General features: G+C 45.6%; 1 protein-coding gene, 3 long non-coding RNA genes, 1 other non-coding gene and 1 pseudogene across 16 annotated transcripts; 3 read left to right on the top strand and 3 right to left on the bottom strand.

The window, feature by feature from the left end:
* Window positions 1-46,199: 46,199 nt before the first annotated feature.
* Window positions 46,200-270,544, bottom strand: LOC148139529 (uncharacterized). 10 transcript variants are annotated; one of them, XR_015753636.1, is made up of 9 exons: window positions 270,492-270,544; window positions 269,748-269,854; window positions 266,956-267,038; window positions 265,139-265,230; window positions 264,151-264,237; window positions 260,321-260,425; window positions 250,352-250,450; window positions 246,700-246,808; window positions 216,960-217,232 (listed from the first exon to the last, which is right to left on the bottom strand). XR_015753636.1 is itself a non-coding variant. In XM_087980962.1 (6 exons), the coding sequence occupies exons 3-6, from the start codon at window positions 267,018-267,020 to the stop codon at window positions 232,091-232,093; spliced, it is 273 nt and encodes a 90-aa protein (XP_087837088.1). In that variant the 5' UTR covers window positions 267,021-267,038; window positions 269,748-269,854; window positions 270,492-270,544; the 3' UTR covers window positions 231,934-232,090. The 10 variants fall into 10 exon arrangements, 1 of the variants encoding a protein (XP_087837088.1); XR_015753638.1 differs by lacking the exon at window positions 216,960-217,232 and adding an exon at window positions 224,492-225,228; XR_015753635.1 differs by lacking the exon at window positions 216,960-217,232 and adding an exon at window positions 231,934-232,102.
* Window positions 117,431-143,604, top strand: LOC148139531 (uncharacterized). 3 transcript variants are annotated; one of them, XR_015753634.1, is made up of 6 exons: window positions 117,431-117,501; window positions 122,921-123,028; window positions 126,133-126,241; window positions 133,815-133,921; window positions 138,874-138,997; window positions 142,817-143,604. It is a non-coding gene; the product is annotated as an uncharacterized LOC148139531 (long non-coding RNA). The 3 variants fall into 3 exon arrangements; XR_015753632.1 differs by lacking the exon at window positions 138,874-138,997; XR_015753633.1 differs by lacking the exons at window positions 117,431-117,501; window positions 138,874-138,997 and adding an exon at window positions 120,266-120,349.
* On the top strand, window positions 177,879-177,951 carry trnav-aac (transfer RNA valine (anticodon AAC)). Its single transcript has one exon. It is a non-coding gene; the product is annotated as a tRNA-Val (tRNA).
* On the top strand, window positions 259,085-273,717 carry LOC148139528 (uncharacterized). Its single transcript, XR_015753644.1, has 3 exons — window positions 259,085-259,218; window positions 261,082-261,212; window positions 273,617-273,717. It is a non-coding gene; the product is annotated as an uncharacterized LOC148139528 (long non-coding RNA).
* Window positions 273,718-278,155: 4,438 nt separating this feature from the next.
* Window positions 278,156-279,711, bottom strand: LOC148139527 (uncharacterized). The gene is made up of 3 exons (XR_015753596.1): window positions 279,616-279,711; window positions 278,333-278,385; window positions 278,156-278,223 (listed from the first exon to the last, which is right to left on the bottom strand). It is a non-coding gene; the product is annotated as an uncharacterized LOC148139527 (long non-coding RNA).
* A 2,274-nt stretch (window positions 279,712-281,985) lies between these two features.
* On the bottom strand, window positions 281,986-282,826 carry LOC148139526 (cyclic AMP-responsive element-binding protein 1 pseudogene; annotated as a pseudogene).
* Window positions 282,827-288,358: the final 5,532 nt, after the last annotated feature.

Below are 288,358 nucleotides of genomic sequence, written 5' to 3'. Positions count from 1 at the left end.
CAGATCAGAGATTTGATTAAAGAAAAACACACTTTTACCACACTCTTACAGATCCGATAAAGGGAAGAGGGCGCTTATTGCTTAGAATACACTCTCTGTCAGTACCCTTTATCATTAGTTGGAGAGTGTCCCCTCAGATGAGACTGTGCAGCGTTGTGATGTCTGCGAGAGAGAGTTGGGGTTCAGAACACCTCGGAGACATGGGAGGATATTTGTGAAAATGTTTGAAGGATTTTGATCTGTAATAGGACCCATTCCATGCAGTTGAAAATTCTTCGTAGTGTCTATCTGACCCCAAATTGTCTCTCAAAATACAAAGTGGGATTATCTTCAGCATGTCCTAAATGCAGAATGTCTACAGGCACTCTTACTCATTGCTTGTGGTCCTGCTGCAGACTTCATCTATATTGAAGCACTGTGTCAGATGTGATAGAGTGTGTATTGGGGACTGAATTGGAGATGGACTTGGTTTCTGTTTTCCTGGGCCTGCCCAGGGTACTTTCCACAGATGAATATGGGAACAAAGTTATATCCTATCATTCTGTACTTTCCGTGCTAGGAAAAATATTCTGTTGCGATGGATGTCTGAACTCCCCCACCCCCAGAGAGGAAGAACTATGCACATAAAAAATGTGTATCAGTTAATGCTCTTGATGAACAAGAGCTGTCCTTTTGTTATGCTGAGCTGTATTATTTATTCATTATTGTTTGTTTAGTTTTGTTTTTTCTTCTGTCTGTGTAGTGTTTTAATTTGTTTTGCATGTACATGAAATTGGATGTTATTTTGTTTTCAGTTAGTTGAGTTGTGTTGTTATTGGTTTATTATAATACTAAAAATCTCTTCTTAAATATTTTTTTAAAATTAAAATGCTGACATTGATAGAATACAGTCCCAAAAAACTCTCATTAGAAAGACCACTCATGGTGGTTTATCCTGAGGATCACCACATCTCGGGTGATGGGGTGAGGCTGAGAGACTGTCCCCTTCATGGTAATCTTTGTCAGTGTGAGGGACTGAACCTGCGCTGTTGCTCTGCCTCTACATCAAAAACCTGCCGTCCTGCCAACTGAGTGGGAGTCTGTGTAACTGTTACAGACAGAAACAGTCACAGACAAATTTTAAGAGAAACATGCATAATAAGGAAAGTGGTACAGTTCAGATAACGGTCAAGATAACGCCTGAGGGTAAAAATGTTTTTTTGCTCGAAATTGTATTTATAACGAGACGTGTTTAGAAGTTGTTTTTGGTTTAATATCATTAAGGTGAGTCAAGTAACTCTTATGTGTTACACACTGGCACACTACCATTTTCCTGAAACTGGGAAATATTTGGAACATTATCTGGAACATTCTATAATCGGCATTCTCCAGAATATTCTATGACTGTGTGGGAGATATTGCAAAGGAGAGAGAGAGAGAAGGTGTTGCATGCAGTAGTGAGAGTGAGGGACCACGAGCCTTGTTCGGGGGTAGTTGCAATCACAGATATACAGTGATTGTGAGGGAGCAGACAGAATACGGTGACCCTTATCCTGACAGAGCGGGGAAGGTTATTGATGCTTATCCTGTATTGCTGGACATTTCTTCAGACCTCAAATACTGCACTGAACTCGGTAGTGAGCACAGACCATGCTCGGTGGGTCTGGTGGTGTGGCACCTTCTGGGATGGGAATGTTCCCCCTCTGTACTCACCGATTCAATATGCCCACCGTGCTCTGTCAACAAACCATGGTGTAATTGCACCTTATCTACCAATTTGCCATTTCCCTGTCTTTGCTCTGTATTCATCTAATCCTTTCCTATCATTGTATTTGTCCAAATGCCTTTTCAATGTTGTTATTGTACCGACTTCAACCACTTCCACTGGCAGCTCAGTCTAATTTGACAGTTCACCTTGGATTCCATGCGATCTAGCCTTCTAGAGCAGCCTACTATGTGAAACCTTATCAAAGGCCTCACTGAAATCCATATATAATATGTCTACAACCCTGCTCTCATCAACCTTCCTGGTCACTTCCACAAAAATCTCTAACAAAATTTGTAAGGCATGATCCGCCATGCACAATGCCATGCTGACTGCTCCAAGTCAAACTCTGTCTTTCCAAATGCATGCACATCTTATTTCTCAGAACCTTCTCAAGTGGTTCACCGAAAACAGGTGTGAAGCTTACTGGTCTATATTTCCTAGGTTTTTCTTCGCAGCCTTTCTTGAATAAGGGCACAACATTTGCTACCGCCCAGTCTTCCGGGATCTTTGTCCCTAAGCTTTTTCTCTCGCCTGATCTTAGATATATCTGGTCTAAGTGATCTTAGATATATCTGGTCAGGACCAAGAGATTTGTCTGACTTCCTGCGTTCTAATATGTCCAACAGCAACTCTACTGTGATATGGACAGTACCAAGATATGACAACTAACCTCCTAAAGGTCACAGATCTTCATGTCTTTCTTCATGATAAACACCGAGGGGAAATTGAGGACTTCACCCATCTCTTGAGGTTTTACGCATGCATGCCGGTTTTAGATTTTAAAGCATCCTATTCTCTCTCTAGTTGCTCTTTATCTTTCCTCTCCTGAATTTGGATTCACTCTAATCTTCTCAGCCATGACTACCTCATACCCCCTTATGGTCCTGCTGATTTCCTTCTTCAGTAATCTCCTCTATCCCCTGTAATACTCCAGGGATTCCCTTGATACAAGCTGCCTGAACATGAGCCACGCCTCCTTTTTTCTGGTCAAAGCCTCAATATCTCTTGACATCCAGGGTTCTCTCTTCCAGCCTCACATAACCTTCACCCTCATAGGAAAATGGAAACCTTGAACTCGAGCTATCTTACTTTTAAAGCCCTCCCACTTGCCCGAGATCCTTTTACCTGGAAACAAACAACTCCAATCATCCCCTGCAATCCCCTGTCTAACCTAGTCTCGTGCAGTTGAGTGACTGCCTCCTGTTCCTGTGTCCCAGTTTCAAGCAGTTGAATGATTCCCTCCTGATCCCAAGTTTGTGAAAATGGATGTCCTCCAACTGCTCCAGAGTAACAGGCTCCAATAGCTCTGTGCTCAACTGCTGCTCATGTGGAATGGAATTGAGGGACTGAATGGCCTCTTCACATTCTATACAGCTTTTCTTGACTAAAAGCCTTTCTCCTGTTTCTGTAAAACACCATCAAAATGTGAATGATGTATTTTTGTATTTGACTGTCAGTAATTGAGCAAACACGCTGACTGATAAACTTCAGAAGCTGCATAGCCTCCTCCTGCTCCCATGTTAAACACTCAAGAGTCAATCGACTCTCAGAGATGTATAACATGGAAGAATATCCTACGGGTCTGGTCATCTGTACCAACCAACTATCCTAAATTTATCTCGTCCCCCTAGCCAGCAGTTGGCCCATCTCCCTCCAAACACTTCCCGTGCACATACCCATCCAAATGGTGTAAATGTACCTGCCTCCACCACCTCTTTGGGCTGTTCAATCCAAACACGCAGCAGTTCTGTGTGAAAATGTTGTCCCTCACGTCCCTTTTTAAATCTTTCTCCTCTCACCTTAAGCCTTTATATTCTATATTTGGAATCGTCTATCCTGGGAAAATACATTGACTGTTTACTTTTTCTATGCCCCTCATGATTTTATGTACCTCTTTAAGGTCCACCCTCAGCCTCAACACTTGAAAATAGCCCCAGCCTATTCAAACTCTCCCAGTAACTCTAACCCTCCAACACCTGCAACATTCTTTTAAATCTCTTCTGCACCCTTTCAAGTTTGACAACATCTTTCCGACAGCAGGTTGACCAGAATTAAAGGCAATATTACAAAAGTGGCCAAACCAATGTCCTGTACAGATGCAACGTTTCATGCAATTGCTTAGACTCAAAGCACGCACCAATAAAGGAAAGATCACCAAGTGCCTTCTTCACTGCACTGTCTACCTGTGACGGCACTTTCAAGGAACTGAGAACACAGTAGCTCAGTGGCTAGCATTGCTGCTTCAGAGCGCAGCGATCTTGATTTAATTCCATCCTTGAATGACTGGCTGTGTGGAGTTTGTACATTCTCCCCATGTCTGTGTGAGCTTCCTCGGGTGCTATGTTTCCCTCCGACAGTATAACGATATACAGGTAAGGGTAGATTGGCCATCCTAAATTGTGCATAGTACCTTTGGATGTGAGGGCGACGGGCATTAGCCATGGGAAATGCAGGCTGAGAGGGATAGGGTAGGGGTTTGTCCAGTAGTATACTGTTTAGAGGGACGGTGTGGCCTCGATGGGCCGAAAATCTGTCTTCTAACTGTAGGGATTCTATAATTTCTATGGAGTTCTCCTTGATTGGCAACTTTCGACAGGACCCTACCTATATGTCTGGCCCTGACTTTTCTTGCCAAAATGCAATACCTCACATTTATCTAAAATAAACTCCATCTGCCACTCCTAAGCTCACCTAACTAAGTTCCCATTACATTCTAAGAGATCATTCTTCATGTCGACTACACCACGAAATTTGGAATTATCTACAAACTTACTGACAATACGTCATATACTCAAGTGCAAATGATTTGTATAAGTAACAAAAGGCAGTGGACCCACTATTGATCTTTGCGAGCAGCGCCACTGGTCACAGGTCTCCAAGTGAATGAACAAATGCCAACTGTCACACCCTGTCTCCGATTTCAAGAAAAGTTTGGATCTAAATTTCACGCTCTCCCTGGATTCCAGGCAGTCTAACCTTGCTAACCAGTCTACCATGTAGAACATTTTGGTTTTCTTACTGAATTCCATAAAGACAACATTCACTGTCCTGCCTTCATCAACCATCTTCATCACTTCCTCAAAAATTCCACCGAGTCAGTGAGACGTGATCTCCAATGTACAAAGCCCTCTTCAGTCCTTGTCTTTCCAAATGCATATACATCGTTTCCCTCAAAATCCCCTCCAACAATTTAGTCACCATTGACGTCAGGCTCACCGATCTATAGTTACCTGGGTTTTCCTTAATTTCTGAAATAATGACACTATGTTAGCAACTCTCCAGTCTCTTGCCACCTCATCTGTGGAAATCAATGTTACAGATATATCAGCAAAAGGCTGAGAAATTTCTTTCCTAGCTTCCCACAATATTTTGGGATACAACTGATCAGGTCCCTGGGCTTTGTTCACCTTTATATGTTTTTAAATGTCCAACATCTCCTTGTAATATAGATACTTTTCAAGATATCACTATGTATTTCTTCATTCTCTCGTTCTTGTAACCTCTTCTACATTAAATATGAGGCAAAATACTTGTTTAGAATCCCTTCCATCTCCTATGGTTCCACACATAGGTAGCCTTACTGACCTTTAAGGTGCCCTGTTGTCTCCCTAGTTAATATTTTGCCATTAAAGGATTTGTAGAATTTCTTCAATGCCTCATTAACACTATTTCTGAAGCCATCTCATGTCCACATTTTTCTGGCCCAATTTCCCCATTGACAATACACTTATTGCCCTTATACTCCCCTCGGGATTCACTTAATCTCAGCTCAGTTTTCCTGACATATGCCTCCTTCCTTACCTTGACCATAACATCAATATATCTAGCCATCCAGCACTCCCTGCACCCACCAGCCTTGCCCATCTCACTAATAGGAACATGTTGGCTCTGGACTCTCTGAAACCACGTTTTGATGGCCTTGCATTTTCCAACCATCCCTTTACCTGTGAATAGGGTATTCCAATCTGCCTTTCACAGGGCTCGCCTAACACTTTCAAAATTGGCCTTATTCAAAGTTAGAATGTTTACATCAAGTCTTTCCTATTCCACAACTAGTTTGAAACTAATATTTATGCGTAACAGACTTGAATGTTAAATAAACATTTCCTGCCCCTCTGCAACAGGCTCGAGAGGCTGAGTGGACTCCTTGTCTCCCTCTGTAATAGACTGGAAAGACTAAATGACCTCCTCTTGTCCCTCTGAAATAGACTCAAGAGGCTTCATGGCCTCCTCCTGTCCCTGTGAAACAGATCCGAGACATTAAATGAGATAGAAACCCGTGGATTACGAGCAGCCGTTAAACTGTATCTGATGGAGTTACAGAAACACAAACAACACAATGTACTCCAGGTGCCCTCTCAGTAACACTTTATACAGATGCAGCGACACATCTCTTTGTTTTGAATGAATCTTTCAGCAAAATGTGCCAATATTCCAGCTTTCCACCTTTCCAAGTAGCACTGGGCTAATATGGGCTGAATGGCCTTCTCTTATCCCTCTGTAAGAGGCCCATAGGGACAGAATTGCTTCGGTCTGTTCCTGAGCAGCAGTCTCAATGCTCTGTCTCAAGGTTATGAAAGGATTTGACAACAGGGCATGAACACCAGGAGTAGCCTCACACTGGTCAATAAGTACCGTACTTTTTGTTCAGGTATCGAGAAACTTGCCCACCCGAATTTTTTTGATGCGGCCGATCTGTTATTTTATAACTGCCTCCATTCCTAAATAGAGTGGAACATATATTGACCTCTGCAGTGTCCTGTTAATACTCTCACATACAAATTAATAAAAAGAGTTAAAAGATTGAAAGGTTTATGATCCATCCCTCAGCAACCCTCATCCATTCCATCCAAACCCAATAAATGAAAAGTGATGTTTTGAACAGGTTAACTGAGCCTATTTGTTAAGTGACTGCGATTAATGCCAATCTCCATGGATTCTAATTATGCCAGTGGAGGGTTTCCATCTTTTAATGATAAATGGGCTCCGTTCAATGTGTTATTCCATAACATGAGCGGGAGCATCACCGACAGCACTGATCGGGATCAGCAGATCCAGAGAGAGGGAGAGGAGAGACCAGAATCTGAGAACATTAGACTGGAATGTGCCAACAATGGATCAGAATCTGAGAACATTAGACAGGAATATTCAAACAATGGATCAGAATCTGAGAACATTAGACTGGCATGTTCCAACAATAGACAGACGCTTATCCAATTATGTTTGGTATCTTTCTGCATTTGATTGGTTGTCATTATCATTGCGGATCTATTACGCTCTTCTCATTATTCAATATTTTTATTATCCCTTCCTGGCTATCATTGGTGTTCCTGGTGAGTGTCACTGTCCAGATTTTGTTTCTATAAACCAGTTATGACTGTATTACTGTTATTTCATGTAGTCTACACTTCCTGCCACTATTATTATTCCTGTTGAATCTCTCAATCCAGATATTCACTCTACAGAGGAGAAAGTGAGGTCTGCAGATGCTGGAGATCAAAGTTGAAACTTTATTGCTGGAACAGCACAGCAGGTCAGGCAGCATCCAGGGAACAGGAGATTCGACGTTTCGGGCACAGGCCGAAACAGGCCTGAGGAAGGGCCTGTGCCCGAAACGTCGAATCTCCTGTTCCCTGGATGCTGCCTGACCTGCTGTGCTGTTCCAGCAATAAAGTTTCAACTATTCACTCTACAGACCACTACTAACTACATGAATGAATGCGTTCAATTACTGTCTCGCTCTCTGCTCTGGCAGTGTTACTCCGGATCTCTATGTTGATCTATTCCGTTTCAGGGGAGAACCACAATGCATTGTAGCATTGCCTTTGCTGTTAAGAGTATAGAGGTCACCGTCTACTGCTCTGGTTACAAATTTCACTTCCTTCCACTGTTTCCATCCCATCCCTGGCCAATATCTACAGCTGAAGCAGACAAGTCACAACTGTGGGTGATCCCTTTGACCATGAGCTGATTCCTGACACCATGTCCTGACCATTTCTAACTTGAAATACTCACCACTCCAGAATATATCTCACTGCTTATTCCATCTGCTGTTTGAATCTTGAGCTATGAAATACAGGCTTAATGAAGCCAATAATCTGCTGCTGACGCTCCCGGCTTCAAACCTGCCGAAGCAAATCTGATTCGAATTCACACCAAACCCCCATCCATCTGTCATTCATGTGTGTGCCGATGTATATTGCTGTTGTGTCTGGCAATGACTTTATTTTAATATTCTCAAACACTTTATCTCATCTCTCCATGAAAATTCCCTCGTTCTCTCTGTTGATTAATAAAAAACCTGCCAGTTGTTCGTATTTAAAAGTTTCCTCCATGTGCGTTCCTTCTCAAACAGTGAGTTTCGCATTCAACCACACACACACACACACACAGAGCAAACCTTCCCATTGCAAGCAGTAATCTGATGCGAGGAAAGTTAGCATATGATAGCAAAGTTTGCAATACTCTCTATGCTAGGCAGATAGTGCAGTTCACTGAACAACACACTAGCATGGCCTGCACAGCTGTCCACGCTGGGCTGTCATCTTGTCCCAGTTTATGTTGTGTGCAATGTTCGGTGAAGCAGATTCAGAATTTGATGTAACAAACCATTCCAGCTGATCTGACAATGCCTTTATTCAATGTTCTCATTCTTGTCATTTTACTCTCGAAGGTCTCACTTCCCCAGTTAGTCCCACTGCCCTGTCTTTTTCCCCATATTTCCACAACATCTTTTCAGTTAATTAATTGTCTGTTTCTGTCTTTAATGTGAATCTATCTGTCCCTCTGTATCTTTCCCTGGCCTTGGGTTTTGGCTCCCTAGTGTATCGAGTGCTGGCATTGTGTAGCTCAGAAATACTGAAATGGTGTGTGTCAAACTGTTGTTCACTTCCTGGTATGTTCCATGTTATGGTCCATGGCAGGCGTGTTTCAGAAGTTATGAGACACATCCTTGTAACTTGGTCTGTACCTGTGGTTGTCCCTCTCAGGTGACCTTGCGATCAGTAACACGAGCAAGCCCATTGAGTGAAGGACCAGGCATCTAAATTGCCTGACAATGCTGTTACTTTTTAAATAAAACGTTAGTTTCTCATTTTTATTTAGTAAGAGGTCTTAAAGGCCAAAGTGCCTACTGAAAACGGCTCAAGTAAATAATTTACGGGGCTTTTAGGGTTTTTAATAAAGAGTAGTAACAATGGACAGCTCGCACAGATCAGGCTTTCTAGTTTGTTTTTTCTTGCAGCTGTAACAATCACCGGGTGCTTGGGGTCCCAGAGGGGTTGGAAGTTTTAGTAAATTATCCCTAGCTGTTACTCTCTCTAAAGCCTCACTTGATAGTGTTTCCTCCTGGATTGGAGAACTGTATGCAAGAATGCATGTCTGAATGTTCCTTTTTGCCAAAGGGTGTGTTTAGGTGATGTTAATAGATTGAACAGTTCATTTGTAGAACGTACTGTATCCATTATTCGGTTAAGGTTTACAATAGTTAAGTTATTCTAAATTCCTCTTCATTTTGTATGGATTTTCATTAGAGGATAGTGAGGTTGAGCAACCCTATAGTAGCCAAAGGCCTGATCAGGATCTGTTTAAATACATCCAGGCATTATCTAAATTTGATGAGAATGATGGGGGAGCCTTTTTAATTTCATTTCAGAAAGTGGCTAAACAAGTGCAGTGGCCAGAGAACATGTGGATTTAGTTTATCCAAACAAAGCTGATAGGTATTTGCATCCCTATCGGAGGAGGTGAAGAAAGCCATCTGAAGTGCATATGAGCTTGTGCCAAAAGCCGACAGTGTTTCAGGAATCTAAAAGAGCATTCCTGGTTAAACGCACGTTGTGTTTGAAAGAATCAAACAAAGTAATTTTGAAAGGTGGGGAAGGGTATTAAAACAGAGCAAAGTTATGGCACTCTGAGAGAGACTCTAATTTTGGAGAAGTTCAACAATTCACTTCCTGCAGCCGTGAGAACTCGTGTGGAAGAGCAGAGAGTTACTATGGCAAGATTAGAAGCTGAAATGGCTGATAATGATGATTGGGTTCAGAAATCAAAGTTTGGTTTCTGTGAGGGATTGAGAAGAATGTGCGAGATCTTCTTAAAACATATCCCTGTGAGAGTAAGGTTTACTGGCGTAGGCCAGCATTAGCAGATGAAGCGGTTACATTACAAAGTGGTACAGAAGGATGTAATATTTTTATGCTGAGACATGAGGAACTATGTCATTCAGAAGGAGTATTGGAGAGATGAGAAGTGCTCCATTATGTAACGTGTGGTTGGAGTGTCCAGTAGAAACATCAACAGATTTATTCCACAATGGGGAAGGAGGCCTTGAGCTTGGCGTTGGCGTTACAACATTTCAGCATTTAAATTGCCAATAACATACATGAGACAAATCTTTATCACTGATCGTGACCCTTAAAGATTTTGGAGAAGTTTAGGGAGAAAAATACCAGTCCGTTTTTTATTGAGCTTATTGAAATTATAAAGTTGACAGGGCGAGAAAACCTAAGTTTTGACATGTTGTGGAGACTTGGATGAAGAAAGACAAAAGGCATTCTGTGGCAGGAGTGAAATGACTGAAATCGAATCGAGTTGTGAACATTTGTATGCTCAGAGTCAATGTAATATATGTTCATTCTAGTCTACTAATAGTGGAAGATTAGGCGGTCTAAAATGAATCCATTTGTGTATATTGATGGATCATTTTATTAAAAGTGGAGTTGTGAGAATACTATCACTGTAAAAAGGTTATTTTCTCTTCGGTTTTTTTTTATGAGAGCTTTTAAAGGCAGAGGTGCAGAACTGCTGTCTGAAAACAGTTTAAGTTAATAACTGAGAAAGCCTTTAGGTTTTATTAAAACGGTGGTAACAATGGAAGGGCAGTGGCCAGCTATCCCAGACCAGGTTTACTCGTTTTGTTTTTAGCTGCAGCATTCAGAAGCTGTTCGGGTCCCAGAATGGTTGGAAGTGTCAATACTTGATCCCCAGCTGCCTTTCTCTCTGAGATCTCTATTTATGTTGATTTCTCCTGGATCAGAAAACTACAATGTAAGAATCTGTATTTGAATATATCTTTGTGCCAAGCGGTGTATACCAATAAGGTATGGTATCTATTGTATGTGTAATTGTTCCAACATATAAGTCATCCCGAAATGTTCTTTTCTTTGATTGTATTTTAACTAAAGCATTTAAATAGATTATATTTTGCCTAACGTCGAGTGGTTTGACCAATCACAACATATCTGTAAAGCACACTTCCCATCTGTATTCAAAATAAGGAAAGGTTTGTGTCTAAGCGGCCTTCTTAAAATATTTTGCGGGAATCTGGTCTGGTCCACAACACTTGTAGCCGAGGGGTTTCTAACTGACTCCTGTTATTGAAAAGTTAGTGCAGCAGCTGGGGATGGTTTGCTGGAAGTTATGCTGTGAGCTGCCTCAGACATTCAGGGAGACCTGAGGATTTGGTGACCCTGGGGACTCTTGGATGGAGCCTGGGGACTGTAGTTACAACATCTGGATCTGCTACATGACCAACAAATGGAGCAGAGATTGCAGAGAGGGGAGGCTCTGAAACCACGCAGTGAGTGTGTGTGGGGAAAGGGAACTGCTACGTCCACCCTGGAATTTTCCGGAACAGCTTCCCAAGCTCCACTTAACCCAGGAGCAGAGTGTGCGGGGACACTAATTGAACAACGAGCTGGTCACAGAGCGGTGTCACCTCCTTTAACACGTCCTGCAGCTTCACCCCAGGGCGAAGGACGGCGCTGCCAGTGGCTGTTCGGGTCACAGTTTCATTCAGCTTCTATGTTCTGGAACTTTTCAAACAGGACTGGGTGACATATCCGTCATCTCCCAGTATGTTGCCATCAATGTAACCATTCAGTGACGGAGGATATATATGGTGAGGTAAATATATTGTTTCTCCCTCAGCAGGGAGCTGCCGGGTGTATCCAGTATAGTGGGATTCCCGATGGTGTACATGGCATCTGCGGTGTAGCCGTGTCAATGGGGAGAGGTAGAGGAACTGAAGGAGCACTCTCTGTACTAATCTTGCAGCGTGCCCATCACACTACATCATGTTGGTGAATACCCCTGTCCTGACAGCAGCCACAGCCTCTTCATTCACAAGCAGGCAGCCATTCCCATCGTCTTCAGATCTCCATGTAGAAAGGAATGAATGTATCTTGGATAAAGGCCATCCCCTTGATACACGTTTGATAACAGCATCCCCCATCACCAATCAAACACTTCAAACTATTCCATGTGCACGGAGAGCAATGGGGTCACTTGGAGCGTCAAGGAGCAGACAATCAGGGATGGAGTAAAATCTCCCCTGTCTGAACGGGTCAGAGTGAACCCCCCAATACACAGTATTATTAATCCCTGTGATCTCTCTCCATTTCAGTAACATACTGCCTTCCGTTATTCCTGTAAATGAAATGACAGATTATATCATGTTGCAGCTGCCAAATTATTATCCATTGCATTTACCTCTCTGTTTCTATCTGTAGACCCTCCACCCTCTCTTGATAATTTAATCTCTTGCTTATCACAGCAACATGACCAAACTCAGTATCTCTATATCTGTTCTATCCTCCTGATCATTGATATAGATTGTAAATAGTGGAGGACCCAGCACTGGTCACTGTGTGACTCCTCTGGTGACGTTCTGTCAAACTGATTTAGACTGATTTATCCGGAGTGCCTGCTTCCTGTTTGATACATAATTCTACCCCATTACTGTGTAACACAGCCGTAAAGCTGAATATAAACAAGGAACATCAGTCAGGAATCCAACCCTTCGAACCTGCTCCGCCATGGAATACAATCATGGCTGATGTCATCGCGGCCTCTGTTCCACTTTCCTGCCATCTCTCGATCCTCAAACTCTAGTCTCTTATTGTAGATTGCGCCACATGAAAAAATATCCACTCCACATCTACACTTTCAATTACGTTTAGCATTTTACAGACCTCAATGAGATCTCATTTCATTCTTATAAACTCGACAGAATAGGCCTGAACTGCTCAATTTCTCTTCATAAGACAAACACTTCAAATATGGAATCAGTCTGATGAAGCTCTTCTGAATTGCCTCCAATGGAAATACCTCATTCTGCAGGACACCCAAACTGTACTCCAGTTGCAGCCTCACTAACGCCTTGCATAGCTACAGCAACCTTTCTACTCTATTCTTTTACAAATAAACGCTCAAGTTATGCTTGCATTCCTCATTACTTCAAGTACCCGCAAGCAAGTTTTCTGTGATATGCAAGCAGGCACCCAAATCCCTCTGCACTTAAGCACTTTGAAGTTTCTCTCCATTTAGATAATAATTTGCCTTTTTATTAGGCTGGCCAACTTGAATAACCCCATATTTATCCACTTTAATTTTCATTGCCAAATGTTTGCCCATTCACCCAATCTATACATATAGTTTTTAAATCTCTTGCATCATCATTCCGAAGTAATTTCCCACCAATATTAGTGTCATCTGAAAATGTAGCTATAATATTTTCTATCCCGTCAACCGAGTAATAATGTCGATCACAAATGGTTGAAGCATGAGAACTGAAATCTATGGCACCCAACAAATTGCATTTTCCAATAGAAAATGACACAATTAATTCATCTGACTGCATTTTGTTGGTTAACCAACCCTCCATCCAAGCCAATAAATTACTCCTAAACCGATGCTGTCTGATCTTACCACGCACTCTTTGGAGAAGCGATGTATCTGAATCCTTCACGAAGACCAGATATATTCCATTTCCAGGATTCCCACTATCCACCTTGTTTGTCACATCTTTAAATAACTCAAGAAAACACTTCAATCATGATTTATCCTTTGTAAAACCACGTTGACTCCGATGAATTGTGGTTTACGTTTGCAAATGTCCACAACAATGGATTCTAATAATTTGCCTTAAATTACAATACTTTATTGTTACATTTTACTCCCTAATGTATTCGGTTATTATAAGTTCTTCCCTTTCTAAAACATTTACGTTTTCTTTGAATTCCTGTTTGATTGGCAAAAGGGTTTTAAGAGATGTGCTCCACTTGCTGCATAAGCGGTATGTGTGGCTGACTGGACCCATCCTCCTGCTGGTGTACAAAATCGATGGGATGAAGTCTCTCTGGCGTTCCCATGTTATCATCTCCAAGGCCAGAATGACCACCCCCTGTTGATGCGTTAGAGGAGTGAGGTATTATGTAAACTTCCCGTTGCTGTGCAACATTTTGAGGGGCTGATGGGTCTTCTCATATTTCTCCATAATAGATGGAGGTACTGAACGGTCTCCTCATGTATCCCAGAGATGGGACTAAGATGGCGATTGGTCTTCTCTTGTTCCCATACAACAGACACGTGTCTGAATTACCTCCTCCTTTCTCATGAAATAAGTCTCAAATAGTTTTTATCCTTATCCAATTCTCTTGCAACAGACTCGGTGGGTATGAATGGCTTCCTGATATCCCAGTGTAACAAATCTCCAGTCACTGTGTGACCGCTTTCAGTTCCTATGTTACAGACTTGAGGAGGCTGAATGGACTGATCCTGTTGCTGTGTAATAGGATACTGGTGCAGCATGGCCTACTCTGGGGCCAGTGTTGTAGATTCGAGGGGCTGATTGGCCTCCTCCTGTAAATATACATCAGGCTCCAGGGGCTGAACAGCCTCGTCCCATTCTGGTGTAACAAGGTCAAAGGCCTGAATATCCTTCTGTTGTTCGTGTGTAACAGGCTGAAGAACGGAATGGATTCCTCCATTATCTGTGTAATTCGCTTCAGTTGTTGACTCCTTCCTGTCATCTATGTTGAAATAAGATCTTCTTTCATTTTTTTGTAAACTCCAATGGCTATTGGATGAACCTGATCTTCCTTTCGTTATAAGTTAGCACCTTTATTGCAGGAATCAGTTGAGGGGACCATCTCTGCTTCCAAGATAATAACATCCTTTCTTCACACACTACTCCAGATGTGATCTCACTAAGATCCTGTACAGCAGCAGCAATGCTTTACCAGCCTGCTGTAAGGTTCCCACCCAGGTTAGAGCAGTCTCAGCTCTCTGGGGGAAATACAGAGCATTGTTGAACGATCATTGTCCTTCTCTACTCCACTAGCATAACGGGAGATCTGGAGAAAATGTCACAATGATGCTTAAGAAGATCATAAATGATGTGGCAAGATGATCTCTACCATTAATCTCCCCAAAGTCCACGTCACTCAGATTCTACAGAATCTTGTGAGGTGGAGCGTAAAAACAGCAAGGAGCAGGAAACATTGATGGGGGTTATATATCAAAGTGAAAGCTGCAATACAAATGTTGGGCAGGTTATAAAACAGGAAAATGAGATATACACAATTGTGGCTACTGCAGTAATAATGTACTGTTTACATTATATCTAAACTGTGTTAACCAAACTGAATGCTAATGCTGGGAAAAATGGATTTCATGAGCATGTGTTAGATAGCTGGCATTAACATTTTGTTGAGCACAGAGCTAGAGATCAGGTTATTTAGAAATTGATGTTGGATGATCAGAAAAGCTAATTGAAAGCTTTACTTTAAAAGGACCTTTTGGGAACAGTGACCACAATGCATTGGTTTTCTTTTATGCTGTTTGAGTACACGGTAGTTTTTGTTTTATTTGAAGTAACTGTTATAAATCTGAATCATGCAAGCCCTGAAGGTGTGAGGAGAAAGTGGGCACTGCAGCTGCTGGAGATCAGTGGCGCTGGAAAAGCACAGTCAGGCAGCGTACGAGGAGCAGGAGCATTGTCGTTTCGGGCACAACCCTTCATCAGGAATAAGGCTTCTGGGTCAAGGGAGCTGAGAGTTAAATGAGAATGGGGTGTGGCAGGAGGCAGGTAGCTAGGAATGCGATAGGTAGATGAAGGTGGTGTTGAAAGTGATAGGTGATGAAGGGAGACAGAACGCCTCATCTACTTCATCCTTTAAACTCAGTGTGGTCTTCTCCACATTGGCGAGACATACGTGGATCATTTCAGAGAACATCACTGGAACAGCCACACGGACCAACTCCACCACCTTGTGGTTAAACACTTTACCTCTCCTTTCCACTCTGCCAAGGACATGAGAGTCCTGGGCCTCTTCCATCGCCAAACCCTCAACACCCGAAGCATGGATGGAGAAAGGTTGTTCTTCTGCCTTGGGACCCTCCAACCACAGGGGATTAATGTAGATTTCACCAGTTTCCCCATTTCCCCTAACTCCACTTTATCCCAGTCCAATCTTCCAACTCAGCACACTCCCCCCTTTTGAACGTTGCTATGTGTTCATCTTCCTTCCCATCAATCTGGTCCACCCTCCTCTCCGACCTAACCCTTTCAGCCTCACCTTTAACTACCTATTAGGTCAATAGAAGCAGCTTAGAAAAATGCCAAGTGTTGTAGTAAGCCAGTGGATTCGGAGAAATGTAGGACCCAGCAACGGATGACCAAGAAACCGAGAAGGAAATAAAAAAGCGAAACAGCATGCAAACAAAAGAAAAACATACAAACTGCGAAAGAAAAACATAAAGACTGCTAAAAAAAACATAAAGACTGCTAAAAAAAGTACATCAGTGTATGAAACTAATGTAAAAACAAGATCAAATATGGAACAGTATGCGTGCGCGCAGGGTAATTTATTGTAGAGAACAGAGAAATCACAGGAGAAAGAAACACTTTCTTTGTGTCTATCTTCAAAGCAGAATATCCAGAAATTCTCCCAGAAATACCAAGTGACCATGGGACTTGTGCGAGTAAAGTTTAAGATCATTCTTATCAGTGTTGAGGTCATCTTTGAAAAGAAAACTGGATTGAGTATTTATAAATCTGACAGATCAGATGTACTTCATACAAGAATATCAGAGGAAGCAGCAATAGACGTATTGATTGCATTGCCAATTTTCATGTTATTTTCCAATATATTCCTGAACGACATTTAGCCACTCTGGATATGGCAAAAGTTATAAATATTATCCAACAGTTTAAGAACGGATGAAGATGGAGAGTGGTGAACTACAGATCAGTTATCTTGTAATCCGCGGTCGGGTGTCTCCTGGGCTGAATTACAAAGAACGTGTTACTGGATATACAGAAGGTAATGGGAAAACTGGGGAGGATGATCACGCATCGATGAAACGAAAACCATACGTGGCAAACATTTTTTGGAACGGTTTGAAGATGATTCTTGTGGACGTAGGCAACAAGGAGCTAATGGATAACGTATGGTTGGATATTCAGGAGGATCTTTTTTAAGAACTCTCCCACTAACTTTATAAGAAAAGTTAAAGTGAAAGGAATTGGGAAGAACGCGTGCAAATACGAAACAAAAAATTAGGTTAACATTCATGTGTATGTAATTGCAATATATGAGATGTCATGCACCAGCTGCATAGAGTGTTGCTGAGACTGAAATTAGAGTATTGCGTACCATATGGAGTCCCAATCTAAGATAGAATATACTGACTACAGAGGAACTGCAAAAGGTATTTTCCAGACTAATGAATAAAATGGCAAGATTGTCTGATGGGGAAACTCAGCCTGTGATCTCGAGTTTCAAAAGATGAGAGGTGATTGTAGTGAAACTTAGAAGCTTAGGAACATAGAGGGGACTTAATAACAGAGGGACATGGAGAAGTGCAAGCAGGCGATATTAGGGAGAATCCCACGGTATTCTACACGGACAAGTAGAACAGAATAATCAGCAAACAGTTAGTGTCCATTAGAAACCAAAGGGGCAATCAGTGCGTCAACCCGGAGAACATTGATAGATTGGTACATGTAAACATCACAGCTGTTTTACTTGGGAGAAGGAGGATGCAGGTACAGAATTCAAGAAGATGGACCGGAAAGCTCTTGAAGAGATTGATGTAAAATACGAGCAGGGGTTTGAGGCTTTGTCTGGTATAAAATTGGACAAATCCGCAGGTCTGGACACTGTTGGAGTCAAGGGAAGAAATTTTAATTGGAATCTGACCACAGGGGAGGTGCCAGAGGACTGGAGAGCAGCTAATATGATTCCACTTCACAGTAAGCGTGGTAGATATTTGCCAAGGTAACTACGGATGAGCAAGTATTAGATCACTGTTCGGGAAACTACTGGAGAAAATAGAGAAGGAGAAAATCGAAGTCCAAGCAGAGTCGCAAGGTTTGATCAGGGATAATCATCAGGACTTTATCAGAGTGAAGTCACACCTAATGAATTTGATTGAATTAGTCTGAGAGGTCGCTTATTTAGTTTTGCAGCAAGGCCTTTGACAAAGTTCCACATGGAAAATTGGAAAAATAATGTAAAATCTCACAATATCAAGGATAACTTGACAAGTTACAATGAAAATTGTCTTAGTGTCAGGAGGCAGAGGGTGGTGGGAGAAGTCTGTTTATGTGACTGGAGACCAGTGTCCACTGGTGTACCACAGGGATCAGTGCTGTGTCTCTTATTATTTGTAGCATTCATAAATGGTATAGATGTGAATCTGGAGGGGGAGAGGGGTGGGTGGAGGGGTGGGAGTTGTGATAAGTAAGTTTGTGTTTGAAACAAAGATTGGCCGGGTGGTTGGTAGTGAGGAGTAAGTTCTGATTTTACAGGAAAATACAAGTGGAATGATCAGATGGGCAGATCAATGGCAGATGGAATGTGATCCTGATAAAAATGAGGTGACGTACTTTGGAAGGAGGAACCAGACATGGGGTGTACACAATGATTGGCAGCACACTAGGAAGCTCACAGGGTGTTTCTCCACAAATCCCTGAATGTGACTGAACAGGGTAATGGAGTAGTTAAGAATTGAACCTTGGATGTAGCGTTTATTAATCAGGGAGTAGATTATAAGTGCTATACAGGGCTTGGTTTAGTCCATCATGGAGTACTGAATGTCGTTCTGGGAGCCACATTACAGGAAGGATGTGATTGTACTGGAGGGGTTGCAGAGGAGATTCACCAGGATGATCCCTGGGATGGAGCATATCAGCTATGGAGAGAGGCTGGATAAGCTCAGGTTATTTACTTTGGAGCAGAGGAGGCTGCGGGGGATGTGATTCAGAAGGATAAGTTAACAAGGGGCATGGACAGGGTGGATAGACAGCAGCTTTTCCTTTTAGACAGAGGGTCAAGAACCATGGAGCACACTTTTAAAGTGGGCGGCACGGTGGCACAGTGGTTAGTACTGCTGCCTCACAGCGCCAGAGACCCGGGTTCAATTCCCGCCTCAGGCGACTGACTGTGTGGAGTTTGCACATTCTCCCCGTGTCTGCGTGGGTTTCCTCCAGATGCTCCGGTTTCCTCCCACAGCCCAATGATGTGCAGGTCAGGTGAATTGGCCATGCTAAATTGCCCGTAGTGTTAGATAAGGGGTAAATATAGGGGTATGGGTGGGTTGCGCTTCGGCGGGGCGGTGTGGACTTGTTGGGCCGAAGGGCCTGTTTCCACACTGTAGGAAATCTAATCTAAAAGTGAAGGGTTCGAGGTCCAGAGAGGAGTTAAAGATTACTTTTTTTCAGCCAGAGGGTGTTGAGGTCTGGAATGTACTTCCTGAGAGGGGAGTTATCACGGCTAACCTCTCAACCGTTAAAAGTACCTGGAAGTTTCATAGCATTCCAGGCTATGGGCCTGGTGTTGGAAAGTGGGACTAATATAGATCGTGCTGTATTTCTGTTGGTACAGAAACTATGCTCCTGTGAGTGTATGATGTGGAACTGAGCAGCTTAAGACATGTATTGGTGGGTTTCTGAAGATAATGTTCACAAAGATTATAAGCGTGAACTGTTATAGCTTGTCAAATTATATCAATGTGAGAAGTATGAAAAAACAGTGCAGATTTTGTTCCAGTTTGAAACCAGAGAATGGAGAATGAGAAACAGGGAAATGGCAAAACTATGAATCCACAACTTCAGTTCTGTCTTCACAGAACTTTCTGACAATACCAGGACAACCAAGTATGGTGTGGGAAAACGAAATAGTACATGAAACACAGAATATAGTCAGTAAATTGTTTGGGAGAAATTATTGGGACTGAAAGTAATGGTCATAGACAACACTAACATAGATTTATGAAATAGGAATTATGTTTGAGAAACTGACGGGGAGACAAATGAAAGAGAAACAATGGATGTAAAACACGTGGATTTTCAGAAAAATGTTGATAAATCTCCCAGCCTAGTTTGCAAAATCAAATCTTAGTGGATTGGGGCGAAAACATGGCCATGTTTCTAGAATGCGACAGCTGGCAGGAAACAGTGAATAGAAAAAAAACAGACACGTGAAGCAACAGCCTGACCTGGTATTTAAGGTCTGATTCTGTGAGGATGACTATGTCCCAGACACCCCATCACCTTCCCCGGATATCTACTGTTTCACCAGCAGGACAGACAAAGCAGACGTGGTGGCACAGTGGGAAGGGAATTGCTCTGGGAGTCCTCAACAGTGAACTGTATCCCAGGAAGACTCATGGCATTAGTTTACACATGAGAAAGGAAACCTCCTGCTAATTACTATGTACCAGCCTCTCCCAACTGATGAGTCAGTACTCCTCCAAGCTGACCAACACAGGAGGAAGCACTGAGGGTGGCAAAGGCACAAAATGTACTCTGGGTTGGGGATGTCAATGTCCACAAAAAGAGTGGTTCAGCAGCAGAATTACTGCTTGAGCTGGCCGAGTCCGAAAGGATATAACTGATAGACTGGGTCTACAGCAGGAGATGAAGGAACCCACAAGAGGGAAAAGCCATATTTGACCACAGCCTTACTAATCTGCCAGTTGCAGAAGTATCTGTCCATGACATTATCGTTAAGAGTGACCACTGCATAGTTATTGTGGAGATAAAGTCACACCTGCACATTGAGAATAAGCTCCATCAGCATAGGTGGCACTATCACCGTGCTAACTGGGGCAGACTTCGAACAGATCTATCTGGGTTTCCATAACGTATTGCAAGTCATCAATAGCAGCAGAATTGTACTCCAGCACAACCTCATGGCCTGGTATAACCACCTCACAACAATTACCATCAAACAAGAGGATCAACCTTGGTTCAATGGAGTGTGCAGGAGGGCAGGAGCAGCACCAGGCATATCTGACAATGAGATGTCAGCCTGGTGAAGCCACCAAACAGGACTACTTGTGCGCCAGACAGCATAAGCACTAAGTGATAGACAAAGCTAAGTGATCCCACAAGCAACGGATCAGATCTAAGCTCTGCAGTCCTTCTAGTTCTACATGAGAATAGTTATGGACAATTAAACAAGTCATTGGAGGAGGAGATTCCACGAGTATCCCAATCCGTAATGATGGAAAAGCCCAGCACTTCAGTGTATAAGATTAGGCTGGTGCATTCACAACAATCTTCAGTCAGAAGAGCTGAGTGGATGATACACCTCAGCCTTCTCCAGTGGTCCTCAGCAATCCAGTTACCAGCCATCAGCCAATTTGATTCACTCCACGCGATATCCAGATTCAGTTGGAGATACTGGATACACCAGAGGATACATACTCTGACAACATTCTGTCAATAGTACCGAAAAGTTGTTCTCCAGACATTGTCACTGCCCTCACCAAGCTGTTCCAATACCGTTACAATTACATTTCCCCGATAACGTGGAAAATTACCCCAAGTATCTCCTGTATATAAAAAGCAGAACAAATCCAATCCGGCCAATTCCCACCCCATCAGTCTACTCTCGATTATCAGTAAAGTGGTGGAAGGTCTCAGTGCTTTCAAGCTGCACCTGCTCAGCAATAACCTGGTCAATGACGCCCAGTTTGGGCTGCCCCAGGGCCACTCAGCTCCTGACCTCATTACCTTGGTTAAACATGGACAAAAGAGCTGAATTCCAGAGGTGGGGTGAGAGTGACAGTCCTTTAAAACAAGGCTGTCTTCTCCCAAGTGTGGCATCAAGGGGCGTAAACAAAACTGGAATCAATGGGTATCAGGGGCAAACTCCCCGCTGGTTAGAATCATACCTGACACGGAGGAAGATGGTCATGGTTGATAAAGGCCAGTCAACTCAGCTCCAGGGCAAGTCTGTAGGAGTCCCTCGGGCAGTGGCCGAGGCCCAAACATCTTCAGGGCTGCTTCATCAATGACATTGCCTCTATTCTAAGGTCATAAGTGGGGATGTTTGCCAATGATTGCACAATATTCATCAACATTTGTGGCTCCTAAGATACTGAAGCAGTCAGTGTCCAAATGCAACAAGATCTGGACAGTATCCAGGCTGAAAAGTGGCAAGTAATATTCACGTAACACAATTGTCACACCGTGACTATCACCACTAAAATACAATCTAACCGCTGTCCATTGGCATTCAATGGTGTTACTATCACTGAATCCACAGTGGGCTGCAGCGGTTCAACAAGGCAGCTCACCACTACCTTCTCAAGGGGCAACCAGAGACAGGCAATAAATGCTGGCACAGCCAGTCACACCCAGATTCACCAAATAAATAAATTGAAAAAACAGATTTTTTTTAACAGAGGAAGGTTGCTGAGGTATCATAGGGATCGGTGCTCGGGTACAGCTGTTCACAATATCCATTAAAAATGTGGTTGTGGGAATCAAATACAATATATCACAACCTGCTGAGAAAACTAAAGGATGTTGCATTGCGAGTGGGTGAGGAGGTTGTAAAAATGTTTTAAGGTGACTAAGGCAAGTGGAGTGAATGGGCAAATATGTGGCAGATGGAGAGCAATATGGGTAGAGGTGACGGTGTGCCCTTTGGTGGGAACAAGAGATTGGCAGCTTTTCATTTGAAAAGGGATTGTTTGAAACATGTTGATCTAAAAAGCGACATATGGGCCTTTTTGTTGTTTCTTTCTGCGCAGACGTCCGAGGTCCCTGCAGCGCAGTGAGGTCTGAACCCAGAAGTCAATACTGGGAATGGCATTCACACGCTGCCCAGTGTCCTTCGACCCATCAAGTGGGGAGCTGTAACATTGCAAAGGATCTGGATCTCCCTGTAAACCAGTCACTGAAAGCAATATTGCAGGAACAGAAAACAGTGAGGAAGATCAATGATATGCTGACCTTCATTTCAGGGGGATTTGAATCCAGGAGTAAGGGTGTCTAACTGCAGCTGTACAGAGTGTTGTTGAGACCCCGTCTCAAAACTGTGCAGTATTGTGTGCAGGTTTGGTCTCAGTTCCTAATAAAGGACAAACCTGACATTGAGGGAGTGCAGTGAAGGATGACCAGACAGATCTTTGTGATGACAGGCTTGTTGTGGGAGCAGAGCTTGGGGTGACTGGGCCTGTATTCCATGGGGTTTAGGAAAATGGGTGGAGATCTCAGTGAGATATATAAAGCTCTGACAGGGTGAGACGGATTGGAAGCAGGGATAATAATTTCCCAGGCTCTGGTGTCTAAAACAAGGGTCCACAGTATTAGATGCAGACAGACCATTCTGCAATGAGATGACAATAAATGTCTGCTCTCAGCGTCTTGTGAACCTGGGGAATGCACTCGAACCTGGAAGCCAAGACACTGAATATAAATACGGACGTAGAGACAGTAAAGGAATGGTGGGAGAGAAGGAGAACGATATGGAAATAAAGGGCCAGGTATCATTATATTGAATTGGGTAGAAAACTCGACAGACCAAATGGACTACTGCACTTCCTACTTTATCGCTTCCCACGGTTAAACACATTAAGGGATGTGTACAGTGTGTGGGAAAAGTGCATTGAGGAGATGTTTGAACATGAACTGGAATGGGGAAGGCTCAATGTGTTGTATAGCCTACTCCATTCCCGATGTTTCTGTGTAGTCTGTAAATGTTGTCACAAGCTCTCAGATATTAGGAAGGAGGTCTCTGCAGGGTCAACAGGACTGTGTTTCGCATTGCCTTTTCCAATACTGAGGCTGGGCTCGGGTGTTCTGTCTGGTTTTATCCTTTAGACCTCGGAACAGTTTGATGCAATAGAATGTCGAAGTTGGCGGAATCAGAGACCATTGAAAAGTTTACCACATGTCTGTGTGTCTGTAGTCACGTTTTGGCCAGACCAGGAAAGCACGGGAGATTCACTTTCTGAAAGTACATTTGTGAAGCAAATTGGTGTGTACAATCGACATTGACTTGAAGGTCATTATTTACGGACACCAGATTTTGCATCTTAATATTTTGTCAATTGTGTTTAACTTACATCAGCTGCCAGAGCATTAGCCTGGTCTGGATTAGTAATCCAGTGACCTTTCCACAGCAGCACCATGTCTACACGGGGACCTATCTGAAATCATACTGAGCAGGTTATTTCTGTGCTGTTTGATAACTCTGTCAAAAAGAACTCCCACCAATTTGACTGTCGTGGTGAGTCTGAGGGGGAGGTAACTGCTCAGATTGTAATTATAATCCTCTTAGGAACTGGATATTTTTGAGTAATTTTCCACATTACCAGGGCGATGTCAGAGTTGGAGCTGGAATGAAACAGCTTCCCCAGGGACACGGCTTGTTGTGCAGCACAAGTCTTCAGTCCTATTGCAGGAATGGGGTCAGGGACCATTGTCTTTTTCGAACGTACTGTGTTCAGCTGTTTCTTCATGTCACGTGCAGCAAATTGACTTGGTTGAAGACTGGCATCTGTGATTTTGTGGGTATCATGGCGAGGGTGAGGTGGTTCATCAACTCAACACTTCTGGCTGAGGTTGGTGCAGCTACCACATCCTGGTCTTTTACACTGATGTGCAGAGCTGTTTGATTACTGAGGATGGGGATATTTTTGGATCCCTTTGCTCCAGTCATTTGTTTAATCATTCATCATCATTTATGACAGAACGTGACCGGATTGCGGAGCTTCGATCAGATCTGTTAGTCAAGTGTGGTAGCTTTAATGGGTTCGCGTCAGGTTTAGGTTCACGTGGTTCTGATCCAGTCATGTTCACCCACAGTCATTACTGAAACATAGATCGTATTGATGGCAATGGCAGACTGAGGAGATTATTCGAGGCTAAAATTTACAGGTTGTGGTTGTATACTATTCTGCTTCTCCTGCTGCTGTAGTCTACAGTACTACATAAATACGCAGTTTTGAGCTACAATATCTGCAAAGCAATTCTACTCTCTGTCCCTTAGTTCACAACGAGACCCATTCACCCATCAGTCATGTACTCAGTGACCTACTCTGGTTTCTGATGTGGCAACACTTCCATTTTCATACTCTCATTCTGCTGAGGGTCTCTCCCCGGGTCATGCCTTCAATCTGACACATTCTGCAAAACCAATTAAATCATTTTAGTTCAATTGTTTAATTCATCTGAATCATTTTCCTTGAGTAATACCATCTTCTGTGTTTAAAGTGAATGCCTTTCCCTCTGTTTCTCTCCCTGACCATGATTAAGAGCTCTGCAGTGTCAGTGATGTCAGCCTTATGAAGTTTCAGAGCCAATGAATTCTCTAGATTCCCAATCATCTTCACCACGTTGTATGTTTCCTCTTTTGGTTTGATGCCTTATTACTCATGGCTGCCTTGTCCTGCAATGAGTATGTTTCATCTCCTTTGGGAGAATTTCTGATATCCTCCGAAATATCCCCAGAAATTCCAGCTTTTGCTGTTACATGGTCTGCCCTGCTCAGTTCCCCTTCCAATTGACTGTGACCAGCTCCTTCCAAATGTCTTTGTAGTTACATTGCTCAATTATAATCACATTACATCAAGAAGAGAGCAATAGATATAAACCTAAAGAAGGAGCTTTGAGAGAAGGGACGCAAAGAATAATTGGTAAATTCCTTAACTAGATACAAAGAGAGAAAGAGCGAGACAACATAGATGATGAAATGTGAAATATGAGAAAACTAGATCGTCGAAAGAAGTAGATGAACATCCCCCAATGTTTTGGCAATTCCTGTGTGCTGTGGTCCTTTGTACAGTGCATGTACAACAGAATAATATGTTCAAATGCTGGGTCTGATGCCAGAAATTTTAACTCCAATAATATTACAGACACTAGATTTGGAAAGAACCCAACAGGCCAATATATTGAATTCTGGTAGAAAGGGGATTAACTGAAATAAGCTGGGATACCAGAAGCAAGAATTTATAATACACATCCTGATAAGAATGAGAGATTGGAGTGGAGATTTCTAGAAAAGGAGGGAACGTTGATAGAAGGGGAACATATCATTTAAGATGAGAATCAAATGATGTTTTAATGTTTTATAAATTTTATACATCATATGCAACACTTTTAGTTAACTGTGTCTCCGTTGTTCATTTAGAATGTGTTGTGCACATATGAAAAATGTTACCTATCTGCACACATACATTAATTAAACAGTGAGTATAAAATCATTCTTCCGCCATTGAAACTGTCCTGTTGTCGTGTTACCAGGATACATGAACACCAACTGGCTATCAAAAGACATGACCCATTATCACTATGTTCCATATATACAGACAAAGAAGGGCACCACTTTGATTGGGACAACACACGCACATACTAAGACATGCAAGGACGTTCTTAGAGGAATGGCATTCTGACCAGAAGTCATTGAACATAGAACATAGAACATAGAAGAATACAGCGCAGTACAGTCCCTTCGGCCCTCGATGTTGCACCGATCCAAGCCCATCTAACCTACACTAGCCCACTATCCTCCATATGCCTATCCAATGCCCGCTTAAATGCCCATAATGAGGGAGAGTCCACCACTGCTACTGGCAGGGCATTCCATGAACTCACGACTCGCTGAGTAAAGAACCTACCCCTAACATCTGTCCTATACCTACCCCCCCTTAATTTAAAGCTATGCCCCCTTGTAATACCTGACTCCATACGTGGAAAAAGATTCTCACTGTCGACCCTATCTAAACCCCTAATCATCTTATACACCTCAATCAAGTCACCCCTAAACCTTCTTTTCTCCAATGAAAATAACCCCAAGTGCCTCAGCCTTTCCTCATACGATCTTTCTACCATACCAGGCAACATCCTGGTAAACCTCCTCTGCACCCGTTCCAGTGCCTCCACATCCTTCCTATAGTATGGCGAGCAAAACTGCACACAATACTCCAGATGCGGCCGCACCAGAGTCTTATGCAACTGCAACATGACCTCAGTACTCCGGAACTCAATTCCTCTTACAATAAAAGCCATTACGCCATATGCCTTCTTCACCGCACTATTTACCTGGGTGGCAACTTTCAAAGATTTGTGTACATGGACACCAAGATCCCTCTGCTCATCCACACTACCAAGTATCCGACCGTTAGCCCAGTACCCCATCTTTTTATTACTCTTACCAAAGTGAATCACCTCACACTTAGCTACATTGAACTCCATTTGCCACCTTTCTGCCCAGTTCTGCAGCTTATCTATATCCCGCTGTAACCTGCCACATCCTTCCTCACTGTCTACAACTCCTCCGACTTTCGTATCATCCGCAAACTTGCTCACCCAACCTTCTAACCCCTCCTCCAGGTCATTTATAAAAATGACAAACAGCAATGGTCCCAAAACAGATCCTTGCGGAACACCGCTAGTGACGGCACTCCATGAAGAAACTTTGCCACCAACTACTACCCTCTGTCTTCTTCCAGCCAGCCAACTCCTAATCCAAACCTCCAACTAACCCTCAATGCCATACCTCCGTAGTTTTTGCAGTAGTCTACCATGGGGAACCTTATCAAACGCCTTACTAAAATCCATATACACCACATCTACTGCTTTCCCCTCGTCCACCTCCTTAGTCACCTTCTCAAAGAATTCAATAAGGTTTGTGAGGCACGACCTGCCCTTCACAAAACCATGCTGACTATCCTTGATCACATTATTCCTATCCAGATGTTCATAAATCCTATCCCTTACAATTCTCTCTAAGACTTTGCCCACAACAGAAGTGAGACTCACCGGCCTATAGTTACTAGGGTTATCCCTACTCCCCTTCTTGAACAAGGGAACCACATTTGCTAGCCTCCAATCTTCTGGCACTACTCCTGTGGACAACGAGGACATAAAAATCAAGGCCAATGGCTCTGCAATCTCCTCCTTGCTTCCCAGAGAATCCTAGGATAAATGCCATCAGGCCCAGGGGACTTACCTATTTTCACCCTTTCCAGAATTTCCAACACCTCTTCTCTACATACCCCAGTCATCCATTCTACTTAATTGTGACTCAGTACTCACATTGACAACAATGTCCTGTTCCTGATTGAATACTGACGAAAAGTATTCTTTCAGTGTCTCCCCAATCTCTTCAGTCTCCACACGCAACTTCCCACTACTATCCTTGACTGGACCTATTCCTACCCTAGTCATTCTTTTATTCCTGACATACCTATAGAAAGCCTTAGGGTTTTCCCTAATCCTACCAACTAAGGACCTTTCATGTCCCCTCCTTGCTGCTCTTAGCTCTCTCTTCAGGTCCTTCCTGGCTACCTTATAACTCTCAATCGCCCCAATTGAACCTTCACACCTCATCTTTACATAGGCCGCCCTCTTCCCTTTAACAAGGGATTCCAATTCCTTATTAAACCACGGCTCCCTCACACGACCCTTTCCTCCCTGCCTGACGGGTACATACTTATCAAGGACACTCAATAGTTGCTCCTTGAACAAGCTCCACATATCAATTACACCCTTGCCTTGAAGCTTACTTTTCGAGGCCACACATCCTAAGTCATGCCTCACAGCATCATAATTTCCCTGCCCCCAGCTATAACTCTTGCCCTGCAGTCCACACTTATCCCTCTCCATCACTAGAGTAAAAGTCACCGAATTGTGGTCACTGTCCCCAAAGTACTCACCTTCCTCTAATTCTAACACCTGGCCTGGTTCATTACCCAGAACCAAATCCAGTATGGCCTCACCTCTTGTTGGCCTATCTACATATTGTGTCAGGAAACCCTCCTGCACACATTGGACAAACACTGACCCATCTAACGAACTTGAGCTATAGCTTTCCCAATCAATGTCAGGAAACTTAAAGTCCCCCATAACAACCACCCTATTACTTTCACTCTTCTCTTGAATCATCCTCGCAATCCTTTCTTCTACGTTTCTAGGACTGTTAGGAGGCCTGTAAAAAACTCCTAACAGGGTGAGCTCACCTTTCCTGTTCCTAACCTCAGCCCAAACTACCTCAGATGGCGAGTCTTCATCCATCGTCCTTTCCACAGCTGTAATACTATCTTTGACAAGCAATGCCACACCTCCCCCTCTTTTACCCCCACCTCTGACCCTACTAAAACATTTAAACCCTGGAACCTGCAACAGCCAATCCTGTCCATGTTCTACCCATGTCTCCGTAATAGCCACAACATTGAAGTCCCAGGTACGAACCAACGCTGCAAGTTCACCTACCTTATTCCGTATACGTCTTGCATTGAAGTATACACACTTCAAACCACTTTCCTGTTTACAGGCACCCTCCTTTGAAATTGATGCCATGTTCCTGACCTCCCTACACTCCAGGTCCTGCACCCTAAAGCTACAGTCTGGGTTCCCATGCCCCTGCAGAGTTAGTTTAAACCCCCCCCAAGAGCACTAGCAAACCTCCCACCAAGGATACTGGTGCCCCTCAGGTTCAGGTGCAGACCATCCTGTTTATAGAGGTCCCACCTTCCCCAGAAAGAACTCCAGTTATCCAAATACCGGAATCCCTCCCTCCTGCACCATCCCTGTAGCCACGCATTTAACTGTTCTCTCTCCCTATTCCTCGACTCTCTATCACGTGGCACGGTAACAAACCAGAGACAACAACTCTGTTCGTTCTAACTCTGAGCTTCCAACCTAGCTCCCTGAAAGCCTGCCTAACATCTTCAGCGCTCCTCCTACCTATGGCATTGGTGCCAATGTGGACCACGACTTCGGGCTGCTCCCCCTCCCACTTAAGGACCCGGAAAACACGATCAGAGACATCACGTACCCTTGCATCTGGGAGGCAACATACCAAACGTGAGTCTCTCTCGTTCCCACAAAACCGCCTATCTGTGCCCCGAACTATCGAGTCCCCAATTACTATTGCTCTGCTCTTCTCCACCCTTCCTTTCTGAGTAACGGGGACAGGCTCCGTGCCAGAGGCCTGAGCCCCGTTACTTGCCCCTGGTAAGTCGTCCACCCCAGAAGTATCCAAAACGGTATACTTGTTCTTGAGGGGAACGGCCGCAGGGGGTCCCTGCACTAGCTGCTTCCTCCCAGTCCCCCTCACTGTCACCCATCTATCTGTCATCTTTGGAGTTACTACTTCCCTAAAGCTCCGATCTATGACCCCCTCTGCCTCCCGAATGATCCTAAGTTCATCCAACTCCAGCTCCAGTTCCCTAACACTGTCTTGGAGGAGCTGGAGATGGGTGCACTTCCTGCAAGTGTAATCAGCAGGGAGATGGCATCCCTCACCTCAAACATGTTGCAAGAGGAACATTGCACTGCCTTCACTGCCATCCCTCTGAAAGTAACGTTTTATTCAAAAAAAACTGGGTCTAAAGAATACAACAAGCAAAATGCAGCACTTACCTACTTACCACAACGGGTCTTATTATTTAGGTTAGAGGAGGAGGGCGGGTGGGAGACACTACCTCTGTAGTGCCTCGGGTTCTTCTCCTGCGCGCTTTTAAAGGGGAAAAAAACCTACCCGGCTGCCCCTCCGGTCTTCATCACTTCCCCCTGCTGCTCCCGCTCTTTCTGTAAAGAGAGAAAATAACACCGCTGCCCGCTACCGGTAAGTAATTTTAAAACAAACTGTCTTACCTTAGCTGCTGCTCGCACTCAAAGTCCGTCAATAAACACAGCAATTTAGATCCTATCTACCTTCTCTTGTAAAACAAAAGAACTGGAAATGACATCACCCATCTTAAGAACCCAAGACCTATAAATAGAGAGGCGCGACATACCATCAGCGCTTCAGCAGAGCCTCTCACTGATGATGTTAATTAGTCATAGTGTCGAATCGTCAGAAAACAAACCTTCAAGCACAGCGAGCTAACTTGCATACATGCAAACTGTTATTTTTCTTTTATTAGTGGAATTTGGGAGTTCTTTGTCACTCATGTATTAACAGATTACGAGGTGAGGTGAGCTTTTTTGGGTTTGTGGTTTTAATTAACAGAAGTGCTCGACATAGATGTCTTCACAGTTCAGGGCCCTGCCGTATGGGAATTGGGTAGATTTGAACAGATTTCGGGTACAAAATGTCCCAGCAAATTCCAACACGTTGCAATTAGTGACCTAGTTCTTCAAATAAAACCGGTCGGAAAATCTGTTTAATTTTGTTTACTGGTGGTTGTTTAAATTAAAACTGAGGGAAAAGGCTCTTGACATTACTAAAGAGGTTCCCAAATTTGCCAAGAAAGTTGAGAAAGACAGAAGCAGGACATTTATTAGAATTAGCAAATAGGTTGGAATTGGGTTTAACGACGGACAGAAGGAAAGCTGAAATTATAATGTAGTTGGTCAAGCACATTGATGTATCAGAGAAACAGACAAGTGCAACAGAGTTAGAAAAAACTTAAATTGCAAATATGGCAACTGAAGTTAGAAGATAAAGAAAGAGACGGAAACAGAGTTAGAAAAAAGAGGAGAGGAAAAAGAAAGAGAGAGAGAATTTGAGATTCAGAAGTTGTGAATTGGACAAGAAAGTTAAATTAACAGGATGGAGATGAAGGGAGAACGTCGGGATGTACACAACTATGTTAGTACCTTGCCATATTTCGGTGAGAAAAATGTCAAAACCTTTTTTATTTCATTTGAAAAACATGACTCGGCAGATGACGTGCCCAGTGAACTTGCGGGTAATGCTAGTTCAGACTAAGCTGGTGGGCACAGCTGGTGAGGCATGTGTAGCACTGTCAGATGATGGGTCAAGAGATTATGCAAATGTCAAATTGGCTATTTTGATTGGTTATGAAATGGTACCAGAAGCACATAGACAGAGGTTCATAAAAATTGAGACGGAACTTGGTCAGACTTATGTTAAGTTTGAAAGAATTAACTACAGTCATTTTGATAGATGGGTGTTGGACTTAAAAATGGATAAGATCTGTGAGGCTCGAAGGGAGATTATTCTGCTGGAGAAGTTTAAAGACTCACTTCCAGAGATGGTAAGATTTCATGTGCACGAACAGAAATTTCAAGAAGTGAGAAGCGCGGCAGAAATGGCAGGTAAATATGCATTGGTGCATGAGATGAAATTTAGCTGCCGGGAGAATTTTCATGCTATGAGGGATAGAAATTGGGAGAAGGGAAGTTCACACATTACAAAGCGAACAGTAGCGCACAATAGTTTACCACAAGTGAAAAAAGAAGCCCAAAGGGGTTGAAAGGAGGTGAAAGGCCTCAGGTGTTCTCAGTATAAGGCAGTGTAATACATAAAATGACAGTGCCGATGGTTTAAGAAGGGCACTGGGAAAAGGTGTTTTCACTGCAGTAAGCTGGGACACACTGTGATGGTCGTTGAAGGAAGGCATTTTGGGGAAAGATGTGGTAGAAGAGGCTAAGCCAGTGGCATTAGTGAAACTGGTAAAGGAGACCCCAAGTGGAGGCGAGAAGCTGTGGGAAATTGCACAGCCTAGGCAAGGGCTGGGTATGGAGGCAGTGCCTGATCTCTCTAAAGAATTCACCTCTGTAGATAAAGTTTACTCAGAAAGAACGGGGGAGTTGGACAAGAAGTTATAATTTTGTGAGATACGGGATCCGCTCAGTCTCTCATAGTTGAGAAGTGAGGCGCCGGAAAAGCACAACAGATCTGGCAGCATCTGAACAGCAGGACAATCAAATCTCAGGCAGAAACCCATCGTCAGGAACATGGTTGGGGGACAAGGGGGCTGAAAGATAAATACGAGGGTAGGAGCTGAGCTGGTGGGAGGGTCACTGGGAAGGCAATAAGAAGATGTAGGTGGGAGTAATAATGATACGTAGGTTGGGAGGATGGAGTCGGTAGGTGGGAAGCAAGCTGGCCAGTTAGGGCCGTTCAAGATGGCAGTACTAGGTTGAACGGTTGGATCTGGGAGAGGTTGGTGGAGGGGAGATTTGGAATTTGGTGAAGTCAACGTTGATGATGGTTCTAGTTTGAGGGTTCTAGTTGTCCTACCACCTATCCACAACACCCTCCTCTCCGACCGATCACCATCACACCCCACCTGCGTCTACCTATCACCTTCCAAGCTATCTTACACCCAGCTCCACCCCCACCCTCTTATTTATTTCTCGGCCCCCTTCCCCCTCCGTTACCCTATCCCCCACTTTCCTGAGAAGGATTTATGCCTGAAAAGTCAACTCTTCTGCCCCTCGGATGCTGTCTGGTTGGCTATGCTTTTCCAGCGCCACACTTTTCAACTCTCATCTCCAGCATCTGCAGCCCTCACTTTCTCTCGGCCTCTAATAGTGAGAGATGAAAGTATTTTCACTCTTTCTGACGTATTAATCAAGATCGTGACAATTTGTGGAATGGGGTTAGAAATTAAGCATTCCCTTGTGTAACATCAGGTTGGAATGCCAAAGCAAGGTTGGGGAAGTAACAGTGACAGTGAGTAACAGAGTGTCATTTCCAGGAATACAGTTTGTTCTTGTGAACGATTTAACAGGATCCAAATGGGGCGTAGCACCCCTTGTGTTGGAGAAGGCAAAAGAAAAACTAGGGAATTGGGGAGTTACAAGGATTGATTGGTTTGATTTATTGCCACGTGTACCTCAGTACAGGGAAACACTTTATTTATGAGCAGTGGATACAGGTCATCGTAAGCATGGCCAGACAGATCATAGGGTGGACATAGACTTGGACAGAGTAAGGCACACAAGTTACACGGAACTGGACGTGCACTAGACAAGATCAACATGAATAATATCAGCATTATTTGAACTTAGTGAGTCCATTCATCAGTCTAATGTGACTTTCCTAATAGTCTATATGCTTTTACTAACTCTCCCCATGTTATTGTGCAGTCGGCGTGTGAGCGCGAACTGAACGTCAGGTTGCTCACAATCCCCAACAGCAGCCACAATACCCTCCATCTGAAACAGGTAGCCATTCCCACCAGCTTCCGTCCTGCATAAAGAACAGCAGGCTGTCTTCTCGGAAATGAAAGGTGACTTCTTGAGACTTCACACAAGACATATGGCTTCCCTCCACACTCCTCATGGCGAGAAAACCATGTTAAAGTCCCACGTGTGTGTCATGAGCAATGGAGCCAGGAGGAACACCATGGAGCAGCCTGTCTGTGCAGCCTCAGCTCCAGTTGTTCATCATGTTAGAGCATCTATTAGGAGACAGTGAGGGCTGCCCATGCTGGAGATCAGAGTAGAGCATCAATTGCTGGAAAAGCACAGCAAGACAATCGACGTTTTGGGCATAAGCCAATCATCAAAATCAGCATCAATTAACTCATTCTGCCCCTGTGTAAGTGCATTGAGGTGGGAATGGCCTCCCACTGTTCCTGTATAAGTAGCTCAACTGACTGAACAGCCTCCTCCTGTTCCTGTATAAGTAGCTCAACGGGCTGAATGGCCTCCTCTTGTTCATGTGTAAGTAACTCAAGGGGCTGAATGGCCTCGTTCTGTTCCTGTGTAATTGACTCAAGGGACTGAATGACTTCTTCCTTGTTCAATTGGACAGGGCCAAGGGCCTGACTGGTTACCCCTGGTTCCTGTTTAGTAGGTCGATGTACTGACAAGTGTGATGATGCTGCAGCTTGAAGAATTATTTTGTCTTGGTTTCTTTGAAGAGAGAGATTGAATGATCATTAACAAGCTGGTTAGTTAAGACCACTGAGTAAACAGCGAGGGAGGCCTTGGATTTATTTTAGTGCAGCCAAAATGGATGTGGCCAGCTCTCACAGATTAGGATCTTTGAGTTTGTGGCAATCTGTGACTGAATACTCAGTTTTGCCAAGGGCTGTGTTTATGGGATTTTCGTGTATCGGGCCCGTTCATTAGTAATAGCTCCACGATCAATTATTCTGTTAACTTGTCCAATAGAATTAAGTTATTCTAATTTCCTCTTTCTTTGCTTTCATTTTATCTTTCGTGTTTAAATAAATAGTGTTAAGCTTCACACCGAGTAGTTTGACCTGTCACATTGCATCTGGAACAGACCCTTTACATTCCCTTTAAAATAAGAAAACATTAGAATCTACGCTACCGCCTTCAAATATTGTCGAGGGGCTCTTGTGTGGTCCATCACACTAGACTCCTTCTCTTCCTGAGTAATAGGTTGGAGGCACTGAACAGGCTGTCCCTGTTCTTCTTCAATAATGTCAATGGGCTGAATGGCTTCTCATATTCCTGTGAAACCAGCGTGAGGTGCTGAATGAACTCTATTTCACTGTGGCAATGTGCAGTGTCAGGCAGTGCTGTTACACGAATGTTACAGACACGTTAACAGCACAAGTCTCAATGGAGTCTAGGTCTTGCTGCTCATGAACACAGACCAGTTCAGGAGCTGACGGGGACAAAATGTTCTGAACATTGTGGAATCTTCAGTGACCATCCCCATTTCTGATCTTATGGTGGGGAGGGTGGGGGCGGGTAGACATTGATGAAGCAGCTGAAGCTGTTTGTGAAGAGGAAGCTACCCTGAGGATCTCCCACAGAGCTGACACAGGACGGAGATGATGAACATCTTCCTTTGTGCCATGTTTGACTCCAAACACTGGAGAGTTTACACTGATTCCCATTAAGTCCAGTTTTGTTAAGCTCCTTGATGTCAGCAGACGTCAACCACTGCCTTGGTATCAGGGCCAGTCATTTGTACCTGAACCCTTCTCTCAACCTCTTTTGTTCATATCAATAGGCCATGGTATAGGAGCAGCAAGTGTTTTCTTCAAACAGATGGGATTGAATGTCAGGATTTCTCGTCTCAAGAGTGTTCGGGGAGTTAGATGACTGAAAGTATTTGAAGAGGAGGTACTGGATATTGACCTGTCAGAGAGGTGAGGCTATGAATAATTGGGTATGGAAGAGGATTTGAGACCAAGAGCAGATCAGGCATGATCTTAGTGAAGGGCAAGGCAGGCTTGGGGAGTGAACGACCTGCCCCTGTATCTGATCTTCGCCCATTCTGTTATTGGAAAGTTACTGGGTGTTATTTTCCTGAATGTTATGTTTTTGAATATTGCAGACAGGGAGACCAGAGGATTTTGTGAGCCAGCGCTGAGTGAGGTATGGGGGCTGTATTCACAGTGAATCTGGGTCTACAACATGACCAACAAATGAAGCACAAGTTGCAGAGAGGGGAAGCTCTGTGAAGAGAGATGAGGGGCCTCTTTCATACCCGTGCCTGGGTTTTCCAATTATATTTCCCAAATCACCTCGAAACATGTGGGGCAGTCTTCAAGGGCCAAATGGTCTCCTCTGTTTCCGTGCAACAGGTTATAGGAGTAAGTGGCCTCCAACTGTTCCTGTCCAGCAGGTATGCGGGGCTGAATGGAACACAGGAACATGGGACTGAGGAGCAGGAGAGGGTCATTAGACATTTTGACCCTTCTCCACCAGGCACTAAAATTGTGGCTGATCAGGTTGGGGCCTAATTTTTTGTCTATATCCCATTATCTGTTATTCACTTCTCTACCAAATATTTACCTAACGCATCTTTCAATCAATGTGAACATAGAGGCACGATAAACTTCCAGTGAAGAGATTTCCGACTTGAAAGGTCCTTTCAGAATTTTTCATCATCCCTCTTATAGAATAAGAGAGTCATGCAGAACGGAAACAGACCCGTTAGTCCAATCTGTTCACTCCGATCAGATATCAAATCTGATCCAGTCCCATTTGCCAGCAATTGGCCAATATCCCTCCTCTTTCAGATACTTTTTAAATGTGCGATTGTAACTGCCTTCAGCACTTCCCCTCACAGCACTTTCTGTACACACACCACTCTCTGTGTGAAACATTTATCTTCAGGTCTCTTCTAAATCAATCCCCCTCGCCTTCAACCTATGCCCTCTTGTTCTGGACTCCCCTACCCTGGGGAGCAGAACGTGGCTGTTCAGAATACCCATGCCCCTGCTGGTTTTATAAACATCTGTAATGTTACCCCTCAACCTCTGACACTCCGGGGGGAAACACCTCAACGGAATCAGCCTCTCCCTGCAGTCAAACCTCCAGTCCTGGAACATATGTGTAAGTCATTTCTGCAGAAAACCGAGTGGTACACAGTATTCTTAAAGTGGCCTCACCAACATCCTGTACAGATGCAACATGCCACCACAACTCCTATACTCAATGCTCTGACTGATTAAGGCAAATGTGCCAAATGTGTTCTGTCCCATTCTATCTACCTGCGACTCCACTTCCAAGGAACAATGCACCTGCAGCCCTATGCCCCTTTGTTTCACAACATGCCCCAGGACCTGACCATGAAGTATATAATGTCTGCCCTGATTTGCCTTCCAAAAATGCAAAACCTCGTATTTATCTAAATTAAACTTCATCTGTCACTCCTTGCACCTTTGTCCCATCTATTTATCGTATCGTTGTACTTTGAGATAATCTACTAAACCACCATTCTGATATAATCTGCAAACTTACTCTGTCCTCAATATTCACAACTAGATCCTTTACATAAATGATGAAATGCAGTGAACTCAGTACGGATTCTTACAGCACACTGCTGCTCACAAGCCTCCAGTCTGAAAAATATCCCTCTTCCTTCAAGCCGATTGTAACTAGCTTCTTCTGTATCCCAAGTGACCAAATCTTATTCATTTGTCTACTCATCAGAATGAAATACTAGCTATGAAGACAGATTGAGTAGGCTAGGCTTATTTTCACTAGAAAAAAGGAGATTGAGGGGGGACCTGATTGAGGTTTACAAAATCATGAAGTGTATAGCCAGAGTGGATAGAGACAAGCTGTTTCCCAGGTTGAAGGATTCAGTCACGAGAGGTCGTGCTTTCAAAGTGAGAGGTGGAATGTTTAAGGGGGATACGCGCGGTAAGCACTTCACACAGAGGGTGGTGGGCATTTGGAACGCGTTGCCAGCAGAGGTGGTAGAGGCAGGCACGGTAGATTCATTTAAGATGCGTCTGGACAGATGCAGGAGTAAGTAGTGAGCAGAGGGAGACAGATCCTTAGGAATTGTCCGACAGATTTAGACAGTACATTTGGATCGGCTCAGGCTTGGAGGACGAAGGGCCTGTTCCTGGGCTGTACATTTTCTTTGCTCTTTGTTCTTTAAATGAACAACTTGCTGAGGTCCATATAGACAATGTCACCCAAACTGCCTTCATCAATCTTCTTTGTCACCTCTTAACCAAATTAATGAGACATGATTTCCCATGCAGAAAGCTACGCTGTGTATTCCGATTAGCCCTTGCCTTCCCAAATGTATGTAAATTCTATCCCTCAGAATCCCCTCCAACAACTTACCCACCACTGACATCAGGCTCACCGGTCTGTAGTTCCCCGGCTTTTTGGGTCACTGTTTGCTTTTCTCGTCCCACTCCTACACTGCTCACAACAGATGTTAAATGTAACCAGGTTGGTGTCATGGCCGATCATATCGGTCTCAGACTGGGTCAGGGTCAGTTTTAGGAACAAGTCAGGCTAGTTTCTGTAATCTGCCCAAACAGCACGTTTTTGGTCCAGAGCAATGTTACTCAAACTATGATGGAAAGATGCATGTTTGGGTGTTGAAAATATATAATCAATATTTCCTTTTCTAAAAACACTGACACACACACATACACATACACACACACACACATATAAACAAAATCTCTGCAACTTTAACTTGAAAGAACTTTGACCAGATATTATTGGAACTCATGACAAAAGAAAAAATTGCAAGATTTTCCAAAACATCATTCTGCTTCTGAAGATATTGTACTCACACAGCTGCTAGCAATGGGATTCCATCCTGGGAGAGTTGGATTTGGCTGAATTCCATTTGCTTTAGGCAGTGAGTAGATTCCAATGGATGCTGGTCAGGGAGCACCCAAAGGGTAGCACGGTGGTTAGCATTGCTGCCTCACAGCACCAGGGGCTTGGGTTCGATTCCAACCTTGGGTGACTGTCTGTGTGAAGTTTACACATTCTCCCCTTGTCTGTGTGAGCATTCTAATGGGTGATCCCGTTTCCTACCACAGCTCAAACTGTGTAGGTTAGATGGATTGATCATGCCAAATTGTCTGTAGTTTTCAAGGGTTTCTAGGTTAGGTGCATTAGTCTGGGGTAAATATAGGGGAATGTGTTGGGAAGGTTGGTATGGATTTGTTGGGCCAAAGGGCTTGTTTCAACACTGCAGGGATTCTATTCCAATAAGAATGGTAACGATGACTGTAGAGTTCGTTTTAGCTCGCACACATTGCTGTGATGAGGAACAATGAAGGAGAGAGAGTACAATAGGCCGTTCCTTCTCGGACAGATTACATTTTCTCCCTCTCTGAGCTGAGTCACACAATAATGTCATCCTCTCCCAAACTGGACCATGTGAGGTCTCCTTGTACATGGTCCAAACTATGTCTCCATCACATTCCCTATTCCATGTTGATGCATCATTGCTGCTGTCATACACAGAGCCATACCCTTCGCAGAAAATGGTCTCGGCCGATTTGAAATATGTTTACATAGCCCCGCGTCATTAAAAAACTGAAATGTTTAATTTATTCAGAATTCCTAAGTTAAAATGCATGCATTTTTAAAGAAATGCATAAATTGCTGGAAAAGCTTTGCAGGTCTGTCAGCATCCAGATACCTTTTACATGCTATATTTGTACCAGCCTCCACCACTTCCTCTGGCAGCTCATTCTATACACACACCAACCTCTGCGTGAAAAGGTGCCCCTTAGGCCTTTTCAAAAACGTTCCCCTTTCACTGTCAACCAATGCCCTCTAGTTTTAGACGCCCCTAACCTGGGAAAAACCCTGACTACTCACCCTATCCATGACCGTTCTGATTTTATAAACCGTTACTGCTGTGAAATATGGCCCCAATCAACACGAATGGCTGTACTTTCAGTTATCCTGGGCCTAAATTCTGAAATTCAATACTGACACCTCTTCCTTCTCCATCAAGTCACAATTCTAAGTCCATTTTAATCAGTTTGTTCAGATGTATCATGAGGCACTTCTGTGAGCTTTACACCTAGACCTTTGTGCCTGGAGGTAGGGACACGAGCATCACTCTGCAATACCCATAAAGCTGTAACATTATTCTCCTCTGTGGTTTGTTCATCAGTCTGTTCAGACATGCTGGGACATACCTCTGCAACAGGCAGGACTTGAATCCAGGCCTTCTATTCCAGACCTAGGAACACTACCACACAATTTCAGGAATTGGAATCAAATCCAGAGCTCTGGCTCAGAGACAGGGACACTACCCACCACACTACCATACCCAGATTTTGGTTCATATTTTAGTGCCCATCTTTCAGCTTGGTGTGGATTTATTATAATTAGGTTACCATTACTGAATTACAAACAACACTTTGCATTATTAAACAAATGCAAGACATTTGTCTCAACTATAGGATATTGAGTGTATGTGCTGTGCCATCGAAATTAACTATAAACATCTTTAATTGCTATTATCTGTGGTCTGCAATATGAGAAAAAGAAATCCTGCTGACACAATCTGCCCAATGAAGCGTCTCAAATAGATATTTATTACTGAACACCAGAGACGAAGGAAGAGCTTTACTTCTGGTCACAACACACCGATCACCCTTATCCACCTCTAACGTGCGACTGCCCTCTTCCTAAAATGAAATGACACCAGGCCGCTGATTACTGTCCAGCCTCTCCTCCCCACTGACTGTGTCAGCAATCTCTCTCTCCTCGCCCTAACCACATAAGGCAAACCAAGCTCAGGGTCTTTGTGAAAATCAAGGCCGGAGTGTGCAGGCATCCTGGAGAGGGATGGGCATTTTAAAATTGAAGGGGGAGGGTGAGGTGTCAGTAATATCACTCACTGGGCTGAGGGGTGGCAGATGGAGTGCAGTTTGGATTAATGCGAGGTATTGGATTTGGTAAATCAAACAACAGCAGGACCTATACAATTAAAAGCAGAGCCTTTGGCAGTGTTGTAGGACAGAGACCTAGCTGTCAGGTATAATTCTTTAAAATTTGCATCTCATATAGATAGTGTGGTTAAGAAGGTGTTTAACACACTTGTCTTCATTGGTCAGACCTTTGAGTATCAGAATTGGGACGTCATGTTGTGGTTGTACAGGACATTGGTGAGACCTCTTCTGGAATACTGTGTCCAGTCTGGTCACCCTGCCCACTCATTCCATAGGCACACCACCCTCTGGGTGAAAAAGCTGCCCCTTAGGTCACTCTTAAATGTTTCCCCTCTCACCTTAAGCCTATGCCCTCTAGTTTTGGACTTCCCGTACCCTTAGAAAACACCTTGACTGTTCACTTTGATATTACTGACCTTGATATTATTAAGCTGGAGAGGGTTGAGAACAGATTAATCTGTATGTTGCTGGGAAAGGAGGGAGTGAGCTATAAGGAGAGGCTGGGTCGGCTGGGACTCGTTTCACTGGAGAGTATGAGACTAAGGGGTAACTTTACAGAGGTTTATAAAATAATGAGGGGTACAGATAAGCTGAAGGGCTGATGTCTTTTCCCTAGAGTTGGGGATTCAAAACTGAGGGATATTTTAAGGTGCGAGGAAAAAGATTTACAAAAGTCACGAGAGGTAAATATTTTAGACAGAAGCTGGCATGTGTGTGGAATGAACTTCCAGAGGAAGTGGTGAAAGCAGGGACAGTTACAACGTTTAAAGGACATTTAGATCAGTACATGGATAAGACATCAGTTTGGATGGTGCTGTGAGCAGCTGCCCTCTCCCTCCCCCTCTCTGAATGAATCCCTGTTAGTTTTCACCCTCTGCGAATGCCTGTGCAGTGGCGTGGGGAGGCCAGCAGAGTGGGACATTGTATTACTTTAAGCACCACAGAGACTGTCAGACCTGCCCCACCCAGAGACACACAGATACACGCACAGCAATTGTTAGGACACAATATTGAGCTCATCTGGTAATTTAAACTAAACATAAAGAAATGCTCAATTTGTTTTGTAAACTGTTAAAATATGAGGGACAGGTCTGCCAAATTCTACTGTTTAAATAAAAACATCAGTTTATTTTTTCACTCTGAAAGTGAACATTTTACATTAACTGTTCACAACTCTGGGACCCTCTTTCTCTTAACTGCTTATTACCCGACTCCAGCTCGATAGCAATATACTGTTTCTGGGTCTGCCATCCTCTCGTATCACAGGAGCTTGTAAGCTCTCAGTTCAGAACGGCATTCACCCTCTCTTAAAGGTACAGTACACGCTTTCAACTTCATCACATTATACCCAGATGAATATCGATAAATGGAACCTATCCGGATTTCTTTTGCTCTCTGGTTTGTCAATATTTCATTTGCTCCGTTTGGTGTGTGCAGGATTTTTGTTGCTCCATTGACAGCATGTCATTATTCGACTCTGTCCACAGGAATATATCAGTATTTCACTTGCTCACACTCGTGTGTGTGGGGCAGAATTTCAGTTGTTACATGAGGACTGTGACGCTATGACAATCTCAATATTTGTAGATGGCACCGAACCTGGAAGAACTCTGAAGTCTATGGAGGACAGTGTGGAACTCTAACCGGACAGTGACAGGTTTATGGCAGCTGGGGATCAGTGCAGAGCAGTGTGAGGTGATACACTTCGGTAGGAACGACAACGAAAGACAGTTTAAAACAGGCTGTGCCATTATAAAGGGGCTGCAGGAGCAGAGAGCGCTGGGTGTATATGAGCACAGATTGTTAAAGATGTCAGGACAGGTGGGAGAGCAGTAACTGTCACAGATTAGTTTCAGTATCTGAGCTGTTTACAGGAGGAGGTGTAGGAGGGAGTCTCCATGCTCCCTTCCTGGGAGGTGGTGGTGACGATGTGTTGTGAGCCCACCCTCCTACCCACCGAGACCGTGGGGATTCCATTTGTACCAGCTCGACACAAAAGGGAGATGTCATCAGGGCCACGGCTTCTAAGTTGTGCCGGGGGGAAACGGCGCTGCCAGTGGGTTTAAAGTGAGAATTGCCCTTCACTGAACATAGCTCCTTACTCGGTCGGTGGGACGTGGATGTTTCAGCATCTCCACACGAGGCATCCCGGTCCTCTCCGGCTCCTACCAGGGTCTTCCCCACATGGCGGGGGGAGGGGGGGAGGGAATGGATATCGGGCACTCCACCACCCAGCTTGGCCCTTCCTGTGCTATTCCCGGCTGTTTCTCTTGGAATGGAGGAAGGGAGGGAGGGAGTGGGAGGCCCTGCTGTTAGTGCTGGTGTAGGTGGGGGTTGGGGGAGGTATGGTGGGGTGTCCGGAGGGAGTCAGTCCACAGTGTTTTATCTATGCAGGGGGTAAAGTGGATGGAGACAGAGAGAGAGAGAAGGTGCTGCATGCAGCAGTGAGAGTGGTGGAGTAGGAACCTAGTTCGAGGGTTGGTGGCATAACAGGTATAAAGTGAGTGTGAGGGAGCAGAGAGAATACGGTGACCCTTATCCTGATAGAGCAGAGAGGTTATTGATGCTTGTCCTGCATTGCTGGACATTTCCACAGACCGCAGATAGTGCACTGAGCTGGGTGGGGAGCTCAGACCATGCTCGGTGGGTCTAGTGGTGTGCCCCCCACTCTAGGAAGAGAATGGCCCCCTCTGTACTAGGCCCTCCACCAGGAACTCCGTGCCCCTGTCGACAAACCGTGTTGTAATTGCCCAATACCTGCCATGCTCGGAGTAAACTGTGCAGGGCAACTCCAAACGGAGAAAGGTCAAACATGTGCCCATTGGCCTTTTAAAGATGGCACCAATGCCAGGGGTCAGAGAATATCCAGGGGCATCCGGGCGATGGTGAGTTACTGCGGCCATAATGGGTGGGAGAATCGGGCTGGTATTGAATGAGAGGTACACCATGGGGTGGGGTGGGCAGTTAATGAGGTGAGTACGATACGATAGCACCAGGAAACTAGCTCAGCCTCATGTGGACAATCCCTCTGTCACACTCAAGGAAAATCAAACAAAGATCAATTATTGTTAGAATCTGCCCAATGAGTCATAGATTCGGTTGAAACTAATTCCAGTTACAAAGATGCAGAACAAATGCTCATCTGACCTCACACCAATATCCCTTTTTCCCATCTTTCCTGGGAAGACAGGCTCATGTTACAGGATGTTATCGAAGTGTCTAATTTCAGCATTCTGAAACCTGGGAACACATCCTTCCATGACACTTTCTCTCAGTCTCCCCCTCTCTGTCTATACCCCAAACCCCTCCCATGTGGTGATATTTAAAGTGATTCGCCCGCCATCTCTCTCTGGCAGTGATGTTCACACCCATAGCACCCCCTTGTCAGGGCACGATGGAGAGATGGAGCTGGAAATGGATGGGAGCTACCCATCCCGTCACTTCCAGCATGGGCTGCAAGTTTCCCCACGCTGGGCAGTGATTTATCACAGTGTTACTGAGCAATGCACTGGGGCGATGTACACAGCTTTACCTTCTGGGAGGGTAACTGCTCCTGATTACAGATCAATGTACTGGGGTGGTGCACACAGTCCTACATATTGGGAGGGTAACTGCTCCTGGTTTACAGATTAATTCACGGGTGACCACTGCACAGATCACTGTGCTGGTCAGACTATCTGGTTGAGGTTTATAGATAATGCACTGCTGTGATCTGCACAGCTCACTGCCCTGGACAGATATATGGTCTGGGTTTATAGACCAATGCCCTGATCTGATCTGCGCAGTGTTCCACTCTGGACAGATTGCTGCGTTGTATTGACCAGTGCAATGGATGAATCTGGACAGATTGCTGGGTTGTACTGAGCAGGACACTGGCCTGGTCTGCACAGTGTTCCACGGTGAACAGATATCCCCTCTGGGTGTATGGTGTCTGGGCTGGTTCTGTGCGGTGGATTGAGAATGTGGTATATCTAACCCTTTCAGCTGATCTGGCAATGCCTTTAGTTCCCATTCCTGTGATTGGACCCTCAGTCTCTCATCCCATTAATGTTACAGTGTTCCCAGGGACAGTACATCATGTTGGTGGGGTGGGTAGGGGGAAAGGTGATGGACAGGCCAAGGGGTTCCCCGGAACGTTCTGTCCCTGTCATTCCATAACTGGCATTCCCCGGAACGTTCTGTCCCCGACATTCTATAACTGACATTCCCCGGATCGTTCTGTCCCCGACATTCTATAACTGACATTCCCCGGAACGTTCTGTCCCTGACATTCTATAACTGACATTCCCCGGAACATTCTGTCCCCGACATTCTATAACTGACATTCCCCGGAACGTTCTGTCCCCGACATTCTATAACTGACATTCCCCGGATCATTCTGTCCCTGACATTCTATAACTGACATTCCCCGGAACGTTCTGTCGCCGACATTCTATAACTGACATTCCCCGGAACGTTCTGTCCCTGACATTCTATAACTGACATTCCCCGGAACGTTCTGTCCCCGACATTCTATAACTGCCAGTCCCCGGAACGTTCTGTCCCTGACATTCTATAACTGCCATTCCCCGGAACATTCTGTCCCAACATTCTATAACTGACATTCCCCGGAACGTTCTGTCCCCGACATTCTATAACTGCCAGTCCCCGGAACGTTCTGTCCCTGACATTCTATAACTGCCATTCCCCGGAACGTTCTGTCCCAACATTCTATAACTGACATTCCCCGGAACGTTCTGTCCCTGACGTTGTTTGTGAATGGCCGGACGTCAGTGAATTGAACAAATGATAAGATCCCGAGGGAAGAGATCCCGTTCCAGGGAGAAGGAGACACTGTTCCGAAGGCCCCTCAGGCAGTTAAAGGGGTGAATATGTTTTCCCTGCGTTTACATTTCTTCCCGACACAGGATCGACCACAATTTAGTTCAAAATACAGGAATTCACAAATTCCGTGTGTCTTCAGGAAACTGGGATAGAATCCTTCAGGACAGCAACGTACCCACCCTCCGTATTAGGAACTGGGAAGGAGTGACCTGTGTCTACTCTCGAGTGATCGAGTGTGTGGGAATGTTCTAGAAACCATCTGTCCTTATGGATGTGTCTCTGTGTGTTTGGGGAGGGAGGGTTTCTTGTGGTTTATGTCACATTTTTGTCAGTAATTCAGATCTTCCCATTTGTTATTCCAGCTCCAATTATTTTAATAAATCCCTGAATACAGGGACACGTTTGAAAATCTCACTGGGTCCCCGATCAAACGGGTCCCTTTGCCTCCAGGCTGATGGATAATGGGTTTGTTTTCCTTCCTCACAGTTAACGTAGTGACCATCTACGTCCTGCTTTATAAAGATTGTGGATTGTCTCCATGTGTCAGACGTTACCTGGGGGCCATGGCAGCGGCGGATCTCCTGGTCATTATCCTCGACCTGATCCTGAGACACATTCCCATTGTTTATGATGAACAGTTTTATTTCCTGAAGGACTCCGTCCCTGTGTGTAATATCCACGCCGTCCTGCTTTATGCAGCCACTGACTGCTCTGTCTGGTTCACCCTCACTTTCACCTTTGATCGGTTTGTGGCCATTTGTTGCCAGAAGCTGAAAAGTAAATATTGCAGTGAGAAGACGGCGGCTGTGGTTCTGGGAGCAGTGACTGTGCTGAGCTGTTTAAAGAACATTTTCTGGTATTTTATGCTCACGGCTCGGTATGGGCTGGGGAACGAGCCCTGGTTTTGTGATGTAACAAACGCTGTTCTATTCTCCAATGTCTGGGTCACAATCGAGATCCTCCACCACATTCTAACCCCGTGTGTCCCATTTCTCCTGATTCTGCTGCTCAATGTTCTCACCGTCAGACACATTGTCGTGACCAGCAGAGCCCGCAGGAGACTCCGCGCTCACACCAATGGGGACGCTCAGTCGGACACTGAAATGAGAAACCGAAAAAAATCCATCATTTTACTGTTTGTGATCTCGGTCAATTTCATCCTGTTATGGTCATCGTTAATGCTGTATTCTATATGGTACCGGATGATTGATATTGTGGTTTCCCCTCTGTATCTCCATCCCTTTGTGCAGGAATTGGGCTTCATGCTGCAGCTCCTCAGTTGCTGCACAAACACCGCGATTTATGCCGTGACCCAGACTAAGTTCAGGCAGCAGCTGAAGAATGTGCTGAAATATCCCTTCACCCAAATCCATCCATCCATCAAATTCCCTCATTAATCAATCCATCCGGGATTTTCTCATTTCAGTTCAGTGTTTCAGCGATGGAGCAGCCTGTCGCTATGGTAACAGACTGAGGGTAGCGCTGGTTTGTCCATCCTTATCCCACAGGGGGGGTTACAGGGACACATTTCAATGTTTCTCACAACTCAGGGGCCAGTGAGAAAAAGGCACCATCCCACTGACTGTATCCATCACTTCCATTTGTAAACAATAAAAATGTTGATTAAAGCGTGCCGAGCAGCAGAGTGACCGATGTTGTGTGTTTTTGTGTTGGAGAAGCTGAGCTGGAGAGAGACAGACTCAGCCCAAAGTCCTGGTCTTCAGGGAAGGAGAGGGCACCGCGCCCTGAGCTCAGGAGTTGGGTTTAAATCCCTCTGTGCCCCCACTCTAACCTGGCCTCCCATTTCCTCTCCCCTAGTCTTTCTCCTCATTTCTCTCCCTCTCTCTCATTGCAAAAACTTCCTCTCTCACCACCTCAGGGGGAAGGGAAGAACCAGGGAGACAGAGTGCATTAGACAGAGAGGGAGGGATGGAGGGGGGAGAGAGATTCAGTCAAAGAGAAACGGAGGAAGGTGAGGAGAGAGAGCGAGAGGAGGGGTGGGCGGGCGAGAGAGGAAGAGAGTACGAGCGAGAGAAGGGGGAGGGCAAGAGAGGGAGAGAGGGTGAGAGGGCGAGAGAGGGAGAGAGGGCGAGAGAGGCAGAGAGGGCGAGAGAGGGAGAGGGTGTGAGAGGGCAAGAGGCCGAGAGAGCGAAAGAGGGATAGAGGGTGAGAGAAAGACAGAGAGCGAGAGAGGAAGAGGGAGGGAGAGAGCGGGAGAGGGAGAGAGGGAGAGAGAGGGAGAGAGGGCGAGAAAGGGAGAGAGGGAGAGAGGCCGAGCGGGCGAAAGAGGGAGTGAGGGTGAGAGACAGAGGGCGAGAGGAGAGAGGGTGAAAGAGGAGAGAGGGCGAGAGAGGGTGAGATAGCGAGAGAGGGAGAGATGGCGAGAGAGAGAGAGGACGAATTAGGAAGAGAGGGCGAGAGAGTGAGAGAGGGTGAGAGAGAGAGAGGGAAAGAGGGCGAGAGAGGGCAAGAGGACGAGAGGGAGAGTGGGCGAGAGAGGGAAAGAGGGCGAGAGTGGGAGCGAGGGCGAGATGGAGAGAGGGTGAAAGAGAGAGAGCGCGCAAGAGAGGAAGAGAAGGCGAGAGAAGGAGAGAGGGGGAAAGAGTGAGAGAGGGCGAGAGCGGGAGAGAGGGTGAGAGAGGGAATAAGGGCGAGAGTGGGAGAGAGGGAAGGAGAGGGAGAGAGGGCCAAAGAGGGAGAGAGGGCGAAAGAGGTAAAGAGAGTGAGAGAGGGCGAGAGGGTGAGAGAGGGAGAGAGGACGAAAGAGGGAGAGAGGGCGAGAGAGGGAGAAACGGCGAGAGGGAGAGAGGGCAAGAGAGCGAGAGAGGGAGAGATGGAGAGAGGGCAAGAGAGGGAGAGCAATAGAGGGGGAGAGAGGGTAAGAGGGAGAGAGAGGGAGAGATGGCGAGAAAGGGAGAGAGGGCGAGAGAGGGAGAGCGGGAGAGAGAGGGAGGGCGAGAGAGGGAGAGAGGGCGAGAAAGGGAGAGATGGCGAGAGAGGGAGAGAGGGAGAGAGAGGGAGAGAGGGCGAGAAAGGGAGAGAGGGCGACAGAGGAAGAGAGGGGGAGAGAGGGAGAGAGGGAGAGTGAGGGAGAGAGGCCGAGCGGGCGAAAGAGGGAGTGAGGGTGAGAGACAGAGGGCGAGAGAGGGAGAGAGTGTGGAAGAGGGATAGAGAGGGGGAGAGGGCAAGAGAGGGAGAGCAATAGAGAGGGAGAGAGGGAGAGAGAGAGGAAGAGAGGGGGACAGAAGAGAGGGAGAGAGAGGGAGAGAGGGAGAGAGGGCGAGAGAGAGAGAGAGAGAGGGAGACAAAGGGGGCTAGAGGGCGAGAGAGGGGATAGAGTGCAAGAGAGGGCGTGAGAGCCTGAGTGGGCAATATGGCAAAAGAGGGAGAGAGGGTGAGAGAGGGCGAGAGAGGGAGAGAGGGCGAGAGTGGGAGCGAGGGCGAGATGGAGAGAGGGCAAAAGAGAGAGAGTGTGCGAGAGAGTAAGAGAGGGCGAGAGAGAGAGAGAGTGTGAAAGAGTGAGAGAGGGAGAGAGCGGGAGAGAGGATGAGAGAGGGAATAAGGGCGAGAGAGGGAGAGAGGAAGAGAGGGAAGGAGAGGGAGAGAGGGCGAAAGAGGGAGAGAGGGCGAAAGAGGCAAAGAGAGTGAGAGAGGGAGAGAGGGCAAGAGATGGAGAGAGGACGAACGAGGGAGAGAGGGCGAGAGAGGGAGAAACTGCGAGAGAGGGAGAGAGGGAAAGAGAGCGAGAGAGGGAGCGATGGAGAGAGGGAGAGAGGGCAAGAGAGGGAGAGAGCAATAGAGAGGGAGAGAGAGGGAGAGATGGCGAGAAAGGGAGAGAGGGCGAGAGAGGGAGAGAGGGCGAGAGAGGGAGAGAGGGCGAGAGAGGGAGAGAGGGAGAGAGAGGGAGACATGGAGAGAGAGGGAGAGAGGGCAAGAAAGGGAGAGAGGGCGAGAGAGGGTGAGAGGGCGAGATGGAGAGAGGGAGAGAGGGAGAGAAAGGGAAAGAGGGTAACAGCGGAAGAGAGAGAGAGAGAGAGGGAGAGAGGGAGAGTGAAGGAGAGAGGCCGAGCGGGCGAAAGAGGGATTGAGCGCGAGAGACAGAGGGCAAAAGAGGGAGAGAGGGTGAAAGAGGGAGAGAGAGGGAGAGAGGGCGAGAGAGGGAGAGAGGGAGAGAGAGGGAGAGAGGTGGACAGAAGAGAGGGAGAGAGAGGGAGAGAGGGCGAGAGAGAGAGAGGGAGACAAAGGGGTCTAGAGGGTGAGAGAGGGCGAGAGAGCCTGAGAGGGCAACAGGGCGAAAGAGGGAGAGAGGGTGAGAGAGGGAGAGAGGGCGAGAGAGAGAGAGAGGGCAAGAGACGGAGAGAGGGCGAGAGAGGGAGAGAGAGCGAGAGAGAGAGAGGGAGAAAGGGCGAGGGGGGGTGAGAGCGAAAGAGGGGGAGAGTGGGAGAGAGAGGGCCAGAGGGCGAGAGAGGGAGAGAGGGAAAGGGCGAGAGAGGGAGAGAGGGGGAAAGAGGGAGAGAGGGCGAGAGCGGGAGAGAAGGTGAGAGAGGGAATAAGGGCGAGAGAGGGAGAGAGGGAAGGAGAGGGAGAGAGGGCGAAAGAGGGAGAGAGGGTGAAAGAGGTAAAGAGAGTGAGAGAGGGCGAGAGATGGAGAGAGGGCAAGAGATGGAGAGAGGACGAAAGAGGGAGAGAGAGCGAGAGAGGGAGAAACGGCGAGAGGGAGAGAGGGCAAGAGAGCGAGAGAGGGAGAGATGGAGAGAGGGCGAGAGGGCAAGAGAGGGAGAGAGCAATAGAGAGGGAGAGAGGGAGAGAGGGAGAGAGCGGGAGAGTGGGTGAGAGAGGGAATAAGGGCGAGAGAGGGAGAGAGGGAGAGAGGGAAGGAGAGGAGGAGAGCGCGAAAGAGGGAGAGAGGGCAAAAGAGGCAAAGAGAGTGAGAGAGGGCGAGAGAGGGAGAGAGGGCGAGAGAGGGAGAAACGGCGAGAGAGGGAGAGAGGGCAAGAGAGCGAGAGAGGGAGCGATGGAGAGAGGGAGAGAGGGAGACAAAGGGGTCTAGAGGGTGAGAGGGCGAGAGAGCCTGAGAGGGCAACAGGGCAAAAGAGGGAGAGAGGGTGAGAGAGGGAGAGAGGGCGAGAGAGAGAGAGAGGGCAAGAGAAGGAGAGAGGGCGAGAGAGGGAGAGAGAGCGAGAGAGAGAGAGGGAGAAAGGGCGAGGGGGGGTGAGAGCGAAAGAGGGGGAGAGTGGGAGAGAGAGGACCAGAGGGCGAGAGAGGGAGAGAGGGAAAGGGCGAGAGAGGGAGAGAGGGGGAAAGAGGGAGAGAGGGCGAGAGCGGGAGAGAAGGTGAGAGAGGGAATAAGGGCGAGAGAGGGAAGGAGAGGGAGAGAGGGCGAAAGAGGGAGAGAGGGTGAAAGAGGTAAAGAGAGTGAGAGAGGGCGAGAGGGCGAGAGAGGGAGAGAGGGCAAGAGATGGAGAGAGGACGAAAGAGGGAGAGAGGGCGAGAGAGGGAGAAACGGCGAGAGGGAGAGAGGGCAAGAGAGCGAGAGAGGGAGAGATGGAGAGAGGTCGAGAGGGCAAGAGAGGGAGAGAGCAATAGAGAGGGAGAGAGGGAGAGAGGGAGAGAGCGGGAGAGTGGGTGAGAGAGGGAATAAGGGCGAGAGAGGGAGAGAGGGAAGGAGAGGAGGAGAGCGCGAAAGAGGGAGAGAGGGCAAAAGAGGCAAAGAGAGTGAGAGAGGGCGAGAGAGGGAGAGAGGGCGAGAGAGGGAGAAACGGCGAGAGAGGGAGAGAGGGCAAGAGAGCGAGAGAGGGAGCGATGGAGAGAGGGAGAGACGGCAAGAGAGGGAGAGAGGGCGACAGAGGAAGAGAGCGAGAGAGAGGGAGAGAGGGAGAGTGAGGGAGAGAGGCCGAGCGGGCGAAAGAGGGAGTGAGGGTGAGAGACAGAGGGCGAGAGAGGGAGAGAGGGTGGAAGAGGGCGAATGAGGGAGAGAGGGAGAGAGAGGGAGGGGGGGAAGAAGAGAGGGAGAGAGGGAGAGAGGGCGAGAGAGAGAGAGAGTGAGACAAAGGGGGCTAGAGGGCGAGAGAGCGGATAGAGTGCAAGAGAGGGCGTGAGAGCCTGAGAGGGCAATAGGACGAAAGAATGAGAGAGGGTGTGAGTGGGCGAGAGAAGGAGAGAGGGCAAGAGTGGGAGCGAGGGCGAGATGGAGAGAGGGCAAAAGAGAGAGAGTGCGCGAGAGAGTAAGAGAGGGCGAAAGAGAGAGAGAGAGTGTGAAAGAGTGAGAGAGGGAGAGAGCGGGAGAGAGGGTGAGAGAGGGAATAAGGGCGAGAGAGGGAGAGAGGGAGAGAAGGAAGGAGAGGGAGAGAGGTCGAAAGAGGGAGAGAGGGCGAAAGAGGCAAAGAGAGTGAGAGAGGGCGAGAGAGGGAGAGAGGGCAAGAGATGGAGAGAGGATGAAAGAGGGAGAGAGGGCGAGAGAGGGAGAAACGGCGAGAGAGGGAGAGAGGGCAAGAGACCGAGAGAGGGAGTGATGGAGAGAGGGAGAGAGGGCAAGAGAGGGAGAGAGCAATAGAGAGGGAGAGAGGGAGAGAGGGAGAGAGAGGGAGAGGTGGCGAGAAAGGGAGAGAGGGCGAGAGAGGGAGAGAGAGGGAGAGAGGGCGAGAGAGGTAGAAGGGAGAGAGAGGGAGAGATGGAGAGAGAGGGAGAGAGGGCAAGAAAGGGAGAAAGGGCGAGAGAAGGAGAGAGGGCGAGAGGGAGAGAGAGGGAGAGAGGGAGAGAGGGCGATAAAGGGAGAGAGGGCGACAGAGGAAGAGAGGGAGAGAGAGGGAAAGAGGGAGAGTGAGGGAGAGAGGCCAAGCGGGCGAAAGAGGGAGTGAGGGCGAGAGACAGAGGGCGAAAGAGAGAGAGAGGGTGAAAGTGGGAGAGAGAGGAAGAGAGGGCGAGAAAGGGAGAGAGGGAGAGAGAGGGAGAGAGGGAGAGTGAGGGAGAGAGGCCGAGCGGGCGAAAGAGGGATTGAGCGTGAGAGACAGAGGGCAAAAGAGGGAGAGAGGGTGAAAGAGGGAGAGAGAGGGAGAGAGGGCGAGAAAGGGAGAGAGGGCGACAGAGGAAGAGAGGGAGAGAGAGGGAGAGAGGGGGACAGAAGAGAGGGAGAGAGAGGGAGAAAGGTCGAGAGAGAGAGAGAGAGGGAGACAAAGGGGGCTAGAGGGTGAGAGAGGGCGAGAGAGGGTGAGAGAGGGCGAGAGAGCCTGAGAGGGCAACAGGGCGAAAGAGGGAGAGAGGGTGAGAGAGGGAGAGAGGGCGAGAGAGAGAGAGAGAGGGCGAGAGAAGGAGAGAGGGCGAGAGAGGGCGAGAGAGAGAGAGAGAGAGGGAGAGAGGGCGACAAGGGGGGTCAGAGCGAAAGAGGGGGAGAGTGGGTGAGAGAGGGCGAGAGGGCGAGAGAGGGAGAGAGGGAAAGGGCGAGAGAGGGAGAGAGGGGGAAAGAGTGAGAGAGGGCGAGAGCGGGAGAGAGGGTGAGAGAGGGAATAAGGGCGTGAGAGGGAGAGAGGGAAGGAGAGGGAGAGAGGGCGAAAGAGGGAGAGAGGGCGAAAGAGGTAAAGAGAGTGAGAGAGGGCGAGAGGGCGAGAGGGCGAGAGAGGGAGAGAGGGCAAGAGATGGAGAGAGGACGAAAGAGGGAGAGAGGGCGAGAGTGGGAGAGAGCAATAGTGAGGGACAGAGGGAGAGAGCGGGAGAGAGGGTGAGAGAGGGAGAAGGGCGAGAGAGGGAGAGAGGGAGAGAGGGAAGGAGAGGGAGAGAGGGCGAAAGAGGGAGAGAGGGCGAAAGAGGCAAAGAGAGTGAGAGAGGGCGAGAGAGGGAGAGAGGGCAAGATATGGAGAGAGGACGAAAGAGGGAGAGAGGGCGAGAGAGGGAGAAACGGCGAGGGAGGGAGCGAGGGCAAGAGAGCAAGAGAGGGAGCGATGGAGAGAGGGAGAGAGGGCAAGAGAGGGAGAGAGCAATAGAGAGGGAGAGAGGGAGAGACGGAGAGAGAGGGAGAGATGGCGAGAAAGGGAGAGAGGGCGAGAGAGGGAGAGAGGGAGAGAGAGGGAGAAGGGGCGAGAAAGGGAGAGAGGGCGACAGAGGAAGAGAGGGAGAGAGAGGGAGAGAGGGAGAGTGAGGGAGAGAGGCCGAGCGGGCAAAAGTGGGAGTGAGGGCGAGAGACAGAGGGCGAAAGAGGGAGAGAGGGTGAAAGAGGGAGAGAGAGGGAGAGAGGGAGAGAGAGGGAGAGAGGGGGACAGAAGAGAGGGAGAGAGAGGGAGAGAGAGCGAGAGAGAGAGAGAGGGAGACAAAGGGAGCTAGAGGGCGAGAGAGCGGATAGAGAGTGAGAGAGGGCGAGAGAGCCTGAGAGGGCAACAGGGCGAAAGAGGGAGAGAGGATGAGAGCGGGAGAGAGGGCGAAAGAGAGAGAGAGGGCGAGAGAAGGAGTGAGGGCGAGAGAGGAGGAGAGGGCGAGAGAGAGAGAGAGGGAGAGAGGGCGAGAGGGGGGGTGAGATCGAAAGAGGGGGAGAGTGGGTGAGAGAGGGCGAGAGAGGGAGAGAGGGAAAGGGCAAGAGAGGGAGAGAGGGTGAGAGAGTGAGAGAGGGAGAGAGGGCGAGAGAGGGAGAGAAGGCATGAGGAGCGAGGGTGAGAGAGGGAGAGAGGGCGTGATGGCGAGAGGACGAGAGGGGGAGGGAGGGGGAGTGGGCGAGTGAGGGCGTGAGAGGGAGAGATGGCGAGCGAGAGATGGCGAGAGGGCGAGAGAGAGAGGGAGTAAGGAAGGGAGAGGGAGAGTGAGGGCGAGAGAGGGAGAGAGGGCGATGGGGAGAGGGCAAAATAGAGAGAGAGCGTGAGAGAGGAAGAGAGGGTGAGAGGGGGAGAGAGGGTGAAAGAGTGAGAGAGGGCGAGAGCGGGAGAAAGCGTGAGAAGGAATAAGGGCAAGAGAGGGAGAGAGGGAAGGAGAGGGAGAGAGGGCGAAAGAGGGAGAGAGGGCGAAAGACGTAAAGAGAGAGAGAGGGCGAGAGGGCGAGAGAGGGAGAGAGGGCAACAGAGAGAGGACGAAAGAGGGAGAGAGGGCGAGAGAGGGAGAAACGGCGAGAGAGGGAGAGAGGGAGAGAGGGAAGGAGAGGGAGAGAGGGCGAAAGAGGGAGAGAGGGCAAAAGAGGCAAAGAGAGTGAGAGAGGGCGAGAGAGGGAGAGATGGCAAGAGAGGGAGAAACGGCGAGAGAGGGAGAGAGGGAGAGAGGGAAGGAGAGGGAGAGAGGGCGAAAGAGGGAGAGAGGGCGAAAGAGGCAAAGAGAGTGAGAGAGGGCGAGAGAGGGAGAGATGGCAAGATATGGAGAGAGGACGAAAGAGGGAGAGAGGGCGAGAGAGGGAGAAACGACGAGAGAGGGAGAGAGGGCAAGAGAGCGAGAGAGGGAGAGATGGAGAGAGGGAGAGAGCGCAAGAGAGGGAGAGAGCAATAGCGAGGGAGAGAGGGAGAGATGGTGAGAAAGGGAGAGAGGGCGAGAGAGGGAGGGAGGGAGAGAGAGTGAGAGATGGAGAGAGAGGGAGAGAGGGCGAGAAAGGGAGAGAGGGCAAGAGAGGGAGAGAGGGCGAGAGGGAGAGAGAGGGTGAGAGGGCGAGAAAGGGAGAGAGGGCGACAGTGGATGAGAGGGAGAGAGAGGAAGAGGGGAAGAGTGAGGGAGAGAGGCCGAGCGGGCGAAAGAGGGAGTGAGGGCGAGAGACAGAGGGCGAAAGAGGGAGAGAGAGGGAGAGAGGGCGAGAGAGGGAGAGAGGGAGAGAGAGGGAGAGGGGGGATAGAAGAGAGGGAGAGAGAAGGAGAGAGGTAGAGAGAGAGAGAGGGAGACAAAGGGGGCTAGAGGGCGAGAGAGGGAATAGAGGGTGAGAGAGGGCGAGAGTTCCTGAGAGGGCAACAGGGCGAAAGAGGGAGAGAGGGTGAGAGAGGTCGAGAGAGGGAGAGAGGGCAAGAGAGAGAGAGGGCGAGAGAAGGAGAGAGGGCGAGAGAGGGAGAGAGAGAGGGAGACAAAGGGGGCTAGAGGGCGAGAGAGGGTGAGAGAGGGCGAGAGAGCCTGAGAGGGAACAGGGCGAAAGAGTGAGAGAGGTCGAGAGAGGGAGAGAGGGCAAGAGAGAGAGAGGGACAGAGAAGGAGAGAGGGCGAGAGAGGGAGAGAGGGCGAAAGAGAGAGAGAGAGAGGGAGAGAGGGCGAGAGGGGGAGTGAGAGCGAAAGAGGGGAAGAGTGGGTGAGAGAGGGCGAGAGGGCGAGAGAGGGAGAGAGGGAAAGGGCGAGAGAGGGTGAGAGGGGGAAAGAGTGAGAGAGGGCGAGAGCGGGAGAGAGGGTGAGAGAGGGAATAAGGGCGAGAGAGGGAGAGAGGGAAGGAGAGGGAGAGAGGGCGAAAGAGGGAGAGAGGGCGAAAGAGGTAAAGAGAGTGAGAGAGGGTGAGAGGGCGAGAGAGGGAGAGAGGGCAAGAGATGGAGAGAGGACGAAAGAGGGAGTGAGGGCGAGAGAGGGAGAGAGCAATAGAGAGGGAGAGAGGGAGAGAGCGGGAGAGAGGGTGAGAGAGGGAATAAGGGCGAGAGAGGGAGAGAGAGAGAGAGGGAACGAGAGGGAGAGAGCGCGAAAGAGGGAGAGAGGGCGAAAGAGGCAAAGAGAGTGAGAGAGGGCGAGAGAGGGAAAGAGGGCAAGAGATGGAGAGAGTACGAAAGAGCGAGAGAGGGCGAGAGGGAAAAACGGCGAGAGAGGGAGAGAGGGCAAGAGAGCGAGAGAGTGAGCGATGGAGAGAGGGAGAGAGGGCAAGAGAGGGAGAGAGCAATAGAGAGGGAGAGAGGGAGAGAGAGGGAGAGGGCAATAGAAGGAGAGAGGGCGAGAGAGGGAGAGAGGGCGAGAGAGAGAGAGAGGGAGAGAGGGCGAGGGGGCGTGAGAGCGAAAGAGGGTGAGAGAGGGCCAGAGGGCGAGAGAGGGAGAGAGGGAAAGGGCGAGAGAGGGAGAGAGGGGGAAAGAGTGAGAGAGGGCGAAGGAGGTAAAGAGAGAGAGAGGGTGAGAGGGCAAGAGAGGGAGAGAGCAACAGGGAGGGAGAGAGGGAGAGAGCGGGAGAGAGGGAGAGAGATGGAGAGGGGGCGAGAAAGGGAGAGAGGGCGACAGAGGAAGAGAGGGAGAGAGAGGGAGAGAGGGAGAGTGAGGGAGAGAGGCCGAGCGGGCGAAAGAGGGAGTGAGGGCGAGAGACAGAGGGCGAAAGAGGGAGAGAGGGTGAAAGAGGGAGAGAGAGGGAGAGAGGGCGAGTGAGGGAGAGAGGGAGAGAGAGGGAGTGAGGGGGACAGAAGAGAGGGAGAGAGAAGGAGAGAGGGCGAGAGAGAGAGTGAGAGGGAGACAAAGGGAGCTAGAGGGCGAGAGAGGGGATAGAGAGTGAGAGAGGGCGAGAGAGCCTGAGAGGGCAAAAGGGCGAAAGAGGGAGAGAGGGTGAGAGAGGGAGAGAGGGCGAAAGAGAGAGAGAGGGCGAGAGAAGGAGTGAGGGCGAGAGAGGAGGAGAGGGCGAGAGAGAGAGAGAGTGGGAGAGAGGGCGAGAGGGGGGTGAGAGCGAAAGAGGGGGAGAGTGGGTGAGAGAGGGCGAGAGAGGGAGAGAGGGATAGGGCGAGAGAGGGAGAGAGGGTGAGAGAGGGAGAGAGGGAGAGAGGGCGAGAGAGGGAGAGAAGGCGTGAGGAGTGAGGGCGAGAGAGGGAGAGATGGCGAGCGAGAGATGGCGAGAGAGAGAGGGAGTAAGGAAGGGAGAGGGAGAGTGAGGGCGAGAGAGGGAGAGAGGGCGATGGAGAGAGGGCAAAAGAGAGAGAGAGCGCGAGAGAGGAAGAGAGGGTGAGAGAGGGAGAGAGGGTGAAAGAGTGAGAGAGGGCGAGAGCGGGAGAGAGGGTGAGAGGGAATAAGGGCAAGAGAGGGAGAGAGGGAAGGAGAGGGAGAGAGGGCGAAAGAGAGAGAGAGGGCGAAAGACGTAAAGAGAGAGAGAGAGGGTGAGAGGGCGAGAGAGGGAGAGAGGGCAACAGATGGAGAGAGGATGAAAGAGGGAGAGAGGGCGAGAGAGGGAGAAACGGCGAGAGAGGGAGAGAGGGAGAGAGGGAAGGAGAGGGAGAGACTGCGAAAGAGGGAGAGAGGGCGAAAGAGGCAAAGAGAGTGAGAGAGGGCGAGAGAGGGAGAGATGGCAAGATATGGAGAGAGGACGAAAGAGGGAGAGAGGGCGAGAGAGGGAGAAACGACGAGAGAGGGAGAGAGGGCAAGAGAGCGAGAGAGGGAGAGATGGAGAGAGGGAGAGAGGGCAAGAGAGGGAGAGAGCAATAGAGAGGGAGAGAGGGAGAGAGAGGGAGAGGGCAATAGAAGGAGAGAGGGCGAGAGAGGGAGAGAGGTCGAGAGAGAGAGAGAGGGAGAGAGGGCGAGGGGGCGTGAGAGCGAAAGAGGGTGAGAGTGGGTGAGAGAGGGCCAGAGGGCGAGAGAGGGAGAGAGGGAAAGGGCGAGAGAGGGAGAGAGGGGGAAAGAGTGAGAGAGGGCGAGAGCGGGAGAGAGGGTGAGAGAGGGAATAAGGGCGTGAGAGGGAGAGAGGGAAGGAGAGGGAGAGAGGGTGAAAGAGAGAGAGAGGGCGAAGGAGGTAAAGAGAGAGAGAGGGTGAGAGGGTGAGAGAGGGAGAGAGGGCAACAGATGGAGAGAGGACGAAAGAGGGAGAGAGGGCGAGAGGGAGAAACGGCGAGAGAGGGAGAGAGGGAGAGAGGGAAGGAGAGGGAGAGAGGGCGAAAGAGGGAGAGAGGGCGAAAGAGGCAAAGAGAGTGAGAGAGGGCGAGAGAGGGAGAGATGGCAAGATATGGAGAGAGGACGAAAGAGGGAGAGAGGGCGAGAGAGGGAGAAACGACGAGAGAGGGAGAGAAGGCAAGAGAGCGAGACAGGGAGAGATGGAGAGAGGGAGAGAGGGCAAGAGAGGGAGAGAGCAATAGAGAGGGAGAGAGGGAGAGAGAGTGAGAGATGGCAAGAAAGGGAGAGAGGGCGAGAGAGGGAGAGAGGGAGAGAGAGGGAGAGAGGGCGAGAGAGAGAGAGAGGGAGACAAAGGGTGCTAGAGGGCGAGAGAGGGGATAGAGGGCAAGAGAGGGTGAGAGAGCCTGGGAGGGCAACAGGGCGAAAGAGGGAGAGAGGGTGAGAGAGAGAGAGAGAGGGAGAGAGGGCGAGAGAGCGAAAGGGGTGAGAGTGGGTGAGAGAAGGCGAGAGGGCGAGAGAGGGAGAGAGGGAAAGGGCGAGAGAGGGAGAGAGGGTGAGAGAGGGAGAGAGGGTGAGAAAGGGGGAGAGGATGAAAGAGGAGAGAGGGTGAGAGAGGGTGAGGTAGCGAGAGAGTGAGAGATGGCGAGAGAGAGAGAGGACGAATTCGGGAGAGAGGGCGAGAGAGTGAGAGAGGGTGAGAGAGAGAGGGTGAGAGCGGGAGAGAGAGGGAGAGAGGGTGAGAGAGGGCGAGAGAGGGAGAGAGGGTGAGAGAGGGCGACAGAGCCTGAGAGGGCAAGAGGGCGAATGAGGCAGAGATTGGGTGAGGGAGGGAGAGAGGGCGAGAGAGCTAGAGATGGAGAGAGGGAGAGAAAGGGAGAGAGGGAGTGAGAGGGAGAGAGGACAAGAGAGGGCGAGAGAGAGGGAGAGAGTGTGAGAGAGGGAGAAGCGACGAGAGAGGGAGAGAGGGAGAAAGAGGTAGAGATAGGGTGAGAGAGGGAGAGAGGGCGAGAGAGGGCAAGAGGACGAGAGGGAGAGAGGTCAAAAGAGGGCAAGAGAGGGCGAGAGGTAGAGAGATGGAGAGCGGGCGAGCGAGGGAGAGTGGGCAAGAGAGGGAGAGAGGTCGAGAGAGGAAGAGTGGGCGAAAGAGGGAGAGAGCGCGCAAGAGAGGAAGAAAGGGCAAGAGTGGGAGCGAGGGTGAGATGGAGAGAGGGCAAAAGAGAGAGAGAGCGCGCGAGAGAGGAAGAAAGGGCGAGAGAGGGAGAGAGGGTGAAAGAGGGAGAGAGGGCGAGAGCGGGAGATAGGGTGAGAGAGGGAATAAGGGCGAGAGAGGGAGAGAGGGAAGGAGAGGGAGAGAGGGCGAAAGAGGGAGAGAGGGCGAAAGAGGCAAAGAGAGTGAGAGAGGGTGAGAGGGCGAGAGAGGGGGAGAGGGCAAGAGAGGGAAAGAGGACGAAAGAGGGAGAGAGGGCGTGAGAGGGAGAAATGGCGAGAGAGGAAGAGAGGGCAAGAGAGCGAGAGAGGGAGAGATGGAGAGAGGGAGAGAGAGAGAGAGGGGGATAGAAGAGAGGGAGAGAGAAGGAGAGAGGTAGAGAGAGAGAGAGGGAGACAAAGGGGGCTAGAGGGCGAGAGAGGGGATAGAGGGTGAGAGAGGGCGAGAGAGCCTGAGAGGGCAACAGGGCGAAAGAGGGAGAGAGGGTGAGAGAGGTCGAGAGAGGGAGAGAGGGCAAGAGAGAGAGAGAGGGCGAGAGAAGGAGAGAGGGTGAGAGAGGGAGAGAGAGAGGGAGACAAAGGGGGCTAGAGGGCGAGAGAGGGTGAGAGAGGGCGAGAGAGCCTGAGAGGGCAACAGGGCGAAAGAGTGAGAGAGGTCGAGAGAGGGAGAGAGGGCAAGAGAGAGAGAGGGACAGAGAAGGAGAGAGGGCGAGAGAGGGAGAGAGGGCGAAAGAGAAAGAGAGAGGGAGAGAGGGCGAGAGGGGGAGTGAGAGTGAAAGAGGGGAAGAGTGGGTGAGAGAGGGCGAGAGGGCGAGAGAGGGAGAGAGGGAAAGGGCGAGAGAGGGTGAGAGGAGGAAAGAGTGAGAGAGGGCGAGAGCGGGAGAGAGGGTGAGAGAGGGAATAAGGGCGAGAGAGGGAGAGAGGGAAGGAGAGGGAGAGAGGGCGAAAGAGGGAGAGAGGGCGAAAGAGGTAAAGAGAGTGAGAGAGGGCGAGAGGGCGAGAGAGGGAGAGAGGGCAAGAGATGGAGAGAGGACGAAAGAGGGAGTGAGGGCGAGAGAGGGAGAGAGCAATAGAGAGGGAGAGAGGGAGAGAGCGGGAGAGAGGGTGAGAGAGGGAATAAGGGCGAGAGAGGGAGAGAGGGAGAGAGGGAACGAGAAGGAGAGAGCGCGAAAGAGGGAGAGAGGGCGAAAGAGGCAAAGAGAGTGAGAGAGGGTGAGAGAGGGAAAGAGGGCAAGAGATGGAGAGAGTACGAAAGAGCGAGAGAGGGCGAGAGAGGGAGAAACGGCGAGAGAGGGAGAGAGGGCAAGAGAGCGAGAGAGGGAGCGATGGAGAGAGGGAGAGAGGGCAAGAGAGGGAGAGAGCAACAGGGAGGGAGAGAGGGAGAGAGCGGGAGAGAGGGAGAGAGATGGAGAGGGGGCGAGAAAGGGAGAGAGGGCGACAAGGGGGGTCAGAGCGAAAGAGGGGGAGAGTGGGTGAGAGAGAGCGAGAGGGCGAGAGAAGGAGAGAGGGAAAGGGCGAGAGAGGGAGAGAGGGGGAAAACGTGAGAGAGGGCGAGAGCGGGAGAGAGGGTGAGAGAGGGAATAAGGGCGTGAGAGGGAGAGAGGGAAGGAGAGGGAGAGAGGGCGAAAGAGGGAGAGAGGGCAAGAGAGGGAAAGAGGACGAAAGAGGGAGAGAGGGCGAGAGAGGGAGAAATGGCGAGAGAGGGAGAGAGGACGAAAGAGGACGAAAGAGGGAGAGAGGGCGAGAGTGGGAGAGAGAGGGAGAGAGCAATAGAGAGGGAGAGAGGGAGAGTGGGCGAGAGAGTGAGAGAGGGTGAGAGAGGGCGAAAGAGGGAGAGAGGGCAAAAGTGGGAAAGAGGGAGAGAGGGCGAAAATGGGAGAGAGGGCGAGAGAAAGACAGAAGGCAAGAGAGGGTGTGAGGGCGAGAGAGGGAGCGAGGGCGAAAGAGTTCGAGAGAGGGCGAAAGAGTTCGAGAGAGGGCGAGAGAGGGAGAGTGGGCGAGAGAGGGAGAGAGGACGAGAGCGCGAGAGAGGGAGAGGTGGAGAGGGAGAGAGAGAGAGGAAGAGAGTACGAGAGCGGGAGAGAAGGTGAGAAAGAGGGAGAGAGGGTGAGAGAGGGAGAGAGGGCGAGAGATGGCGAGAGGGCGAGAGAGAGGGAGAGAGTGCGAGAGAGGGAGAGATAGTGAGCGAGGGCGAGAAAGGGCGAGGGAGGAAGTGTGGGTGAGAAAGTGCGAGAGTAGGAGAGAGGGTGAGAGGGCGAAAGAGGGCGAGTGAAAGACAGAGCGCGAGAGGGAGTGAGAGGGCGAGAGAGGGAGAGAGGGGGAAAGCGGTAGAGAGAGGGCAATATATGGAGAGAGGGCGAGAGAGGGAGAGAGGGAGCGAGGGCAAAAGATGAAGAGAAGGAGAGAGGGCGAGAGGGCGAGAGTGAGGGAGAAAGTGCGACAGAGGGAGAAGTGGCGAGAGAGGGAGAGAGGGCAAGAAAGCGTGAGAGAGGGATAGTGGGAGAGAGGGCGAGAGAGGGAGAGAGGACAAAAGAGGGAGAGAGGGCGAGAGAGGGAGGGGGCTAGAGAATCAGAGAGGGAGAGAGGGAGAGAGGGCGAGAGATGGAGAGACGGTGAGAGAGGGAGAGAGGGCGAGAAATTTCGAGTGAGGCAGAGAGAGGAAGAGAGCGAGAGAGATGGAGAGAGGGCGAGGGGGAGAAAGAAGGATAGAGAGCGAGAGAGGGAGAGTGGGCGAAAGAGGGAGAGAGGGCGAGAGGGGGAGAGAGAAGGAGAGAGGGCGAAAGTGGGAGAGAGGGCAAGAGAAAAACAGAGGGTGACAGAGGATGAGAGGGCGAGAGAGGGCGAAAGAGTTCGAGAGAGGGGAGAGAGGGAGAGAGGGCGAGAGAGGTCGAGAGGGTGAGAGAGGGAGAGAGGGCGAGAGAGGGAGGGGGGCTAGAGAGGCAGAGAGAGCGAGGGAGGGAGAGAGGGCGAGAGCGAGACAGGGCAAAAGTGGGAGAGAGGGTGAATGAGGGAGAGATGCCGAGAGAAGGAAAGAGGGCGAGAATGTTCGAGAGAGGGGGTGAGAGGAAGTGAGGGAGAGAGATGGAGAGAGGGCAAGAGGGAGAAAGATGGATAGAGATCGAGAGAGGGAGACTGGGCAAGAGAGGGAGAGAGGGCGAAAGAGGGAGAGAGGGCAAAAGTGGGAAAGCGGGCGAGGGAGGGAGAGAGGGCGAGGGAGGGAGAGAGGGCGAGAGAAAGACAGAGGGCGAGAGAGGGTGAGAGGGCGAGAGAGGGAGAGAGGGCGAGAGAGGGTGAGAGGGCGAGAGAGGGGGAGAGGACGAGAGGGAGAGTGGTCAAAAGAGGGAGAGAGGGCAAGAGAGGGAGAGAGGATGAGAGAGGGAGAGCGGGCGGGCGAGCAAGGTCGACAGAGGGATAGAGAGGGAGAATGGGAGAGAGATGGAGAGAGGGTGAGAGAGGGCGAGAGAGGGTGAGAGGGAGAGAGGGCGAGAGAGGAGTGAGGCCGAAAGAGGCAGAGAGAGAGTGAGAGAGGGCGAAACGGCAAAAGAGGGAGAGAGGGTGAGAGAGAGCGAGTGTGGGCGAGAGGGAGAGAGGGAAAGATGGAGAAAGGGAGAGAGGGAGAGAGTACAAAAGGGGAGAGAGGGCGAAAGAGAGAGAAAGGGCAAGAGAGGAAGAGAGGAGAGAGAGGGAGAGAGGGCGAAAATGAGAGAGAGGGCAAAAGACAGAGACAGAGGGTGAGAGAGGGAGAGAGGGAGAGAGAGGGCAAGAGGGCGAGAGAGGGAGAGAGGGAGAGAGAGGGCAAGAGGGCGAGAGTGGGAGAGAGGGCGTAGAAGTGTGAGAGAGAGATTAAGGGACAGAGAGAGTGAGGGCGAAAGAGAGGGAGAGAGGGCGAGAGAGGGAGAGGGTGAGAGAAAAAGAGAGGGAGAGAGTGCAAAAGAGAAAGAGTGAGGGCGAGAGAGGAAGAGAGGGAGAGAGGGCAAAAGTGAGAGAGAGAGGGCAAAAGAGAGTGACAGAGGGTGAGAGAGGGAGAGAGGGAGAGAGAGGGCAAGAGGGCGAGAGTGGGAGAGAGAGCGAGAGAGGTAGAGAGGGCGTGGAAGTGCGAGAGAGGTAGAGAGGGTGTGGAAGTGCAAGAGAGAGAGTGAGGGACAGAGAGGGAGAGAGGGCGAAAGAGAGGGAGAGAGGGCGAGAGAGAGAGTGGGCGAGAGAAGGTGAGAGAGGGAGAGAGGGTGAGAGAAAGAGAGAGGGCGAGAGAGGGAGAGAGTGCAAAAGAGGAAGAGAGAGGGCAAGAGAGGGAGAGAGGGCCAGAGAGGGCGATAGGGCGAGACAGGGAGAGAGGGAAAGAGAGGGTGAGAGGGAGAGAGGGAGAGAAAGTGGGTGAGAGATGGTGAGAGGGCGAAAAAGGGAGAGAGCGCAAGAGAGGGAGAGAGTGCGAGAGAGGGCAAGAGGGCGAGAGAGGGAGATAGGGAGAGAGAGGGCAAGAGGGCGAGAGTAGGAGAGAGGGCGTAGAAGTGCGAGAGAGAGATTAAGGGACAGAGAGAGATAGGGCGAAAGAGAGGGAGAGAGGGCGAGAGAGGGAGAGGGTGAGAGAAAAAGAGAGGGAGAGAGTGCAAAAGAGAAAGAGTGAGGGCGAGAGAGGAAGAGAGGGAGAGAGGGCGAAAGTGAGAGAGAGAGGGCAAAAGAGAGTGACAGAGGGTGAGAGAGGGAGAGAGGGAGAGAGAGGGCAAGAGGGCGAGAGTGGGAGAGAGGGCGAGAGAGGTAGAGAGGGCGTGGAAGTGCGAGAGAGGTAGATAGGGCGTGGAAGTGCGAGAGAGAGAGTGAGGGACAGAGAGGGAGAGAGGGCGAAAGAGAGGGAGAGAGGGCGAGAGAGAGAGAGTGGGCGAGAGCAGGTGAGAGAGGGAGAGAGGGTGAGAGAAAGAGAGAGGGCGAGAGAGGGAGAGAGTGCAAAAGAGGAAGAGAGAGGGCAAGAGAGGGAAAGAGGGCCAGAGAGGGCGATAGGGCGAGACAGGGAGAGAGGGAAAGAGAGGATGAGAGGGAGAGAGAGGGAGAGAGGGAGAGAAAGTGGGTGAGAGATGGTGAGAGGGCGAAAAAGGGAGAAAGCGCAAGAGAGGGAGAGAGTGCGAGAGAGGGAGAGAGGGCGAGAGAGGGCAAGAGGGCGAGAAAGAGAAAGAGAGGGTCAGACAAGGAGAGAGGGTGAGAGAGGCAGAGAGAGCGAGAGGCGGAGAGAGGGCGAGAGAGAGAGGGGGAGAGAGGGCGAAAGAGGGAGAGAGGGCGAGAGAGGGAGAGAGTGCGAGAGAAGGAGGGAGGTCAAGAGAGGGTAAGAGGGCGAGAAAGAGAAAGAGAGCGTCAGGCAAGGAGAGAAGGCGAGAGAGGCAAGGGAGGGCGAGAGCCGGAGAGAGGGCGTGGGCGAGAGAGGGAGAGAGGGCGAGAGGGTGAGAGAGTGCGAGAGAGGGAGGGAGGTCAAGAGAGGGCAAGAGCGCGAGAAAGAGAAAGAGAAAGAGCGGGTCAGGCAAGGAGAGAAGGCAAGAGAGGCAGAGAGGGCGAGAGGCGGAGAGAGGGCGTGGGCGAGAGAGGGAGAGAGGGCGAGAGTGTGAGAGAGGGTGAGAGAGGGAGAGAGGGAGAGATGGGGAGAGAGGGAGAGAGGAGAGGACGAAAGAGGGAGAGAGGGCGAGAGAGGGAAGGAGAGGGAGAGAGGGCGAAAGAGGGAGAGAGTGCGAGAGAGGGAAGGAGAGGGTGAGAGGGCGAAAGTAGGAGAGAGGGCGAAAGAGGCAGAGAGAGTTAGAGAGGGCGAGAGGACGAAAGAGGGAGAGAGGGCGAGAGAGGGAAGGAAAGGGAGAGAGGGCGAAAGAGGGAGAGAGGGCGAGAGAGGGAGTGTAGGCGAGAGAGGGCGAGAGAGGGAGAAATGGAGAGAGGGAGAGAGGGCGAGACAAGGAGAGAGTACGAAAGAGGGCGAGAGGACGAGAGAGGGAGAGATGGCGAATTAGGAAGTGAGGACGAGAGAGGGCGAGAGAGGGAGAAAGGACAAGAGAGGAAGAGAGGGAGAGAGTGAGAGGTAGAGAGGGCGAGAAAGTGCGAGAGAGGGAGTGAGGGAGAGAGAGGAAGAGAGGGTGAAAGAGAGGTAGAGAGAGCGAGAGAGAGAGAGAGGGCGAGAGAAGGCAAGAAAGGGAGAGAGGGTGAGAGAAAGAGTGAGTCCAAGAGAGGGAGAGCGGGTCAGAGAGAATGAGAGGGCGAGACAGGGAGTGAGGGAAAGAGAGGGTGAGAGGGCGAGAGAGGGAGAGAGGGCGAACGAGGAAGCGAGGGCGAGAGAGGGAGAGAGGGTGAGAGAGGGAGAGAAGCAGAAAGAGGGCAAGAGACAGCGAGAGAGGGCAAGAGTGCGACAGAGGGCGAGAGGATGAGAGGGCGTGACAAGGAGAGAGAGAGAGGGAGAGAGGGGAGAGAGGGGAGAGAGAGGGTGAGTGGGAGAGTGGGGGAGAGAGATGGAGAGAGGGCGAGAGAGGGAGAGTGGGCGAGAGGGCCAGAGAGAGAGAGGGCGAGTGAGGGAGAGAGGGCGAGAGCAGGTGAGAGGGTGAGAGGGCGAGAGAGGGGGAGAGGACGAGAGGGAGAAAAGTCCAAAGAGGGAGAGAGGGCGACAGAGGGAGAAACGGTGAGAGAGGGAGAGCGGGCGAGAAAGGTCGAGATAGAGGGATAGAGAGGGAGAGTGGGAGAGAGAGGGCGAGAGAGGGCGAGAGAGGAAGAGAGGGCGAAAGAGGGGGAGAGGGCGAGAGCAGGAGAGAGGGGGAGAGGGCGAAAGAGGGAGAGCGGGGCGGGAGAAAGATGGAGAGAGGGTGAGAGAGAGAGGGTGAGAGACGGCAAGAGAGGGTGAAAGAGGGCGAGAGAGGGAGTGATGGCAAAAGAGTGAGTGAGGGCGAGAGAGGGAGAAAGGGCAAGAGAGGAAGAGAGGGAGAGAGTGAGAGGGAGAGAGGGCGAGAAAGTGCGAGAGAGGGAGTGAGGGAGAGAGAGGAACAGAGGGTGAAAGAGAGGTAGAGAGGGCGAGAGAGAAAGAGAGAGGGCGAGAGAGATAAAGAGGGCGAGAGAGGAAGAGATGGAAGGAGAGGGTGAGAGGGCGAAAGAAGGAAAGAGGGCGAAAGAGACAGAGAGAGTTAGAGTGGGCGAGAGGACGAAAGAGGGAGAGAGGGCGAGAGAGGGAAGGAGAGGGAGAGAGGGCGAAAGAGGGAGAGAGGGCGAAAGAGGCAGAGAGAGTGAGAGAGGGCGAAAGAGGGAGAGAGTGCGAGAGAGGGAGTATAGGCGAAAGAGGGCGAGAGATGGAGAGAGGGAGAGAGAACGAGACAGGGAGAGAGTACGAAAGAGGGCGAGAGGACGAGAGAGGGAGAGATGGCGAAATAGGGAGTGAGGACCGAGAGAGGGCGAGAGAGGGAGAAAGGGCAAGAGAGGAAGAGAGAGAGAGAGTGAGAGGTAGAGAGGGCCAGAAAGTGCGCGAGAGGGAGTGAGGGAGAGAGAGGAAGAGAGGCTGAAAGAGAGGTAGAGAGAGCGAGACAGAGGGTGAGAGAAAGAGAGAGTGCGAGAGAGGGATAGCGGGTCAGAGAGGGTGAGAGGGCGAGACAGGGAGTGAGGGAAAGAGAGGGTGAGAGGGCGAGAGAGGGAGAGAAGGAGAAAGGGGGCAAGAGACGGTGAGAGAGGGCAAGAGTACGACAGAGGGAGAGAGGGCGAGAGTGAGCGAGCACGAGAAAGGGAGAGAGTACGAAAGAGGGAGAAAAGATGAGAGAGGGAGTGATGGTGAAAGAGTGAGTGAGGGCGAGAGAGGGAGAAAGGGCAAGAGAGGAAGAGTGGGCGAGACAACGAGAGAGGGTGAGAGAGGGAGAGAGGGCGAGAGAGGGTGAGAGGGAGAGAGAAGGAGAGAGGGCAAGAGAGGGAGAGAATGCGAGAGTGCGAGAGAGGGAGAGTGGGCGAGAGGGCGAAAGAGAGAGAGAGGGTGAGAGAGGGAGAGAGCGTGGGCGGGAGAGAGAGGGAGAGTGTGTGGGTGGGCGAAAGTTGGAGAGAGGGTGAAAGAGGGAGAGAGGGTGAGAGAGGGAGAGAGGGCGAGAGACGGCGAGAGAGGGAGAGACAGCAAAAGAGGGAGAGAGGGCGAAAGAGGGAGAGGGGGTGAAAGAGGGCGAGAGAGAGAGAGAGGGCGAGAAAGGGCGAGAGAGGTTGAGAGGGCGGGAGAGGGAGAGAGGGCGAGAGAGGGAGAGAGGGTGGGAGAGAGAGAGTGGGCAAGAGAGGGAGAGAGGGAAAACGAGGGAGAGAGGGCGTAAGAGAGAGAGAGGGTGAAAGAGGGCGAGAGAGGCTGAGAGGGCGAGAGAGGGATAGAGAGGACGAGAGGGAGAGAAGTCAAAAGAGGGAGAGAGGACGAGAGAGGGAGAAACGGTGAGAGAGGGAGAGTGGGCGAGAAAGGTTGAGAGAAGGATAGAAAGGGAGAGTGGGATAAAGATGGAGAGAGGGCGAGAGAGGGTGAGAGAGGGCGAAAGAGAGAGAGGGTGAGAGAGGGAGAGAGAGAGAGAAGGTGAGAGAGGGCAAAAGAGGGAGAGTGGCCGAGAGAGGGAGAGAGGGTGATAGGGGAGAGAGGGTGAAGGAGGGAGTGAGGGCGAGAGAGGGCGAGAGATGGTGAGAAGGCGAAAGAGGGCGATGGGCGAAAGAAAGAGAGAGGGCGAGAGAATGAAAGAGGGCGAGTGAGGGAGAGAGGGCGAGAGAGGGCGAGAGGGAGAGAAAGGGCGAGAGAGGGAGAGAGGGTGAAAGAGGGAGAGGGTGAGAGGGAGAGAGAGGGTGGGAGAGGGAGAGAGGGCGAGAGACGGCGAGAGAGGGAGAGAATGCAAAAGAGGGAGAGGGGGCGAAAGAGGGAGCGAGGGTGGAAGAGGGCGAGAGAGGGTGAGAGGGCGAGAGAGGGTGAGAGGGAGAGAGAGGGCGAGCGATGGCGAGAGAGGATGAGAGGGTGAGAGAGGGAGAGAGGGCGAGAGACGGCGAGAGAGGGAGAGACAGCAAAAGAGAGAGAGGGGGCGAAAGAGGGAGAGAGAGAGCGAGAGGGCGAGAGGGGAGAAAGGGAGAGAGAGGGCGAGAAAGGGCGAGAGAGGTTGAGAGGGCGGGAGAGGGAGTGAGGGTGGGAGAGAGAGAGTGGGCAAGAGAGGGAGAGAGGGAAAACTAGGGAGAGAGGGCATAAGAGGGAGAGAGGGTGAAAGAGGGCGAGAGAGGCTGAGAGGGCGAGAGAGGGTGAGAGGGCGAGAGAGGGATAGAGAGGACGAGAGGGAGAGAAGTCAAAAGAGGGAGAGAGGACGAGAGAGGGAGAAACGGTGAGAGAGGGAGAGCGGGCGAGAAAGGTCGAGAGAGGGATAGAGAGGGAGAGTGGGAGAAAGATGGCGAGAGAGGGTGAGAGAGGGTGAAAGAGAGAGAGGGTGAGAGAGGGAGAGAGAGAGAAGGTGAGAGAGGGCGAAAGAGGGAGAGAGGCCGAGAGAGGGAGAGAGGGTGATAGGGGAGAGAGGGTGAAGGAGGGAGGCAGGGCAAGAGAGGGCGAGAAATGGTGAGAAGGCGAAAGAGGGCGAGAGGGCGAAAGAGAGAGAGAGGGCGAGAGAATGAAAGAGGGCGAGTGAGGGAGAGAGGGCGAGAGAGGGAGAGATGGCAAAAGAGGGAGAGGGTGAGAGGGAGAGAGAGGGTGAGAGAGGGAGAGAGGGCGAGAGACGGCGAGAGAGGGAGAGACTGCAAAAGAGGGAGAGGGGGCGAAAGAGGGAGCGAGGGTGAAGAGGGCGAGAGAGAGTGAGAGGGCGAGAGCGGGAGAAAGGGAGAGAGAGGGCGAGCGATGGCGAGAGAGGATGAGAGGGTAGGAGAGGGAGAGAGGGCGGGAGAGGGAGAGAGGGTGGGCGAGAGAGAGTGGGCAAGAGAGGGAGAGAGGGCAAATGAGGGAGAGAGGGCGTAAGAGGGAGAGAGGGTGAAAGAGGGCATGAGAGGGAGTGAGGGCGAGAGCGGGAGAGTGGGAGAGAGAGATGGCGAGAGATGGCGAGAGAGGATGAGAGGGAGAGAGAGGGAGAGAGGGAGAGAGAGGGAGAGAGGGCGAGAAAGCGCGAGAGAGGGAGAGAGGGGGATAGGGGGAGAGAGGGCGAAAGAGGGAGGCAGGATGAGAGAGGGCAAGAGTGGGAGAGAGGGCAAGATATGGAGAGAGGGAGAGAGAGGGTGAGAGACGGAGAGAGGGAAAGAGAGGGCAAGAGACTGCGAGAGATGATGAGAGGGCGAGAGAGCGAGATGGAGAGAGGGCGGGAGAGGGAGAGAGTGTGAGATGACGAGAGAGAGAGGGATTAAGGGTGAGAGAGGGAGAGTGAGTGCGATAGGGTGAGAGAGGGAGAAAGGGCGAGAGAGGGAGAGTGGGCGAGAGAGGGAGAGAGCGAGGGAGAGGGAGAGTGGGCAAGAGAGAGATGGTGAGAGAGAGTGAGAATGGGCGATAGGGAGAGAGAGGTCAAAGGAGGGAGTGAGGGCGAGATAGGGAGAGTGGGCAAAAGAGGGAGAGAGGGCGATAGAGGGCTAGAGTTGGAGAGAAGGCGAAAGAGGCAGAGAGTGTGAGAGAGGGCGAGAAGGCGAGAGAGGGAGAGAGGGCGAGAGAGCGAGAGTGGGCGAGAGAGGGAGAGAGGTGAGAGAGAGCGAGAGAGGATAGAGAGAGGGAGTAAAGGCGAAAGTGGGAGAGAGGGTGAAAGAGGCAGAGTGTGAGAGAGGGCGAGAGGGCGAGAGAGGGAGAGTGGGCGAGAGAGGGAGAGAGGACAAGAAAGGGCAAGAGAGGGAGAGAGGGATAGAGGGCGAGAGAGGGAGAGAGGGCGAGAGGAGAAGAGAGTGTCAGAGCGGGAGAGAGAGTGCAAGAGAGGGCGAGAGAGGGAGAGAGGTAGAGAAAGGGTGAGAGAGGGAGAGAGTGTGATAGGGGGAGAGAGGGCGAAAGAGGGAGACAGGATGAGAGAGGGCGAGAGTGGGAGAGAGGGCAAGAGAAGGAGAGAAGGAGAGAGAGGGTGAGAGATGGAGAGAGGGAAAGAGAGGGCAAGAGACGGCAAAAGAGGATGAGAGGGCGAGAGAGGGAGAGAGGGCGAGAGCGGGTGAAAGGGTGAGAGAGGGTGAGAGAGGATGAGAGGGAGAGAAGTCAAAAGAGGGAGAAAGGGCGAGAGAGCGTGAGAAAGGGCGAATGAGAGAGAGGGTGAGAGAGAGAGAGAGGGCGACTGAGGGCGAGAGAGAGAAAGGGTGAGAGAGGGAGAGAGGGTGAGAGGAGAAGAGAGTGCGATAGGGGTAGAGAGAGTGCGGGACAGGTAGAGAAGGCAAGAGAGGGAGAGAGGGTGATGGAGAGAGAGGGCGAAGGAGGGAGTGAAGGCGAGAGAGGGCGAAAGATGGAGAGAAGGCGAAAGAGGGCGAGAGGGCGAGGGAATGAAAGAGGTCGAGTGAGGGAGAGAGGGCGAGAGTGGGAGAGAGGTAGAGAAAGGGCGAGAGAGGGAGAGAGGGAGAGAGGGAGAGAGGGTGATAGGGGAGAGAGGGTGAAAGAGGGAGACAGGATTAGAGAGGGCAAGAGTGGGAGAGAGGGCAAGAGACAGAGAGAGGGATAGAGGGCGAGAGAGGGAGAGAGTGCGAAAGGAGAAGAGATTGCAAGAGCGGGAGAGAGAGTGCGAGAGAGGGAGAGAGGACGAGAGAGGCAGAGAGGGAGATGGGGGAGAGAGGGCGAAGGAGGGAGTGAAGGCGAGAGAGGGAGAGATGACGAGAGAGGGCGAGAGATGGAGAGAGGGCGAAAGAGAGCGAGAGGGCGAAAGAGGGCGTGAGGGCGAGAGAGGGAGAGAGGGCGAGAGAGGGAGAGAAATGGTGAGAGACGGCAAGAGAGGGCAAGAGGATGAGAGAGGGAGAGTGGGCGAAAGAGGGAGAGAGGGTGAGAGAGGGCGAGAGAGGATGGGAGGGAGAGAGAGGGAGAGAGAGTGAGAGCGAGTGAGTGGGGGTAGGCCAGAGAGGGAGAGAGGGTGATAGAGGGAGAGAGGGCAATAGAGGGAGAGAGGGAGAGAGGGTGATGGGGGAGAGAGGGCGAAAGAGGGAGACAGGATGAGAGAGGGCGAGAGTGGGAGAGAAGGCAAGAGATGGAGAGAGGGAGAGAGAGAGGGTGAGAGATGGAGAGAGGGATAGAGAGGGCAAGAGACGGCGAGAGAGGATGAGAGGGCGAGAGAGCGAGAGAGGGCGAGAGAGCGAGATGGAGAGAGGGCGGGAGAGGGAGAGAGTGTGAGATGAGGGAGAGAGGGAGAGAGAGGGAGAGTGGGCAAGAGAGAGATGGCGAGAGAGAGTGAGAGAGGGAGAGAGAGCGAGGGAGAGGGAGAGTGGGCAAGAGATAGAGGGTGAGAGAAAGTGAGAAAGAGCGATAGGGAGAGAGAGGTCGAAGGAGGGAGTGAGGGCGAGAGAGGGAGAGAGGGCAAAAGAGGGAGAGAGGGCGATAGAGGGCAAGAGTTGGAGAGAAGGTGAAAGAGGCAGTGAGTGTGAGAGAGGGCGAGAAGGCGAGAGAGGGAGAGAGGGCGAGAGAGCAAGAGTGGGCGAGAGAGAGCGAGAGAGGATAGAGAGAGGGAGTGAAGGCGAAAGTGGGAGAGAGGGTGAAAGAGGCAGAGTGTGAGAGAGGGCGAGAGGGCGAGAGAGGGAGAGTGGGCGAGAGAGGGAGAGAGGACAAGAAAGGGCAAGAGAGGGAGAGAGGGATAGAGGGCGAGAGAGGGAGAGAGGGCGAGAGGAGAAGAGAGTGTCAGAGCGGGAGAGAGAGTGCAAGAGAGGGCGAGAAGGGAGAGAGGTAGAGAAAGGGGGAGAGAGGGAGAGAGGGAGAGAGGGCGAAAGAGGGAGACAGGATGAGAGAGGGCGAGAGTGGGAGAGAGGGCAAGAGAAGGAGAGAAGGAGAGAGAGGGTGAGAGACGGAGAGAGGGAAAGAGAGGGCAAGAGACGGCAAGAGAGGATGAGAGGGCGAGAGCGGGTGAGAGGGTGAGAGAGGGATAGAGAGGACGAGAGGGAGAGAAGTCAAAAGAGGGAGAGAGGGCGAGAGAGGATGTGAAAGGGCGAATGAGAGAGAGGGTGAGAGAGGGAGAGAGGGCGACAGAGGGCGAGAGAGAGAAAGGCTGAGAGAGGGAGAGAGGGTGAGAGGAGAAGAGAGTGCGATAGGGGTAGAGAGAGTGCGGGAGAGGGAGAGAAGGCAAGAGAGGGAGAGAGGGTGATGGGGAGAGAGGGCGAAGGAGGGAGTGAAGGCGAGAGAGGGCGAAAGATGGAGAGAAGGCGAAAGAGGACGAGAGGGCGAGAGAATGAAAGAGGTCGAGTGAGGGAGAGAGGGCGAGAGTGGGAGAGAGGTAGAGAAAGGGCGAGAGAGGGAGAGAGGGTGATAGGGGAGAGAGAGTGAAAGAGGGAGACAGGATTAGAGAGGGCGAGAGTGGCAGAGAGGGTGAGAGACGGAGAGAGGGAGAGAGTGGGTGAGAGACGGAGAGAGGGAAAGAAAGGGCAAGAGACGGAGAGAGGGATAGAGGGCGAGAGAGGGAGAGAGTGCGAAAGGAGAAGAGAGTGCGAGAGCGGGAGAGAGAGTGCGAGAGAGGGAGAGAGGATGAGAGAGGCAGAGAGGGAGATAGGGGGAGAGAGGGCGAAGGAGGGAGTGAGGGCGAGAGAGGGAGAGAGGGCGAGAGAGGGCGAGAGATGGAGAGAGGGCAAAAGAGAGCGAGAGGGCGAAAGAGGGCGTGAGGGCGAGAGAGGGAGAGAGGGCGAAAGAGGGAGAGAGGGAGAGAAAGGGTGAGAGACGGCAAGAGAGGGCAAGAGGATGAGAGAGGGAGAGTGGGCGAAAGAGGGTGAGAGGGCGAGAGAGGATGAGAGGGAGAGAGAGGGAGTGAGGGTGAGAGAGGGAGAGTGAGTGCGATTGGATGAGAGAGGAATAGAGGGCGAGAGACGGGGCGTAGGCGAGACAGGGAAAGAAGGCAAGAGGTCGAGAGGGTGAGAGAGGTAGAGGGGGAGAGAGGGAGAGTGGGTGAGAGAGGGAGAGAGGGCGAGAGAAGGGGTTGGGAGAGAGAGAGAGAGAGAGAGAGCGAGTGAGTGGGGGTAGGCCAGAGAGGGAGAGAGGGTGATAGAGGGAGAGAGGGCAAAAGAGGGAGAGAGGGAGAGAGAGGGAGAGAGGGAGAGAGGCTGAGAGGGGGAGAGAGGGTGGGAGAGGGAGAGAGGGGGAGAGCGGAAAAGAGGGCGAGAGAGGGAGAGAAGGCGAGAGACGGAGAATGGGCGAGAGAGGGAGAGAGGGCAAAAGGGTGAGAGAGGGTGAGAGAGGGAGAGAGGGAGAGAGTGGGAGACAGGAAGAGAGGGCGAGAGATAGGGGTCGGGCGAGAGTGGGAGAGAGTGAGACCGAGAGAGTGGAGGTGGGCCAGAGAGGGAATGAGGGTGATAGAGGGAGTGAGGGCAAAAGAGGGAGAGAGGGAGAGAGGGTGAGAGGGAGAGAGAGGGTTAGAGAGGGAGAGAGGGGAAGAGAGGGAGAGGGGGGAGTGAGGGCGAGAGAGGGAGAGAGGGGGAGAGCGGAAAAGAGGGCGAGAGAGGGAGAGAGGACGAGAGACAGAGAATGGGTGAGAGAGGGAGGGCAAGAGAGAGCGAGAGAAGGAGAGAGGGAGAGAGTGCCTGAGCGGGAGAGAGTACGAAAGAGGGAGAGAGGGCGAGAGAGTGGGAGAGGGTGAGAGAGGGAGAGAGGGCAAAAGAGTGAGTGAGGGCGAGTGAGGGAGAGAGGGCGTAGGAGGGAGAGGGGGCGAGAGAGGGAGATTGGGCGAGAGAGGGAGAGAGGGCAAGAGAGAGCGAGAGAGGGAAAGAGTTGGAGAGAGGGCGAAAGTGGGAGAGAGGGCAAGAGAGGCAGGGAGTGTGAGAGAGGGCGAGAGGGCGAATGAGGGAGAGGGGGCGAGAGAGGGAAAGTGGGCGAGAGAGAGTGAGAGAGGGAGAGAGGGAGAGAGAGCGAGGGAAGGAGAGAGTATGAAAGAGTGAGGACGAGAGAGGGAGAGAGGGCGAAAGATAGAGAGAAGACAAAAGAGGCAGAGAGTGTGAGAGAGGGCGAGTTTGCGAGAGAGGGAGAGAGGGTGAGAGAGGGAGACAGGGCGAGAGAGGGAGAAAGGGTGAGAGAGGGAGAGAGAGGGAGAGAAGGCGAGAGGGCGAGAGGGTGAAAGAGGTATAGAGTGTGAGAGAGGGTTAGAGGGCAAGAGAGGGTTAGAGGGCAAGAGAGGGAGAGAGGGCGAGAGAGGATGAGAGGGAGAGAGAGGGAGAGAGGGCGGGAGAGGGAGAGAGTGCGAGAGGATGAGAGAGAGAGGGAGTGAGGGTGAGAGAGGGAGAGTGAATGCGATTGGATGAGAGAGGAATAGAAGGCGAGAGACGGGGCATGGGCGAGACAGGGTGAGAAGGCAAGAGGTCGAGAGAGGGTGAGTGAGGTAGAGGGGGAGAGAAGGAGAGAAGGTGAGAGAGGGAGAGAGTGCGAGAGAAAGGGGTTGGGAGAGAGAGAGTGTGAGAGCGAGTGAGTGGGGGTAGGCCAGAGAGGGAGAGAGGGTGATAGAGGGAGAGAGGGCAAAAGAGGGAGAGAGGGAGAGAGAGGGAGAGAGGGAGAGAGGCTGAGAGGGGGAGAGAGGGTGAGAGAGCGAGTGAGGGGGAGAGCGGAAATGAGGGCGAGAGAGGGAGAGAGGGCGAGAGACTGAGAATGGGCGAGAGAGGGAGAGAGGCCAAGAGGGTGAGAGAGGGTGAGAGAGGGAGAGAGGGAGAGAGCGGGAGACAGGAAGAGAGGGCGAGAGATAGGGGTCGGGCGAGAGATGGACAGAGTGAGAGCGAGTGAGTGGGGGTAGGCCAGAGAGGGAGAGAGGGTGATAGAGGGAGAGAGGGCAAAAGAGGGTGAGAGGGAGAGAGAGGGAGAGAGGGAGAGAGGGAGAGAGAGGGAGAGAGGGAGAGAAGGCAAGAGGGTGAGAGAGGGTGAGAGAGCGAGAGAGGGGGAGACAGGAAGAGAGGGCGAGAGATAGGGGTCGGGCGAGAGATGGAGAGAGTGAGACCGAGAGAGTGGAGGTAGGCCAGAGAGGGAATGAGGGTGATAGAGGGAGTGAGGGCAAAAGAGGGAGCGAGGACGAGAGAAGGAGAAAGGCTGAGAGGGGGAGAGAGGCGGAGAGCGGAAAAGAGGGCGATAGAGGGAGAGAGGGCGAGAGACGGAGAATGGGTGAGAGAGGGAGAGAGGGCAAGAGAGAGCGAGAGAGCGAGAGAGGGAGAGCGTGCGTGAGAGGGAGAGAGTACGAAAGAGGGAGAGAGGGCGAGAGAGTGAAAGAGGGTGAGAGGGGAAGAGAGGGAAAAAGAGGGAGTGAGGGCGAGTGAGGGAGAGAGGGCGAAGGAGGGAGAGAAGGCGAGTGTGGGGAGTGGCGAGAGAAGGAGAGAGGGCGAGAGAGAGGGAGAGAAGGTGAGAGAGGGAGATTGGGCGAGAGAGGGAGGGAGGGCAAGAGAGAGCGAGAGAGGGAAAGAGAGGGAGAGAGGGCGAAAGTGGGAGAGAGTGTGAAAGAGGCAGAGAGTGTGAGAGAGGGCGAGAGGGCGAATGAGGGAGAGAGGGCGAGAGAGGGAGAGTGGGCGAGAGAGAGTGAGAGAGGGAGAGAGGGAGAGAAGGCAAGAGGGTGACAGAGGGTGAGAGAGCGAGAGAGGGGGAGACAGGAAGAGAGGGCGAGAGATAGGGGTCGGGCGAGAGATGGACAGAGTGAGAGCGAGTGAGTGGGGGTAGGCCAGAGAGGGAATGAGGGTGATAGAGGGAGTGAGGGCAAAAGAGGGAGAGAGGACGAGAGAGGCTGAGAGGGGTGAGAGGGTGAGAGAGGGAGAGAGGGGGAAAGCGGAAAAGAGGGCGAGAGAGGGAGAGAGGGCGAGAGACGGAGAGTGGGTGAGAGAGGGAGAGAGGGCAAGAGAGAGGGAGAGAGCGAGAGAGAGAGAGCCTGCGTGAGAGGGAGTGAGTACGAAAGAGGGAGAGAGAGGGCGAGAGAGTGATAGAGGGTGAGAGGGGGAGAGAGGGAAAAAGAGGGAGTGAGGGCGAGTGAGGGAGAGAGGGCGAAGGAGGGAGAGAAGGCGAGTGGGGGAGTGGTCGAGAGAAGGAAAGAGGGCGAGAGAGAGGGAGAGAGGGCGAGGGGGAGAGAGGGAGAGAGGGCAAGAGAGAGCGAGAGAGGGAAAGAGAGGGAGAGAGGGCGAAAGTGGGAGAGAGGGTGAAAGAGTCAGAGAGTGTGAGAGAGGGCGAGAGGGCGAATGAGGGAGAGAGGGCGAGAGAGGTAGAGTGGGAGAGAGGGAGAGAGAAGGAGAGAGTACGAAAGAGAGAGTGAGGGCGAGAGAAGGAGAGAGGGCAAAAGAGGGAGAGAAGGCGAGAGAGAGCGAGAGATGGAGAGAAGACAAAAGAGGCAGAGAGTGTGAGAGAGGGCGAGTTTGCGAGAGAGGGAGAGAGGGCGAGAGAAGGAGAGAGGGTTAGAGAGCGAGAGAGAGGGAGAGAGGGCGAGAGGGCGAGGGGACGAAAGAGGCACAGATTGTGAGAGAGGGTTAGAGGGCAAGAGAGGGAGAGAGTGCGAGAGAGGGAGAGAGGGTGAGAGAGAGAGAGAGGGCGAGAGAGGGCGAGAGGGCGAAAGAGGCATAGAGTGTGAGAGAGGGTTAGAGGGCGAGAGAGGGAGAGAGAGCGAAAAGGCGAGACAGGGCAAGAGAGAGAGAGAGAGAGAGAAAGTGGGGGAGAGAGAGAGGGCAAGAGAGGCAGAGGGGGCGAGAGAGGGAGAGAGAGGGCAAGAGAGGGAGAGAGGGCGAGAAGGAGAGAGGAAGAGAGAGAGAGTTAATGAGGGTGAGAGAGAGAGAGAGAAAAGGCGAGAGAGGGAGAGAGTGTAAGAGATAGCAAGATGGCGAGGGTGGTTGAGACGGCGAGAGAGGCAGTGAGAGGGCGAGAGGGAGAGAGGGCGAGAGAGCGAGAGTGGGCGAGCGTACGAGAGAGGGCGAGAGAGGGAGAGAGCGGGAAAAGGCGAGACAGGGCAAGAGAGAGAGAGAGAGAAAGTGGGGGAAGAGAGAGGGCAAGAGAGGCAGAGGGGGCGAGAGAGGGCAAGAGGGCGAGAGAGGTAGAGAGTGCGAGTGAGGAAGAGAGGGCAAGAAGGAGAGAGGACGAGAGAGAGTTAAAGAGGGCGAGAGAGATAGAGAGAAGGTGAGAGAGGGCGTGAGGGTGAGAGATAGCGAGAGGGCGAGGGTGGTTGAGACGGCGAGAGAGTCAGTGAGAGGGCGAGAGGGAGAGAGGGCGAGCGAGAGTGCGAGAGAGGGCGAAAGTGGGAGAGAGGGTGAAAGAGGTAGAGAGGGTGAGAGAGGGCGAGAGGGCGAGGGGGCGAAAGAGGCATAGAGTGTGAGAGAGGGTTATAGGGCAAGAGAGGGAGAGAGGGCAAAAGAGGGAGAGATGGCGAGAGTGGGAGAGACGGAAGAGGGCGAAAGTGGGATAGAGGGCGGGAAAGAGTGACAGAGGGCAAGAGAGGGAGAGAGGGTAAGAGAGGGCAGAGGGCGAGCGATAGAGAGAGAGAGAGCGAGAGAGGGAAAGAGGGCGAGAGAGGTAGAGAGGGCGAGCAAGTGTGAGAGAGGGAGCGAGGGAGAGATGGCGACAGAGGGAGAGAGGGCGAAAGAGAGGGAGAGACGGCGTGACAAGGAGAGAGAGCGAGAGAAGGCGAGAGAGGGAGAGACTGAGAGAGGACGAGAGAGGGAGAGAGGGAGAGGGTGAGAGATGGCGAGAGAGGATCAGAAGGCGAGAGAGGGAGAGAGGGCAAGAGAGGGAGAGAGGGCGAGATGGAGAGAGGGCGGGATGGGAGAGGGTGCAAGAGTGCGAGAGAGAGAGGGAGTGATCGTGAGAGAGGGAGAGTGAGTGCAATAGGGTGAGAGAGTGCAAGAGGGCGAAAGAGGGAGTGAGGGCGAGAGAGGGAGAGAGGGCGAAAGAGAGGGAGAGAGGGCGAGAGAAGGAGAGAGGGCAGGAGGACGAGAGAGGGAGAGAGGGCGGAACAGGGAGAGTGGGTGAGAGTGAGAGTTAGAGAGTGAGACCGGGAGAGAGGGTGAGAGAGGGAGTGAGGGGGAGAGAGAGAGAGAAGGCGAGAGAGTGCGTGAGGACGAGAGAGTGAGAGGGTGAGGTTGGATGAGACGGTGCGAGAGGCAGAGAGAGGGCGAGAGGGAGAGAGGGCGAGAGAGCGCGAGAGAGCTAGTGTGCGAGAGAGAACGAGAGAAGGAGAGAGGGCAAATGGGTGAGACAGGGTGAGAGAGAGAGAGAGAAAGTGGGGGGTAGAGAGAGAGAGGGTAAGAGAGGGAGAGGGGGCGAGAGAGGGAGAGAGAGGGACAGAGGGAGAGCAGGCGAGAGGGTGAGAGAGGAAGAGAGGGCGAGAAAGGGGGTGTGGGCGACAGAGTGAAAGTAGGCAAGAGGGCGAGAGAGGGAGAGAGGGAGAGGGCGAGAGAGGGAGAGAGGGAGAGGGAGAGAGTGGGAGAGGGGGCGAGAGAAAGGGGTAGGGCGAGAGAGGGAGACAGTGAGACCGAGAGAGTGGAGGTGGGCCAGAGAGGGAGTGAGGGTGATAGAGGGAGTGAGGGCAAAAGAGGGAGAGAGGGCGAGAGAGGGAGAGAGGCCGAGATGGGGAGAGAGGGTGAGAGAGGGAGAGAGGGAGAGAGAGGGAGAGTGGGAGAGAGAGGGAGAGAGGGCGATAGAAGAGAGGGAGAGAGAGGGAGAGTGGGAGAGAGAGGGAGAGAGGGCGATAGAAGAGAGGGAGAGAGAGGGAGAGTGTGGGTGAGAGAGGGTGAGAGAGGGGGAGAGAGGCAGAGAGGGCGAGAGAGCGAAAGAGAGAGAGAGGGTGAGAGAGAGCGTGAGAGAGGGAGTGAGGGAGAGAGGGCGAGAGAGGGAGAGAGGGCGAAAGAGAGGGAGAGGGGGGAGAGAAGGAGAGAGGCCGAGAGAAGGTGAGAGAGGGAGAGAGGCTGAGAGAGGGCGAGAGGCCGAGAGGGCGAAGGAGTGAGAGCGGGCGACAGAAAGAGAGAGGGTGAGAGAGTGAGAGACGGCCAAAGAGGGAGAGAGAGGGCGAGAGTGGGAGAGAGGGCCAGAGAGGGCGAGAGAGCGAGAGGGCAAGACAGGGAGAGAGGGAGAGAGAGGGAGAGAGGAAGAGGGAGGGAGAGTGGGAGGGAGAGGGCGAGAGACGGTGAGAGAGGGCGAGAGAGGTGGAGAGGGCGAGAGGGCGAAAGAGGGAGAGAGTACGAAAGTGGGAGAGAGGGCGAGAGAGGGAGCGAGGTTGAGAGTGGGTGAGAGAGGGAGAGAGGGCGAGAGAGGGAGAGATGACGAGAGAGGGAGAGAGGTTGAGAGAGGTCGAGACGGCAAAAGAGGGAGAGAGGGTGAGAGAGGGAGGGAGGGCAAAAGGAGAGGTGGCAAGAGAGAGGGAGAGAGGGCGAGAGTGGGAGAGAGGGCAGAGAGGGAGAGGGGTCGAGCAAGTGCGAAAGAAAGGGAGAGGGAGAGAGGGCGAGAGAGGGTGAAAGAAAGGGAGAGAGGGTGTGAGAGAGAGAGGGCGAGCGAAGGCGAGAGAGGGAGAGAGGGCGAGAGAAAGGGGTAGGGCGAGAGAGGGAGAGAGTGAAACCGAGAGAGTGGAGGTGGGCCAGAGAGGGAGTGAGGGTGATAGAGGGAGTGAGGGCAAAAGAGGGAAAGAGCGCGAGAGGGGGAGAGAGGGAGAGAGGCCGAGAGGGGGAGAGAGGGTAAGAGAGGGAGAGAGGGAGAGAGAGGGAGAGTGGGAGAGAGAGGGAGAGAGGGCGATAGAAGAGAGGGAGAGAGAGGGAGAGTGTCGGTGAGAGAGGGTGAGAGAGGGTGAGAGAGGCGGAGAGGGCGAGAGAGCGAAAGAGAGAGAGAGGTTGAGAGAGAGCGCGAGAGAGGGAGTGAGGGAGAGAGGGCGAGAGAGTGGGAGAGGGCGAAAGAGAGGGAGAGGGGGCGGGAGAAGGAGAGAGGCCGAGAGAATGTGAGAGAGGGAGAGAGGCTGAGAGAGGGCGAGAGGCCGAGAGGGCGAAGGAGTGAGAGAGGGCGAAAGAAAGAGAGAGGGCGAGAGAGGGAAAGAGGGCGAGAGAGGTAGAGAGGGCGAGCAAGTGTGAGAGAGGGAGCGAGGGAGAGATGGCGACAGAGGGAGAGAGGGCGAAAGAGAGGGAGAGACGGCGTGACAAGGAGAGAGAGCGAGAGAAGGCGAGAGAGGGAGAGACTGAGAGAGGACGAGAGAGGGAGAGAGGGAGAGGGTGAGAGATGGCGAGAGAGGATCAGAAGGCGAGAGAGGGAGAGAGGGCAAGAGAGGGAGAGAGGGCGAGATGGAGAGAGGGCGGGATGGGAGAGGGTGCAAGAGTGCGAGAGAGAGAGGGAGTGATCGTGAGAGAGGGAGAGTGAGTGCAATAGGGTGAGAGAGTGCAAGAGGGCGAAAGAGGGAGTGAGGGCGAGAGAGGGAGAGAGGGCGAAAGAGAGGGAGAGAGGGCGAGAGAAGGAGAGAGGGCAGGAGGACGAGAGAGGGAGAGAGGGCGGAACAGGGAGAGTGGGTGAGAGTGAGAGTTAGAGAGTGAGACCGGGAGAGAGGGTGAGAGAGGGAGTGAGGGGGAGAGAGAGAGAGAAGGCGAGAGAGTGCGTGAGGACGAGAGAGTGAGAGGGTGAGGTTGGATGAGACGGTGCGAGAGGCAGAGAGAGGGCGAGAGGGAGAGAGGGCGAGAGAGCGCGAGAGAGCTAGTGTGCGAGAGAGAACGAGAGAAGGAGAGAGGGCAAATGGGTGAGACAGGGTGAGAGAGAGAGAGAGAAAGTGGGGGTAGAGAGAGAGAGGGTAAGAGAGGGAGAGGGGGCGAGAGAGGGAGAGAGAGGGACAGAGGGAGAGCAGGCGAGAGGGTGAGAGAGGAAGAGAGGGCGAGAAAGGGGGTGTGGGCGACAGAGTGAAAGTAGGCAAGAGGGCGAGAGAGGGAGAGAGGGAGAGGGCGAGAGAGGGAGAGAGGGAGAGGGAGAGAGTGGGAGAGGGGGCGAGAGAAAGGGGTAGGGCGAGAGAGGGAGACAGTGAGACCGAGAGAGTGGAGGTGGGCCAGAGAGGGAGTGAGGGTGATAGAGGGAGTGAGGGCAAAAGAGGGAGAGAGGGCGAGAGAGGGAGAGAGGCCGAGAGGGGGAGAGAGGGTGAGAGAGGGAGAGAGGGAGAGAGAGGGAGAGTGGGAGAGAGAGGGAGAGAGGGCGATAGAAGAGAGGGAGAGAGAGGGAGAGTGGGAGAGAGAGGGAGAGAGGGCGATAGAAGAGAGGGAGAGAGAGGGAGAGTGTGGGTGAGAGAGGGTGAGAGAGGGTGAGAGAGGCGGAGAGGGCGAGAGAGCGAAAGAGAGAGAGAGGGTGAGAGAGAGCGTGAGAGAGGGAGTGAGGGAGAGAGGGCGAGAGAGGGAGAGAGGGCGAAAGAGAGGGAGAGGGGGGAGAGAAGGAGAGAGGCCGAGAGAAGGTGAGAGAGGGAGAGAGGCTGAGAGAGGGCGAGAGGCCGAGAGGGCGAAGGAGTGAGAGCGGGCGACAGAAAGAGAGAGGGTGAGAGAGTGAGAGACGGCCAAAGAGGGAGAGAGAGGGCGAGAGTGGGAGAGAGGGCCAGAGAGGGCGAGAGAGCGAGAGGGCAAGACAGGGAGAGAGGGAGAGAGAGGGAGAGAGGAAGAGGGAGGGAGAGTGGGAGGGAGAGGGCGAGAGACGGTGAGAGAGGGCGAGAGAGGTGGAGAGGGCGAGAGGGCGAAAGAGGGAGAGAGTACGAAAGTGGGAGAGAGGGCGAGAGAGGGAGCGAGGTTGAGAGTGGGTGAGAGAGGGAGAGAGGGCGAGAGAGGGAGAGATGACGAGAGAGGGAGAGAGGTTGAGAGAGGTCGAGACGGCAAAAGAGGGAGAGAGGGTGAGAGAGGGAGGGAGGGCAAAAGGAGAGGTGGCAAGAGAGAGGGAGAGAGGGCGAGAGTGGGAGAGAGGGCAGAGAGGGAGAGGGGTCGAGCAAGTGCGAAAGAAAGGGAGAGGGAGAGAGGGCGAGAGAGGGTGAAAGAAAGGGAGAGAGGGTGTGAGAGAGAGAGGGCGAGCGAAGGCGAGAGAGGGAGAGAGGGCGAGAGAAAGGGGTAGGGCGAGAGAGGGAGAGAGTGAAACCGAGAGAGTGGAGGTGGGCCAGAGAGGGAGTGAGGGTGATAGAGGGAGTGAGGGCAAAAGAGGGAAAGAGCGCGAGAGGGGGAGCGAGGGAGAGAGGCCGAGAGGGGGAGAGAGGGTAAGAGAGGGAGAGAGGGAGAGAGAGGGAGAGTGGGAGAGAGAGGGAGAGAGGGCGATAGAAGAGAGGGAGAGAGAGGGAGAGTGTCGGTGAGAGAGGGTGAGAGAGGGTGAGAGAGGCGGAGAGGGCGAGAGAGCGAAAGAGAGAGAGAGGTTGAGAGAGAGCGCGAGAGAGGGAGTGAGGGAGAGAGGGCGAGAGAGTGGGAGAGGGCGAAAGAGAGGGAGAGGGGGCGGGAGAAGGAGAGAGGCCGAGAGAATGTGAGAGAGGGAGAGAGGCTGAGAGAGGGCGAGAGGCCGAGAGGGCGAAGGAGTGAGAGAGGGCGAAAGAAAGAGAGAGGGCGAGAGAGTGAGAGAGGGCCAAAGAGGGAGAGAGAGGGCGAGAGTGGGAGAGAGGGCCAGAGAGGGCGAGACAGAGCGAGAGGGCAAGACAGGGAGACAGGGAGAGAGAGGGAGAGAGGAAGAGAGAGGGAGAGTGGGAGAGAGAGGGCGAGAGGGAGAGAGAGAGAGAGGGCGATAGAAGAGAGGGAGAGAGTAGGCGAGAGACGGTGAGAGAGTACGAAAGAGGGAGAGAGGGCGAGAGAGGGAGAGAGGTTGAGAGAGGGCGAGAGAGGGAGAGAGGGCGAGAGAGGGAGAGATGACGAGAGAGGGAGAGAGGGTGAGAGGTCGAGCAAGTGTGCTAGAGGGAAAGAGGGAGAGAGTGCAAGAGAATGAGAGAGGGCGAGAGAAGGCGAGAGAGGGAGAGAGGCTGAGAGAGGGCGAGAGGCCGAGAGGGCGAAGGAGTGAAAGAGGGCGACTGAAAGAGAGAGGGCGAGAGAGTGAGAGAGGGCGAAAGAAGGAGAGAGTGTGAGAGAGTGGGAGATAGGGCGAGAGGGCAAGACAGGGAGAGAGGGAGAGAGAAGGAGAGAGGAAGAGAGAGGGAGAGAGGTAGAGAGAGGTAGAGAGAGGTAGAGAGGGAGAGAGAGAGAGCGATAGAAGAGAGGGAGAGAAAGGGAAAGAGTGGGCGAGAGTGGGTGAGAGAGGATGACAGAGGCAGAGAGGGCGAAAGGGCGAAAGAGGGAATGAGGGCGAGAGAGAGAGAGGTCGAGAGAGAGAGAGTGGGGGCGAGAGAGGGAGAGAGGGTGAGAGAGGGAGTGAGGGAGAGAGAGGGCAAGAGACCGCGAGAGAGGGCGTGTGAGTGCGATAGGGCGAGAGAGGGCGAGAGGGCGATAGAGGGACAGAGGGCGAGAGAGGAAGAGAGGGTGAGAGAGGGCGAGAGAGGGAGAGAGGGCGAAAGAGAGGGAGAGACTGCGAGAGAGGGAGTGAGGGTGAGAGAGGGCGAGAGATGCAGAGAGGGCGAGAGAGATAGAGAGAAGGTGAGAGAGGGCGTGAGGGTGAGAGATAGCGAGAGGGCGAAGGTGGTTTAGATGGCTAGAGAGTCAGTGCAAGTGCGAGAGGGAGAGAGGGCGAGAGAACAAGAGTGGGCGAGAGGGCGAGAGAGGGCGAGAGAGGGAGAGAGGGCGAGACAGGGCGAGAGAGGGAGAGAGGGCGAAAGGGCAAGACATGGCGAGAGAGAGAAAGAGAGAAAGTGGGGGAGAGAGAGAGGGCGAGAGAGGTAGAGGGGGACGAGAGAGCGAGAGAGGGAGAGAGGGCGAGACAGGGCGAGAGAGGGAGAGAGGGCGAAAGTGGGCGAGAGGGCGAAAGAGGGAGAAATGGCAGGAGCGGGAGAGCGGGAGAGAGGGAGAGAGGACGAAAGTGGAAGAGAGGGCGAGAGAGAGTGACAGAGGGCAAGAGAGGGAGACAGGGTGAGAGAGGGCGGAGGGCGAGAGAGAGAGAGAGAGGGCAAAAGAGAGGGAGAGAGGGCGAGAGAGGGAGTGAGGGTGAGAGAGGGCGAGAGAGGCAGAGAGGGAGAGAGGGAGAGAGAGGGCGAGAGACGGCGAGAGAGGATGAGAGGGCGAGAGAGGGAGAGAGGGAGAGAGAGTGAGGGTGAGTGTGAGAGGGCAAGAGGGCGAGAGAGGTAGAGAGGGCGAGAGAGGAGGAGAGGGCGAGAAGGAGAGAGAACGAGAGAGAGTTAAAGAGGCCGAGAGAGATAGAGAGAAGGTGAGAGAGGGCATGAGGGTGAGAGATAGCGAGAGGGCGAAGGTGGTTGAGACGGCAAGAAAGTCAGTGAGAGGTCGAGAGGGAGAGAGGGCGAGAGAGTGAGAGTGGGAGAGAGTGCGAGAGAGGGCGAGAGAGGGAGAGAGAACGAAAAGACGAGACAGGGCAAGAGAGAGAGAGAAAGTGGGGGAGAGAAAGAGGGCAAGAGAAGCAGAGGGGGCGAGAGAGGGAGAGAGAGGGCGAGAGAGGGAGAGAGGGCGAGAAGGAGAGAGGAAGAGAGAGAGAGTTAATGAGGGTGAGAGAGAGAGAGAGAAAAGGCGAGAGAGGGAGAGAGTGTAAGAGATAGCAAGATGCCGAGGGTGGTTGAGACGGCTAGAGCGGCAGTGAGAGGGCGAGAGGGCGAGAGGGCGAGAGAGCGAGAGTGGGCGAGCGTACGAGAGAGGGCGAGAGAAGGAGAGAGCGCGAAAAGGCGAGACAGGGCAAGAGAGAGAGAGAGAGAGAAAGTGGGGGAAAGAGAGAGGGCAAGAGAGGCAGAAGGGATGAGAGAGGGCAAGAGGGCGAGAGAGGTAGAGAGTGCGAGTGAGGAAGAGAGGGCAAGAAGGAGAGAGGATGAGAGAGATTTAAAGAGGGCGAGAGAGATAGAGAGAAGGTGAGAGAGGGCGTGAGGGTGAGAGATAGCGAGAGGGCGAGGGTGGTTGAGACGGCGAGAGAGTCAGTGAGAGGGTGAGAGGGAGAGAGGGCGAGCGAGCGAGAATGGGCGAGAGTGCGAGAGAGGGCGAGAGAGGGAGAGAGGGTGAGATAAGGCGAGAGAGGGAGAGAGGGCGAAAGTGGGTGAGAGGGCGAAAGAGAGAGAGAGTGTGAGAGTGGACGAGAGAGGAAGAGAGGGCGAGAGAAGGAGAGAGGGCGAGAGAGGAAGAGAGGGTGAGAGAGGGCGAGAGAGGGAGAGAGGGCGAAAGAGATAGAGAGAAGGAGAGAGAGGGCGTGAGGGGGAGAGAAAGCAAGAGGGCGAAGGTGGTTTAGACGGCGAGAGAGTTAGTGAGAGGGCGAGAGGGAGAGAGGGCGAGAGAGCGAGAGTGGGCGAGAGTGCGAGAGAGGGCGAGAGAGGGAGAGAGGGCGAAAGGGTGATACAGGGCGAGAGAGAGAAAGAGAGATTCGTACCAGTCGCCCAAGGGAGAGGACCAAACCAGGGCACGAGACCGCTCCTCAATGGGGAATGGGATGCATCTTCCCAGTGTCCAAGGCCAGCCACTCCCACCGGCAATGGAAGAAAATCCCGGACAGCCCCCAATTGTGAGAAACAAAGCTCACTCACTTCAATAATTTCAGTCCGAGACAAAATCTGAATCAGTAGTGTCATTTATTTCACACTTGCAAGTGGGTGTGATGTCCAGTGCCTTTCAGGCAGAGGACATACACAACCCAAATTCAATTCATACAAAATAATATATAATTTGGTTTCTTTTGTTTTACATTGCTCCTCCCCTGTTTACTTCCTCCACTTCCCTAAGACTGGCCCCATTACTCCTGTTTATCTCTTGCCTTATCCGGCCTTGTCTGTGACAAAATGCTTTCTTCTGGCCTCACAAGGCCGTTTGAACCCATCCCGCTCTAGGTCATTGTTAGGCATATTCTTTCTTCATCATTATCTACTCCCTCCATTTGTACCTTCCACTGATCCTTATGACCCTTTTAATTGGGGTTTGTTCCTGTGTCTCTGTAAAAGTGGGAAACATATGTTTATACCTACTGTTTGTACAGGCGTATCTAGCTTAACTTCATCCCCTTACAACATCTTATCTATTTGCCCGTAATATCTACCATTGTTTTGCTGTCACGTTTCATTCTGGCATACACTTTTAGCAAATACAAAAACAATTATATATTTCCTCCACATCGTTTCCTTTCTTGTTGACTCAGCTCTTGGCTAAAACAATTACACATTGGTGTGAGTTCATTTACCTTGTATCAGAAATTATAATTGCAGAATTGCAGAAGTAACATTAATTTACCTATATCCCACAGACACTCAGTAGCAGCAGTGTGCACCATAGACAAGATGCACTGGAGAAATTCCCCAAGGAAAAGAGTTATATGGATGTTTGTAATACTTAGGAACTCTGACTGTTTTCAGGCTGAAGTTTATCCTTGTATAGATTTGACACATTAATCCTCCCTCCCCATCACGAACAGCCTGATTTCAGTGCTGTAAAAACTCTGCAGTAACATGGCTCCCTGAGTGCACAAACAACCCCTCTCCATCCATTTCATTCACAATAAGGTCAATAACAGGATGAATTCAAACAAATACAAACTGGGATGAATGCTGCATGTAGGGAGGCATGTTACTGTAGAGTTTTTACAGCACTGAGATCAGGCTGTTCGGCCCATCATTCACACACCAGTCTAACCGTCTGGACTCCCTCTCTAAACCTCTCCAATTACCCATATCCCTGTCTGATTGAAAGTTCTCTGTGTGGAGTTTGCACATTCTCCCCGGGTCTGTGTGGGTTTCCTCTGGGTGCTCCGGTTTCCTCCCACAGTCCTGAGATGTGCAGGTTTGGGTGGGTTGGCCATGCTAAATTATCCATAGTGTCCAGGGATGTGTAGGTGAGGTGGATTAGCCATGGGTTATAGCGATAGGGTAGCGGGGGTGAGTCTTGGTGGGATGCATGATGGGCCGAATGGTCAGTTTCCACACTATAGGGAGTCTATGATTCCATGCTCCTTCCCATCTGTCTCTATGGATGAGGTTGACTATCACCTGACCCAATATCCCCTTCGGTGGCTCAACGTTTGCTTTGTTTCCAACAAAGAACTGCAGATGCTACAGATCTGAGAGACAGCACAGAAATTGCTGGGGAAACTCAGCAGGTCTGGCAGCATCTGTGGGGAGGGAACCTTTCAGATCCAGGGATTGTTCTTCAGAACTGAAGGCTTCTGATTCTGGTGCTGTCAGACCTGCTGAGCTTCCCCAGCAATTTCTTGTTTGGATTTCAGCCCCAATCCAGTTGGTGATGATCACGGCCTTGTTAAGTGTGTTTGGGAATGGGGAGAGAGTTGCTAGCAGGGTGATGGTGGGATAGTAGGGAGCATAGCTGCCTTCCAAACAGTTAACCCATGTTCGATTCCCGGCCAACGCAGTGTCGTGGGTTCGTTTTGTAGTAAACTGGATCTGTCAGATTGCTCCTTGCTTTTCCTCGCGATGGTTTCTGTGAATTGCAGTGTGGAACCGGGCAGCATTGCTCGACATCTCGGAAGCTTTCCCCTCTGCTGCTTCCCATTTCTTATTGAAATATTGGTTGCAGCACAAGGATGGGTTTAGTTTGTTTGAAAAGTGAGAGACTGCTCCCGTCAGGAACCTGAAATAATTACAGAAGCCGCTGGAAACACTGAACAGTTCCAACAGCTTCTGCAGTGGTGGGGAGGGAGGATTAATGTGTCAAATCTATACAAGGATAAAATAAACTCCAGCTTCAAAACAGTCAGAGTTCCTAAGTTTTACAAACATCCGTGTAACGTTTTTCTGAGCCATCAATTCCCCTTAAACCCTTCCAATGTGGAATAGCATCTTTCTGATTCTCACTTTGAGAGATGTCCCTCAGTGAGCTCCTCCCCCATTCTTTCCATTTCACTGGGGACCCACTATCCGCAGTCTCCAATCAAATGACCTGAACTCAGACACACAGAGATCTTAAACAGTGACGCAATGCAGATAGGAAGTTGATTTCATTTCTGTTTCTGAGTCCAATCTTCACTCAGTGAGGCAGAGTCAGGTATTCAAGGCTCCAACAAGAGCTGCATTCTGCTTCTGGTGATTGTCTTCATTCAGTGAGAAGGAGGGCCGTGGGCCGGAAGGAGCTCATCATTGTGCTGCGGGTTGTCTGCTCAGTCTGCAGCATTGCAGGCCGTGGGAGCAGGGCAGTGGGAAAGGTACCTCATGTGCACTGCAATAGGACTTTCCACACATTGTTCCATTGCTCCAGGAATTCTGAATGAGGATCTGAAAAATGCATTGATTGAAGGAGGAGGATCAGGAAAACAGGATAAAGCTGATGAGATCAGCAGGATTTCTCGGTCTAACTCTGTACCAGACATTATGATCTGCTTCAAAAATATACAATCTGGAACTCAACCCACTCAGAGCAATATAAGCTCAGAAACAAATCATTCAGTCCAACACATCCATGCCAAACTGATTTTTTTTATTTCAAAAATATACTTTATTTATAAATATTTTGATCTATACAACTGGACATGTCATACATATGTACACATTCCATTTCTTTGCGTGTCGAAACAGAGTAATCATTTTTATTTACAGGTTGGTGCGATTACATTGAGCTGAGACGCCAGCAGAGCCCAAATGACTGCGTGGGCTCCCTGTTCTTCTTAGGCAGGCAGATGTTACACGGTGGTCTTTCCCCACCGCGCATTGGCAGCAGCTGCCCCAAGCTTCAGCGCATCCCTCAACACGTCGACCTGGACCGTGGAATGTGCCAGTCTGCAACACTCAGTCGGGGTCAACTCCTTCAGCTGCTGGATCAACAGGTTTCGGACCACCCAGAGAGCGTCCTTCACCGAGTTGATGATCCTCCAGGCACAGTTGATGTTCGTCTCGGTGTGCGTCCCGGGGAACAGACCGTAGAGCACGGAGTCCCGCGTCACGGCGCTGCTCGGGACGAACCTCGACAAACACCACTGCATTCCTCTCCAGACTTCCTCTGCATAGGCACATTCCAGAAGGAGTTGTGTGACAGTCTCGTCCCCCCCGCAGCCGCTTCGAGGGCAGCGTGCGGTGCGGCTGAGAGTCCGGGCGTGCATAAAGGATCTCACAGGCAGAGCCCTTCTCACCACCAGCCAAGCCATGTCTTGGTGCTTGTTGGAAAGTTATGGCAATGAGGCATTCTGCCAAATGGCTTTGACAGTCTGCTCAGGGAACCGCTCGATAGGATCCGCCCTCTCCTTTTCCCGAAGGGTCTCAAGGACACTACGTGCTGACCACTTCCTGATGGACTTGTGGTCAAAGGTGTTTTTCTTCATAAACTTCTCCAGGAAGGACAGGTAATACGGAACGGTCCAACTACTCGGAGCGTTCCGTGGCAGCGAGGCCAGGCCCATCCTTCGCAACACCGGGGACAGGTAGAACCTCAGTACGTAGTGACACTTGGTGTTTGCGTACTGGGGATCCACGCACAGCTTGATGCAGCCACACACAAAGGTGGCCATCAGGGTGAGAGTGGCATTGGGTGTATTTTCTCTCCCGTTACCCAGATCTTTATACAGTGAGTCCCTTTGGACCCGGTCCATCTTTGACCTCCAAAAAACTGGAAGATGGCCCGGGTGACTGCAGCGGCACAGGTTCTGGGAATAGGCCAGACCTGTGCCACATATAACAGCAATGACAGTGCCTCACACCTGATGACCAGGCTTTTTCCCGCGATGGAGAGCGACCGTAGCGTCCATCTGCCCAGTTTCTGCCTCACTTTGCTGATACGCTCCTCCCAAGACTTGGCGCACGCCCCAGGCCCCCCGAACCAAATACCCAGCACCTTCAGGTGGTCGGTCCTGACGGTGAAGGGGATCGAGGATTGGTCGGCCCAGTTCCCGAAGAGCATGGCCTCGCTCTTGCCTCGGTTTACCTTGGCCCCCGAGGCCCGTTCGAACTGGTCACATATGCGCATGAGTCTGCGCACGGACAGCGGATCCGAGCAGAAAACGGCGACGTCATCCATGTAAAGGGAGGCCTTAACCTGCAGGCCCCCGCTGCCAGGAATAATCACCCCTCTCAGGCTCGCATCCTTCCTGATGGACTCGGCAAATGGCTCTATGCAGCACACAAACAAGGCAGGACAGAGAGGACAGCCTTGCCTGACTCCAGATCTGACTGGGAAGCTATCTGATTCCCACCCATTGAGTGAGACTGCACTGACAATGTTGGTGTAGAGCAGTCTGATCCAATTGCAGATTCCCTCCCCAAAGCCCATTTTGGAGAGAACATCTCTCATATACGTGTGTGATATCCTGTCAAAGGCTTTCTCCTGGTCCAGGCTGATCAGGCAGGTGTCCAACCCTCTGTCCTGCACGTAGGCGATTGTATCCCTGAGGAGTGAGAGACTCTCAGCGATTTTCCTGCCCGGCACAGCACAGGTTTGTTCAGGGTGAATCACCGACCCCAGAGCAGACCTGACCCGGTTGACGATTACCTTTGAGAGAATTTTTTAATCCGCATTCAACAGTGAGTTTGGTCTCCAATTTTTGAGTTCCTCCCTCTCCCCCTTCCGCTTGTAGACGAGGGTGATGATGTCTTTCCTCATGGATTCACTCATGGTACCTGCCCGAAGCATACTGACATACACCTCCAGCAGGTCCCGGCCAATCAAGTCCCACAGAGTGGAATAGAGCTCAACCGGTAAGCCGTCGCTTCCGGGAGTTTTATTCTTTTCGAAGGACTCGAGGACCTTGGTCAGCTCGTCCAGATATAGCGGCTGGTCCAGCCTCTCCCGTGTTCTGTCGTCTAAGACCTCCGTGATAGAGGACAGGAACGACTGGGAGGCCGTGCCGTCGGTCGGCTTCGCGTCATACAGACTGGCGTAGAAGGATTTACTGATCCTCATGACGTCAGCCTGAGATGACGTTACCGAGCCCTCTTCTTCCTTCAGGCTGCTGAGCACGGAGCTCTCTTTGTGCACCTTCTGGAAGAAGAAACGTGAGCACGTCTCGTCCTGCTCCACCGAGCGGACCCTGGACCGGAAGATTATCTTGGAGGCCTCCGAAGCAAAGAGCGAGGCTTGCTGGGCCTTCACCTCCTTGAGGTCCTCCGTGACATCCACCCCCATCGGCTGCAGCAGGAGCAGGTTCTGCATACTTTCCTGGAGCTGGGACAGTTTTCTCCGCGTCTCTCTCGCCTCCTGAACACCTTTGAGGATGAAGAACCTCTTGATGTTCCCTTTTACTGTTTCCCACCGGTCCGCTGGGGACTCAAAGAGGGGCTTCACGGTTCTCCAACCTGCGTAGTCCCTCTTGAGCTCCTCAATGTTTCCCGGGGTCAACAGCTTGGTGTTCAGCTTCCACACTCCCTTACCAGCCCGCTGCTCGTCCTGTAGGTGATGGTCGGCCAGCAGGAGGCAGTGGTCAGAGAAGAACACCGGCTTGACGTCGGTGGATCTGACCGAGAGCGTTCGGGACACAAACAGGTAATCTATCCTTGAGCGGATAGACCCGTCTGCCCATGACCAGGTGTATCTACGCTGCGTTCCGTCTGCAGGGGCGCTGAAGACGTCGTGCAGCTTGGCATCTTTTACCGTGTCCATTAGGGCTCTGGACGTGGCGTCCAGTTTACTGTCCCCCCCACCGGATTGTCCATCTGCATCAATGATACAGTTGAAGTCTCCGGCCAGAATGACCGGCCTGGACGTAGCCAGCAACAGTGGAAGCTGCTGCAGGACGGCCAGCCGTTCACTCTTACCCACTGGGGCGTACACATTAATCAGTCTCAGGGGAGCATTCCTGTACATGATGTCGGCGATGAGGAGGCGCCCGCCCACCACCTCCTTAACCTCAGAGATGGTGAAGTTGCCTCCTCTCAACAGGATACCCAGGCCGGAGGCGCGGCTATCGTTGCCCCCCGACCAAAATGACGGCCCATGGGCCCACAAGCTCGACCATCTCCTGTAGCTGCTGAGGTGCGGTATCCCACACTCCTGCAGAAACAGGACGTCGGCTTTAACATTGGCCAGGAAGGGCATCTTAGAAACACATCGCGTAGCCGATTTGATGCTACGCACATTGATGCTGGCAATTTTTAACCACATTTTAACAGTTTACAAGGTTGACAGTGTCCATTTGCTGCTGGTCTTGCCCCTCTGGGGTATCTGTGTGCATCCCCATGGTGACGGCAAACTGCTGGACCCTCCCAGGGCTGAGGTAGCTGTCCGGCTCCACGCTGGAGCCATTTCCCCGCTCTGGTGTCTTCGGGTCGGGCCCAGGGTCCGTATAGTTCAGTTCTCCATCTGACAGCAGGGCTGTCACAGGACCGCTGCTCCCAGTTACCCGGAGCTGTGGGCCGGTGGGTACCTCTTGGTTCTCACCGGGTGGGGGGAGGGCTTTACCCGTCTCCTCAGAGGGATCGTCTTTTCCTGCTTGGGTGGTGCTGCCCTCCTTTTTCCCCATGGCGCACTGTCTCTTCCTCTGGTGACGACCCTCCTTGCGCCCGTCCTCACCATCGGAAGAGCTGCCTGTATTCTCGCCGTGTAGGTGTCACTTCCCCCATCGCTGGGTGGCTTTGGGAGGTTTCCTCTTCCTGCTTTTCACAGTAATCCAATCCTCTGCCTCCTTTGATCCCTTCTCTTCCATTTCCTCCGTCTGTCCTGAAGGAGCTTGGATCGGCTGTTGCACCTCCCCGCCGTCTGCCGTCTGCTCTGCTACAGCCTGCCCTTCCTTCTGGGTGCCGCCAGACACCGTTCCTGTGCTGTTTTGTGGTACCTTGCTGATCTTAGGCGGTCCACGGCTTGTGTTGCCACCTCCGGCCATCTGTGCGTAGGTGGCGGCCCCTCGTCTTGGGCAGGCCTTGTACATGTGGCCCGCCTCTCCGCACAGATTACAGTTCTTGGCCTCCTTCCATTCCTTGGTCGGGTGGCCTTCCTGCTTGCAGTTTCGGCAGACGGTCGCCTTGCAATCCGCCGCCATGTGGCCTGACCTCCCGCAGGTTCGGCACACTTTTGGCTGCCCTGCGTATGTCAGGTAACCTCTGCTTCCTCCGATGGCAAAGCTGGAGGGTGGGTGGAGGATGTTCCCACTGGCATCGACCCTCAGGGTTACCCTGACCTGTCGTTTGCTGGTCCAGATCCCGAAAGGATCGACCACATCGGTACTCTCTCCCTCGACCTGGACGTATCTTCTCAAGAAGGTCAGGACATCTGCTGCTGGGACGTGAGGGTTGTACATCTGGATTGTTACAACCCAACTCCTCTGCACAGGAAGCACACACAACGGGACCGCCGACAAGATGGAGAACAGAGGTTCCCCTTCCTTCTCCTTGAAGACCTTCAGGAGCTGCTCGCAGTTCTTCACGCTCCTGAAGGTCACATCGAAATAGCCTGCCGCAGGGAAATCCTGCAGGCAGTACACGTCCACTGCTTCGAACCCGCAGCACTCCAGCAAATTCTTCTTCACAAGCACCGTCCGATCGACCGGTGTGTGCTCCTCCACCTTCTTCACAGTTACCCTGGCTGTGTTGCGAATGCCCTGGCCAGGGCTGCGAGCGGCTGCTGAGGCCATAGCTCGGAGGTTGGCTGGTACCTGAATTGGCGTTAGGCCGAAGCCAGCATAAAGATCCACCAAGAGCAGGTCAGCACAACCAAACGATCCTCCAACGTCCAATCACGATCCAGCAATGGTCTCCAGCAGCTCCGACGACTCGCAACACGATCCCCGTGGTTTGTCCCCCGCCAGCACACGTCCGCTGCGTCGAACCGACAGCACCCGAGCAGAATCTCTTCCTCCGGTCCTCAGGAACTACACATATTCCGAGCCAAAAGGTCGAGAAGCGCACATCCACTGCTTCAAACCCACAGCACTCCAGCAAAATCAGTCGCTGGTAGATAGGACAGTGAAGAAGGCATTTGGTATGCTTCCCTTTATTGTTCAGAGCATTGGGTAAAGGAGCTGGACAGGACATTGGTTAGGTCACTTTTGGAATATTGTGTGCAGTTCTGGTCTCCCTCCTATCAGAGGGAGGCACAGAAACTTGAAAGGTTTGAGAATTGATTTTCAAGGGGTTGCAGGACTTGAGTTGCAGGGAGAGGCATAATAGGCTGAGGTCATTTTCCCTGGAGTGTCATAGGCTAAGGTGTGATGTTATAGAGGTTTATAAAATCGTGAGGGACATGGATGACGTAAATAAACAAGGGTTGGTGGAGCCCAGAACTAGAGGATATAGGTTTAGGGGGGGGGCGGGAAATTCAAAAGGTGCCTAAAGGGCAACTAAAATTGTAACATTTAAAAGCATTTGAATAGGAAGGGTTCAGAGGGATGTTGGCCATGTACTGGCAAATGGGAATAGATTAGGTTAGAACATCTGGTTGGCATAGATGGGTTGGACCGAAGATCTGTTTCTGTGCTAGACATCTCTGACTGTGGGATCATAAAATTGAACATTGCTCTGATTCACCTCTGGGCTCCTTGATGTCCACTTGTTTGTTATCCAGCTTCCTCAGTCTCTCGTGTGTATTTTTGTTCTGTATAGTATTTTACTATTATATTCACAGATCTTTTTGTAAATGAAGTCTTCACTGCTGCCCAGGTCCTGACCATATGCTCCATTATCAAGTTATTTTTTCCACAATATCTTTGACAGCCAAGAGTTCTTTTTTCCAATAATTGAGTGGATTTTCCTTCCATTTCTGACAGTCAAATTCTACACCATTTTCATTCCCTATAATTCATACTGCACTCTCTGAAACATGTGTATTTCTCCTTCCACAGATACAAGTGATCAAGGCCAAAGCTCTGCTGCCTGTTGAGAAGGTGATGTTTGACTTCCTTGTACTGCTGCAGTTGTATGGTGAAGGTGCTCCCACAACGTGGTTGGGTAAGACACATTACAGATTATTCACTCAGAGATAGTGAAGAGTAGAAGATATCTGTACAAATCAACATGTTTTAATTTCACAAAAATATTGAGAACTTTTGACGTAAGGCCACAGATGGAGAATATTATGTCCGGTGACCAAACCTTTGCGAAATAAGCAATTTTTCAGGAATGACTTAAAGGAAGAAAGCAGATCTTAGAGGGTGGGAATTCCAGACTGTGTTGCCTTGGAATCTATAGAAACAGTCACATAGCTGAACTCAAAAATAAACATATCATTGGGAGTCTAAACTAAAATGAGTTATTGAGATGTGAAAGGGTTATCTGGTGCATGGAGATAGGAATGATTACAGCCAGGAATTAAGTCAAGGGGTGTGAAAGTAAATTGTTGTTGCTTATAAATGGAAGCCTTTTGACGGATCAGCAAGTTCTGGTACAAGTGAGCACTTGGGCGGTAGAGTTTTCAATAATTCTGGAGATTATAGGGAGGGCGAATGTGGGATTCTGGCCAGGATGGGTTTAGAAATGAAATCTAGAGTTAACAAAATGAATGAATGAGAGTTTCAGTAAATGAGCTGAGGCTGTGGTGAGGTCAGGTGATATCACTGAAGTCGAAATAATGGTCTTGGAGTGGGACTGGGCTATCACCCTCAGCTCTGGGATTCAGCTGTTTGTCAGTTTGTGAATCAAGTCTGTAACAAGCTCAGGAACTGAGTGGCCCTGACTGACCCCAAACTTTGTGTCACAGAAGGTTATTGCTGAGCAGCTGCGTGACAGCACTGTTGATGACACCTTCCATCACTTCACTGCTGAGCGAGTGTCGACTGATGGAGGGAAATTGGCTGGGTTGGCTCTGTCCTGCGTTTTTGTGTTGAACATCCCTGGGAAATGTTCCACAATGTCAGTAGTTGCCAGTGCTGGAGCGGTACTTGTCTTGTTGGGCAGCAAGTTCTGGAGCACAGCCATCAGTATTATTGCCACAATGTTGGTAGGGCTGACAGCCTTTACACTACTTCTCCATTTCTTGATCTGATTTGAAATAAGTTTTCAACGAATTCTATTCACATCTGTGATGTGAGGGACCAATGGAGAAGGCTCATCCACTTGGCACTGCTGGCTGAAGATTGCTGCTAATGCTGTTGTCTTGTCTGTTGCATGAATGTGTGAGGCCCCTCCATCAGTAAGGGTGGGGAGATCTGTGATGCTTCCTGCAGTGAGTTGTTTAATTGCCCATCACCATTCCTGACTAGGTGTGGCAGAACTGCAGAGCTCCGACCTGATCCACTGGTTGTTGGATCACATAGTTCTATTTGGTGTTGCTTGCACTGTAGCTTCACCAGGTTGGCACCACATTTTTAGGTATGCCTGGTATTGCTCCTGGCATGCGCTGTGGAACTCTCCATTGAACTAGGGTTGATCCCCTGGCTTGATGTTAATGGTTGGATGGGGGATATACCAAGCCATGAGATTTCAGATTGGGCTGGAGTACAGTTAGAACATAGAACATAGAACAGTACAGCACAGAACAGGCCATTCAGCCCACGATGTTGTGCCGACCACTGATCCTCATGTATGCACACTTAAATTTCTGTGACCATATGCATATCCAGGAGTCTCTTAAATGTCCCCAATGACCCTGCCTCCACAACTGCTGCTGGCAATGCATTCCATGCTCTCACAACTCTCTGTGTAAAGAAGCCGCCTCTGACATCCCCTCTATACTTTCCTCCAACCAGCTTAAACTATGACCCTCGTGTTAGCCATTTCTGCCCTGGGAAATAGACTCTGGCTGTCGACTCTATCTATGCCTCTCATTACCTTGTATACCTCAATTAGGTCCCCTCTTCTCTTCCTTTTCTCCAATGAAAAAAGTCCGAGCTCAGTCAACCTCTCCTCATAAGATACGCCGTCCAGTCCAGACAGCATTCTGGTAAACCTCCTCTGAACCCTCTCCAAAGCATCCACATCTTTCTTATAATAGGGCGACCAGAACTGGACGCAGAATTCCAAGTGCGGTCTAACCAAAGTTTTATAGAGCTGCAACAAGGTCTCATGACTCTTAAACTCAATACCCCTGTTAATGAAAGCCAAAACACCATATGCTTTCTTAACAATCCTGTCCACCTGGGTGGCCATTTTAAGGGATCTATGTACCTGCACACCAAGATCCCTTTGTTCCTCCACACTGCCAAGAATCCTATCCTTAATCCTGTACTCAGCTTTTAAATTCAACCTTCCAAAATGCATCACCTCGCATTTATCCAGGTTGAACTCCATAAACAGCAGTTCTGCTGCTGTTGTTGGCCCACAGTGAGGCAGAAGTTGCAGGGACAAGAGGGCTGATTGTGTTCTTGTATTTTCTGGTGCATCGGTAGATGTAATGTGGTTCATCAAGTTTCATTCCTTTGTTGAGACTGTGCAGTGATAAATACAGTGAGTGATTGGGTGAGCCACTGTCAGGAATGCAACTTTTTAAAAAGGATTTTGTGATTTACACATGAAAGAAGTGAAACTATCATGGTATTCGAACATGAAAGGTGAAAGACTCAACAGACAATCAATGGATATTTCAATGGATAATTTCAGTTACATCACACTGTAAATTTTTGCTATAAATTCTGTGCCTTAGAATTGTGCCCTCCACAATCACCTGATGAAGGAACGGCGCTCTGAAAGCTAGTGTGCTTCCAATTAAACCTGTTGGACTATAACCTGGTGTTGTGTGATTCTTAACTTAGAATATTACAGCACTAATAACAGGGCTGCATGTAAACAGGCTCAGTGCAGTTAATCAATACTTTCGAAAGGATTCCTCCAAGTTTGTGACGCAATATTCGTCAAAACCGTCACCTTCAACCTGCAATGTAGCTCTTAACAAAAACTTCAGGCTGACACAAAGCTCCCCACCCCATTGCAATGTGGTAACTGGGCCCGGCCCAGGAACTGGAACTGGGACATTTGTGGACTGTGATCTCAAAGGAAGCGAGCAAACACAATTCTGACAGATTAATCCTCAAAGATGAGTAGCAGGTTTGACACAAGGCCGGTCATATGCCATCTTGCACTTAGCTTAATTGCATTTCTTATTTACAGTTGTGTTTTGCAAAGTATAAAGAACCGGTTTGTTTTCCGTGGTTGGGGAGTTTTATCCTTGTTGATCACAGTTGCTGCCTCTCGCTCCCCAAGTCAAATCATAGGATCAATAACAAAACAATAAACTGCAGGTGCTGGAGATCTGAACCCCAGAAACAAAGTGCTGGAGAATCTCAGCAGTTCTGAGGGCAACGGTGAAGAGAAATAAATGTTACATTTCAACTTCACTGACTCTTCGTCCGAACAGACAAAAGGTCATGAGACTTTGAACTTACAATGTTTTATTCCCCTCAGAGATGCTGTGGACCTGCGGTTCTCCAACACTGTACTTTCTATATTGAGCTTTATTTACAAAACACATCGGAAAAATACTGATCTCCAAAAGTGAAAGGTTCAATGCAAACACGAGCATAGTTTCCACACTTGAGTTACACAAGCACGCCTCAGTTTAAAAACAAGATTTAACTCAAAGTGACATTCCATCTCAAAATTAGCCAAGTTACACCAGTCATAAAGCTCCTCCACCCAATGAGGTACTTCAGCACAACATCCTGCAGTGTTGCACACAGCCACCTTTACCAAAGAATGATCACATTTCACAAAATTGAAGGCCGAGAACATGTCTCTTGAAAGGAGCTGAAATCAAACTCTCAATTTTTGGAAGGATTTTTATTAAACCTGATTGAACATTTAAACCTCAGAGCATAATCTTTGCTTTTTTAAACAACGTGTGTGGGAAACATCCCACATCTTGCTAAAGGTTCAGTTCAGTCTGATACATAGAGCCAAAGGTCAAGCAAACATCACACTTTCCATTCACTTCTACAAATTGTTTGTAAAATCATTGTCACGTTAAAGAATTGGATAATAAATGTCATTGTATGCAATAAGAGTGAAGCCTGTGACAGCAGATTTAGCTTTGGAGGGCAGTGAATGCGCTTTCTAAATTCTGGGAGCACTTTGGGAGACTGCTCCCAGATGGTGATAGTGAGCACATCTGGAATGCACTGTTTAGATTTGGGAATCCATGTGAAACAATCTGTGGTTTCACTAATACTTGGCTTGCGTTGTTGGTGTACAGTAAGCAATTCATAAAGTTACTTATGTATTATTGTTGACTACCTGAATGGTATTCAAATCTGCCAGGTTACCTTCAATAGTGTGAATGCATCTATTGTAAATATTTGGAATATTCCAGAACTGCCCAGTGCTTGGCAAATTCAGTGGGGACAAAAAAATCACATTGAGTAATTTGAAATTAAGAATCCAAGAGGACTTAACCACTGAAGTATTCAATTCAAATAGTTAAATGGAGTGCTCACATTTAAAATACCTCTTATCCATAGGAATGGATGGACTGACAGAATTGGGACCAAATTCCTGGCGGGGGCATGTGAAATGTGCTTTGATAAAGTCACCTGCATTTACCAACAATAATTTGGCAAGCTCGGAAATTTAACAAAACAATACGAGCTTCATTGCTGCTCCAGTCGGGTCCCAAGCTCTGTGAATAAATTAACAATGTTCAGGTTTATTGCATACACTCTGAAACACGTGTTTCTTCAATAGATCTTGCAAGTTTCCCCAATGAGCACAGTCAATCCAAATGATGTGGCTAACTTTGGCCAACTCATTTCTTTCTGAGCCTCTATAACCTGAAGAGTGACCAGAAGCAATTAGTCCACATATGTGGGAACATTACCGACGAGGATGTTTTCCTTCAGAATTGACTTCCATATATTCAGTGCCCAGAAAAGATAAAAAGCTTGTTACCTTTTATAGAGCAATGATTCAGTGGGAGTAAAATGCCAACATTTTCTTGCTTAACAATCAAGCTGCCTAAATTTTAAACATGAACACTTCTTAATAGTTCACTATAACCTAACGAAATATTTTATGCGAAACAAATCACATGATACATAGTTATTCAGATAATAAAACAAGTTTGGTCATTGAAGAACCCAGAGGAAAAGGTCATGAAACAATGTGAGTCTGATATACCTCAATCATCATTTCAAGTGCATTCTCTGCATAAATCCTCCTTTTCCTCCTCGAAGTATTCAACTTCTTGAATAATTGAGAGAATGAAATCATAGTTGTACAACACAAAATCAGACCCTTCAGTCCATGCTGACCAGATATCCAAAATCAATCTAGTCCCATTTGCCAGCATTTATTCCATATCCATCTTAAACCCTTTCTACTGATTATCAGTTTATTTTACTTTATCAGCACCTCAAATACTGACATTTGTTTTCTCCCAATATTGGTTAAAGGAATCATAGGTTCATTTATCTAAGTTAATTTTGTAATCTTTCACAAAGAAACAAGTGAGAACAACATATAGCTGAGTGCCAAACAAAATACTACAGCTGCGCGATATCTGGGAACACTCTAAAGCTGAGGCACTGATACTGCACAAGTTTGTCAGCACGGTTTCAATTACTGACAATAATTTAGTAATGTCTTAGCCTTCACATAGTTAAGGTAAATGTGAGGTAGCTGAATTTCATGAATTGGTTCCTATTGCACTTTGATCAACAAAAATTATTCTTGGTTTAATCTACTCAAAGGAGAAAGTGACGACCAAAGAAGCTGGACATCAGAGTCGAAAAGTGTCATGCTGGAAAAGCACAGCAAGTCAGGCAGCATCCGAGAAGCAGGAGAGTTGATGGTTCGGGCATAAGCCCTTCATCAAGAATCACAGGCTTCAGAAAAATAACTGGCATAGACTTATGCCAATACATATGTAGAAGGGTCAAAGCACGTTACTATCAGATTAGAGACTAATTTCAGATTTGGTACCATTCAGTGCAACATTTCAGTATGATATTTACATATGTACCTAAAAGAGAAGTTGTTTGTAATTACAAGCTCTAGAATGATGATAGAATTAAATCTGGAAATAAAGCTGGTGAACAAGATGGCAAAGTGAAGTCCCATCAGTATTGCCTTGGGCAGTGTCAAGTAAGAATTTGACAACAGAGTTGCCACTTTGAGGTAACCTGCAGTCTGGCCAAATTGCAGCAAAAATCTGTTCAATTTTATCTGCAAACTATTGAATGCAAAATCCTCCTTGCACAATAATGAGACAGCATTTTGGGATGTCATTTTTAAAATATATTATTTTCAAAGTTACTCACAATTAAGAGTGATCACTTGGTGCTGTCTGCATAACACAGTATGAAAAGGAATTAACAGAAAAACATTATAACCCAAATTCAGAGTCACTAATTCATTGATATTACATGGGTCCAGCATTGATAAGTAATCGATTTTTAAAAATAAATACAGATACATTTACTAACTACATTGGAGTACAGTCAAGTTTCTTACTGACAGGTTTAGACAGAGTCCGCATGGATTTAAGAGACGGGAATCATACTTAGCAAATCTACTGAAAGAATCTACAGAGTCGAATATTAAAGGAAGAAAGTGCAGGACGTTAGAAAAGCTGATCATTAAACATGGTAGACTGGGTTTTGTGAAAGAGAAACTATATTTGACAAATTTGCGATAGTTCATTGAGGAGATAACAAGCAGGGCTGATAAAGGGCAATCCAATGATGTTCTGTATTTGGATTTTAAAAATCCAAATGATAAGGTGCTACATAAAAGTTAATTGCACAATTTAGGAGCTCATGGTATCGGCGTATTGTATTAGCATGGACTGAGGATTGGTAAACCACACTGGCTGTTGCTGAGTCCTCACTTGGAGTACTGTATACAATGTTAGCTCCCATATTTAATAAAGGATAAACCAACATTGGAGACCATTCAAAAAAGATTCACTTAGGTGCTTTGAGGACGAAAGTGTTGACCTATCAAGAATAGATAAGCAGGGATGATCTTCTGGAAACAAGATTCTGAGGAGCTTGACAGAGGAGATGTTGACTAGATCTTCTAGCACCAGTGAAGTCTCAAACCAGGGGACATTACATAAGGGAACATTCATTTTAGAAAAAGTAAATATTTTTTTCTCTCAGTGAATGGCTCGAATTTTCTCACCCAAACAATTGAGAAAGTTAAATGTGGGAGGGGAATGGTTGGGTTACTCTTCGGAGGGTTGTTCTGGCTTGTTGGGCTGAAGGCCTGTTTGTTTCCACACAGTAGGGAATCTATGATTCAATCACAAATTATTTTAAAAGAGGGCAGATAGATTTTTGAAATATTGAGCAGTTGAGGGCTTGCAGATCAAGCATAAAAGAGGTGTTGAGGTCTGGGTTGGCCCAGCCATGATCTGATAGAATGGGGGAACAAGCTGAAGGTGATGAATGCCCTACTCCTGCTCCGATTCCTTGAGGCTCCATTTCATGCTTTTTTTGTTTCCAAAGAATACAATGTGTTAAAGATCTCTGATGTTGTGTAAAGGAGTGAAAATGGGGTGTTTATGTACTGATTCAGGTAGCATTGATTCATCAATCACAGCTATACAGTCATGACTAGGAAGGCAATTCCCTCCATGAAGAAAGGAAATCTACTGCAGAGCTCACACAAAGGGAATCCTTACCCTCAGTAATCTCTCCCATCACATTACCCAACATATCAGCTGAAGCAGGACACACTTCACATGCTCTAGCCAACGAAGGACCCCCGGGTGATTGATGTCAGCACCGCGCCAATGGAAGGACGGTGGGCGGAGTTGGAGGACCTAGCGGGCGGTTGGTCCTCCAACCAATCAAAGTGAATGTAGGGCGGAGCTAAACTAAACCATGTGATCACCCTCGCGCGCGGCGCGCAGTCGCTGTCATGAATGCTCGGCAAGTTATGGAGAGAAAGGAAACGGTAAGGAAAGAAATAAACAGGGAAACGGGAGAAAAACTGTGTTGCTATTTTACAAACAAATTGTCTGCGTCGGAAAACACAAATTTGAACGTCCCAATCCCGTGTTTGCAGTAAATGAGGAATGGCCTCAGCGCGGCTGCAGGCCTGAGTGAGCGCCGCCATCTTTATTCGGGACAATGATTCACTGGACACGTGCACCGCCGCCATCTTTGTAGGGGGCAAGGTGCAGCCAGGCGCATGTGCAGCCTTTCTCAGTATAGAGTCATTGTGATCATAGCAGCCAATACAGCTCTGATTCACCTCTGGGCTCCCTCATCACCACTTTGTCAATATCTAGCTTCCTCAGTCTCGAACCATGGGTGTATTTTTGGTCTGTTTACGACTGTATTATTACTTTTATAGACCCTTTGTAAATTAGTTTTTCATTGCGGCCCCGCCCCTGACCATGTACTGCTCTGTTATCAGATTATTTTCTTGAATATTTTTGACAGTCAAGAATTCTTTTTTCCAACAAGCAAGTGTATTTTCCTTCCATTTCTGACTATCAAATTCTGCCCCATTTTCATTCCCTGTAATGCATTTTGCATTCCCTGAAACATCAACTGTGTTTCTCCTTCCACAGACAGCAGTGATTAATGCCAAAGCCCTGTTGTTTGTGGAGAGGGTGATGTTTGACTTACTTGTACTGCTGCAGTTTGTGTGGTGAAGGTGCTCTCACAGTGTGGTTGGGTATGTGGCATTATAGGTTATTTTCAGATCATCACTGTTGCTGAATGAATAATGTCCAAATCAACAACAGTTTGTATTTTTATTATCATGCTTATAATTTCACAAAAATACTATTGAGAACTTTAGACATAAGGCCAGAGATGGAGATATTAGGTCAGGTGACCAAAAGCATTGACAAAAGGCAGGTTTTGAGGAATGTCTTAAAGGTGGAAAGCAGACCTGTGAGGTTTTGGCTGCGAATTTCAGATCATGCTGCTTCAGCAACTGTAGAAATAGCCACACAGGTGAAGTAATGAGTTAACAAATGGTTAGGAGTCTCGAAGAAAATGGGTTGTCAAGGTCTCAAAGTGTGTGTGGTTCAGGGATCTAGGGATTATCACAGCCAGGAATTAAATCAAGTGTGAGAATTTTAAATTGAGAGACATTGGCCAGCTGCTGGCAGGTGAGACGAGATTGGGTTGGGGTATCTGGTCGGCATGGACAGGTTGAACCGAAGGGTCTGTTTCCTTGGTGTACATTTCTATAGCTGCATGCTGTTGATTATAATTAGGAGTCTTTTGATGAATCAACAAGCAGAGATTTAGACTTTCTTGAGATTACAGGGAGGTTGAATGTGGGAAGCTGGCCCTGAGTGTGTTTGGAAAACGAAGTCTGGAGATAACACACGATGGATGAGAGTTTCAGTATATGAGCTGAGAGGAGGGTGGAATCAGCTAGAATTAGTGGTCTTGGAGTGGGACTGAGCTGACACACTCACCTCACCTCTGGGATACAGCTGGTTGCCAGATTGTGAATCAGGGCGGTAACACAATCGGGAGCTGAGTGGCCCTGGTGGTGCCTAAAATGAGTGTCACTCAGCAGGCTGTTGCGGAGCAGCTGCTGCTTGGTAGCCCTGTTGATGACATCTTCCATCACTTTATAGCTGATCGAGTGTGGACTGATAGAGGGAAATTGGCTGGGTTGGATTCCCCAGTGTTTTTGTGTTGAACATCCCTGGGCAATGTTCCACATTGTCGGTAGATGCCAGTGCTGGAGCGGTCCGTGGCTCGGTGGGTGGCAAGTCCTGGAGCACAAGCTATCAGTATTATTGCCAGAATGTTGGCAGGGCCCGTAGCCTTTGCACTACTTAACCATTTCTTGATGTTATTCAAACTGAATCGAACTGGCTTAAAACTCACATCTGTGATGTTGGAAACCACTGGAGAAGGCTGAGATGGATCATCCCACTTTGCACTCTGGCTGAAGATTGCTGCAAATGCTGTCTTCTTATCTGATGCATGAGTGTGTGAGACCCCTTCATCAGTAAAGGTGGGGATATCTGTGATGTTTCCTCCAGTGAGTTGTTTAATTGTCCATCACCGTTCACAACTGGATGTGGCAGAACTGCAGAGTTCCGATCTGATCCATTGGATGTAGAATCACTTAGCTCTGTTGCTTGCTGCTGATGCTGTTTGATAGCTTCACCAGGTTGGCACTTCAGTTTTAAGTCTGCCTGATGCTGCTCATGGCATGCCCTCCTTTCCTGTCCATTGTGATGGGTGAGACCGGGATTTACAAACCCATGCGATTACTGATTGTTCTGGAGTACAGTTCTGCTGCTGTTGATGTCCCACAGTGCCTCAGAGATTCCCAGTTTGAGATCCTATATCTGTTCAAAGTCTGTCCCCATTAGAACGGTGATAGTGTCACTCAACACAATGGAGGTTTTTCTCAACTTTAAAGCAAGACTTTGTCTCCAAAGGAAATGTGTGATGGTCGCTCGTACTGATACTGTCATGGACAGATGTATCTGCAGCTGGTCAATTCATAACAATGAGATCAAGTATGTTTTTCCCTCTTGTTGGTTCCCTCACCACCCGCTGCAGACTCAGTTGAGCAGCTATGTCCTTTAGGACCTGGCCAGCTCAGTCAGTAATTCTGTTGCAGAGCTAGTCTCGATTGTGGACATTGAAATCCTGTACCCAGAGTACGTTTGACACCATTTTATTGCCTGAATGCTTCCTCCCAATGTTGTTCAACGTGAAGGAGAAGTGAGTCATCAGCCAGTACAGTACATGGTAATCAGCAGGAGCCATGAGGCATCCTGGTCTCCGGAGCCAATGCTGTGTACTCCTAGGGCAAATCCTCCCTGTCTGTACGCCACTGTGCCACCACCTCTGCCTGCTCTGCCCTGCCGGTGTGACAGGACATATCCAGAGATTTCAGGAGAAAGTGAAGACTGCAGATGCTGGAGATCAGAGTCAAGAGTCTGGTGCTGGAAAAGCAGAGCAGGTCAGGCTGATGAAGGGCTTAGGCTCCAAACGTCGATTCTCCTGCTCCTCGGATGCTGCCTGACTGTTGTGTTTTTCCAGCACCACACTCTCGATATCTAGATATGGTGATGGTGGTGTCCGGTCAATGTTTGTAAGGGATGATTCCGTAAGTATGACTATGTCAGGCTGTTCCTTGACTAGTCTGTGAGACAGCTCTGCACATTATGGCATCAAAAACCATATGTTAGTGAGGAGGACGTTGCACCACTGAGAGGGCTAAATCTGTGGTTGTATTAAATGGTGCCTTGTTAGATGCCGAGTGGTCCATCCAGTTTCATTCCTGTGTTGAGACTTTGCAATGATTAATACAGTGAATAGCTGGCTGGGCCGCTGTCAGGTTGGCAGGATTTTTTTCGCCATTGATAATGGTTTCGTGGAGATCAGGAGACTCTTAATACGTTTTTTTTTCTTGAATTCAGATTCCACCATCTGCCAAGATGGGATTCGAACCAGGACTTCAGTCATTTGTTTTAATAATCTGGATAAAAGCTACATCAGGTTTGTTCACTCATTTTAAATATCACTAACCCTGGTTTTATTTCTTTGTAAAACACTGTCCATCATCCTGTCTCCTCCATCCTCCCCTCCAACAACGAGTGAGGAGCACATGGAGTTTCTCTGTCACTAAGACTGAGATAATCCGATCTGCTGCTTCTCTCCGTCCCACGAGCCCACAGAGCCAAACTGCCTCACGTGGTGTTCCTGGTTTTTGTCCTAAACCTACATCTTTCTCCAGTCTCTTGTCAAGCCTTATCAGAGCTCACTTTGACCCTTTACCCTAATCTCGCTAAATTCATTTTCCAACTCTCTTTCCTCCGCTGCCACCTCATCAACCCCCCTCGCCAATTCATAGATATTGTTCCTTGTTCTGTCTGTTGGTCTTTTCTGGTTATGTCCTTCTCTCCCATTCTGTGAAAAACTAATATTTGACCTCACCGTTGTTGGAAAATCCTGCTCCATCTCCACTCTCCCTTTCCTTTCTGAATTCCTTGCATTTGGTGTCCCTCAACGATCTATCCTTGGTCTCTCCTGTATCTCACGTACATACTGCCAGGAGGTGATGTCGTCCAAAAACACTGTTAGGTTTGACATGTACACTGATGATGCCCAGCTCTCCCTCCCCATCATCCCTCTCCATTACTCCACTGTTACTCAGTTACCAAACTCCTTACCACATTGCCACTACTCGATTAGCTGCAATTTCCTCCAATGAAACATTGTCACGGTTAAACCCATTGCCTTACCTTTACTTTTCTGCTGAGCCCCTCCCTCCCACTGGGAACTCTCTGAGGCAGAACAACACTCTTCACAATATTGCTGTTATATCTGACCCCAAGGTGACCTCCTGATCAGACATCCACACAATCACAACACCAGGAATTCCAATCTCTTAAACGTTGCTTTTCTCCACCTCACCCCAGCTCCATTGCTACTGAAACCCCTTACCCGCATCTGTGTCACCTTAAGCCTGAATCCAAAACAGAACCCTTGATTCTGTGACTCAGAATCTGGTTTCAGACTCCCCTCTCAGTATTTACCCTCAGACACATCCTCTCAGTATTTATCCTGTCAAACCCCTGAAGAATCCCATCTGTCTCAATGAGACCACCTCTCTTTCTCCAAAATCCAGTGAGTAGAGTCCCAATCTTTTCAGCCTTTATTTAAAAGATAATCCCTCCAAACCAGGGATCATCTCATTGAATCTTCCCTGAAATTCCTCCAATAAAGTGACACATTTCCTTATCTAAAGGGACCACAACTGCTCTCATTACTGCAGATATGGTGGTCTCACCAGCAGTTCCACACGTTACTCTCGGGTATATACTCCAAACTCTCATACTGAAAACCTTTGAAACAAAACATTCGATTCCCCTTCCTGATTCCCTGTTGTAACTGTGTGGTAGCTTTCTGTGTTTCCTGAACAATTTACCCTGGTCCCTTTGTTGTGCAGCTTTCTATAGTTTCCACCATTTAAATAATACTTTGTTCTTTTATTATCTTCTCCAAAATGACCAACTTCCCATTTTCCCAAGTTACACCCCGTCTGGCAACTTGTTGCCCCCTTCTCCTATGCATCTTTCTTTTCATAATCCTCTTAGACCTTTACAGTTATGCCTTTTCTAGGAGATATCCCCCCCCCTTCCCATTCTTCTAAACATTTACTGGGAGCACTGGGCAGTGGGAAGCAGACAGAGTTGCTATCTTTATAGGGATACGCTTTGGAGTTATTGAGAGGATCTTCCTCCCCATTGGTCAGGAATGGAGACAACTTGCCCATCGTTAGGCATTAGCCTTTCACACCCATGTCTTATTGATGAGGCAGAGCGACAGCACGGAATGAAAGAAAAGAAAGTAATTCTTGTTCCCCATATCTCACTGACGCTTGGATCATTTTCTCCAATGTGTCAAAGAACTGCTGTGTTCAGTCACATGAGATCTCAAGTTGCAATTTCCCAGAAACCCACAGATTTCCCCCTGAGTTGACTGCTGATGTCCTCAAGGGTAATATGTACAGTCATCCTGGGCCACAAGGAGGGGATGGTGTGGGTTTCTAACTTGAACTGAGAGTGACAGATTTTATAAACTTGTATTACAGGATATTACAGGTGGACATTCAGATGGTAATCTCAGTAAATGTTCTGCTAAACTCTGATTGAATTACTCAGTATATCAGGACCTGTGTGTGTGAGTATTGTGTTCCAGATCAATCCAATTTGCTGCTTAAAAATTCTCCTTTGAATCATCGCATTCTCGCAAAAGGTCTCCCCAAACCTTCAATGTTTCATGTAATCCTTATATAATGACCTGATGAGTGTAAGGTTTATTATTCGAATGTGTAATTTTTGTATAATGATGTCTCGGAGAGGGAGCAGAATATTCTTAAAGGAGAGAATAACCATTTTGAGGGGAGGCTGTTGTTTATTGGTATCAATGACATAGGAATAGAAGAGTTTGCATTGTTGGATCATTGGAATCTCTTGTGGGGTAGAATTGACCTCCATCAGAAGGATGGATTGTACTGGTACTGGAAGGGAACAGTTGCCAGTGTTATTCAGGAGGCATTAAACCAGTGAAGGAATGTGGGTAAACCCAGAGAGAGAATGAGGGAAGAGTTCATGATGGAGAGGACCAGCAGCTTAATGTTCCAGTGTTTAGATGCTATAGCAAAGATAGAAAGGGGGCAACAGAGCAGGGGGAGTGGTATTTTTGATTAGGGATAACATTACAGCTGGGCTTCAAGAGAGTATTCCTGGGAGTACATCCAGGCAGGTTATACAAGTGGAACTGAGAAATAAGAAAGGGATGATCTCCTTATTGGGATGGTACTATTAACCCCCCCCCCCCCCCCCCACTTCCCCAATAGTCAGCAGGGAGTTGAGAAGCAAATTTACTAAGAGATGACTTCTCTGTAAGAATAGTATGGTTGTGTACAAGACTTGACCTTCTTTGTTATTCATTCACAGGATGAGGGTGTCACTGGCTGGGCCCAAAGGGCAGTAAAGAGTCAACTACATTGCTGTGGGTCTGGAGTCACATGTAGGCCAAACCAGGTAAGGATGGCAGATTCCTTCCCTGAAGGATATTAGCGAATCTGATGAGGTTTTTTTTCGCAGTAATCAACAATGGATTCATGGTCTTTAATAGATTCTTAATTCCAAATTTTTATTGAATTCACATTCCACTCTCTGCCGTGACAGGATCCAAACCCTGGGCCCCAGAACGTTATCTGGGTGTCTGGATTATCCATCTAGTGATAATCTCACGAGGCCATTTGGCAGGGTGAGTGACTGAGGTATCTGTAGGGCAGCACATGAGCACCAAAGATCCCATGGTCTCTGCGGAAGATAGAAAGGGCTGGGGAGAGAGATATATCCCTGGTGGTGGAGTCTGACTGTAGGTAGCGGACATAGCAGAGATTAATGGCAATTGGTGGGTGGCAGGTGAGGACCGGGGGATTATATTCTTCTTGTGGTTGGAGGAGTGGGGGGAAGGCGGAGGTACAGGAAGTGGAGGATATGCGTTGGAGTGCATTGTTGATCAAGTGGGAGGGAAATCCGGTCCTTGAAAGAGGAAACCTTTCTTGGATGTCCTGGAGTGGAATTGCTTCTGCTGGGCGCAGATATGGCAGAGGCTGAGGAATTGGGAGTACAGGATCACGTTTTTACAGGAATATACTCGAGGGTAATCAGGAGAGCAAAAAGGGGACTTGAAATATCTCTAGGAAATAGTTTTTAAGGAGAATCCAAAGAGATTCTACAAATACATTAAGGATAAAATAATAACCAGACGGAGAATAGGAATTCTTAAAGATCAACAAGGCCATCTATGGAACAACAGGAGGTGGGAGAAATACTATGCTATTCTATTCTAGAGAGTTTGGAGAAATAAATAGTGATAACTTGAAAAGTGTCTAGATTACAGAGGAGGAAGTAGTGGATGTCTTAAACAGTAGCAAGGTGGATAAATCCCTGGGACCTGATCAGGTGTATCCCAGAAATTTGTGGAAAGCTAGGAAGGTGATGGCAGTGCCCCTCCCTGAGGTATTTATATCATTGTTTGTGACAGGTCAGGTGCTGGAAGATGGGTGCCATTATTTTAAAAAGGTGGTAAGGAAAGGCCAGGGAACAAGAGAACAGTCAACCTAACGTCAGTGGTAGGTAAGTTGTTGGAAGGGATTCTGAGGGATAGGATTTACATGTATTTGGAAAGACAAGGATTGATTAGGGATAGTTAACGTGGCTTTGTGTGTGGGAAATTCTCTCTCTCTAACTTGATTGAGTTTTTTTGAAGATGTGACAAAGATGATTGATGGATTTTGGAAAGGCAAATCAGAGCAGGACTTGTACACTTAATGGTAAAGTCCTTGGGAATGTTGCTGAACATAGAGACCATGGAGTGCAGGTTCATTGTTCCTTGAAAGTAGAGTCGCAGGTAGGCAGACTAGTGAAGGTGGTGTTTGGTATGCTTATATTTATTGGTCAATGCATTGAGTACAGAAGCTGAGACGTCAAATTGTGGTTGGACAGGACATTGATTAAGCCATTTCAGGAATTCTGTTTTAAGTTCGAAATTCCCTGTTCTGGAAAGGATGTTGTGAATCTTGAAAGAGTTCAGACAAGATTTACAAAGACTTTGCTAGGGTTGGAGGATTTGGACTACAGGGAGAGGCTGAATAGGCCAGAGTTAATTTCCCTGGAGAGTCAAAGACTGGGAGGTGACTTCATGGAGATTTATAAAATCATGAAGCGCATGGATAAGGTGAACAGCCAGGGTCCTTTCCCCCCAGTTAGGTGGGATCAAAATAAGATCACATGGGATTAGGTTGAGAGGGCAAAGATTAAAAACGGATCTAAGGGGCAAAGTTTTCAAGCTGTGTGTGGTGTATGTGTGGAATGAGCTACCAGATGAAATAGTGGAAGCTGATACAGTTACAACATTTGAAAGGCATCCGATTGGGTACATGAAGAGGAAGAGTTTCCAATGATACGGACCAATAGCTGGCAAATGGGGCTCCATTTGTTGAGGATTCCTATTTGGCATGGACAAATTGGACCAAAGGTCTGATTCTGTGCTGTACATCTCTATGACACTAATAAATGAAAATAAGATGTGTTCCTCTTTTGTGGAGAGCTAGCAGAAGCACAGATAATTGTCCTTGGAGCTGAGAAGGTTAAGCAGTGATTTTTGACCAGGTGCAAATTTGTTTCTAGGATAGCTAATCTGCAGAGAGAGTGGAAATGTTAACAATGTCACAATTTTAGTAACTATTTTCAGGTAATTGGCAAATAATGTGAACATTATTTTATTCAGTAAGTTCTGAGTATCTGGAATTTTACTTTTTAAGGGAAGATTTGGGAGGCTATGGGCAAATGGGAAGGGAATTTGGACAGATTTGCAGCATCTCCAGAGGGAGAGGGTACATCCCAAATGGGCTGAATAGCCCCAGCCCCTGTGCTCTGTGATACTGCCCCATTGACTGTGAATGTTGTCGCTCATCCCAGGGCAGAGAGAGGCAGAATCCCACCACTCACCTCACAATGGGCCCCGATGATTGATGTCAGCGCAGGCCAATAGGAGGCAGAGGGCAGTACTGGAGGACCAGGCCGTACCAGTTTGTCTTCCAACCAATCAGAGTGAATGAGGGCATCCTCAAGGCTGGAACTAAAGAAAGGCACATATCGCAGAGATTTGAGAAACTGGAGGACATGAGATAGGGAGCGTTCTGTGGCTGGTGAGGAATTATATAAATAAGGAAGAGTTGTGAGGCTGGATGAGGTGACAGTGATCAGGAGAGTTGAGGATGGAGGAATTTAGAGTTAGTGAGGATTAGAGTCATAATGTTATACAGCAAGGAAACAGGCCCTGTGGTCCAACCAGTCTATGCCAACCATAATTCCAAACTGAATTAATTGTACGTGCCTCCGCTTGGTCCACATCCATCCAAATATTTCCTATTTATGTACTTATCTGAATGTCTTTTAAATATTGTAATTGTATTCACAGCTACTCCTTCCTCTGGAAGTTCATTTCACACATATAAATTTTTTTTTAAAACCCTAATGTCTTTTCTCAAATCTTTCTCGTTTCTTCTCAAAATGAATGCACCCGAGATTTGAATCCCCCTCTCCCTCGTCCATTCACCTTATCTACACTCTTTCTGATTTTATAAACCTCTAATAAGGTCACCCCTCAACCTCCTGCACTCCAGTGAAAAAATTCCCAGCCTATCCAGCCTCTCCTGAGAACACAATCCCTCCATTCATGGCAACATGCAGGTAAATCTCTCCTGAACCTGCTCCAATTTAATAATATCCTTCCTATAACAGCACAACCAGAACTGGACAGAGTATTCCAGAAGAGGCCTTTCCAACGTCCTGTACATCCTCAACATAACGTCCCAACTCCTGTACTCAAAGGTCTGAACAATGAAGGTAAGTGTGCTAAGCATCATAACCACCTATGTGGTTATGTGTCTACATGTGACACAAACGTCAAAGACGTGAAGTCCTCGGTTTCTTTGTTCCCATATCACTACTCAAGGCCCTACTTTTATTGAGTGTAAGTCCTACCCTCGTTTGTTTTGTCAGGATGTTATATTTTGCATTTATTCCAATCCAAAAAATTTTTGAGTATAAAGGCAGTAGGAGTATAATTAAGAGGGAAATCAGGAGGCAAAAAAGGGACATGAGATAGCTTTGGCGAATAGGGTTAAGGATAATCCGAAGGGCTTTTGTAAATAAATGAGGAACAAAAGGCTAACTAGGGAGAAAATAGAGACCCTCAAAGATCAGCAAGGCAGCCATTGTGTGGAGCTGCAGGCAATGGGCGAGATAGGGAAACAAGTATTTTGCATCAGTGTTTACTGTGAAGAAGTACATGGGAGATATAGAATGTGGGGAAATAAATGGTGACATCTTGGAAATTGTCCATATTACAGAGGAGGAGGAGGTGCTCATTGAGTGGCTAAGGAGCTGGTGCAGGGGAAAAGGATTCACGTTTTTTGGATCACTGTGATCTCCTCTGGAGTAGAGTTGACCTGCATAAGAAGGATGGATTGTACCTGAATTGGAAGGTGTCTAATGTCTAGGCAGGGAGACTTGCTGGTGATACTCAGGAGGCATTAAACCAGTGAGGGAGTGGGTGTAAACCCAAGAAGATAGTGAGGAAAGAGATATGTCTGAGGCTGGTACAGTTCAGAAGTCAAATAGTCAAGGCAGGCAAGGGCAAGGCACAGAATGAAGTCGGACTGAGCAGTTGCACTGCATTTACTTCAATAGAAGAGGCCTGACAGGGAAGGCAGAGGAGCTCAGGGTATGGTTTTGAACATGGCACTGGGATATTATAGCAATTACAGAGGCATCACTCAGGGATGGATAGGACTGGCAGCTTAATGTTCCAGGGTATAGATGCTATAGGAAGAATAGGAAGGGAGACAAGAGAGGAGGGGGAGAGGCATTTTTGATTCGGGATAGCATTATGTTTTTGCTTAGGGAGGATATTCCTGGGAGTACGCCCAGTGAAGTTATTTAGGTGGAACTGGGAAATAAGAAAGGGATAATCACCTTATTGGGGTTTTCTGCATGGATTTCGTCCGGGTGCTCTGGTTTCCTCCCACAGTCCAAAGATGTGCAGGTTGGGTGGATTGTCCAGGCTGATTTGCCCATAATGTTCAGGGATGTGTAGGTTGGCTGGCCCTGGGAAATGCAATGTTACAGGGGGAGGTTAGGAGGCTCTCCAGGTCAGTATCAATGTGATGGGCTGAATGACCTGCTTCCACACTGTTGGGGGTCTCTGATAATTCTACTAATTTTAAAATAGTTACAGAAAATAATATACCAGATCTAAAAGTTAAGGTTCTGAATTGGACAAAGGCCAATTTTGATAGCACAAGGCAAGAACTTTCATCTGGACCCTCAAGCCTGCTCTACCATTCAATAAGATCAGGGCTGATCTTCTCATGGCCTCCGCTCCACTTTCCTGATCTCTCACCATAACCCTTAATTCTTTTCCTTTCACAAATCTACCTTTTGCCTAAAGGCATTCAAGTTGATAACGTCAAATGCTGCACTCGGCAGGGAATTCCACAGATTCACAACCCTTCAGCTGAAGAAGCTCCTCCTGAACTCAGTCATAAATCTGCTCCCCCTTATTTGAGGTAATGCTCTGTAGTTTGACCCGCCCCCTGTGGAAATAGCCTCCCTGCTTCTGTCTTGTCTACTCCCTTCCTAATTTTATTGTTTCCTATCCAACCTCCCATTTTTCTAAAGTACAATGACTATAGAACCAGTTTTCTCAATCTCTCCACATACACCTACCCTCAACTCCTGACTCAAACTACTGAAACTCCTCTGTACTCCCTCCAGTGCCAGTACATCTTCCTGAAGTAAGGAGACCAAACCTGTACACAGTACTCCAGGTGTGGCCTCCCCAGCACCCTGTACAGCTGCAGCATAACCATCCCTCTGGTAAGGAAGGACAATATTCCCTTCACTGCCTTAATTACCTGCTGCACCTGCAAACCAACTTCCTGTGATTCATGCACAAGGACACCCAGCTCCCTCTGTACAGCAGCATGGTGCACGTTTTCACCATTTCATCATCCAGTTTGCTGTTAGTCCGACCAAAATGGATGACCTCACATATCCCACCATCTCTTTTATCCCTGGGATGCATTCCATCAGAGCCAGGAGACCCATGTATCTTTCGGCTGTTACTTTTCCCAACATTACATCTTTACTGAGAATGATTGCTTCTGTATCCTCATCTGCCATTGCCTCCATAGGTCTGCGACAATGAGAGTATATAGACAGTAAGTTCCTGTTAAGGCCAAGGCTGGTCGGTGGAAAGAGTGCTGCCTGACGAAAGAAATTGAGGGCCTGGTCGAGAAAATGAAGGAGGGATATGGCAGGTACAGACAGCTGTGTTTGTGTGAATCCCTAGAGGAGTGTAGGCGCAGTAGGAGTATACTCGAGGTAAACCAAGAGGGCAAAAAGGGGACATGAGATAGCTTTAGGAAATAGGTTTAAGGAGAATCGAAGGTGATTGTACAAATACACTAAGGACAAACGAGTAACCAGGCAGAGAATAGGTACCCACAAAAATCATCAAGGCTGTCTGTGGAACCGCAGGAGGTGAGAGCGATTCTGTATGAGCGGAGAGGTTTTAAAAACAAAATGTGCACGTCAGAAAACACAAATTTGAACGTCCCAGTCTCGTGTTTTCAGTAAACGGGGAATTGCCTCAGTGTGGCTGCAGGCATGAGTGACCGCCGCCATCTTTATTTGGGGCAAGAATTCACTGGACACGTGCGGAGCCGCCAGCTTTGTAGGGGGCAAGGTGCAGCCAGGTGCATGTGCAGCCTTTCTCTGGTACAGAGTCATTGGGCAGGATCTACACAGAGCACATTCAAACTCAGAGAAATGGATGTTTGTTTCTGGATTTGTTTCGCCGTTCATTTAAATGATTTGGTATCGTAAATGAGTTTGCAGGTCATACAAAATTGGAGGTATTGTGGATAATGAAGAAGGTTACCTCAGATTACAATGAGATATTGATCAGATGGGGTTTAATTTAGATAAATATGAGGTGCTGCAGTTTGGAAAAGCAAATCAGGGCAGGACTTGTACACTGAATGGCAAGGCCCTGGAGACGTTTGCGGAACAAAGAGACCTTGGATTGCAGGTTCATAGTCCTTGCAAGTCCAGTTGCAGGTAGATAGGATGCTGAAGAAGGTGTTCAGTATATTTTCCTTTATTGGTTCGAGCATTGAGTATAGGATGTGGGAAGTCATGTTGCTGTACAGGACATTCGTTAGGCCACTTTTGGAATATTGTGTGCAGTTCTGGCCTGCCTCCTATCAGAAGTGTGCTGTGAAACATGAAAGGTTTCAAAAAAGACTTACAAGGATGTTGTTCGGGTTGGAGGATTTGAGCTGTAGGGTGAGGCATAAAAGGCTGGGGCTGTTTTCCCTGGAGTGCCATAGGCTGAGTGGTGATGTTATGGAGGTTTATACAATCATGAGGGGCATGAATAGAGTAAATGAACAAGGTGTTTTCCCTGGAGTAGGAGTGTCTAGAAGTAGAGGGCATTGCTTTAGGGTGAACGGATAAAATTTCAAAGGGACCTAAAGGACAACTCTTTCATGCAGTGGGTGGAATGAATGCCAGAGGAAGTGGTGGAGGCTAGTACAATTAAAACATGTTAAAGGCATCTAAATAGACACATGATATGATTAGGAAGCATTTACATGGATATGGGCCAAGTGCTGGCAAATGGGAATAGATTAGGTTTGGATACCTGGTTGGCGTGGATGAGTTAGACCGAAGGGTCTGTGTCGGTGCTATACATCTCTATGTGGGATCATAACAGCTTATACTGCTCTGCTTCATCTCTGGGCTCCCTCATGACCACTTTATCAATATCCAGCTTCCTCAGTCTCAAACAATGGGTGTATATTTGGTCTGTTTAGTATTTTACTATTACTTTTACAGACATTTTTGTCAGTTAATTTTTCACTGCCGCCCAGCCCCTGACCATGTGCTGCTTATTAATATTTTTCTGGAAAATCTTTGACAATCGAGAATTCTTTTTTTCCAATAAGCAAATGCATTTTCCTTCCATTTCTGACTATCAAATTCTGCACCATTTTCATTCCCTGTAATCCGTTTTGCACTCCCTGAAACATCGACTGTGTTTCTCCTTCCAGTGATTAATGCCAAAGCCCTGTTGCCTGGGGAGAGGGTGATGTTTGACTTTCTTGTACAGCTGCAGTTTGTGTGGTGAAGGTGCTCCGACAATGTGGTTGGGTAAGAGACATTACAGAGTATTCATTCCAGCAACAGTGATGATTTGAAGGTAATGTCCAAATCAAGAACAGTTTGTAGTTTTATTATCCTGCTTATAATTTCACAAAAATTTAGTGGGAACTTTAGGCATAAGGTCAGAGACTGATGATGTTAGGTCAGGTGACCAAAAGCATTGCCAAATAAGCAGACTTTGAGGAATGTCTTAAAGGAGGAAAACAGACCTGTGAGGTTTTGGCTGCGAATTTCAGAAAATGTTGCTTTGGCAACTGTAAAAGCAGCCACACAGGTGAAATAATGAATGAACAGATCATTGGGTGTTTCGAACACAATGGGTTGTCGAGGTCTTCAAGGATGTGTGATGCGGCGAGCTAGGGATGATCACAACCAGGAATTAAATCAAGAATGAGAATATTAAATTGAGGAATGTGGGCCAGATGCTGGCAGATGAGACTACATTGGGTTGGAATATCTGGTCGGCATGGACGGGTTGGACTGAAGGGTCTGTTTCCATGCTGTATATCTCTGTGGCTCTATGTTGTTGATTATGAATGGGAGCCTTTTGATGGATCAACATGTTTTGGTACAAGGGAGTACTTGGGCAGCAGAGATTTAGTTTTTCTTGAGATTACAGGGAGGTTGAATGTGGGAAGCTGGAGGGAGTGTGTTTGGATAATGAATTCTGGAGATAACACAAGGTGGATGAGAGTACATGAGCTGAGACAAGGGTAGAATCAGCTAGAAATAGTGATCTTAGAGTGGGACTGGGCTGTCACTCTCACCTTACCTCTGGAATTCAGTTGGTCGTCAGGTTGTGAATCAGGGCGGTAACACAATCGGGAGCTGAGTTGCCATGGTGGAGCCTAAAGTGAGTGTCACTCAGTTGGCTGTTGCTGAGCAGCTGCTGCTTGGTAGCCCTGTTGATGACATCTTCCATCACTTTACTGCTGATCGAATGTGGACTGATAGAGTGAAATTGGCTGGGTTGGATTGCGCTGTGTTGAACATGCCTGGGCAATGTTCTACATTGTCGGTAGATGCCAGTGCTGGAGTGGTACTTGGCTCGGTTGGTGGCAAGTTCTGGAGCACAAGCCATCAGTATTATTGCCAGAATATTGACAGGGCCCGTAGCCTTTGCACTACTTAACCATTTCTTGATGTTATTCAAACTCAACTGAACTGGCATAAAACTCACATCTGTGATGTTGGAAACCACTGGAGAAGGCCGAGATGAATCATCCCACTTTGCACTTCTGGCTGCAGATTCCTGCAAATGCTGTCATCTTATCTGGTGCATGGGTGTGTGAGGCCCCTCCATCAGTAAGGGTGGGGATTTCTGTGATGCTTCCTCCAGTGAGTTGTTTAATTGTCCATCACCGTTCACAACTGGGTGTGGCAGAACTGCAGAGCTCCGATCTGTTCCATTGGTTGTGGGATCACTTAGCTCTGTTGCTTGCTGCTGATGCTGTTTGAAATGCAGATGGTCCTGTTTGGTAGCTTCACCAGGTTGGCACTTCATTTTTAGGTCTGCCTGGTGCTGCTCATGGCATGCCCTCCTTTACTGTCCATTGTGGTGGGTGAGAGCAGGATTTACAAACCCATGAGATTACAGATTGTGCTGGAGTACAGTTCTGCTACTGTTGATGTCCCACAGTGCCTCAGAGATACCCAGTTTGAGATCCTACATCTCTTCAAAGTCTGTCCCAATTAGAACGGTGATAGTGTTACTCAACACAATGGAGGTTTTACTCAACTTTAAGCCAATACTTGTGTCTCCAAAAGGAATGTGTGATGGTCACTCTTACTGAAACTGTCATGGCCAGATGTATCTGTAGCTGGTCAATTCATATCAATGAGATCAAGTATGTTTTTCTCTATTGTTGGTTCCCTCACCACCCGCTGCAGACTTAGATGAACAGCTATGTCCTTTAGGACCTGACCAGTTCAGTCAGTAATTCTGTTGCAGAGCTAGTCTCGATTGTGGACATTGAAATCCTGTACCCAGAGTACGTTTGACACCATTTTACTTCCTCAGTGCTTCCTTCAAATGTTGTTCAACATGAAGTAGAACTGATCCATCAGCCAAGGGAGGACGGTACGTGGCAATCCGCAGGAGCCATGAGATTTCCTGGTCTCCGGAGTCAATGCTGTGTACTCCCAGGGCAAATCCTCCCTGTCTGTACACCACTGTGCCACCACCTCTGCCTGGTCTGTCCTGCCGGTGGACAGGACATATCCAGAGATTTCAGGAGAAAGTGAAGACTGCAGATGCTGGAGATCAGAGTCAAGAGTCTGGTGCTGGAAAAGCACAGCAGGTCAGGCTGATGAAGGGCTTAGGCTCGAAACATCGATTCTCCTTCTCCTGATGCTGCCTGACCTTTTCCATCACCACAATTTCAATATCTTGGGATGGTAATGGTGGTGTCTGGTCATTGTCTGTAAGGATTGATTTCATGAGTATGAGTATGTTAGGCTGTTCCTTGATTGGTCTGTGAGACAGCTCTGGACATTTTGGTACCAAAATTCAGATGTTCGTCTGGAAGACATTGCACCATCGAGAGGGCTGATTCTGTGGTTGTATTTTTTGGTGCCTTGTTAGATGCCGAGTGGTCCATCCAGTTTCATTCCTTTGTTGAAACTTTGCAGTGATTATTTCAGTGAGTAGCTTGCCGGGTCACTGTCAGGTTGGCAGGATGTTTTTCGCCATTGACAATGATTTCATGGAGTTCAGGAGATTCCTAATTCCAGTTATTTTTTCTTGAATTCAGATTCCACCATCTGCCAAGATGGGATTCGAACCAGGACTTCAGTCGTTTGTTTTAATATTTTGGATAAAATTTAAATACATTAGGTTTGTTCACTCACTTTAAATATCATTTACCCAGGTTTTGTTTCTTTGTAAACACTGTCCATCCTCCTGTCTCCTCCACTCTCCCCTCTAACAACAAGAGTTTGGAGCACATGGAGTTTCTCTGTCACTCAGACTGAGATAATCCGATCTGCTGCTTCCCTCCCTCCCACTAGCCCACTGAGTCAAACTGCTTCATGTGGTGTTCCCGGTTTTTGTCCAAACCTACATTTTTCTCCAATCTCATCTCATGTCAAGCCTTATCAGAGCTCATCTTGACCCTTTACCCTAATCTCACTAAACCATAGACTTTCCAACTCTCTTTTCTCCTCCTCCTCATCAGTCCCCCTCACCGATTCACAGACATTGTTTCTTGTTCTATCTTTTCTGGTTATGGTCCTTCTCACCCATTCTGTGAAAAATTGACATTTGACCTCACGGTTGTTGGAAAATGCTGCTCCATCTCCACTTTCCCTTTCCTTTCTGAATTCCTTGCATTTGGTGTCCCCCGTGGATCTATCCTTGGCCCCTCCTGTATCTCACCTACATACTGCCATGAGGTGACATTGTGCAAAAGTACCATGTTGGGTTTGACATGTACACTGACGATGCCCAGCTCTCCCTCCCCATCATCCCTCTCCATTACTCCACTGTTACTCAGTTATCAAACTGCTTACCACACTCCCACTACTCAATTAGGTGCAGTTTCCTCCAATAAAACATTGTAATGGTTAAACCCGTTGCCTAACAAGTTCCTTTCCCTTACTGCTGAGCGCCTCCCTCTCACTGGGAACTATGCAGCAGAACTAGACTCTTCACAATACTGCTGTTATATCTGACGTGAAGCTGACCTTCTGATTAGACATGTACACAATCCCAAACACCAGGAATTCCAATCTCTAAACCGTTGCTTATCTCCTCCTCATCCCGGCTCCATTGCTACTGAAACCCCTTACCCGTGTCTGTGTTGCCTTAAACTTGACGAACCCAAAGCAGAACCCTTGATTCTGTGACTGGCTCAGAATCTGGTTTCACCCCCCCCCCCCCCCCCCCCCCCACTCCTCTCAGTATTTACCCTCAGACACATCAGTATTTATTCGGTCAAACCCCTGAAGAATCTGGTGGTGCAGTCTGATTGTAGCTGGTGGAAATGATAGAAGATGATGTGTTGTATCTGGGTGGAAGGTAAGGACTTGGTGGAGGTGGGGGGGAGGGGTTCTCTCCTTGTTGCAGTTGGAGATGTGGGTTTCAAAGGCAGAGGTGCAGGAAGTGGAGGAGATATATTGGATGGTATTGACCACATGGGAGGGATAATTGCAGTCCTCGAAATATGGGGCCATTTGGTATGTTCTGGCTTCACTGGGACACAGCACTAAGCATGAGATAGAGATGTTGGCCAGGGAACAGGCTCGTGTGTTTAAAGTGGCAGGCAGCCGGAAGCTCGGGGTCTGTTTTTGCAGCAGAACGTAGATCATCAGTTGTCATTTCGGCCACCTCCACTGAGATGCTGCCAGACACAGGTTCCTGTCCCCTCCATTAACAGCTATGCTCCCTCCCAGCCAGATCGTAATCCACTCATTTTTCTTTCCAAATGTTCCAGTCTCTCTTAGGGTTCTGTCCCTCCCTGTTATTTACACTTTAACCCCTATCTCCTGCAATACAAAGATCTGCAGGTTAGTTGAATTGGCCAAGCTAAATTTCCCATAATATTCAGGGATGTGTAGGTTCGGTTCATTAGTTAGGAGAAATATACAGTAGTAGGGTAGGGGAATGGGTCTGGGTGGGATACCCTTTGGAGGGACTCTATGGACATTTTGGGCCGAATACCTGTTTCCATGCTGTCAAGATTCTAATTTTCCCTGCTCCCATCGGATCCGAGGAAGGGCCACTGGACAGATTTCTGTTCCCAGATGCTGCCAGACCTGCTGAGCTTTCCCAGCACCTTCTGCTTGTTGTTCCTGATTGACATCATCCATACACCTTCTGGGTGTGATTCAGACAGGGGAAGGATCCCACCACTGACCTCACAATGGGGTCCAGCTGATTGATGGCAGCTTCGAGCCAATAGGAAAAGGTGGTGGGACTGGTGGACCAAGTGGAACCAGCTGGTCATCCAAACAATGGGAGTGAATGAGGGGCGTGGCCAGTGGGATGACTCGTCACCAGTAACTCAGCCGATGCAGTGCCACGTGACTCGGCCATTGGTGAATGTGGGAGTCGCAAACAGGGAAGGGGAGAGTGGCCTTGGAGACAGGGAGATAATGAGTCACTTTAGAATGGGAAGTTTTAATTACACTCTATGCGGTTTGTAAGTCTGAATTAGAAACTCTTAATCCCGCGTTTGCAGCAGATGGGAAAATGGCTGCGGCCCTCAGGCGGTGAAAGGTCTTGGGATATGGCCGCCATTTTTATTGGGGGTAAGGTACAGTGAGGCGCATGTGCCTAGGATGGAGGGGGTGGGGCGTGCAACTTGAAGAGAGGCATTTACACATCAAGCACATACCAAGAAAAAAAGTATGTCTTTAATTCTTCCTGTACTGACTGTGAGTTTTGTTTTGTGAATTCATTTCATAGGATATTAAATCAGAATAATTGAGGCTGGGATCTCAAAAGCAAGTTTTTACAGTCAATAGAGTCATCAGGATCTGAATATCATTGGCATTTAACTGTGGAAGGAGAAAGGTTTGTCTGTTCTGTTTGTGGGAAGATATCTCCAATATTTTTGTTAAGCAGAAAGATGTACAAATTCGTGGTTGGATCACCCTATGGGTGTGTGCTCTGTTCTGGGCGCTGCAGCTGAGGAAGGAGATATTGGCCTGAGAGGGAGCACAGATTTATCCAAATTACACCTCGTCTCTTTGTAAGAACTCTCAGATTTAGACCCAACCACCCACTTCATGATGCTAACATGTAAACTTCATGTTTTCAATTACCTGCAAACTTCCCATTAAAAATCCTTTTGGACTCAAATTCCAGTACCTTTTCAGGTGGAATGTTCCAGCTTCTGACAACTGTCTGTTCATTCAGAAACTGCTGACGTCCATGTTGACTCTGGGGTTACAAAGGGCTGAATTGAAAGATGAGGTGCTGTTCCTGAGCTCCCATTGAGATGCATTGGAACAGTACAGGAGGCTGAGGGCAATGTAGGTATGAGCAGACAATGAAGATGACAGGGCTGCAACTGTGAGGGCTGCTTGGCTCAATGAGAGTGTTCTGGAGTTGGGTGTAAACAGACTGATGTGAGACAGGGAGAAGGTGAAGCTGAAACTCAGTTTTAGTTCAGGCTGTTCAGATATTTACATGATCCCAATGTGAACAGCCAGTTTATAAGTGATACCTGCGGAATATTTGTTAACAGTTTTTAAAGTATTTTGCCTGAGGGCAGTTGAGAGTTAACCACATTGCTGTGGGTCTGGAGTCACATGTTGGCCAGACCAGGTGAGGATGACCGTTTCCTTCCCGACAGGACATTAGTGAACCAGGTGGGTTTCTAACAATCGACAATAGTTTCATGGTCATCATTCACCTTTTCATTCTAGATTGTATTCAATTCCGATGCCACCATCAGCCATGTTGGGATTCTATCCCTAATCCTCGGAACACTGTACATATCACTCATCTGGCAGGAATACTATTAAGCCATTGCCTCCCTCTTAGCAATGTTTAAAAGAAAGTTCCATCATTCTCGGTGTACAATGTGAGATAAAATACTGCAACGTCCATGTGTCAGCCTCTCCGAAAGGTCAATCAACAGAAATTTGTTTGGGGCCAAATATTTCACTTTTTTTGGGGGGTTTATTAAACAAAAATGAATCCAAATAAAAATCTTATGCCACAGACATGTAATTTCTGAAGCCGGAGGGGGATTACAGAGACAGGGAGGGTTGTGGGCCCAGAGGGGGATTGTTGTCCAAACATCACTGTGGTGTACATGGACTGCAGCATTTCAGGGAGGCGGTTAACCACCACTTTCTCCAAGACAAGTAAAGGTGGCCAATAAATACTGGTCTGGGCAGCAAAGGCAACCCCCAGTGAATAAAATCAAGCAGTGACCCCTCTGAGCTGACTTGCTGTGAAGTTAAAAACCTCTCTGGAAATGGAGTGGGCAGAGAAGAGAAACAGTGACATTTTACAGCTGCCCTCAGAGAGACCTCCCCCTTGGAAGTACTCAGAGCCGGCGATCGGCTCAGTGAGTTTCAGTCTCTTTAAATATCAATCTTAGTCGGTTTTATTTTATTCAATCTACAATCGTGAGTAAGGTGAGGATTTCTTTTTAATGTCTTAGGGTCTCTTGATTAAATGTTTAAGATATGAAACATAAGCATTAAGTTATTCTCGGGCAGTATTTTTAGAGCAGTAAGACTGTGCCTTTGTTTTGGTCTGTAGATTGTTAAGGCGGAGAGATGGCCTTTGTAGAGTGGCGTGCTTTTCCTGTTGGATGTGGGAGATTAGGGAGAGTTTCAATGATCCTGATGATTATGTCTGTAGCAAGTGTGATTGCGTATCCTTTTGGATCGCATGGATTGGTGGAGGAGTGATTACAGGCAGTGAGGAATTGACAGGAGCCGGGGGGGTGTTATAGGTGGCAGTGTCAGGAATGCAGGATATTGCAGATACAGTCAGGGAGATGGGTTACGGCCAGGAAAGCTAGGAGGGGTAGGTCGGTACTGCAGGAGCCTCCTGTGGCTATCCCCATCTCAGACAAGTATACTGTTTTGGAAAATGTAGGTGGTCATAGACTTTCAGGGGAATGTAGCACTGACAGTCAAGTTACTGGTACTGAGACTGGCTTTTAACATAATATGAGGTATATCCAGTTCCACACGATCGATGGTGATAGGGGACTCTCTAGTCAGGGGCACAGTCTGCTATTTCTGCAGCTGACAGTGAGACATCAGGATGGGGTGGTGCCTCCCTGGTGCCAGTGTCAAGGATGTCTCACAGAGGGAGCAGAGTATTTTCAAAAGGGAAAATAACCAGTGGGAGGTCATTGTACATTGGTAGCAATGGCATAGGAAGGGAAAGCATGGGGTCCCGACGAGGAGGGAGATTTGCTTCTGCCACTCGGAAGGCATTAAACCAGTGAGGGAGTCGGGGTAATCCTAAAGAGATAGTGAGAAAAGAGGTGAGTCTGAGGCTGGTACTGTTCACCAGTCAGACTGTCAAGGCATGCAAGAGCAAGTCATAGAATGAGATGCGACGGACCAGTTGCACTGCATTTATTTCAGTGCAAGAGGCCTTTCAAGTCAGGGAGGCAGGCTCAGGGTATGGTTTTGAACATGACACTGGGATATTACAGCAATTACAGAGGCTTCACTCAGGGATGGATAGGACTGGCAGCTTAATGTTCCAGGGTATAGATGCTATAGCAAGGATAGAAAGGGGGCAACAGAGCATGGAGAGAGGTGTTTTTGATTAGGACAACATTATGCTTGGGCTTCGGGAGGATATTCCTGGGAGTACATCCAGGCAAGTTATTTGGTTGGTACTGAGAAATAAGAAAGGGATGACCATCTTAATGGGATTGTATTATAGACTCTCTCCCAATAGTCAGTGGGGAATTGAGACAAATTTTACCAGGCGACCTCCGTTATCTGTAAGAATATTATGGATGCAATGATAAGGGGTTTTAACTTTACCAACATAGCCTCGGAGTGCTGTAGTGTTAAGGGCTTGGATGGAAAGGTATTTGTTCAGTGTGTACGAGAACATTTCAGAATCAGTTTGTAGGATGTACCTACTAGAGAAGGAACAAAACCTGATCTGTTTTCTTTATTCAATCACAGGATAAGGCTGTCACTGGCTCGGCCAGCATTTATTGCTGCGTTTACCCAGAGGGCAGTTAAGAGTCAACCACGTTGCTATAGGTCTGGAGTCCCATGCAGACCAGACCAGGTAAGGATGGCATTTTCCTTCCCTAAAGGTCATTAGTGAACCAGATGGGTTTTCCAACAATTGACAGTGGAATCCTTGTCGTCACTAGATTATTTTTTCCAGATATTTATTGAATTCACGTTCCAAAATCTGCCGTGATGGGATTCAAACCCGGGTCCCCAGAATCTTATCTGGGTCTCTGGATTAACTGTCTAGCGATAATTTCACTCCGTCATCACTGCCACTTAGGAAATGAGGCAGGGTGAGTGACTGAGGTATCAGTGGGGCAGCGCATCAGCACCAAAGATCCCAGAGTATTGTGGCTCAGTGGTTAGCACTGCTTCCTCAGCACCAGGGACCTGGGTTTGATTCCAGCCTCGGGCAACTGTCTTTGTTGGAGTTGGCACATTCTCCCCAGTGCTGAAAATGTGTTGCTGGAAAAGCGCAGCAGGTCAGGCAGCATCCAAGGAACAGGAGAATCAACGTTTCGGGCATAAGCCCTTCTTCCAATAGTGTCTAGATGAAGTATATGAGGTTTTGGGATGTGCAGGCAAATCTCTGCCTGATGTGAAAAGATTCTTTTGGGAACTTGGACAGATGTCAGAGGGAGGTGTGGCCGCACGTTTTACATTTCCCATGGCGGCAAGGGAGGGTCAAGGGTGTGGAGCGTGGGTTGGTGGGAGGGAGTGGACCGAACAAGGAAGGCGCAGCGGGAATGGTCTCTGCGGAACGCAGATAGGGGTGGGGAGGGAAATATGTCTCTGGTGGTGGGGTCTGACTTTAGGTAGCAGAAATAACAGAGGTTAATGTGCTGTATCTGGAGATTATTGGGTGGAAGGTGAAGACTGCAGGGTTACATACTTTATTGTGGCTGGAGGGGTGGGGTAAAGGCGGAGGTGCGGGAAGTGGAGGGTATGTGTTGGAGGGCATTGTTGATCAAGTCAGAGGAAAATTACAGTCCATGAAGTAGGCCTTTCTGGGATGTCCTGGAGTAGAATCCAAAGAGATTAAACAAATATACAGACAAAAGATTAACTGGACCAGAGAATAGGACCCCTTAAAGGTCAACAAGGCTGTCTATGGAACTACAGGGGGTGCGAAAGATATGCAAATATTTCACGTCATTTTTACTGGAGAAGTATATGGAAGCTCGAGAGTTTGGAGAAATAAACAGTGATAACTTGAAAAGTATCCATGTTACAGAGGAGGTGGTACTAGATGTCTTAAATCGCATCTAGGTGGATAAAGCTCTGGAAAATGATCAGGTGTATTCTGAAACTTTCTGGAAATTTAGTGAAGTGATTGTTGGGCCTCTCCTGAGGTATTTGTATCGTTGATAGCGACAGGTGAGGTGCCATTATTTTAAAACACTGGTAAGGAGAGGCCATGGGACAAGAGAACAATGAGCCTGAAGTCAATGGCAGGCAAGTTGTTGGAAGGGATTCTGAGGGGCAGGATATCCATCTATTTTGGAAAGGTAAGGAATGACGGGGAGAGTCAATGTGGCTTTGTACGTGCACAATTGTGTCTCACTAACTTGACTGAATGTTTTGAAGTGACAAAGAAAATTGATTAAGCCAGGCGGTGAATGTTGTTTATATGGACATTCAACAAGGTTCCACAAAGCAGACTGGTTAGCAGGGTTAGATAGCATGGCATGCAGGGAGAGCAAGCCATTACAAAACTGCCTTGAAGGTAGGAGACAGAGGATGATGATGGAGGGTTATTTTGCGGACTGGAGGCCTGTGAGGAGCAATGTGCTACAAGGATATTGGGCCCTTAAATAAATGACTTGAATGTGACTATATGAGGTATGGTCAGTAGGTTTACAGAAGACCCCAAAATTGGAGGTAGTGAAGAAGGTTAGTTCAGAATACAACAGGATCTTGATCAGATAGGCCACTGGGGCGAGGAATGGCAGACGGAGTTCAATTTAGATAAATGTGAGCTGTTGTATTTTGGAAAGGCAAATCAGGGCAGGATTTATACACTTAATGGTAAAGTCCTGGGGAACATTGCTGAACAAAGAGACCTTGGAGTGCAGGTTTATAGTTCCTTGAGAGTATAGTCACAGGTAGGCGGGGTAGTGAATGCAGCATTTGGTACGCACCCACCCCCCCGTTATTGGTCAATGCATTGAATGCAGCTGTTGTGACGTCATATTGTGGCAAGACAGGGCACTGATTAAAGCCCGTCTGGAATTCTGTTTTCAATCTCCCCGTTCTTGGAATAATGTTGAGAAACTTGAAAGGGTTCCGAAAATATTTGCAAGGATTTTGCCAGGGTTGGACGGTTTGAGCTATTGGGAAAGGCTGAATAGGCTGGGACTATTTTCCCTGGAGAGTTGGAGGCTGAGAGGTGATCTTATAAAATCATGAAGGGCATGGATAAGGTGAGCAGTCAGGGACTTTTTCCCAAGTTCGGTGGGTCCAGAACTAGAGGGTACAGGATTAAGGTGAGGGGGAAAAGATTTAAAAGGGATCTAAGGGGCATCTTATTCATGTTGAGGGCATTGCAAGTATGGAATGAACTGCCAGAGGAAGGGGTGGAGGCTAGTACAATTGCAGCATTTAAAAGGCCTCTGATTGGGTACATGAAGAGGAAGGTTTTAGAGGGATAAGGGTGAACCGCTGGCAAATGGGACTCCATTAACGTTCTCCGTTATTGGTCAATGCATTGAATACAGAAACTGGGACGTCATACTGTGGCTGGACAGGACGTTGATTAAGCCACATCTGGAATTCTGTTTTCAGTTTGAATTTCCCTGTTCTGGGAAGGATGTTGTGAAACTTGAAAAGGTTTGGACGAGATTTACAAAAACGTTGCCAGGATTGGAGGATTTGGGCTACAGGGAGAGGCTGAATAGGCTGGGGCTATTTTCTCTGGAGAGTCAAAGACTGAGAGGGGACTTCATGGAGATTTATAAAATCACGAGGGGCGTGGATAAGGTGAGCAGCCGGAGTCCTATTTCCTCAGGTTAGGTGGGTCCAAAACTAGAGCACATGGGTTGAAGTTGAGAGGGCAAAGATTTAAAAGGGATCTAAGTGGCAACGTTTTCAAGCTGAGTGTGGTGTGTGTATGGGAGGGGCTATCAGATGAAGTAGTGGAGGCTGATAAAATCACAACATTTAAAAGGCTTCCAATTGGGTACATGAGTAAGAAGGGTTTCGATGGATACAGGCCAATAGATGGTAAATGGGAATCCATTAGTTTAGGGTTCCTTGTTGGCACGGACGAATTGGACCGAAGGTCTGTTTCTTTGATCTTAATAAATTAAGATGTATTCCTCTATTGTGTGGAGAGCTAGCTGAAGCACAGATAATTATCCTTGGAGCTGAGAAGCTGGAGCAGTGATTTCGATCTGGTGCAGATTTGGTTCCAAGGTCTTGAATTTGCAGAGAGAGAGAGGAATTGTTAACACTTTCACAATCTTTAGTAACTACATTCAAGTAATTGGCAAATAATACAAGGTGAAAATGTGAACACTATTTTACTCAGAAAGTTCTGAGCATCTGGAACAGTCTGAACAACACAGATTCAGCAGGTATTCTGAAACAGACTTGGAATTTTACTTTTTAAGGAAAGATTTGGGGGGCTGTGGGCACATGGGAGGGGACTTGGGACAGATTTGCAGCATCTCCAGAGGGAGAGAGTACAGCCCCAATGGGCTGAATAGCCCCCAGCCCCTGTGCTCTGTGATACTGCCCAATTCACTGTGAATGATGAAGCTCATCCCAGGGCACAGAGAGGGATTAGCCCTCCACTCTCATCACAATGGTGTCCGGCTGATTGACGGCAGCTCCAGACCAATGGGAGGAGAGTCTGTGTGGTCCTGCAGCCAATGGGATTGAATGAGGGGTGTGGCCAGCAAGACAACACCTGTCCATGAGCTGTGCGGGTGCAGTGTCACTGTTTGGGGTTGGGAGAGACAGCAGAGACGGGGACAGATGCTGTTGGACCTGAATTACAAACTCCCGGTAAATTAAAGCCAAAAGAACTGCGGATGGTGTAAATCAGAAACAACAACCAGGAGGTTCTGGAAAACCTCAGCAGGTCTGGCAGTATCTGTGAAGAGAAATTAGAGTTAAAGTTTAAGATCCGGTGTCCCTTCCACAGAACAGATGTTACTGAGAAAAAAAAAAGTCAGTTTATGTGCAGAAGATAGTGTGGGGGGAGGATAAAAGGAGTAAAGGACAGGTGGGGATAGAGTGAGAAGAACAGTTGGATAAAGGATAACGAACTGGCTGGGGGAGGGTGACTAGCTGTTAATGGAGACTGTTAATGGCTAACCATAGGTAGTGTGTAGTGGCAGGCTGTGAGAACAAGGACTGGTGTGTGGGGTCGGGGACTACGACATGAGGTTGTTAACCTATGGTTCGCCACTAACTGTCTCCATTGTAAGCTGTTGCCCACCTATATCACTCCACGATTGGAGCTGCCGAGGACACAAACCTTTGGAATATCCTCCCGAACCCCCTCTGTCCGCTTTAAAGATGTATCTAAACATCGTTCTCTTTAATCAACGTTTCCATCATTCGTGAAGCATTTTAGGAGATTTGGAAATGTGTTGCTGGAAAAGCGCAGCAGGTCAGGCAGCATCCAGGGAACAGGAGAATCGACGTTTCGGGCATAAGCCCTTCTTCAGGAATGGGGAAAGTTTGTCCAGTAGGCTAAGATAAAAGGTAGGGAGGAGGGACTTGGGGGAGGGGCGTCGGAAATGTGATAGGTGGAAAGAGGTCAAGGTGAGGGTGATAGGTCAGACTGGGGTGGGGGCGGAGAGGTCGGGAAGAAGATCTCAGGTTAGGAAGGCGGTGCTGAATTTGATGGATTTGACTGAGACAGGGTGGGGGGAGGGGAAATGAGGAAACTGGTGAAATCCGAGTTCATCCCTTGTGGTTGGAGGGTTCCTAGCCGGAAGATGAGGCATTCTTCCTCCAACCGTCGTTTTGTTGTGGTCTGACGATGGTGGAGTCCAAAGACCTGCATATCCTTGGTGGAGTGGGAGGGGAAATTGAAATGTTGAGCTACAGGGTGGTTGGGTTCGTTGGTCCGGGTGTCCCAGAGGTGTTCTCTGAAACGCTCCGCAAGTAGCCGGCCTGTCTCCCCAATATAGAGGAGGCCACATCGGGTGCAGAGGATGCAATAGATGATATGTGTGGAGGTGCAGGTGAATCTGTTGCGGATATGGAAGTTTCCTTTGGGGCCTTGGAGGGAGGTGAGGGGGGAGGTGTGGGCGCAAGTCTTGCACCTCCTGCGGTTGCAGGGGAAGGTGCCGGGAGTGGAGGTTGGGTTTGTGGGGGGTGTGGATCTGACGTGGGAGTCACGGAGGGAGTGGTCTTTACGGAATGCTGATAGGGGAGGGGAGGGAAATATATCCTTGGTGGTGGGGTCCGTTTGGAGGTAGCGGAAATGACGGCGGATGATGTGCTGTACATGGAGATTGGTGGGGTGGTAGGTGAGGACCAGTGGGGTTCTGTCCTGGTGGCGGTTGGAGGGGCGGAGTCCAAGGGCGGAGGAGCGGGAAGTGGAAGAGATGCGGTGGAGGGCATCGTCGACCACGTCGGGGGGGAAATTGCGGTCCTTGAAGAAGGGGGCCATCTGGGTTGTGCGTTTTTGGAACTGGTCCTCCTGGGAGCAGATGCGGCGGAGTCGAAGGAATTGGTCGAATGGGATGGCGTTTTTACAGGGGGCAGGATGGGAGGAGGTGTAGTCCAGGTAGCTGTGCGAGTCGGTCGGTTTGTAGTAGATGTCCGTCTTGATTCGGTCGCCTGAGATAGAAATAGAAAGGTCGAGGAAGGGGAGGGAGGAATCTGAGACTGTCCAGGTGAATTTGAGGTCGGGGTGGAAGGTGTTGGTGAAGTGGATGAACTGTTCAACTTCCACAGCTACCTGGACTACACCTCCTCCCATCCTGCCCCCTGTAAAAACGCCATCCCATTCTCCCAATTCCTTCGACTCCGCCGTATCTGCTCCCAGGAGGACCAGTTCCAAAAACGCACAACCCAGATGGCCCCCTTCTTCAAGGACCGCAATTTCCCACCCGACGTGGTCGACGATGCCCTCCACCGCATCTCTTCCACTTCCCGCTCCTCCGCCCTTGAACCCCGCTCCTCCAACCGCCACCAGGAGAGAACCCCACTGGTCCTCACCTACCACCCCACCAATCTCCATGTACAGCGCATCATCCGCCGTCATTTCCGCTACCTCCAAACGGACCCCACCACCAAAGATATATTTCCCTCCCCTCCCCTATCAGTAAAGACCACTCCCTCCGTGACTCCCTCGTCAGATCCACACCCCCCACCAACCCAACCTCCATTCCCGGCACCTTCCCCTGCAACGGCAGGAGGTGCAAGACTTGCGCCCACACCTCCCCCATCACCTCCCTCCAAGGCCCCAAAGGAAACTTCCATATCCGCCACAGATTCACCTGCACCTCCACACATATCATCTATTGCATCCTCTGCACCCGATGTGGCCTCCTCTATATTGGGGAGACAGGCTGGCTACTTGCGGAGCGTTTCAGAGAACACCTCTGGGACACCCGGACCAACGAACCCAACCACCTTGTAGCTCAACATTTCAATTCCCCCTCCCACTCCACCAAGGATATGCAGGTCTTTGGACTCCTCCATCGTCAGACCACAACAAAACGACGGTTGGAGGAAGAACGCCTCATCTTCCGGCTAGGAACCCTCCAACCACAAGGGATAAACTCGGATTTCACCAGTTTCCTCATTTCCCCTCCCCCCACCCTGTCTCAGTCAAATCCATCAAATTCAGCACCGCCTTCCTAACCTGAGATCTTCTTCCCGACCTCTGCGCCCCCACCCCAGTCTGACGTATCACCCTCACCTTGACCTCTTTCCACCTATCACATTTCCGACGCCCCTCCTCCCTACCTTTTATCTTAGCCTACTGGACAAACTTTCCCCATTCCTGAAGAAGGGCTTATGCCCGAAACGTCGATTCTCCTGTTCCCTGGATGCTGCCTGACCTGCTGCGCTTTTCCAGCAACACATTTCCAGCTCTGATCTCCAGCATCAGCAGACCTCACTTTCTCTATTTTAGGAGATTTGTCAATGTGAAAGGCTCCATACAATGCAGGTAGTTGTTGTTATTGTCTGACATCAGGAGAAACAGGGATGAGCCCTCTCTCTCTCATACCGAATGAACAGCAGCAAAAGCAGGAAGCACTGAGCATGCTCCAGCCCACAGTGGGCCTCGGATTATTGATGTCAGCGCAGGACCAATAAGAGTGGGGGAGCGGGGGCTCGAGGTGCTAGTTGGTCCTTCAACCAATAGGAGTGAATGAGGGGCGGGACAATACTCAACCACGTGATAAACTTCACTGACAGCACAGTGTTGTTGTGGCCAAGGCATTGGAAATGTGTGAAGGTGAAGGGCAGGGGAAAGGAAAGACATATTGACCAGGAAGAGGAGGAAATTTTCATGGTATGGGATGAGAGGTTTTATAGAACTTAGTGCACATTGTAAAACACAAATTTCAAAATCCAAATTCTGCACCATTTTCCCTCCCTATAATGCATTTTGCACTTCCTGAAATATCAACTGTGTGTTTCTCCCTCCACAGATACCATTGATCAGTGCCAAAGCCCCATTGCCTGTGGAGAAGGTGATGTTTGAATTCCTTGTACAGCTGCAATTCGTGTGGTGAAGGTGCTCCCACAATGTGGTTGGGTAAGAGCTGTTATAGATTATTCACTCAGCAACATTGAAGAGTTGACAATGTCTGTGCAAATCAACAACAGTTTTTTTGAACATGTTTATAATTCCACAGAAATACTATTGAGAACTTCTGACATAAGGCCACAGATGGGGATATTAGGTCAGGTGATCAAAAGAGTTGCCAAATAAGCAGGTTTTCAGGAATACCTGAAAGGAGGAAAGCAGGTCTGACGGCGTTCGGGTGGGAATTCCAGACCGTGTTGCCTTGGCAACAGTAGAAACAGCCAGACAGTTGAAGCAATGAATAAACTCATCGTTGGGAGTCTGAAAGAAAATGAGTTGTCGGGGTCTCACAGGTTGTGTGGTGCAGGGAGACAGGGATGTTCACAGCCAGGAATTACGTCAAGGGTGAGAATTTTAAATTGTTGCTTGTTAATAGGAGCCTTTTGATGGATCAACAAGTTTTGGTACAATTGAGCACTTGGGCAGTCGGGTTTTAGACTCTCTTGAGATTACATGCAAGTTGAATGTGGGAGGCTGGCCAGGAGTGTGTTTGGATAACGAAGTCTGGAGATAACACAGGGATGGACGAGTATTTCGGTCAATGAGCTGAGACTAGGGTGGAGTTGGATGATGTCACTAATGTAGGAGTAGTGCTTTTGGTGTTGGGCTGCTCTTCACCCTCATCATTCCCCCTCCCCAATTCACAGCTATTGTTCCTTGTTCTATTTGTCTGTCTTTTCTGGTTATGTCCTTCTCTCCCATTCTGCTACAAACTAATATTTGACTCCACCGTTGTTGGAAAAACCTACTCCATCCCGACTCTCCCTTTCCTTTCTGAATTCCTTGTATTTGCTGTCTCTCAAGGATCTATCCTTGGTCCCTCCTGTTTCTCACCTACATACTGCCATGAGGTGACATCGCCAAAAAGCACCGTGTTAGGTTTCATATGTACACTGACAATGCCCAGCTCTCCCTCCCCATCATCCCTCTCCATTGCTCAGTTATCAAACTGTTCATCACGCTCCCACTGCGCGATTGGCTGCAATTTCCTGCAACGGAACGTTGCAATGGTTAAACCCATTGCCTTCAGTTGCTATTACAAATTACTTTCCCTTACTGCTAAGCCCCTCCCTCTCCCTGGGAACTGTCTGAGGCAGAACCACACTCTTCACAATATTGCTCTCATATCTGACCCCAAGGTGACCACCTGATCAGACATCTACATAATCCCAAACACCAGGAATTCCAATCTCTTAAAATGTTGCTTGTCTCCACCTCACCCCAGGTCCATTGCTACTGAAACCCCTGACCCGTGTCGCTGTTGCCTTAAACTTGACGAATCCAAAGCAGAACCCGTGATTCCGCAACTATCCCAGAATCTGGTTCCAGACGCCCTCATGATGGGAAACATCCGCTCAGTATTTACCCTGTCAAATTCCTTAAGAATCCTACATGTTACAATGAGATCACCTCTCATTCTTCCCAAATCCAGTGAGTAGAGTCCCAGCTTCTTCTGCCTTTTCTTAAAAGATAATCCCTGCAAACCAGGGTTCATCCCAGTCAATTTTCTGTGAAATGCCTCTGATGAAATGATGTATTTCCTTAAATAAAGGGACCAAAACCTCTGTCATTACTGCAGATGTGGTCTGACTCGCACTTTATAAAGTTACTCTCAGGTATATACTCCAAACAACTCCCTTTAAACTTGCACAGATGTTGTTGGAAATGCTCAGCAGGTCATGCAACATCTGTGAAGAAAAATCAGTTAAAGTTTCGGATCTGGTCACCCTTCCTCAGATACGTTAACTCTAATTTCTTTTCACAGATGCTGCTAGACCTGCTGAGCTTTTCCAGAAACTTCTGTTTCTCTTCCTGGTTGACAGCATCTTCAGTTGTTTCGGTTTTCATATCCTTTAAACTTGCCATCTCTCCTCTAGAATTTGTCATTTCCACCTTGGAAAAAAGATTCAAATTTGTTTGGTCTCCCCTACCCTGGGAAAAAAGAAACCATGACTAGTCACCCTATCATTGCTCCTCATAATTTTATAAAGTTCGATTAAGCCACCTAAAGTGTCCAGTGCTGCAGGGAAATAGCCTCAGCCTATTCAGCATCTCCCTACGGTTCAAATGTTCCAATACTGGCAAAAGCTTTTCTGAACTCTTGCAAGTTTCCCAACGTCTTTCCTATAGCAGGGAGACTGGAATTGAAAACAGTCTGGGGATTCCAAAAATGTCCGAGCCAATAAACTGTACAACCGAAACATGATCTCCCAACTTCGATACTCAATGCACTGCCGAATAACAGCTAGCATACCAAACACCACCTTCACCGACCTGTCTACCTACAACCACACTTTCAAGGAACTATCAACCCACACTGCATGGTCTGTTTGTTTGTCAAAACTTCCCAAGAACTTGTCATTAGGAGGTTGAGTCCTATTCTGGTAACATCTTTCTGAAATCAGGGAGACCACAATTGGAAGCAGTATTCTAAAACTGGCCTCACCAATGCCCTACTCAGCCACAACGTGACCTCCTAATCCCTATACTCAGTGACAGAATCCCCACAGTGTGGAAGCAGGCCTTTCAGCCCATGAGACCATACCAAACATCGGAACAGTATTCCACCCTAACTCTGTAACCTGCCATTACCCAAAGCTAATCCAGCTAAACTGCATGTCTTTGGAATTGTGGGAGGAAATTAAGAGCACCCAGAGGACGCCCACGCAGACACACGGGGAGAATGTGCAAACACCACACAGACAGTGGAATCGAACCAGAGTCCATTTTTTGATCAGCACATTCCATTCAATGTTAGTGTACAAAATGCCACTTTCAGCACCTGATCTCCCTGAAACTCTACTTTCCAAGAACTATACAGTTGCTCTGAGCCCTTCAGAGGGAATTAAGGTGAGGAGGAGAAAACAGGAACAGGATTGAGTTTTAGATCTATAAAATAACTCTCCATCATCCCTCTCTGTTCCCCCCGTCTGCCCCCCGCACTGTCTGCTCCCCAGCCCCCGTCTCCCCCACTCTGTCCATCCCCCCCCTCTGTCGGCCTGTCCCCCCCCCCCCCACGTCGGCCTGTCCCCACCCCACCGCCACTCTTTCCCCCCCGCCCCCCCGGTCTGTTCCCCCTTTCTGTCAGCCGCACCCCCCGTTCCCCCTGTCTGTTCCCCCCCCTCTAATCCCACTTTCTGTCCCCACCCGTCTCTGTGCCACCCCTCTCTGTCCTCCCCCCTCTTTCCCCACCCATCTCGATCCACACACCCCCTGTCTGCCTACCCTCCCTCCCAGTCCCCTAGTTCTGTACTCCCCCACTGCAGGGCAAATATCTTCTCTATTTACCGTATCCATGCCCAGCCTGATTTTAAAAATCTCTTTCAGGTCACCATTCAGCCTCTGACACTCCAGGGAAAACAGCCTATCCAACCCTCGCAACATGCTATAATTCTTTTCTGATCTCTTTAAAGTTTAAGAACATCCATCTGATAGGAAGGAGAACAATTATATGGAATATTGATTCAGCAACTTTTGCAATGTCCTGTCCAGCCGCAATATGACCTCCCAACCCCTATACTCAATGCTCTGACCAATAAAGACCCTGTATCCCTTGCCCACCAGGAAGTAGTGTAAGTGTCCTTACCTCTGGACTAGGTGGATCAGGCTCAGAGTTGAGTAACAGCATCTTTGAAGAGGCTGATTAGTAAACCTGCCCAAGCCACCAGGCCATGCTGTCTCCCAGCTGTCCCTGCCTGAGCCTCCAAACAGAACCTTCCTGTAGTTTCTCTCCTGTCAGACACTCCAATTGCTCAGTTTGACCAGGATCCCCTCCTGCTGCTGCACTGCTCCTGTCCCTCACTGACCTGTCCATCCCCCAGGGTCCTCCACATTCATTCATTGTTTACAATCTCATTACCCCAGTTCTCCAGCCCCGCCCCTTCCCGGCGATCGAGACGGCTCAGTGGTTAGCACTGCTGCCTCACAGCACCAGGTCTCCGGTTTCGATTCCAGCCAAACCCAGAGTTTGTGCATTCTCCCCGTGTCTGAGCGGGTTTTCTCCGGGTGCTCCGGTTTCCTCCCCCAACCAAAGATGGGCAGGTGAATTGGCCATTCTAAATTGCCCATAGTATTAGTTACATTAGTCAGGGGTAAATATAGGGTCGGGGAATGGGTCTGTGTAAGTTACTGTTTGGAGGGTCATTATGGACTTGTTTGGCCGAAGGGCCAGTTTCCATACTGAAGGGATTTTGATATATTGGGCATCAGCTGCTGTCAATCACCCAGGCTCCTGTTTGATCGGGAGCACGTGCTGTAGGAGAGGAGACCAGTGTATGGGCGCAGTGCTAGACAATTGTAGGAGTATGCACAGTGCCTGGGAAGGAGGCTGTGATTATGAGGGATTAATCTGTCATGGGCATCTTCCTCCCTCTGGGAGCAGGACCCAGTGGAATGGGCCGTTTCCTGGCCCCCTGACATGTGATCAGACTATCAGTGGTGCAGCATTTTGCAGACAGTTATCAGAACTCTTTTGTGAAGATTCGGGGTTTTTATGGAAAGCGACAAGGACGGGCCTGCAATTAGAATTCTAATTTGGCTCATTTTAGTAAGACGGGTTTTGGCCAGAGTGTGCAGAATGCAGTGTATGCAGGATGGTTGTCATCAGAGGATTCACCAACAACTCCCCCACCCCCCACCCTGGTGGACTCAGAGTCAGACTCATTGATTTGGTTCTTAGTCCACGAACAAGAGCTAGGAAACTGAATTCAAAGAGAGGAGAGAGAGTGTGAGAACTGGGCGTGGAGGAAAGGAGTGAGGAGATTGGTTTGGATTTCAGTTCACAGAAGAAAGAAATTGTTTGACTGAGAGTTAAAACTTTGGGGAACAAGAAACTACAATTTAATACTATAATTGTCTTATAAAGATCCATCCTGTATTAACGTGGTGTGTTGTTTTCTCAGTTGAAGGGTACTGAAAGGGTGGATTTGTGGATGAGAAATTCAAGTTGAACTTCATGTTCAGATCTGATAGTTACTTGATCCGTGCCGATCTGAATATCATTGGATTTTTCATGTGGAAGGAAAGGTGTGTATTCTGTCCGTGGGCGAATATTTCAAATGTCAGTGTGACTGGAAAAATTACTGAGGTACAGCCAAGTCCATATTAGTGTGGAGAATGTGGAGGAAGAGTTCATTTGTTTTTGAAAGTCTGAAAATCATGGCACGTTTCCCAGGAACAATTAAGCCACAGCTTTGCTTTGTAGAAGGACAAGTCTTTAATTAACCATGCAACCAGAAAGAAACAAGGCTACCTGCACCATGGGAAACACTGTGAAAACCGGATTGTTATAAAGGAGTTCATTCTCGATCATGGATTGTAATCCATTGCCATTGTCACGTCGGTTCCAGCACCGTGGGGAAATACTGGAAATATGAAGAATGCAGTGTAGGTTTCAGTTATTAAACTGTAAAAAGTGCAGAACAATTTACAAGGATGTTGCCAGGGCTCAGGGGTCTGAGTTATAAGGAAAGGTTGGACAAGTGAGGATATTTTTGTTTAGAGCAGAGGAAAAGTACCCCCTCAGTTTCTAGAAGTGTATAAGAGCATGAGGGGCATGGATAAGATGAATGCACTCAGTCTTTTTCCAAGGGAATCAAGGACTGGACGGCATCAGTTGAAGGTTAGAGGGGAACGAATAAAAGGGAAGCTGAGGGGCAACTGTTTTACACAGAGGGTGGTATGTATATGGAATGAGCTGCCAGTGGAAGTGGTTGAGGTGGGTACACTCACAACAGGTAAAAGACATTTGGACAAATACATGGATAGGAATGGTTCAGAAGCAAATGGGCCAAGTGCAGGGAAATGGGGTTAGTGTGGATGGACATTCTGGTCGGCATGGGCCAGTTTGGGCCAAAGGGCCCCTTTCTGCTGTCGGATTCTATAACTCTAAGTGCATCTGCTATTTCTCCCACTAACTCTGTTGGTATCCTGGGATGTGTTCCATCAGGGCAATGAGACTTGTCTACCTTTAGCTCCATTAGCTTGCCCAGCTCTAACTCTTTCACGATAATGGTTATTACTAGGTCCTCACCTTCCTCAGTCTCCTTATCAATTACTGGCATGTTCTTCGTATCCTCCACTGTGAAGACTGACTGTTGTCTCCTCATATTCCTGAACCCTGCTGGATAGGAATAACTAGGCACAGAACTCTGAGAGGTCTTCTTTGATTCTTTATTGATGAGACATGGCAGTTACCTGGATAGTGTACATGCAGAACACCTCCAGGCAGCATCAGGTAACTCCCCGCCTGTCCGATGTAAAGCTCCCATTCTTATACCTTTGTGGTTTGGGACTTTGAATAGAGGCTGTCTCTCAGTATAATCTCCATGGCAACGGCAGTTAGAAAGTCTAGTTCAGTTTAGCACTTTGTGGTTAAAACACACACCCCTCCCCCCCCCCCCCCCCCCCCCAGACCCCTGTGGCTTCCTCAAGTATCTGACAGACGCTTCAGTTTCAGTGGGGCTGTCTATCAGGATTCTGATGTGGAGGAGCCAGTGTTGGGGTACGGTGAACAAACTTATAAATCACACAACACCAGGTTATAGTCCAACAGGTTTATTTGGAAGAACAAGCTTTTGGGGTGTGCTGTGATTTGTAACTTGATCAGGATTATCTCTATGGTAACAGTTAAGTGCTTCAACAATTACAGAGGCCATATGTTCCCCACACAACAGGTTCCCCTCCAGTAGTGTAAACTGCTATTCTGGCCTGGGATAGCTACTCATCGCTTTTCTCCCCCAATCCCATCTAGCTTTCTGTTGATCTTTAAAGATTTTCTATTCTCCTAGTTTCTCCATGGTCTTTGCCAATTTGTATGCCTTCTATTTCAATTTGATAGACTCCCTTATTTCCTGAGCCATTCATGGCAGATTACTCCTTTTCCTACAGTCCTCCCTTTTCACTGATATATACTTTTGCTGAGCACTTCAAAAAATTGCTTTGATATTCCCCCACTGTCTGTCAACTTTCCCAAGATAAAGTCTTTGCTTCCAGTTTACATTAGCCAACTCCTGCCTCATCCTATTGTAGTCTCCTTTGTCTAAGCACAGGATCTTGGGATTGGATCTAGTCTTCCAGCTTTCCAGCTGTGTTCTAAGTTCAACCAGATTTATCAGAAGTCTTTTATCAGATTACGAGGTGAGGCGATGTTTCCTGGGCGTTTTGTGTTTCATTATCAAAGACCTTGGCTTTGTAGTAATGTATAGGATAGATTTTCACAACAGAGTATTCTGGACGATGTGAATGTACTGCACAGTCTAAAACCATATATCACTGTCTCCCCTCAGTTTATAATTGCAAAATCATTATCTCCTATATGCTTCCTCACAACCTAAGTTTGGAACGCTAATCCACCTGACTATCCTGCATTTTCCAAAATCTCCTTTGGTGAAGGTGGTGAGTTTTGGATTCAGCTTTCCAGTTATTACCATAAGAAGATAAGCACTGAGCACAGGAGAAGCAATGCAGCCCTTCGAACCAGCTCCATCATTTAATACCATGATGATTGAGCTCACCTCGGTCTCAGCTGGATTTTCCGACCTGTTTTCTCTCACCCTTCATCTCATTGCAAAATAAACATCTGCATCTCTTCATTAAATCTGCTCATTGTCCTGGCAACCACCGCTTTTTGAATAGGGAATTCCACAGATTCACAACACATTGAGACAAGTTCATTCTTCTTCATGAGAATATAATAGAGTTCCTAGAGTGCAGAAACAGGGTATTCATCCAACGAGTCCACACCAACCTATGATGAGCATCCCATTCAGACCCACCCTATCCCTGTAACCCTGCATTTCCCATGGCTAATGGCCTAACCGGCACATACATGGACACTGTGGGCAATTTAGCATAGGCAATCCACCTAACCTACACATCTTTGGACTGTGGGAGGAAGTTCGAGCACCCTAGGAAACCCACGCAGACATGCTGAAAACGGGTAAACTCCACACAGTCGCCTCTGGCTGAAATAAAACCCGAGTCCCTGACGCTGTGAGGCAGCAGTGCTAGCCACTGAGCTACATCTGATAAAAATCTGCTACCCCTTATTAACCTCCCAACCCGGCAATTGGCTGAATCTATGTTCCTTACGTCAGAAATCAGGTTGTGGAAGCCGATGTCTCAGGAAAATCCAGTAACTGCCCGTGTCTGAATGGGGATCCTATACACAACACCCTCCAGCCTTCACTTTTCATTCACTATCCAGAAACATGTTTCCAGTGGCTTCATGGGGGCTATAACTCCCACAAACCCTGAGGCAGGGACCACGCGTGTGCGGGGAAGCCCGGCAATGCACAGGTACAGAATATGGGCGGATTTTGGAGCATGTGCTTTGGGGTAATTAGCGGAAAGCATTTGATATTGTGATTGGTTGGAGGAGGAACGTATCAGCTTGTACTATTGACGGGTTGGGGGGGTCAAAGTGTCACCACACCCACATGGGCCCAAGTTCCATCCCCAACTTGTCATAATGCTGGGAATCGACCAATGGGAAACAAGGAAGGATCTCACTCATTCTCCCAGACTGAAGGTTCCTCTTCTGTCCAGAATCTGCTACCTCCCTATCTGTTTCCTTTTGTAACATTATTGACTTGCAGCAACTGAAGGGAAATGGAAGTGAACCCAGAAAGGGTGCAGAGTCTAACCAGGACAGGAAGGGGTGGCATGGATCTGTTTATCAGTAACTCCATGAGAATGGGGGCGGGTACATTAGGGACAGTAGAGGCAGAGTGGTGGGAGAGACTGGAGCGTTACAGCTTTGGCATAAGAAAGGGAAAAAGATATTCCAGAGAAGCGAGAATTGTCTGCTCTGAATTTCTAATCTGTACATATTCGTTTATACAGGGTGCTCGATGGTGAAGATTTGCAGACTGAAATCTCAAACTCGTGCACATCGTGATTATGTTAACCAGCATTTGAAGAACCAGAGATAGAGAATAACTTGCCCAAAATCCTGCAACACTCTCCCTCACAGTATTGTCGGTCTATCTGCGCCAAATGGACTGTGAATGGTTCAAGACAGCAGCTCCCTACCATCTTCTCAAGGGTAACGAGAGATGGGGAATAAATGCTGGCTGAGCCAGTGATGCCCATATCCTGGAAACGGTTTCTATCTCTAGTTGCTGAACCCCGGTTGATGTTACTGCAGGATGATGAGGGACGCTGAGTGCGTCCTCCAGGAGGCAGAACCATCACATTACCCGTGCCTGCACCTATACAGTAACACAGCAACACCAGTGGAACAAAAGGCAGTGAAGCCAAAGGAGGACTTAGATATAGTTCTTCAAGATAAAGTAATAAAAAGGGATTGGAACACAGGGACAGGAGACTGAGCTGGATGGTCAGCTTTTTCCCATTGAATGGTGGAGCAGGATCGAAAGGCTGAATGGCCTCCTGCTGCTAATCTCCCAGGTATGGATATAGCCATGAAGGCCGGCTAGGAAGAAGTAGGCAGGGACTCTCCAGGAGATTGCACCTCCTCATCAGTTTTCAGTGAGAGATGGTTTGATGGATTTTATTTAACATTTGTCTTTAACACATGGTTTGTGAATTTAGTTTTAAATTATTGTAGCTATTTATTCCACAATAAATAAAACTAAAAGAAAAGAAATGAAACTATCTGAATATAACAGTTTTTAAAATTTTAAACGCCCTGTAAAACAAATCCTGTCTACCCCTGGACACCATCACTTTCCAGTTACCCAAGCTCCAGGGAAATATTCCCTGCCTGTCTGAACCTTTGGTTTGATTTAACTGATTTTCAGTTCTCATTCTGTGAGCTGTGAAGAGTTCTTTATTCCCCATTTCTCCTACCCAGAAATGTTATCGCACACAGCTGAGCAACCTTCCCACCATCAAATTCATCATTACACCATTTTGGTTCACATATAGTCACCAGCAGTAAACCACCCATGTAACCAATTGAATATTTATAAACAACGCCCCTTACAGGCAAGGCAAACCATTACAAATGACAAAGTGGGAAGGGACTAAATCAAATTGGAGTTGTGCGGAAGGGCCAGCGGTGGAGATAAAGCACTATATCCCCTACGGTGCCCACCTCTATCTTAAGGCATCGGGAGAATTGATACAGACTACATGCTCCTTCTCCAAGGACACACTGTTGTTTCGCCTTTATCCTCAATCATAGAATAGAATTCCGACCGTGTGGAAGGAGAGCATTGGCTCATCAAACCCCACCAACTATCCAAAGAGCATCCCATCTGGAGAACTCCATCCCTGTAACACTGCATTTCCCATGGCTGATCCATCGAGTCTGCACAATCCTGGACACTGTGGACAATTTAGCATGACTGATCCACCTAACCCGCAAATCTTTGGACTGTGGGCGGAAACCAGAGCACCTGGAGTGGACCCACACTGTTCTGGGGAGAATGTACAAACTCCACACAGGCTGTTGACCAAGGCTGGACTCCAACCTTGTACCTGGTGCTGTGAAGCAGCAGTGCTATAGAACAATTTAAATCAAAACAGATGACCCCTGCTCATTGCTGTTTGTGGAGACTTATTGCCCAGAGAGACATCCTGAGATTCAGAAAGAGACAATATGAATTCAGTCAACTCCTGTCGAGTTAATGTGATTAACAACAATATCAATACTCCAACAGTGCCATCAGACCTCGTACCTACTCTATCATTTACGATTTTTAACCCATGGGAAGTTTGTTACCAGCTTCAATGACAGCCATAATGCTCTGACCACTTTGACGGAGCCAGTGCAAGTCAGTTCTAATAGTTAGCAATAGATTGTATCTAAACAGGATGCCCCACAACAGGAAGTGCTCTGACACTCAATGCCCGTAAGTCAAGGTCATTTCCCTAAAACCACTCACGTCTGCCAATACCATTGAAGATATTTTATACAGTAACCTTTCAGTCTCAATTGCCAGTTCCAGTCCGTGAAGCAGCCAGTAACATGCACCAGTGAATTGAATTCTAACAGCAGCATTGTCCTGGCAGGAGAGATTGAGGAGCTTGAAGCTGTCTTCTCTGGAGTATCTAAACATGAAATACTTCAAATGAACAAAAATCTTCAAGAGCTCAATAGGATACGTACAGGAAGGATATGCTCCGAGGCTGGTGGGCCTGGAATAAAATCAGCACTAACTCAATGTTGCACCAACCTGTGGAATCAACCTGAAGCCCATCTAACCCACACAACTCCATTACCATCCATATGTCGATCCAATGACTATGTAAATGCCTTTAAAGTTGGCGAGTCTACAAATGTTGCACGCCCCTACCAGTATGCCACCGTGGTTAGCACTGCTGCCTCACAGCGCCAGAGAGCCGGGTTCAATTCCCGCCTCGGGCAACTGTCTCTGTGGAGTTTGCACATTCTCCCCGTTCTGCGTGGGTTTCCTCCGGGTGCTCTGGTTTCCTCCCACAGTCCAAAGATGTGCAGGTTAGATGAACTAGCCAGGCTAAATTGCCCATAGTGTTAGGTAAAAGGGTAAATGTAGGGGAATGGGCCTGGGTGGGTTGCTCTTTGGTGGGTTGGTGTGGACTTGTTGGCCCGAAGGGCCTGTTTCCACACTGTAAGTAATCTAGTCTAATCGAACTACAGTATCTTTATCCAGCAATCCCTTCAGCTGCATAAATGTTTCTAAGATTTATTTGCTGCTCTAATTCCACTCTCTTGATCACTCCCATTTTAAACTGCTGTGATGTTGATGACTGTTCAAAAGTATAAAATTTAATTTAATCCATCCCAAAGCCTCTCTGTACCTGTGTCTCACTTGTGTTCACCGAGACACTCATTCAATCTGACCTCTTTATAAACCCTGCTTTGATATTTCCTTAGATGGCTTAGAATGAAATATTCACAGAATTCTTACTGCGCAAAAGGAGGCTGATTGTCTGATCAGCTCTCCAAAGGATCACCTCACCGAATGCTATTCTTCTGCCTTTACCCCATAAACCTTCCCATTCGTCCCCTTCCAATAACACCGGCGAGTTCACAACTAACCACAGTGATTGGATTGGATTTGTTTGTTCATGGGATCACGGTATCACTTGCTGGGGCAGCATTTGTCATCCATTCTAACTGCCCAGGAGATGGTTCAGAGTCAACCACATTATTCAGGGTCTGGATTCACATGTCGGCTGGACCAGGTCAGAATTAACACAGTTTCCCAGGCCCAGTGACATAAAGAGTTGTTTTCTGGCCTATTATCCTATTTCTGAAATAATAATGAATAATGTTTGCAGTTGAATTAAAAGTGAAAGACCAAAATGGGTTCTATTCTGATTGAGCACATCCTCCTGTTTTCTCAGTTGCTATTGATAGTCTCATTCCTCTCGCACCTGAACCTGGTCAGAGCGTGTTACACAAAAGGCAGAATGGTCAGCTGCAGCTGGTCACCTGACCGGTCACTGGACCCAAAGGTTCACTCTCCACAGAGGCTGCCAGACCTCCTGAAAATTTCCAGCAATGTTTGGTTTTGTTTCTGATTTCCCAGCATTTGCAGTTGGTTAGTTTTTCAATATTCATCTTGTGTGTTGCAGAGGAGTTTATTGATGAGTTTGGAGAGTTTTGAAAATTGCAAGTTAGGCCACAAATTAGCCATGATCTATTGAATGGCAGAGCAGGGTTGAAGGGCTGAATGGTCTCCTCCTGTTCCAATGAAAGTTATCCATCGGCAGATTGTGGCAACATTTCCCCTCATGGTTCACTTCACCTCCATGTCTAACACACTGTTACTGACTGAACAAACCTCCTGTGTTTGAACTAAACCTGTTCATGTTCAGTGGCTCCCTCTCCAGCCACCTGCGTTTAACTCTCATCATGGAATGCTGTCTTGTATCACTGCGGGAATGCCCACAAGGACTAATCCTGGAGTCTGTATCCCCGGAATCCACAAACCCCGTTTATTTCCTCCTTCCTCTTTCATTCTGGCTATTGAACTGTCAGTTTCAATCCATTCTCCTGTCATGCTCTTCAACATGCCCATGTGGGTGGACTGTAGGCAGCTGGGATTTAATGAAGGGAAGTGGGGATTAGGCAGAAACACTAAGAGAGGTGACAGCAAAGAAAGCTCTCATGATAACAGCAGAGTTTCTCCGTGACCCAGTGAGTGGTGAGGCACCTGAGATTGTAGAGGGAGGCAGATTCAATCAGGGATTTGGGAAAACACTGAGACAATGACCTATCCATCTGATTGTTAACTCAGACAGATAGGCAGAAAGAAAGATGCACATTTCGATAGCACCTTTGATAACCTGGAGCAATGAAACATGCTTCAAACCCAATGATTTCAACCTCAAATCTCTGAAAACACAGACACAAAGCATCCTACTTGTACCAGGTTGTCTCTCAGCCTCCTCTTTTCTTAAGAAAAGAGTTTTAAGCTGTTAAGCCTTTCCTGGTGATTATGTCTTTTCTGTCAGATTTGTGACGGAACCTTTATTTTCCTCTTCCTTGTGAGTGATGCTAGTAGTAGAAACAGTTTCTGACTTGTGAGGGGTTTCGGTTGGAGTATTTATATTTACAAATTCATTCCCACCCTCACATACAGTGTGAAATTGATGTAAAACTGAAGGAAAGGATTGAGTGAGCAGCAAGAGAAACACAAAACGCAGCATGTGTACCTGAGCTGAATGAAACTGGCATGAGGAAAATGTGACAACAATCACAATTAGTTAGAATCACAGCATCCCTTAGGCACACAAACAGGCTATTCGGTCCATCGAGTCTGCAATGACCTGCTATCCCACCCTACCCCGTAACCCCACATTTACCATGGCTAACCCAACCCACCTAACCTACAAACTACAGGCCAAGTTAGCACCGCCAATCCATCAAACCTGCACATCTGTGGGAGGGTCTCAAATTATGTCTAAGTGCTCAGGATTGTGGATGAAGGCTCAAAATACTTGACTCTGACGCAAATCCTCTTTATTTTCAAAATAAAATCTATGGGAAGCTGCAGACAGAAAGATTTCCGATTATCTCATGAGGAAGAGAATTCAAAACTCGTGCCACTGACCCAAGGGGCGCAGTGCAGTCACAGAGGTCTGGGAATCAGAAATGTAACAGGTTGTGAGCAAGGTGGGGGTGGGACAAGGACAAAAAGACAGTCTGTCGCACGAGGGAAGGCAGGAGAGATTAAACAGCAGAAATGGTAATCCCTCAAGGCCACAGGGAATGGAGTTAGGGCTGGGAAAGAAACCAGGTAACAAGGTGTGCAGCTGTAAAAGAAATACGTTATAAAAACAGATTATAACAACATAGAGGGCAGAGTTCACAGTCTGAAATTGTTGCACTCGGTGAGTACAGAACGCTGTAAAGCCTGGGTAGTTCTATCACAACCAACACATGCAGGATGGGCCATGAGGCCTCAATCTGTGCTGTAACTTTCTGATAAATTTATTCTGACATTTGGAATTCAGGTCGGATGATGTTCATAAATTCGCAAATTGGACTTGACTTTAATATTCTGGAAAAATGTCAAATAAATCACAATGATCCCATTCTGCTGACTTTCAAAAGAAACTAATCTGCCTGAGAGTTGTGAGATAGAATTGATTGCCATGCATTTAACAGAAAGCTAATTGAAACTGTTGTTATCCCCAAAAGATAACAAGACTGATGGTGCTTCCAATCATCACCAGAAACAAACCCCAGAATACATGGTTCGGAGATGGATGTCAATAGCCAATCAACATCCAACTCCTACAATCATTGAGCAAACGTATGTGTGATTACCCAGTTCTGATGAACCAGAAAATCACTGTTCACTCTGTGCAGATGGACAGCGATGTGGGGAAGTATCGGCCGAGTGGTATTGTCGCGAGACAGTTAATTTAAAACCCCAGATAGTGTTCTCGAGACCTGGGTTCAAAGACTGCTGCAGCAGATGGGGGAATTTGAATTCATTAAAAAAAACTTGTGAATTTAGAGTCTAATGATGACCATTAATCGATTGTCAGAAAACCCATCTGGTTCACTAATGCCCTTTCGGGAAAGAAGCTGCCATCCTTACCTGGTCTGGCCAACATTGTGACATCAGACCCACAGCAATGTGGTTGACTCTTACCTGCCCTCTGGGCAATTAGGGATGGGCAGTAAATGCTGCCGGGCCAGCGTCACCCTCATCCTGTGAATGAATAAAGGAAAATAAAAGTCTGTACCCAGTGTGAATCTGTGCATGTTCTACAATGTTGTGAACATTTCCAAAGCTAAGATCTCTGTGTGCACAACTTTATGAGCTGCCAAAACCATTGTTCATTACTTGGGCGTGAAAAAGAGAAAATAAATCCTTCAACTGTGGCTATCAGTAAATTGACTGGTATCTCAGCAGGTTGGATGCCTGAGTGAGTCCCTTCCCACCCCCCCACCCACCCCCTCCACACATTCACACATACAGCAGGTGAACAGCTTCTCCCCAGTCTGACTGGTTTGGCCAGTTTCCAGGTGTGATGGGTAAAGAATTCTCTTCTGGCATTCTCTACATTTCCAGAGTCGGTCCCTAGTCTGGATGCACTGGTGTTTTGCCATTTCAGATAAATGGTAGCAGACTGTTACACACACCGTTAGCCCGCCCCCCCCCCCCTCCACCATCCCCCCAAGAACCCAGTATAAAGCAGTAAACATTATCTCCTGCTGTGGAGAGACAGCCTGTATTGGTCTGAGTAGGAACACTGAGCAGATTTACCTAAATGACAACTTAATCGGTGGCCACAGCAAGTTAAGCAAGTCCAAATAAAATGCACTATAGCACAGAACGAGGCCCATAAAATCCAAGCTGGATCTCTGCAGCAGAATCCAATATTCTCATTCCCTCTACGTACCACAAACTCTGCAAGTTTATTTCCCTCAGAACTGATCTAATTGTTTTTCTCAATCATTGATCTTCTCAACTTGCACCACCATAATAGGCAACATGTTCTGCATATTTCCAGCCAATACAGTCAGCAAAAACACTTGCTCATCTCCCACTGTCTCAAAACCTTACATCTGACCTTAACTCTTGTACCATCAACTATCAAATGCAGATATTTTTTGTCTGCTATATCTAGGTGTTATAATCTTATACAGCTCTATCAAAAATATTTCCAACTTCTTCACTTCAAAGAAAATCGCAATTTCTTCAGATCAATTCAGTGACTGCATTTTCTTCATCAGTGAACCACTCCAGTAAGTCTGTACTCCACACTCTGAAGATCACTCATATCCTTCATTGTTGATGACTATTTTGTTCCACAAATCCAGACGATGCAAGTTTTCTGCACAACAGCAGTAGCTTTATTATTGGACAGCCGGCGAGAGTTTCAAAGCGTCTCTAAAGTAGCCGAGTGTCTACTTGCAGAGACTCTTCTTCATGAATCTCTGCCTTACCCACAGAGACAGTATATTTAATAGGAATTAGACAAAGGCATATCAGTCACATGGGCGATTGTCATTACATAGTTTAAAGTAGGTAATTATGACCTTACAAAGCTTGATGAATGGCGCTGTCCTGTGATAACGTGTGATGGATTACATTAACTGATTATCGTAATGTTCATGTTTATGTATTGATGGGAAGAGATTAAGGCAGAAGGGTTCTTCCTTCAGTAAATGGGGGATTCACTTACCTATGCTCATATGGAGGGGAGGTAAGACAATCGGAGCGGGAGGCAGTTTAACACGGTTTTTCCCAGGGCACTCAGTCTTGTCTGGAAAGGGCAAATTCCTCTGTCTGGGGTTACCGGGCAATCCACATGTGTGGCTGCAAGAGGTTCTATTTTGGGATACTGTCAGCCTCCCCACTTTTGAGGTGTTTTGTCTCTAGTCTAAGAGTACAGACCTTCAGTTGATGAAATAAGGCCTTTGGCAAGGGACTGTTTAACCCTTGAGACCCCACGGTGTCCTGAAAGAGAAGCAAAAGGTATGGAACTGGTCCCTCTATGGTATTTTAACTTCCTCATTCTGAACAGGAATCTGTTGACCAGAATTGAATGCAATGATTGACTGTGACCTAACTAGAGCTTTGTCAAGGGTCAGCATCTTTTCCGTGAGTTTGTCATCATTCCCCCATTAATGAAGCCCAACATCCCATTTGTTTTACTCAAAACACTCAAAACACTTCTCTCTTTTAATGATTGGTACACATTGTCCCCCATTCTTGCTGTCCTGCTCTCTGTGTCTGTGACATTCAAATATATATTCCGTTTCAACGTTGCCTCTCTCAAAATGCATCAACTTACTGTGTATTCTAAAAAAGAGACATATTCCACTCAAAATATTATCTCTCGCTCCACAATTCTACACCCTGGAAAACAGAACAGTGCAGCACCTGAATAATTGGCCCAACATGTCTGTGCGGACCATGATGCCATCCCAAACTAATTCCACCTGCCTGGTCATGATCCATATACCTGCCAAACCCTGCCAGTGTATGCGCCTGCCCAAATGCATCTTAAGCATTGTGATTGTTTCTGCTTTTACCACCTCCCAGGAGAGTACATTCCAGTCATCTACCACCTTTTGCGTAAGAAACTTGCCTGACATAACTCCCTTTAAACTTTCACATGTTGTTGGAAATGCTCAGCAGGTCTTGCAGCATCTGTGAAAATAAAAATCCGTTAATGTTTCGGGTCCTTCCTCAGAAACGTGAACTCTGATTTCTCTTTACAGATGCTTTCAGACTTGTTGACCATTTCCAGAAGCTTCTGTTTTTGTTTCTGATTTACAGCATCTGCTGTTCTCTCGGTTTTTAGTTTCTTTAATTTCCCCCCGTCGCCTGAAATCTATGGCCTCTAGAATTTGTCATTTCTACCTTGGAAAAAGATTCAGATTATAGAACATAGAACATATAACAATACAGTGCACAACAGGCCCTTCGGCCCTCAATGTTGCGCCAACCTGTGGAATTTTCTCAACTCGTCCCCCGACACTATCCCATAAATCATCCATGAGCTTATCTAAGGATTGTTTAAAACTCCCTAATGTGGTTGAGTTTACTAGCTTAGCTGGTAGAGCATTCCACACACTTTCCACTCTCTCTGTGTAAAGAATTTGCCTCTGACATCTGTCTTAAATCTATCACCCCTCAATTTGAAGTTGTGCCCTCTCGTACAAGCTGTCGTCATCATCCTAAGAAAAAGACTTTCACTGTCTACCATATCTAATCCTCTAATCATCGTGTATGTCTCTATCAAATCCCCCCTTAGCCGCCTTCTTTCCAATGAGAACAGATCCAAGTCTCTCAGCCTTTCCTCATAAGATCTTCCCTCCAGACCAGGCACCATCCTGATAAATCTCCTCTACACCTTTTCCAATGCTTCCGCATCCTTTTTGTAATGGGGCGACCAGAACTGTACACAATATTAAAACTGTGGCCGCACCAGCATTTTGTATAGTTGCAGCATGATATTGCGGTTCCAGAACTCAATCCCTCTACAATGAAACCTAACACGCCGTATGCCGCCTTAACAGCACTATCCACCTGGGTGGCAACTTTCAGGGATCTATGTACATGGATTCCGACATCCCTCTGCACATCCATACGACCAAGAATCTTTCCATTGACCCAGTACTCTGCCTTCCTGTTATTCTTCCCAAAGTGCATCACCTCACATTTAGCTGCATTGAACTCCACTTGCACCTCTCAGCCCAATTCTGCAGTTTATCTAAATCCCGCTGCAACCTGTAACATTCTTCCAAACTGTCTACTACTCCACAGACTTTAGTGTCATCTGCAAATTTACTAATCCATCCACTTATGCCTGCGTCTTAGTCACTTATAAAAATGACAAACAGCAGTGGTCCCAAAACAGATCTTTGTAGAACACCACAAGTAATTGGGCTCCAGACTGAATATTTTCCATCAACCACCACTCGCTGCCTTCTCTCAGAAAGCCAGTTCCTAATCCAAACTGCTAAATCACCCTCAACTCCATGCCTCATGCATTTTCTCCATCAACCTACCATGTGGAACCTTATCAAAGGCTTTACTGAAGTCCATGTATACCACATCAACTGCCCTAGTCTCATCTAAATGCTTGGTCACCTTCTCAAAAAACTCAATGAGGTTTGTGAGACACGACCTGCCCTTGACGAAACCATGTTGACAATCTGAAATCAAATTGTTGCTTGTTAGATGATTATAACTATTTTCTCTTATAATCCTTTCGAAAACCTTTCCTACAATGGAAGTAAGGCTCACTGGTCTATAATTACCTGGGTCATCTCTGCTGCCCTTCTTGAACAAGGGCAGAACATTTGCAATCCTCCAGTCCTCGGGTACTAAACCCATAGACAATGATGACTCAAATATCAAAGCCAAAGGCTCTGCTATCTCCTCCTTAGCTTCCCAGAGAATCCACGGATGAACCCCATCTGGCCTGGGTACATGTCTACTTTCACTCCTTCTAGAATTGACAACACCTGTGCGTAACTAACCTCAATCCTTTCTTGTCTAATATCTCGTACCACATTTTTGTCCTCTACAATATTCTCCTTTTCCTGTGTAAACACCGATGAGAAATGTTCATTTAGCACTTCTCCGATCTCTGCAGGGTCCACACTCAGCTTCCAACTTCTGTCTTTGATTAGCCCTATTCCTACCCTAATCATTCTTTTATTCTTCACATACCTATAGAAAATTTCAGGCTTATCCTTTATTCTGTTTGCTAAAGATTGCTCGTGTCCTCCATTTGCTTTTTTTAACTCTCTCTTTAAATCCTTCCTAGCTGATCTATAACTCTCTATTGCTTCATCTGTACCATTTTGCCTCATCAACACATAAGCCTCTTTCTTCTTCTTAACAAGAGATGCAATTTCTGCAGTAAACCATGGTTTACAAACTCTGTCTGTGCCAGTTGGGTCACCCCACAGCCATTGACTTTCCAAAGACAACAATCCAAGATTTTCCAATCTCTCCCAAACCAGGCAACATCCTGGCAAACCTGTTTCCACCTTCCCAAAAGCCTTCACATTCTACCTATAATGTGGTGATCAAAACGGCACACAATACCCCAAAGGTGGCGTGATTATAGTTTTATATTCACTCCCCTGACAGAAGAAGGCAAGCCTGCCATTCACCTCCTTCACCACTTTCAGGGAGCTTTCAGCTTGCAACTGAAGATCCCTCTGTATATCAGTGCTGCTCAGGGCCCTTCCGTTTATTGTATACATTCCTCTTGCTATGTGTCTTCCAAAACCCATCACCTCACACTTGTCTGAGTTAAAATATATCTGCAATTTCTCCACAAAACTTTCTGACTCATCTCTTTCTTGCTGTATCCTTTGTCATCATTCTTCACGATTCACAACTTCAACAGTTTGTGCCATCTACAAACTTGCTAATTAAATCGTTTACATTTTCAAACTTTTCATTTATATACATTACAAACAACGGATGTCCCAGTTCTGATCCTTGTGGAACAGCATTAGCCATAGACCTCCAGCCAGCAACATGCCCCTGCACAACTGTTGCTGGGAGAAATATCAAAGAGGAGCCTTGAGTTCTGTGTTGAGCAGCATGGCCAACGTTTATTCAGAGCTCCTTACTAATACATGATGGGAGAGGTCCCTCTCTGGCTCCCCCAGATAAGTCCAGCATTTTGATGTGTTTACTTCATATGTTCCAGTAATATTTTCCCCCTGACCTGAACTCCAGGGTTTGGAATGTCAGCTCGGATATTTCCGTGTTCCCTTTCTCGGATTCTCTCAGCTCTTGCAGCTGCTTTGCCAGTTCTTTCACAAATGGTTTAACCCTATCCTTGTCATTGCACATCTCCAGCCAGCCACTACCACATGTCTCTGCCCCCCCCCCCGCCCACTACCATACCATGTGGCATCTGCATAGTCCATCCAGTCACTAATTCAAAGGGGGACAGCCCCGTCCCCTTTGCTGGGGTTGTCCTCAGTTTCATTAAGCTGGTGGGGAGTACCCTAACCCATCGCTGTCCTGTCTCTGAGAGAGCCTTAGTCAGACTAGCTTTCAGTGCCTGCGTCATTCTTTCTACTGTCCCAGAGTTCTGGGGGTGGTATGGGGGATGGGATTTCTGTTCAGTACCAAACAGGGTACATAGCTCTTTAGCTATGTTCCCTGTAACATTTGTCCCTTGGTCAGAATCTGCAGGGGAATGTTTCCACCCACTGAGTAAACCTATTTATTAAAACCCAGTAGGGCTTCCTTCCCTGGGATTGGGATGGGTATGTGTGTAAAATCCACCTGTAACTGTTCCCATGGGCCCCTGGGTCCCTGCTGCTGCCTCCATTTTATCCTGATTGCTTTCCCTGGCTCACACTGTGAACAGACTACACACCTTCGACAAAACCTTGCTGTATTTCTCCCTGTTCCAGGCAAGGATTGGAGTGGATCATCTGATATTGCATTTTATCCTCCCCAATATGGGCCAGTCCATGATATGTTTTTAATAATGTTTGTCTTGTATAATGTAGTCTTGTATAATGTTGCTGGATCATCCAGACTCTGTCGTGTCTTATTACTGCCCCATCCTTTTCCCATTCCTGTTTCTCCTGTTGTGGGACTGTTTCTGGGAATATCTTTAAACCTCCTCTCTCACTTCTGTAGCTATGCCCATTGCCATCTCCTCAAATGTCTGCACTGTTTCAGTCAGTATTTCACTTATAATATTATTGAAGGATTGGACACTTTGGAGACAGGAAGCATGTTTCCGCTGATGGGTGAGGCCACTTAGAACAGAGTTGAGGAGAAACTCCTTCCCCCAGAGAGTGGTGGGTGCATGGAATGCACTGCCCCAGAAGGCTGTGGAGGCCAGGTCTCTGGATACTTTCAAGAAAGAGTTGCATAGAGCTATTAAGGATAGTGGGATCAAGGGTTATGGGGATAAGGCAGGAGCAGGATACTGATTGAGAATGATCAGCCATGATCATAATGAATGGTGGTACTGGCTCGAAGGGCAGAAGGGCCTACTCCTGCGCCTATTGTCTATTCACCTGCCTTACCCACATACTCACTGCCCTGCTGGTGTGAGGTTTCTTCTTTCCTGTGAGCTATAATCTTCATTATTGCTGCTTCACTGGGAAAGTTAGCTGCTTCCACAAACTCTCTGATCTGTTCTTCATGCTCTATGTGGCCCCCAGACAAGGTGATGTACCCTCACCGAGCCCAGGCCATCACTTGGTCATGAACTTTTCCAAAGACATGCTGTCTGTCTGTGTCTATGCTGACTCCCTGACCCCTGGCTAATGTCCGTGCTTCTGTCAGGGCTCGTGATGGTTCTGCCATTTCTGGGTAATTCTCCACAAAAGTCCTCCAATAATTCATCAATCCTAAAGTTTGCCTTATCCCGTTCACGGTTTGCGGGTGGATAGTTTTGAAATCATGGTCTTTCGTTCCACTGGGATTGTCCCCCTCCTTTGCTGATTTGATTTCCCTGATGTGATGTCCCAGGTATATCTCTCCCTACCTTCCCACGCTCTGTGGGTTAATTTCCCATAATAATGTAACACATCCTGTCATTCCTGGAATAAAACAGAGCAAAATGTGAATTTGGTTTGACTTGAAACATTAATAATTTGACATTCACTTTACATATCTATAGAGGTGAAAATTCTACTGTGATTATTTAAGTGAATTTAACATGATCATACAGTGAAAATAACTGATAATCAACGACAATGAATGAACTGAATAATATGTGATTATTTGTCCAAGTTCTTGCAATGAAAATTCAATTTTATTTAAAGCTTGTCACCCATTACACCATGGGCGTTGTTATTAGGGAATAAAGTAATGGAAGGATATCAGAGAAAATAAATAGACTTTAATTTTAGCTTCACTGCAATAATGAACCAAAACAATATTTGGAAATATGGTTAAACTACATAACAAAGTTTCCAGTGTCATTATTAACATGAAAACTATTTTAGTTTGCAAGTTGTTTTGTACTAAGAATAATTGGAAATGAATTGTGATTATGAATTGACCATTTAAAATATATTTGGAAGAGAATAATCAGATATATTTTTGGAGGAAATTAGGAAAGGAAATAAATATGTATACATTAGTATTAATAGTTTTAAATGTTTGGAAGTTGGCTGGGATTATTTGATTGAGAGAGGCTGCATGATTATAAAGACTAATTCACCTTTTCTATTGCATTGTTTGTTTCACTAGAATCTGTTGTGATCTAAGCTCTTGTTGTGTGCAATGGACTGTCACTAATAGCTTAATTAACCTGCGAGTCCCTGATCAGGTTTCTTTTGTCTGTAAGTCAGTCTGTAAGTGCGCGACACACCTGCTTTTCTGAGGGGAAACAGAGACTCTTTTCAAATGAAATAAGTGGCAGTTCACTCTGAGAATGGTTTCTACCACACACCATACGCAGGAAAGTGTTTTTCTGAAGAATTCCAATCTCTATCTATAAATCTGATGGTATCTGTGTTTGTCAGTTTGTGGAGGATTCAGCCCCTTTGTGCTGAGCTGTTTTTATACAAGCAGTTGGTTCATTATGTCTTTGCCAAGAATGTTGTTTACTTTCCCCTTTTACTGTGATTCTGCAGGTTAGAATATTCTGAGAGTCAATAATGTTCAATAACTGAACATTGAATGGTTTTGACTCTAACAGAGCAGTTGCCTTATTTTCAGCTAATTATTCACTTTCCATTTCCTGGTTGTGTTGAATGTTACAGAAACAGTTTCTGAGCAATGTTTCCATTCACTTGTGTTGGAGTCACTGACAGCCACGTGGTCAGTCAGTTTCAGGCTGATGGATCAGTTTCTCTGCCCTATTAGATGGTGGTCACTTGCTCAATTTCCGATGGCTCACCTGAGCGTCAGTCCACCAGCTGCTGAAACCCTGCATCCAACATTTGTTCCCTCTCACCATGACTAATCCAATACAGTCCCAGCTTGTCTCCCACATTCACTTCCACATACTCATGATCACCTCAGATTCTACTGTCTGTGTCCTTGCAGCAAGTTGTGTAAGACACCTATATCATTTCAAAATTTGGTTCACTGCTTCTTCAGGATCTTCGTGAAGAAGGGCTCATGCCCGAAACGTCGATTCTCCTGCTCCTTTGATGCTGCCTGACCTGCTCCGCTTTTCTAGCAACACATTTTAAGTTGTAATTGTAGTAACCAGTTAATTACAAGTTACTGACAAAATATTTTAAGAGGAGATGCTATTGGTGGTGGAAATGCTGCTGGTTGGTATAACAGAGGGCTGGGGTGAATACTGTACTCAGTTTTGATGAGAAAGTTGAGCAATGTAAGATTCGTTTATCTTTGTTAATAAGAAGAGGCAGAGATTGCAGCTAGGACATCCACAGGCATCCACCCTCACCACCACTGATGCTCAGTAGCATCAGTGCCAATCAAGCGGGCTGCTTTATTCTAGATGGTATCAAGTTTCTTGAGTGTTGTTAGGGCTGCACTCATCCAGGCAAGTGGGGAGTATTCCATCACACTCCTGACTTGTGCCTGGTAGCGTTTGGACAGGATTTCAGGAGGCAGGAGTTTAATTACTCTTGTAGCCACTGTGTTTATGTGGTGAGACCAATTCAGTTCCTGATCAATGATTATCCACAGGATAATGTTGATAGTAGGTGATCAGTCATGGTAACACCATCGAATGTCAAGGGATGCTGGTTAGGTTATTTCTTATACGTGATAGCCTGCATTTGTGTGGCATGTATGTTACTTGCCTCCTGTAAGCCCAAGCCTGGATATTGTCCAGATCTTGTTGTACTTGGACTTGGACTGCTTCAGTACCTGAGGAGTTAATTATTTATTAACATTAAATAGTCATAAGATTATGCAAATTCCTTTTTCTATCAAATGTCATGGACTGTATCTTGTGGTCACTCTCATATTCACTTTCACTATCTTTTTATTTTCTTCCTAATTCAGACACAAATGTTTGAACATCGATCAGAATAAAATTACATAAATTAAAAACACATGTTTCTACAAGTAAACTAATTAATTGAAATACATTACTTCTGTATTGTCTGCATTTTGACAAAAAAAAAAATTTCAATAACTTGAATGGCTCATTTATTGCCCTCAATCCATCAATCTAAGTATTATATTTCAGTCTTCAGTTTACCGATCTTAATGTACGTCTAATCAACATCAGAGCAAAGTGTTTTTTAAAATATTGAGTCAATTTATTTGGTCAGAATACAACATTTATTAGGAATTCATTATCCTTATAATAATTGCAGAATAATTTGTTTGTCTTTCTAACGTATATCGTCAGATCCATATATTATTTTAATCCATATTTTAATTTAATCCATTGCAGCAATGCTATTGTTTTCAGGTCAACTATCCCACAATGGAACCAATCATTTTGCATCCAACACGCTTTGCAAACTGACTTTTGCTCATTTGAATAATCACAGTAATCTCAGCCTTATGAATTCAGAGAACTACAACTACTTTTCACTGCAACAATTCCTGTTCATGTCTGCGCATTGCACAGTCATGTAGCAAAATTAAATTTCTCCTTCTTCTAAGTGTACTGATAGATTTTCGAAAATCTAAGTGTTGCTAATATCTAATTATTGTTCAGTTCAGTAGGGGGTATAAATGTGTAATAATGGCTTAGTACATGAAGTAATGTGAAGATATTACAATGTACAAACTCACAATGATTGTGAATATCAATTTTTATTTTAACTATGGAAACATAGTTGAATTGATTTCATTATGTTTCACTTCAATGCTCACATTCATTGTATTTCTAATCACAATAAGAGCGAACTACTTCATGTGACAAAATTATTAAAAATTCATGTCACTTTTTTATGGACACAAAATAGAATTAACACCCGTTTGTTCTTTTCTTTATCAATCACAGTGAAGTTTGAATTGTAGAATGCTTGACTGATACAGCACGGAAACAGGCCATTCAGCCTAACTTGACATTCCGGCCAGGTTTCCGTAACTAAACTAGTCCCATTTCCCTGTGTTTGTCCCATACCCCTTTGGACGTTTTCTATCCAATAAACTGTCCAAAAGTCTTTTAGATTTTGTAATTGTACCAGCCACAGCCCTTCATCTCACAGCTCATCCCAATATGTGAAACACACTGTGTGGAAAAGTTGCCCCTCAGACCCCTATTAAATCTTTCCCCCTCACCTTAAATAGTATTTATACCGTAGAATCTTTAATACTGCAAAGTTATTAAAAGTTGAGAGGTATTTAGAAGCAGCGTAATAACATTCATACTTTAATCAGTGATGTTAAGCAAATAAATTCAAGATGTTGTGATCATTATAATGAACAACTGTTACAAGTTGAGACAATGTTGGTTGAAAAGCAATTCAATAGACACTTAGATATTTTCTAATCAACTCTGAGGTGTTTTGACACATCTCTTTTGAAGGTGGGAATTGAACCCATGGCTCCTGGTCTACTAGTACACTCATTACCAGAGCCTCCATAATATTCCCATGCAGGAAGGGCAGGACTATAATCACATACTTACTGTGTTTATTCACAGGGAAAACTGCTCAGATATTTATTGTTATAATTGGACTAGGATTGTATTAGACAGTTCCAGTGTGTAATGAACCAATAAAAGGAATTAGTAATTTCTAATAATGAAGCAACAATGGTCTTAAATAAATATAAATCTCATGATAATCAAATAAGTCAATTTGTTTGAAGCAGATATTCATCTGCATAAATTAAAATTAACCTGCTTTGTTATGCACATGATTTGGAAATAAAGCATTAGAGATTCAATGTGACTACTCGGCGAAAGACAACTTCCCTCATTTTCAAATATTGTCATTTCTAAGAATTCAATATCTATTGTAAAAGCATGGAACAAACATTTGTTAATTCTGGTGTATTTACACAAGGAACACGTGAAATTTAAATAATGCTTAACATGGAAAATACTTAGCTCTTATTGTAATAATTAGAAATGTAGAAATGTTAAAATTGAAGTGAAATACAATCAATACAAAAATGTAAACAAAACTGTGGATGCTGGAAATCACAAACAAAATCAGTAATTGCTGGAAAATAACTCAGCAGGTCTGGCAGCCTCTCTGGAGAGAAATCAGTGTTAATACTTGGGCCCAGTGACCTTTCTTCAGACTGCACTTTTTCTCACAACCAATTCAATCCAGCTAAGATTCCACACTTAAAATTATTTTTGCTAAGATTAAGAGATTGTAGAGTGCAATATTGTTTGTATTAGTTGATGTACTGAGACATAGTTCCACATCTACAGCTGGAGGTATTGGATTTCAATAATGATTACCGGTTAGATTTTGGTAATAATTAGTTTTAAAATGGCTGATAACAAATTTAAGAATGATGAGAAAAAACCTTATTGTAATGTAATTGTACATCATGTTGGAAAAAGCTGAAATATTGATGTGAAAAATAGTTATCCATCTCTTAATCGATAAGACTGATTAATGATCCTTCCATTAATACAAGAATTCAAATGAAAGAAAATGAGAAAGTTAGAATGATTGTTGGGTGAGAGAACTTTGGTTGATTGCAGGTGTTGACCTGAAAAGAATGTTAATATTTCATTATGATACTGGCTCTAATAAATAATGGATTGAACTAAAATGTAAATCTCATGATGGTGTGATAATTGAAATGACAATTAAATAATACTTAATATGAGAACGCAACACTTAAAATAATTCAATATTTTCAAAGCAGTTTGTACTGGATATTCATTAAGATAAGTAAACTCAGAATTAAAATATTGGGTTAATTTTTTAAAAATCACACTTTAGAAGATTATTCATCAGAATTGTTCTGTCATTGAAAAAACCTCATTTCTTCAAGAATTCTGCATTTCCCTAATTTTCTGTCTTTTTTCCACAGGGATCTGTACTGGAACCCTTCTGTTTGGGAAACAATTATATAGAAGTGACATAGATTAAAATCTAATTGGGTGAGTTAATAAATTTGCAGATGATATAACGTTCAGTGCAGTTGGGGACAATGTAGAGGGTTGTCAAATAAATCAGCAGGAAAAAGGTAAATTGCAGCTATGGGCAGAGTAATTAAGGGAAATTTTAATCCATACAAGTGTGAAGTGTTTCACTTTGGAAGCTCAACTGTTAAGGAAAGGTAGATAGTTAATGGCAGGACCCTAACAGCTTTATTATTCAAAGGGATCTTGGCGTTCAAGACCATGGCTCCCTGAAAGTGACCATGCAAGTAATTAGGTGGTTAGGAAGGCAAATGGCATGCTTGCCTTTATTCGTCAGGGAACTGATTACAAGAGTCAGGAAGTCATGTTGTAACTTTACAAGACTTTGGTAAAGGCATACTTAAAGTATTGTATTCACTTCTGTTCACCATGTTCCAGGAAGGGTATGGAGGCTTTGGAGAGGGTACAGAGGGCGTTTACCAGGATGCTGCCTGGATTTGGAGAGGCGAGAAAAACTCAGATTGCTTTTTTGTGGAGTGGCGGAGACTGGGGAAAGACTTGATGGAGGTCTGTACAATCATGAGATACATAGATGGGGTTGATGGTCATAAAGTTTTTCCCAGAGTTGAAGTATCAAAAACTATGTGACATGCGTTTAAGGTTAGGGGGGTAAGTTCAAGGGGCATGTAAGGGGCAATTTGTTGTGTACACAGGGAGTGGTAGGTGTCTGGAATGAACTTCCAGGGTTGGTGGTGGAAGCAGATACATTAAGGCTCTTTAATGTTCATTTTGATAATTTGGAAGGATATGGACCAAGGGTAGGCAGACGTGATGAGTTTCTTTTGCATTACGTTCAGCACAACGTTATGGGCCAAATGGCCAATTCCTGTGCTGCATGGGTCTTTGAGAGAAAACTAATGTATAACTCATATGACATTTAATCTAATCAATATTTAGCCACTGGTGTCAGAAATAGTATCTGAGTAATGAAATCTTTTTATTTAATCAAAATACATCCAAGTGTTATCCATATGGTGGGCAACAGGATTTTACTTCCAGTCAGCTCAAGAATGTTCAAATATTGTTTATTCTGTGAACTTAATTCTGCAGAAGAGTTTCAATAAACATTTAACGCATCATTATTGTGCATTTCAACACCTCACGTACACCAATCCTTATTCTCTTGGCCGAGCAGATGAAGAGATGAAGATCGCCTGATGAAGAAGCAGCACCTTGAAAGTTAGTGCTTCCCAATAAACCAGTTGGACTATAACCTAGTGTCATGTGATTTTTAACTTTGCTCACCCCACTCCAACTCCGGCATCTCTAAATCATTGTTTCACAAAGGAATTCTCATAATTTTTAAAAAGTAAATATGACTTTAATTAAGAACTTTAACGCGATTATTAATCCCTTCCTGCATAAGCAAAATATCTCAATGTCAATGAAATCAATGCTCACACAATAGGGCACTTACAGCCACACAAATGTCTTCCTGGTCATCTAATTACTGCTCAGGAGAAAAACCGGAGGAAGTATCTTATCGTTCCTGAGAACAAGAGCCACAATAAACATTTGGTGACCAGTTCCATCCAATAAATGCATTTGATTTCTTACATTTTAATTCAGTAACTGCACACAAAATATTTAGCTAAAACCAAGAACCATGCTTTATTACAAATGACCGAGGATGCTAACATCAACATAAGTAGTCGCTTGCCAATCAAGGTTCCAGTTGAAGTATTGCAAAATAAAATAATTTAATTTCGGCTTAGTACACCTGTAGGTGAAAACATGTTCATTTTAGAACATAGAACATAGAACATAGAAAAATACAGCGCAGTATTTTGGCCCTCGATGTTGCGCCGATCCAAGCCCACCTAACCTACACTAGCCCACTATCCTCCATATGCCTATACAATGTCCGTTTAAATGCCCATACCGAGGGAGAGTCCACCACTGCTACTGGCAGGGCATTCCATGAACTCACGACTCGCTGAGTAAAGAATCTAGCCCTAACATCTGTCCTATACCTACCACCCCTTAATTTAAAGCTATGCCCCCTCGTAATAGCTGACTCCATATGTGGAAAAAGGTTCTCATGGTCAATCCTATCTAAACCCCTAATCATCTTGTACACCTCTATCAAGTCAACCCTAAACCTACTTTTCTCCAATGAAAACAGCCCCAAGTCCCTCAGCCTTTCCTCATACGATCTTCCTACCTTACCAGGCAACATCCTGGTAAACCTCCTCTGCACCCGTTCCAGTGCCTCCACATCCTTCCTGTAATATGGCGACCAAAACTGCACACAATACTCCAGTTGCGGCCGCACCAGAGTCTTATACAACTGCAACATGACCTCAGGATTCCGGAACTCAATTCCTTACCAATAAAAGCCAGTACGCCATATGCCCTTCTTCACCGCACTATTTACCTGGGTGGCAACTTTCAGAGATCTGTGTACATGGGCACCAAGATCCCTCTGCTCATCCACACTACCAAGTATCCAACCATTAGCCCAGTACCCTATCTTTTTGTTACTCTTACCAAAGTGAATCACCTCACACTTACCTACATTGAACTCTATTTGCCACCTTTCTGCCCAGCTCTGCAACTTATCTATATCCCGCTGTAACCTGACACATCCTTCCTCACTGTCAACAACTCCACCGACGTTTGTATCATCCGCAAACTAAAATTTTGCACATTAAAAACCTTTATCTGCTTATTCAGAGAAAATACTGAAAGGTGGCACTGTAAATTTAATTTATTTTGACTTTCTTTCACGAAAACAATCATGTGAATTGCTTCTCATTTTCTTCCTAGTTCTGATACACATGTCAACATATTTACGATATTAACTCTTTATGAATAATGAAAGAGTTTTCTTTGCAAGAACGACATGAAGATGTTCAAGGTCCTTTAATTACTGTTGAGCATAATACTCTTCATAAGGGTCTTATTGTCTTAAACAGATGCTTTTAGTGACCTTGATTTTATTTCTGACTGGTGTTTTTGTGACTGATGTGTTTTCAAACCATGTGCAACACATAAGGATTTCTTTCAATTGGCTATAAGAAAAAAAACCTGCTTTGCATGTTGATTTCTAATTATTTTTTACTCCCGAGTTATTTGTCTTTGTGCAATAATCACAAAATTATGGAAGATCCCTGTATCTTATGTTCACCGCAATATGCACTTTCACTATCTACTTATTTACTTCCAACGTCTGACATGAATGTCTAAACATTGGTCATGAACAAAGTGAGTTGTAAATTAAAGCTACATCTCAATAAGCAAACCAATGGATGGAAACATGTAATTCTTGTAATCCTGCATTTTTGAACCAAAAGCAATTCTGCTGAATAATCCCTGAATGACTCATTTTTGTGAATCATAAAGCTAGCTACCATATTATATATCTCAGTTTACCGATCTTAATGAATATCCAATCATCATCACAACAAAGTGCTTTTAAAATATAGATTTTTTTACATTACAACGTAATTTTCCAGTCAGTGCCATGACAATAATTGCACAATTATTGGAGTTAGTCTTTCTAACAAATATAGTGCTATTCGCATTTTAATTGCATCAATTGTTTATTAGTACGAACACTACAATATAAAAATCAATTTACTGTTCAGGTGAACGATCCCATAATGGAACCAATGACTTCCCATTCGATGCCTCATTGCAAGTATTTGATGATTGCTCATTTGAATGATCGCGGTAATCTCAGCCTGAAGCATTCAGAGAACTGTAATTTCTTTTCATTAGAATAATTCCTGGTCGTTTCTCCACATTGCTCAGTGAAACAATTAACTGAGATTTCTCAGTATTCTTAAATGAAATTATATAATTTTGACTATTCAATTGTTGCTATTATCTAATCATTGCTCAGTATAGTTCAGGGTATGACTACGAAATTATGGCTTATAAATTAAATAATGTAAAGATTTTGCAGTGGGCATTGTGAATATCAATTTTTATTTTAACCGTGGAAACAGTTGAATTGACTTAATTATGTTTAACTTCAATGTTAACATTTACTGTATTTATAAAAACTATACAAGTTAATCACTTTTCATGGAATAAAATCATTTAATTTTTTATGACTGTTTGAAGTACATCAAAAAGAACTAACATCTTTATTGTTTCATGAAATAGTCACAGTACATTTTAAACTTTGGGAAGTTGAACATTTCTGGAAAGAAGGGAAGTTGTCTTCAGATGAATAGCCGCACTGAGTGACTAATTCATTTATTTTCCTAATCATTTATGTTGCAAATGCATATTAATTTTCTTTTCATTCTGTGACAAACAGCATTGGACATATGGAACTATTTGATTGATTGAGTTTCGTTCATCAGTGTACACTGATCAAATGATTAGGATTTTTCTTATCATGAATAATCACGAGATACATATTTAATTAAAGTCATTATTGCTTTGTTACATTATTGATGTAAATTACTAATTCGTTTTGTCAGTTCATTACACACAGGAAATACGCAATTAATTCCCATTCAAATAATTACAAGAAACATCTGATTAATTTTCATTTGAGTTGCCGCCGTGAGCATGTGACTGTACACCTGCCCTTTCCGGATGGTAACATTATGACGGCTCCTTGTGGAGCTCTGGCAGTGTATTTACGACAAGATCAGGAGGAATGATTTCAATTTCCACCTTCAGCGGAGATGTGTCAAAGCAGCTCGGAAATTTCATTAGAAAATATCTGAGTATAGATTGAACTGCTTTTCAAAATATCATTAAATATTCTTCAATCCGTTCTGCATTTCAATCATCAACATATTTCCCATTTATTTTCTTCAGTTCACAAATAAAATGATGCATCTAATTCTGCTGGTTCTACATTCGTTGGTAAAATAGTTGACGATGTTGCAACCTTAAAGTTGGGAGAGTCTAAGACATGGTAATCATGATTTGTTTTACTGTTTAAAGGAACCTCGTTCAAACGTTTCAAGCACATAAATCCTTATTCTCCAGTATTATAAAGATGAAAATATTAACAGTCGAAATTTCTCTTCAGCAAAATAACCAAATGCAACTTCATGTTATGTAGCTGATCACCTACATTTATAATTAAATATTGCAATTCATCTAAATACTGGTATGTGCTTTGATCAAATTTATTTTCTAATTATTACTTATTCATGAATTGTCAGGAATTTATTTTTATTTTCCATTCACCTATTCATATTGAATGTAAGATTGATATGCTGTGAAACTATTGGCGTGTTTTCATTTGAACGTTAATTTCTCTCACTCTCTCTCTCTCTCTCTCACTTATCTCACTTCATGCATGATGGCTTCAATGTACCTTGCTAAACTTAAAAGATTTTGTTGACTTTTTTGTAGTATCTTTAACACTCACTTATCAATTTAATCCAAAATCATATTATCATAGAATCCCTACAATGTTGAAACAGGCTATTTGGCCCAACAGTCCACACTGACCATCCAAAGAGTAACCAACCCAGACACTCCCTTGCTCTATTACTCGACATTCCCCTGACTTATGCACCTAACCTCGGCAAAAACAATGACTGCAGATACTGGAAACCAGAGTTTAGATTAGAATGGTGCTGGAAAAGCACAGCAGTTCAGGCAGCATCCGAGGAGCAGTAAAATCAACGTTTCGGGCAAAAGCCCTTCATCAGTAATACAGGCTGTATTCTTAATGAAGGGCTTTTGCCCGAAACGTCGATTTCACTGCTCCTCGGATGCTGCCTGAACTGCTGTGCTTTTCCAGCACCACTCGAACAAAATCTAATGCACCTAACCTGAAACATCCATGCATCATGGGCAATTTAGCATGGCCAACTCACCTCAGCTGCACACTTGTATACTATCACAATGTTATTGAAATCAATGCTCACACAAAGCACAATACATAAAGCCACACAATGGTCTTCATGACCGTCTAATTACTGTTCAGGAAATAATCTGAGTCTTATTGTTCCTGAGATTAATCACCACATTAAGCATCTGGTCATCATTCCCTCCAATAAGTAGAATGGGTGTCCTCTGAAATTTCTGTTCAGTAATTATCCATGATACTTATTGCTCAAAGCAGTGTTTATTCTTCGTTACGAGTGGCCAATGATTCTAACAGCCATTGGTCTTGATCTTATTGTTACTGAGTGCAATAACCACAGTAACCATCTGGTTATCATTCTTGCCAATAAATACAAGAGCTATCCTCTTACTTTTCAGTTCAGTAATGACGCATGATACTTGTTGCTGAAAGTGGTACTGATTCTTTATGACAATTGGCCGAGGACACTGACAGCAAGACATGTTGATAGTCCTGACTTGTTCATGTTTTCAAACAGGTTTTCAGGCCATGTATTTCAAAAAGAAGTAATTTGACTTCGTTCAAAATTAAATATAAACATTTTCAGATCTTTCCATTCAAAATGTTTATTTGCTTATTCAGATCAAATTTGAATCTTGCCTCTGTAAAGTGAATTTATTGTGCTTTCCATTCATGGAAGTACTCAGTAATTGGTCCTCATTTTCATCTTAGATCTGATGGAAATTTGAAATACTGATTACAGTGAAAATTGTATGAATTATACATGAGTGGTCTCTAAAAGAAAATCACGAAAGGCGAGATAGAATTCTTGAACAACCTGAATATTTGAATAAAGAAAACATTCCTTCCAAAAAACAAAGTTAAAAATCACACAACACCAGGCTATAGTCCAACATATTTATTTGGAAGCACTGGCTTTCGGAGCGCTGCTCCTTCAACCACCTGATGAACGAGCAGCACTCTGAAAGCTAGTTCTTCAAAATAAACATGTTGGTTAATAACCTGCTGGTGTTTGATTTTTAACTTTGTACAGCCCAGTCCAACACTGGCACCTCCAAATCATTCCAAAAATAAAACTCTTAAATCTGTGGTTTAACAATTCAACAATCCTGCAACTAGATTATAATTCTCAGTTTATCTATCTTAATAAATATCTAATCAATGTCAGTGTAAATTCCTGGAAAACATCAAATCGTTTTGTTTGTTAAAACACAAACTTTAATTAAACATTCATTGTTATCACAATATGTGAATTATATTTTAACTCTCCAGTGATGTGAAGTGACCCTTGGACAGAAATTGGATGTTCTAAATTCACCTACAGACAGAGAAATCGGGACAAATACAAAATCAATCAAACTCAATCAAACAGCAGCTAGAATCAATCAGCTCCAGGATGAATAAGATTTTCTTACACCTTGACTTCCAGCCAGTGCCTGAGCATTATATACCTCTCTTGGAAATGTCAATAATGAAGGGTTTTAAACCCAGCTCATGACCACATGTGGATGTTTGTCAAACAATTATTAATCATTTTACAAATCATGGAAAATATCTCAAAGCTCTTGAAATAAATTAGTCACTGCACATAAAGCCACACGATGGTATTCAAGGACACCTAATTACTGTTTAGTGCAAAACCTTTTGTCAGTATTGTATTGTTCTCAAGATGAGTAACCACAGCAAACATCACGCTTTCATACCATCCCAAATATATGCAAGAGATGCCTTCTTATAATTTACACACATCTTTCCCACACCATTAAATAGACTTCATTATTTACGACTAAGGATGCTGATAGTAACATGTTTTGAGATAAAGGAATTCCTAAATATAGGCGAGTTTTCTGATAGGTTCCCCCCAGTCATCATGATAAAAATGTAAATGCGGATCAATACATTGTAACAGATACCCATTTAACTTTTTCATGTATTCACTCAGAGACAATGTTTAAAAATTTCCTCTATAAATGCTGTTGACTGTTTTTTGCTATGATACCCATGTTCCTGGTCGATTTATTTTCTTTGTAATGCTGACACAAATGTCTGAATATTGATGACATCAAAAGTTGCATGGATTATATATTGTATTTCTACAGAAGAAAAGCTGAGACAGCAAGTACAGATTGCAGGAGTATCTGAGAATGTTGAATGATCAATAATGACTCCATATCATTATTTTCTAAAACATCATGCCAGCATTCGAATTCTCAGTTCACTGATACTAATTATTATGTAATCAATATCACAGCAAACCCGTTTGGAAATATTGAATCACTTAATGTGTCAGTGTTCTAAAATAGATTACCAATTCATTGTTAGTCCAACAATCACACAGTAATTCAATTTAGGTTTTGTAACAAATATCCTGAGATTCACATTTCAATTTAAATCATTATTTCTTAGTGCCAATTTTATAAAGAAACAAAGACCTTTTATTCCAGGTCAACACAACCACAAACCAAGCAATGATTCCTCATCCAACACTGACAGGAAATATCTGATATCTTCTCATTTAAATGTTCACAGAATTCATTGGATTAATATTCGGCCTTACAAATGAAGGTACGTCTGATTGTTTTAGACTCCAATAATTAATGTTCAATTCTACATGTTACGGATAGTAATATGACATTTCTAATCATTTTAAGTTTACAGTGACTAGTTTTAACACTAATTGTTACTTATATCTAATATTTAATCATTGATCAAATCAGTATAGTCGGCTTTAAGTGTGGAATTAAGTCTCAGTGACGTAAGCATATTGCATGGTACTGTTTCCTCATGGTAGCGAATGCTGATTTTTATTTTAGTGCTGAAATCCTTGTTGATTTGCTGCTGTAGGGATGCCCCGAGCAGCCTGCCTTGAAATTAAAACACAAAATGGTGGAAAGGAGATAAATAAGACTAACAGTCTGTTTCAGTTTTAAGTTAAAAAAAGAACATTTTTTACAATCCTACTCCAAGTCCATAAGTATGCCATTCCAGACAGTGATAGAACATAGAACATAGAAGAATACAGCGCAGTACAGGCCCTTTGGCCCTCGATGTTGCGCCGATCCAAGCCCACCTAACCTATACTAACCCACTATCCTCCATATACCTATCCAATGCCCGCTTAAATGCCCATAAAGAGGGAGAGTCCACCACTGCTACTGGCAGGGCATTCCATGAACTTACGACTCGCTGAGTGAAGAACCTACCCCTAACTTCTGTCCTATATCTACCCCCACTTAATTTAAAGCTATGCCCCCTTGTAATACCCGACTCCATACGCGGGAAAAGGTTCACACTGTCAACCCTATCTAACCCCCTAATCATCTTGTACACCTCAATCAAGTCACCCCTAAACCGTCTTTTCTCTAATGAAAACAGCCCCAAGTGTCTCAGTCTTTCCTCATACGATCTTCCTTCCATACCAGGCAACATCCTGGTAAACCTCCTCTGCACCCGTTCCAGTGCCTCCACGTCCTTCCTATAGTATGGCGACCAAAACTGCACACAATATTCCAGATGCGGCCGCACCAGAGTCTTATACAACTGCATCATGACCTCAGGACTCCGGAACTCAATTCCTCTACCAATAAAAGCCAGTACGCCATATGCCTTCCTCACCGCACTATTTATCTGGGTGGCAACTTTCAGAGATCTGTGTACATGGACACCAAGATCCCTCTGCTCATCCACACTACCAAGTATCCGACCATTAGCCCAGTACCCCATCTTTTTGTTATTCTTCCCAAAGTGAATCACCTCACACTTAGCTACATTGAATTCCATTTGCCACCTTTCTGCCCAGCTCTGCAGCTTCTCTATATTCTGCTGTAACCTGCCACATCCTTCCTCACTGTCAACAACTCCTCCGACTTTCGTATCATCCGCAAACTTGCTCACCCAACCTTCTAACCCCTCTTCCAGGTCATTTACAAAAATGACAAACAGCAATGGTCCCAAAACAGATCCTTGCGGAACACCGCTAGTGACGGCACTCCATGAAGAAACTTTGCCATCAACTACTACCCTCTGTCTTCTTCCATCCAGCCAATTCCTAATCCAAACCTCCAACTCACCTTCAATGCCATATCTCCGTATTTTCTGCAGTAGCCTACCATGGGGAACCTTATCAAACGCCTTACTAAAATCCATATATACCACATCTACCGCTTTCCCCTCATCAACCTCCTTCGTCACCTTTTCAAAGAATTCAATAAGGTTTGTGACGCACGACCTGCCCTTCACAAAACCATGCTGACTATCCTTGATCACATTATTCCTATCCAGATGTGCATAAATCCTATCCCTTACAATTCTCTCTAAGACTTTGCCCACAACAGAAGTGAGACTCACCGGCCTAGTTACTAGGGTTATCCCTACTCCCCTTTTTGAACAAGGGAACCACATTTGCTATCCTCCAATCTTCTGGCACTACTCCTGTAGACAAAGAGGACATACAAATCAAGGCCAATGGCTCTGCAATCTCCTCCCTTGCTTCCCAGAGAATCCTAGGATAAATGCCATCAGGCCCAGGGGACTTACCTATTTTCACCTTTTCCAGGATTTCCAACACCTCTTCTCTACATACCTCAAAGCCATGCTATTCCAGATAGTGATAAGAGAATGCCAGCATACAGAAAAATGACCAACCCTGACTTTCATTAATGAAAGAATAATTGTACCATGAATGAATAAACACCAACTGCAGGATAGAGCCGAGCTAACTTCCACAGCTGCTATCAGGGAATCAGACAGGGTTTGATTGTCAGAAATAGTTACTATTTTAAAGTTGCTCAGAACATTTAAAAAGTTTCAAATTACATATTCTTGAGAATCGTAAATAAGGCAGAGAGAGAGGCCCAAAGGACTGCAGCAATTAATTTTGTAATCTGAGGAAATAAACTGCACAGAGAGATCCCAAGGCCTGGAGATTATAGCACCTGTAAAACACAATGAATCAATAGGAAGCTCGGGCTATCCATTGCGATGTTCATCCAAAATTAGGTGTTCTACAGGAACGGGTGTCTGTATAAGGAGGGAAGGACTGTAACCACATTGCATGTGGACATTGTAATACAGAAAGTGTGTAAAAATACTGCTGTTTACTGTACACGTTACAGTCTGTCATGGACCTCCCTTCCTAGATTGGCCTCGGGGGATGATCCCTGCATTAACTGATTGCAGCATGAGTAAACATCTTCCACTTGTCTGAGCTCTGCCTATCTCCTCAATCTTCATTCCCTGTCCGGGGAAATCACTCCGACGGCTATTGTGACATTTAAATTCAATACGAACACTTATTATCTGTGAAATTATTACTTGCAGAGCGATATCATTTTCATGTTAATTTTTTAAAACTTTTTTTATGTGCAAGAAAACAACGTAGGTACATCCATTTGTTATTTAGTTCAACTTATACTAAATTTTAAAATATTGAAAAGACTACACGTGGGGGTGGCGGGGGGAAGAACGTTTCTTCAGCTCCAATGTCACATGTGACGATTTCCGTTTTTCAAATCATGAGACCTCCAAAATGATATTTATTTTAATTTCATTTTGAGATCGTTTTATTTTCATCCAACATTAGTTGTCAATGAACAATAATCACACAATTATTAGTCATTTGCTACAAAATGACTTCGTGTACCAAATGTCATTAACTCGATATTTAGTTCATAATAATACTCACTTTCCCGGCCTAATTATTTTCTTCCTAGTTCTGACAGTTTTCTAAACATTTATCATGATTAAAGTTACATTAATAAAATAGACATGAACCGACCAAAAAAATTTGAACTATCTTCAATTGTTGCTAAGATTTTTTTTAATTATGAAAGCCACGTCTTATATTTTAATTTTCAGTTTATTAATCTTAATACAATCGACATCACAGCAAAGTGCATTCAAAATATTAATTCAATTTATCTATCAGGATTTTAGAAACAATTATCAATTACAATAATTACGCAATACTTTAACTTAGGCTTTATAACAAGCACAATGTGCTTTTGATATCTTCCATATTTCTTAGTGTGAGTGCTACAATATTAAAACCTGTTTGATAAGGCCAATACACCCACAAAAGATCAATAATTGCCATTGCACCATCATTTGTAAATATCTGACTTCTGCTCATTTGAAACATCACAGTCTTCTCAGCCATTGAAATTCAGAGAACATCAGTTACTTTGCACTGCAATATTTCTCTTCATTTCTGAACAATACTCAGTGGAATAGTAAGAGGAGATACCTCATTATTCTTAAATTCATTAATAAAAGTTTTCAAATCGATTTGTTGCCAATACCTAATAAATGTTCAATTCGGTACGGGGTGTAGATGTGGAACTATGTTTTCATATAATAACTCATGCAAGGACATTGCAATGTACAATCACTCAATCATTCCGAATATTGCTTTTCATTTTAAACTTGGAAATACTTTTGAATTGATTTGATTGGAAATCACTTCAATGTTAACATTTATTGTGTTTTTAATCACAATAACAATTGAATATTTTTGTACTGGAATATTTTTGTGCAAAATCATTTAAATCCCCATGAATTTTTTGAACACACAAAAAAGGGTTGGCATCTATCTTATTTCATTAAACAATCAAAGGAAATGGTGACTTCTTAGAAATCATACATTTTCAGAAAGAATGAAAGTTGTCTTCAGCTGAATAGGCACATTGATTGACCAATCCATCATTCTGTTCCAATTTATGTGTAGATCAAAAACATTTTAATTTGGCATTTCAGAAATTGAGAAACTTATGAACATATAGAATAATTAAATTCATTTTTATTTATAATGCACAGTAATCACACAATTCTGTCAAGTTGTCATTCCCCAAGTGATCATAAAAATCATGTTTAATTAAGACATTTGTTAACTCCCATCATTATTGTAAATTACTACTGAATTTTCAGTAGATTACACACAGTATCCAACCATTTAAATCCAATCCAATTATCACAATAAACATCTGATTAGTTTTCAGCCCTGCCCAGCCTGGTTGGGAATGTTATGAAGGAATCTTGTGCAATTCTGGTCGTGTCTCTGTTACCAGACCAGAGGGTACAATTTCAATTCCCACCTTGCACAGAGCTGTGCCAGTGCAGCTCTGAATATTGATAAGAAAATATCTAAGAATCGAATGAATTGTCTTTCAATTCAACATTAGATATTTTTTCATTTGTTGTTCATTCCAATAAACACAGTATCTGCTATATATTTTCTTCAGTCCGCTAATAACAGAATGTATTTAATTCCACTCAATCAATATTCTTTGCAAAATATTTGATAATGTTGCACTCACAAAGATGAAAATATGCAAAGTAAAGATATTCCTTGATTTTCTTTCGTTCTGAAGAGCTGAGTTCAGACTGCACGTAGAACTTGATGCTTCAAAAGTATAAATATGAGAAAAAAATCAAGTTCTTCTTCAGTTAAATAAACAAATGCACTTCCTACTATATATCAATTTTTAGTTATTGATCTGTTTATGAGTTGTCTGAAATTTGTTTTTAGTTTTCCACTCATCTATTTATATTGAATGTAAGATTGAAATGCTGTGAAAATATCCAAGTGCATTCATTTAAAATTGAATTTGCATATTTCTCTCTAATCTCATTTATTGCATGATGATTTAACTGTGTTTTGTTCAGCAAACCCAGTGAATACTAAAAATTGTCTAATCTTAAATAAGATCTTTCACATCCAGTTATCAGTCTGTTCCTAATTCATGTAAATATCTAAATTTATTGAAATCAATGTTCACACAAAACAGTGCACATAAAGCGACACAAAGATATTCATCATCAGCTGATTACTATTCAGTGGAATAACCTGAGTAAGTATCTTATTGTTCCTGGGACAAATGACAACAGTAAGCATTTATTTACTATTCTATGCAGTTAATACAATTGATGTGCTATATTTCAGTTCAGTTGTTAATGTTAATTTATATTGTTTAAAACAATAATTTTACTTTATTACAGATATTGACTATACTACAATAATGTTGGGAAGCAAATTTTTGTCAAAAAAACAATATTTAAGATCCTTTTTTGTTGTGTGTATACAAGAGACAATTCAAATTGTAACCATTATTATTACAAATTGAACAATTACTGCATTTTAAATTTGTGAAATTCCTACATTTTTGCAAAAGGGTTAGTCTTCACTGTATATGTCACATTTTAAAAATGCTATTTCAAATCATGCGTGCTACAAAATGATTATTGTTTTCATTTCATTGTAAGAAAAGAACTGCTTTGACCATGTTGATTTTTTTTGTCATTTCTATTCCAACATTATTCATCATTGTACAATAATGACAATATTAATAAAATGGCTTATATGCAACATGTCATTGACTACATTGTTTGTTCGGTTTCAAGCTCACTTTCATGACCTACTAATTCTCTTCCTAATTCTGACACAAATCTTTAAACATTGATCATAATATTAATTATATAAATTGATGTAACATATCTCTACAAGAAATCCGGTGGAAGGAAATTCACAATTCTTGTACTCCATGCATTTTTAACTTAAAAAAAGAAGAATTTAGCTCAATAATCACTGAATGGATCATTTTTCAGCAATCCATAAAGCTAGGTACTATGTTTTATTCCTCAGTTTACTGATCGTAATAAATATCCAATCAACATCACAGCAGAGTGCTTATGAAATATTGAATCATTTTAATTCTTCAAAAGATAGCATTAATTATCTAGTCACTGCCATTATAATTCTGGCACAATTATTTATAAAAAAAGAATTTTGAACAAGTATAGTGAGATTCACGTTTAGATTTAATCCATTATTTGCAAGGAATGCAAATGCGGTACTGCTTTTCATGGAAGGATCAGAAAGCGGTAATTACACTCTCAAACAGAATGGCATATGATCAGAACCAGGTTGGAGAAAAACTTTCCAATGCTTTGCACAGTAATTAAATGGAAGGGCATTACATTTCACTACGAGAGCAGATTTGTTCAAGTAAATTCGAAGGCAGGTTTGCAGATGGGAAAGTTGCAAGAAAGCTCCGTTCTTGTCCATGTAAAAGGCTGCAGTTGAAGAACAAACCAATTTCTGCCCAGCTTCGAACTGGGGACCTCATGCGAGTTAGGCGAACGCAATGACCACTACACTACAGAAACAAGCCGGAACCGGCCATGCTGCCGCTCAGTGGCATCCAGCACTGAAAGATGAAGCCATTCCACGTTTGACCTTTCTGTTTCCAATAGCTCGTTGTTGTCCAGCGTAATTGACATCTTGAAAAGGTAAAAAAAAGACACGTGAAATTGTTGCCAAAATATAGACAAGGATGTCGTCAATGTTTGGACCGTAGGGCGAGGTGGAATAGGCTGGGACGACTTTCCCTGCAGCGTAACGGCTGCGACATGATCTTATGGAAGGGTTGTAAACTGAGTATTTACGTGTTTTACCCAAGTTGGGGTGAGTTGAAAACTCGAGAGCATAGGTTTAAGTTGAGTGGGCTGAAATTGACAAAGGACCTGAGGCACATTTCCCACACAGAAGGTTGTGCGTGTATGGAATGAGTTACCAGAGGAAGTGGAGGAGGCTATTACACTCAGAAAATTGCAAAGGTAATTGGATGATTTCTGGATAGGATGGGTTTAGAGGGATTGGGGCCAAATGATGGGGAACGGGACTTGTTTAATTTTGGCTATGGGGTGAGCATGGACGAGATACACCGAAGTATCAGTTTCCACGCGGTGTGCCCCAATAACGTCGTGTTGCTTAACCCGGCTTTAAAGGATTACTTTTTAGCGGAACTTCATGGGCGCAGGCGGCTTGTTTCTGTAGTGTAGTGGTCATCACATTCGCCTCACACACGAAAGGCCCCCAGTGGAATAGCCATTTTCAACTCACGCCAACTTGGGTAAAACACGTAAATACTCAGTTTACCACCCTTCCATAAGGACATGTCGCAGCTTTTTCGCTGCAGGGAAAGTCGTCCCAGCCGATTCCACCTCGCCCTACGGTACAAACATCGACGACATCTTTGTCTATATTTTGTCATCAATTTAAAGTGTCTTCTTTTTTACGTTTTCAAGATGTCAATTGCGCTGGACAACAACGAGATATTGGAAACAGAAAGGTGAAACGTAGAACGGATTCAACTTTCAGTGCTGGACGCCACTGAGCCGCCGCAGAGGCCACTGCGGCTTGTTTCTGTAGTGTAGTGGTCATCACGTTCGCCTAACACGCGAAACGTCCCCAGTTCGAAACTGGGCAGAAACTGCTTTGTTCTTCAACTGCAGCCTTTTTCATGGATGAGAGCTGAGCTTTCTTGCTTGCTTTCCCATTTGCAAACCTGCCTTAGAATTTGCTTGACCAAATCTGCTCTCGTAGTGAAATGTAATGCAATTCCATTTAATTACAGTGCAAAGCGTTGTTCAGTTTTTCTCCAACCTGGTTCTGATCATATGCCATTCTGTTTGAGAGTGTAGTTACCGCCTTCTGATCCTTCCACGAAAAGCAGTACCGCATTTGCATTCCTTGCGCAGGCGGCTCGGTTCAAAGACAGGAAAGAAGCAGATGCTTTGGTGTCACAGCGCACCACGAATTCCTGAACTTGTCTGTCTGTCAAATGTACCCCAAGGTCGTCTCAGAAAGACCTCATTTGGAAGCTGTCAATCGTTATTCGACGTGCGAGAATTGGCACCAGATGTCCTGAATCATGTTTTGGAGCAATTCGCACGTTAGTGGCTCATTCAATCAGCAACAGCAATGAAAGAAATTCCACTCTCAGAGGAACCTTTCGACTTGCGCATTCATAGCGTCGCTAGTATTAAGGTCCGCCCCGAGATCTAAGTCATGTTGGAACTGAAACGGAGGAATCGACAGAGAGGCTACAGAATGACATCGCATCCATTTGGTTTTCTTTAAATCACTGACGAGCAGGAGAATGTACACGGGCTGGGCGAGTGGGGAAGTGAGGCAGTTGCAGCTCTAGTGAAATTCCTTCTTTGTGATTCACTCAGCAGCCAGAGACGTGAAGGTGACTCAGGCGTGAGAGCTCTTCACATCGAGAACAAAAAGCACTCAAGGGCAGTTAGCACCTCTTCTGGAGTGGGGGGTGCGGTGAGGTAATTACCTTGTGACTTCTGTTACTATGTTCAGAAACTGGCTTTTATATTGAGGTGAACAGAAACTGCATTTCTAAAAAGCACCATGGAATTTCGCAAAATTTATTGAGTCGCTTCTCGTCGATTCCCACACAGGTTTCCAACTCAGTTTTTTATCCATGTGGCTCATGTCCAGGAGTGAACATCTCTGCAGCAAATTGCGCGGTTAAGGTAAAAGGCAATGAAAGTGGCATCTCGAACTGTCTCCGAGGTCAGAGCCTCCTCACAATGTGATCTGTCGTTCTCGGATTGTAATGCTACCTCCGGTTTTAGGGTGGAGAACATTCTTTGGGACTCTTATTCTGAAAAAAAAACACACACAGTGACTGAAACTATGCTGCACGGTATGATGTGGAACACGGCCTGCTCAGGTTTGTGCATTTTCCCTGTAGTCCGGTGTGTTTAGTGTTCCGTTTAAACGTGAAAGTCGTCCTGTTTCGAGCAATGTGTGAAATCATTTAGCAAAGCAAGAATGGAAATTCCAGTAATGTCAAGCAGCTCATGGTTATTTGACCAAATCATAAGCGAACCCATATTCTCACGCACTCACAGATACATTTGTACCTGAAAAGAGTCTGAGAAGATTGACTAAGCTTACCATTGATTTTTATCTGGATTGATGGGCTATCAATATCTGCTGCGAAATTGTCATTGTAGCGGGTCACATCCCAGCAGCTGTGCGAGTTCGAGAGGAATCATGGAACTATTTTGATGTGACTTTGCATCTGTGGTTATGCACGAGCACAATTGGAAATACAAGGAAATGAGGCGGCCTGGCCGGCTGGTAGTGTGGCCGAGCGGTCTAAGGCGCTGGGTCAAGGTTCCAGTCCCGTAAAGAGGCATGGCTTCGAAACCCACCCCTGCCATTTCTTCTGATTAACTCCAACGCTGCGGCTTTTTAACATGCTGTTTTGGGCCCAAAACAGCATGATGTTGAAAACAAAAGTAAAATGGGTTTGCTTCCCAGGGAATTAACTGTGGTGTGGGATACTGCCAAATGTTTCAAAATGTCTCTGCCGTCATGATCGTGTTCGCCTCCCGCGCGGAAAATCGCAAACAGTTCTGCCGTCCCAGGCCAGTTGTGCTTTTACTGGAACCGAATGGAGACTGTTATTTCATCGCTGTTGTGAAACGAAGTCCTACGGTGACTCTACTCGATGTTATTTGGGTTTCTAGCTAATGGGAAAATCGTTCCAATGAATTTCGATGTCATACCTTATTGAATTTCTCCCATTTCCTTCATTTCCGTCCTGGAAACATCGGAAGGGAAAGGTCATCTAATCGAGACTGTGATTGGTGAAATTCACTTTTTACGGCCAATTCTTATTATGTTCTTTCTTTCTCTCTTTTCAGCATTGTCTGGAAAGTGGTGGTGCACTAAGGCTGCAGTATGCTTGAAAGAGTAGTTTGGAAATGCCCTGTTGTTAGTTGTGAGATTACTTTATGACTCATGCCCTCGGACTGTATCACATTTAGCATTCATGCATCTCTGTGTCTGAAAATGAATGAGGTATGCCAGTTTTGTTTGCTTTCTGCTTTGCGATTCGCTCAATACATTTCGATTTAACAGGGTTTCTGAGGTAACTTCCAGCAGCAAAAATTCTCAGCTGAGGATCTGGGAAAATTTCACAGATTATGGTCAGTCGGAGCTAAAGTAAGGAAGTCGTTCATTTCTGCAGTGTTTCACAATACTACCTTTCCCGTGAGCAGTCGAACAGACTAAATGATTGTGCCACAGACTGCGATGGCCAACTCCGCTAAAAAGTAATCCTTTAAAGCCGGTGGAAGCAACACGACGTTATTGGGGTACACCGTGGAAAAAGATACTTCGGTGGACCTCGTCCATGCTCACCACATATCCAAAATTAAACAACTCCCGTTCCCCAGCATTTGGCCCCAATCCCTCTAAACGCATCCTATCCAGAAACTCACGCGATTACCTTTGCAATTTTCTGAGTGTAACAGCCTGCTCCACTTCCTCTGGTAGATCATTCCAACCATAACCTTCTTTGTGGGAAATGTGCCTCAGGTCCTTTGTCACTTTCAGCGCACTCACCTTAAAGCTATGCTGTCGAGTTTTCAACTCACGCCAACTTGGGTAAAACACGTAAATACTCAGTTTACCACCCTTCCATAAGGACATGTCGCAGCTTTTTCGCTGCAGGGAAAGTCGTCCCAGCCGATTCCACCTCGCCCTACGGTACAAACATCGACGACATCTTTGTCTATATTTTGTCATCAATTTAAAGTGTCTTCTTTTTTACGTTTTCAAGATGTCAATTGCGCTGGACAGCAACGAGATATTGGAAACAGAAAGGTGAAACGTAGAACGGATTCAACTTTCAGTGCTGGACGTCACTGAGCCGCCGCACAGGCGGCTGCGGCTTGTTTCTGTAGTGTGGTGGTCATCACGTTCGCCTAACACGCGAAATGTCCCCAGTTCGAAACTCGGCAGAAACTGCTTTGTTCTTCAACTGCAGCCTTTTTCATGGACAAGAGCTGAGCTTTCTTGCTTGCTTTCCCATCTGCAAACCTGCCTTAGAATTTGCTTGACCAAATCTGCTCTCGTAGTGAAATGTAATGCAATTCCATTTAATTACAGTGCAAAGCATTGTTCAGTTTTTCTCCAACCTGGTTCTGATCATATGCCATTCTGTTTGAGAGTGTAGTTACCGCCTTCTGATCCTTCCACGAAAAGCAGTACCGCATTTGCATTCCTTGCGCAGGCGGCTCGGTTCAAAGACAGGAAAGAAGCAGATGCTTTGGTGTCACAGCGCACCACGAATTCCTGAACTTGTCTGTCTGTCAAATGTACCCCAAGGTCGTCTCAGAAAGACCTCATTTGGAAGCTGTCAATCGTTATTCGACGTGCGAGAATTGGCACCAGATGTCCTGAATCATGTTTTGGAGCAATTCGCACGTTAGTGGCTCATTCAATCAGCAACAGCAATGAAAGAAATTCCACTCTCAGAGGAACCTTTCGACTTGCGCATTCATAGCGTCGCTAGTATTAAGGTCCGCCCCGAGATCTAAGTCATGTTGGAACTGAAACGGAGGAATCGACAGAGAGGCTACAGAATGACATCGCATCCATTTGGTTTTCTTTAAATCACTGACGAGCAGGAAAATGTACACGGGCTGGGCGAGTGGGGAAGTGAGGCAGTTGCAGCTCTAGTGAAATTCCTTCTTTGTGATTCACTCAGCAGCCAGAGACGTGAAGGTGACTCAGGCGTGAGAGCTCTTCACATCGAGAACAAAAAGCACTCAAGGGCAGTTAGCACCTCTTCTGGAGTGGGGGGTGCGGTGAGGTAATTACCTTGTGACTTCTGTTACTATGTTCAGAAACTGGCTTTTATATTGAGGTGAACAGAAACTGCATTTCTAAAAAGCACCATGGAATTTCGCAAAATTTATTGAGTCGCTTCTCGTCGATTCCCACACAGGTTTCCAACTCAGTTTTTTATCCATGTGGCTCATGTCTAGGAGTGAACATTTCTGCAGCAAATTGCGCGGTTAAGGTAAAAGGCAATGAAAGTGGCATCTCGAACTGTCTCCGAGGTCAGAGCATCCTCACAATGTGATCTGTCGTTCTCGGATTGTAATGCTACCTCCGGTTTTAGGGTGGAGAACATTCTTTGGGACTCTTATTCTGAAAAAAAACACACACACAGTGACTGAAACTATGCTGCACGGTATGATGTGGAACACGGCCTGCTCAGGTTTGTGCATTTTCCCTGTAGTCCGGTGTGTTTCGTGTTCCGTGTAAACGTGAAAGTCGTCCTGTTTCGAGCAATGGGTGAAATCATTTAGCAAAGCAAGAATGGCAATTCCAGTAATGTCAAGCAGCTCATGGTTATTTGACCAAATCATAAGCGAACCCATATTCTCACGCACTCACAGATACATTTGTACCTGAAACGAGTCTGAGAAGATTGACTAAGCTTACCATTGATTTTTATCTGGATTGATGGGCTATCAATATCTGCTGCGAAATTGTCATTGTAGCGGGTCACATCCCAGCAGCTGTGCGAGTTCGAGAGGAATCATGGAACTCTTTTGATGTGACTTTGCATCTGTGGTTATGCCCGAGCACAATTGGAAATACAAGGAAATGAGCCGGCCGGGCCGGCTGGTAGTGTGGCCGAGCGGTCTAAGGCGCTGCATCCAGGTTCCAGTCCCAAAAGGGGCGTGGCTTCGAATTCCGCCACTGCCATTTCTGCTGATCAACTCCAACGCTGCAGCTTTTTAACATGCTGTTTTGGGCCCAAAACAGCATGATGTTGAAAACAAAAGTAAAATGGGTTTGCTTCCCAGGGAATTAACTGTGGTGTGGGATACTGCCAAATATTTCAAAATGTCTCTGCTGTCATGATCGTGTTCGCCTCCCGCGCGGAAAATCGCAAACAGTTCTGCCGTCCCAGGCCAGTTGTGCTTTTACTGGAACCGAATGGAGACTGTTATTTCATCGCTGTTGTGAAACGAAGTCCTACGGTGACTCTACTCGATGTTATTTGGGTTTCTCGCTAATGGGAAAATCGTTCCAATGAATTTCGATGTCATACCTTATTGAATTTCTCCCATTTCCTTCATTTCCGTCCTGGAAACATCGGAAGGGAAAGGTCATCTAATCGAGACTGTGATTGGTGAAATTCACTTTTTACGGCCAATTCTTATTATGTTCTTTCTTTCTCTCTTTTCAGCATTGTCTGGAAAGTGGTGGTGCACTGAGGCTGCAGTATGCTTGAAAGAGTAGTTTGGAAATGCCCTGTTGTTAGTTGTGAGATTACTTTATGACTCATGCCCTCGGACTGTATCACATTTAGCATTCATGCATCTCTGTGTCTGAAAATGAATGAGGTATGCCAGTTTTGTTTGTGTTCCCTGTTAAATGCTTTCTGCTTTGCGCTTCGCTCAATACATTTCAATTTAACAGGGTTTCTGAGGTAACTTCCAGCAGCAAAAATCCTCAGCTGAGGATCTGGGAAAATTTCACAGAGTGTGGTCAGTCGGAGCTAAAGTAAGGAAGTCGTTCCTTTTTTGCAGTGTTTCACAATACTACCTTTCCCGTGAGCAGTCGAACAGACTAAATGATTGTGCCACAGACTGCGATGGCAAAATCCGCTAAAAAGTAATCCTTTAAAGCTGGTGGAAGCAACATGACGTTATTGGGGTACACCGTGGAAAAAGATACTTCGGTGGACCTCGTCCATGCTCACCCCATAGCCAAAATTAAACAAGTCCCGTTCCCCAGCATTTGGCCCCAATCCCTCTAAACGCATCCTATCCAGAAACTCATCCGATTACCGTTGCAATTTTCACCAGAGCTGCAACTGCCTCACTTCCCCACTCGCCTTCCCCGTTTACATTTTCCTGCTCGTCTGCGATTTTAAAAAAATAACCAAATGGATGCGATGTCATTCTGTAGCCTCTCTGTTGATTCCTCCGTTTCAGTTCCAACATGGCGTAGATCACGGGGCGTACCTTGATACCAGCGACGCTATGAAAGCACCCCTGTTACCTCAATGTGGTAACAGGCCACTTGTTTGAAAAAAATGACCCTCGAAAGAGTAACTCACCCAAACACTTTTCCCGATCATATTTCTTCACATTTACTGCTGACTAATACCCATTTTCCTGAACACAATGTGCAATTTAGCATGGCCAGCTCACCTAACCTGCACATCTTTGAATTGTGGAGGACACCACGGCAAAGTCACATAGAATTGGGGAGAACGTGCAAACTCCCCACAGTCACCCAATGAGGAAATCAAACCGATGTCTTTGGCGCTGAGAGGAAGCATTGCTAACCACTGAGGTACCATGTAATCTTATGCAATAAGTAAAATCAGTGAAAGATTCGAAAAAAAACAAGTTTCAAATGAACACTCTCCGATATTGTCAAAGCATGTAAATCTTGCATTCAATACAAATAGGTGTATGGAAAGCAAAGAAATAACAAAATCCCGCCAATTCATGAATGAACAATAATTAGAAATTTAATTTAATCAAAGGTCATAACAATATTTCGACGAATTGCAACTTTTAATAACAAATGTAGGTAATTAGCTGACTAATGAATAATTGGAAGTGCATATATTTACTTAACGCTGAAGAAAGCGACTTGTTTTTCCCTTGTTACACAGCAGAATAACAATGTGTGTATGTGCATGTTCGAAATGTTTGAATCAAGCTCTTTCTAACAAAATAACTAATGACTTACGATCACTTAGCATTGTCACCTTTAAGACCACAACATTCTCAAATATTTTACAGGAATTTACAACCAGAACAACAAGATAATTTCTTTTCATAGGAACCCAAAGAGAGTAAGTAGCAGACACTGAGAATTAGTGAGTCAGTGCAAGCATTCAACTGAAGACAACATCCCTTCTTTCCAAAAATGTTCAAAATTTTAAAAATCCAAATTTATTGCCATTGTTGAATGAAAGAATAAAGAGGTGCTAATTCTTTTTCATTTGCTTTTGTTGCGTGAAACATCCATAAGTTGCATTTTGATTACAAACACAATAAGTGTGAGCATTGAAGCCAAATAATTAATTGAATTCAACTATGTTTCAACGGTAAAGTAAAAATTGATATTTACAATGATTGAGAGATTGTACACTGCAATATCTGTACAGTGGTTCATGTACTGTCCCATAATTCCACATTTGCGCAACCTATTAGATTGCATAAGTATTATTTTTATTATAAATCAGCAACAATTGATTTATCAAAATCTGTCAATGCATTAAGGAAGAATGAAAAATCTATTTTTCCAAGTGATTGAGCAATATCTGGAAATGAACTGGAATTAATTCAGTGAAAAGTAATTACATTTTCCTGAATTTTAAGTCTGAGATTACCGTGATCATTCAAATGAGCAAAACATCAGATATTTACAATGACGTTGGATGGGAAGTCAATGTGGGGTAGTTGACCTGAAAAATAAATGCATTTTCATACTGTACTATTAGTACTCAGAAATAATGGATTAAATCTAAATGTGAATCTCACTAGACTTGTTCAAAAGACTTTCTTAAATAATTGTGCCATTATTGTAATGGCAATGACTTGATAAGTAATGCTGTCTTTTGAAGAATTAAAATGATTCAATATTTCAAAAGCACTCTGCTGTGATGTTGATTGGATATTTATTAAGATTAGTAAAGTGAGGAATAAAACATCATACCTATCTTTATGGATTTAAGAAAAATGAGCCATTCAGTGACTTTTGAGCGAAATGCTTCTTCTTTTTAAAGTCAAAAATGTACGTAATGCAGAATTGTGAATTTCCATCCACTGGATTCCTTGTAGAGATATGTTACATCGATTATATGATTAATATTATGATCATTGTTTAAAGAGTTGTGTCAGATTTAGAAAGAGAATTAGTAGATCATGAAAGTGAGCCTGAAACTAAACAAATAATGTAGTCAATGACATGTGGTATATAAGCGATTTTAATAATATTGTCATTATTGTACAATGATGAATAATGTTGGAATAGAAATGACAAAAAATCAACACCGTCAAAGCAGTTCTTTTCTTACAATGAAATGAAAACAATAATCATTTTGTAGCATGAATGATTTGAAATAGCAGTTTTTCAATGTGACATATACAGTGAAGATTAACCTTTTTGCAAAAATGTAGGAACTTCACAAATTGAAAATGCAGTGTTTGTTCAATTTGTAATGAAAATGGTTATAATTTGAATTGTCTCTTGTACACACACACCAAAAAAGGAGATTAAAGATTGTTAGAATGACAAAAAATTGCTTCACAATGCTATTGTAGTACAGTCAATATCCGTGATAAAGTAGAATTATTGGTTTAAACAATATAAATCAACATTAACGACTGAACTGAAATATAGCACATCAATTGCATTAACTGCATAGAATAGTAAGTAAATGCTTACTGTTGTCATTTGTCCTAGGAACAATAAGATACTTCCTCAGGTTATTCCACTGAATAGTAATCAGCTGATGATGAATATTTTTGTGTCGCTTTATGTGCACTGTTTTGTGTGAACATTGATTTCAATAAATGTAGATATTTGCATGAATTAGGAACAGACTGATAACTGGGTGTGAAAGATCTTATTTAAGATTAGGCAATTTTTAGTCTTCACTAGATTTGCTGAACAAAACAAACTTAAGACATCATGCAATAAATGAGATTAGAGAGAAATATGCAAATTCAATTTTCAAATGAATGCACTCGGATAATTTCACAGCATTTCAATCTTAAATTCAATATAAATAGGTGAGTGGAAAACTAAAAACAAATTTCAAACAGTTCATAAACAGATCAATAACAAAAAATGATACATAGTAGGAAGTGGCATTTGTTTATTTTACTGAATAACTTGATTTTTTTTCTCATATTTATACCTTGGAAACATCAAGTTCAATGTGCAATCTGAACTCAGCTCTTCAGAACAAAAGAAAATCAAGGAATATATTTACTTTGCATATTTCATCTTTGTGAGTGCAACATTATCATATATTTTGGAAAGAATATTGATTGTGTGGAATTAGATACATTCTTTTATTAGCGAACTGAAGAAAATATATAGGAGATACTGTGATTATTGGAATGAACAACAAATGGAAGCATATCTAATGTTGAATTGAAAGGCAACTCTTTCGATTCTTAGATATTTTCTAATCAACATTCAGAGCTGCTCTGGCACATCCCTATGCAAGGTGGGAATAGAAATTGTACCCGCTGATCTGGGAACAGAGACACTACCATAGTTGCAAAAGATTCATTCATAACATTACCAACAAAGCTGGGCAGGGCTGAAAACTAATCAGATGTTTATTGTGATGTTGGATTCAAATTAAATGGTTAGATACTGTGTGTAATCTACTGAAAATTCAGTAGCAATTTACAATAATGATGGGAGTTAACAAATGTCTTAATTAAACATGATTTTTACGATCACTTGTGGAACGACAAATCGACAGAATTGTGTGATTACTGTGCATTATAAATAAAAATGAATACAATTATTCTATATGTTCATAACTTTCTCGTTTCCTGAAATGCAAATTAAAATGTTTTTGATCAACACGGAACTTGAAACAAAATGATGAGTTGGTCAGTCAATGTGCCTATTCAGCTGAAGACAACTTTCATTCCTTCTGAAAATGTACGATTTCTAAGAAGTCACCATTTCCTGTGGTTGTTTAATGACATAAGAGAGATGCCAGCCCTTGTTTGTGTGTTTCAAAAAATTCATGGGGATTTAAATCATTTGCTCATGAAAAATATTCAATTGTTGTTGTGATAAAAAACACAATAAATGATAACATTGAAGTGATTTCCAATCAGACCAATTCAAAAGTGTTTCCAGGTTTAAAATGAAAAGCAATATTCAGAATGATATAGAGATTGTACATTGCAATGGCCTTGCATTAGTTATTATAACAAAACATAGTTTCACATGTACACCCCTTACCGAATTGAATAATAATTAGGTATTGGCAACAAGTCGATTTGAAAACTTTTATTAATGAATTTAAGAATAATGAGGTATCTCCTCTTACTATTCAACTGAATAATGTTCAAAAATGAAGAGAAATATTGCAGTGTAAATTAACTGGTATTCTCTGAATTTCAATGGCTGAAATGACTGTGATCTTTCAAATGAGAAAAAGTCAGATATTCACAAATGATGCTGCAATGGCAATTATTGATCTTTTGTGGGTGTATTGGCCTTGTGAAACAGGTTTTAATATTGTAGCAAACACTAAGAAACATGGAAGATATAAAATGCACATTGTGCTTGTGAGAAAGCCTAAGTTGAAGTATTGCATAATTATTGTAACTGATAATTGTTTCTAAAATTCTGATAAATAAATTGACTTAATATTTTGAATGCACTTTGCTCTGATGACGATTGTATATTCATTAAGATTAATAAACTGAAAATTAAAATATAAAACGTGGCTTTAATAATTAAAAAAAAATCAGCAACAATTGCACGCAGTTCAACATTTTTTTTTGGTCGGTTCATGTCTATTTTATTAATGTAACTTTAATCATGATAAATGGTTAGACAAATGTCAGAACTAGGAAGAAAATAATTAGGCCGGAAAGTGAGTATTATTGTGAACAAAACATCGAGTTAATGACATTTGGTACAGGAAGTCATTTTGTAGGAAATGACTAATAATTGTGTGATTATTGCTCATTGGCAGCTAATGTTGGAAGAAAATAAAGCTATCTCAAAATGAAATTAAAATAAATATCATGTTGGAGGTCACATGATTTTAAAAACGGAAATTGTCACTTAATGTGATATTTGAGCTGAACAATCGTTCTTCCCTCCCCCCCCCCCGTAGTCTTTTCAATAATTTAAAATTTAATATTAGTTAAACTAAATGACAAATGGATGTACCTACATTGTTATCTTGCACACAAAAAAAAAACATAGAAATGATATCGCTCTGCAAGTAATCATTTCACAGATAATAAGTGTTTGTATTGAATTTAAATGTCACCATAGCTGTAGGAGTGATTTCCCCTGACAGGGGATGAAGACTGAGGAGATAGGCAGAACTCAGTCAAGTGGAAGATGGCTACTCATGCAGGGATCATCCCCCGAGGCCAATCTCGGAAGGGAGATCCATGACACACTGAAACATGTACAGTAAAAAGCAGTATTTTTATACACGTTCTATATTATAATAGCCACATGCAATGTGGTTACAGTCCTTCCCTCCTTATACAGACACCCGATCCAGTAGAACACCTAATCTCAGATGGACATTGCTATGGATAGCCCCAGCTTCCTATTGTTTCAAGGTATTTTACAGGTGCTATAATCAGGCCTTGGGATCTCTCTGTGCATTTTATTTCCTCAGATTACAAAATTAATTGCTGCAGTCCTTTGGGCCTCTCACTCTGCCTTATTTACGATTCTCAAGATTATGTAATTAGAAACGTTTTAAATGTTCTGAGCAACTTTAAAATAGTAACTATTTCTGACAATTAAACCCTGTCTGTTTCCGTGATTGCAGCTGTGGAAGTAAGCTGGGCTCTATCCTACAGCTGGTGTTTATTCATTCACTGGGACAATTATTCTTTCATTAATGAAAGTCAGGGTGGGTCATTTTTCTGTATGTTGGCATTGTCTTATCACTACCTGGAATATGACTGTTTGGAATGGCATACTTATGGACTTGGAGTAGGATTGCACAAAATGTTCTCTTTTTTACTAAAGACTGACACAGACTGTTAGTCTTATTTATCTCCCCTCCACCATTTGTGTTTTAATTCCAAGCCAGGCTGATCGGGGCATCCCTACAGCAGCAAATCAATAAGGATTTCAGCACTAAAATAAAAATCAGCATTCGCTACCATTAGGAAACAGTACCATGCAATATGCTTACGTCACTGAGACATAATTCCACACTTTAAGCCGACTATATTGAATTTGATCAGTGATTATGTATTAGATATAAGTAACAATTAGTGTTAAAACTAGTCACTGTAAACTTAAAATGACTAGAAATGTCATATTACTATCCGTAACATGTAGAGTTGAACATTAATTATTGGAGTCTAAAACAATCAGACGTATCTTCATTTGTATGGCCGCATATTAATCCAATTTTTTCTGTGAACATTCAAATGAGAAGATATCAGATATTTCCTGTCAGTGTTGGATGAGGAATCATTGCTTGGTTTGTGGTTGTGTTGACATGGAATAAAAGATCAATTTTTCTTTTTAAAATGGCACTAAGAAATAATAATTTAAATTGAAATGTGAATCTCACGATATTTGTTACAAAACCTAAACTTGAATTACTGTGTGATTGTTCGACTAACAATGAATTGGTAATCTATTTTAGAACACTGACACATTAAGTGATTCAATATTTCCAAACGGATTTGCTGTGATATTGATTACATAATAATTAGTATCAGTGACCTGAGCATTAGAATGCTGGCATGATGTTTTGGAAAATACATTCGATATGCAGTCATTATTGATCATTCAACATTCGCAGGTACTCCTGCAATCTGTACTTGCTGTCTCAGCTTTTCTTCTGTAGAAATACAATATATAATCCATGCAACTTTTCATGTCATGAATATTCAGACATTTGTGTCAGCATTACAAAGAAAATAAATCGACCAGGAACATGGGCACCATAGCAAAAAACAGTCAACAGCATTTATAGAGGAAAACATTAAACATTGTCTCTGAGTAGATACATGAAAAAGTTTAATGGGGAACTGTTAGAATGTACTGAGCCGCAATTACATTTGTATCATCATGACTGGGGGGAAACTATCAGAAAACTCGCCTATACTTAGGAATTCCTTTGTCTCAAAACATGTTACTATCAGCATCCTTAGTCGTAAATAATGAAGTATGATTATTGGTGTGGGAAAGATGTAGTGTGTAAATTATAAGAAGGTATCTCTTGCATATATTTGGGATGGTGTGAAAGCGTGATGTTTGCTGTGGTTATTCATCTTGAGAACAATACAATACTGCCAAAAGGTTTTGCACTGAACAGTAATTAGGTGACCTTGAATACCATCGTGTGGCTTTATGTGCAGTGATTACTTTTATTACAAGATCTTTGAGATATTTTCCATGATTTGTAAAATGATTAATAATTTTGTGACAAACGTCCACATGTGGTCATGAGCTGGATTTAACGAATCCAATGTATTGGTGTGAAATACCTTCATTGTTGACATTTACAAGCAAGGTGGAAAATGCTCAGGCACTGGCTGGAAGTCAAGGTGCATGAAAATCTGATTCATCCTGGAGCTGATTGATTCTAGCTGCTGTTTGACTTAGTTTGATTAATTTTGTATTTGCCCCGATTTCTCTGCCTGTAGGTGAATTTAGAACGTTCAATTTCTGTCCAAGGGTCACTTCACATCACTGTAGAGTTAAAATATAATTCACATATTGTGAAAACAATGAATTTTCAATTAAAGTTTGTGTTTTAACAAACAAAACGATTTGATGTTTTCCAGAAATATATACTGACATTGATTAGATATTTATTAAGATAGATAAACTGAGAATTATAATCTAGTTGCAGGATTATTGAATTGTTAAACCACAGACTTAAGAGTATTTTTGGAATGAATTTGAAGGCGCCAGTGTTGGGCTGTACAAAGTTATAAATCAAACACCACCAGGTTATTAACCAACATGTTTATTTAGAAGAACTAGCTTTCAGAGTGATGCTTGTTCTTCAGGTGGTTGAAGGAGCAGCGCTCCAAAAGCCAGTGCTTCCAAATAAACATGTTGGTCTATAGCCTGGTGTTGTGTGATTTTTAACTTTGTTTTTTGGAAGGAATATTTTCTTTTATTCAAATATACAGGCTGTTCAAGAATTCTATCTAGTCTTCCGTGATTTTCTTTTAGAGAACACTCATGTATAATTCATACATTTTTCACTGTAATTTGTAATTCAAATTTCCATCGGATGAAAATGAGGACCAATTAATGAGTACTTCCATGAATGGAAAGCACACTTTACAGAAGCAAGATTCAAATTTGATCTGAATAAGCAAATAAACATTTTGAATGGAAAATATCTGAAAATGTTTACATTTAATTTTGAACGAACTCAACTTACTTCTTTTTGAAATACATGGCCTTAAAACCTGTTTGAAAACATGAACAAATCAGGACTATCAACATGTCTTGCTGTCAGTGTCCTCGGCTAATTGTCATAAAGAATAAATACCACTTTCAGCAACAAGTATCATGTGTAATTACTGAACTGAAAAGTAAGAGGATAGCTCTTGCATTTATTGGCAAGAATGATAACCAGATGGTTACTGTGGTTACTGCACTCAGTAATAATAAAATCAAGATCAATGGCTGTTAGAATCATTGGCCGTTCGTAATGAAGAATAAACACTGCTTTGAGCAATAAGTATCATGGATAATTACTGAACAGAAATTTCAGAGGACACCCATTGTATTTATTGGAGGAAATGATGACCAGATGCTTACTGTGGTGATTAATCTCAGGAACAACAAGATAATTACTCAGATTATTTCCTGAACAGTAATTAGACGGTCATGAAGACCATTGTGTGGCTTTATGTATTGTGCTTTGTGTGAGCATTGATTTCAATAACATTGTGATAGTATACAAGTGTGCAGCTGAGGTGAGTTGGCCATGCTAAATTGCCCATGATGCATGGATGTTTCAGGTTAGGTGCTTTAGATTTTGTTAGAGTAGTGCTGGAAAAGCACAGCAGTTCAGGCAGCATCCGAGGAAAAGTGAAATCGACGTTTCAGACAAAAGCCCTTCATGAGGAATACAGCCTGCATTCCTGATGAAGGGCTTTTGCCCAAAACGTTGACTTTACTGCTCCTCGGATGCTGCCTGAACTGCTGTGCTTTTCCAGCACCACTCTAATCTAAACTCTGGTTTCCAATATCTGCAGTCATTGTTTTTACCTAGGTTAGGTGCATTAGTCAGGGGAAATGTCGAGTAATAGAGCAAGGGAGTGTCTGGGTGGGTTACTCTTTGGATGGTCAGTGTGGACTGTTGGGCCAAATAGCCTGTTTCAACATTGTAGGGATTCTATGACTCTATGATTCTATGATTCTGGATTAAATTGATAAGTGAGTGCTAAAGACACTACTTAAAGTCAACAAAATCTTTTAAATTTAGCAAGGTACATTGAAGCCATCATGCATGATGTGAGATTAGTGTGTGTGTGAGAGAGAGACAAATTAAATGTTCAAATGAAAACATGCCAATAGTTTCACAGCATATCAATCTTACATTCAATATGAATAGATGAATGGAAAATAAAAATAAATTCCTGACAATTCATGAATAAGTAATAATTAGAAGATAAATTTGATCAAAGCACATACCAGTATTTAGATGAATTGTAATATTTAGTTACAAATGTAGGTGATCAGCTGATCAATGAACAACATGAAGTTGCATTTGGTTATTTTGCTAAAGAGGAATTTCGGCTGTTAATATTTTCATCTTTATAATACCGGTGAATAAGGATTTATGTGCTTGAAATGTTTGAACTAGGTTCCTTTGAACAGTAAAACAAATCATGATTACCATGTCTTAGACTCTTCCAACTTAAAGTTTGCAACATCGTCAACTACTTTCCAAGGAATATAGAACCAGCAGAATTAGATGCATCATTTTATTAGTGAACTGAAGAAAATAAATAGGAAATATGGTGATGATTGAAATGCAGAACAGATTGAAGAATATCTAATGTTGTTTTGAAAAGCAGTTCAATCAATATGCAGATATTTTCTAATGAAATTTCAGAGCTGCTCTGACACATCTCCGCTGAAGGTGGAAATTGAAATCATTCCTTCTGATCTTGTTGTAGAGACACTCTCGGAGCTCCACAAGGACCCGTCATAACGTTACCATCCGGGAAGGGCAGGTGTATAGTCACATGCTTATGGCGGCAACTCAAATGAATATTAATCAGATGTTTCTTGTAATTATTTGAATGAGAATTAATTGCGTATTTCCTATGTGTAATTAACTGACAAAACGAATTAGTAATTTACAGTAATGATGTAACAAAGCGATAATGACTTTAATTAAATATGAATCTCGTGATTATTTATGATAAGAAAAAACCTAATCATTTGATCAGTGTACACGAATGAAAGAAACTCAATCTATCAATTAGTTCCATATGTTCAATGCAGTTTGTCACAGAATGAAAAGAACATTAACATGCATTTGCAACATAAATGATTAGGAAAATAAATTAGTCACTCAATGCGGTTCCTCATGTGAAGACAACTTCCCTTCTTTCCAAAAATGTTCAACTTCCCAAAGTTCCCAAAATGTACTGTTACTGTTTCATGAAACAATAAAGAGATGTTAGTTCCTTCTGTTGTCCTTCAAATAGTCACAAAAATTTTAAATGATTTTGTTCCATGAAAAGTGATTAACTTGTATTGCGTTTATAAATACAGTAAATGTTAACATTGAAGTTAAACATAATTAAATCAATTCAACTGTTTCCACGGTTAAAATAAAAAATTGATATCCACAATGCCCACTGTGAAATCTTTACATTATTTAATTTATAAGCCATAATTTCGTAGTCATGCCCTGAACTATATTGAGCAACGATTAGGTAATAGCAACACTTGAATTGTCAAAATTATATCATTTCGTTTAAGAATACTGAGAAATCTCAGTTAATTATTTAACTGAGCAATGTGGAGCAACGACCAGGAATTGTTCTGATGAAAATAATTGCAGTTCTCTGAACCCTTCAGGCTGAGATTACCGCGATCATTCAAATGAGCAATCATCAGATATTTACAATGAGACATCGAATGGGAAGTCATTGGTTCCAATATAGGATCGTTCACCTGAACAGTAAATTGATTTATACATTGTAGTGTTCGTACTAAGAAACAATTGATGCAATTAAAATGCGAATCGCACTATATGTGTTAGAACGACTAACTCCAATAATTGTGCAATTATTGTCATGGCAGTGACTGGAAAATTACGTTGTAATCTAAAAAAAACAAATTGATTCAATATTTTAAAAGCACTTTGTTGTGATGGCGATTGGATATTCATTAAGCTCGGTAAACTGAGAAATATAATATGGTAGCTAGCTTTATGGATTCACAAAAATGAGCCATTCAGTGATTATTCAGCAGAATTGCTTTTGGTTCAAAAATGCAGGATTACAAGAATTACATGTTTCCATCCATTGGTTTGCTTATTGAGATGTGACTTTAATTTACAACTTTTTGTTCATGACCAATGCTTAGACATTCATGTCAGACGTAGGAAGTAAATAAGTAGATAGTGAAAGTGCACATTGCAGTGAACATAAGATACAGGGATCTTCCATAATTTTGTGAGTATTGTACATCGATAAATAACTTGGGAGTAGAAAATAGTTAGAAATCAATATGTTCAAAGCAGCTTTTTTCTTATAACAAATTGAAAGAAATCCTTATGCGTTGCACATGGTTTGAAAACACATCAGTCGCAAAAACACCAGTCAGAAATAAAATCAAGGTCATAAAAAGCATCGGTTCAAGATAATAAGACCCTTATGAAGAGTATTCTGCTTAGAATTAGAATTAGAATTAGAGGACCTTGAAATCTTCATGTCGTTCTTGCAGAGAAAACTCTTTCATTATACAGAAAGAGTTAATATCGTAAATATTTTGACATTTGTATCAGAACTAGAAAGAAAATGAGAAGCAATTCACATGATTGTTTTCGTGAAAGAAACTCAAAATAAATTAAATTTACAGTGCCACCTTTCGTTATTTTCTCTGAATAAGCAGATAAAGGTTTTATTGCGCAAAATCAACATGTTTTCACCTACAGTTGTACTAAGCCGAAATTAATTTATTTTATCGTGCGATACTTCAACTGGAACCTTGATTGGCAAGCTGCTACATATGTTGATATTAGCATCCTCGGGCATTTATAATAAAGCATGGTCATTGGTTTTAGCTAAATATTTTGTGTGCAATTACTCAAGCAAAATGTAAGAAATCAAATGTATTGGATGGAACTGGTCACCAAATGTTTATTGTGGCTCTTGTTCTCAGGAGCGATAAGATACTTACTCCGGTTTTCTCCTGAGCAGTAATTAGATGACCAGGAAAACATTTGTGTGGCTGTAAGTGCCCTTTTGTGTGAGCATTGATTTCACTGACATTGAGATATTTTACTAATATCGGAAGGGCTTAATAATCGCGTGTTAAAGTTCTTAATTAAAGTCATATTTTCTTTTTCAAAATTATGGGAATTCCTTTGTGAAACAATGATTTAGAGATGCCGGAGTTGGACTGGGGTGAGCAAAGTTAAAAAATCTCATGACACCAGGTTTATTGGGAAGCATTAGCTTTCAAGGTACTGCCTGTTCATCAGGCAATCTTCATTGCTTCATCTGCTCGGACAAAAAAATAAGGATTGGTGTAGGTGAGGTGTTGAAATGCACAATAATGATGTTTTAAATGTTTATTGAAACTCTTCTGCAGCATTAAATTCCAGAATAAACAAAATTTGATCATTCATGAGCTGACTGGAAGTAAAATCCTGTTGCCCCCCATATGAACAATACCCAAATGTATTTTGATTAAATAAAATGAATTTCATTACTTACATACTTTAAAATGTTAAAAACTGCAGTGTCCTCAAATCTAAAATGTAGATATAATGTAATGTGATACATAATGGTATTAATGACCTGAAGATAATAAATTGCAGATTGAGAGATTATTGGAATGAACAACATGCAGAAGCTGATCCAAACCTGGATTGAAAATCAATTCAAACTTTGCCTAGATATTTTCTAATCACCATTCTAAACTGGTCTGGAGTACCTCTGTTGGAGAAGGGAACTGAACCCACACCTCCTAGTCTCATAGGAGTGACACTACTAGAGATCCACAAGCGTCTTTCATTATGTTCCTAACAAGGAAGGGTGGGATTATAATCAATTGTGATTACTCAAATGAAAACTAATCAGTATTCATTCACAGGAATTGGTCATTTGGCACGTAACGTTGTGCTGAACGTAATGCAAAAGAAACTCATCCCTTCTGCCTACTCTTGGTCCATTTCCTTCCAAATTATCGAAATGAACATTAAAGAGCCTTAATGTATCTTCCTCCACCTCAACCCTGGAAGTTCATTCCAGACACCTACCACTCCCTGTGTAAAAACAAATTGCCCCTTACGTGCCCCTCGAACATTCCCCCTAAACCTAAAACGCATGTCACATAGATTTTGACACTTCAACTCTGGGAAAAACTTTCTGACCATCAACCCTAACTATGTATTGCATGATTGTACAGATATCCATCATGTCTTCCCCCAGTCTCCGCCACTCCACAAAAAGCAATCTGAGTTTTTCTCGCCTCTCTGAATCCAGGCAGCATCCTGTACCCTCTCCAAAGCCTCCGTACCCATCCTGTAATGTGACGAATAAAAGTGAATACAATACTTCAAGTATGCCTTAACCAAAGTCTTATAAAGTTACAACATGACTTCCTGCCTCTTGTAACCAGTTCCCTGACCAATAAAGGCAAGCACGCCATTTGCCTTCCTAACCACCTAATTACTTTCATGGTCACTTTCAAGGAGCCATGGTCTTGAACGCCAAGGTCCCTTTGAATAATAAAGCTGTTAGGGTCCTGCCATTAACTATCTACTTTTCCTTAATATTTGAGCTTCCAAAGTGAGACACCTCACACTTGTATGGATTAAACTTCACCTTTAATTTATCTGCCCATATCTGCAATTTATCTTTTTCCTGCTGCATTATTTGACAACCCTCTATATTGTCCCCAACTGCACTGAACGCTATATCATCTGCAATCTTATTAACTCCCCCAATTAGATTTTAATCCATTTCACTTCTATATATTTGTATCATAAACAAAAGGGTTCCAGTACAGATACCTGTGGAAAAAAGACAGAAAATGAGGGAAATGCAGAATTCTTGAAGAAATGAGTTTTTTTCAATGACAGAACAATTCTGATGAATAATCTTCTAAGGTGTGTTTTTTTTTTGTTTTAAATTAACCCAATGTTTTAATTCTCAGTTTACTGATCTTAATTAATATCCAGGACAAACTGCTTTGAATACATTGAATCATTTTAAGTGTTGAGTTCTAACATTAATTATTATTTAATTGTTATTTCAATTCACACACCATCATGAGATTCACATTTTAGTTGAATCCATTATTTCTTACTGCCAGTATCATAATGAAATATTAACATTCTTTTCAGGTCAACACACCTGCAATCAACCAACGTTTTCTCACCCAACACTCATAGTAACTATCTCATTCTCTTTCATTTGAATTCTCATATTAATGGAAGGATCATTAATCAGTCTTATCAATTAAGAGATGGTTAACTATTTTTCACATAAATATTTCATATTTTCACAACATATTGCACAATTACATTGCAATAAGGGATTTCTCATCATTCTTAAATTTGTTATCAACCATTTTAAAACTAATTATTTTCAATGTCTAATCGGTAATCATTGTTGAAATCCAACATCTCCAGCTGTAGATGTGGAGCTATGGCTCAATACATCAACTGATGCAAACAATATGGCACTCTACAGTCTCTTAATCTTAGCAAAAACAATTTTAAGTGGGGAAGCTGAGCTGGATTGAATTGGTTGTGAACAAAAATGCAGTCTGAAGAAAGGTCATTGGCCCAAAGGTATTTACACTGATTTCTCCCCACAGATGCTGCCAGACCTGTTGTGTCATTTTCCAGCAATTACTGATTTTGTTTGTGATTTCCAGCACCCACCGTTTTTTTTACATTCTTGTATTGATTGTATTTCACTTCAATTCTAACATTTCTACATTTCTGATTATTACAATAAGAGCTAAGTATTTTTCATGTTAAACATTATTTAAATTTTACGAGTTTATTGTGTAAATAAACCAGAATTAACAAATGTTTGTTCTATGCTTTTACAATAAATCTTGCATTTTTAGCAATCACATTATTTTGAAAATGAGGAAAGTTGTCTTTCACTGAGTAGTCACATTGAATGACTAATGCTTTATTTCCATTTCATGTGCATTACAAAGCAGGTTAATTTTAATTTATGCAGATGAATAACTGCTTCAAACATATTGACTTACTTGATTATCATGAGATCTATTTAAGATCATTGTTTATTTAAGATCATTGTTGCTTCGTTCCTTCATTATTAGAAATTACTAATTCTTTTTATCGTTCCATTAAACTATGGAACTGTCTAAAACAATCCTAGTCCAATTATAACAAAACATATCTGAGTAGTTTTCCCTGTGAATAAACACAGTAAGTATGCGATTATCGTCCTGCTCTTCCTGTAGGGGAATATTATGGAGGACTCCGGTAATGTCTGTGCTAGTAGACCAGGGAGCATGGATTCAATTCCCACCTTCAACAGAGATGTGTCAAAACACCTCAGAGTTGAGTAGAAAATATCTAAGTGGCGATTGAATTGCTTTTCAACCAACATTGTCTCAACTTGTAACTGTTGTTCATTGTAATGATCACAACATCTTGAATGTATTTGCTTCACGTCACTGATTAAAGTATGCATGTTATTACGCTGCTTCTAAATACCTCTCAACTTTTAATAACTTTGCAGTCTGAAAGATTCTACGGTGTAAATAATATTTAAGGTGAGGGGCAAAGATTTAAAAGGGATCTGAGGGGTAACTTTTCCACACTGTGTGTTTCACATATTGGGATGAGCTGTGAGAGGAAGGGCAGTGCCTGGTACAGTTACAACATCTAAAAGACTTTTGGAGAGTTTATTGGATAGAAAACGTCCAAAGGGGTATAGGACAAACACAGGGAAATGGGACTAGTTTAGTTACGGAAACCTGGCCGGAATGCCAAGTTAGGCTGAATGGGCTGTTTCCGTGCTGTATCAGTCTAACATTCTACAATTCAAACTTCACTGTGATTGGTAAAGGAAAGAACAAACGGGTGTTAATTCTATCTTGTGTCCGTATAAAAGTGACATGAATTTTAAATAATTTTGTCACATGAAATATTTCGCTCTTATTGTGATTAGAAATACAATGAATGTGAGCATTGAAGTGAAACATAATTAAATCAATTCAAATGTGTTTCCATGGTTAAAATAAAAATTGATATTCACAATGATTGTGAGTTTGTACATTGCAATATCTTCACATTACTTCATGTACTGAGCCATTATTACACATTTATACCCCCTACTGAACTGAACAATAATTATTTATTAGCAACACTTAGATTTTCGAAAATCTATCAGTACACTTACAAGAAGGAGACATTTAATTTTGCTACATGACTGTGCAATGCGCAGACATGAACAGGAATTATTGCAGTGAAAAGTAGTTATAGTTCTCTGAATTCATAAGGCTGAGATTACTGTGATCATTTAAATGAGCAAAAGTCAGTTTGCAAAGCATGTTGGATGCAAAATGATTGGTTTCATTGTGGGATAGCTGACCTGAAAACAATAGCATTGCTGCAATGGATTAAATTAAAATATTGATTAAAATAATATATAGATCTGACTATACACGTAAGAAAGACAAACAAATTATTCTGCAATTATTATAAGGATAATGAATTCCTAATAAATGTTGTATTCTGAACAAATAAATTGACTTAATATTTTAAAAACACATTGCTATGATGTTGATTAGACGTACATTAAGATCGGTAAACTGAAGACTGAAATATAATACCTAGATTTATGGATTGAGGACAATAAATGAGCCATTCAATAGTGATTGTAAATAATTTATTTTTTTGATAAAATGCAGAAATAATGTGTTTCATTCAATTAGTTTACGTGTTGAAACATGTGTTTTTAATTTATGTAACTTTATTCTGATCGATGTTCAAACATTTGTGTCTGAATTAAGAAGAAAATTAAAAGATAGTGAAAGAGAATATGAGAGTGACCACAAGATACAGTCCATGACATTTGATACAAAAAGGAATTTGCATCAACTCATGACTATTTAATGTCAATAATTAATTAACTCCTCAGGTACTGAAGCATTCCAAGTCCAAGTACAACAAGATCTGGACAATATCCAGGCTTGGGCTTACAGGAGGCAAGTAATATACATGCCACACAAATGCAGGCTATCACGTATAAGAAATAACCTAACCACCATCCCTTGGAATTCGATGGTGTTACCATGACTGAACACCCATCATCATCATTATCCTGTGGATAATCATTGATCAGGAACTGAATTGGTCTCACCACATAAACACAGTGGCTACAAGAGTAATTAAACTCCTGGCTCCTGAAATCCTGTCCAAACGCTACCAGGCACAAGTCAGGAGTGTGATGGAATACTCCCCAATTGCCTGGATGAGTTCAGCCCTAACAACACTCAAGAAACTTGATACCATCTGGAATAAAGCAGCCCGCTTGATTGGCATGCTGCTACTGAGGGGGGTGAGGGTGGATGCTTGTGGATGTCCGAGCTGCAATCTCTCCCTCTTCTTATTAACAACGATAAAAGAATCTTACATTGCTCAACTTTCTCATCGAAACCGAGTACAGTATTCACCCCAACCCTCTCTTACACCAACCAGCAGCATTTCTACCACCAATAGCAGCTCCTCTTAAAATATTTTGCCAGTAACTTGTAATTAACTGGTTACTACCATTACAACTGAAAATGTGTTGCTGGAAAAGAGCAGCAGGTCAGGCAGCATCAAAGGAGCAGGAACATCGACGTTTCAGGCATGGGCCATTCTTCAGGAAGGTCCTGAAGAAGCAGTGAACCAAATTTTGAAATGATCTTTCTGAACATAATATAGATCAGGTTAAAACTGAAGTCGGTGTCTTACACAACTTGTTGCAAGGACACAGACAGTAGAATCTGAGGTGATCATGAGTATGTGGAAGAGAATGTGGGAGACAAGCTGGGACTGTATTAGATTAGTCATGGTGAGAGGGAACAAATGCTGGATGCAGGGTTTCAGCAGCTGATGGACTGATGCTGAGGTGAGCCATCGGAAACTGAGCAAGTGACCACCATCTAATAGGACAGAGAAACTGATCCATCAGCCTGAAACTGACTGACCACGTGGCTGTCAGTGTCACCAACACAAGTGAATGGAAACATTGCTCAGAGCCTGTTTCTGTAAAATTCAACACAACCAGGAAATAGAAAGTGAATAATTAGCTGAAAATAATGTCACTGCTCTGTTTGAGTCTAAACCATTCAATGATCAGTTATTGAACATTACTGACTCTCAGAATATTCTAACCTGCAGAATCACAGTAAAAGGGGAAAGTAAACAACATTCTTGGCAAAGACATAATGAACCAACTGCTTGTATAAAAACAGCTCTGAACAAAGGGGCTAAATCCTCCACAAACTGACAAACAAAGGTACATCAGTTTAAAGATAGACAATGAAATTCTTCAGAAAAACACTTCCCTGCTTATGGTGTGTGGTAGAAACCATTCTCAGTGAGAACTGCCACTTATTTCCTTTGAAAAGAGTCTCTGTTTCTCCTCAGAAAAGCAGGTGTGTCGCGCACTTTCAGACTGACTTACAGACAATGGAAACCTGATCTGAGACTCACAGGTTAATTAAGCTATTAGTGACAGTCCATTGAACATAACAAGAGCTTAGATCACAACAGATTCTCGTGAAACCAACAATGCAATGAAAAAGGTGAATTAGTCTTTATAATCATGCAGCCTCTCTCAATCGAATAATCCCAGTCAACTTCTAAACATTTTAAAACTATTAATATCAATGTATACATATTTATTTACTTTCCTAATTTCCTCCAAAAAATATATCTGACTATTCTCATCAAAATATATTTTAAATGGTCAATTCATAATCACAATTCATTTCCAATTATTCTTAGAACAAAACAACTTGCAAACTAAAATAGTTTTCATGTCAATGATGACACTGGAAACTTTGTTATGTAGTTTAACCATATTTCCAAATATTGTTTTGGTTCATTATTGAAGCTAAAATTGAAGTCTTTTTTATTTCCTCTGATATCCTTCCATTACTTTATTCCCTAATAACAATGCCCATGGTGTGATGGATGTCAAGCATTAAATAAAATTGAATTTTCAATGCAAGAACTGCAACAAATAATCACATATTATTCAGTTCATTCATTGTCGTTAATGATCACGTTAAATTCACTTAAATAACCACAGTACAATTTTCACCTCTATAGATATGTCGAGTGAATGTCAAATTATTCTTATTTCAAGTAAAACCAAATTTACATTTTGCTCTGTTTTATTCCAGGAATGACAGGATGTGTTACATTATTATGGGAAACAGGAACAAGTGAAGGTGGTGACTCTCAGACGTGAGGCCTTAAAGCCAAAGGGCCAGGTGTTAGTTTCAGTGGGGGAGGTACCTAGAGCCCCGTTCTCCTCAGAAGGCAGTGAGGATGATGACACTGAATGGAATGGGTTAGATGACAAAGTGCCCACCTATGGACAGAGGGACGACAATGGGTGGGATCATCCACTGCCCCATAAGGCCCAGAATTCCGTATCCATGGCATTGCTGGGCATCAAAGCTAAAAATTGGACAGACAGTAGGGAGCAACAAAGGGAACTGAGAGAAACCAAACATGAACCGTTTACCCAGCTGATCGCCAGATGTTGGTGAATGAACATCCAGCCTGATTGAGAAATGGTAATAATGGGCCTTATGGGGAGAATATGGATGAATTAGTTGAGGAACACAGTCTCACTGATGATGGTGTCAGGTCAAAATCTCTCAGGCCAAGATGCCCTGACGTGTACAGTAGAATCTGTCCCTGCAATGAGAGCGTGACGGGTGTGAGCCGGTTCCCCCAAATGCACAGCTAATCAGTGGCTCCAGACATTTACAGATATTGCAGGGACGCACTGGAGAGGGGACAGACTGAATGGGAAAAAGTAACCTTGGTGACTCAGGGACCCAAGGGTAATATAGTAGATCATAGAGAGTGGAAGCCTGAGGTGTGTAAGGATCATGGGGGATTACCAAACCCAACCTGTGATGATGAAATCGGTTTGATGTATTTAAACTGGGACCCATTTAACTGTAATTATAAACATGGAACTCCCAGTGGGTGACTACAATTCCTTCTGAATTGGACCATGAGAGCTGAGGCAAACCCAGAAACACAGGGGAATAGCTGCAGTACAGGGAGGGTAACCAGACTGGCAATGTTACAAGTGAAGCAGGAAAGGGCACATGGCCAAGGAACGGAGGCAGAAAGAGGGAGATAGATGTTCACATTTTGTGTGTGCATGTGTTCACGTAGGCACATGAATATTCTTTGATGCTGTGTTTGCGAACCAGCAGAACAAATATGAATAAAAGAAGCATCTATATCAATTACCGATATGGATTTGCCCCTTACCACTCAATTAATAAAATGAGTGCAGTTGGAGAGGGAATCGAGGAAGCTGGATGAATTAAACCTCTCCCAACGCAGATCACGGTTATGGCAAAATGTATTCAGATATGGGAGTGTGAAACTGAGGAAGGGACCATTCTGGGAGTTGCCACTTTAGAACAGTTAGGAACAACTATTGATGTGGAAACACGAACTGTAATATGGGAACAACCTAGCCAGCCCCGAGACAGGAAGCAAAGGAGAGGCGACATCTCCAGAGTAGTTACCTTGCAGGGAGACTTGAACAATCAGGGAATCTGGGGAGTTATAGCTAGGACCCAAAAAGCAGTGCGGGTAACTCAAACAGGAATTTGGGTTATTATCTGTAGATCCTGTAAAGATCGAGGGCCCTCTCACTCCCCACACAAACAGAATCCAATCAAAGCTGGGGCCAGGAGGCAGTAATTGTGACAGTGACAGATTGAGAGAAGCAGGATTTAGTCAGACTGACAGTATCCCAGACTAACTCACAGAAGCCGGACGGCTCATCCCACCTCACTATTGAGTATACCTCCCTCAGTAAATACGCCACTAAAGAGTATCCTACATTAGCAAACCACACCACTGTATTTAATGGATTGAAATCGCAACAGGATATAGTCACAGCCCTTTATATTGTGAATGGGTTCTGGTCCATACCTGTGGACCTGGAACCCCAGAATAGGCTGGCATTTACTGTCTGAGGAAAACAGTACTCCTGGATCCAGTTACCTCAGGGATCCCACAATATTCCACTATATCCCACCGATATATGGCTGATGGTGTTAGTCACATTGATCTTACCAACACCTCATTACCTCAGTTGGTGAGAAAGAACATATCCAGATATTAAACAGAATATAGGGTCACGTCAGGCAGGCTGGGCTTAAAATTAACCCACAGAGCCAGTGTCAGGAAGGTCGAGAGAGACGTACCTGGGACATCACATCAGGGAGATCAAATCAGGAAGGAAGAGGGGAACATCCCAGCGGAACGAGAGACCATGATTTCAAAACTATTCACCCCTACACCGTGAAGGAGGTAAGGCAAACTTTAGGATTGATTAATTACTGTGGGAATTTTGTGGAGAATTCTCCAGAATTGGCAGAACCATCAAAAGCCCTGACAGAAGTACGGACATTAGCCAGTGTCAGGGATTCAATATGTACACAGACAGTCAGCATGCCTTTGGTATTGTTCATGACCATGTGTTGGCCTGTGCTCGGTAAGGGTATATCACCCTGTCTGGGGGCCACATAGAGCACGAAGTACAGGTCAGAGAGTTAGTGGGAGCAGCTAACTATCCAGTGAAACGGCAATAATGATGATGAGAGCTCACGGGAAAGTAGAAACCCCACACCAACGTCATAGAGAGTATGTGGGTAAGGCAGGTAAAATACTAACTGAAACAGTACCGACATTTGGGGAAGTGGCAGTAGCTACAGAAGCGAGTAAGGAAAGTTTAAAGACATTCGCAGATACAGCCCCAAAATTGAGAATAATTTCATCAATAGGCTTATAATTCTAGAGTTGTATTGAAATCAAATTCCACATCTGCGGTGATGGGATTCGAATCAAGTTCCCCAGAATATATCCTGGGTCTCTGGATTAACACTTCGGCAACGATACCACGGGGCTGTTACCGAGCTACAAAGGGACGGTTTTAAGGGTGGAAACCAAAACCTTGATCAAACAGGTAGAAATTAAGCAAAGCTGATAGAATGGAGGAGAATTGAAGGGAATGGGGAAGAGAATGACCAAGTTTAGGTTCAAGGCAGCTGAAACTAAAGCCACCAAAAGGGAGGAGAATAAAAGAAGAAACACACACAGCTGGAATTGGATAAATGCAGATACCTCAGGGAGGTGTGGAACTACGCAGGGAAGGCCCGGGTTGGTTTAAAAGCAGTGAACCAAATTTGGAAATGATCTTCCTGAACATAATATAGATCAGGTTAAAACTGAAGTAGGTGTCTTACACAACTTGCTGCAAGGACACAGACAGTAGAATCTGAAGTGATCATGAGTATATGGAGGTAGAATGTGGGAGACAAGCTGGGACTGTATTGGAGAAGTTACGGTGAGAGGCAACAAATGCTGCTTGGAGGGTTTCAGCAACTGATGAACTGACGCTCATTTCAGCCATCGGAAACTGAGCAGGAGACCACCATCTAATCGGACAGAGAAACTGATCAATCGGCCCGAAACTGACGGACCACGTGGCTGTCTCTGACTCCAACACAAGTGAATGGAAACATTGCTCAGAGCCTGTTTCTGTAACATTCAACACAACCAGGAAATAAAAAAAGTGAATAATGAGCTGAAAACAAGGAAACTGCTCTGTTAGATTCAAAATCATTCAATGCTCAGTTACTGAACATTATTGACTCTCAGAATATTCTAACCTGCAGAATCACAGTAAAAGGGGAAAGTAAACAACATTCTTGGCAAAGATTTAATGAACCAACTGCTTGTATAAAAACAGCACAGAACAAAGGGGCTGAATCCTCCACAAACTGACAAACACAGGTACCATCAGTATATAGATAGACAATGAAATCCTTCAGAAAAACACTTCCCAGTTTATGGTGTGTGGTAGCCACCATTCTCAGACTGAACTGCCACTTATTTCCTTTGAAAAGTGTCTCTGTTTCCCCTCAGAAAAGCAGATGTGTCGCGCACTTACAGACTGACTTACAGACAATGGAAACCTGATCTGAAACTCACAGGTTAATTAAGCTATTAGTGACAGTGCATTGCACACAACAAGAGCTTAGAACACAACAGATTCTAGTGAAACCAACAATGCAATGAAAAAGATGAATAGTCTTTATAATCATGCAGCCTCTCTCAATTAAATAATCCCAGTCAACTTCCAAACACTTTAAAACTATTAATACCAATGTATACATATTTATTTCCTTTCCTAATTTCCTCCAAAAAATATATCTGACTATTCTCTTCAAAATATATTTTAAATGGTCAATTCATAATCACAATTCATTTCCAATTATTCTTAGTACAAAACAACTTGCAAACTAAAGCAGTTTTCATGTTAATAATGACACTGGAAACTTTGTTATGTAGTTTAACCATATTTCCAAATATTGTTTTGGTTCATTATTGCAGTGAAGCTAAAATTAAAGTCTTTTTATTTTCTCTGATATCCTTCCATTACTTTATTCCCTAATAACAACGCCCATGGTGTAATAGGTGACAAGTATTAAATAAAATTGAATTTTCATTGCAAGAACTTGTACAAATAATCACATATTATTCAGTTCATTCATTGTCGTTGATTATCAGTTATTTTCACTGTATGATCACATTAAAATCACTTAAATAATCACAGTAGAATTTTCACCTCTCTCGATATGTAAAGTGAATATCAAATTATTAATGTTTCAAGTCAAACCAAATTCACATTTTGCTCTGTTTTATTCCAGGAATGACAGGATGTGTTATTTTATTATGGGAAACAGGAACAAGTGAGGACTTAAAGCCAAAGGGCCAGGTGGTAGTAACAGTGGGGGAGGTACCGAGTCTCCCACTCTCCTCAGAAGGCAGTGAGGAAGGTGACACTGACTGGAACAGGTTAGATGACAAAGCGCCCATGTATGGACAGAGGGACGGCAATGGGTGGGATCACCCACCTCACTGCAAGGCCCAGAAGGCCGTGTCTATGGCACCGCTGGGCATCAAAGCTCAAACTTGGACAGACAGGAGGGGGCAAGAAAGGGAACTGACAGAAACTAAACCTGAACCATTTACCCGGCTAAACAACAAGTGTTGGTGAATTAATACCCTGCCTGATAGAGAAATGGTAATAATGGGCCTTATTAGGAGAATACAGATGAATTAGTTGAGGTACAGTCTCACCAATGATGGTGTTAGGCCAAAATCTTTTAGGCCAAGATGTCCCGACGTGTACAGCAGAACCTGTCCCTGCAATGAGAAGGTGAGCCGGTTCCCCCCAGTTCACAGCCGATCAGTGCCTCCAGGCATTTACAGATATTACAGGGACACACTGGGGAGAGGACAGGATGAATGGGCTAAAATAACCTTGGTGACTCAGGGAACCAAGGGTAATATCGAGGATCATACAGTGAGGAAACCTGAAGTATGTAAGGACTACAGGGGATTACCAAACCCCAACCTGTGATGCTGATATCAGTTTGTTGTTTTTAAACTGGGACCCCATTTAACTGTAATTATAAACATGGGACTGCCAGTGGGAGATAATTCTAACCACATTCTGAATTGGGCCATGAGAGCTGAGGCAAACTCAGAAACACAGGGGATTAGCTGCAGTACACGGAGGGTAACCAGACCCACAATGTTACAAGTGAAGCATGAAAGGGCACATAGCCAAGGAACGGAGGCAGAGAGAGGGAGATAGATGTTCACATTGTGTGTGTGCATGTGTTCACGTAGGCACATGAATATTCATTGATGCTGTGTTTGGGAACCAGCAGAACATAATATTAATACAGGAGCATCTATATCAGTTACCGATACGGATTTGCCCCTCACCCCTCAATTACTAAAATGAGAGCAGTTGGAGAGGGAATCGAGGAAGCTGGATGAATTAAACCTGTCATGCAGATCATGGATATGGCAAAATATATTCAGATATGGGAGTGTGAAACTGAGGAAGGGACCATTCTGGGAGTTGCCATTTTAGAACAGTTCAGAGCAACTATTGATGTAGAGACACAAACTGTAATATGGGAACAACCTGGTCAGGCCCGGGTCAGGAAGCAAAGGAGAGGCGACATCTCCAGAGTAGTTACCTTGCAGGGAGACTTGAACAATCAGAGAATCTGGGGAGTTATAGCTAGGACCCAAAAAGCAGTGCGGGCAACTCAAACAGGAATTTGGGTTATTATCTGTAGATCCTGTAAAGATCGAGGGCCCTCACACAAACCGGATCCCATTAAAGCTGGGGCTGAGGAGGCAATAATTGTGATAGTAACAGATTGAGAGAAGCAGGGAATAGTCAGACCAACAGTATCCCAGACTAACTCACACAAGCCAAACGGCTCATCCTACCTCACAATTGAGTATACCTCCCTCAGTAAATCCGCCACTAAAGAGTATCCTACAGTAGTCAACCACACCACTTTATTTAATGGATTAAAGTTGCAACAGGATACAGTCTCAGCCCTTGATATTGTGAATGGGTTCCTGTGGACCTGGAAAGGCAGAATAAGCTAGTATTTACTGTCTGAGGGATGCAGTAGACCTGGATCCAGTTACCTCAGGGATCCCATAATATTCCAGTATATCCCACCAATACATGGCTGATGGAGTTTGCCGATTTAATCTGACAATCACCTCATTACCTCAGTTGGTGAGAAAGAACATATCCGGATATTACACAGAGTATTGGGTCATGTCAGGCAGGCCGGGCTTAAAATTAACCCACAGAGAGTGGGAAGGTAGGGAGATATGTACCTGGGACATCACATCAGGGAGATCAAATCAGGAAGGGAGGGGGACAATCCCAGTGGAACGAAAGACCATGATTTCAAAACTATCCACCCACACACCATGACAGAGATAAGGCAAACTTTAGGATTGTTTAATTATTGGAGGATTTTTGTGGAGAATTACCCAGAAATGGCAGAACCATCACGAACCCTGACAGAAGCATTGACATTAGCCAGGGGTCAGGGAGTCAGCATATACACAGACAGATAGCATGTCTTTGGAAAAGTTCATGACCAAGTGATGGCCTGGGGTCTGTGAGGGTACATCACCCTGTCTGCGGGCACATAGAGCATGAAGGACAGGTCAGAGAGTTTGTGGAAGCAGCTAACTTTCCCAGTGAAGCAGCAATAATGAAGATTATAGCTCACGGGAAAGTAGAAACCTCACACCAACAGGGCAGTGAGTATGTGGGTAAGGCAGGTGAATAGACAATAGGCGCAGGAGTAGGCCCTTCTGCCTTTCCAGCCAGCACCACCATTCATTATGATCATGGCTGATCATCCTCAATCAGTATCCTGTTCCTGCCTTATCCCCATGACCCTTGATTCCACTACCCTTAAGAGCTCTATCCAATGCTTTCTTGAAAGTATCCAGTCTAGGCTTCCACAGCCTTCTGGGCCAGTGCATTCCATACACCCACCACTCTCTGGGTGAAGGAGTTTCTCCTCAACTCTGTTCTAAGTGGCCTACCCCTTATTTTTAAACTGTGTCCTCTGGTTCAGGACTCACCCATCAGCGGAAACATGCTTCCTGTCTCCAAAGTATCCAATCCTTTAATAATCTTATAAGTGAAATACCGACTGGAACAGTGCAGACATTTGAGGTGATGGCAATGGGCGTAGCTACAGACGTGAGAGAGGAGGTTTAAAGATATTCCCAGAAACAGTCCCACAACAGGAGAAACAGGAATGGGAAAAGGGTGGGGCAGTAATAGGACACGACAGAGTCTGGATGATCCAGCAGTGCCACTACACTGTATAAGACAAACATTATTAAAAACATATCATGGGCTGGCCCATATTGGGGAAGATAAAATGCAATATCAGATGATCCACTACAATCCTTGCCTGGAACAGGGAGAAATACAGCAAGGTTTTGTCGGAGGTGTGTAGTCTGTACACAGTGTGAGCCAGGGAAAGCAATCAGGATAAAATGGAGGCAGCAGCAGGGACCCAGGGGCCCATGGGAACAATTACAGATGGATTTTACACACACACCCATCCCAATCCCAGGGAAGGAAGCCCTACTGGGTTTTAATAAATAGGTTTACTCAGTGGGCGGAAGCATTCCCCTGCAGATTCTGACCAAGGGACAAATGTTACAGGGAACATAGCGAAAGAGCTATGTGCCCTGTTTGGTAGTGAACAGAAATCCCATCCCCCATACCACCCCCAGAGCTCTGGGACAGTAGAAGGAATGACGCAGACACTGAAAGCTAGTCTGACTAAGGCTCTCTCAGAGACAGGACAGCGATGGGTTAGAGTACTCCCCACCAGCCTAATGAAACTGTGGACAACCCCAGCAAGGCGGACGGGGCTGTCCCCCTTTGAATTAGTGACTGGATGGACTATGCAGATGCCACAGGGTATGGTAGTGGGGGGGGGGGGGGGGGGGGGGGCAGAGACATGTGGTAGTGGCTGGCTGGAGATGTGCAATGACAAGGATAAGGTTAAACCATTTTGTGTAAGAACTGGCAAAGCAGCTGCATGAGCTGAGAGATTCCGAGACTGGGAAAGGGAACATGGAAATATCCAAGCTGACCATTCCAAGCCCTGAAGTTCAGGTCAGGGGGAAGATATTACTGGAACGTATTAAGTAAACACATCAAAATGCTGGACTTATCTGGGGGAGACAGAGAGAGACCTCTCCCATCATGTATTAGTAAGGAGCTCTGAATAAACGTTGGTCATGCTGCTCAGCACAGAACTCAAGGCTCCTCTTTGATATTTCTCCCAGCAACAGTTGTGCAGGGGCATGTTGCTGGCTTGAGGTCTATGGCTAGTGCTGTTCCACAAGAACCAGAACTGAGACATCTGTTGCTTGTAATGTATATAAATGAAAAGTTTGAAAATGTAAACGATTTAATTAGCAAGTTTGTAGATGGCACAAACTGTTGAAGTTGTGAATCGTGAAGAATGATGTCAAAGGATACAGCAAGAAAGAGATGAGTCAGAAAGTTTTGTGGAGAAATTGCAGATATATTTTAATTCAGACAAGTGTGAGGTGATGGGTTTTGGAAGACACATAGCAAGAGGAGTGTATACAATAAACGGAAGTGTCCTGAGCAGCACTGATATACAGAGGGATCTTCAGTTGCAAGCTGAAAGGTCCCTGAAAGTGGTGAAGGAGGTGAATGGCAGGCTTGGCTTCTTTTGTCAGGGAAGTGAATATAAAACTATAATCAGGCCACCTTTGGGGTATTGTGTGCCGCATTGATCAAAATAGTATAGGTAGAATGTAAAGGCTTTTGGGAAGGTGGAAACAGGTTTACCAGGATGTTGCCTGGATTGGGAGAGGTTGGAAAATCTTGGATTGTTGTCTTTGGAAAGTCAATGGCTGTGGGGTGACCCCACTGGCACAAACAGAGTTTGTAAACCATGGTTTACTACAGAAAGTGCATCTCTTGTTAAGGAGAAGAAAGAGGTTTATGTGTTGATGAGGCAAAATGGTACAGATGAAGCAATAGAGAGTTATAGATCAGCTAGGAAGGATTTAAAGAGAGAGTTAAAAAAAGCAAATGGAGGACACGAGCAATCTTTAGCAAACAGAATAAAGGATAAGCCTGAAATTTTCTATAGGTATGTGAAGAATAAAAGAATGATTAGGGTAGGAATAGGGCTAATCAAAGACAGAAGTTGGAAGCTGAGTGTGGACCCTGCAGAGATCGGAGAAGTGCTAAATGAACATTTCTCATCGGTGTTTACACAGGAAAAGGAGAATATTGTAGAGGACAAAAATGTGGTACGAGATATTAGACTAGAAAGGATTGAGGTTAGTTAAGCACAGGTGTTGTCAATTCTAGAAGGAGTGAAAGTAGACAAGTCCCCAGGCCGGATGGGGTTTATCCGTGGATTCTCTGGGAAGCTAAGGAGGAGACAGCAGAGCCTTTGACTTTGATATTTGAGTCATCATTGTCTATGGGTTTAGTATCTGAGGACTGGAGGATAGCAAATGTTGTGCCCTTGTTCAAGAAGGGCAGCAGAGATGACCCAGGTAATTATAGACCAGTGAGCCTTACTTCCATTGTAGGAAAGCTTTTGGAAAGGATTATAAAAGATAATAGTTGTAATCATCTAAAAAGCAACAATTTGATTTCAGATAGTCAACATGGTTTCGTCAAGGGCAGGTCGTGTCTCACAAACCTCATTGAGATTTTTGAGAAGGTGACCAAGCATTTAAATGAGACGAGGGCAGTTGACGTGGTATACATGGACTTCAGTAAAGCCTTTGGTAAGGTTCCACATGGTATGTTGATGGAGAAAATGCAGAGGCATGGAGTTGAGGGTGATTTAGCTGTTTGGATTAGAAACTGGCTTTCTGAAAGAAGGCAGCGAGTGGTGGTTGATGGAAAATATTCAGTCTGGAGCCCAATTACTTGTGGTGTTCCACAAGGATCTGTTTTGGAACCACTGCTGTTTGTCATTTTTATAAATGACTTAGACGCAGGCATAGGTGGATGGATTAGTACATTTGCAGATGACACTAAAGTATGTGGAGTAGTAGACAGTTTGGAAAAATGTTACAGGTTGCAGGGGAATTTAGATAAACTGCAGAATTGGGCTGAGAGGTGCAAGTGGAGTTCAATGCAGCGAAATGTGAGGTGATGCACTTTGGGAAGAATAACAGGAAGGCAGAGTACTGGGTCAATGGAAAGATTCTTGGTAGTGTGGATGTGCAGAGAGATGTCGGAATCCATGAACATAGATCCCTGAAAGTTGCCACCCAGGTGGATAGTGCTGTTAAGGCGGCATACGGCGTGTTAAGTTTCATTGGTAGAGGGATTGAGTTCTGGAACCGCAATATCATGCTGCAACTATACAAAATGCTGGTGCGGCCACAGTTTTAACATTGTGTACAGTTCTGGTCGCCCCACTACAAAAAAGGATGCGGAAGCATTGGTAAAGATGCAGAGGAGATTTATCAGGATGGTGCCTGGTCTGGAGGGAAGGTCTTATGAGGAAAGGCTGAGAGACTTGGATCTGTTCTCATTGGAAAGAAGGTGGCTAAGGGGGGATTTGATAGAGACATACACGATGATCAGAGGATTAGATATGGTAGACAGTGAAAGTCTTTTTCTTAGGATGATGACGACAGTTTGTACGAGAGGGCAAAACTACAAATTGAGGGGTGATAGATTTAAGACAGATGTCAGAGGCAAATTCTTTACACAGAGAGATTGGTAAGTGTGTGGAATTCTCTACCAGCTAAGGTAGTCAACTCAGCCACATTAGGGAGTTTTAAACAATGGATGATTTTGGGATAGTGTAGGGGAAGAGTTGAGAAAATTCCACAGGTCGGCGCAACATTGAGGGCCGAAGGGCTTGTTGTGCACTGTATTGTTCTATGTTCTATGTTCTATAATCTGAATCTTTTTCCAAGGTAGAAATAACAAATTCTAGAGGCCATAGATTTCAGGGGACAGGGGGAAATTTAAAGAAAATAAAAACCGAGAGAACAGCAGATGCTGTAAATCAGAAACAAAAACAGAAGCTTCTGGAAATGCTTAACAAGTTTGGAAACATCTGTAAAGAGAAATCAGACTTCACGTTTCTGAGGAAGGAATCCGAAACATTAACAGATTTTTATTTTATCAGATGCTGCAAGACCTGCTGAGTATTTTCAACAACATGTGAAAGTTTAAAGGGAATTACGTCAGGCAAGGTTCTTTTGCAAAATGTGGTAGATGATTAAAATGTACTCTCCTGGGAGGTGGTAAAAGCAGAAACAATCACAATGCTTAAGAGGCATTTGGGCAGGCGCATACACTGGCAGAGGTTGGCAGTTTTATGGATCATGTCCGGGCAGGTGGAATTAGTTTGGAATGGCATCATGGTCCGCACAGACATGTTGGGCCAATTATTCCAGTGCTGCACTGTTCTGTTTTCCAGGGGGTAGAATGTGTGGAGCGAGAGATAATATTTTGATGGAATATGCTTCTTCAAGGGTTAAACATTCCCCTTATTTCATCAACTGAAGGCCTGTACTCATAGAATACAGACAGAACACCTCAGAAGGGGGAGGCTGATAGTATCTCAAAATAGAACCTCTTCCAGCCACACATGTGGATTCTCCCGTAACCCCAGACAGAGGAATTTGCCCTTTCCAGACAAGACTGAGAGCCCTGTGCACAACCCTGTTAAACTGCCTCCCACTCCCATTATCTTACCTCCCCTCCATATGACCATAGGTAAGTGAATCCTCCATTTATTGAAGGAAGAACCCTTCTGCCTTAATCTCTTCCCATCAACACATAATCATGAACAATATGATAATCAATTTCTGTAATCCATTCACACGTTATCACAGGACATCGTCATTCATCAAGATTTGTAAGGTCATAATTAACTACTGTAAACTATCTGTTGACAATCGCCCATGTGACTGATATGCCTTTGTCTAATTCCTATTAAATATACTGTCTCTGTGGGTAAGGCAGAGATTCATGAAGAAGAGTCTCTACAAGTAGACACTCGGCTACTTTAGAGACGCTTTCAAACTCTCGCCGGCTGTCCAATAATAAAGCTATTGCTGTTGCATCGTCTGGATTTGTGGAACAATATAGGCATCAACTATGAAGGATATGAGTGATCTTCAGTCTGTGGCGTTCAGACTTACTGGAGTGGTTCACTGATGAAGAAAATGCAGTCACTGGATTGACTTGAAGAAATTGCGACTTTCTTTGAAGTGAAGAAGTTGGATATATTTTTGATAGAGCTGTATAAGATTATAACAGACCTAGATATAGCAGACAAAAATATCTGTATTTGGTAGGTGATGGCACAAGAGTTAAGGTCAGATGTAAGGTTTTGAGACAGAGGGAGATAAGCAAGTGTTTCTGCTGACTGTATTGGCTGGAAATATGCAGAACATGTTGCCTATTATGGTGGTGCAAGTAGAGAAGATCAATGATTGATAAAAACAATTAGATCAGTTCTGATGGCAATAAACTTGCAGAGTTTGTGGTACGTAGGGGGGATGAGAATATTGGATTCTGCTACAGAGAGCCAGCTTGGATTTGATGGGCCTCTTTCTGTGCTATAATGCATTTTATTTGGACTTGCTTAACTTGCTCTGGTCACTGATTAAGTTGTTATTAGGTAAATCTACTCAGTGTTCCTACTCAGACCAATACAGACTGTCCCTCCATAGCAGGGGATAATGTTTACTGTTTATACTGGGTTCTTGGGGTGGGGGGGGGGGGGGGGGGAAGGGTGCGGGCTAACGGTGTGTGTAACAGTCTGCGAGCATTTATCTGAAATGGCAAAACACCAGTGCAGCCACACTAGGGACCGACTCTGGAAATGTGGGGAATGCCAGAAGGGAATTATTTACCCATCCCACCTGGAAACTGGCCAAACCAGTCAGACTGGGGAGAAGGTGTTCACCTGCTGTGTGTGTGTGTGGTGGTGGGGGGGAGTGTGGGAAGGGATTCACTCAGGCATCCATCCTGCTGAGACACCAGTCAATTTACTCATAACCACAAGTTGAAGGATTTTTCTCTCTTGTTCACATCAAGTAATGAACAATGGTTTTGGCAGTTCATAAAGTTTGGCATATAGTGAACTTAGTTTTGGAAATGTTCACAACATCGTTGAACATGCAGATTCACACTGGGCAGAGACTTTTATTTTCCTTTATTCATTGCAGGAGTTGCATGTTGATGGGCTATTGACATCCATCTCGGAACTATGTATTCTGGGCTTTGTTTCTGATGCCTTGTTATCTATTGGGGATAAAAACAGTTTCAATTAGCTTTCTGTGAAATGCATGGCAATCAAGTCAATCCCATAACTCTCAGGCAGATTAGTTTCTTTTGAATGGCTCTCCATCTCCCCAACTTCCTCCATCCTCACCCCCAACAGTACAATAATCTCACCGAGTCTCTTTGTGACTCTGAATGAGACAATCTGATCAGCTGCTTCTTTCCATACTCCTATGTCGGGTTGGATCTTATACTCCCCTTGCTGCAGTTGTGATCCTGCATCATTGTACAGAGTTGCTCGTATTTCATGTCTTGGCCTTTCAGTGTTCATGATACTGCATGTAGCTTCTTGTGTATGGGGCCGACAGTGTAAGAGTTTAGCTCTTTCCTTCCACCAACAGCAGTAAAATTGTACTCCAACAAAACTTACAGTAAAAGCAGCATGAATACCTAAAAATGAGGTGTTAACCTGATGAAGTTCCCAAAGAGGACTACTTGTGTTCCTAACAGCATAAGCACCAAGTGATAGACAGAGTGAAGCAATCCGGGAAACAACAGAATAGATCGAAGATTTGCAGTCCAGCCATGGACTATTGTCAATGAAGTCAGAGCACAGCTGGAGTTCTGAGAACAGTTCTCTTCAAGATATTAACCAACAAGAATGTCAGACTGGGATTAATTATCATAAAACTCAAGTCCTTTTGATATTCATATATTTACAATCAGTGTTCAATTCACCAAATGTAGCTGAAGGTAAAGATAACATTCAAGTGATTGTAACAGTGGAGACATCTGAATACTTGATCAGCAAATTAAAGCCTGTTGTGTTGAGATAGGAATAATATTTTTAGATAGTAAAGATATTTTTAAAAAGTAAGGTGACTTGAGTATAATGGAAGAAGTTGATTGGTGGGTAGCTGATAATCTTGTTTTAATCTGAAGTTAATTTAGGATTAGTTAACAAATAAACACATGGTAGGGAATCCCAGCCCCATGGAGTGCACATCCAGTTCCATGTGGGAAATCCAGGACACTTCTTGTGTCAGCGACAACCACAAGAACACGGAGGTGACACGGGAAATGTCAGGAATACTCGTTTGACAACAGCTAAAGTACTGCACACATTTCTGATTCCCACATTCCAGGGTTGGTGTGATCACACCAGAGAAGGTACAGAGGAGATTGATCAGAATGTTTCTACAATTGGAAATTTCTGCTCTGAGAAAAAGTTGGATAGGCTGGGGATGATTTCCGAGGAGGATGAGCTGAGATTTAATTGAAGTGATAAAATGCTGAGGAATCCAGATCGAGTGGATAGGGAGGAGCTATTCATTAACAGAGAGGTCAGAAACTGGAGGTTTTAGATTGAAACTAATTCTCAGAAAGAAGGGGAGGGGAGACTTCATTTCACTCGGAGATGGTGAGTCACTGATGGGGTGGCAGAGGCAGTAACCAGCATCACATTAGGACAAAAGGTTATGGATGTAACAGATGCTGGAACATGCAGGGCTGCGGACTAAAGTCTGCAGAATGAGATCAATGTGATTTATTTGACATTTCTCCAGCATATTAAACTCAAGTCGAATTTGAGAATTTATGAGAATCATTAGACTTGATATCCAAATGTCGGAATAAATTTATCAGAAAGTTACAGCACAGATTGCGGCCACTTGGCCCATCCTGTATGTGTTGGTTGTAATAGAACTATCCAGGCTTTACAGCATTCTGTACTCACCACTGACAGCAGCAATTTCAGACTGTGAACTCTGCCCTCGATATTATTATCTGTTTTTCAATGTGTTTCTTTGACAGCTGCACACCTTGTTTCCTAGTTTCAATCCCAGCCTGAACCCTATTCCCTGTGGCCTTGAGGGACTACGATTTCTGCTGTTTAATCTCTCCTGCCTTCCCCTGTGTGACAGACTGTCTGTTTGTCCTTGTCTCACCCCCACCTTGCTCACAACCTGTTAAATTTCTGATGGTTCCCAGACCTCTGTGACTTCACTGTGTTCCCTGGGTCAATGGCACGTGTTTTGAATTCTCTTCATCCAGAGATAATTGGAAATCTTTCTGGTTGCAGTTTCCCCCAGATTTTATTTTTAAAAACAGACCATTTGTATCAGAGTCAAATATTCGTGAGACATCATCCACAATTCCGAGCATTTGGATGTAATCTGTGACCCTCCCACAGATATGCAGGTTTGCTCTATTGGCTGTGCTAACATGGCCTGTAGTGTCCAGGTTTAGCGGGTTGGGTTAGCCATGGTAAATGAGAGGTTATGGAGGTAGGGTGGGAGAGCAGGTCATTGCAGGCTTGATGGACCGAACAGCCTCTTTCTGCACCTATGGGATTCTGTGATTCTAACTAGTTGTGATTGTCGTCACGTTTTCCTCATGCCAGGTTCATTCAGCTCAGGTACACATGCTGCCTTTGTGTTTCTGTGGGTTCTCAGTCAATCCTTTCCTTCTGTTTTACATCAATTTGCACGTGAGGGTGAGAATGAATTTTTAAATACAAATAGTCCAATCGAAACCCGCACAGGTCAGGAACTGTTTCTGCTGCTGACATCACTCACAAGGAACAGGAAAATAAAGGTTCAGTCACAAAACTTATAGGAACACAGAGGTTCTAAACACCAGGAAAAGCTAAACAGCTTAAAACTCTTTTCTCAAGAGGAGGCTGAGAAACAACCTGGTACAAGTAGGAAGCTTTGTGCCTGTGTTTTCAGAGATTTGTGGTTGAAATAATTGGGATGGAAGCATGTTTTATTGCCCCAGGTCATCAAAGGTGCAATCTAAACGTGCATCTTTCTTTCTGTCTGTGTTAACAATCAGATGGACAAGGTCAATGTCTGAGTGTTTTTCCAAATCCCTGATTGAATGTCTCCCCCCACTAACTCAGGTGCCTCACCACTCACTGGGTCATGGAAAAACTCTGCCGTTACAATGAGAACGGTCTTTGCTGTCACCGCTCCTCGTGCTTCCGCCTAATCCCCACTTCTCTTCATTAAATCCCAGCTTCCTCTAGCCCACCCACATGGGCATGTTGAAGAGCATGACAGGAGATTGGATTGAAACTGAGAATTCAATAACCAGAATGAAAGAGGAAGGAGGAAATAAACTGGGTTTGTGGATCCCAGGGGATACAGACTCCAGACTGAGTCCTTTGTGGGCATTCCCGCAGTAATACGAGACAGCATTCCATGATGAGAGTTAAACCCGGGTGGCAGGAGAGGGAGCCACTGAACATTAGCAGGTTTAGCTCAAACACAGGAAGTTTGCTCAGTCTTTAACAGTGTGTAAGACATGGATGTAAAGTGAGCAGCGAGTGGAAATGTTGACACAAGCTGCAAATGGACAACTTTCACTGGAAGAGGAGGCGGCCATTCAGCCCCTCAACCCTGCTCTGTCATTCAAAACTCGCTAAACTCATCAATAAACTCCTCTGCATCAGACAAGATGAATATTGAAAAAAACTAACCACCTGCAAATGCTGGGAAATCAGAAATAAAAAAAGAAATTTTCAGCAGGTCTGGCAGCATCTGTGCAGAGTGAACCTTTCGAGTCCAGTGACCGGTCAGGTGACCAGCTGCAGCTGACCATTCTGCCTTTTCTGTAACACACTCTGCAACAGGTTCTGGTGCGAGAGGAATGAGACTATCAATAACAACTGAGAAAACAGGAGGACGTGCTCAATCAGAATAAAACACATTTTGGTTTTACACTTTTAATTCAACTGCAAAAATTATTCATTATCATTACATAAATAATAGGCTAGAAATCAACTCTTCATGTCATTGGGTCTGGGAAACTGTGTTAATTCTAACCTGATCCAGCAGACATGTGAATCTGGACTCTGAATAATGGGGTTCACCCTGGACCATCTTCTGGGCAGTCAGAATGGATGACAAATGCTGCCCCGGCAAGTGATGCCGTGATCCCATGAACAAACAAAATAAATCCAATCGCTGTGGTTACTTGTGAACTCGCCGGTGTTTCATCAAACTGGATATCTGAGTGAATTGCTTCCAGTCCTCAGAGCAGGTGAATGGTCTCTCCCCAGTGTGTATTCGCTAGAGTACAGTGAGGCTGGATGGTGTCCTGAACCCAGCCGCACAGTGAAAGCAACTGAATGGTCTCGCACTGGTCTTCTGTGACCGGGAGAGATGATATTCACCATCCCAGGGGACACTCGGTAAAGATACCTCCAAAAGGGATCTAGTGAGAGTAGACCAGGAGAAACTGCTCTCTTTCATGAAAGAATCAATAATGAGGAGGCACCGATGTAAAGGGATTGACAAAAGAAGCACATGTAACATGATACAAAGGGTTTTCATGCAGAGAAAGTTTATGGTCAGGAATGCACTGCCAAAGAGTGTGGTGGAGTCAGGTACAATGAAGAGGATAGAATTGAACAGAACAGTTATTGGAAGAGGACGAATGGAAAGGTTTATGGGGTAAGGGTAGAAGAATAGCATTCGGTGAGGTGATCAGCCTCCTTTTGTGCAGTAACAATTCTGTGGACATTTAATTCTGAGCCCTCTAGGGAAATATCAGGGCAGGGTTTGTAAAGAGGTCAGATTGAACGAGGGTCTCAGTGAACAAAAGCAAGACGCAGATACAGAGAGGTTTTAGGATAGATTCAATCAAATGTCACCAATTTGCACGGCCACCAACAATACAGCAGTTACAAATGGGTTTCAATAAGAGAGTGGAATTAGAGTAGCAAATAAATCTTGAACATTTATGCAGCTAAAGGGATGCTGCGTAAAGATACCGCTTAGTGCTTATTTCTATCAAGACATAACAGCCAGGGCGCACATCGTCCTATATCTATCCTATTGAGCTCTTGAAGAATTTTGTTCATTTCAAGTGTTTCTTATTTTAGTCCTCCAGATAGTTTCATGTCCTCAATCTCTCCTGACAGGACAAAGCTGTTGATAGAATTCAATTCACTGGGGAATATTACTGACTGCTTCATGGATTGGAATTGGCAATTGAGACTGTAAGGTTACTGTATAAACTATCTTCAATTGTATTGCCAGATTGTGGGGCTTTAAGAAAAATAACAACTTACGGGCATTGAGTGTCAGAGCACCTACTGTTGTGTGGGCATCCTGTTTAGATACAATCTATTGATAATTGTTAGAATCAACTTATACCTACTCCATAGAAGTGGTCAGAGCATTATAATGGTCATCGAAGCTGGTAACACATTTCTCAGGGGTTAAAATTCGTATATGATAGAGTAGGAACGAGTTTGGCTAGTAAAATCCAGTTATTCAAAATCATCCTAATTGACTTTCAGAAACAAGTGAGAGAAAGCCACATTATTGCATTAGTCCAAATTTAGAATTTCAGGAGAACTAAAGGGAGAGCTGGTGTTGGGAGCTGTAGTAATGAAGGAGATAACTTTGTTTTACAGACAGAGTTCACAGATGGGAAACTCAGCTTTAACATCACATTTAACGCACCCAATTCCGGAGGTCCCGAACATTATACGTAATATGGAAGGGGAAAGCAGCATTCCCAGCCCAGAGAAACCATTTGTGTTGTGCATGTGGTTGAGGATTTAACTGGTCATGTGATCTGGGAAGACACCATTCTGACGGGACCAGGGTGAAGTTGTGTAAATGTGGGGATTGTGGGAAGGAATTCACTTACCCCTCCCAGCGGGACACTCACTGACACAGTCACACTGGGAAGAGGCTGGTCACCTGCCCCATGTATGGGAAGGGATTTACTCACTCTTGCAATCTGCTGAGGCACCAGAGAGGGCACAGAGGATTTAGACTCTTCACCTGCTCCATGTGTTAGAAAGGATTCATTCAATGCTCTCTCCTGCAGAGACATCAGTGCGTTCCCACCGGGGAGAGGCCATTCACCTGCTCCATGTGTGGGAAAGGATTCACCCAGTCTTCTGATCTGCTGAGACCCCAGTGAGCCCACTCTGGGGAAAGGCCATTCAGATGCTCAGTGTGTGAAAAGGGTTTCAGTGATTCATCCCTCCTGCTGATACACCAGAGGATTCACACTGGGTAGGAGTTGTTTAACTCTCAGTGTGACAAGGGATTTGCTGCATCTTCAATATGACTGAGAGCCCAGTGAGTGCACACAGGGAAGTGGTCATCCCCCTGCTCCGTGTGGGGTAGAGTTCACACATCACTGCAGGACTCTGATTCTGCAGTTACTGTTAATCAGAATCAGGAGTGGACCTTGTACATGATGACACTGTTGGAATATTGATGTTGTTGTTGGTGTTAACCACATAACTGGGCTGGAGTTGACTGAATTTATATTGCCACTTTCTGAACCTCAGGATGTCTCTCTGAGCACAAGGCGACACAAACAGCAATGTGACAATGAGCAGGGATCATCTGTTTTGATTTAAATTGGGATTGAAGCACCTCTGCTTCAAAGCACCAAGTACAAGGTCAGAGACCAGCCTTGGTCAACAGCCTGTGTGGAGTTTCCACATTCTCCCCACGATTGGGAGGAAACCAAAGGACCCACACTCAGTCAATAGATGTGCAGGTTAGGTGGATCAGTCGTGCTACATTGCCCATGGTGTCCAGGAATGAGCAGACTAGGTGGATCAGCCATGCGAAATGCAGTGTTACAGGGATGGAGTGCAGTGGGTGGGATGTTCTTCAGATGGTCGGTGGGATTTGATGGGCCAATGCTCTCCTTCCACACTGTAGGGATTTTATTCTATGATTGAGGATAAATGCTACACAGTAGGGTGTCCCTGGAGAAGAAGCATGTGGTGTGTATCAATGCTCTCAATGCCTTTAGATAGAGGTGGGCACTGCCGGGGATATTTGCTTTATCTCTGTCGCTGCCACCTCCCTACAGCTCTACCTTGATTTAGTCCCTTCTCACTTTGTCACTTGTATTGGTTTTCTTTGCCTGTAAGGGGTCTTGTTTGGAAATATTCAATTGGTTACATGGGTGGCTTACTGCTGGTAACCAAAAGCAAAATGGAGTAATGATGATGTTGATGATGGGAAGGTTGCACAGCTCTGTGTGAGATCACATTTCTGGGTCAGAGAAATGGGGGGGGGGGGGGGGGGGAAGAACGCTTCACAGCTCACAGAACGAGAACTGAAAAGCAGTTAAATCTAACCAATGGTTCAGTCAGGGAGGGAATATTTCCCTGGAATTTGAGTAACTGGGAAGTGATGGTGTCCGGGAATAGACAGGATTTTGTTTTACAGGGCGTTTGAAATTTTAAAAACTGTTATATTCTATCGTTTTGATTCTTTTACTTTTATTCTGGCATAAACTTTAACACAAGGTTTGCAAATTTATTTTTTTTTAATTTAAAAGACAAATATTAAATAAAATCCATCAAACCATCCCTCACTGAAAACTGATGTGGAGGTGCAATCTCCTGGAGAATCCCTGCCCTGCCCCCTCCTTCCTACCCAGGCTCCATGACTATATACATACCTGGAGATAGCAGCAGGAGGAGGCCATTCAGCCTTTCAATCCTGCTCCACCAACCAATGGGAACCAGCTGACCATCCAGCTCAGTCTCCTGTTCCTGCTGTGTCCCAATCCCCTTAGATATAGTTCTTCGAGGTAAATTCATCGAAGTCCTCCTTTGGTTTCACCACCTTTTGTTTCAGTGACGTTGCGGTGTTACTGTGTGGGTGCAGGCAGGGGTAATGTGATAGTGCTGCCTCCTGGAGGATGCACTCAGCGTCCCTCATCATCCTGCAGTAACATCAACTGGGTTTTAGCAACTAGAGATAGAAACCATTTCCAGGATATGGGCATCACTGGCTTAGCCAGCATTTATACTCCATCTCTAGTTACCCTTGAGAAGATGGTAGTGAGCTGCTGTCTTGAACCATTCACAGTCCATTTGGCGCAGAGAGACCGACAATACTGGGAGGGAGAGTGTTGCAGGATTTTGGCCGAGTGATTCTCCATCTTTGCTTCTTCAAATGCTGGTTAACTTAATCATGATCTGCACATGATGTTGAGATTTCAGTCTGCAAATCTTCACCATCTAGCACCCCGTATAAAGGAATATGTACAGGTTAGAAATTCAGAACAGACAATTCTAGTTTCTCTGGAATATTTTTCCCCTTTCTTCCCCCAAAGATGTAACCCTCCAGCCTACTTACTCTCTCCCTCCATTCTGACTCTGCTACCCCTAATGTACACCCTCCCCATTCTCACGGATTTGCTGATAAACAGATCCATGCCACCACTTCCCGCCTCTGGTTAGACTCTGCACCCTTTCTGGGTTCACTTCCGTTCCCTTCAGTTGCTGCAAGTCAGTAATGTAACAGCAGAATGAAACAAAAGGAAACAGACAGGGAGGTGGCAGATCCTGGACAGAAGAGGAACCTTCAGTCTGGGAGAAGGTGTCAGATTCTTCTTTGTTTCCCACTGGTCAATTCCCAGCATTACAATGAGTTGGGGATGGAAGTTGGTTCCACGTGGGTGTGATGGCACATTGACCCCTCCCAACCGATCAATACTATAAGTAGATGCGTCCCTTCTCCAGCCAATCAGGGTGAAATGCTTTCCGCTAGTTACCCAAAACACATGCTCCAAAACTCGCCCACATTCCATACATGTACAGTGCCGGGTTTCCCCACACATGTGTGGTCCCTGCCTCAGGGATTGTGGGAGTTGTTGTCCCCATGAAGCCTCTGGAAAGTGAATGAAAATTGTGGGCTGGAGGGTGTTGGATCCCCATTCAGACACACAGGACATGTGGGCTGTCACTGGGTTTTACTGAGACATCTGCTTAGACAACCCGAGTTCTGACGGAAGGAATATATATTCAGTCAATTGCGGGGTGGGGAGGTTAATAAGGGGCAGCAAATTTTAAGAGAGGTGGCTCAGTGGCTAGCACTGCTGCCTAACAGCGTCAGAGACCCGGGTTTGATTCCAGCCTTCGGCGACTGTGTGGAGTTTACACATTCTCCCTCTGTCTGCGTGGGTTTCCTCTGGGTACTCCGGTTTCTTTCCACAGTCCAAAGATGTGCAGGTTTGATGGATTGGCCATGCCAAATTGCCCACAGGGTCCACGCATGTGCCAGTTAGACAATTAACAACAGGAAATGCAGGGTTACAGGGAATGGATGGGTCTAAATGGGATGCTCACTATAGGGTTGGTGTGGACTCGATGGAAGAACACCCTGTTTCTGCACTATAGGGACTCTATTCTATTCTCATGAAGAAGAATGTACCTGTCTCAATGTGTTCTGAATCTGTGGACTTCCCTATTCAAAATGTAGTGGATGCCAGGGCAATGAGCAAACTTAATGAAAAGATACAGATGTTTTATTTGCAATGAGTTGAAGGGTGAGAGCGCGCACGCGGGAAAATCCAGCTGAGAGCAAGGTGAGCTCAATCATCACCGTATTAAATGGTGGAGATGGTTCGAAGGGCTGCATTGCTTCTCCTGTGCCCAGTGCTTATCTTCTTACGGTAATAACTGGAAAGCTGAACCCAAAAATCACCACCTTCAGAAAATGCAGGATACTCAGGTGGATTAGCGTTCCAAACTTAGATAGTGAGGAAGCGAGTAGGAGATAATGATTTTGCAATTTTACACTGAGGGGACACAGTGATGTATGGCGTTCGACTGTAGGACATTCACAGCATCCAGAATACTCTGTTGGGAATATCTATCCTATACTTTACTACAAGCCAAGGTCTTTGACAATGAAACCCAAAACACCGCCTCCCCACGGAATCTGATAAAAGACCTGAGAAGTCTGGTTGAATTTAGAACACAGATGGAAAACGGGAAGATTAAATCCAATCCCAAGATCCTGTGCTTAAATAAAGGAGACTACAATAGGATGAGGCAGGATTTGGCTAATGTAGACTGGAAGCAAAGACTTTACGGTGGGACTGTTGACAGACAGTGGAGGAATATCAAAGCAATTTTTCAAAGTGTTCAGTAAAAACATATATCAGTGAAAAGGAAGGACTGTAGGAAAAGGAGTAATCTGCCATGGGTGACTAAGGAAATAAGGGAGTCTATCAAATTAAAATAGAAGGCACACAAATTGGTAAAGACCAAGGAGAAACCAGGAGATTAGAAAAACTTCAAAAATCAACAGAAAGCTAGATGGGATTCGGGATAAAATGTAATGAGTAGCTATCTCCAGGGCCAGAATAGCAGTTTACACTGCTGGAGGGGAACCTATTGTATGGGGAACATAAGGCCTCTCTAATTGTTGAAGCACTTAACTGTTACCATAGAGATAATCCTGATCAAGTTAAAAATCACAGCACACTCCAAAAGCTTGTACTTCTAAATAAACCTGCTGGACTATAACCTGGTGTTGTGTGGTTTTTAACTTTGTCCATCCCACCCCAACCCCGGCTCCTCCACATCAGAATCCTGATAGACAGCCCCACTGAAACTCAAGTGCCTGTCAGATACCTGACTGAGCCACAGTGCCGTGGGGGAGGGGTATGTGGTTTAACCACAAAGTGCTGAACTAAACTAGACTTTTTAAACTGCTGTTGCCATGGAGATAATCCTGAGAGAGAGTCTCTATTCAAAGTCACAAACCACAAAAGGTATAAGAATCGGAGCAGCACATTGGACAGGCGGGGAGTTACCTGATGCTGCCTGGAGGTGTTCTGCATGTACACTATCCAGGTAACTGCCATGTCTCATCAATAAAGACTCAAAGAAGACCTCTCAGAGTTCTGTGCCTAGTTATTCCTATCCAGCAGGGTTCAGGAATATGAGGACACAACAGTCAGTCTTCACAGTGGAGGTTACGAAAACCATGCCAGTAATTGATAAGGAGACTGAGGAAGGTGAGGACCTAGAAAGACCATTATCATGAAAGAGTTAGAGCTGGGCAAGCTAATGGAGCTAAAGGTAGACAAGTCTCATTGCCCTGATGGAATACATCCCAAGATACCAACAGAGTTAGGGGGAGAAATAGCAAATGCACTTAGTCATAGAATCCTACAGTAGAGACAGGCACTTTGGCCCAAACTGGCCCATGCCGATCAGAATGTCCATCCACGGTAACCCTATTTCCATGCACTTGGCTCATCTGCTCCTGATGAAGGGCTTTTGCCCGAAACGTCGATTTCGAAGCTCCTCGGATGCTGCCTGAGTTGCTGTGCTCTTGCAGCACCACTAATCCAGAATCTGGTTTTCAGCATCTGCAGTCATTGTTTTTACCTTGCTTCTGAAACTTTCCTATCCATGTATTTGTCCAAATGCCCTTTACATGTTGTTAACAGACCCGCCTCAACTACTTCCACTGGCAGTTCATTCCATATACATACCACCTTTGTGTAGAACAATTGCCCCTCGGGTTCCCTTTTATTCTTTCTCCTCTAATCATAAACTGATAGTCTTTTTCCCAGGGAAAAAGACTAAGTGCATTCACCTTACCCAGGCCTCTCAATATCTTATACACTTCTTTAATATATTCCCCCTCGGTTTCCTCTGCTATAAACAAAAACGTCCTCGCTTGTCTAACCTCTCCCTGTAAGTCAGACCCCTGAGACCTGGCATCATCCTTGTTAATTTCTTCAGCACCTTTCCAGTTTAATAACTGAAACCTACACTGCACTCATCACATTTCCCGTGTTTCCCCACGGCACTGGAACCGACGTGACAACGCCAATGGATTACAATCCATGATCGATAATTCACTCTGTTACAACAATTCCATTTTCACAACTTTTTCCATGATGCAGGAATCCTTTTGTCTTTCTGGTTTCATGGTTAATTGTCCTTATACAAAACCAATCTGGGGCTTAACTGTTCCTGGGAAATGTGCCATGATTTTTTAGACTTTCAAAAACCAAATGAAATTTCTCTCCACAGTCCCCGCTAACACGGACTTCGCTGTTTCAGTACTTTTTCCAGTCACGCTGACATTTGTGCTATTCGTCCACAGGCAGAATGCACACCTTTCGTTCCAGATGAAAAGGCCAATGATATCCAGATTGGCACGGATCCAGTAACTATCAAAACTGAACATGAAATTCAATGTGAATTTCTCAACTACAAATTCCCCCTTTCAGTACTCTACAACAGAGAAAACAAAAAGTGCTGGAGCTCCTCAGCAGGTCTGGCAGCATCTGAAATGGTGACAGATGCAGGAAACATTGCAGTCTTGCAGAAGTGTTCAGATGATTACACCAGGCACGTGCGCTTGATGACCAATATGGAGAAGATGGGGGCATTGTGATCAACAGTTTTATACCAGAGACTCTGACCCCCATTTTATTCCGTGTTTCTCCGAGATTCCCTCTTTTCAGAAGCAGGCAGGAGTGGGAAGCAGTGGAGAATGTCAATGATGTGTGACCTTCCTAGTGAGAGGATTCGAGTACCGGAGCAGGGATCCCTTTCTGGAAGGGCCTTGGTGAGACCACACCTGGAGTACTGTGTGTAGCTTTGTTCCCCTTTCCCAAGGGGAGCTAGCCTGGTTATTGAGAGAGAGTAAAGGAGGGTCACCAGCCTGAGTCCTGGGATGTGTAGATAGTTAAGGGCTGCAGATGCTGGAAGTCAGAGTTTATACAATGTTGATCTGGGGAAATGCAACAGGTCAAGCAGCATCAGAGGGGCAGGAAAGTTGATGTTTTGGGTCAGGACAGTTTGTCAGTCCGAATGAATAGTCCTAACCCGAAACATCAACTTTCCATCCCCATTGTATCCATGCTGGTCATCAAGCGTCTATTTATTCTAGTCCCACGTTCTGGCACTCTGTGTAACATCTTGGTGTGATCATATTAACACTTCTGCAAGGCTGCAATGTTTCCTGCATCTGTCACCATTTCAGATGCTGACAGACTTGCTGAGGATGTCCAGCAATTTATGTGCTTATTGCAGATTTCCACCATTTTGCTGAAGCACATAGAGTCATAGACATGTATACAGCTCCATATTTTGTTGACTCACATTTCTGAGCTGTCAGGACTGATGGCTGAAGAGGGACTCAATCCTCGTTTAATCCTCCTTTTCTTTGGCTTTCTGAGCTGCTGACTACATCACTAATATTCTACCTCCCATTCCCTGACCTGAATCGTACCCATCTAAGCCGACACTTTAGTTCCCAACCCCCTGCCAGACTAGTTAAAACCTCACCAATGGAACTGCAAAAGCCCCCATCAGATTTGTCTCAGCTCTGCCCAGGGGTAACCGGTCAGGCTGGTATAGGTCCCACCCAGAAACAGTCCCAGTGCCTGAAGAATCTAAACCTTTCTCTGGTACACCATTTCCCCAGCCACACATCCAGCTGATCTACCCTCTTATTCCTGCTCTCACTAGCACATGGCACTGGGAGTAAGTCTGACATTATTACATTTCAGGAGCTACATTTTAATGCATCTCTGCTCTCCCTATATCTAGCTTTCAGGCCCTCATCCCTCTGTTTAGCGATGTTGTTGGTATCTGTGTGTTCCACCACCATGGGCTGTTTAACTTCCAGCTCCAGAAAGTCCTGCAGCCGCTCCATGATATTGCGGATCCCAGCTTTATGGAGGTAACATACCATCCTGGATTCATGTCTGTGGTCACAGCAGTGCCCGCCCTAACCCTGAGCATTGAATCCCGTCACTATAGCCGTGTTTCCTCTCTTTCCTCCCGCTCTTTGCAGCGGAGCTCTCTGTGGTGGTATGACCCTGACTGGTGCTGATTTCCCCCACCCATTCCCGCCCTTACAGAATCCCAAGCGGGATACAGTATCTGTATGAGAAGGGGATGACCACTGGGGACCCCTGCACCCCCTTCCTGAGCCTTTTCCTTGATCTGATGGTCACCCATTCCCTTTCTGCCTGTGTAGCCCTCACCTGCAGTGTGACTAACTCACTAAACATGTTGTCCATAACATTCTCAGATGCTCCACAGTGAGTCCACTCACAGCTCCAGGTCTGAAAAGCAGTTTCCCAGTAACTGCAGATGGACTTGCAGTACACTTGCAGTACACATAGCCGTCAGGCACACAGGAAGCGTCCCTTATTTCCCACATTGTACAAGAGGACCACACCACGGTCTCTCTCTCTACATTCATCTCGTTACTCCCATTAAGAAAATTTAAATGAGTGAGCAACCTTCCTTCACTTCAAACATGTACATTATAATAAAAAAAATCTTCACTTCAGCAGATATGTCATACTTTAAAAACTTAAATACTCCGCAGGTATCACTGAGAAATTGGCTGTTCCCATTGGGACCACGTGAATTACTGAATGGCCTGAACTAAACTTGAGTTTCAGCTTCACCTTCTCCCAGTCTCACCTCACTCTGTTTACACCTAACTCCAAAACACACTCATTGAGCCAAGCAGCACTCTCAGTACAGCCTTGTCATTTTCAATGTCTGCTCACACCTACACTGCCCTCAGCCTCCTGTACTGTTCCAGTGCATCTCAATGGGAGCTCAGGAACAGTATCTCATCTTTCAATTCAGCCCTTTGTAACCCCAGAGTCAACATGGACTTCAGCAGTTTCTGGATGAACAGACAGTTGTCAGAATCTGGAATGTTCCACCTGAAATGGTGCTGGAATTTGAGTCCACAAGGAAATTCAATGAGAAGCTTGCAGGGAATTGGAAGTCGGGAGTTTACAGGTTAACATCATGAAGTGGGTGACTGGGACTAAATCTGGCATTTGGATAAATCTATGCTCTCTCTCAGGCCAATACCTCCTTCCACAGCTGCAGGGCCAAGAATTGAACACACACCCAAAGGGTGATTTGACCATGAACTTGAACATCTTTCTGCTTTTTGCTTGACAAAACTATTGGTGATATTTTCCCAGACTGAACAAACCTTTCTCGTTCCACAGTTAAATGCCAATGATATTCAGATCCTGATGACTCCGCTGACTGTAGAAACTTGTTTTTGAGATCCCAGTCTCAATTATTCTCAATTAATATCCTAGAAAATGAATTCGCAAAACAAAGCTCACAATCAGTGCAAGGTGAATAGTGAAGGCGAACACTTCTCTTGGTATGTGTTTGATGTGTAAACACTCCTCTTGAAATCACCCCGCCCCCCCCCCAAAAAAAGGACATCTGCATGCGGCTTGCTGTACCTTGCCCCAAATAAAGATGGCGGCCATAACACAGGACCTCTCACTGCCTGAGGCCCACAGCTGTTTTCCCCTTTGCTGCAAATGTGGGACCAAGATTTTCTAATTCAGATTAACGACCTACACAGAGTGTAACTAAACCCTCCCAGTCTACACTGATACATCTCATCTGGTTTCTGCTGCCACTCTCCCCTTTCCGCCTCCTGCAAACACCAAGGGTCATCACGGGTTCTGTGACCCTTCAGCAGAACCAAAGACAGCTGGGAAAAGTAGAATCCCTATAGCATGGAAACGGGCTCTTCGGCCCAACAATTACACACCCACCCTCCGAAGTTCATCTCACCCAGACCCATTCTCCTCCCTTTTACTCTCCATTTCCCCAGACTAATGCACATCCCTGAACACTACGGGAAATTTAGCTGGGCCAATTCACTGAACCGGCACATCTTTGGACTGCAGGAGATAGGGGTTAAAGAGTAAATAATAGGTAGGGACAGAGTGCTGAGAGAGACAGGAACATTTGTAAAGACAAAGGAGTGAATAACGATCTGGTGGGAGGGTGGAAAGCTGTTAGTGGAGGAGACAGGAACCTGGTAGCATCTGAGTGGCTGTGGTGGAAATGGTGACTGATGAGTTACATTGTGGCTGCAAAAAGGTCCCGGAGCTTCAAGTTGCCTGTCACTTTAACACACAAGACTGTTCCCTGTCCAACATCTCTGTCTCATGCTTACTGCAATGTTCCAGTGAAGCTTGATACAAGCTGGCAGAACATTCCAGAACATACCAAATGGTCTCCTATTTCAAGGACTGCAATTTTCCCTCCCATGTGGTCAACAATGCCCTCCAGTGTATCTCCTCCCCTTCCCACACCACTGCCCTTGAACCCCACCCTTCCAACCCCAACAAGGATGGGATCCCCCCACTCCTCACCTTCCACCCAGATACAACACATCATCCTCTGCCATTTCCACCACCTACAATCAGACCCCACCAGAGATATATTCCCCTCCGCTCACCTTTCAGCATTCCACAGAGACCATTCCCTCTGTGACTTCCTCATTAGGTCCAAGCTCCCCACCAACCCATCCTCCACTCCCAGCACCTTCGCTTGCCACTGCAAGTGGTGTAAAACCTGTGCCCACACCTCTCCCCCTCACCTCCATCCAAGGCACCAAAGGATCCTCCCATATCCAGCAGAGAATTCCCTGCCCACCCAAACACCTCAACTGTTGTGTCCTTTGCTCTCAATGTGGACTCCTCTACACTGGGGAGTCAGGACGCCAACTTGTGGAATATTTCAGGCAATATTTCTGGGGCACATGCACCAACCAACCCCACCGCCCTGTGGCCGACCACTTCAGCTACATCCCCTCCGCCGCCACGCTGCCAAGGACATGCAAGTCCTGGGTGTCCTCCACCCCCAAATCCAAGCTACCCGATGCCTGGAGGAAGAACACCTCATCCTCGACCTTGGAACCTTTCAACCACACGGCATCAAGGTTTCCTCATCTCCTCTCCCCCACCTTATCACAGATTCAATCCTCCAACTCGGCACTGGCCTCCTGAACTGTCCCACCTGTCCATCTTCCTTCCCAATTATCCATTCCACCCTCTCACCACTACCCCATCTACATCTACCTAGTCTCTTCCTAACTCCCTTGTCCCAATCCCAAACAACCCTCCCTATTTATCTCTCAGCCCTCTTCCCCCAACTCCCACATTTCTGATGAAGTGCTTACATGCCCAATATGTCAATTCTCCTGCTGCGCTTTTCCAGCCTGACCTGCTGTGCTTTTCCAGCGCCACAAGCTGGAAGAACAACACCTCATCTCCCAGTCGGGGACCCTACAATCCTCTGGCTTCAACATCAAATTCAATAATTTTAGGTCCTGAACTCTCCCACGTCCTAGTGTCTTTGCCCCTTACCCCACACACCAGGCCGTGTTATTACATAGCCTGGCATTACACACTACCTATGGATAGCCACTAACAGTCTCCATAAACAGCTATTCACCCTCCCCCTCAGATTGTTATCCACTCTTTTTGTCCAATTGCTCTTATCTCTCTCTTTGGACTCTATTCCCCCCCTATCATTTACTCCTTAACCCCTACCTTCTGCATAAAAACCAACATTTTTTCTCAGTAGCATCAGTTCCTGAGGATGGGTCACCGAATCCAAAATGCGAATCGATTTCACTTCACAGATGCTGCCAGATCTGCTGAGCTTTTCCAGTACTTTCAGTTGTTATGTGTGATTTACAGCATCCACAGTTCTTTCAATTTACCCGGAGTATCTAATTCAGGTCTAGCAGACTGAAACAGTGTTTATCAACCCTCCCAGTCCACACTAACTCCATCTCTCTCCCAGTCTCTGCTGTCTCTCCCACTCCCTTCACACTCACTGAGTCCCCCCTCACAGTGACACTGCGCCTGGAAAGCTGATGGTCATGTGTTGGCCTGCTGGACCCACCCCTCATTTATTCCCATTGGCTGGAGGATCATGCCAACTCTCCTATTGGTCTGAAGCTGTGTCAATCAGCCAGGCCCCATTGTGACCTGAGTGGTGGGATCCTCCCAGGTGCATCAGAAGCTGAGGGGTGACCTCATAGAGGTTTATAAAATCAGGAGGGGCATGGGTAGGATAAATAGACAAGGTCGTTTCCCTGGGGTGGGGGAGTCCAGAATGAGAGAGCATAGGTTTAACATGAGAGGGGAAGAATTTAAAATGGATCAGAGGGGCAATTTTTTTTCCCACCGAGGTTGGTGCGTGTATGGAATCTTCTGTCGGGAAGTGGAGGATGTTGGTACAATTATACCATTTGGTATCTGGATGGGTATATGAATAGGAAGGGTGTATGTGCCAAGTGTTGGCAAATGGGACTTAGATTAGGTTGGGATATCTGGTCAGCATGGACCAGTTTAACCAAAGGGTGTATTTTCATGCTGTACACCTCTACGGCTCTGCCCTGTGATGAGCTTCATCATTCACAGTGAATGAGGCAGTATCACAGAGCACAGGGGCTGGGAGCTATTCAGCCCATTGGGGCTGTACTCTCTCCCTCTGGAGATGGTACCAGTCAGTTCCAACTCATCTCCCATTTGGACATAGCCTTCCAAATCCTTCCTTAAAAAGTTAAATTTCAAATTTGTTTTGACAATAGCTACTGAATCTGCATTCAGCTGTCTTTCAAACTGTTCCAGATGCTCAGAACTTAGTGAGTAAAATAATCTTCACATTTTTAACCTGCATTATTTGCCAGTTATCTGAAAGTAGTTACTAAAAATTGTGACGTTAAAAATTTCTCACTCTGTCTCTCTATAAATGAAATATCCTGGAAACAAATCAACTACTGGTCAAAATCACTGCTTAACCTTCCCAGCTCCAAGGAGAATTGTCTGACCTTCTGCTAACTCTCCATAAAAGAGAAACCTATCTTAATTTTAATTTATTAGTGTCGTAGAGATGTACAACACAGAAACAAACCCTTCAGTCCAAATTGTCCAAGGCCGACCAGATATCCTAAATTAATCTCGTCCCATATGCCAGCACTTGGCCCATAACCTTCTAAACCTTTCCCAATCACATATCCAATGAGATGCCTTTTAAATGTTGTAACTATACCAGCCTCCACACTTTCTCTGGCAGCTTATTCCATATACGTATCACGTTCAGCTTGAAACTTTGCCCCTAATATTCCTTTTCATTCTTTTCCCTCACGTCTGTGCTTTCTAGTTTTGGACTCACCTAAACAGGAATAAGACCCTAGCTGTTTACCTTATCCATGCCCCTCACGATTTTATCAACCTCTATGGTCACCCCTCAGCATCCGATTCTCCAGTGAAAACAGCCTCAGCCTATTCAGCCTCTCCCTATAGCTCAATCGCTCAACCCTGGAAACATCTTTGCACATCTTTTCTGAATCCTTTCAAGTTTCACAATATCATTCCGATAGTGGGGAGACCAGGACTTAAAGCAGAATTCCAGAAGTGACTGAATCAATGTCCTGTACAGCCGCAAAATGACGTCACAACTCCTGTACTCAATACACTGACCGATAAAGGCAAGAATACTAAACACCTTCTTCACTACACTGCCTATCTATGATTCCACTTTCAAGGAACTATGAACCTGCACTCCAAGATCTCTTAGTTCAGCAACACTGCCCAGGACCTTCCCATTAAGTGTAGAAGTCCGGCCCTGATTTGCTTTTCCAAAATGCAGAACCTCACATTTATCAAAATTAAACTTCATCTGCCACTCCTCAGCCCATTTGATCGGAGTCTCATTGTACTCGGAGGTAACTTTACTGTCCACTGCACCTCCAATGTTGGTGTCTTCTGTAAACCTACTAAACATAGCTCCTATATTCACATGGAAATCATTGATATAAATGACAAAAAGCAGTGGACCCAGCACCCAGCCTGACAGCATTTTGCTCACCACAGGCTTCCAGTCCTAAAAGCATCCTCCACCAAGACACTGACTGCTCAGCAAGGTTAGAGCTCATGGAATACAGGGAGAACTAGCCAATTGGGATCCAGAACTCGCTCAAAGGCAGAAGACAGAGGGTGGTGGTGGAGGGTTGATTTTCAGACTGGAGGCCTGTGACCAGTGTAGTGCCACAAGGGTCGGTGCTGGATCCACTACTTTTCGTCATTTATATGAATGACTTGGATGTGAACATAGCAGGCATAGTTAGTGAGATGACACCAAAGTTGGAGATGTAGTGGACAGTGAAAACAATTACCTCAGAGTACAACGGGATCTTGATCAGATGAGTGAATGGGCTGAGGAGTGGCATTTGGGGAAATCAAATCTTAGCAGGACTTATGCACTTAATGGTAAGGTCCTGAGGAGTGTTCCTGAACAAAGAGACCTTGGAGTGCAGGTTCATAGCTCCTTGAAAGTGGAGCCGCAGGTAGATAGGATAGTGAAGGCGGCATATGGTTAGAACATTAAGTACAGGAGTTGGGAGGTTATGTTGTGGCTGTACAGGGCATTGGTGAGGTCACTATTGGAATATTGCGTACAAATCTGGTCTCCTTCCTATTGGAAGGATGTTGTGAAACTTGAAAGGGTTCAGAAAAGATTTACAAGAAAGTTACCAGGATTGGAGGATTTGAGCTCAGCTGGGGGTTGAATAGATTTTGAATAGACTGGGGCTATTTTCCCTGGAGCGTCGGAAGCTGAGAGGTGAGCTTATAGAGGTATATAAAATCATGAGGGGCATGGATAGGATAAATAGACAAAGTCTCTTCCCTGGGGAGGTGGATCCCAGCACTAGAGGGCATAGGTTTAGGGTGAGAGGGGAAAGACTTTAAAGAGACTTGTGGGGCAACGTTTTCACAGAGGGTGGTACGTGTATGGAATGAACTGCCAGAGGAAGTGGTGGAGGTTGGACGAATGCAACATTTATAAGGCATCTTGATGGGTATATGAATAGGAAGGATATGGGCCGGGTGCAGGCAGGTGGGACTACATTGCGTTGGGATATCTGGTCAGCGTGTACTGGTTGGACCGAAGGGTCTCTGCTTCTGTGTTGTACATCTATGACTCTTTGATCTTCCAGCCAATTTTGTATCCAAATAGCTAGTTCCGCCTGTATTCTATGGTGTTGAACTTGCTAACCAGTCTGTTATGTGGAACCTTGTGTCTTTCTCAAGTCCAAGTTAATGACTTCCATGCACAAAGCCATGCTGACTCTCCCTAATCTTTTCTTGCCTTTCCAATGACATGTAAATTCTGTCCCTGAGAATCCCTTCCAACAACTTGCCTGCCACTGACTTCAGGCTCACCGGTCTATAGTTCCCTGGCTTTTCCTTACTACCTTTCTCAAATAATGATTTGGAGATGCCGGTGTTGGACTGGGGTGTACAAAGTTAGAAATCACACAACACCAGGTTATAGTCCAACTGGTTTAATTGGAAGCACACTTCCAAATAAACCTGTTTGACTATAACCTGGTGTGTGATTTTTAACTTTCTCAAATAATGGCACCCATCTTCCAGCACCTTGTCTGTGGCAATCGATGATACAAATATCTCAGCGAGGGGCCCAGCAATCACTTCCCTGGCTTCCCACAAAGTTCTGGGATACACCTGCTCAGATTCCTGGGATTTATCCACCTTTCTGCTTTTTAAGACATCCAGTACCTCCTCCACTGTAATATGAACAATTGCCAAGTTATCACTATTTATTTCTCCAAACTCTCTAGCTTCCATATCATTTTTCAGTAAAAACTGATGTGAAATACTTACAGAATCTCTCCCACCACCTGCGGTTCCATAGACAGACTTACTGATTTTTGAGGGTTGCTATTCTCTGCCTGGTTACTCTTTTGTCCATAGTATATTTGTCGAATCTCTTTGAATTCTCCTGAAACCAATTTCCCAAGCTATGTCCTCTTTTTGCTCTCCTGGTTTCCCGAGAGTATACTCCTCTAGGGAGTCACACAAACACAGCTCTCCATACCTGCCATATCCCTCCTTCATTTTCTTGACCAGAGTCTCAATTTCCCTAGTCATGCAGCATTCTCTACACCTACCAGCCTTGGCCTTAACAGGAAAATACTGTGTCTGTACTCACATTATCGCAGGCCTATGGAGGCACTGGCAGATGTGGACATCAAAACAATCAATCATTCTCAGTAAAGAGGTACTGTTGAAAAAGCTAAGAGCCCAAAGGTAGATGGGTCTCCTGGCCCTGATAGAATGCATCCCAGAGATGGCGGGGGAAAATAGCAAATGCTCTTGTGATTATTCACTAAAATTTGTTCGACTCTGGGACAGTTCCGACAGATTGGCAAGCTGCAAACGTGATGCCACTTATTCTAAAAAAATGCATCGGGTGCTGGTGAGGCCACACCTGGAGTACTGTGTACAGGTTTGGTCTCCTTACTTCTGCAAGGATGTACTGGCACTGGAGGGAGTGCAGATGAGGGTCACTAGTTTGGGCCTGGAGTTGAGAGGGTTAGTGTATGTGGAGAGATTTAGGACTGAGTTCAGGAGGAACTTCTGCAGCTAAAGGGTTGTGAATCTGTGGAATTTGCTGCTGAGTAAAGCAGCTGAGGCTTTCATCTTGAATGTCTTTAAGGCAAAAGGTAGATTTCTGAACAGGAAAGCAATTAAGGGTTACAAGTAAGAGCAGGAAAGTGGAGCTGAGGCCATGAAAAGATCAGCCCTGGTCTTATTGAATGGCAGAGCAGGCTTGAGGGGCCAGATTGCTTACTCCTGCTCCTCTTCCTTATGTTCTTATGTTCCCCCTTTCCAGCCATCCCTTTTCCTGGAAATAACCTCCCGTAAACAAATTTTGCAAGTTCTTACCTTGTGCCATCGAAATTGTCCAATTTAGAAGGCTACCTATTAGATCTGGTCTATTATTTTCTGTAACTATTTTAAAGCTAGTAGAATTATCAGAGAATCCAGACAGCGTGGAAGCGGGCCATTCAGCCCATCACATCCACACTGAATATCAGAGCCTTCTACCCTACCCCTATAACGTTGCAATTCCAATGAGCAATCCACCTGGCCAGCACATCCCTGAACACTATGGGCAATTCAGCCTGGATAACCCACCCATCCGACACATCTTTGGACTGTGGGAGGAAACCAGAGCAACCAGACGAAACCCAAGCAGACAACCACAACAAGGTGATCATCCCTTTCTTATTTCCCAGTTCCATCCAAATAACTTCACTGGAAATACGCCCAATAATATCCTCCCTGAGCACAACCATAAAAGGTATCCCTAATCCAAAATGCCATTGTGCCTCCTCTCGTCCCCTTTCTATCCTTCCCATTGCATCTATACCCATCCATCACTGAGCCACGTTTCTGTAATATCCATGATATCCCAGTCCCATGTTCAAAACCAAATCCTCAGCTCATCTGCCTTCCCTGTCGGGCCTCTTGCACTGAAATAAATGCAGTGAAACTGCTCTGTCCCACCTCGTTCTGTGCCTTGCCCTTGCCTGTCTAACTTCTCAACTGTACCAGCCTCAGACATACCTCTTCTCTCACTATCTCTTTAGGTTTACCCCCCACTCCCTTACTGGTTTAATGCCTCCTGAGTAGCACTAGCCAATCTCCCTGCCTGGATATTCGACACCTTCCAATTCAGGTACAATCCATCCTTCTTATGCACGTCAATTCTACCCCAGCAGAGATTCCAATGATCCAAACATAGCAATCCTTCTCCCTGCACCAGATCCTTAGCCACACATTCATCTGCTCTATCCTGCTGTTCCTACTCTCACTAGCATGCGGCACAAAGAGTAATCCAGATATTACTACCCACGAAGACCTACTTTTTATCCTCCAGGATAATTTGCTATATTCTCTCGTCAGAACCTCATCCTTTCCTCTTCCGATGTCATTGGTACTAATGTACAATGAGCTCCCACTGATCATACTCCCTTTTGAGAATACTCTGCTCCCTCTCCGAGACATCCTTGTCCCTGGCACCAGGGAGGTACCACCCATTCTGATGTCTCACTGTCAGCTGCAGAAACGGCAATCTGTGTCCTATACCAGAGAATTCCCTATCACCATCGATCACCAGGAACCTCATATACCTCAGTCTCTGTACCAGTACCTTGCTTGTCAGTGCGATATGCCCCTGAGAGTGTGACCTCCGACGTTTTCCGAAACAGTGTACTTGTTTGAGATCAATCAGCCGGGCCCCATTGTGAGGTAAGTGGTGGGATCCTCTCTCTCTCTGCCCTGTGATGAGCTTCATCATTCACAGTGAATGGGGCAGTATCACAGAGCACAGGGGCTGGGGGCTATTCAGCCCATTGGGACTGTACTCTCTCCCTCTGGAGATGCTGCAAATCTGTCCCAACTCCCCTCTCACTTGCCCAAAGCCCACTAAGTCCTTCCTTAAAAAGTAAAATTATAAATCTGTTTGAGAACACCTGCTGAATCTGTGTCCAGCTGCCGTTCAGCCTATTCCAGGTGCGCAGAACTTACTGAGTGAAATAATGTTCCCATTTTCACTCTGCATTATTTGCCAGTTACCTGAAAGTAGTTACGAAAAATTGTGATCGTGCTAACAATTCCTCTCTCTCTGCAAATTAATTGTTTGGAAACAAATCTGCACCTGGTCCAAATCACTGCTTAACCGTCTCAGCTCCAAGGACAATTATTTGTGCTTCTGCTAGCTCTCCACAAAAGAGGAACGCATCTTAATTTATTAGTGTCATAGAGATGGACAGCACAGAAACAGACCTTCGGTCCAATTCGTTCATGCCGACTCGGAATCCTAAACTACTGGAGTCCCATTTGCCAGCTATTGGGCCCTATCCCTCAAAACCCATCCCATTCATGGATGCCTTTCAAATGTTGTAATGGTATCAGTCTCCACTACTTCATCTGGCAGCTCATTCCACACACACACCACACTCTGCTTGAAAACGTTGCCCCTTAGATCCCTTTTAAATCTTTGCCCTCTCAACTTAAGCCCATGTGCTCTTGTTTTGGACCCACCTCACCTGGGCGGGGGGGGGAGGGGGGGGGGGGGGGGGGAGAAAGACCCTGGCTGTTCACCGTATCCATGCCCCTCATGATTTATAAATCTCCATAAAGTCACCTCTGTCTTTGACTCTTCAGGGAAAATAGCCCCAGTCTCTCCCTGTAGCCCAAATCCTCCAACCCTGGCAAAGTCTTTGTCAATCTTGTCTGAACTCTTTCAAGATTCAGAACATCCTTCCCAGAACAGGGGATTTTGAACTTAAAACAGAATTCCTGAAATGGCTTAATCAATGTCCTGTCCAGCCACAATATGATGTCCCAGCTTCTGTATTCAATGCATCGACCAATAAATATAAGCATACCAAACACCACCTTCACTAGTCTGCCTATCTGCGACTCTACTTTCAACGAACAATGAATCTGAACGCCATGGTCTCTTTGTTCAGCAAGGCTGCGAAGGACTTTACCATTAAGTGTAGAAGTCCCGCCCTGATTTGCCTTTCCAAAATACAATAGCTCACATTTATCTAAATTGAACTCAGTCTGCCATTTTTCGTTCCAATGGCCCATCTGAACAAGATCCTGTTGTATTCTGAACTAACTTTCTACACTGCCCACTACACCACCAATTTTAGTGCCTTCTGACCATATCTCATATATTCACATCCAAGTCATTTATTGAAGGCCCCAATATCCATTGCTGCAGCACACTGCTGCTCACAGGCCTCCAGTCCACAAAGCAACCCTACATCACAACTCTCTGTCTCCTACCTTCAAGCCAGTTTTGTATCTAAATGGCTCGTTCTCCCAGCATTCCATGTTATCTAACCTTGCTAACCAGTCTGCTTTGTGGAACCTTGTTCAATTCCCATGGAGACAACGTTCACAGGCTGCCATACTCAAGTTAGTGAGACACGATTTTGCACAAACAAAGCCACTTTAACTCTCCCTCATCATTTCCAAATACACGTACATCCTGTCCCTCAGAATCCCTTCCAACAACTTGCCTGCCACTGACTTCAGGCTCACTGTTCTCTTGTTCCATGGCCTCTCCTTACCACCTTTTTAAAAATAATGGCACCTCACCTGTCGCTATCAATGATACAAATATCTCAGGAGAGGCCCAACAATCTTAATGGAGGACAGAGGGGGTTCGGGAGGATATTCTAGAGGTTTGTGTCCTTGGCAGCTCCAATCGTGGAGTGATGTAGGTGGGGAATAGCTGTCAACGGAGACAATTAGTGGTTAATCGTGGGTAGTGTGTAATGGCAGGCAATGTGATAACAATGTGTGTGAGTTAAGGGTTGGAGGGGTGGGGTTCAAGGGCAGTGGTGTCGGAAGTGGAGGAGATACACTGGAGGACATTGGGGTTGACCACATGAGAGGGGAAATTGCAGTCCTTGAAATATGGTCCATTTGGTATGTTCTGGAGTGTTCTGCCAGCTTGCATCAAGCTTCACTGGAACACTGCACCTAAGCATGAGACAGATGTTGGCCAGGGAACACGCTCACGTGTTAAAGTGGCAGGCAACCGGGAGCTCAGGGTCTTTTTTGGCCTGAGAGGGAGCATAGATTGATCCAAATTGCACTTCATTTCTTTGTAGGAACTGTCAGATTTAGTCCCAATCACCCAATTCATAATGTTAACCTGTAAACTCCTTATGGACTCAAATCCTAGCACCTTTTCAGGTGGAATGTTCCAGATTCTGATAACTCTGTTCATTGAGAAAAATGATCCCATTTAAATCTTTTCCCTCTCATCTTAAGCCTGTGTCCTCTAGTTCTGAACCCACAGAACCCGGGAAAAAGTCCCTGACTGCTCACCTTATCCAGGTCCATCATGATTTTATAAACATTTATAAGGTCACCTCTCAGTCTCTAACTCTCCAGGGAAAATAGTCCCAGCCTATTCAGCAATTCCCAATAGCTCAACCCGTCCAACCCTGGCAAAGTCCTTGCAAACCTTTTCTGAAACCTTTGAAGTTTCACAACATCATTCCGAGAACAGGGAGATTGGAACTGAAAACAGAATCCCAGAATCAATGTCCTGCACAACCACAATATGATGTCACAACAGCTGCATTCAATGCATTGACCAATAACGGGGAGTGTACCAAACACTGCATTCACTACCCCGCCTACCTGTGACTCGACTTTCAAGGAACTATGAACCTGCACTCCAACGTCTCTTTGTTCAGCAACACTCCCCAGGGCTTTACCATTAAGTGTACAGGTCCTGACCAGATTTGCCTTTCCGAAATCCAACAGCTCACATTTGTCTAAATTGAACTCCATCTGCCATTCCTTGCGTCATTGGCCCATCTGATCAAGATCCGGTTGCATTCTGAACTAACCTTCTTCACTGTCCGCTACACCTCCAATTTTGGTGTCTTCTGTAAACCTACTGACCATACCTTACACATTCACATCCTAGTCAATTATTTAAGGACCCAATATCGATCCTTGTAACACACTGCTGCGCACAGGCCTCCAGTCCGCAAAGCAACCCTCCATCACCACCCTCTGTATCCTACCTTCAAGCCAGTTTTGTATCCAAATGGCTTGCTCTCCCTGCATTCCATGTTATCTAACCCTGCTAACCAGTCTGCTTTGTGGAACCTTGTTGAATGTCCACATAAACAACATTCACCGCCTGGCATAATCAATTTTCTTTGTCACTTCAAAACATTGTCAAGTTAGTGAGACATGATTGTGCACGTACAAAGCCACATCGACACTCCCTAATCATTCCTTATGTTTCCAAATAGATGGATATCCTGTCCCTCAGAAATCCTTCCAACAACTTGCCTGCCACAGACTTCAGGCTCACCGTTCTCTTGTTCCATGGCCTCTCCTTACCACCTTTTTAAAATAATGGCACCTCACCTGTCGCTATCAACGATACAAATACCTCAGGAGAGGCCCAATAATCACTTCTAGATTTCCAGAAAGTTCTGGAATACACCTGATCAGGTTCCAGGGCTTTATCAACCTTGATGCGATTTAAGACATCCAGTACCATCTCCTCTGCAACATGGACACTTTTCAAGTTATCTCTGTTTATTTAGAATAGATTAGATTAGATTAGATTTAGATTAGATTACAGTGTGGAAACAGGCCCTTCGGCCCAACAAGTCCACACCGACCCGCCGAAGCGAAACCCACCCATACATTTACCCCTTACCTAACACTACGGGCAATTTAGTATGGCCAATTCACCTGACCCTGCACATCTTTGGACTGTGGGAGGAAACCGGAGCACCCGGAGGAAACCCACGCAGACACGGGGAGAACGTGCAAACTCCACACAGTCAGTCGCCTGAGGTGGGAATTGAACCCGGGTCTCTGGTGCTGTGAGGCAGCAGTGCTAACCACTGTGCCACCGTGCCGCCCAAACTCCCGAGCTTCCATATCCTTCTCCAGTAAAAAATGGCAAGAAATAGTTGCATATCTTTCCCACTCCCTGTGGTTCCATAGACAGCCTTGTTGATCATTAAGGGGTCCTATTCTCTGGTCCAGTTAATCTTTTTTTTTAAGATTAGATTACTTACAGTGTGGAAACAGGCCCTTCGGCCCAACAAGTCCACACCGCCCCGCCGAAGCGCAACCCACCCATACCCCTACCTTTACCTAACACTATGGACAATTTAGCATGGCCAATTCACCTAACCTGCACATCTTTGGACTGTGGGCGGAAACCGGAGCACCCGGAGGAAACCCACGCAGACACGGGGAGAATGTGCAGACTCCACACAGTTAGTCGCCTGATGCGGGAATTGAACCTGGGTCTCTGGCGCTGTGAGGCAGCAGTGCTAACCACTGCGCCACCGTGCCGCCCGTGTCTGTGATATATTTGTTTAATCTCTTTGGATTCTACTTAAACAAGTGCCTGAAGCTATTTCATGTCTTCTTTTTGCTCTCCTTCAAGTATAAAAGCGTGATCCTGTACTCCCAATTCCTCTGTCTCTGCAATATCTGCTCCCAGGAGGAGCAATTCCACCCCAGGACATCCCAGAAAGGCCTCCTACTTCAAGGACCACAATTTCCCTCTCACCTGATCAACAATGCCCTCCAATGCAAACCCTCCACTTCCTGCACCTCCACCTTTATCCCACCACTTCAACCACAATAAGATTATAACCCTGCAATCTTCACCTTCCACCCCACTAATCTCCAGATACAGTGCATTAACCTCTGTTATTTCTGCTACCTAAAGTCGGATCCCACCACCACAGACATATTTCCCTCTCCATCCCTATCTGCGCTCCACGGAGACCATTCCCTCGGCAACACCCTTGTTAGGCCCACCACCTCCCACCAACCCATGCTCCACACCCTTGACCCTCCCCTGCCGCCAAGGGAGATGTAAAACATGCGGCCACACCTCCTTCTGACGACTGTCCAAGACACGAAAAGGATCTTTTCACATCAGGCAGAGATTTCTCCGCACATCCCAAAACCTCATCTACTGCATTTGGACACTATGGGAAATTTAACATGGTTCATCCAACTAACCTACACATCTTTGGACTGTGGGAGCAAACTGGAACACCCGAAGGAAACCCTCACAAACACTGGGGAGAATGTGCCAAGTTGAATACAGGCAGTCGCCTGAGGCTGGAATCAAACCCAGGTCCCTGGTGCTGAGGAAGCAGCGCTAACCACTGAGCCACAATACTGTGGGATCTTTGGTGCTGATGTGCTGCCCCACTGATACCTCGGTCACTCACCCTGCCTCATTTCCTAAGAGGCAGCGATGACGGAGTGAAATTATCGCTAGACAATTAATCCAGAGACCCAGATAACGTTCTGGGGACCTGGGTTTGAATCCCATCACAGCGGATTTTGGAACGGGAATTCAATACATATCTGGAAAAATTAATTTTGTGACGACAATGAATCCATTGTCAATTGTTGGGAAATCCCATCTGGTTCACTCATTACCTTTAGGGAAGGAAAATGCCATCCTTACCTGGTCTGGTCTGCATGTGACTCCAGACCTATAGCAACGTGGTTGATTCTTAACTGCCCTCTGGTTAAACGAAGCAATAAATGCTGGCCAAGCCAGTGACAGCCTCATCCTGTGAATGAACAAAGAAAACAGGTCAGGTTTTGTTCCTTCTCTAATAGGTACATCCTCCAAACTGAATCTGAAGCGTTCTCGTACACACTGAACAAATAACTTTCCATCCAAACCCTTAGCACTACAGCACTCCAAGGCTATGTTGGTAAAGTTAAAACTCCTTATCATTGCATCCATATTATTCTTACAGATAACTGAGGTCTCCTGGTAAAATTGTGTCTCAATTCCCCGCTGACTATTGGGAGAGAGTCTATAATACAATCCCAGTAAGATGGTCATCCCTTTCCTATTTCTCAGTACCACCCAAGTAACTAGCCTGGATGTACTCCCAGGAATATCCTCCCGAAGCCCAGCTGTAATTTTATCCCTAATCAAAGACGCCACTGCCCCTGTACTGTTGCCCCCTTTCTATCGCATCTACACCCTGGAATATTAAGCTGCTAGTCCTATCTATCCCTGAGTGATGCCTCTGTAATTGCTATAATATCCCAGTGCCATGTTCAAAACCATTCCCTGAGCCCATCTGACTGACCTGTCAGGCATCTTGCACTGAAATAAATGCAGTGTAACTGGTCCGTCCCACTTTATTCTGTGGCTTGCTCTTGCCTGCCTTGACAGTCTAATCTGAACAGTACCAGCCTCGGACATACCTCTTTTCTCACTACCTCTTTAGGTTTACCCCAACTCCCTCACTGGTTTAATGCCTCCCGAGTGGAACTAGCAAATCTCCCTGCTCATCAGGACCCCATGCTTTCCCCTTCCTGTGCCATTGGTACCAATGTACAATGTCCTCCCACTGGCTATTCTCCCCTTTGAGAATATTCTGCACCCTCTCCGAGGCATCCTTGACCCTAGCATCAGGGAGGCACCACCCCATTCTGATGTCTCACTGTCAGCTGCAGAAATGGCAGACTGTGCCCCTGACTAGAGTGTCCCCTAACACCATCGTTTGCGTGGAACTGGGTATACCTTACATTATGTTAGAGCCAGTCTCAGTCGCAGTAACTTGGCAGTCAGTGCTATATTCCCCTGAAAGTCTATTACCCCCTACATTTTCCAAAACAGTACACTTGTTTGAGCTGGGGATAACCACTGGATATTCCTGCAGTACTTGCCTACCCCTCCTAGCTTTCCTAGCGGTAACCCACCTACCTGACTGTATCTGCAGTATCCTGCAATCCTGAGACTGCCACCTATCACACCCCCCGGCTCCTGTCAATTCCTCACTGCCTTTAATCACTCCTTCACCAATCCATGTGATCTGATAGGATTTGCAAACACACTTCCTGCAGACACAATCATCAGGATCATTGAAACTCTCTCTAATCTCCAACATCTGACAGGAACAGCACACCAATCTACAACAGGCCATCTCTCCGCCTTAACAATCTACAGACCAAGACAAAGGCACAGTCTTACTGCTCGAAAAATACTGCCCGAGAATAACTTAATGCTTACGCTTTATATTTTAAACATTTAAACAACAGACCGAAAGACATAAAAAAGAAACCCTCACCTTTCTCACTATTAATATAATAAAACCGTCTAAAATTGATGTTTCAAGAGACTGAAACCCACTGAGCTGATCCTGGCTGTGAGCAGCTCAGAGAGCGAGGTCTCTCTGAGGGCAGCTGTGAAATGTCACTGTTTGTTTCTCTTTTCCCCAAGCTGCATTTCCGAGCGGTTTATACCTTCACAACCAGTCAGCTGGGAGAGGTCACTGCTCGGTTTTATTCACTGGAGGTTGCCTTTGCTGCCCAGACCAGTATTTATTGGCCACCTTTATATGTCTTGGAGAAAGTGGTGGTGAACGGCCTCCCTGAAATGTTGCAGTCCATGTACACCAGTAATGTTTGGACAACAATCCCCCACTAGACCCACATCCCTCCCTGTCTCTGTAATCCCTCTCCAGCTTCAGAAATTGCATGTGTGTAATTTTACCTCAAATTGTACACGGAGAATGATGGAGCTTTTTTAAAAATAATACATTGCTAAAAACGGAGGCAATGGCCAGATGATATTCTTGCTAGACGAGTAATATGAGCAATCTTCCGAGGATTAGGGTTAGATGGTAGCATCATGGCTGATGGTGGCATCAGATATCAATACAATCTCGAATGAAAAGGCTAATGATGACCATGAAACTATTATCGACTGTTAGGAAAAAACCCATCTGGTTCACTAATGCCCTTTAGGGAAGGAAACTGTCATCCTCACCCGGTCTGGCCAACATGTGACTCCAGACCCACAGCAATGTGGTTAACTCTCAACTGCCCTCAGGGTAAACATCCACATCTGAGTGAATAAACAAAAAGAGATTTATATTTAAATCGCAGAGGAAAGCTTTTTTAAAAACAAAATTGTGTTTTCAAACTTTACTAAAAAAATCACCTTGGTCGGATGGCACTATAGACGCTGCAATAATCAGGGAGAATATAAGGAACAAATATACAGAGAGATCTCCGATATACAGTCACAACAATAAGGTTATAGTAGTCAATTGTGATTACGATAGTGTGAAAGGTTTGGTTGGTAAAGAATGTGTTAAATGAGTTCAAGAAATGTTCTTTATCAATATTTAAATGTTCCTATCAGGAAGCAAGCAACACCTGACCTTTTCTTGTCTGATCAGACAGGGCAAGTGACTGAAGTGATAGGACGGGAACAGTTTGGGCGAGAGGAAATTGCGAACACCGTGGAGAAATAGTTGTATAATCGATAACTACAGGTGAGCTGCCTGATGACTGGAGAGTGGCTAATGTTGTACCTTTGTTAATGAAGGGGTATAAGGAGCAGCCTAGGAACTGTAGACCTCAGTGGTGGGTAAGCCATTGGAGGCGATTCAGAAGGATAAGATTTGCATGTATTTGGAGAGTTAAGGAATGATTAGGGACACTCAACATGGTTACTTAACAGGGTGTCTCACAGACTTGATTGAGATTTTTAAGGTAGTCACCAAGAAGATCGATGAGGGCAGAGTGGCAGACATTGTTTATTTGGACTTTAGTAAATCCTTTAAAAAGGTTGTGCAGGGGAGACGAAGTTGTAAAGTTCGATCCCATGGGATTCAGCAAGAGCTTGCCAACTGGATACAAAATTAGCTTAACAATAGGAGACAGTAATAGTGGAGGGTTGTTTTTCACACTGGAGGCCCGTGACCAGCAATGTTCTCCAGGAATCGGTGCTGGGTCCATTTTTGTTTGTCATGTGTGTAGATGGTTTGAATTAGAATATACAAAGCATGGTTTGTTTGTGGGTGACAACAAAAACTGTTAAGGTAGACAGTAACAAAAGGTTATCCACGAATACAGAGAGATTCTGATCAATTGGGTGAATGGGCTGAAATGTGGCAGATGGAATTTAATTTGAATAAATGTAAGATATTATATTTTAATAAAACAAACATCTCCTTTAGCCTCATTAATTAATTACACTAATTAAAAGTAAGGCCTTGAGTAGTGATGTGGAACAAAGAGACCGAGGGGTTCAGGTCTTTGCAGTTTGTGTCACATGTAGACAGGGTGGTTAAGTGGGTGTTTACCTTCATTGCTCAGACCTTTCGGTATAGGAGTTGGGACACTGTCATGAGGTTATACATGATGTTGGTGAGGCCTCTTCACTGTGTTCAGTTCTGGTCCCCCTGTTAGAGGAAGGATGTTATTAAATTGGAAAAGGTTCAGAAGATGTTTCCCAGGATGTTGCCATGAATGGAGGGATTGTTTTAGAAGGAGAGGATGGATAGGCTGGGATGTCTGTCACTGGAGAGCAGGAGGTTGAGGGGTGACCTTATTAGAGGTTTATAAAATCATGGAGTGTGTAGATAAGATGAATGGCTGCATGGGAGGGGGATTCAAGACACCGGTGCATACAGTTTGAGAAGAGATGACAAAGATTTTAAAAAGACATGAGTTTTTCTATTTTTGCACTTATGGGTTGAACTTCCAGAGGAAGTGGTAGCTGTGAACACAATTACAATACTTAAAAGATATTTGGATAAGTACATAAATAGGAAATATTTGGAGGGATATAGGCCAAGCAGAGGCAGGTGTGATTAGTTTAGGTGGAATTATAGTCGACATGGATTGGTTAGACCACAGGGTCCATTTCCATGATATATACCTTTGAAACTCTAACTCTCGGTGTCTTCGTGTTCACAACTCTCCCTATCACTGTCATCTCATGAAGCTTCACAACTCTTCCTTATTTCTGCTATCATAAGCATCTCTGTAACATCCTCCAATCACACAATCCTCCCTATCTCTGTAATCTCGATCCCCACAAATCTCTCTGCTAAGTGCCTTTCTGGAATTCCAGCCTGAAGATAGCCCATTTTTAACTCAGATTCCTGCACCCTGAGCTCCAGAATTTCCTACTAAACCTCTCTGCTCATTTGCCTCCCCAAAACATTAACCAATCATCTATCATCTATTCTAATATCAAAAAGGTATTAGATGATCGCAGTGGGCATGTGTGCCTGATGACCAATATGGAGAAGATGGGGGCATTGTGTTCAACAGTTTAATACCAGAGACTCTGACCCCATTTTATTCTGTGTTTCTCCGTGATTCCCTCTTTTTGAAGCAGACATGAGTGAGAAGCAGTGGAGAATGTAAATGATACACAGTCTGCATAGTGAGAGGATTCCACCACCACTGGCTGTTTACCCTCCAGCTCCACAATGTCCAATAACCTATCCATGCTATTGCGGATCCTGGCACCAGGGAGGTAACATACTATCCTGGATTCATGCCTGTGGCCACAGAAGTGCCTGTCTGTACCCCTGACTATTGCATCCCCGTCACTCTCTTTCCTCCTGTTCTGTGCAGAATCCGAAGCGGGATACAGTATCTGTTTGATAACGGGATGATCACTGGAAACTCCTGCATTTCCTTCCTGAGCCTTTTACTTGATCTGATAGTCATCCATTCACTTTTCTAACTCACTGAACGTGCTGTCCATAACATCCTCAGTATTGCTGATGAGCTACAGTGAGTCCACTCACAGCTTCAGATCTGAAAAGCAGTTTCCCAGTAACTGCAGATGGGCACACTTCCTGCACATATTGTCGCCAGGGACACTGGAAGCATCCCATATTTCCCACATTGTGCAAGAGGAGAACACCGCGGATCTGAGGTCTCCTGTAACAATGTCTCTCTAGATTCAGCTAGTTCTTCTATCGCGAGAACTTAAATGAGCTAGCAACCTTTCTTCACTTCAAGCATGTCCATTATAATCTAAAGCCCCGACCTTTACTTAAACTGACATGTTCTACTTTAAAACCTGTTACAAAATATTCAGCAGGTATCTCATAAAAATTGGCTATTCCCATTGGGGCCATGTGAATTTCTGAATGGCCTGAACTAAACCTGAGTTTCAGCTTCACCTTCTCCCTGTCTCACCTCATTGTTTTCACCCAACTCCAAAACACACTCACTGAGCCAAGCAGCATTCTCAGTACAGCCCTGTCATTTTCAGTTGTCAGAATCTGGAACATTCCACCTGAAAAGATGCTGGAATTTTAGTCCATAAGGAATTTTAATGGGTAGCTTGCAGAGAATCGAAAATAAGGAGTTTACAGGTTAACATTACGAAGTGGGTGATTGGGGACTAAATCTGACAGTTCCTGCAAAGAGATGAGGTGCAATTTGGATAAATCTGTGCTCCCTCTCAGGCCAATATCTCCTTCCTCAGCTGCAGGGCCCAGAACAGAGCACACATCCAAAGGGTGATCCAGCCACAAATTTGTCCATCTCTCTGATTTTTGCTTTTCAAAAGTATTGACGATTAGATTTAGATTACTTTACAGTGTGGAAACAGGCCCTTCGGCCCAACAAGTCCACACCGACCCGCCGAAGCGAAACCCACCCATACCCCTACATTTACCCCTTACCTAACACTATGGGCAATTTAGTATGGCCAATTCACCTGACACTGCACATCTTTGGACTGTGGGAGGAAACCGGAGCACCCGGAGGAAACCCACGCAGACACGGGGAGAACGTGCAAACTCCACACAGTCAGTCGCCTGAGGCAGGAATTGAACCCAGGTCTCAGGCACTGTGAGGCAGCAGTGCTAACCACTGTGCCACCGTGCCGCCCACTAAATTATATTTTCTCTCAGACACAACAGAAAAACCTTTCTGTTTCCACAGTTAAATGCCAATTATATTCAGGTCCTGATGTCTCTGCGGACTGTAAAAACCTGTTTTTGAGATCCAAGTCTCAATTAATATCCCATAAAATGAATTCACACAACAACACTCACAGTCAGTGCAGGATGAATAGTAAAGACAAATATTTATCTTGCACCTAACCTACACATCTCTGAAAACTATGGGCAATTTAGCTCCCAGTGCAATGGCAAAGGAGACACGGGTTAAAGAGTGAATAATAGGTGGGGACAGAGCCCAAAGGAACATTTGGAAAGAAAAAGGACTGGATAGCGATCTGGCTGGGAGAGTGCATAGCTGTGAATGGAGGGAACAGGAACCGGTGTCTGGCAGCATCTCAGTGGATGTGATGGAAATGGTGGCTGATGTACGTTCTGCCGCAAAAAAGACCCTGAGCTTCCAGTTGCCTGCCACTTCAACACACGAGCCTGTTCCCTAGCCAACATCCCTGTCTCATGCTTACTGCAATGTTCCAGTGAAGCTTGATACAAACTGGCAGAACACTCCAGAACATACCAAATGGATCCGTATTTCAATTACAGCAATTTCCCCTCCCATGTGGTCAACAATACCCTCCACCGTATCTCCTCTACTTCCCACACCTCCACCCTTGAACCCAACTCCTTCAACTGCAACAAGGATAGAATCCCCCAAGTCCTCACATTCCACCCAGGTACAACACATCATCCTCCACCATTTCCACCACCTACAATCAGACCCCATCAGAGATATATTTCCCTCCCTAGTCCTTTCAGCATTCCTCAGAGACCATTCTCTCTGACTTCCTTGTTAGATCCACGCTCCCCACCAACCCATCCTCTACTCCCAGCACCTTCGCTCGCCATTGCAAGAAGTGGAAAACCTGTGCCCACACCTTCCCCTCACCTCCATCCAAGACACCAAAGGATCCTTCCACATTCAGCAGAGATAGTTCTTACATTCAAACACCTCACCTATTGAGTCCTTTGCTCTCGATGTGGTCTCCTCTACAGTGGGGAGACAGGATGCCAACTTGTGGAATATTTCAGGGAACATTTCTGGAACACATGTACCAACCAACCCCACTGCCCTGTGGCCGACACATTCAACGGACCCTCCCACTCCGCCAAGGACATGCAGGTTCTGGGCTGCCTCCATCGCCAAATCAAGCCACCCGAAGCTTGGAGGAATAACACCTCATCGTTCGCCTTGGGACCCTTCAACCACACAGCATCAATGTTTCCTCATCTCCCCTCACCCCACCTTATCCTAGCTCCAACCCTCCAACTCGGCACTGGCCTCTTAAACTGACCCACCTGTCCATCTTCCTTCCCCATTATCCACTCCACCGTCTCACCATTACCTCCCACCTGCATCTACCTATTGCCTTCCTAGATCCCTTCCCCCCCAGCCCTACACACCCCCTCCTATTTATCTCTCAGCACTCTTTCCCACACCGCACATTCCTGATGAAGGGCATATACCTAAAACGGCAATTCTCCAGCTACTTGGATGCTGCCTGACCTGCTGTGCGTTTCCAGTGCCACATGTTAACGAAGCTGGAAGAACAAAACCTCATCACCCACTCGGGGACCCTTCAGCCCTTTGGCCTCAATATCAAATTCAATAATTTTAGATCCTGAACTCTGCCACGTCCTAGCATCCTAGCCCCCTACACCCCACACACCAGGCCTTGTTATTACATAGCCTGCTATTACACACTATCTGTGATTAGCCACTAACAGTCCCCATGAACAGCTATTCACTCTCCCCCAGCCAGATCGATATACACTCCTTTGTCCAATTTCTCCTATCTCTCTCTTTGCACTCTATTCCCAATCATTTACTCTTTTACCTATACCTTCTGCATATAAACCAACATTTTTCCCTCAGTCACATCAGTTCTGAGGAAGGTTCATAGGTTCAGAAATGTTAACTCTGACTTGTCTTCACAGATGCTGCCAGACCTGCTGAGCTTTTCCAGCACTTTCTGGTTGTTGTTTATCATTTCCATCATCCACAATTTTTTCTGGTTTTTATTTAGCGGGAGCTTGTAATTCATGTCAAGCAGCCTACACCGTGTGTTTATAAACCGCCCCAGTACCCACAAACTCCATTTTTCTCCCAGTCTATGCCACTCCCTTCACACTCACTGAGTCCCCCCCTCACAGTGACACTGCGCCTGCACAGCTCATGGTCACGTGCTGGCCTGCTGGCCACACCCCTCATTCACTTCTATTGGCTGGAGGATCACGCCAACTCTCCTATTGGTCTGCAGCTGCTGTCAATCACCTGGGCCCCATTGTGTCATGTTGGTGGGATCCTCCCATAAGTGTTGGAGGCTGAAGGGTGACCTCATTGAGTTTTATAAAACCATGAGGGGCATGAATGGGATAAATAGACAGGTCCAGAACGAGAGGTTTAAGTTGACAGGGAAAATATTTAAAAGGGACCTAAGGGGCTCTACGTGGTGGAGCCTGGTACAATTACCCCATCTGAATGGGTATATGAATAGAAAGGATATAGAGGGATATATGCCAAGTGCTGGCAAATAGGACTTGATTAGGTTAAGACATCTGGTCAGCATGGACGAGTTTGACCGAAGGGTCTGTTTCTGTGCAGTACATCTCTATGGCTCGATGGCTCTGCGGAGGGAGGAGCTTCATCATTCACAGCGAATGGGGCATTATCACAGAGCATAGGGGCTGGGGGCTAGTCAGCCCATTGGGGCTGTACTCTCTCCCTCTGCAGATGCTGCAAATCTGTCCCAACTCCCCTCCCAACTGTCCATAGCCTTCCAAATCTTTCCTTAAAAAGTTGAATTCCACATTTGTTTTGACACTAACTGTTGAATCTGCATTCAGCTCTTGTTCAAACTGTTCCAGATGCTCAGAACTGACTCAGTAAAATAATCTTCTCATTTTTACCTTGCATTATTTGCCAGTTACATGAATGCAGTTACTAAAAATTGTGACAAACTTTCTACTTTCCCTCTCTGTCAACTAAATATCCTGGAGACAAATCTGCTCCTGGTCGAAATCACAACAGGGGGAGGTTGAATAGGCTGGGGCTGTTTTCCCTGGCGTGTCGGAGACTGAGGAGTGACCTCACAGAGAAACATAAAATCATGAACGGCATGGACAGCATAAATAAGATAAATAGACAAAGTCTCCTCCCTGGAGTGGGGGCTTCCAGAACTAGAGGGCATAGGTTTAGGGTGGAGGGGAAAGATATAAAAGAGACCTGAGGGGCAACGTTTACACACAGAGGGTGGTACGTGTGTGGAATGAGTGGCCAGAGGAAGTGGTGGAGGCGAGTACAATTGTAACATTCATAGGTATATGAATAGGAAAGATTTGGGGGGATATGGGCCAGGTGCTGGCAGGTGGGACTAGATTGGGCTGGAATATCTGGTTGGCATGGATGGGTTGGACCGAATGGTCTGTTTCTGTGCTGTATGTCTCTGTGATGAATTTTATCCAAATAGCTAGTTCTCCTCGTATTCTATCATGTTGAACTTGCTAACCAGTCTGTTGTTATGTGGAACATTGTGTCTTCCTGAAGTCCGAGTTAACGATGTCCATGCACAAAGCCATGCTGATTCTCCCCAATTATTTGCCTTTCCAATTACATGCAAATCCTGTCCCTTAGAATCCCTTCCAACAACTTGCCTGCCACTGACTACAGGCTCACCGGTCTATAGTTCCCTGGCTTTTCCTTACCACCTTTCTCAAATAATGGCACACATCTTCCAGCACCTCACCTGTGGTTATTGATGACACAAATATCTCAGGGAGGGGCCCAACAATCACTTCCCTAGCTTCCCACAAATTTCTGGGATACATCTGATCAGGTCCCAGGGATTTATCCACCTTTATCCATTTTAAGACATTCAGGGTATCCTCCTCTGTAACATGGACACTTGCCAAGTTATCACTATTTATTTGTGCAAATTCTCTAGCTTCCACATCGTTTTTCAGTAAAAACCAATGTGTAATATTCATATAGAATCTTTCCAAACTCCTGGGGTTCCATAGTCAGTCTTGTTGGTCTTTGAGGGTCCCTATTCTCTGCCTGGTCACTCTTTGTCCTTAGTGTATTTCTAGAATCTATTTGGATTCTCCTTAAATCTATTTCCCAAAGCCATCGCTTGTCCCCTTTTTGCCCTCCTGGTTTCCCTCAAGTATTCTCCTACTGTCTCTATACTCCTCCAGGGATCCACTCAAACCCAGCTGTCTGTACCTGCCATATACCTCCTTCATTTTCTTGACCAGAGCCTCAATTTCTCTCGACAGGCAGCATTCTCTACGCCTCCCAGCCTTGGCCTTAACAGGAATATACTGTCTGTGTACTCTCATTGTCTCATTTTTACAGGTCTATGGAGGCAATGGCAGATGTGGACAGAGAATCAATCATTCTCAGTAAAGAGAAAGTGTTGGGAAAGGTAACAGCCTAAAGGTAAAAGGGGCGCCTGGCCGTGATGGAATGCATCCCAGGGGCAAAAAGAGATGGCCGGGAAAATAGCAAATGTGTTCATGATAATTCGCGAAAATTTGCTGGACTCTGGGACGTATCTGACAGATTGGAAAGCTGCAAATGTGATGCCACTATTTAAAAAAAAAACACCCATTAGTTTAACTTCTGTAGTGGGGAAAATGCTTGAACCTGTCAAGGAAGTAGTAGCGAGTTATCTGGGTAGAAACTATCCCATTGAGCAGACACAGCATGGATTCATGAAAGGCAGCTCATGTTTAATGGATTTACTTGAACTATTTGAGGACATCACAAATGCGTTGGACAAGGGGGACCCAGTGGATGTGGTGTATCTAGATTTCCAGAAAGTAATCGACAAGTTGCCACATGAAAGGCTGCTGTATAAGATAAAGGCTGCACGGCGTTACAGGTAATGCATTAGCATGGATACAGGATGGGTTAACCAACAAAAAGTAAAGAATGGGGATAAATGGGTGTTTGGATTAGTGTTGGCACTACAACTGTTTACAATTTACACAAATGTTTTGGAGTTGAGGACCAAGTGTACGGTGTCAGAGTTCACATTTGATACAAAGATGAGGTAGAGCAATGTGTGCAGAGGCCACCGTAAGTCTGCACAGGGATACAGATAGGTTACGCGAGTGGGTAAGGATCTGGCAGATGGAGGACAATGTTGGGAAATGTGGGGTCATCCATTTTGGTTGAACTAACAGCAAACTGGATGATGAAATGGTGAAAACTTGCAGCAGGCTGCTGTGCAGAGGGAGCTGTGTGTCCTTCTGCATGAATCACAGGAAGTTGGTTTGCAGGTGCAGCAGGTAATTAAGGCAGTGAACGGAATATTGTGCTTCCTTGCTCGAGGGATGGTTATGCTGCAGCTGTACAGGCCACACCTGGAGTACTGGGTACAGGTTTGATCTCCTTACTTCAGCAAGGATGTACTAGCACTGGAGGGGGTGCAGAGGAGGGTCACTAGTTTGGGCCTGGAGTTGAGAGGGTTGGTGTATGTGGAGAGATTGAGAAAACTGGTTCTATACTCATTGTAATTTAGAAGAATGGGAGGTTGGATGGGGAAAAAAAACAAAATTATGAAAGGAGTAAGTAAGATAGAAGCAGGGAGTTTATTTTCACCAGGGATGGGTGAAACTAGAGAACATAGCGTCAAAATAAGGTGGAGCAGATTTAGGACTGAGTTCAGGAGTAACTTCTTCAGTTAAAGGGTTGTGAATCTGTGGAATTCCCTGCTGAGTGAAGCAGCTGAGCTATCAATTTTATTTGCCTTTAAGGCAAAAGGTAGATTTGTGAACAAGAAAGGAATTAAGGGTTATGGTGAGAGAGCAGGAATGTGGAGCTGAGGCCATGAAAAGATCAGCCCTGATCTTATTGAATGGCAGAGCAGGTTTGAGGGGTCAGATGAAGGTTTTTGCCTTGTGCCATCAAAATTGACCCTTGAAAAGTTAAGTTTCTAAATTGGACAATCTGGTCTATTATTTTCTGTAACTATTTTAAAACTAATAGAATTATCAGAGAATCCCAGAATCCCAACAGTGTGGAATGAGACCATTCGGCCCATCACATTGATACTGACGCTCAGAGTCTCCTAACCTCCCCCTGTAACGTTGCATTTTCCAGGGCCACCCAACCTACACATCCCTGAGCACTACGGGCAATTCAGCCTGGATAATCCAATCTACCCTGCACATCTTTGGACTGTGGGAGGAAACCAGAGAACCCGGATGAAATCCACGCAGACAACCCCAATAAGGTGATCATCTCTTTCTTATTTCCCAGTTCCACCCAAATAACTTCACTGGGTGGACTCCCATGAATATCCTCCCTAAGCACAAACATAATGCTATCCCTAATCAAAAACACTACTCCCCCTCCTCTCTTGGCCCCGTTTCTATTCTTCCTATAGCATCTATACTCTGAAACATTAAGCTGCCAGTCCTATCCATCCCTGAGCCACGTTTCTGTAATACCCATGATATCCCAGTGCCATGTTCAAAACCATACCCTAAGCCCATCTGCCTTCCCTGTCAGGCCTCTTGCATTGAAATAAATGCAGTGTAACTGCTCAGTCTGACCTCATTCTCTGCTTTGCCCTTGCCTGCCTTGACTATTTGACCTCAGAACTGTACCAGCCTCAGACATACCTCTTTTCTCACTATCTATTTGCAATCACACCCACTCCCTCACTGGTTTAATGCCTCCTGAGTAGCATTAACAAATCTCCCTGCCCAGATATTAGACACCTTCCAAATCAGGTACAATCCATCCTTCTTATGCAGGTCAACTCTACTCCAGAGGAGATCACAATGATGCAAAAATGTGAATCATTTTCCCCTGCACCAGCTCCTTCCAGCACCTCCTCCTCCTCTGTAATATGGACATTTTTCAAGATATCACCATTTATTTCACCACATTCTATATCTCCCATGTACTTCTTCACAGTAAACACTGATGCAAAGTACTTGTTTCCCTATCTCGCCCATCGCCTGAAGCCCCACACAAAGACTGCCTTGCTGATCTCTATTTTCTCCTAGTTAGCCTTTTGTTCTTAATGTATTTACAAAAGCCCTTTGGATTATCCTTAACCCTATTCGCCAAAGCTATCTCACGTCCCCTTTTTTGCCTCCTGATTTCCCTCTTAATTATACTCCTACTGCCTTTATATTTGAAAATGTTTTGGATTGGAATAAATGCAAAATATTACATCTTGATAAAACAAACCAGGGTAGGACTGACACTCAATAAAAGTAGGACCTTGAGTAGTGATATGGGAACAAAGAGACAGAGGGCTTCACGTCTTTGAAGTTTGTGTCACATGTAGACAGGGTGGTTAAGAAGGTGCTTAGCACACTTACCGTCATTGTTCAGACCTTTGAATACAGGAGTTGGGACGTTATGTTGAGGATGTACAGGATGTTGGAGAGGCCTTTTCTGGAATACTCTGTCCAGTTCTGGTTGTGCTGTTATAGGAAGGATATTATTAAATTGGAGCAGGTTCAGAAGAGATTTACCAGCATGTTGCCATGAATGGAGGGATTGTGTTCTAAGGAGAGGCTAGATAGGCTGGGAATGTTTTCCACTGCAGTGCATGAGGTTGAGGGGTGACCTTATTAGAGGTTTATAAAATCAGAAAAAGAGTGCAGATAAGGTGAATAGCCGGGGGAGAGGGGGATTCAAAACTTGGGTGCATTCATTTTGAGAAGAAATGAGAAAGGTTTGAGAAAAGACATAAGGGTTTTAAAAAAAAACATACGTGTGGAATGAATTTCCAGAGGAATGAATACAATTACAATATTTAAAATACATTCAGATAAGTACATAAATAGGAAATATTTGGATGGATGTGGACCAAGCGGAGGCACGTACACTTAGTTCAGTTTGGAATTATGGTTGGCATGGACTGGTTGGACCACAGGGCCTGTTTCCTTGCTGTATAACATTATGACTCTAATCCTCACTAACTCTAAATTCCTCCATCCTCAACTCTCCTGATCACTGTCACCTCATCCAGCCTCACAACTCTTCCTTATTTATATAATTCCTCACCAGCCACAGAACGCTCCCTATCTCATGTCCTCCAGTTTCTCAGATCTCTGCTACATGTGCCTTTCTTTAGTTCCAGCCTTGAGGATGCCCTCATTCACTCCGATTGGTTGGAAGACAAACTGGTACGACCTGGTCCTCCAGTACGGCCCTCTGCCCCCTATTGGCCTGCGCTGACATCAATCACACGAGACCCATTGTGAGGTGAGTGGTGGGATCCTCCCTCTCTCTGCCCTGGAATGAGCTTCATCATTCACAGTGAATGGGGCAGTATCTCAGAGCACAGGGGCTGGGGGCTATTCAGCCCATTGGGACTGTACTCTCTCCCTCTGGAGATGCTGCACATCTGTCCCAATTCCCTTCCCATTTGCCCATAGCCCCCCAAATCATCCCCTAAAAAGTAAAATTCCAAATCTGTTTATGAATAACTGCTGAGTCTGTGTCCAGCTGCCAATCAGACAGTTCCAGATGCTCAGACTTTACTGAATAAAATAATGTTCACATGTTCACATATTATTTGCCAATTACCTGAAAATAGTTACTAAAATTGTGGCATTGTTCACAATTCCCTTCTCTCTGCAAATTAAATATCCAAGACACAAATTTGCAACTGGTCAAACTCACTGCTTAACTGTCTCAGCTCCAAGGACAATTATCTGTGCTTCTGCTAGCTCTCCACAAAAGAGGAACACATCTTATTTTCATTTATTCGTGTCATAGAGATGTACAGCACAGAATCAGACCTTTGGTCCAATTTGTCCATGCCAACTAGGAATCCTAATCTAATGGAATCCTATTCCCAGCTATTGATCCGTATCCCTCGAAACCCTTCCTATTCATGTCCCCAATCAGATGCCTTTCAAATGTTGTAATTGTATCAGCCTCCACTACTTCATCTGGCAGCTCATCCAATACACACATCACACACAGCTTGAAAACTTTGCTTCTCAGATCCCTTTTAAATCTTTGCTCTCTTGACTTAAGCCCATGTGATCTTGTTTTGGAACCACCTAACCTGGGGGGGAAAGACCCTGGCTGTTCACCTTATCCATACCCCTCATGATTTTACAAATCTACATGAAGTCACCTCTCAATCTTTGACTCTCCAGGGAAATTACCACCAGCCTCTCCGTAGCCCAAATCCTCCAACCCTGGCAAAGTCTTTGTCAATCTTGTCTGAACTCTTTCAAGATTCAGAACATCCTTCCCAGAACAGGGGATTTTGAACTTAAAACAGAATTCCTGAAATGGCTTAATCAATTTCCTGTCCAGCCACAATATGATGTCCCAGCTTCTGTATTCAATGCATCGACCAATAAATATAAGCAGACCAAACACCACCTTCACTAGTCCGCCTATCTGCGACTCTACTTTCAACGAACAATGAATCTGAACTCCATGGTCTCTTTGTTCAGCAACACTCCGAAGGACTTTACCATTAAGTGTATAAATCCTGCCCTGATTTGCCTTTCCAAAGTGCAGCACCTCGCATTTGTCTAAATTGAACTCCGTCTGCCATTCTTTGCTCCATTGTCCCATCTGATCAAGATCCTGTTGTATTCTGAACTAACCTTCTTCGCTGTCCACTATACCTCCAATTTTGGTGTCTTCTGTAAAACCACTGACTATATCTCATATATTCACATCCAAGTCATTTATTTGAGAACCGAATATCCATTCCTGCAGCACACTGCTGCTCACAGGCCTCCAGTCCGCAAAGCAACCCTCCATCACCACCCTCTGCCTCCTACCTTCAAGCCAGTTTTGTATCCAAATGGCTAGTTCTCCCAACATTCCACGTTATCTAACCTTGCTAACCAGTCTGCTTTGTGGAACATCGTTCAGTGTCCATATCGACAACGTCCACAGTCTGCCTTCATCAATCATCTTTGTCACATCTTCAAAAAAAACTCAATCAAGTTAGAAAGAGAGAATTACTCACACAAAGTCATGTTGACTATCCTTAATCTTTCCTGGTCTTTTCAAATACATGTAAATCCTATCCCTCAGAATCCCTTCCAATAACTTGCCTACCACTGACTTCAGGCTGCCTGTTCTGTTGTTCCCTGGCCTTTCCTTACCACCTTTTTAAAATAACAACACCTGTCTTCCAGCACCTCACCTGTCACAAACGATGATATAAATACCTCAGGGAGGGGCACTGCTTTCCTAGCTTTCCACAAATTTCTGGGATACACCTGATCAGGACCCAGGGATTTATCCACCTTGATGCCATTTAAGACATCCAGTACCACCTCCTCTGTAACATGGACACTTTTCAAGTTATCACTGTTGTTAACTATCAAGTTCTCCAAACTCTCCAGAAAAGAGTAGCATAGTATCTCTCCCACCTCCTGTTGTTCCACAGATGGCCTTCTTGATCTTTAAGAAGTTGTATTCTTTGTCTATTTTTTCTTTTATCCTTGATATATTTGTAGAATCGCTTTGGATTCTACTTAAACCATTTCCTAGAGATATTTCATGTTCCCTTTTTGCTCATCTGATTTCCCTTGAGTATATTCCTGTAAAAACATGAACCTGTACTCCCAATTCCTCCGCCTCTGCCATATCTGCTTCCAGGAAAAGCAATTCCACTCCAGGACATCCCAGAAAGGATTCCTATTTCAAGGACTGCATTTCCCTCCCACGTGATCAAAAATTCCCTCCAATGCATATCCTCCACTTCCCGTACCTCCACCTTCCCCCCCACCCCTCCAACCACAATAAGAATATAATCCACCGGTCCTCACCTGCCACCCCACGAATCTCCAGATACAGCGCATTAACCTCTGCAATTTCCGCTACCTACAGTCAGACCCCACCACCATGGATATATTTCCCTCCCCAGCCCTTCCACAGAGACCATGGGATATTTGGTGCTGATGTGCTGCCCCACTGATACCTCAGTCACTCACCCTGCCCAATGGTCTAGTGATACTATCGCTAGATGGATAATCCAGACACCCAGATAACGTTCTGGGTCCCAGGGTTTGGATCCCGTCACAGCAGACAGTGGAATGTGAATTCAATAAAAATTTGGAAGTAAGAATCTATTAAAGACCATGAATCCATTGTTGATTGTTGCAAAAAAAAACAATGAGATTCACTAATATCCTTCAGGGAAGGAATCTGCCATCCTTACCTGGTCTGGCCTGCATGTGACTCCAGACCCACAGCAACATGGTTGAATCTTAACTGCCCTTGAGGCCCAGCCAGTGACACCCTCATCCTGTGAATGAATTAAAAAAGGTCAAGTCTTGTATACAATCATACTATTCTTACAGATAAGTGATCTGTTAGTAAATTTGCTTCTCAATTCCCGGCTGACTATTTATTTCTCAGTTCCACCTGTACAACTTGCCTGGATGTACTTCCAGGATTATCCTCCTGAAGCCCAGCCATAATGTTATCCCTCATCAAAACCATCTCACCCCCTGCTCTGTTGCCCCCTTTCTATCCTTGCTATAGCATCTATACCTTGGAACATTAAGCTGCTGGTCCTAACCATTCCTAAGTCATACCTCTGTAATTGCTGTAATATCCCAGTGCCATGTTCAAAACCATACCCTGAGCTCCTCTGCCTGACCTATCGGGCCTCCTGCATTGAAATAAATGCAGTGTAACTGCTCAGTCCTACCTCATTCTGTGCCTTGCCCTTGCCTGCCTTGACTGTTTGACACCTGAACTGTACCAGCCGCAGACTTGGCTCTTTCCTCACTCTTTTGAGTTTACCTCCATTCCTTCACTGGTTTAATGCCTCCTGAATAGAACTAGCAACTCTTCCCTTTCAGTGCAGGTACAATCCAACCTTCTGATGAAGGTCAATTCTACCCCACAAGAGATTCCAATGATCCAACAATGTGAAATCTTCTATTCCTATGTCATTGATACCAATAAACAACAGCCTCCCCTCAAAATGGTTATTCTCCCCTTTAAGAATATTCTGCTCCCTCTCTGAGGCATCCTTGTACAAAAATTACACATTCGAATAATAAACCTTACACTCATCACATCATTATAAAAGGATTACATAACACATGATGGTTTGGGGAGACCTTTTGAGAGAATGTGATGATTCAAAGGAGAATTTTTAAGCAGCAAAAGGGATTGATCTGGAACACAATACTCACAATGCGAATATCCAGGTCCTGATGTACTGAGTAATTCAGAGTTTGGCAGAACATTTACTGAGATTACCATCTGAATGTCCACCTGTCATATCCTGTAATACAAGTTTATAAAATCTGTCACTCTCAGTTCAAGTTAGAAACCCACACCATCCCCTCCTCCTGGCGCAGGATTACTGTACATAGTTACAACAGGTCATCAGGAAGGGGAATGGAATGTTTTGTTTCGAGGGTTTTCAGTATGAGAGTTTGGAGTATATACCTGAGAGTAACGTGAGGAAGTGGTGGTGAGACCACCATATCTGGAGTAATGTGAGCAGTTTTGGTCCCTTTAGATAAGGAATGTGTCACTTTATTGGAGGCATTTCAGGGAAGATTCACTAGTAGAAAGTGCGGACTGCAGATGCTGGAGATCAGAGCTGAAAAATGTGTTGCTGGAAAAGCGCAGCAGGTCAGGCAGCATCCAAGCAGAAGGAGAATCAACGTTTTGGGCATAAGCTGAAGAAGGGCTTATGCCCGAAACATTGATTCTCCTGCTCCTTGGATGCTGCCTGACCTGCTGTGCTTTTCCAGCAACATATTTTTCAGCAGGGAAGATTCACTGGGATGATCCCTGGTTTGGAGGGATTATCTTTTAAATAAAGGCTGAACAGGTTGGGACTCTACTCACTGGATTTTGGAGAAAGAGAGGTGATCTCATTGAGACAGATGGGATTCTTAAGGGGTTTGACAGGATAAATACTGAGTGGATGTTTCCGAGTGTTAATACTGAAAAGGGAGTCTGGAACCAGATTCTGGGTCAGTCGCGGAATCAAGGGTTCTGCTTCAGATTCGTCAAGTTTAAGGCGACACAGAGGCGGGTAAGGGGTTTCAGTAGCAATGGAGCTGGGGTGAGGTGGAGACAAACAATGTTTAAGAGATTGGAATTCCCTGGTGTTTGGGATTGTGCAGATGTCTGATCAGAAGGTCACCTTAGGGTCAAATATAACAGCAATATTGTGAAGAACGTATTTCTGCCTCAGACAGTTACCAGGGAGAGGGAGAGGCTCAGCAGTAAGAGAAAGGAGTTTGGAATAACAACTGAAGGCAATGGGTTTAACCGTTACAATGTTTCATTGGAGGAAACTGCAGCTAATCAAGTAGTGGGAATGTGATAAGCAGTTTGGTAACTGAGTAACAGTGGAACAATGGAGAGGGATGGTGGGGAGGGAGAGCTGGACAGTGTCAGTGTACATGTGAAACCTAACATGGTGCTTTTTCACAATGTCAACTCCTGGCAGTATGTAGGTGAGATACAGGAGAGAGCAAGGATAGATACTGGAGGGACACCAAATGCAAGGAATTCAGAAAGGAAAGAGAGAGTGGAAATGGAGCAGGATTTTCCAAAAACCGTGAGGTCAAAAGGAAGTTTTTCAAAGAAGGGGAGAGAAGGGCATAACCAGAAAAGACAGACAGCCAGAACAAGGAACAATATCTGTGAATCGGTGAGGAGGAGGAGGAGACAGAGTGTTGGAAAGTCTGTGGTTTAGCAAGCTTTGGGTAAATTGTAAAGATGAGCTCTGATAAGGCTTAACAAGAGACTGGAGAAAGATATAGGTTTAGGACAAAAACCAGGAACACCACGTGAGGCAGTTTGGCTCGGTGGGCTAGTGGGAGGGAGGGAAGCAGCAGATCGGATTATCTCAGTCATGGTGACAGAGAAACTCCATGTGCTCCTCACTCATGTTATTGGAGGGGAGGATAGAGGAGACAGGATGATGGACAGTGTTTTACAAAGAAACAAAACCAGGGTTAGTGATATTTAAAATGAGTGAACAAACCTGATGTGTTTAGCTTTTATCCAGAATATTAAAACAAACGACTGAAGTCCTGGTTCGAATCCCATCTTGGCAGATGGTGGAATCTGAATTCACGAAAAAATAACTGGAATTAGGAATCTCCTGATTTCCACGAAACCATTGTCAATGGTAAAAAAAATCCTGCCAACCTGAGAGCAGCCCATCCAGCTACTCACTGTACTAATCACTGCAAAGTCTCAACACAGGAATGAAACTGGATGGACCATGTGGCATCTAACAAGGCACCAGAAATTACAACCACAGAATCAACCCTCTCGATGGTGCAACGTCCTCCTCACTAACATCTAGTTTTTGGTGCCAAAATGTGGAGAGCTGTACCTCAGACTAGTCAAGAAGCAGCCTGACATAGTCATATTCACGGAATCATCCCTTACAGACAATGACCAGACACCACTTTCACCATCCTAGATATTGAGAGTGTGGTGCTGGAAAAGCACAACAGTCAGGCAGCATCAGAGGAGCAGGAGAATCGACGTTTTGAGCCTCAGCCCTTCATCAGTCTGATCTGGTGTGCTTTTCCAGCACCACACTCTCGACTCTGACCTCCAGCATCTGCAGTCTTCAATTTCTCCTAAAATCTCTGGATATGTCCTGTCCCACCGGCAGCACAGACCAGACAGAGGTGGTGGCACAGTGGTGTACAGACAGGGAGGATTCGCCCTGGGAGTCTCATGGCTCCTGCTGATTACCACGTACTGTCCTCCCTTGGCTGATGGATCAGTTCTCCTTCGTGTTGAACAACATTTGGAGGAAGCACTGAGGCAACAAAATGGTGTCAAACATACTCTGGGTACAGGATTTCAATGTCCACAATCGAGACTGGCTCTGCAACAGAATTACTGACTGAGCTGGCCAGGTCCTAAAGGACATAGCTGCTCAACTGAGTCTGCAGCGGGTGGTGAGGGAACCAACAAGAAGGAAAAAAACATACTTGATCGCATTGTTATGAATTGACCAGCTGCAGATATGTCTGGCCATGACAGTATCGGTAAGAACGACCATTACATGTTCGTTTTGGAGACAATGCCTTGCCTTAAAGTTGAGAAAACCTCCGCTGTGTTGAGTGGCACTATCACCGTTCTAAATGGGACAGACTTCAAAGAGATGTAGAATCTCAAATAGGGTATCTATAAGGTACTGTGGGACATCAACAGCAGCAGAACTGTACTCCAGCACAATCTGTAATCTCATGGGTTTGTAAATCCTGCTCTCACCCATCACAATGGACAGTAAAGGAGGGCTTGCCAAGAGCAGCACCAGGCATACCTAAAAATGAAGTGCTAATCTGGTGAAGCTATCAAACAGAATTACCTGCATATCAAACAGCATCAGCAGCAAGCAACAGAGCTCAGTGATCCAACATCCAATGGAACAGATCGGAGCTCTGCAGTTCTGCCACATCCAGTTGTGAACGGTGATGGACAATTAAACAACTCACTGGGGGAAGCATCACAGAAATCCCCACCCTTACTGATGGAGGGGCCTCACATACCCATGCACCAGATAAGATGACAGCATTTGCAGCAATCTGCAGCCAGAGTGCAAAGTGGGATGATCCATCTCAGCCTTCTCCAGTGGTTTCTAACATCACAGATGTGAGTTTTAAACCAGTTCGATTCAGTTTGAATCACATCAAGAAATGGTTAAGTAGTGTAAAGGCTACTGGCCCTGCCAATATTCTGGCAATCATACTGATGGCTTGTGCTCTAGAACTTGCCACTCACCGAGCCACGTACCGCTCCAGCACTGGCATCTACCGACAATGTGGAACATTGCCCAGGGATGTTCAACACAAAAGCACAGAACAATCCAACCCAGGCAATTTCCATCTATCAGTCTACACTCGATCAGCAGTAAAGTGATGGAAGATGTCATCACCAGGGCTACCAAGCAGCAGCTGCTCTGCAACAGTCAGCTGAGCGACACTCACTTTAGGCTCCACCAGGGCCAATGAGCTCACGATTGTGTCACCGCCTGATTCACAAACTGACAACCAGCTGAATCCCAGAGGTGAGGTGAGGGTGATAGCTCAGCCCCACTCCAAGATCACTATTTCGAGCTGATTTCACCCTTGTCTCAACACAATGTGATGAAAGTATATGAGCTATCTCTAGACTTCATTATCCAAACTCACTCCCTGGCCAGCTTCCCACATTCAACCTCCCTGTAATCTCAAGAACATCTAAATATCTGCTTGTTGATTCATCAAAAGTCTCCTATTCATAAGCAACAACATAGAGTCATAGAGATGTACAGCATGGAAACAGACCCTTCGGTCCAACCCATCCATGCCAAACAGATATCCGAACCCAATCTAGTCTCACCTGCCAGCATGTGGCCAATATCCCTCAATTTAAATTTCTCACACTTGATTTAATTCCTGGCTGTGATAATCCCTAGCTCCCTGCACCACACACACTTTGAGACCTCGACAACCCATTTTCTTTGAGACTCCCAACAATTTGTTAATTCATTACTTCATCTGTGTGGCTGTTTCTACAGTTGCTGAAGCAGCATGGTCTGAAATTCGCAACCAAAATCTCACAGCTCTGTTTTCCACCTTTAAGACATCCCTCAAAACCTACTTTTGGTCACCTGGCCTAATATCTCCATCTCTGGCCTTATGTCTAAAGTTCTCAATAGTATTTTTGTGAAATTATAAGCATGATAATAAAAATACAAACTGTTGTTGATTTGACATTATTTTCAAATCATCACTGTTGCTGTAATGAATAATCTGTAATGTCTCTTACCCAACCTCATTGTAGGAGCACCTTCACCACACAAACTGCAGCTGTACAAGAAAGTCAAACATCACCCTCTCCACAAGCAACAGGGCTTTGGCATTAATCACTGGTATCTGTGGAAGGAGAAACACAGTTGATGTTTCATGGAGTGCAAAATGGATTACAGGGAATGAAAATGGTGCAGAATTTGACAGCCAGAAATGGAAGGAAAATACACTTGCTTTTTGGAAAAAAGAATTCTTGACTGTCAAAAATATTCAAGAAAAAAGTAATCTGATAATCTAGCAGCACATGGTCAGGGGTTGGGCCGCAGCGAAAAACTCATTTGCAAAGGTCTATAAAAGTAATAATACAGTAGTAAACAGACCAAAAATACACCCATGGTTCGAGACTGAGGAAGCTAGATATTGACAAAGTGGCCATGAGGGAGCCAAGGGGTGAATCAGAGCAGTATTGGCTGCTGTGATCACAATGACTCTATACCAGAGAAAGGCTGCACATGCGCCTGGCTGCACTTTGCCCCCTACAAAGATGGCGGCGGTACACGTGTCCAGTGAATCGTTGTCCCGAATAAAGATGGCGGCGCTCACTCAGGCCTGCAGCCGCGCTGAGGCAATTCCCCATTTACTGCAAACACGGGACTGGGACGTTCAAATTTGTGTTTTCCGACGTGCACAATTTGTTTGTAAAACCTCTCCGCTCATGGCAACACAGTTTTTCTCCCAGTTCCCTGTTTATTTCTTTCCTTACCGTATCCTTTCTTTCCATAACTTCCCGAGCATTCATTACAGCGACTCTGCGCCGCGCGCGAGTGATCACATGGTTTAGTTTAGCTCCGCCCAACATTCACTTTGATTGGAGGACCAACATCCCGCTAGGTCATCCAGCTCCGCCCACCGTCCTTTCATTGGTCCGGTGCTGACATCAATCACCCGGAGTCCCTTTGTTGGCGAGAACATGCGCAGTGTGTCCTGCTTCAGCTGATATGTTGGGTAATGTGATGGGAGAGTTTACTGAGGGTAAGGATTCCCTTTGTGTGAGCTCTGCAGTAGATTTCCTTTATTCATGGAGGGGATTGCCTTCCTACTCATGACTGTATAGCTGTGATTGATGAATCAATGCCTTCTGAATCAGTACATAAACACCCCATTTTCACTCCTTTACACAACATCTGAGATCTTAAGCACATTGTATCACGCTCTTCTTTGGAAACAAAAAAAAACATGAAATAGAGCCTCAAGGAATCGGTGCAGGAGTAGGGCATTCATCGCCTTCAGCTTGTTCCCCCATTCTATCAGATCATGGCTTGACCAACCCAGACCTCAATACCTCTTTTATGCTTGATCCGCATAGCCCTCAACTGCTCAATATTTCAAAAATCTATTTGCCCTTTTTTAAAATAATTTGAGATAGAATCATAGATTCCCTACTATGTGGAAACAGGTCCTTCAGCCCAACAAGCCAGAACAACCCTCCGAAGAGTAAGCCAACCATTCCCCTCCCACACTTAACTTTCGCAATTGTTTGGGTGCGGAAATTCTAGCCATTCACAGAGAAAAAGTTCTTTACTTTTTCTAAAATGAATGTTCCCTTATGTAATGTCCCTTGGTTTGAGACTTCACTGGTGCTAGAAAATCTAGTCAACATCTACTCTGTCAAGCTCCTCAGAATCTTGTTTCCATAAGATCACTCCTGCTTATCTATTCTTGATAGGTCAACACTTTCGTCCTCGAAACATCTAATTGAATCTTTTTTGAATGGTCTCCGATGTTGGTTTATCCTTTATTAAATATGGGAGCTAACATTGTATACAACACTGCAAGTGAGGACTCACCAACAGCCAGTGTGGTAAACCAATCGTCAATCCATGCTAATACATTACGCCGATACCATGAGCTCCTAAATTGAGCAATTGACTTTTATGTAGCACCTTATCATTTGCATTTTTAAAATCCAAATACAGAACATCATTGGATTGCCCTTTATCAGCCCTGCTTGTTATCTCCTCAATGAACTGTCGCAAATTTGTCAAATATAATTTCTCTTTCACAAAACCCAGTCTACCATGTTTAATGATAAGCGTTTCTAAATGTCCTGCAATTTCTTACTTTAATATTTGACTCTGTAGATTCTTTCAGTAGCTTTGTTAAGTATGATTCCCCTCTCTTAAATCCACGCGGACTCTGTCCAATCCTGTCACTGTTCAGTAAGAAACTTGACTGTATCCCAATGTAGTTAGTAAATGTATCTATACTTATTTTTAAAAATCGATTACTTATCAATGCTGGACCCATGCAATATCAATGGTGAGTCTGAATTTGGGTAATAATATTTTTTCTGTTAATTCCTTTACGTACTGTGTTATGCAGACAGCGCCAAGCTGTTACTCTCAATTGTGAGTAACTTTGAAAATAATATATTTTAAAAATGACATCCCAAAATACTGCCTCATTATTGTGCAAGGAGGATTTTGCATTCAATAGTTTGCAGATAAAATTGAACAGCTTTTTGCTGCAATTTGGCCAGACTGCAGGTTACTCCAAAGTGGCAACTCTGCTCTCAAATTCTTACTTGACACTGCCCAAGGCGATACTGGTGGGACTTCACTTTGCCATTCTTGTTCACCAGCTTTATTTCCAGGTTTAATACTATAATCATTCTAGAGCTTGTAATTTTAACCAAACTTATCTTTTAGGTACATATGTAAATATCATACTGAAATGTTGCTCTGAATGGTAACAAATCTGAAATTAGTCTCTAATCAGATAGTAACGTGCTTCGACCTTTCTACGTATGTGTTGCCATAAGTCTATGCCAGTTATTTTTCTGAAGCCTGTGATTGCTGATGAAGGGCTTATGCCTGAACCATCAACTCTCCTGCTTCTCGGATGCTGCCTGACTTGTTGTGCTTTTCCAGCATGACACTTTTCGACTCTGATGTCCAGCTTCTTTGGTCGTCACTTTCTCCTTTGAGTAGATTAAACCAAGAATATTTTTTGTTGATCACAGTGCAATAGGAACCAATTCATGAAATTCAGATATCTCACATTTACCTTAACTATGTGAAGGCTAAGACATTAATAAATTATTGTCAGTAATTGAAACCGTGCTGACAAACTTGTGCAGTATCAGTGCCTCAGCTTTAGAGTGTTCCCAGATATCGCACAGCTGCAGTATTTTGTTTTGCACTCGGCTATATTTTGTTCTCAATTGTTTCTTTGTGAAAGATTACAAAATTAACTTAGATGAATGAACTTATGATTTCTTTAACCAATGTTAGAGAAAACAACGTCAGTATTTCAAGTGCTGATAAAGTAAAATAAAATGATAATCAGTAGAAAGGGTTTAAGATGGATATGGAACAAATGCTGGAACAAATGCTGGGATTAGATTAATTTAGGATATCTGGTCAGCATGGGCAAGTTGGACTGAAGGGTCTGATTGTGTGTTGACAACTGTGACTTCATTCTCTCAATTATTCAAGAATTTGAATACTTCGAGGAGGAAAAGGAGAATTTATGCAGAGAATGCACTTGAAATGATAATTGAGGTATATCAAACTCACATTGTTTCATGACCTTTTCCTCTGGGTTCTTCAATGAACAAACTTGTTTTATTATCTGAATAACTATGTATCATGTGATTTGTTTTGCACAAAATATTTCGTTAGGATCTCGTGAACTATTAAAAAGTGTTCATGTTTAAAATTTAGGCAGCGTGATTATTAAGCAAGAAAAGGTGAGTGTTTTACTCCCACTGAATCATTGCTCTATAAAAGGTGACAAGCTTTTTATCTTTTCTGGGCACTGAATATATGGAAATCAATTCTGAAGGAAAAAATCCTCGACGGTAATTTTTTTTTCGATTACTTACAGTGTGGAAACAGGCCCTTCGGCCCAACAAGTAACACCGACCCGCCGAAGCGCAACCCATCCAGACCCATTCCCCTACACCTAACACAATTTAGCATGTCCAATTTACCTGACCTGCACATTTTTGGACTGTTGGAGGAAACCGGAGTATCTGGAGGAAACCCACGCAGACACGGGGAGAATGTGCAATCTCCACACAGTCAGTCACCTGAGACGGGAATTGATCCCGGGTCTCTGGTGCTCTCTGGTGCTGTGAGGCAACAGTGCTAACCACTGTGCCACCCCAATTACTCCCCATATGTTCCCACATATGGGGAGTAATTGCTTCTGGTCACTCTTCAGGCTATAGAGGCTCGGAAAGAAATGAGTTGGCAAAAGTTTGTCCATCCAAATGATGTTGCTATGCTCATTGGTAAACTTGCAAGATCTATTGAAGAAACACGTGTTTCAGAGTGTATGCAATAAACCTGAACATTGTTATTTTTTCACAGAGCTTGGGACCCGACTGGAGCAGCAATGAAGCTCGTATTGTTTTTTTAAATTTCCGAGCTTGCCAAATTATTGTTGGTAAATGCAGGTGACTTTATCAAAGCACATTTCACACTCCCCAGCTACGAATTTGGTCCCAATTCTGTCAGTCCATCCATTCCTATGGATCACAGGTATTTTAAATGTGAGCACTCCATTTAACTATTTGAATTGAATACTTCAGTGGTTAAATCCTCTTGCATTCTTAATTTCAAATTACCCAATGTGATTTTTTTGTCCCCCCTGAATTTGCCAAGCACTGGGCAGTTCTGGAATATTCGAAATATTTACAATAGATGCATTCACACTATTGAAGGCAACCTGGCAGATTTGAATACCATTCGGGTAGTCAACAACAATACATAAGTAACTTTATGAATTGCTTACTGTACACCAACAACGCAAACCAAGTATCAGTGAAACCACAGACTGTTTCCCAAGGATTCCCAAATCTAAACAGTGCATTCCAGATATGCTCACTATCACCATCTGGGAGCAGTCTCCAAAAGTGCTCCCAGAATTTAGAAAGTGCATTCACTGCCCTCCAAAGCTCAATCTGCTGTCACAGGCTTCACTCTTATTGTATACAATGGTAGTTATTGTCCAGTTCTTTAACGTGACAAATGATTTTACAAACAATTTATAAAATACTTTAAATCCTGAAGAAATGTGATGTCAGCCCTTTGTAGAAGTGAAAGAAAGTGTGATGTTTGTTTGACCTTTGGCTCTATGTATCAGACTGAACTGAACCTTTAGCAAGATGTGGGATGTTTCCCACACACTTTGTTTAAAAAAAACAAAGATTTTGCTCTAAGATTTAAATGTTCAATCAGGTTTAATAAAAATCTTTCCAAAAATTGAGAGTTTGACTTCAGCTCCTGTAAAGAGACACGCTCTTTGCCTTCAATTTTGTGACATGTGATCATTCTTCGGTAAAGGTGGCTGTGTGCAACACTGCAGGATGTTGTCTGAAGTGCCTCATTGGGTGGATGAGCTTTATTACTGGTGTAACTCGGCTAATTTTGAAATGGAATGTTACTTTGAGTTAAATCTTGTTTTTAAACTGAGATGTGCTTGTGTAACTCAAGTGTGGAAACTATGCTCATGTTTGCAATGAACCTTTCACTTTTGCAGATTAGTATTTTTCCGATCTGTTTTGTAAATAAAGTTGAATATCGAAAGCACAGTGATGGAGAACTGCAGGCCCAGCAGCATCTCTGAGGGGAATTAAACATTGTAAGTTCCAAGTCCAATGACCTTTTGTCCATTCAGACAAAAACTTGAAATGTAACAATTTTTTTTCTCTTCACCAATGCCCTCAGAACTGCTGAGTTTCTCCAGCACTTTGTTTCTGGGTTTAGATCACCAGCACCTGCAGTTTATTGTTTAGATCCTATGATTTGACTTGTGGAGCGAGAGGCAGCAACTGTGATCAACGAGGATAAAACTCCCCAACCACAGAAAACAAACTGGTTCTTTCTACTTTTCAAAACACTACTGTAAATAAGAAATGCAATTAAGCTGAATGCAAGATGGTATACCACCGGCCTTGTCTCAAACCTGCTACTCATCTTTGAGAACTCATCTGTCAGAATTGTGTTTGCTCGCTTCCTTTGAGATCACGGTCCACAAATGTCCCAGTTCCAATTCCTGGGCCGGGCCCGGTTACCACATTGCTGTGGGGTGGGGAGCTTTATGTCAGCCTGAAGTTTTTGTTAATAACAACATTGCAGGTTGAAGTTGACGGTTTTGACGAATATTGCGTCGTTAAACTTGGAGGCAATCCTTCCGAATGTATTGACTAACTGGACTGAGCCTGTTTACATGCAGCCCTGTTAGTAGTGCTGTAATATTCTAAGTTAAGAATCACACAACACCGGTTATAGTCCATCAGGTTTAATTGGAAGCAAACTAGCTTTCGGAGCACCGCTCCTTCATCAGGTGAGTGTGGAGGGCACAATTCTAAGGCACAGCATTTATAGCAAAAATTTATAGTGTGACGTAACTGAAATTGTCCATTGAAAAATACCTTGGTTGTATGTTGAGTCTTTCATCTGTTCGAATACCATGATAGTTTCACTTCTTTCATGTATAAATCACAAAACCTTTCTTTCAAAAGTTGCATTCCTGACAGTGGCCCATCAAATCACTCATTGTATTAGTCACTGCACAGTCTCAACAAAGGAATGAAACTGGATGGACCACATTACATCTACCAATGCACTGGAAAATACAACAACACAATCAGCCCTCTTGACCCTACAACCTCTGTCTCACTGTGGGCCAACAGCAGTACCAGAACTGTACCCCAGCCCAATTTTGTAATCTAATGGCCTGGTGTATCCCCCACTCAACCATTAACATCAAGCCAGGGGAATCAACACTACTTCAATGGAGAGTTCCGCAGGGCATGCCACGAGCAATACCAAACATACCTGAAAATGTGGCGCCAGCCTGGTGAAGGTACAGTGCAAGCAACACCAAATAGAACTATGTGATCCAACAACCAGTGGATCAGATCTGAGCTCTGCAATTTTGTCACACCTAGTCAGGAATGGTGATGGGCAATTAAACAACTCACTGCAGGAAGCATCACAGATATCCCCACCCTTAATGATGGAGGGGCCTCACACATTCATACAACAGATAAGACGACAGCATTTTCAGCAATTTTCAGCCAGCAGTGCCAAGTGGATGAGGCTTCTCCATTTGTCCATGACATCACAGATGTGAATCGAATTGGTTGAAAACCCATTTCAAATCAGATCAAGAAATGGACAAGTAGTGTAAAGGCTATGGGCCCTGCTAGCATTGTGGCAATATATACTGATAGCTGTGCTCCAGAACTTGCTGAAAATGTGTTGCTGGAAAAGCGCAGGCAGGTCAGGCAGCATCCAAGGGGCAGAAGAATTGACGTTTCGGGCATGAGCCTTTCTTCAGGAATGAATTTCTGAATGCTGCCTGACCTGCTGCGTTTTTCCAGCTACACATTTTCAGCTCTGATCTCCAGCATCTGCAGTCCTCACTTTCTTCTCCAGAACCTGCTGCCCACCAAGACAAATAGTGCGCCAGCACTGGCACCTACCGATATTGGGAAATGTTTCCCAGTGTTGTTCAACACAAAACCGCAGGACACATCCAACCCAGCCAATTTCCCTCCATCAGTCCACACTCGCTCAGCAGTGAAGTGATAGACGTTGTCATCGATAGTGCTGTCAAGCACATGCTCACAATAACCTGCTCAGTGACGCCCAGTTTGGGTTCTTGCAGGGCCAATCAGCTTCTGAGCTTGTTACAGACTTGATTCACAAACTGACAAACAGCTGAAGGTAACAGCCCGTCCCACTCCAAGACCACTATTTCGACTTCAGTGATATCATCTGACCTCACCACAGTCTCAGCTAATTTAATGAAATTTTCATTCATTCATTTTATGAACTCTAGATTTCATTATCTAAACCATCTCCTGGCCAGCATCCCACAATCACCCTCCCTATAATCTCCAGAATATTGAAAACTCTACTGCCCAAGTGTTCACTTGTACCAGAACTTGCTGATCCATCAAAAGGCTCCCATTTATAAGCAACAGCAATTTACTTTCACACCCTTGACTTAATTCCTGGCTGTAATCATTCCTATCTCCATGCATCAGACACACTTTCACATCTCAATAACTCATTTCTGTTTAGACTCCCAATGATATGTTTATTTTTGAGTTCAGCTGTGTGACTGTTTCTATAGATTCCAAGGCAACACGGTCTGGAATTCCCACCCTCTAAGATCTGCTTTCTTCCTTTAAGTCATTCCTGAAAAATTGCTTATTTCGCAAAGGTTTGGTCACCGGACATAATATTCTCCATCTGTAGCCTTACGTCAAAAGTTCTCAATATTTTGTGAAATTAAAAATGTGTTGATTTATACAGATATCTTCTACTCTTCACTATCTCTGAGTGCATAATCTGTAATGTCTCCTACCCAACCACGTTGTGGGAGCACCTTCACCATACCAACTGCAGCAGTACAAGGAAGTCAAACATCACCTTCTCAACAGGCAACAGAGCTTTGGCCTTGATCACTGGTATCTGTGGAAGGAGAAATACACATCATGTTTCAGGGAGTGCAATATGATTTATGGGGGAATGAAAATGGTGCAGAATTTGACTGTCAGAAATGGAAGGAAAATCCACTCACTTATTGGAAAAAAAAGAACTCTTGACCGTCAAAGATATTGTGGAAAAAATAACCTGATAATAGAGTATATGGTCAGGAGCCAGGCAGCAGTGGACAATTCATTTACAAAGAGGACTGTGAATGTAATAGTAAAATACTACACAGAGCAAAAATACACACGAGAGACTGAGAAAGCTAAATAACAAACAAGTGGACATCAAGGAGCCCAGAGATGAATCAGAGCAATGTTCACTTTTATGATCCCACAGTCAGATGTCTAGCACAGAAATAGACTTTTTGGTCCAACCCATCTTTGCCAACCAGATATTCTAACCTAATGTATTCCCATTTTCCAGCACTTGGCCAACATCCCTCTGAACCCTTCCTATTCAAATGCCTTTGAAATGTTACAATTTTAGTTGCCCTTTAGGCTCCTTTTGAATTTCCCACCCCACCCTAAACCTATATCCTCTAGTTCTGGGGTCTACCAACCCTTGTCTACTTACGCTATCAATGTCCCTCACGATTTTTATAAGCCTCTATAACATCACACCTCAGCCTCTGACACTGCAGGGAAAATGGCTCCAGCCTATTATGCCTCTCCCTGCAACTCATATCCTCCAACACTGGCAACATCCTTGAAAATCTATTCTCAAACCTTTCAAGTTTCAGTGCCTCCTTCTGATGGGAGGGAGACCAGAACTACACACAATATTCCAAAAGTGACCTAACCAATGACCTGTCCAGCTCCTTTACCCAATGCTCTGACCAATAAGGGGAAGCATACCAAATGCCTTCTTCACTGTCGTATCTACCTGCAACTCTACTTTCAAGGAAATATGAACCTACATTCCAAGGTCTCTTTGTTCACAAGATTTTCCAAGATCTTACAATTCAGTGTGTGAGTCCTGCTCTGATTTGCTTTTCTAAAATGCAGCACCTCACATTTATCTAAATTAAACCCTATCTGCCACTCCCCAGCCCATTGTTCCATTCGATCAATATCCCATTGTACTTTGAGATACCCTTTATCACTGTCCACAATACCTCCAATTTTGGTGTCACCTGCAAACTTACTAACTGTACTGCCTCTATTCACATCCAAATCATTTAAATGAATGAAAAAACAAATCCAGAAAAAAAATCCATTTCTCTGGGTGTGAATATGCTCTGTGCAAATCCTGCCCTGTGACTCCCTACCAGAGAGGGCTGCACATGCGTCCCGCTGAACTTTGCCCCCAACAAAGCTGGCGGCTGCACGGGTCCAGTGAATCGTTGCCCCGAATAAAGATGGTGGTGCTTACTCGAATCAATCGCTGGATGAGGCATTTTCCCGTTTACTGCAAAAACGGGACTGAGTTTCAAATTTGTATTTTCGATGTGCACCAAATGTCTGTAAACCCTCTCAACCCATACCGACACCATTTCCCTCCCGCTTCCTGCTGTTTCTTTCTATCTTTACCAACAGCTCTCCATCCACACATCCCGAACAGACCGCGAGGATGATCAAGTGGTCTAGTCTAGTCCCGCCCCTCATTCACCCTGATTGGTCGGAGGACCAACTGTGCGCCAGGTCCTCCAGCTCTGTCCCTGCCTTTCCATTGGTCCGCCGCTGACATCAATCACCCGGGGCGCATTGTTGGCTGGAGCATGCGGATTGCTTCGTGGCTTTTGTTGCTGTTCATGAGTTACAAAAATGACAACAGCATCTCAAAACCCCCTGATGAAGAAGCAGCAAACCTAGTGCTTCCAAATAATCCTGTTGACCAATAGCCTGGTGTTCTGTGAATTTTACTTTTGTCCATCCCAATCCAACACCAACACCTCCAAGTCACGAATGAGGGGGGGATGTATAACCTAAGATCTAGGAACAGTAGAAGGCCGTCCTGCCCTTCGAGCCTGCTCTGCCATTCAATAAGATCATGGCTGATCATTTCGTGGACACAGAACCATTTACCCACGTTCTCGCCGTGTTCATTAATTAATTACATTTTTAAAAATCTAACCTAGTTTTAAAAACGTTTTCTGAACGAGCACCAACTATTTCCCTGGGCAGTGAATTCCATAGAGGTCAAGAAGTTCCTTGTCAATTCAGTCTTAAATTTGCTGCCTCTAGTCTTGCGGTGATGCCCTCTTGTCCTAGCTTCACCTGCCAATGGAAACAGCTCTCTACTTCTATTTTATCCATTCCATTCATTATTTTATATGTTTTCATTCTTCTGAATTCCAATGAATATAATCCCAATCTACTCAGTCTCTGTTAAGCCGAACCTGTCAACTCTGGAATCAACCTAGTTAACCTCCTCTGCACCCCATCTTTTCTCAAGTAAGGAGACAAAAACTACATGCAGTACGCCAACACCCAAATACAGCTGAAACAAAACCTCTGCTTTTAAACACAATCCCTTCAGCAATGAAGGACAAAATTCCATTCGGTTTCTGAACTGATTATTGTATCTGGTGACCAACCTTCATGTAGAAGGATGCTTAGGTCACTCTGCAGAGCAAATAATGCAACTTTTTAACATTCAAGTGATTTTTTTTAATGTTACTACAACCAAAGAGTATAAACTTTATATTTACAAACATTCTATTTCATTTTACAGACCATTACCCACTCACTCCATGTTAAAATGTTCCTCTGCAAAGTTTCACAGTCCTCCGCTCACTTTGTTCCGCTAATCATCTTAGTGTCACATGCAAACATTGACACCCTACATGTGGTTCCAACTCCAAATCATCTGTATCAGTTGTAAATAATTGCAGTCACAACACCGATCCCTGAGGCACACTAATTGTCAATGATTGCCTGCCAGAATAATGCTCATTTATCCCCACACTTTGCTTCCTATTAGTCAACCAATCTTCTATCCATGCTAATACTCTGCCGGTAACGCCATGCACCCTTATATTATGCAACAGCCTCTTGCACAGCACCTTGTTGATGGTCTTTTGGCAATCCAGGTACACCGCATCCACTGGGTCCCCGTTGTCTACCTTGCTTGAAAAGTCTTCATAGAATTCAAAAAGATTGGTCAAGCATGACCTGTCCCTCATGCTGTGTCTGTACAATGGGACAATTTCTATCGAGATTCTCTATTATTTCTTCCTTGATAATGGACCCAAGCATCTTTTCCACGACAGAGAATAAAGTAACTGGTACATAATTCCCCACTTTTTGTCTACCTCCTTTTAAAAACATTGGTGTCACTTTTGCTGTTTTGCAGTCTGCTGGGACTGCCACAGGCTCCAGTGAATTTTGGAAAATTACTGCCAGTGAATTTGCTATTTTTCCTAGCATCTCTTTTAGTACCCTGGAATGCATTCCATCAAGGTGAGGAGACTATTCTATCGTTAGCTCAATTACCTCAAAACAGTCTAAAGCTAGCTGTTCTGGAATAATGATAGTTTCCAAATCCTCACCTACCTTTGTCTCTTTGCTAGTTACTGGAAAGATATTAGTATCCTCCACTGTGATATCCCATAACTAAATGCTTCTTCTCATTTTCCAAAGGACCAACATTTACTTTAGCCATTCTTTTCTCGTTATATATATTTATATAAACTTTTCCTTTCTGTCTTTGTGCTAGTTTATTTTTCTCATGTTCTATATTACTTTTCTTTATAGCTCCTGTGGCTTTCGGTTGACCTTTAACATTTTCCCAGTTCTAGTTTCATGCTGTTTGGCCACTTTGTCCAACTTCTCTTTCAACTTGATTTTCCAGAACAGCAACCCAATTCTCCAAGCATTTCACATACTATTTCTTCTTGCGATGGTACTCTCGAGCTGCTTCCCTGTTTCTCATGAGGCGGACCTCACGTTTACGAGTGGTTTCTTCAGCATTCTGGGGCTGGCTTTGCAGGACTGGTGAAGATGCCATAACCATTCCCTGGTCAGCAGTGGAGTTAGGAGTTCTACAGATCTGATAGGTTTGGACATCTCCAGCAGCACCTTGAACAAGCATTTGGCTGCCCGGCACAAAGATTTGCGGTCCATCAGGGCTCTGTGCATACTGTATAATGGCTGCTCCAACCTTGGCTGTCGCTGTATTGGTCATTGTTCATGTGTGGAGTCCTTGCATTTAATCTGTACCATTGTTGGCCAGCTGAATTGCTTCCCCCTGTGTCATAGCAATGTATTGTCCACTGCTAATCTGATAGATGGGTGTCTGCATCATCGTTGTAGTAATGGTTGAGACAGTCTCTTCTTCTGATTTCTCCTCATCGATTTCTTGGCACACTGGGGGGATCAGAAGAAAGTTCATTCAGGATTTTCCTGTATGAAGGCCGTCTCGATAGAATTTCTCTACGTTTCTGAGAGTCAGTCGTGCTATCCACAGATTCCTGGGAGTCTTCATTTTAAAGTATAGTAGAAATCTGAGCAGTCTGAACTTGAGGGGACTGCGTGACTGAGGACTGAGCTGCTTGGATAATAACTTGGACTTGAACAGTCTGCCCATTCGGCAATTGAACTAAAGTTACTGCTGGACTTGTTGTTGATTGGATCCCAGGCATGGTTACCTGCATGGTCACATGATATATTAGTGATCTGGATGAAGTGATGGGGGCATTCCAACGAAGTTTTCTGATGATACGAAGTTAGGTGGACAGGCAAGTAGTACTAAGGAAGTGGGGAGGCTGCAGAAGGATCTAGACAGTTTGGGAGAGTGGTCCAGGAAATGGCTGATGGAATTCAACGTGAGCAAATGCGAGGTCTTGCACTTTGGAAAAATGAATACAAACATGGACTACTTTCTAAACGGTGAGAAAATTCATAAAGCCAAAGTACAAAGGGATCTGGGAGTGCTAGTCGAGGATTCTCTCAAGGTAAACATGCAGGTTGAATCCGTGATTAAGAAAGCGAATGCGATGTTGTCATTTATCTCAAGAGGGTTGGAATATAAAAACAGCGATGTGCTACTGGGACTTTAAAAAGCTCTGGTTAGGATCCATTTGGAGTACTGTGTCCAGTTTTGATCCCCACACCTCAGGAAGGGCATACTGGCACTAGAGTGTGTCCAGCGGAGATTCACATGGATGATCCCTGGAATGGTAGGTCTAACATATGAGGAATAGCTGAGGATCCTGGGATTGTATTCATTGGAGTTTAGAAGGTTAAGGGAGATCTAATAGAGTTGAAACTTTATTGCTGGAACAGCACAGCAGGTCAGGCAGCATCCAGGGAACAGGAGATTCGACGTTTCGGGCACAGGCCCTTCTTCAGGAATGAGCAGAGAGTGTTCAGCAGGAGAAGATAAAAGGTAGGGAGGAGGGACTTGGAGGAGGGGAGTTGGAAATGTGATAGGTGGAAAGAGGTCAAGGTGAGGGTGATAGGTCGGAGTAGGATGGAGGCGGAGAGGTCAAGAAGAAGACTGCAGGTCAGGAAGGCGGTGCCGGGCTGGAGGGATCCGGCTGAGACAAGGTGGGGGGAGGGGGGATGAAGAAACTGGTGAAGTACAAGTTCATCCCCTGCGGTTGGAGGGTTCCCAGTCGGAAGACAAGACGCTCCTCCTCCGACCGTCGGGTTGTTGTGGTTTGGCGGTGGATGAGTCCAATGACCTGCATATCCTCGGTGGAGTGGGAGGGGGAGTTGAAATGCTGTGCCACAGGTTGGTTGGGTTGGTTCGTCCGGGTGGCCCAGAGGTGCTCTCTGAATCGCTCCGCAAGTAGGCCGCCTGTCTCCCCAATATAGAGGAGGCCACACCGGCTGCAGCGGATGCAGTAGATGATGTGGGTGGAGGTGCAGGTGAATCTGTGGCGGATATGGAAGTTTCCCTTGGGGCCTTGGAGAGAAGTGAGGGGGGAGGTGTGGGCGCAAGTGTTGCACCTCCTGCGGTTGCAAGGGAAGGTGCCGGGAGTGGAGGTTGGGTCGGTGGGGGGTGTGGATCTGACAAGGGAGTCGCGGAGGGAGTGGTCTCTACTCCCTGGCGCACTGACCTTTACACCACTGAGGCCAAACGCCAGCTCGCAGATACCTCCTCCTACCGTCCCCTTGACCATGACCCCACCCCCCACCACCAAACCATCATCTCCCAGACCGTCCATAACCTCATCACCTCAGGGGACCTCCCATCCACCGCCTCCAACCTCATAGTCCCACAACCCCGCACCGCCCGTTTCTACCTCCTGCCCAAAATCCACAAACCTGACTGCCCCGGACGACCCATCGTCTCAGCCTGCTCCTGCCCAACCGAACTCATCTCGGCATACCTCGACACGGTCCTGTCCCCATTAGTCCAAGAACTCCCCACCTACGTTCGTGACACCACCCACGCCCTCCACCTCCTCCAGGATTTCCGCTTCCCCGGTCCCCAACGCCTCATCTTCACCATGGACATCCAGTCCCTGTACACCTCCATCCCCCATCACGAAGGACTCAAAGCACTCCGCTTCTTCCTTTCCCGCCGTACCACCCAGTACCCTTCCACCGACACCCTCCTTCGACTGACCGAACTGGTCCTCACCCTGAACAACTTTTCTTTCCAATCCTCCCACTTTCTCCAAACAAAAGGAGTAGCCATGGGCACCCGCATGGCCCCCAGCTATGCCTGCCTCTTCGTAGGGTATGTGGAACAATCCATCTTCCGCAACTACACTGGCCCCACCCCCCATCTTTTTCTTCGCTACATTGATGACTGTATCGGCGCTACCTCGTGCTCCCACGAGGAGGTTGAACAGTTCATCCACTACACTAACACCTTCCACCCCGACCTCAAATTCACCTGGACAGTCTTGGACTCCTCCCTCCCCTTCCTAGACCTTTCTGTTTCTATCTCAGGCGACCGAATCAACACGGACATCTACTACAAACCAACCGACTCCCACAGCTACCTGGACTACACCTCCTCCCATCCTGCCCCCTGTAAAAACGCCATCCCATTCTCCCAATTCCTTCGTCTCCGCCGCATCTGCTCCCAGGAGGACCAGTTCAAAATACGTACAACACAGATGGCCTCCTTCTTCAAGGACCGCAATTTCCCCCCCGACGTGGTCGACGGTGCCCTCCACCGCATCTCCTCCACTTCCCGCTCCTCCGCCCTTGAGCCCCGCCCCTCCAACCGCCACCAGGACAGAACCCCACTGGTCCTCACCTACCACCCCACCAATCTCCATGTACAGCGCATCATCCGCCGTCACTTCCGCCACCTCCAAACAGACCCCAGCACCAAGGATATATTTCCCTCCCCTCCCCTATCAGCTTTCCGTAGAGACCACTCCCTCCGCGACTCCCTTGTCAGATCCACACCCCCCACCGACCCAACCTCCACTCCCGGCACCTTCCCTTGCAACCGCAGGAGGTGCAACACTTGCGCCCACACCTCCCCCCTCACTTCTCTCCAAGGCCCCAAGGGAAACTTCCATATCCGCCACAGATTCACCTGCACCTCCACCCACATCATCTACTGCATCCGCTGCAGCCGGTGTGGCCTCCTCTATATTGGGGAGACAGGCGGCCTACTTGCGGAGCGATTCAGAGAGCACCTCTGGGCCACCCGGACGAACCAACCCAACCAACCTGTGGCACAGCATTTCAACTCCCCCTCCCACTCCACCGAGGATATGCAGGTCATTGGACTCATCCACCGCCAAACCACAACAACCCGACGGTCGGAGGAGGAGCGTCTTATCTTCCGACTGGGAACCCTCCAACCGCAGGGGATGAACTTGGACTTCACCAGTTTCTTCATCCCCCCTCCCCCCACCTTGTCTCAGCCGGATCCCTCCAGCCCGGCACCGCCTTCCTGACCTGCAGTCTTCTTCTTGACCTCTCCGCCTCCATCCTACTCCGACCTATCACCCTCACCTTGACCTCTTTCCACCTATCACATTTCCAACTCCCCTCCTCCAAGTCCCTCCTCCCTACCTTTTATCTTCTCCTGCTGAACACTCTCTGCTCATTCCTGAAGAAGGGCCTGTGCCCGAAACGTCGAATCTCCTGTTCCCTGGATGCTGCCTGACCTGCTGTGCTGTTCCAGCAATAAAGTTTCAACTTTGATCTCCAGCATCTGCAGACCTCACTTTCTCCTCGGAGATCTAATAGAAACTTACAAGATAATACATGGCTTGGAAAGGGTGGACACTCGGAAATTGTTTTCGTTAGGTGAGGAGACTAGGACCGGTGGGCACTGCCTTAGATATAGAGGGGATAAATTCAGAACAGAAATGCGGAAACATTTCTTCAGCCAGAGCGTGGGGCCTGTGGAATTCATTGCCATGGAGTGCAGTGGAGGCTGGGACGCTAAATGTCTTCAAGGCAGAGATTGATAAATTCTTGATGTCACAAGGAATTAAGAGCTACGGGGAGAATTTGGGTAAGTGAAGTTGAAATGCCCATCAGCCATAATTAAATGGCGGAGTTGACTTGATGGGCCGAATGGCCTTACTTCCACTCCTATGTCTTATGGTCTTATGGTCTAATTTGATCACTTTCCTCAGATACCCATTGCTGAGTATGCCTTTTCATACAGTCCTTCCATTTCACTGGAATAGACCTTTGTAAAATGTCTTTGAAACTCTTCCACTGCTCATCAACTTCCCACCATAAAATTTTTGTTTCCAGTCTACTTTATCCAGATTCTCTCTTATTCCCTTGTCCCTTAATGTTTCTGTTGCTTAGCTGCTGAGTCGCGCCACAATCAACACTGCAATTGGGAGGAAGGGGCGGAACTGGAGGACAGAGCAGCGTCCAGTCCTCCAAACAGAGTGAGTGAGGAGCGGGACCAATGCATTCTCGGGAGTGAACGCTTCAGCATTGGTCAGAAAGTAAACTGTTTTGCAGGATTGATCATTCTCACGACATAGTGGAGTATTATCCCCTCTCATAAAACAATGTGAGGTTTTAAAGAAATCGTTAAGATGTAAATCTGACAACATAGTTAAGATGTAAATCTGACAATGTACATATTTCCAATCGATTTACACAACTCGAGTAACAAACTTATTTTCAAATTCCCAGAATGATTGGAAATTTACATACCTGGCCGGTATGATTAAGTTGGATGGAAAAATCTATTTGGATATGAACCATCTCAATGACTGTAACTCGACAGAGCAATTGCTAATGTCTAATATTTCTCCCGTGATTCTATGCAGTTATGAATATTCTCTATAAACTCACTGATAATCTTCGATGCACGCGCAGTTTGGTTTCTATGAAGGGCATGCGCAGTGTCACATTAACCAGGACACGGCGAGACAAAGAGCAGCTTTCTCCGGGTGCGGCTACGCTCGGCTTCAGAGAGTGGTGTGTGGGAGACTCACTGGGAGAAAGGAGCGGAGAGAGTTCACAAGACGCCGATACAGGTGAAAAAACCCGAAAAAGACCCTCAAGGCCCTGATAAGGACGTGGTGGTCTCTGTCGGGAAAGCGGCCCAGGGTGACGGCCGCCATTTGTTTGAGGGAAGAGGGAGTGCGGGCCTCAGAGCCACCATCTTGAGAAGGTCAATGTGCAGGTGGGCGGGGCTATTGAGGTCGAGGACAATTGGAGAAAAGACCCACCTTAGATTACTTCACTAAAGACATGAATGCACCCGGTGGATTTTTCTTAACATGTCTTAATACTCACTCAGGTTTTTAGTTACATCTTTTTTGAAGCATTTCATTCACATTCAATCATTTGCAATGGTGGGATTTGAACCTGTGTCCAGAGCACACTTGCTGAGTTTCTGGATAAATTGTTCCACAATAATGCCAATAGGCCATCACTTCGCCTGCTCACAAGTTGCGCATCCCAGTGCAACAAGAATCAAAACCCTTTCTTCCTACACAATTGTTTGATCTTGCACTCTGGTGATATTACTTAGTAACTCTCCATGTGGTATCGCTCACTGTGTGGGTCGAATTGTTGCCTCTGTCAGTGTCCCTCGCTCTTGCAGCTACTCCAGATCCTGAGCAAACAGAATTCTCCACTCCAGATAGACGATGGAGACTGGGGTGTTCCAGATTTCTGTCGGACTCAGTGCCATTTGACATGTGTAGCCATCACTGCATCATTCTAATTTCCAATTCTGTTTATCTGTCTGTAGGTACTCAGGAAGGTCCTGACCT

Source organism: Chiloscyllium plagiosum, unplaced genomic scaffold (genome assembly GCF_037043375.1).
Source record: "Chiloscyllium plagiosum isolate Xiang-an unplaced genomic scaffold, Cpla_swu_hap1 HiC_scaffold_38, whole genome shotgun sequence".
Classification (NCBI taxonomy): domain Eukaryota; kingdom Metazoa; phylum Chordata; class Chondrichthyes; order Orectolobiformes; family Hemiscylliidae; genus Chiloscyllium; species Chiloscyllium plagiosum.
This window is presented reverse-complemented; position numbering and strand designations above follow the sequence as displayed.

Excerpts from the sequence above, each read along its gene's own strand:
- LOC148139529 (XM_087980962.1), bottom strand. The coding sequence starts at position 267,020 with ATGGGATTCGAACCAGGACTTCAGTCGTTTGTTTTAATATTCTGGATA. Across the intron at positions 264,238-266,955 it reads ATAAAAGCTAAACACATCAG|GATGAGGGTGTCACTGGCTG; the intron begins GTTTGTTCACTC and ends ATTCATTCACAG. Across the intron at positions 246,809-264,150 it reads TCACATGCAGGCCAGACCAG|GATGAGGCTGTCACTGGCTT; the intron begins GTAAGGATGGCA and ends GTTCATTCACAG.